The sequence below is a fragment of the Zeus faber genome (assembly GCF_960531495.2).
Source record: "Zeus faber genome assembly, chromosome: 13".
NCBI classification, from domain to species: domain Eukaryota; kingdom Metazoa; phylum Chordata; class Actinopteri; order Zeiformes; family Zeidae; genus Zeus; species Zeus faber.
This window is the reverse complement of record NC_137198.1, coordinates 17,006,321-17,290,954: the sequence shown is the minus strand read 5'-3', so window position 1 is coordinate 17,290,954 and position 284,634 is coordinate 17,006,321. Positions and strand designations below refer to the sequence as shown.

Here is a 284,634-nt window from a genome sequence, read left to right as displayed (position 1 = left end):
TCTATTATGCGATGATTTTGTAGTTCTAAGTTCTGATGCATGCTCTAATGATTAAAGTGAGCATATCCTGACTCGTTATGGCAGCAACAAGGGGCTGCTATGTTGCTGAATTATTTGTACATAATTTAATTGTTGTCTCATTTTGTTGCCAGCTCTCAGAAGAGGCTGCGTTGGATGAGGCCAGCGGCTACAACATACCTTTTGAGCCCAGGGGCCCAAAGAGGACAGAAAAGAAAGCCACCTCAAAAAAAAAGGTACTTAAACATAATCCAAGCCGTTTTCTTTCAAAGGACACAAGAAATATCAAATCCAGTTTGTTTTATTTAGTGTGTTTTGAAATATTGTTCTTCCTGCTCCAAAGGCCAGGGTTCCAGTGGAGGCGGCGGAGAGGCAGCTGTCAGACAGCGATGGTGAGGAACTTCCCTGGTGCTGCATTTGTAACGAGGATGCCGTGCTGCGCTGCCAGACCTGCGACGGAGACCTTTACTGCAGCCGCTGCTTCAGGTAGCGCCAGTCACTCATTCATCATGTTCGGTGTCATTGTGTCCTGATCCAAATTTAAGGCTAAATGGGCCTGGAGTGCGGTAATCACATTTATTTCTGCACCATAAAGGAAAAAAGGCCATGACTTGGCACGCAGATCATGACCCAGATAAATCTTGTTCTACCAGCATGCATATCAAGTATTCAGAGTCATGAATTATCAATCAACAATGCATAATTTTCCCCAGGGAAGGCCACGATAAATATGATCGGAAGGAGCATCGCACCACTAGCTACTCTGCGCCGAAGAAGAAAAAGAAGAAAGGGACATGATGTGCGAGACCGCAGGCTCCGGCTCCCGGCCGTGTGTAAATTACATTTACACTAAATTTAGTCTTAACAGAACTCTTATTTAGCAGAAAATGCCAAACAGAAGCTCGCCAGAATGAAAAACTTTTTTTTTTTTTTTTAAACAAGCTCTGCCAATATCTCACGCATATTTAAAATAAATGCCTTTATTTGGCATTGGCAAGAAGACTAAGAACGGCCGTTATTGCATCGCTGAATGGGGATCTTAAAGAAGCCTCGGGCCGTAGGTAACATTTGCTTCCAGAGTAACAATAACTGTAGTTAGGTACATAAACTGTATATATACACAAGTATTGCACAATAACAGGTAACTGAAAAATCAAACAAAGAAAATCAACACTAAGGAGTATGATGACTCAATTAACTTACCAGGCTGGATTTGCACCGGCTCAACTCAAGAGAAGACTTTTAGGTTTTCTTTGTTATTTGTCCTACTTTCCATAGACAACAAAGGCTCAGTGTTGGTGATTCAGTGATGGCTCTGTTCACTTTTCAAACTTTTTTTTTTTAAGTTGTGACGATACCCCCACATGCTTGTCTGGGACGATGTTAAATTCCAGACTGCTGTCATCTTGGCATTGGAGAATCAAGGTGAGAGCCACTATAAAAGGATTAGTGAGCGCTTTGTTTCATATTGGCACAGCCTGTGCTGTAATCCGTCGCTGAGGCTGTTGCCATTCCTGTCCATGCGCCTAATGTCATTTTAAAGAATGTAGCGGCGGATACCTGATATGAAATTGAGCTTTGTGTGTGTTTTTTTTCTTTTTGTTGTTTTTTTTCACTCCACAACCATTGTATTTCACATGATATCACCACTCCATAAAAATGTTATGGCCTCATCGAGAGGTGGTTTGTGCAACGTGGATGGCCTCTGTGTTGGAGGAGGCAGGAGTGGGAGACAAAGTAAGGAAATGTCTGTAATGCAACTCTCAGCCAAACTGCTCCATGCGTACAACGAAAAGCGGGCCAGAGTGCAGATTCATCAGTGCGCATTACTGTCTGGCTAACTGAGGGGAGAGCATAATTACACTCTCCTCCAGGGGTTTTGCTCCATTAAGGCCCATATGGAGACTGTTACTGTGTTTGCCCACCCTGTCCATGGTGTACGGTAGCCACAGACAGGAAATGGATGGGGATAATGGATGCATAATTATTGGTCAGCATTACCTGTTTTTACTGTATTTACACGAAGCCCCTTCATCCTTGTGCCACCTATTTTCCCAATTCCTATCACTTTTCCCTTTTACCACCAATTGGACTCGACAGTAATACAAGCGCAATGTGTCCAGGAAATGCATGTTAAATAATGCAATCCTGAAATAAAGCTTTACAGTAGCTGCCAGGCATTAATGCATAATTCCAGCACATTTGTGTTGCTCTATTTCCGCTGGCATTCTTTAAGGATTGGTCCATATCTTAGAACAACAGTGAAAGCCGCCCTTAGTCATGGGGTAGTTGCACAGGACAAGGAAACGATTTGGTTCATACATGAAAAGATTTATGCCGTAGTAAACGGTCTGGCAGCATTGTCATCAAGGTGTTCTTTTTGTCTGCCTTTTATGGAGTAATTCACAGACCTGTCTTGAAAATGCTATTTTATTTTGACATACAAGACTATTATAAGAACAAAAAATATTTATGTACATAAATAGGCAACCAAAAAAATTTACAATCTTGCACAGAAAAAAACAAGTCCGTCTGAGTTATCAACATATCTATCAATGGCGCATTATTGGTATTTAGGTGAGCCGAAAGGTTACAGCTGTCCATAAATAAAATTCAAATAAAAACCAACTGTTCTTAAACCGATGGGGACCCATCTGTGCAGGAAGAGGATCCCTTGAAATCACACATACAGACATCCAAAATTGTTAATGTGATGGAGCTGGGGAGGGCAGAGGCTTCTCAGTGTCTCAGTTCTCCACTTGGCCTCACTGCTACTTCTTCAAAGGCCCTGACATTTTGCGTAGACCCTTCATCCGGTATAGCAGCCCGTTGATAAAGTCCTAGGAGAAAGATGTGTGTGTGTGTGTGTGAGTAAAATGGATATTTTTGCGAGTGCAATGATGAGAGATGGGACGTGTCTATTTAAGATAATTCACCAACATTTTTCTCTGATGGCTCCGTGTCAAGTTGAATAAAAATAAATGGTGTGTTGTGCCTCACCTCTTTTGGCTTGCCACATTCCTGCAGCAGCACCTGTAAAAGAGAAGACGTAAGCCTCGGCTCAAGACCAACACTGAACGTGGCTCTTTTATTGCAAACATTGTGCAAATCCTTCAAGGGTCAAGTGCTCGTAAAGCTATTACTCTACTCCTAGATACATAAATAGCTTTCTTGCAGAGGATAGGCCTAGTTCTACATGGGGTGTGGATGTCCTGTGTCCCGTCGGCCATATCAGAAAGAAAGGATATTAGATTGAGGAGGAACGAGGAACACAACTGTTAAATGGGTTGTAGAAACGCTAAAGAAACGTCAGTGTCGTGCGTTCACCTGTAGCCGGGACCTCTGGCCTTCATCCGGCAGCTCCAGCAGCTCGTCTATGTCGATCTCCAACTCCGGTATCTCCTCCTCCTACGGACACAATGAGTCAGTGATCCTCTATAACCGTACACGACCTAGCCCCGAGTCCAGGATGTGACGCGATATATAACGGTCGCACGGAAGTTGCACTGAACTTCGGATCAAGTCAGGTTTTTCCTGCGCCGGCATTCTTCTTTGACAAGCAGCAACGAGAAAAAGGAAAAAAAAAAAGAACCTAATGTTGGGCGTGCCATCTCAATAATGGCTTGTTTGCTGAGAGTCGTCTCTGTTAATGGCGATGGAGCTCTGTTCCGGGGAGCGGGACTTCGGGAGGGGCACCCGGGCATGAAATGCGGGTCAGTTTCTACCATTTGATTTCACGGATGGTTTACCCAGCTGGCATTTAGCTCGACCATTACAGAGACATTATTTACAGTATAAATGCTCATTTCTGAAAAAAATCGATACATCCCTCCCAACTGATAGATATTACGCTGATGGTTCCACTTTGCACTTTTAACTTTTTGTAGAACTTTATAGTAAACTATACTTCATAGTAGTGCATAGCATTAAATCCCTTCTTCTTCCCTTCCCATGTAATGCTATTATTTAATGTCATCAATTAATATAAGAAGCTCATTTCCACGACCGTCAAACACCTTTCGAAGGTTCTCGAGGTTTACTCGCTAATGAACCCAAGAACAGTACGATGCCTGAAGTCAGCCGGTGCACACTCTTGTATTTGGTCAGTGAATATTCTTTTTGAGGTATTTTTTTCAAACGTGCAAGATTTAATATCCGGAGAGGAAAAAGGGAGCATGCCGGTGTGTTCTGGATGAAGAGAGAGATGACCATGTTTTGGGGACTCCGCAGTGGAAACACAGAATGCAGTTCCTTATCTTTCTTATCCTTTGAGTTACCTTCATAGTTTGAAGGAAAAGAGTTCCTTGATGCGGCCTCCGGGCGCTGAACATGTCAGCACTTTCCAAATCCACAAGCTATAGCTCGATGTTAAAACGAATGTTGGCAGCGATACCTAAATGAATGAATATCAAAGTGCCTCTCGGCGGAGCTCCGACTGCAAAATAGAGCGGAATAAAGGAGCAGGGTATTTATTTAAGAGTGCGCGACCTGCACCCAAAATGTCGCTTTTGAATTCGTCCCGGTGAGCTCAGTAGGTTAGTAGGGTTGCACTTGCGTGTAGGCTGGTGCAAGTTCTCACACAAAACAAAATCGCGGCAGATATATTTTTCATTTGAAGACATTCCAAAACGAGTCTTTCAGGGCATGACCCAGATTCGAAAGGAACCAGTGTTCAGGTAACCAAGCTATTTTGGGAGGTGGGGGTGATAAGGAAAATCGTATCTTTCTCTTTCCTTTTTTAAGGCAGAGACAAAAAGTGTCCCAAATGGTCCCAAAATCAGTACACGGAGGTTCAACCCTCCCCTGACAAGCTGCGCTTTCATTTGATAATAATTAATTTAAAATAATAATTAATCAAATCATGACGTGAATGAATGGTTATCCCTCATATAATGTCATAACTTTTGAAAGCATTTTATATTTTGGGGGTCCATCACACAAACAAATTCTAAATGACAAATTCAAACCAACAAATTCACTATTTCCCAATAATTACTTTAAAAGCAGCAGCTAGGTTTTGGTAGAACAGTATTAGGTGACTATAGGATGATAGAATCGGGCCAAACAGCCGAGTCTTGGCTGACTCGCCCCAACCCTAACGCTCCATACATATTAAAAAAAATAACATTCCCGAGTTTTACCATTCCCCAAAAGGTGTGAGGTTTGCGGGGAGAAGCCTGTCGGGCCGGGCCGCGGCAGCACTTGTATGAATTAGAGATGATCGCTAAATAATTCAGGCGGCAATAGAGAGGACTGACTGTAAATGCTTCCATGAGGAAGACTCGGAGAGCTCGACGGAGCGAGGCCTCCCCGGCCGCCATGCAAAATTCATCGCTCCGGCCGGTGCACGTGGAGAAGCCGGGGCTGCTCTCAAACCGGCGGCCGGTGCAAAATATCCAACCTGCCTCAGTCCAAGGAACTCTTTACTTCCGTACAGTGCGACTTGTAGTTAGAGCGACGCAGGGGATCACTGGGAAGATTATATACATGAGAATAATGACCTACTGTATACGTCGACATACGTGTACGTATAATAGGCTCTTATACAAGTTCATCAAATGAATCTCCACTTGCTTCTATCTATTATCCTCTTAGCGATCACCTTGGGATCTCTTCCTGATGCTCTGAGATTCTCCCACTGGGCTGGGGCTCAGACGCTCACACTCAACATCCAGACGTCTAATTACTCACGGCGAATAGAGAATGTATACAATGCTATCACTCAAGCGAGTTTTATTGATACATCCGAGTGCCTCTCAAAGGGCGCTACGTGCCAAATCAGTGCTTACGACATCGTTACATCGTAGTTCGTCCGGTTCTACGTAGGTACTGGGCTGCATACTGTGGGAGGAAATAAATCAATGCAAACTCTAAACAAATGAGCATTAAAATACCACCAAAAACTGTGATGCTACAGGCCACAGTGTGTAAACTGAAGAGTACACACTGTGAGATAAATGTGTTTTTCTGAGACAAAATAAAGTCAGCAATTAAAGTCTGACCTTAGATCTGTGTCTGCAATCCATTTATCGCCGTTGGTGGTACACATTAAAGGGATTTTTGCAAATATTACCAGAGGGGGGAAAGGCACTTGCAGTAGAAGGAACTAAGCCCATAAAACACAACATTTCTCTGCGTAACTTTTTTGCACTTTGGCACATAAAGAGTCCTGTCTGAAACCCTGAAAAAGCCACACTGCCGCCAGTTATTTGAGCAATCTCAATAGGAGTCATATGAATTCAAATGATCTATTAGAATAGATCTATTTGCATAAACTAATCGAAGCTGGCAAAACGGCTTTGAGGGGCCTCTGTTTTCTACCTGGAACGGAATCTTGTTGAGCCTGTTACACCAACCGGTGTTGTGTGCACACCAACCAACTAAGACTTGGCAATTGACAAACTCTTTTTTGATGGACTATTGATGGACACAATACTACCGGTATGTATATTCCTCATACCCTGAGTGCGGTTAGCAGGGATCGTCTGGAGGCGTGGGCAAAGCGCTGTCGGCGCGTGCGGGAAGGAAATTGGTCGTTTCATCATCTCACCCTCTCCTGTTACTCAACAAAGGCACGGTTCTTCTTCCCGTCACCTCGGCCACATCCTCGCCAGGACGTCCACGCCCTGCGACAGACCCACTAATCGAATCCCCCCCGTGCCAACGTTGCCTCACGTGGGTGACGAGACATCTGTTGCCATGGTTTCCCCTCAGACTGCCGAGCGAATCGACGCGGAACATCTGATCCAATTAGTTTGGCAGCGTGGGGACCCAGAGAACACAGTGAAACGGGTGGGTGGGTGGGTGGTGGCGGCGGTGGCGACGGTGGTGGCGGCGGCGGCGGCGGCGGCAGTTTGGGCTCTCTCCCGTCTCTGCACAAAGCGTTCTCCAAGCGGCTCACAGCCTCCGTGTCACGACCGGGGGCGGTAAATCATTCGGGAGCGCTGCGAGGGAGTGATTGATACCCTGTCGGGAGCCATGTCGTGGCTATAGGTGGACACATCAGGCTGCACGTTCTCAATTTACAGAACGCGGTCTTCGTTCGAATGCTTCCATCCTGTTAGAGCTGCGGTGTACGTCACACCGGCGGTGTCGCGGTCAGCTTCATGAAAAACAAACCCTCGGGGGTTTCATCAGTTGCCACCCCACCCGTTCCTCTTTGAAGACTCCTGTAATCTCCTTTTAAACCTTGCCTTGAATTACACGATAGCTGGCTGCCCACAGGCGTCTGCTGGGTGCAGCACCGCTCCCGAAAACCGTGTGGAACAGTGTTTGTTTTTGTGTGGACATACGCCTGCGTGGGTGAGTGTGTGCATAAACATGTGAAATGTGCATTGGCCGCCTCTATGTCTGTGTGTGTGTGTGTGTGTGTGTGCGTGCGCTTGTTCCCCTGGCAGCCTCCTAGCCTTCCTCACCTCGCAGTCGAAGAGCAGGTGCAGCTGCCCGTCGATCCACTCCTCAATGTCCAGCCTCCTCTGCAGGTCCTTGCGGTTGTACTTGACCGTCAGCTTGCCCAGCTTGCGGTTCGGGGGCTCCTCCGTCTTGTCCGCCGCCTGGAACATCACCCTGGACTGGGCGCCGGGCTCCGTCGCCATGCCTGCCACGGCCTCAGGAGAACCGTGGAAATGCTGCGCGTGGACCCAAAACGCCCACACACTCACACACACACACACACACACACACACACACACACACACACACACACACACACACACACACACACACGCGCGCGCGCGCGCAGACAGACGGGCTCACTTAGACAATCACGTAGATGGCTTTTTCCGCCGGCTTTGCTGTGTGGCCCTTATCTCTGGTTCTGCTGTTTCCACACCTATCTATCTGTGGTTATCTTGTCGAGCGCTCGCTCTCTCTATCCCCCTTTTCCCTTGTGTCGTCTCAGGCTCGCTGGCAGCGGGGTTTTTTTTTTCTCTCCTCCCCTCTCTCCCTCTCTCTCGCTCTCTCTCTCTCTCTCTCTCTCTCTCTCTCTAGCGCTCGCTCGCTGCCTCTTGCTCTCTCCTCGCCTCCTCCCTGCACTATCAGGGGGATGGTAATGAGATACGCCTGTGTGTGTGCCTGTGTGTGAGAGCATGCGAGTGTCAATGTGCTTGTGTCCGTGCATGCACATTAATAAGGTGTGTCTTTGCCGTTTACTCTTTCCCTCGGTCGGGGGGAGCGAGAGAGCATAGGTCGATTACAGCGATAAAGGCGGAGGGGAGGGCAAGAGGGCAGCCGCTGTTATCAGGCTGAGAAAATGACGCCGGTTTATATGCCAACATAGGGAAAAAATATTGAAAACGTCAGCACATGTTTGATTTGGGTTCTTTGTGCTGCGGTGATCCCATCTGTACATGTGTCTGTTTTGTTGTATTACCTATCGTAATAAGTTAGTAAAGGGTTAGGGTTAGGGTAGGGGTTCGGACATTAGTAAAGGCTCTTGTGTTCATCTACACATAGAACAATGGCCGGGTCCCCCTGAAAGGTGAGCCAGGGTTCCTCTAGTGTGATAGCTTTCCTGTCCTGTACGAAAGCCATTATCGGGTGTACGTTTAATAAGCCTTGAAGTCAAATTGGCGCCCATCAGTTACACAGGCGCCTCAATAATTGATGCGTGGACTTGTACGACGTTTGGTCATTTAAAAGTCAGACAAAAATAAAAACGCTCAAACTCTCCGACGCGAGGAAAGTCAAACGTCCGCAGTGGCGAAAGGTGAAAACTCGGGGGGGGGTCAAAAAACGCTGTGCCCGTGACATGCCTGTGCCGAATGATCGAATGTGAGACAAAGAAGGCGGCCCAGCAGAGTTTTCCACGGATCCTCTTACGATATGAACAATGACGTGGGCGTTTTTTGTTTTTCTCTGTTGTGGCAGGGACTCTCATGCGGCCATATCTGCGCATGTTCACCCGCTGATGCGCCGTCTGTCACCAACACCATGAATTATTGAGCTCCTTTTCACGGATCGCCTTTCCAGGCGCACAAATTCATTCATCCCATCATCTGCTATTTGGTTCCGCACCATACGCGCTGTCTAAACGGGGACGTGGTGTTGCGACCTACGCCCCGGCCCTCTCACCTCCCGCCTGCCTTTAAGCTATCTATGTTCCGGGAGGACTGGAAGGCAAAATCAGTACCTCAACTGGTTTATTTGGACGCAGTGTGGATTTAAAATAAAAAAATCAATAAATGCATACAGGGACGTTTTGGTGGGTATACCCAGTGGTTTATATTTGTATTTCCAGGTCTGGTGGAAATTCCGGACTCGCTTCAAGTGAGGTGCTGAACTCACATTCTGAGCTCAACAAATAACCTCAGGTCTCAGAAAACAAAAGGTGTCTGAGCTGTATTCATGAGCACAAGCGTGACCCTCCCGGTCATGTGAGCATAGTTTATAAGAACAAAGCATGTGAGTAATGTTTATATGAAGAAAGCACCAATTATTGCATTTTTTAACACAAGTTTGGGATAGGCCCATGCATTTCCCGCTCGCATAAACAAGATCATTACTTGCCTTTTTGCCCAACGGCACAATTGATGACTCAGCGGAGGAGTAAAACTGCATCACTACTATTAAGGAGATGGTGTGGGTGCCCTCTGTGTGAGCTGTTCCCTGGTGCGTTAAGGGTCGGAAATTAAGACCATTAAGACCAAGTCGTTGAGATGGACTAAATTATGAGAAGAATACAGATAGGAATGCACTGAAAAAGGTTGGCGGACACTTTGGTATGTGGTATATTTGGTTGGTAAAACACCGCCATCATCTGGATGAAGTGGACAATATCAGGAAGCGCACTTTGATGGTTATCTTTCTGTCATTACTTTAATGTTGTGTTCATGCGTGGGAATGACTCACCTCCCGCCTTCCATCATTTCAAAATGTATACAAGTTAGTTTTCTTACTCACAGTTCGCGGTTTTTTTTGCTGGTGTTTGTGCATGTTTTTTTTTGTGTCAAGGTTTTTTTGTTCTTTTTTTTTTTTTCAAAGATTTTCTATGTAATAAGATTTTTTTTAAGCTCAGATATGCTCAGAAATGATCAGATATTGGTTTATGGGAACTAGGAAGTATTTGCAGTAATATTTTTCTTCAAAATGGCCATAAGATCTGACCATTGAATCGCCCCGTATTCATGGCATAGGCATGCACATACACAAGGGCGCTCCACAATTTAGCCATTGAAATCGTATGTACGCATCTAAATATTGTTGACTTTGGCGCTTGATGTCGTGATGTGAATAAAATACATATATAACAAATACATAATAAAGTAGTAATAATGATATATGAATCAATTATTATATATTATACATACATATTTGATATAGAAATTCTACATTTATTACAAATTAAGCGATTCTAAATTAAATGGTATAAATATACATATATATTTATCATAAATTAATTAAAAAATAAATAAATAAATAAATAATAATAATAATAATAATAATAATAATAATAATAATAATAATAATAATAATAATGTCATATCATACGATTAGAAAATATGACACAATTAGTATTTATTATATATTTTGTGTTGACATATTTATCCGTTTATTTATTTGACTTCAGGGCGTGGCATCGCAGTGTCATTCCACTTCCGGTGTCTCAGGTAGCGTGACTCACCTGGTTAATGGAAAGTCAGTACTCCCCAGTCACCAAACAGGTAAGTTGTCCTCCGTCCGTGACTTATTTCTCAAGGAAATCAGGACATTTTGGTGAAAGGATCTTAAAGTTAAATAAATTTGACATCTCAACTAATATCTCGCTCTTCCCTTTCTCCCCCGCGTGATTTTAATCATGGATTCAATTCGCGCGGACTTCGATTGGACCTTCTTCTTTATTATTATTGTTATTATTTTCATTATGAATATTAAGCCGTTAAACAATGACCTCCCGTCGAAGTGGACCGGGGGCCCCCGTTCTTCTCCTCCCGCTGGTGTTCCTCGCCGCCGCCGTGGCGGGACAGGACTTCGGGGAGCAGTGCCTGGACCAGTTCAAACAGGGCCGCGTCGACTTCACCCTGGACACGGACGACTCGGTGAAGGACGGGGCCACGTTCCTGTCCGCCCCCAAGGCGAGGCAGTACAAGGACTGCGTCCGCTCCTGCTGCGCGGACCCCCGGTGTAACGTGGCCTTCGTGGAGGCCGGGGCCGAAGAGGGCCTCGTCAAGTCCTGCTTTTTGTTCGACTGCCTGTACAAGAAGAAGTATGTCTGCCGCTTCGTCAAGAAGACCGGCTACATGAGCTACTTCCTCCACTCCGTCTACGAGAGCGACCTGGCCATGGAGACGCACGTCGGTAAGACCTTTGTTGTTGGACGAGGAACGCTGTTTTTAAAGTGGTAATCCGTGACATTATTATTATTATTATTATTATTGTTATTATTATTATTAATAATAATAATAATAAATCCCACGTTTGATTGGAGCTGTCACAACTGTCGCGTGATTGTTCTTTTGGTGCGTTGGCCATCCGAAAACTGTCTATCTATCTATCTATCTATCTATCTGTCTGTCTGTCTGTCTGTCTGTCTGTCTGTCTGTCTGTCTGTCTGTCTGTCTGTCTGTCTGTCTGTCTGTCTGTCTGTCTGTCTGTCTGTCTGTGTGTGTGTGTTCCAGTGTCGATGAACGTCTCGGCTTAGTAAGCTTGTACTCTTTGACGCCAAATGAACAAAACACAATGCAACAGTTAATCAGAATTATTTCTACGACAATTCATTGTCAACTAACATCGCGTGGTGACTCCGTGTGCTGTTTCCATTTGTGGTCGCGGGGCCCGCCTTTCCCGTAGTGATGATTTTATGATTATTATTTCGCTATAGCTGTATTTGTTTGTTTCCGTTCTCGCAGATTCTCTCTGCAAAAAGATTTGTTCGATTTGCACAAGTTCACGATGGAGAATGCGACTTTGGTTTAAAAAAAAATACTCCCCTGACACCTTAAGGGACCCAGGGGGTGTCATTTCAAATGGAATTCTTGGATTTGCGGTGTGATCCACCCCCCACACAAACAATCCAGTGGATTTCCACTGATCCTCGCAAGTAATGTTTTTGGCTATTTACCCATTACCCACTGGTGACAGGACTTGTTACCTACCATGTTTATGGGAGGTGGGGGGGGGTAATGGCAGGATTCTAGTGCAAGCCCACACATGCAACGCCTCATCATGGCCTCCGACACCAGTTTAGATTTCTGTTTCGTAGTCACATTCTAGGCCTCTGTAGTGTGTGTGTGTGTGTGTGTGTGTGTGTGTGTGTGTGTGTGTGTGTGTGTGTGTGTGTGTGTGTGTGTGTGTGTGTGTGTGTGTGTGTGTGTGTGTGTGTGTGTGTGTGTGTGTGTGTGTGTGTGTGATATAACAAGGGTATTTGTTAATGTGCATGCTTGTTGTTGTTTGTGTCCCAGGCACGGAGGACAGTCCTCCGGTGGCCAACGGAGGCCAGGACCGGGTGATTCAGCCCCAGGACAGTGTGACGCTGAACGGCATCGAGAGCAAAGATGACAACGCGATTGAATCCTACCAATGGGTGCTGGTCTCAGGAGATCCTGGGGCCGTCATCGAGGTGGGCAAACTCCTTGACGTGCCAACTGCAAAAAGTCAGATCTGACAACTGTGCAATGTGATTCTGGGTTCAGATACAGATATAGGTACTGTTGCTGTCCGATAAAGAACATATTGTTGGGCATTTACAAGTATAGGTCTAGTTAGGTGCAGGTATTACTTATTGTAGTGCGTGTGTTTATGTTGGTACTTGACATTTTGAACAGTTCAGAGTAGTTCAGAGTAGAGCACGTCCATCAAAATCTCATTGTGTCTTCCATCAAGAAACAATGTTACTATGCGACATAACAACAAAAGAAAACAAATACAAATTGTTGTCCATCACTGACATAATTATTATTAAAATGAACTTTCAGTCATTACTTAGGCAAATTATGTTGAAATGTAATTACGAGAATAGAATTAAAGGTTTCAAGACTATGCAAGTTGCTACCTAAGACGAGCATTATGGAACAACAAAAGTTCCATAACAAGGATCCATCAGCCAAAATCGACATCAGCTCTACACATGAATGAGGCAAATATACTGTGTTTTTAAATAACTGGTGTTTCTCTCTCTGGCAGAAAACCAATTTCGACGACCAGGTCATTGTGTCCAACTTGATGTCTGGGGTGTACAAGTTTCAGCTCACCGTCACAGACAACATCGGCCAGACGGGCTCCACCCTGGTGACCGTGCTGGTCCTGACTCCGGAACAGTCGGAGGGTGAGCAGCTCCACGTTCCCTGATTCTTTAAAAAAAAAAAATACGTTGATGACGCTCTGTTGGCGATGAGATGTGTGAGCTTGAACGTATGAATATAACACATGTTTGGATTCTCCTCTGTCTAACTCTGCACACTCTCTTTTTCCCATATAAACGTCCGGCTGTTTTGCTGTGGGTCTAATTGGTTGGATCCTTTATTTATGTCAAATCTGATGCTATAAGCTACTCTATAGGAATGCATATGGGAAGTTTTCCACGGCAGAGTTTTAGCAGTTTATTGTTTTTACTTTTATATTTTTTGCTATTTTTGACTCGGAGCAAAGTGCAAATATTACTCATTTATGTATCCTCTGTTTGTTGCTAAACCTTTAACTCATGTCATTGACCTACTTTCTGTGTTTATGGATTTGACATAGGTGAGACAGGATGGTGCCATTATTCTCTGGCTGGCATACTTAAATGACATTTTAACAGTTTGTTTTTTTTTGTTTGTTTTTTATCGTTTTCTTTTATTCGTTTTTTTTTTTTCCAAAGTGACTTTTACCTTCATTCTAAGGAACCGATATTGAGAAGTAGTTCGTTTTTTGTATTTTTTTATTGGTCCTATGTCTTGCAATGAACAGAAACTGGTTTTGAGTTGCGATGCTTAGCATGGGTTGTGGTTCCTCATTGTATTTGAGTGCGTCTCGTCAATGGTCACAAGAGTAAACGAGAGGCAAATTGGTTGAGATCGAACCTGTCAAGGCACGCTACCAGGCCTGTGGACCCCAATGGAGTGTGACAAAATACCAGAGATCAGGAGATAGGAGATGATTAATTTCGATGCCGAATCTCTTCAGTGTTAATCTCTTTGGCTCTCAAGTTCACCCAGGGCCAGGCCCAGGTTAAATACCCAGAAATGGACCAGGCCAAGCCATACGTCGTTATCTAACTTTCATTGAAAACCAGAAGTGACTCGAGTTGGTCTGTGTGTTTTTTTTTTTTTTTTTTTTTTTGTTTTTTTTTCTCCCCCCTCTCCCTGTGTAATACCTGCCTTGCCCTTCCACAGAACCTGTCGGTCGGGTTTTCACCTTGTGTTTCACAAACAAGGCAGCTCGAGTCATGTCATGATACTCCGCGGCCCCGCTTAATACAAAAGGAGTCGTCCCTTTTTGAAGTGATTTCTCCCCGGCTTTGAAAGGACGCCACTTTACAAGTTACCCATTAACATGCGTGTGTCTTGATAGTCTGAGGAATGTGACCACGGGGGAACATGGAAGGGCACGGCGGAGGCGCCACACATCGCCTCCAGATATTTGCAACTGAATGGCATAGGCGTCGAGTAATGTAAGAGATTACTCCCCCACTCGTCTAATTTGAATATAACTTCCTGTAACCGTCGGAAAGTTCGGGGAGGGCGCTCGGTCGGACTGTAACAATCAATCCTGCCGTTTCTCACAGGCGGGTATTTTATTTTCTTTGAGAATATGAATCACTGACCGCATAATGATGGATCGCGCGTATCTTACTCTAACCGCTTTACTTCCCTTTCCCGACATTCTTTTACCTGTGAAAGCAATGCGCTCTGGCGTCGCACTTAATTGCCACATCCATTCATGTGAACCTACGGCGGATTCATTCACAGGGGTTTTAAAGAAATAAGCAGAGGCTGTGACGCAAGTCCAGACTGCGAAAGCCTGCTTAGGCCTCGCTGATAGAAGAGCCACTGACGCTAAATCTCGTAATTTACCAGCCTCTTAAGTAAGGGATCATCCGGGGATTTAGTTAGTATCAGGGATGACGAGGCGATGCACAATTTTTGTCAGAAAATTCTGGGAAAGGGCTCGTCATCAGACTTGGATTCCATTGTTATCATGAAAACTGGACTTCTGATGGTTGGATAAGAAAAATCCGGACGACCAAATAAGTCAACAAGACGTCCTGCATCGCTAATTGCACTCGGGATTTGGATTTCTACAGAATGACTTTATTATGGGTTTTTTGTTTGTCTTGATTTTCGCTTGGAATTGGAATCAGTAAGTCAGGACCGACTCCAAAAATAGTCGAGTCCTTCCTTGTTTATCTAGATGTACAGTTAAATACAATGCGATGATGGTGCGGGATCTCAAAGCATATTATTACTCATCGTGTCCCAGGCAACTGTCAGACTCGTAGGTATTTCCAGGGAAAACAGAGGTTGAATCGTGAGCTCAAATGGCCCCAAAGTGTAAAGGACACTGAGAAAATAGAAGTGTTTTCATGTTCGGTGAAACAGCTTCGTGAAACAAACGACAGTGACGAATCCACATTTCTCTCACTTCCTTGAATATGTTTTGCATCAGGGGGTTCTTCTTGTTTGGTAACCGCACACCTCGGAGTGGATTATCTCTTCTTTGTACAACAATATTTTTTTTTTATCACACAATTTCACGAGAGATAACTGACAGTTAATACAAACTGTCAGTTATTTATTAACATGTGAAAAGTAATGAAGGACAAATGGGTTGAGTTCATAAATCTCAAATATCCCCATTCTATTATTAATAATAATAATAATAATAATAATAATTCACAATTTATTTATTTTTACAAAAAAAAATATTTTATTGTACTGAATTTCCTAATTGAACGAAACCCAAAAAGCACTGTGTGTAATGGACACTCTCAGACCCCCGCCCCCCAGCTTCAGGATTATCTGCCATTTGCGAAAGGGTGTTTAGCCAAAAATATAGTACACTCTTTAATAATGGCTGCAGTTACATGTGAGTGGTTTCTATGCATTCCATTTTAATTTCTGAGTCAAGAGTCGGTGTCTAGTGTCATCACTGTGAGCAACCTTTTCATTTATTTTTTTTATTTCTAAGCTTTCAAATGATATAAACGTTGATCTGAACGATGCTGCTGCCGCCTATTACCTTTGTTTTGCACACAATCATACATGTATGTCCCAGTAATAAACACACTTCAACTCCGTCAACGCTTTCCACCCCCTCCAGACCACTGTATGGCTCCTCCGAAGGTGGGCCCGTGTCGTGGCTCTTTCCCGCGCTGGCATTACAACGGCGCCTCGCAGAAGTGTGAGCAGTTCATGTTCGGCGGCTGCAGGGAGAACCTGAACAACTACCTCTCCTTCGACGAGTGCACCAACGCCTGCTACGGCTCGGGTAAAGCAGCGGCTTCCCTGCATCTCCCTCCACCTTTTGCGCTCCAATTCGATATCAATTTTCTTGGGCGGGAAATGGCATCGGCTGTGTGCACGGGTTGCGAAACAATAATATTTAGGTTTCACTTTTTTATTTTTTATTTTTTTTATGAATCAATAAAAATACCGGAATTTTCCTTTTCATGTTGTGTTTGTATCCTTCTGAAAACTCGTAAAAATCAGTTTCCCCTCTGTCACGATCGTGTTTCGATCTCCCTCTCCTCAGCCTCTGTTGTTATCTCACCCTTTTGAATCGTTGGTTTTCGAGGGAACATCAATAATATTCTGTGTCGGAAAACGTGCAAAACTGCAGAAAATCATCCGGGGGGGGGGGGGGGGGGGGGTTTATGTCGAGCTGTCTTCACACGAATACAGTTCCATTGCTGTCTCTGTTCAGCTTTTCACATTTTGTTGCATTAAACTATACATTTACATGATTGAATCTTACCTTAGTTTCAGTCCTTGTCCTAAATCTATAAGAATGTATTACTTTGTTTGTGGTATTTGATATAAGTTGGACTTTCATGGTTCTGGAAAAGAAAGTAAACTGTTTAAATAACTGATTTCCAAATCTTTTAGCCTATACTATCAATAGTAAGCAGGCCTCTCTCTCTCTCTCTCTCTCTGTCTCTCTGTCTCTCTGTCTCTCTGTCTGTCTGTCTGTCTGTCACGATCGATAGGCAGGGGCTTAGTCACTTAGATTTGTGTTTTTAAACATTTGATGTTGCTCTCTTTCAGAAACAAATGACAAAAGCGGCAGGGGTTTGCCTGTTGCTGCACCTAAAGGTGAGCTACTGATTCCAAACAGATTGATCAATTTTTAATTACTTTTGTGAGTGACTATAAAAAATTTAAGTCATTTTTGGAATTGCGATCCATTGTCCTCACTGTTCATGGAAGGACTGGTGACTGGGGATGATGTTGACCAAAGAAAATGAAAATGTTTTATTGTTCGTTTTTTAGCATGGCTATTGGTGTATTGGTCATATTTACTCACAAAATATTTGAGAAGGAGGTGGAGTGGGTCATCTAGCAATCGGAGGATTGGCGGTTCGATCCCCGGCTCCTCCTGGTAGCGTGCTGAAGTGTCCTAGAGCAAGACCAAAACATCCCCTACTGTAACTGCAACCCGGGCATCGCTACTGGGCCACTGCTCCTAGATGTGTCAGGTGGATGGGTAAAGGTGATGGCAGAAGAGCTAATTTTCTCCAAAGGGACTACTAAAGAAGAATAATAATAATAATAATAATAATGTGGATGTTATGACCAAGCTCATAGAGGCGTTGAGAACAGTTTAAAGTTGAGAAAATTGCATTTCTTAACTCTAATACGACAAAATTTAACTATATCATGATGTAACCATAAGCAAAACCCAAGAATTAGATCTAGCTGATATATCGTTATAATATCTATGGTGATACTAGACTTAATATTCTCGTATCACAATGTCCATATTATAGCGGTATATCGCCCAGGTCTAGTTCTTGCCAAAAACAGCAATTACGCACAGTAGCTTTACCCTGTGGCGTGGCAAAGCGACGTAATGGCTTCTATCTTGAGTTTCTATGGACTTTCTCTGGCTCTGTTTCCCACAGTAGAGAAGTGCGGCGCTGCGTGCACCGGGGGCCAGTTCACCTGTGCAAACGGCTGCTGCCTGGACCCCGGCCTGGACTGCGACAAACTCAAACAGTGCAGCGACGGCTCGGACGAGAAAGACTGTCGGACCTGTGAGTGAGCGCCGCGCAAGCTGGGCTTCATCTCCATAACCGCTCGCTTCTGAATAGCTTGCCCATTTCTATAAAAAAAAAAAAAAAGGACTAACTTTTACTCTGTTCCCGTCGGTTTCTATCAGTGGACAACGATTTCCAGATCCTACTGCAGATCCCAGTGGATGAGCAGAAAGGTGATTTGTTTTGTTTCACAGGTTGAATTCACATTTATTATTGAAACACTACACTCGCCGCAAGTCCTACCTGCTATTTTTCCTATTTTGTCAGAATTTTAATTGTTGTTAGAGGTTTATTGTTCATTTTGTATTTTTTCTTTGGTTAGGGTTTTTTTTTTTTTTGTTTTTGTTTTTTTGGGGTTTTTATTTTTTGTGAATTTTTAGGTTTCTTTTTTCTTTTCTTGTTAAATTCTTCCGGTTATTGTAGATAACCAAATTTGCTATTTTTTAGGATTATATTATATTACCATTTCTCCATCTTTTTTGTCAACTTGTATGCAAAAAAAAAAAAAAAAAAAAATTATTATATTATTACTTTGCTATTATTACCTATTGTTTTGATGTGTGCGATCTCCCTCCCTGGATTTATAAACGATCCATCTTTCTTTTTGCGTGCAGCACGCTGCACAGAGGCTCCGGTCACGGGCGACTGCCGGGACAGCTTCACCAAGTGGTACTACAACCCCGTGGCCAAGACCTGCTTCCGCTTTAACTACGGCGGTTGCCACGGGAATGACAACCGGTTTGATACCATGGAAGCCTGTACCAAGATGTGCCGGGGGGTCACAGGTGGGGCTGCGATCTTGGTTTGCACAGTGCCACTACAATTTAAAATTAATAAATAAATAATAATAAAACTAACAATTATTAAAAGGTTATTATGTAATTCTCTGTTGGTCCTTTTTTCTTTTCCTCAAATCATAATGTGTTGTGTTTCACCCAGATGATTCATTTAAATCAAGATGCATCGAGCTTGGTTATGAAATGTGTTTGATATTATAAATCTTCATCCTTTTAACTGAGCTAATGTTTCCTTTCCATGGGTTCTGTTTTTTAAATTTTTTTTTTTTTTAGGAGACGACGTATTTGCTGGAAAGGGGGAGTTTGGACATATGGTGTCTGATAACGAGACAGGTAATTTATCCTGTGGTTTCGCTGTGATGGTTGTTTAATACTCAACCCGATTATTTATGCTCAATTTATATATCTTTCATATGATTCATTGACTTTTCCTTATTGTGGGATCGTTGCTGTTCAGGGGTTGGTAAAGATGAAACGTTTCCTTTTTCTCCAGTCCATTCTAACGGCCTCTCTCCCTCGCTGTGGCACTGAATTCAGAGGTTTTTAACGCCCCTACCGCTTAAAGTGGCAATCCATCAGATCATCCATGTTGGGTGGATTAATGACAATTGCACTTATGGTGTCCACATTGCAATGTGTAATTGTCATTTGAAACAGAATTTAAATAAATAAATAAATAAATAAATAAATAAAATAAAAACTTCTGTACGCAACTTGCTACGCCGGTGTATCAAATTCACCATCGCTCCTTTTTACTTCTTTACATTCTTGACAAGAAAGGCGGACCCTGCCACCGAAAATGGAAACAGAATATAAAGGAGCGCATGCATAACGCGGATACGTTAAATTACTTTATTTTATTTATTTATTTATTTTTTTGTTATGAAGCGGCAGCGAGATAAATATGAGGTGAAGATTCACTGTGGCATTCCTTTTCCACAAAATATTCTCACGGACTTCCGCTTTTGTGACTTATTTTCTCTTCGCTCTCTGTTGCCGCAGTTACCATCGTCATCGCCGCTCTCCTGGGCGTCTGCATCCTCGTCCTGGTCGGCATCCTTGCGTACTGCTTCCTGAAGGGGAAGAAGCGGCAGCGGCAGCCGCAGCACCAGCGCGGGGCCGTCAGCGGCACGCAGGTCCTGACCACGGAGGACACGGAGCGCCTGGTCTACAACACCACCACCAAGCCCATCTGACTCCACCCCCACCCTGAGGCCGGGAAGTCCCCGTCGCGCACCGAATGAACTTGTGGGATGGGGGATGTTCGACCTTTTTTATTTTATTTTTTTTTTTAGATTTGAAAATTAGACCGCTAATGAGGTACGAGTTAAATCCAGCTCCCATAAAGAGTTGTTCAATTTAATTAGGCATCTGACTTCTTGTATATTACAGCTTGCGTATAGGAGTTTGAGCGTTTTGCGATGCAAAAAATAAATAAATCGTCAAAAAGCTTTTAAAATGTGACTTGTTTTCAGGTTTGCTTTTATTTTCTGTTGCTGCAATGCGCCAGAATTAGTTGTTAATCACTAGTTATATTACTCAGGGTAAAAGGGATCTCTGAAAGGGATGTAATTTGAGTGTTTTGGTGTGTTTTTGGCCTCTTTTCTCCAAGAGCTGAGGAAAAATCTACATCCTATTCAAGAGTGCAGCTCAGTCGAGGAAGATTTAATTGAAAGCCAGTGCCATTTTCAAGAGAGGAGAGTTTATTTTAATTTTTTTGTAGTTCAGGACGGAGGCTACTAAAATGACAATGGAAGCACACTGACCTTTATTTTATTTTTTTAAATTTCTTTCTTTATGCCATGTTTCTTTAGTTTCTAGTTTTCAAAGGTTATCTGTGTTTCTGTTTTACTCTGGAACTGAAATCCTCCACTTCATTTTCGGTAATTATTTTTTTTTTTTTCCATGTTTTACCACATATATTGTACATAATATTTACATTTCGAATTTACTGTGAAATGTTATTTTTGCAGTGATATGTGGCTGGCAAACAGTTGTTTTTGTTCTGCATTAATGTAATACCTTGGCAAAAATGTTTTTTTCTTTTTTTTTTTTTTTTAAACATTTAAAGCTATTATTCTTCAAAGAGTTTGTGTGCGTGTATATAGTACATAGTTTTATACCTCTTTTTAGATGTACATGAGGTCTATGTTACATTAAAAAAAAACCAAAAAAACAAATTGAGTTTGTCTCATTAATAAAAGCCATAGAACCTTTTACAACATCAGCTTGTCAGTGTCAGGCTTTATCGGCCAGGTATGCCTACACATACAATGGATTTGACTCTGACTTCTTCTCAGCGACTTGATCTTTGTGCAGAACATACAGTAAATGTTAAAGAATAAAAGGGAAACAGCAAAGATTAAGAAAATAATTATACACAAGAAAGACGAGATCTATGATATGCAGTATCCACGACAAGCGCAACAGTGGAAGCAGCACTGTTTCTGAATCCAACACAAAGAAAAACATGTATGCCCAGTTATTCTACAAAGTAGTAAAAATAAAAAAAATGACCCAATTAGTCCTTATGACGAAACGACGTGAGGTTGTGCGCGTTCGTGGCAATCCATGTCCAGAGCACGGCGTCGTTCCCACCATGTGACCAGCAGGCGGAGACGTTGCTTCATCGCTGTTTACCTGTTGCTTCACAAGACAAGATCAGGGATGAGAGAGAGCTCCTTAATCTGACTGGGAGTCGACAGTTGTGCGATCACTGGGCATCCTGCTGTGAGATACGCGCGCCCAGTGTCTCAGTGTATTCATCGGTAAAGTAAACGATCCCCGCTCTTTTTGAGGGTCCTCTGGATCATCTCTGCTCATCTTGATTCACTCAATCTATCTGGTGATGCAGCCGCTGCCCTGACCCCCAAAAGATAAATGCATTCGTACGTGCGTGACTGGGGATGAAAAAAAAAACACGAATAATGATCATAATGATCGATGAAACCACTGCAATAATATTGTTGAAATATAAACAAATACAGGGGCATGTTTTTACATTTTATTTCCAGTCTACTAGTATCTACAAATGCTAAATGTCGTGACGGGATGTTATCTTATTATTTATAGGATTATATTTGTGATATATTTACATGATTACATCCATTTTTTTAACTAATGAATACATCTTTATTTATTTCAAAAGAATCTTGACCGTGCGAAAAATGTGTTTATTGATGTATATTTATTTATTTTAAATGTTTTGTTGGTTAATTCGAATTATTTATTTATTCATTATTTTAGATTTTTTTTTTTAAGTTTATTTGATTGATTGGTTGATTAATTGATTGATTGCTTGACGTTGTTATTTTTTTATTTATTTTGTTATTTGTGTAATGACGGGGATTAATTATGACTCGGGGATTATATACATACTGTATACAGTATATATATTTTCTTTGTGGTGAAATGTTTATTTATTTTTTTATTCATTGAATTGAATTTATTTATTTGTTTATTTATTTATTTATTTGTTTGCGTAATGACCAGGGGCTTGATTGTGACAAGGCGTTTTGTTCTACATGGGTGGCTGAAATGTTTATTTATCAATCTATTAATTTCTCTCTTTATTTTTATGACGCACTGGTTTCATTACGACCGGGTGGCTTCCCCCCCCTTCATGCGTGAGTCGTGGAAGTGGAAGTGGAAGTGGAAGTGGAAGTGGGCGGTCTCAGTTCACCTCCGTGCGCCGTGCGCTCCGCTGGATGGAGCCTCGACGCGCGGCCGCTTCTTCTCCCGAGCGCGGTCCGTGGTGACGGTGCGCGGTGGATCTACACGAGCAGCAGCAGCTTCTACCATGAGGAATGGAGAGAGCAAGACAAGCACCCTCGACACCCGCTGTTTGATTTAAAAACGACGACAACCGGGGACTTGGGCGTTTGGTGAGTGTTTCCATTTGTACTTTTTTTTTGGGGGGGGGAACGGAGCGATTTTCTTTTTTTTACAGGTAATTGTCTTGGAGCCGCCTCCGTCTATGTGGCCGTGTCATTACTTCGGGAACTTTGTACAACACAGGCGAATGCATATTTTGGAAACCAGATAGCAACTAAACATATTGAAATAAAGCTTTTTAGTGTTCGTTACATTTTTATAAATTATTATTATTATTGTTATCAGTATTGTTTTTATTATTATTATTATTTGTATTATTCCTGCCTCTGTATTTCAGTGTGGTTTGGTTGGAATGTGCCTTTGACGTTGCGGCGCGTATCCAGAACTTGACAGATTTCAGTTGGATTCTATATTGTGAACAAGGCGCTGCCCTATAAAACTATTTACCTCCATTCATCAGCGCCGGGCTAAAGCTCTGGCAGGGGAAAAAAAAAAGAGTTTCAGTCTGATAAGTAGTGTTTGCTCTGTCCCAAGGGAAACACTTTCTGTGGTTGAACCTTGATCCGCTGCGGGGATTTTTTTGCGGACAGATTGTCCACCGTGTTGGTCCACATTGTTTCAGAAGACGCTGGAGTTGTGCGACAGGAACATTGGCTATTTCCTTTGTGCTTGCAAGCTCCTTTACCCCCCCCCCCCCCGAAACTGAGCTGCCGGTGCTTGACCAAAGCAAAGCCCAATACCTCCTCTACCCGAGCATTCCACTGAGGCAAGTGGAGGTAGCGCCGTGACCTTACTCGACCCTTCGAGATGGATGTCCCCTTCCATCCAAGGTGTGAATGGAAGTCTCCTCCTAGCAGGGGGGGGTCTGGAGAGGAGGCGAGAAGTGCCTCTCTGGCCCATCAAGGAGGAAGGCGCTCATTGGGCACGACGCTTTATTTACTTCCCTGGTTGCTCTATAATGACATGTGGCGGACCCCCCCCCCCCCCCGCGGGGCGTGAAAAGGGACCGGGGATTAATTCGTCGTCACGCCGAGACTCGAGCGGCCCCCGTATCCGACGGGAAGCTCCGCGCAGAGGAGCCTGTCGTCGCAGGGATGGGGAGGCGAGCGCTTGTATCGATATGCGACACCCCACGAGGTTAGGGCCTCGGCACGTTGCAGCTAGGGTCACGCCGGCGGAGTTGGAGGTCAACTGAAAAGGTAAACAGAGCCCCCCCGCCCCCCGGAGGGAGCGTCGCCGGGGGCTTCCAGGGCGGAGTGTGTGTTCTTAGCGCGCCCCGGACAAAGTGAGCGTTTTCGCTTTCACGACGCCAAGCCGGACCCCCCCCCCCGGAGGAGCTCCCTTTCCCGCCGCCTGTACAGCGTGGCGCGATGTTCCTTTAAGTGGGCGCACGCCAGTTCTATCCCAAGACTTGGCCCCTCTAATTTTAACCAACGCCCGCCCCCCAACCCCCTTTTGCCTTCCACCCGAGACGCTGCGGGACGTTATGGAGGACAGCTTCCCCTTTGGCGCTTTGTTCGGATTTTTAAAGAACATACAATCTGCACTTGTTAGGTCCCAATTACATTGGCCCCTGCCATCGTTTCCTGCCAGGTATGCATTTGGAAATAACGTTTTCGGAGCATGCAGTTGCGGGCCACTCGCCATGAAGTAAAAATGACCGCACCTTCCCCTTCCACCGCAGCGGGGAATAATTATTTCGCCATTGGCTCTGATTTGGCGGGGGTCTGCTTGCACAAGGCGGGCCAGGGCTCCAGTTATCTTTGCTCCGCGCCGTGGGAGCGAATGGGGATTGATGGATTATCGTCCCATGTAATTGGAATGCTCTGAAATGCAGTTACTAAGTGGACTTAAATAAAAGACCCGCATGCTGTCTGTCTGCGTGAAGGGGGTTGTGGGGGGGCGACGTGTGAGCTACAGCAGAGCTATTCTCGGAGCGAGGGGGTGGGGGGGATTTATTTGAAATTGAAGAGGGACCGACTGGTTTATTGTTTTCCCCTCAGTGAATGAAGAGCCGTTAGTCACTTTAGGGCCCACGTCAGGGACAAAACTGCGGGAGTAATGTGGGAAATGGGGCACCCAGAGAAAAGGCTGTTTGTCACCGTCTGTTTTTCTACTGGGGGAGACAAGGCTAAGAGGGTAAGAGAGAGGTCAAGCAAGATTAAACATGCCGCTGATGCCGAAATAATGCAAACCCTTCTGTCTCGGCCCGAGCCAATGGAGCACCAGGCCCTCGCCGGCCGTCCCCAGGTTGGCTTGGCTTTTTACTCCCCCCCCCCCCCTCATCCGGACCGTAAACATCCCGTCGAGCGGACGGCGTCTGAGAGGAACCGACCCCGCCACGCCTGGCTCAGGACGTCTCAGGGGGCATTTGACCCCCACCCCCGGGATCTTGTCGGCGTAGACGGTGGTGTGGACGAAGGAAATGCCATCGTCACCTCAGACTGTGAGAGCGGGCGGTGATGGGTCCAACTCATTTACCCATTTCAAATAAGGGAATCTGGGCATGTGACGTTGACTGTTGCGCGAAACGGCAAAGCATGCTCCACAAAACATGTTTAGAGATTTTATTTTACCGTTGGGAGAACCAGGATAAGATAATGGTCCAGGTCGGTGGCCTCCTTGAAATTCTGACGGCGGGGGTGGAAACAAGTTTTGACCGGCGTGTGTTGCCGTACTCTCCCTGTTGTGTGTGTGTGTGCCCTCTCACACTTCCTGAACAGACAGACAAAGTGGCCTGTTTCGCCCGAAAGCGGAAGTGTCCTCGAAGTTTCCCTTTTCTCAACACCCTGCCGGGCCGGTCAATGGCAACAGATGGACGTCACTCAGACATGGGTTACTTTCAAGGGGCATTTGATGCTCGGCCCAAGATCTGACTGAGATCAATTTGTTTTTGTCCGTTTGTCCTTGCGCATGGCAATTTTCTCGGCGCGTGACTTAAAAATAAACAGATAAATGAAACATAACTCAATGCATTTTGTGATCATTTGCATGTAGAGCCGTAACGATGAAACGATTAGTTGCCAACTATTGAATTAATCACCAACTATTTTGATAATCGGTTAATCATTTTGAGTCCTTTTTTTTTTTTAAGAAGAAAGACAAGGCATTTGAGGACGTCGCCTTGGTCTTTAGGAAACAGTAATCGACATATTATTACTATTATTATTCTTTTATTTTTTTAGCATTTTCTGACATTTTACGGACAAAACAACAAATTGATTAATGGACACATTAATCGATAATGAAAATAACCGTTGGTTGCAGCTCTATTTGCAGGATTTTAATATCCCTCTCAACATCTGCCCCCCTTGGTCTCTTTTTTTTTTTTTCTTTCCTTCTTCTGTGATATCTGTTGGAATGCCCGAATACTCGCGGAGCTGTGGCGATTAGAGCGACAAGGAAGTTTGTCCGCCAATCTGATAGGGAAACAAAAGAAGTGAGCCGTTGCCGACTTGTAACTTAACAACCATCTCATTGGCCCTCGGAACATCTGTCTCCTATTAGGGAGTGAGCTTCAGATTCCCATATGGGAGGTTCATATTGCGGCTAACACAGTCATCAGCTGTGGGAACCAACCTCTCCGTTTGTGTGGAATGGCCTCTGGCTCGAGCACAGGTGGCCATCTTGGCATGAACGCTACCCTACATGTCGTGTTTTCTTTCGGGTTTGAATACAGCCACCCTTCTCTCCCAGGGAAAACAAGGATTTAAAAAAAATAAAAATGAACCCCATAGCACAGCAAACTGGGGGTGATGGATAATAATTTAGTTGCGGGTTGAATTTGTCCAGATGTGGAGTAGGCGTTGGCTACCGTAGAATTTTCACCTTTCTCTCCTACACCACTCAAGCTTTTTTTTGGGGGGGGGGTTTAACTTTTTGATCCCCCCCCCCCCCTGTCTAGCCCCGTAATAGGTCAGGAGAGTTGCGGCCTTGTTATTGTGCAGGGTCGGTCCTGAGCTCACATTGTTAGGAATTAGCGGAGGATTTCATTAGTTCGCCGCTCACTGGGACACGTTTCAAAGCCCGATCCTTTCACGGGCTTCCCAACACTTGAAAAATCAGCTGGCTCTCAGCTGTTGTAATGGGGATTTGGAGAAAGGCTTCATTCTCTGGGAATGTCATTCCAGCACTGTGTCATTGATTTAAGCATGGAAATATGTTTTTCGGAACATCTGCTCAACATTTAGATGGTGCGACAAAGACCATTGGTGGAAACTTGCTGGAAGACCCCGTTCGCATTGAATTAATATTGCCTCGATCTGCTTTTTGTTGCGCGGCTGCCGGAGCCTCCCGGTGATGTCGCAGGCTTTAGGAGCGGGCCGCGGGCACCGTTGGAGCAGAGATCTTAATGTGCGCATCCGTGCCTGCATCCCCCCCCCCCGCTTTACTGTGCATCTTAATTGACAAGTCTCCCATGGCAGTAGGGTTGGCTCGGCCTCCGCCGGCCTGGCTGTCAGCTCGGGATGGTGGTCAGCCAATGCACCAGCAACAATGACTGACCTAATCCCCGAAGAATTCCTGCTCCCTCTGATCTAGCTGGCTCAAGTATGTGCTGTTTGAAAGGCCGGAGGCACACCAGGAATCACGGGAGACAAGTTCTCAGGCGTGTTCTTCTGTGTTTGGTTTGCTGTAAAGCGCCGGGTACTTTCACACTGTGTGAAACCCGGCATGAGGAGTAAGACGTTATGGCTCCGCCCCCGACTTATTTATAAGTCAGACGGTGGATGCGGGCCAACGTTGGTTTGCATCTGAAATGATTCCCACATGCCAATCGTGCCATTTTCATTCCATGCATTTTTCAGTTTTGTACCTGAAGCCACTTTGAATGTCGTCAGTCACGCACTTTGAAGCACTGTATTGAAAACGGCTTAGCACAATTGTTTTATCGTTATGGGTATTGATCATGACTTTTTCGAATTTGGTTTAGTATTCAAAGATAATTACGACAGAGCATTGAACAGTGTCATATTCCTCCTCCTCTCGCTGATGAATTGCGGTGTCGGGTTACCGGCTGATTTCCTCTGAGCTCGAGGCACAATGTAAAAATCTGTGTCGCCCCCATACCTTGGACGTTTGGCTGGCACAAGCTTACACCAAACAGCAAGCAATGGAATGGGAAGAATTTCCCCTTTTTTTTTTTACAATGTAGATAAGATTCAGGCTTTGCTTGGCTCTCTCTCTCTCTCTCTCCCTCTCTCTCTCTGTCTCTCTCTCTCTCTCTCTCTCTCTCTCTCTCCAGTGTTGCAGGAAAAGCACAGTTTGGTCCGGCCTGATTTAGTCAAGTAAATCAGTGCCAGCACTCCTTTAACAACATTACGAATAACTTGTAATCATTGCACAAAAATTAGTGGATATGTCAGGACATGCGCGCCGCTGATCCTGACGGGATGTTGCATGTGCCGTCTGACACTTTTGTGTGTTTTTTGTTTTGTCAGCTACAGAGGCCAGAGTGCCATGCCCGAGGAGTCCCACCGTGCTCTCAAACAGGACCCGATGGGGGAAGGTAAGAGCAGAGCGTTGTTACAGTACACAGGGACTTTCATCTAGGCGCGATTAAGGCCGCCGCCGAAAGTCCCGTCCCGCTAAACATGCAACATGAAGCGGAAGGGGTCGGAAATGGCAGGATAGAGCAAATCCAGAGGTTTTGAGGAGCGGAGCGAGGGCGGCGCATTCCCCCTCCTACAGTCTGGGCCGTGAGAGAGGTTTCTTTGTGTGGCCGTGGAGCCCGGCCAACCCTCCTCACACAGCTGAAATCTCTTGAATATCCCGACATCAAACCAGTGTGTCGGGTTCCTCGACAACACTTATACCGAGTCTGCCCTGTTGCCGCCGACCCCTGTATGATGTGAGGACCCGAACTCCAATATACTGTATATAATATTTAAAGCTCATTCGTTTCGGAGCGGGCAGTGGCATTGAAAGAGGGCCTCTCCGATTTGTTTGTCTGTACTGCCCTCCACCCCTACCCCCACCCAAACCCCCCAATGCCTTCTCTCCTCTCTGCTGAACACATTTTGGCATGGGCTAAAGACATTGGCTGAAGAATAGCAATGTGTCAATGGTTCCCTTTTTCCCCCCTCCCCTCATCCCTTTGGTTCGGCCACGGCCAAGAGAGGATGCTGGCTGGGAGAGACGTGTGCCGCCTCGGGGAAGATTTGTGTCTCGATTTTCTTGAAGGGCTGCCTCATTCGCTCCTACAAATTCCAGCAGTTCATCGTCCGACTCCGGAGTCTTAGACGAGACCATTGTGACGGAAGAACCCCCCCCTCCCCCGCCCTTTGCGGTACTATTTCTGGGCCGGTCGTCCGTGGCCGAAGTTTCGGGTGACTGACCCGGCCGGCGGTATTATCGGTGGACGGTAGTTAAGGCCCAGAACAGCTGGGATTGCAGTGTGTGAGGTGATGATTAGATGACGGGTTGAAGAGCCAAGAGGAATGCACACGCTTCAAGAAAGCCTCAGCTCTGCCTCTAGATAAACAATGAGGAGCGCAAGCCAGACGGAGTTATCCTTATACATTGCGGGGTTTTAGAAGTGACGAGTCAGCAAATTTTTTTTTTTTTTTTACTCACACACACACACACACACACACACACACACACACACACAAAAGTAATACTGCGGAACATTTTGTCGCCAATAAAACCGCTACATTATGAGTGGTTGCATGCAACACACCCGAGGTGGACATGGGGAACCGCACATGGCAACCTTCTCAAAGATAAGGGTTCCCTCTGGCCCACTCAGCCCCGGGCCAGGAATGTCGCTGTGTCTGCAGAACTTGCAGCTTTAAAGGGGTTCTGGTGGGGGAGGGGGGATCATCTCCATTCACTGCAGCTTTTCCAGACCACTGGGCATAGGGCTGTGAACACAGATGGACCACTGCAGGGATGACTGCCCCTCAGAGTGGGATCGCCAGCAGAGTTTCTAGACTGGAACTCTTTTACCGCTTAATTGTCTCTGTGGCGATAATTACTGGTTCCCTTCAGGTGATCTTGAAACGGCTCCTGTTCAGGAGGGTTAGTTAGCCACATACACACACACACACACACACACACACACACACACACACACACACACACACACACACACACACACACACACACACACAGGAACCTGGGATTAATGAGTTTCTAGGTTTGCACATGCTGATGTAGATCCTTATATAACAAGGCCCCTGTTGTGATGGAATTTCTACAGCTACACATCCACTGTATTTCCCTGCATTGTTCTGCCTAGACTCCAGCACTCCCCGCAAACCCATTTATTCCAATGTAAATGATTTTACGACCTCCGACAATGGCATTCTTCCTATAGAAGTCTTCCAGTGGATTAACCACATTAGTTACAGGCTCTCTGTCTTGGGTGTTTCGCAAGAATCTCATTTGAATCTATAAGGCCCTTTATCTTGTCACTTACATAACAGTTGGCACCCAGTTAACTCTGCGCTCCTGCAAATATCATACAGTAAAGCCACACTGAACCACTTTTTCCAGTAATGCCACGTAAACAAGACCTGGCAGCGTACGCGTTTCGGAAAGGTTAAGTCTGTTTATTGTCTATCTTAACCTTCCGTGTCAAACTTAACCCGGGCGAAAAAGCTCTCATAGACAGCCTGCTGTAACCGGGCCCAAAAAAAAGGGGTCGGAGAATACACACGTCCCACTGGAGTTGATGCGAGACGTAGGCCTGAAATCTGAATACCAAACACACACTGAATGTCCGAATATCGCACCTCTGTATGACCTCCGGGGAGGCCACCCTCTGTAGCCTCCACAGAGAGGTGCTAACAGGATGGCAGGCTGCTTGTAGACTGTCGGCCCGGTGGTAAAGTTTACAGCGAACTCACACCTTTCGACCTCAATCGGCTCCAGATGGCATGTGCGGCCCCTGGGTAAATGGGCGTTTCGCTTGCCGCGGAGGGTCCGCGCCGCCCGGAGACCCCTTAGGTGGCGGCGGGAGATGCCTGTTGTATTGAAGAGTTTCCCTTAAGTGGATCACGACATGCCTATGCACTGAGGTCAACAGGCACGGCGGGACTCCTTTAAGAACCAGGGCAGAGCACCGCAGAGGTTTTACAGGATTAAATCTAAGCCTTTTCAATGGTTCTATCTCCTTGTTACCCGGTGTATTCTGACTCAATTATTGTTATAAAGGGAAACAGGAGAGTTTTTCCTCATTCAGGTTTGATAGTTTAACATCTGACATTGATGTTACAATCAGTTTGTCCGTCGTCATTCGCAGACGGGGGAAAATTTTACTAATTCGACGCGCATCTGTATCCGCACGCGCTACTGTAAACTCTTACGTTTGCGAGTCCTTACAAAATGTCTTGTTAAAGCAAGCATGTTATGACATGTAAAAGTGAAACATTGTCAGCCTGGCAGTATCTACGAATGTGGAGACACCCGGACTCCCTCCCCAAATTTCCCAACACGACCGTTTGACCTTGACTGTCAGTGTGGAATGCAGGTCGCGCTTGTGTTTATGCTCGGCCCTAGTCGTCCAATAGGTTTTATTTACCGACCTTCGGGCTGATTATTAACGTGGCATTTAAGAGGCCCTTGTAAGGTCCGAGGGATTGCGCAAAAGATCGTTTAAGCGCTTCGGGTAGACCCGGTTCTCTGCCGCCTCCTTAGTTGGGGATTGAAGCCAAGGCCTCCGTCCGCAGGTAATTGCTGCTGCTGTCTCCTGCTGTTTGGAAATGGTCTGTGAGGGCCCAGGGCCTAATCCTCCCGAGGTCCCCTCAATGCATGCGAGCCGTGGCCCCGCTGAGGGGCAGCTATTCACCGCTGCCAGTTGGGAGGAGTTTCTGCAAAAAAGGGCTCAATCCCAGTCTTTTTGGGGGGTGGGGGGGTGCCAGAGGATGTGGAGAGGTGTTGGAGAAAGGAAGTTATGTCGATGTATGAAGTGGTTTGGGGTGGCCATGACAATGGTAGTTAGTTTCCTGAATTTCCCCTTCACTATTCCGTCCTTTCTCTCCCGAGGAACATTGGCAGAACCAAGAAAAATACATATCTTTTGAACCAGTTTGACGTCGGAGGCCTCATACGCACATATGAAAGTACTAATCAGCCCCGTCGGTCTAGACTCCCCGATCTCCACGCTGCTTTCAAGTGGCAGGAGGGGGGGAAAAAAAGGGTTCCCTATAGGCTGTGGGAATGTTCCACTGTGTGCTGGAATAGCGAAGAGGAACGTGTGCGGGGACACCAAACGTGTCCCGGTTACTGTGGTTTTGTCTCTCGGGGAAGTGCAGGGTATGTTTATAGAGAAGCTGTAAATTTTACACAAGCGATTACCGTCGGTGGTGATATCAAGCCGAGCAATTTGTTTCTTTAGGGGAAACAAACGTGAAAACGTCGGCATTTGCCGCCTACGCCCGACTGTGTGTTTCGCCATTCTGCAGTACTTTGTAAAATCCCTTTTGTAAAAGGCAAATACATCGAACCTGCCTTGCAACAAAACAATAAGGCTTGGCCTATGATTGTGTAACCCTGATAAGGGTTAGCTTTTCAATATATAAAACTTTCCTGTATATTTACTTGGGTCATCATATGATTAACGTCTGGGATTTCCAAGTTATCCCCGTGATTCAGAGTGAGCTGCGTTTCAAGGTGTCAGCGTGCGTCAGCGTGGATGGAGGAGCATCTCGGCACAGAGTGACTAATAGAGCAGGTGAGGACTTGTCCTCGCCACAGGATGTTTCAGAGAGAGAGAGAGAGAGAGAGAGAGAGAGAGAGAGAGAGAGAGAGAGTACTTGACTAAATCAGGCCGGACCAAACCGTGCTTTTCCTGCAACACTGGATTGCTCGAGAGAGAGAGAGAGATCGCTTGGACATTGAACTCGATCTCTTCCTTGGAAATAATAGGGGACGGATAGGGAGGTTTTTTTTGATTATTTTACAGCCCGGTCCCTCAGCTGCTTTCATACGCTGACCGGACATTGCACAGAATTTGTGAAAACATAGATTCAATGTGTTTGATTAGTCTCTCTCAAGCAGTATCCCTCTTGTCTCATTCAACGTAGTTTTGTCCATTAAGCCCCAAATAATTCCCCCAATTCCCCCCCGTTCCATGGCCTCAGCCCCAGACAATGAAACTGGCGTTAACCCCTGAATTGCCTAAAGTGGATCGAAGGTAATGGTGTGGGCGAGGCAGAATGAGTTCGTGCGCGTGAATAATGGTGAGTAAATTCAATATGCCGAGTGCCTACACACCTTAGAACCGACCAAGTTGCCGTTCTCCTGGGGCGATTTTTCAGTCGCCCCACGAGAACTGGAAGGCTTCCACTTGATCTGCGTTGCGTCATCGTGTCTGCATGAGCATTTCAAATTTATCTGCCGGAAAACATTTCCTTGTGCTCAGAGGCAGGTATTTTTTTGCCAACACTTACAAGTGGCCTTCCAACCTATGCAGAATGTCTTCCGAGCCTACAGGGACGCGTGCTCCTGCCTCCTCGTGCGCACTGATCGTTTTAAGAAAGAGAAAAGAAAAAAAATCCCAGAGAGGAGGTCCAGAAAGCTTCTCGTCTGAGAATCAAGGTCTGAAGGGTTGACTGGAGTTCCCTCAAGAGGAGTCCCTCAAGGTTCTATTACGCTTTCTCGGTGGACAAATCTCACAACTGCCGTCGTAAAGGTATGCGGACTTGGACGTTTTGGGGGGGGGGGGGGGGGGGGGGGGATTTTTTTTTTTGTTGCGGTCTTGCAACACGAGGTTAAAACTTTACCGCGGTGTGTGTGATTATTGCTTTTTAACCGGTCTCTGTGGTGCTATTTTTAAACTAGCCGAGGCATCTATTAACCAACACTATTATTACTGGGTTAGAGTCCAGCTTGTTGTCTAATACTTGAGTTGGGTTGGTTGCATTTCAAGTATGTAATGTGTACTATCATTTTCATGTTTTCATCCTCCGGTTAGTGCACTGCAGGTTTTTACATTTTGTTTACTCTGTCTGGTATCGGATCTGATAATGTAGAATACACACACCACTGTCTGTTTTCTTGAGCACAATAATTGACTTAATACCCGGATGCTGAAGGCCAAAACATCCTAGTGTGTTGCAATTGGTTACTAACGCATCGCTGCATGTTCTGACAGACTTATTTTTCCTCAGAGAGTGAAATTAGATTTACAAAAAAATATATGAAAATAATATCAAAATAATAATAATATATATTTTAAATATGTATTTACTTTGTTTTATTAGATATAAAGGCACTCTGGTATTTTGATAATACTATTGTGTGTGTGTGTGTGTGTGTGTGTGTTGTGAACATTGTGTACATTTGTATGTGTTGTGTGTGTGTGTTGTGAACGTTGTGTACATTTGTGTGTGTTGTGTGTGTGTGTTGTGAACATTGTGTACATTTCCACTTGACACCTATCACCCCCTTTGTGACTACCGCAGGCTACGGGGAAATGATTTATCTCAGGGAATAGCACGGATCAAATAAGTTCATATGATTTATGGTGTTAGAATTAAAGTGTAGGGTCTCTCACTTAGATAATGTATGGTATGTACTAGGCACATGCATATTCACTGGTGTGTGTGTGTGTGTGTGTGTGTGTGTGTGTGTGTGTGTGTGTGTGTGTGTGTGTGTGTGTGTGTGTGTGTGTGTGTGTGTGTGTGTGTGTGTGTGTGTGTGTGTGTGTGTGTGATCTCATTCCAATGAATTACCACTCGGTGGTTGTACCTGTATATACTGTATGTCTGTCAGCAAACAGAATAATTGGAGAATAATAATAATATATTTGTTGCTAGGGTAGAGTATATACAAAGACTTTTGTCTGTCAGAGACACTGGACAAGAGCTCTGACTACACGCCACGGAAACCCTTTGAGGAGGAAAAAGAAGCTTAATAATCAGATGGTGGTGTAATCGCTTCAGCAGTTCTGCTCTCCACCTCCCACGCTGCCTTATTAGGCTCTGCATGTCATCCCTCCATTGCACCATGAGGTCATAGCCGGACAGGTTTACGAAACCGCCGGCGGCGTTGTCTTTCCTCTGATAAGCCTTTAGAGCCTGACGGAGGAGGAGGGCGTAGTGGAGCTGATGGGGGTAGGTCATAAAAACGTCAAAGCCCGTCTCGCAGGTATCGCAGCGCCGCTTAATTCTGTATACCCTCACACCGACGCGTTTCTCATCGGGATAGAAGCCCCCCCCCCTCCGGGAATTTAGGGTCACATCAATTTCGCTGCAGTTACCGTCTTGTCTTCACTACTGCACTGGAACTCGTCTAAAGCCCCCGTGGAAGAAGTAGAAGAACAAGAAGTCACGCTTGGGGCATTAACCTGGGGTTTAACCAGCCGGTTAACTGGAATTCAGGGAATTACAATAAGGGGGTTGACGGGGCATACTTCTGAAAACATTTTTTTTTTTTTTTCCCCCGACAGCATTTTTGTCATAACGGTGGTAATGCTTGCACACAGGCGGCTGATCAAACATAATCCCACAAAGCATTTCTGTTACCTAAGCGCTATAAAGTCATTGGAATAACCACGCTGTGGGAACTCTGCTGGGGGTCCGGGAGTCTGCGCGGTGCATGTCCCAAACGCAGCTCTCATGCTACACCCGCTCGCGAACTGTCACTTGGTTAATGGTTACTCCCATGAGGTTAAAAAGTGTATTCGTGTATCACGGAAACGGAGGATCGAGTGTTTTTTCAAATTTTTTTTTTTTTGTTTAGTTGGGATAAATCCTATTTATCCTAGTTGTGAGACCGTGGATTGTCCAAGGTCAGTATCTCCCGTTTTGCGCTTTATTGTGAATCTTAAACAGACTTCCCCAAAATCGTGCGGTGCGACCAATAAGTCGAAGGAGGAAGCACTCCCATTGAATTTAACTGAGATGGAAGGGTCAGGAGGAAGTGGTAGACCAATGCAAATTCCTTTCCTGCTAATTTGCACTCCCAGCTACATTTGGAAATGTTTGAACAGTGCTCCTACAGTATGTAGCAGTGGTATTCATAACCGCTGGTAAAGTTTATTACTTGCAATATTGTGGTAGATGTCTTTCCTCACATGCTCTTCACGTTGCCTGGACATGTTGGGATGGCAGTCTGCTGTTCATCAGCTGTTGCCTCCGTGTCACGGGCTCCTGTGATGAATTGTGAACATTGTGTACATTTCCACTTGACACCTATCACCCCCTTTGTGACTACCGCAGGCTAGTCGCTTAGATTAAAGAGGCGTAAAATCTTGCTTAAAGATGGAACAAGTACAGCAGGGATCTAACCGTCCTGTAGTGCTGCTCTGGGGGGGTTTGTGGTCCTGGGATCGGTGTTCTTCATGCCGTAGTGTCTTCCCTGAGAACCACCCGACCCATTCAGGTTGGGTTGTTAATGAATAATAATTGATCCTGGGTACATATGTCAAAACTCCCTTACACAGCAGTACAAATTAATATAATAGACGTGTTACAGTTGAAATGGATGTCTTAGAATGTGTAGATTACTCTACTGGATGGGGACACTGTAGCATTTAAAAAGAATAGTGCATAGTTTACGTCTTATTTTTTCTTCAGTTTGACCAGTCGATACATGATGCACCCAGGCGTGCCATAAGTTCCCTCTCGCATATCAGACGTGCAGCATTCCAGCCCATTGTTTCACAATGGTTTATGATCCGGGCGCTAACAACGGGTTTCCAAAAAAGGAACCCCACCGGAATTACACTGGAACTGCGATTTTATTTTGGACACACATTCCTCTCTGCGGCTTTCACGTCGCTGCGTCCATCTGAGCGATCGCCGTTGCTGCAGACCGCGGAGCACTCACTCGGCTTATCTGCAACCCATTTGTTCGCCGGTTTATTTGCATTCCTCCTCCTGTGCTGTTTCAACAAAGCCCTGCGGTGGACCATGGCCGCTGTGGCGTTCTCAAACTAGAGGTGTGCGGTATCGGTCGCAGATCGCACAACGCCTGTATAGTCCACACGTGAGGCAGGAGGCGGGTAGCCAAGCGTGTGCTTAAAGTCTCAAGGCCTTGATAAGGTGTTTTCCTTGTTCATCTACTTATGTCTCTAGATAGGCGGAGGGGTGCCAATCATGTGTCTCAGCAGTGAGCTGTCAACAGGAGCTGCAGTGGACCTGGACAAACATGGCGTTTGTTTGTGACTTTGCAAACCAGCCTTGACCCTGCCCCCTCTCTCCTCCTCCTCCCCCATTTGCCTTGGCTTTGACGGCGGCCCTGCAGCTTTGGAGGGACTGGGACTGTGGGAGGACTTGAGGAGGAGGGGGAGGGGGGAGGAGGAGGAGGAGGAAAGGGAGTGTTGGATGCCTGACTTAGTACAACTCCAAACCAAAAGTAAAGGCTGAGGCAGCATAGCGAGGGAGCGGCTGCACTATCCCGCCACTACGCTCCCCTCAGGCCAAGCAGCTCCAGTGATTTATCGGCATGAAGCCGTCCCCTCGTGGCCAGCGAGGCCCGGCATGAGAACTGTGTCGCTGAGACGCGGCTTGTTGTGGACTGAACGCCAAGCAGGATCTCAGGCATTAGCTCAATACTGACTCATGGAAAGTTTGAGGACGCCTGGAGCTCTCTCTCTCTCTCTCTCTCTCTCTCTCTCTCTCTCTCTCTCTCTCTGTCTGATTCGATCCACCATGTTAATGCCGGTTGCCAACCTGCTCCCACCAACGCTTGGCTCTCCATCGGTCTTTGTTTTACAGTTATTAAGGGATTGTCCTGGGCACTATCCATGTTCAGAAATGATTTGCCACGGAGACGTTGGGTTTCATTGTTGTCTTGGGTCTCGCATTGGAATTGCAAGGTATTTTATATCGCATTTCCATACCTAAGAAGTCTACCTCTTTAGTGTAGTCGGCCAAACTTAAACGTTTTTATAGTAAGAGTAAATATGTCCTGTCATTTTTTTGGTCAGTAATTCTAACAAGAACATTTTCCTTCCAACATCAGGCCCGCTTTTGTAGCTCCTGGCAGCCGTTCTTAGACGTGCACTGGCTTTCCACTTCTCCAGTCAAAGGCTTTTCGGGACCAGGATATATGCTGCACCCCTAGAATATTAACACTCCTTTGTGCCTTCCACTTGGCAAGCTCACCGACTTACCTGCAGCCAATCGCCTGACCTAATCATCACATCCCTCGGAGAGTCCAATTTATTAGTCTGTAGTCAAAATCAAATGACAAGACTCCTATTCTTTCCACTTTGTAAATGGTTTTGACCCCCTTTGCCCTGCAAATATTTAAGGAAATGGAGCTCTCTGCACGGTGGCTACCAAGCGCTCTGCTCTCATACCACAGTGACTTCATATATTTGGGGGGTGGAGGGAAAATTCCCCCATCTGACGAGGAAGGATGTGAAATTGAATATGGATTCCATTTCGCTTGATTTCAGACGTGGCTTAATAAAAAGACATATAAACAAAGCCCCTGGTCCACTGCCCTCACCCCGCCCCTACCCCTCCACCCTCCCTTTTCTTTCCCCTCTCTCTGTTTTTCCAAGGTTAAGCCATCGCCGTTCAGGAGAGCGAGAGGAAATGGCTGAGTTTTCCACCAGAATGTGCAGCGTAGTAATTAGGCCATGTCAGTAATGATTTGAGCGAGGCCCCTTTTACAGTAAATCCCCCTTTTTTTTTGTCTCACTGGCTGAGGGCAGAAGCACAGAACTCAGAACCTGTTGCAGCTCCTCGTGTAGTGACCTCAGGACAGTAGCATGGTTCACCGGAGCTCAAGGCCAAGGTTATCCAGGGACGTGCATCCAAATCAGATTTGGGAACCGTAATTATATCAGAAGTCCAGAAAAACACAAATCAAGGGAGGGTCATTGATTACTTACTGAAAGGAGAAAAAAAAAAAAAAAAAAAAAAAAAAAGTTGCTGTACCCAATAAAGCTGGATTTACACTGATTCCCACAAACAACTCCTCCTCACAGGAAGTGCATTAGTCGTACTCCACACCATCGACACCCATTACTGTTAACGTTGTGTGTCAACATATTCACTGTCAATAAACTTTTTATTCATGAATTGTATGTGATTTTATTTTCTTACTTTGCAAATGTATACTGTATAAAGGAACTCTCATTCATGGAAGATGGTAAATGTCCAGTTGAGCAAACTACTCGCTGTTCTACCTGAGGAGAACAAGCGCTCCCATTTTCACTGATATATTTAAGATGGGAAATCTAGACACATGCACTACCGATGGTGGGGGGCGACAGTCGGCGCGTTTTTGGATTCAGTGTAAAGCCTGCTTAACAATAATTAATTTTAAGTGCATGAGCAAACTGTATGTTGACTTCTATATTCTATGTTTCTAGACTAAATATTCTCCTTTCCTCCTCTCTCCGTCTGTTAGAATCTCCTCACTTGCGCTCACCGCTCTCCAACAGCGAGCTCCACCAGCCCAGCGTGGATGTGGCCCTAGACTGTTATAACTCTCGTTCGGAGCCGTCGGGGAGCGCAGGTGAGCGTCCGGTGAGCCTGTCCTCCACCCTGTCCTCGGGCTCTTCCCGGGATAGTCGCAGCCTTTTCGGGAGTACAGCGGCCCTCCCCTCCTCCTCCTCCACCACCAACGCCGTCCCCGCCACCCCACCCATCCCCGGCGAGGAGGACATAGACCTGGAGCTGAGCCCGGCCGAGGGAAGCGGCGCCCAGGACGGGGTGCGGAGCCCGGCCCTCGGGGTCTCTGTGTCCAGGGGCCTCCAGTGGCTGGAGCAGCAGCAGCAGCAGCAGCAGCAGCAGCAGCAGGAGAAGGACCTGGGAGTCTGCTCCCAGAGGAACAACAACAACGCCTCCGCCTCCAGCCGGAGGAAAGGCGGTGGAGCGGCTCACCCCCAGTCCTCGCCGGTCGCCACCGACGCCATGGCGCCGAACCCCAAGCTGTCTTACGTGGATCGCGTCGTCATGGAGATCATCGAGACGGAACGCATGTACGTCAGGGACCTTCGCAGCATCGTCGAGGTGAGTGCCCGCCGAAGCCCAAATTAAATCAATGCATTCGCTTTCGCTCCTCGCCGGGCGCACGCCAGTCGGCCAACGAACTAATATTTAAGATTCGAGACTGGTCCTGCGTGTGTTTCGAGTTTGTGTTTCACTTGGATTACTGTGGAGCTATGACTTCATGTCTGCAGCACTCTTTTCTTTTTTTTTTTTTTCTTCCTCTTCTTTGCTGGATGTGGCCCAGCAGGGAAACAAAAAAGGATTGGGACTTGAGCCGGGGCGGCTTTCAGGAGCAAATGAGGCGTACCGGGTCTCGAGTGGCCTTTTCTTTACACCTGTGGGTGTAGTGCAATTTGATCAAGAAGACTTAGCCATTCAGGAATACTTGAATAGTTGATGGAACAGCTTTCGTGAACCGCACATCAATTATTCTGTAAACCTACAGTATGATGAGACCCAAAGTATATAACCCCCCCCCCCCCCCCTGAAATCGTTGAGGCTGGCCAAGACTAAACCGGGACACAAAGCGGAACTTTCAAAGCAGAAAGTCTTTGCCTCTGGGATGATGATGATGATGATGATGATGATGATGATGATGATGGGCGTATAGATCTTTGACCACACAGCAGAGCAGAGACAATGGGGGCACTGTCTGTCCTGAGGCGATCTCAGCACTTAGCCAACACTGTCTCCTCGCATCCCAACCTCTTTTTTATTTTTATTTTTTTTTAGTGGAAAGAAACCACTTCCAGATTGTGCGACCTCTGCTCTATCCTTCCCCCTGTGATGGTCATTGATCTTTCTCTATAAAACTTCTAACCCAAACGAACATATCCAAGAACCTCCGCGAAAGAGCGCTCTGTGGCATTTCCGGCGGCGTGTTAAGTTACTCCTCCTTCATCACCTTGTCTCTTTGTGACTGGCGGCGCTGGCGTCCGGGAGCTGCCGTGGCGGGGGTGGTGGTGCTGGTGGTGGTGGGGGGGCGCCCTCGCGGGAGTCTCCAGGACCGACGCGGTCCTGACAGACGCTCCCAGATCTTTCCCCCTGGACTTCTGAAAGCCGGGAGTAGAACCAGACCCGGCCCCTGCCCGGTCTGGCCCCCTGGTTCCACAGAGACCCCCTCGGCCAACGCAAACATCTCCTCCGTCCTGACGGCAACTGGAGAAACGAGGCAGAAGAGAGGGAGAAGCGGGGGGCCAACTGTTCAACTCCTTAGTTCGCCGGCCGGGAGAAGGGTCCCGTTCGGATCTATATGGATTATTATTATTTTTTTTGTCTTCCGTTCCGTACTGACTCTGCAGTTTTTTGAACGCAACAGCTGTCGCCTTCCTATCCATCGTATCGGCGCCGGGGCTTCAGCTCTCGGGTTATATCTGTTGGGTCGACATTGTGAGAACAGCCGCGCAATTCAGCCGCGCTCGCGTGTCCGCCGCCACCTCCAACACCTGGCGCCGCCACACCCACCCCGGCTCATTCTCCGCATTCTCAGAAGCAGAGCAGCGAGGGGTGGGGGGGGGTGTTTGTCTTTGATCCGGGGGATGCGTTCCTTGTGCCATTCCATTCTTTGGATAATTCATAAATTATTACTTTGGACCCGGATTCCTCCACTCCCACGACAGACACACACACACGAGATAAAAACGTTGCCTTGCACTGCCATCCATTCATCCTGGAAGTTATTCTTCCAACCAGGCTAAAAACAGATGAGACCTATAAAAGTCACAGAGATAACCAGGCTAAAGTGCAATTTAAAACTGACCAACAAACACAGCGGGACTCAAACCCACCCCCACTTGGTGAAGTTTGAGCGCGCTCTTGCGACTTCCTATCTACTTTATTGTAGGTTATCGAGTCCAGACTGCCAGGATTGTCAAAAGGCTTTACTAAAAAATTTATTGCATTTTAGGTCAACAATGATTGGCACGGTCTTAATGGACAATGGCTGCAGTAAACCTCTCAATGTAAACGGCAGAAGCTCTATCGGTTATCAGCTATCCATCTACCCTGATGTCCCCTCTAAACTGTATTGACAATACGTCGCTCAGTGGGGGACGTGTGTGTGTGTGTGTGTGTGTGTGTGTGTGTGTGTGTGTGTGTGTGCGTGTGCGTGTGTGTGTACGTACTATGACTATAGGAGACCAGGAGACGCCCAAGTCAGCATTGCTCTCACTGCGCTGGAATGCTGCCACTGGAATCGGCTTTAGTTCATTCTTTAGTGTGAAGTGATGACCCTACTCAATCTGCCTGTGTGTGTGTGTGTGTGTGTGTGTGTGTGTGTGTGTGTGAACGCACCGTGTGCGCAGCACTGTGTGTCCAGCGGCATGGGCGTGTGGACATCATTAAGTTGTTAGCTGGCTTCACTCTGTTTATTCCCCGCTTATCTGTGTGTTTTTTCTCTTGTCTATTTGTTTGGAGTTGTTTATATGGCACTTAAGTGTGTAATTGGGCATATGGCGGTGTAATTGTCCACGGGCCGGCATATTGGACCACTCTGGGGGTATTTTTAGCTTTTCTAATCGACTTTAGAATCCCCCTGAGGTCCAAGGGGAGGTGAGTCCTGGGAGAAACTGTCAGACCATAGTGAGTGGAAAAAATCCTTAAAAGGATTCCTTTAAACACAGCGTTGATATTAGATGGGATCCCTTGTCTGGTCATACAGCGACGATCGCAGTGGAAGTGGAAATCCACAGAATGATATTTTTTATCAATATCCCAACTACAGCCCTTTCAATATGACGTACATATGAAGTATGTCACGTTCAGTTGCATTTCACCTGCACTGATTGTCTCCTGCGCACCCGCTCCCTCTTCTGGAGGAATTTGGAATTGCACCTCTAACATTAATATTGTGTGCCGGATATTAAAAAAAATATATATGTTGATATATATTTGAATGTTCCCATCGCTATTCATAATTGAGTGTATTTAAAAGGGATTTTCTCCTCTTTGTCATTCTTCCAGGACTATCTGGCTCAGATCATCGATACGAGGAACCTTCCCATTCGCCCGGAGCAGGTGTGCGCCCTGTTTGGAAACATAGAGGACATTTACGAGTTCAACAGGTAAGAAACATGCACAGGTACACCGAAAGAGATGCACCTCCTTTTTTTTTTGTTGTTGTTTTCTTTTTGTTTAGAGAGAGACTCTTAGAGTCCTTCTTTGGCAGAAAGTGGAAACTGTTGGCAAAAAAAGAGAAAGGGGGCGGGGAAATGATTTATCTCAGGGAATAGCACGGATCAAATAAGTTCATATGATTTATGGTGTTAGAATTAAAGGGTAGGGTCTTTCACTTAGATCATGTATGGTATGTACTAGGCACATGCATATTCACTGGTGTGTGTGTGTGTGTGTGTGTGTGTGTGTGTGTGTGTGTGTGTGTGTGTGTGTGTGTGTGTGTGTGTGTGTGTGTGTGTGTGTGTGTGTGTGTGTGTGTGCGTGTCCTGTGTCATCGGCTGCTTATTGCCAACCACGCTTGTTGCCAAAACACACATTAGCATTCCTCTCTCCTCTCGTACTGCCCCCTCCCCTGCTCTTTTACTGCCCTGCAGGCCCACGCTGAGACAATGGGAGGGTTTTTTTGTTTTGTTTTTTTGGGGGGGGGGGGTTTCAAGCTTTTAAGTGAGCGGAGAGTAGAGAGAGTAAATTAAGTAGTGGGATGAAGGATTTATGTGGTATTTGTCTCAAACGTCACGCAAAGTGATCACGAAACCCAGATGTGTGTGTTTTCGCTGTGTTGGAATTAGAGTGCAATAAGCTGGAAGTTTCCTGAGGGGGAACCAGGCGGATGATGCACCGAGTACCAGCGGTCTCCGACGGCAGGGCCATTTCAACAATGACATTTTATTGCTGGCAACAAATCAAAATGGCCTCCAACCGCCTTGGAATGCCACTTGAGAGAATGGCGGTTTTACCAAGAGCTCGCAATCAGCTCAAGTAATCGCCATCAGACGATCCATGTCATAAGCGTGGCAGCTCTGATGTTCCCTCCGATTTTTTTTTCTTAAATGCACATCCCTCCTGTATGGTCATGTGGCACTTTAAGCCCTGCAGGGCCGGTCTGCAGTGACACGGGGGCCCCCATTTGGCCCGCGGGCCGCCTGTTGGACCGGCCGGCTGATTTCCTAAGACTGAGAAGGCTGTCGATGGAAACCTTAACAATATTCAGTCGGACTTCAACGTTTCTTTGCCGTCATTCAAAAGTTGAGCGTAAACTCCCTGACACCGGGGGGGGTTGCCCCCGGGGGAAGGCCTGTGACACGGAGTTTGAGGTTTTGACAAATATTTTGTCCTTTTCCCGTCTCCGTTTCTTTTGTGCTCGAACACGGATTTCTTTTCTTCCACTCCACCACATGCTTTCCTTTTATTTTTTTATTTTTTTAACCCAAGCCTTTATTGTGCCGAAACACTCCCACTGAATGAGCAAATGTGGATATGAAAGAAAAAAAGAAAAATACAAAAAATAGTACCGTGTTGACACAAGTTTGTTTTTCGCCTATTACTCAAAAAACAAGGAGTCTTTGGCACCGATCACCGACTGCACCGCCAAGGACAAACACAATACATCTCAAACTTTCATCACCCTTTTCGCGGGGGCGGGTTTCAACATCCAAAAATCCGGCGTTCTAATGCCTCGGCCGTTCGGTTTTTCTAGCACAGATTAAAGGCTTTTTGTCTGATCTCAGTTTTAGAGTGTCTAAGGCTTTGTATTTGGCATGACGTCACAAAAAAAAACTAGTTTGGGATTGTCTGGAAAGACACCAGCTGTTGAAACGAGCAGGTGAACAGCGTCCCCATGTGGCCAAACTCCCAACACGCTTCATATTTGCTATATTTGCGAACAGCAGATGTGTGTTTGGCATTAAAATCAACCAGAGTGTCAACATTGTAGAGGCAGATTGAAAGCAGGTGTTTAAATCAACATTTTCTCATTCGCTGGGTGTGTCAACAGCATTCGGGTTGGGGCGAGGGAAAGAGGGGGGAAAAAAGATCTTCCCCTTTGGAACAAGATCAATTGAGGTAGAAAGTGCAACATCTGAATGTCAACTTTTAAATGACAAAACTGGAGAACAAACCAAAAAAAAAAAAAACCTTGTCTGATCTCCGACTAAGTGCCATATGCCAAGCCTGTGATCTTCCATCGCTGGATTGATTTCTGTCTTTCACGTCTTCATTCTTCTCTCTTCTCTCTCCCTTCCCTCGCTCTCTGGCTCCCATCCTGAAACTCCCCCGCTGTGTTCATTCACACCCCTCTGCCAGTGAGCTGCTGCAGTCCCTGGACCTGTGCGAGAGCGACCCGGTGGCCGTGGCCCGGTGCTTCGTGGACAAGGTGAGCGGCGCCGTCTCGTTTTCTCTCGCGCTCCTGATTGCCAGCGCCGCCAGGTCTGCGAGGAAATGGAATTAACGCTATCGATCCGTTTGTCTGCCCTGTGCTCCCCAGAGTGAAGACTTTGAAATCTACACCCAGTACTGCACCAACTACCCCAAGTAAGAAGCAGGAAAATGGATTTATATGGATGGATAAATGGATGGATAGATGGATGGATAGATAGATAGATAGATGGATGGATGGATATAGATATGAATGGTGGATGGATGGATGGATGGATAGATATACTGTATATATAGATAGATATAGATAGATAGATATGGATGATTAATAGATATATAGATAGATAGATGTAATGAGGTTTGTTCCTACGATGAGTTAATCCCATTTTTTCCGTCTCCAGCTCGGTGGCGGCGCTGACCGACTGCATGCGGAGTAAAACTCTGGGAAAGTTCTTCAGGGATCGCCAGGCCTCTCTGAAGCGCTCGCTCCCGTTGGGCTCCTTTCTGCTCAAACCGGTCCAGAGGATCCTCAAATACCACCTGCTGCTCCAGGTACACATGTCTCCAAACTGCGGTGCCGACTGTAACACGCATATCCAATTTATTATCCGACGGCTGGAGTCTTCATATTCGAACTTTATAACCGAACCGCGTTTGAATTATTTATTTGTAAATTACTAATGTTATGTTTTCCTAATTCATAATGACTCTCAATCATCATAGTGAACTGATTGGCTGTGTGTTGCATCATGAGAATCTTTATTTTATTTTATTTTATTTTATTTTTTGTATTTTTTGATGCAGATTAAATTAATACTAGGCGCTCACCTTTAGGGGGCGCCCTTTCGAAGAAAATATCAATACCATTTTCTACCTTTTCATATATCAGTTATTTTTCCAAAGTCAGGAGACAGAACAAAATGCACAATGAGATGAGTCATAAGCGACGGCAGAAAACACTGGTAACAGAACCCCCGGATCTCCAGAAGTCTTGGCGTACTTTGAACTCAACCAGCGGTCAATGCGTCAATGGATTCGTGTCGGTATTGCAGCTTTGATTCCGCGCGTCTTGACCCCCTCGATCTCGCTCTACCAGGAGATCGCCCGGCACTACGACCCGGAGGAGGAGGGCTACGAGGTGGTGCAGGAGGCCATCGACACCATGACCGGGGTGGCCTGGTACATCAACGACATGAAGAGGAAGCATGAGCACGCCGTGCGGCTGCAGGTTAGTCGCGGCCGCCGCGTCCTTGACCCCGATCGGCGCGGGCGGGGTGGGAGGAACGACGCACACCAACAAAATGGCCTCGTTGCAATGCAAGTCGGGTGAGCGGGAGGAACGGTCAAAGGAAGCCGCCCCCAGAGGCCGTTTCCACCTCCTCCGAGGCCTGGAGGGCGACTTCTGAAGGACTGGAACTCCCGACAAGTACTTCCAGAAGGAAGCGGTGCAGGGCAAAATCCATAAAGCTTCATTGCCTGGTATTGACCTGCGTGACTCCCGTGTGCGAGTTCTTCCCATAACCCTGCGCTGAGTGGACAGAGTTTAAAAATCTGGTTTTAGGAATTGATTGAGCTTTTCGCCTTTCGGTTTGACAGCGATTATAGCCATTATTATTATTATTTTTATTATTTTTATTATTTGTTTATGTGCTGTTTCACTGTGGGCTTTCCCACCCTGCGTCTCCAGGAGATCCAGTCTCTTCTGATCAACTGGAAGGGTCCTGACCTGACCACCTATGGAGAGCTGGTGCTGGAGGGAACCTTCCATGTGCAGCGGGCCAAGAACAGCCGCACGCTCTTCCTGTTCGACAAGATGCTGCTCATCACCAAGCGGCGTGGCGAGCACTACGTGTACAAGACGCACATCTCGGTACGAGCCGCCACCGACATGGACGCCGCTCAGAAATAGGCAGCGTGCCGATGTGTTTATACAGGGATTTTATTTATTATTAATTCATTTTCACAGGATGTTTTTATATTGAAGGATTTTACTGTTTAATAAAATGATGAAAAAGAATTACGAGCTGAATATATTTGATTGGGGGGAAAAAGATGGTTGAATCGAGATGAATGAAGCTGCATTGATTAGAGCCGCCACAATCCTCACACAATTGCCTGATCCCATCCAAATTTGAAACCAATGCCTAAAATAAATACAATGTCGGTTTCGGCAAATTAACTGCCTACCCTAAATCTTCTCTTCCAATGGTCAGTGTCGCTAAATGGTTCACCTTTATTGGGCGGATGTGTGTGAATCACACCAATATGTTTGACAATTTAACCATCCAATTTAAGTTTCCTGATGGTGCCCCTGCTTGCAGTGCTCCACCCTGATGCTGCTGGACAGCGCCAAGGACCCCCTGCTGTTCAGCGTCATCCACTTCAAACACCCCAAGCAGCCCCACACCGTGCAGGTGAGGAGGCGTGGCGCCCGAGCAGCGCTCCGCCTTTATGGCCGCCGCGCGCTTCCACATCAAACGCTTTCTGAACCGTTCCAGAGATTAGCTGGAAAGTCAGGATGGGTGTAGGCCAATCCAGTCACATCTCACTGAAGTGAACGTAATGTTTAATATTCATAAGAAGTTGAATCTGTGTATGTATGTGTTTGAACAGTGGCTTTTCTTTCTTTTTTTCTCCCTCCAAGGCCAAGTCGGTGGAGGAGAAGCGCCTCTGGGCCCATCACATAAAGAGGCTGATCCTTGAGAACCACAACACCCTCCTTCCACAGACGGTAAACAACGCTGGCCTTCATGGAGGAATTTGATTTCCTCGGCCTCGGAAGATCACCCTGCAACAAGATCACAATGTTTATTTTTCATTTTTTCTTCTTTTTTCTTTTTTTCCAGGCAAAAGAAACCATCCTGGAAATGGATTCAGTGTGTGAGTGTTCTTAATAGATATAGTGATTTATGATGTGGAAGGGCTCTATTAGCTGTTGCCACAGCAACCGTAAACACTATCCAAATAGTGGGCTGATTCATTTGGTAGAGGAAATGCGGAATGAACTCCAATCCATGAAGCTTTTTTTTTTTTTTTTTTTTTTTTTTGTCGTCCTATCTTGGTTCGATTGTAATGTTTGAATTTAACGATGCTCAGATGCAGGGAAGTACCGCTACAGCCCGGAAAGGCTGAAAAAAGCTGAATCCTGCCAAGCCGAAGACTTCCCTGTCGGAGGCCGGAACGAACGCAGGAGGTCGGGTGAGTACCACACTCCCCCTACCCCATCCTCACCCCTGCAACCATCTAAAAATTACATTCATGGAGGGATTTTACTTAAGCCAGTATTTACTTTATTTACTTCTTCAGAACATTTGTTTTGTCGTATTTATTGTATTCATTTATTATTAGAAAAAATGTTATTTGTGTTGTTTTTTTATTAATACATTTATCATTCATTTATTTTTTATTTGTTCAGAATATTTGTTTATTTATGTATTTATTTATTAATTAATTCATTCATTTTGTATTTCAGAGCCTGCAAAGCAAATAGTCAGGACCACGAGAGGTTGGTACATCAGATTTCTTTTTTTCAGAGCATTGCATACAGTATCAGAGATACGTCAATGGAAAAAGTCCATTGATAAGCTGATTGATTTCACCGAGTGAAATCTCCAAGCCGGTGGCTGGTCAGCGACCCCGCAGCTCCTATAACCTGCAATAACGAATGTTGTTCCGTGTCGCCGAGATGAAAGCTTCACCATGTCTCTGCTGCATTGTCCCCCTTTCCCCCGGGAACGGAAAAAAATAAAAATAAAAAGATCAAAAGGAAAAACATGCTCCTGCTCCGGCGGCCTCTCCCATAATGAAGTGAATTATATGGCACACAGGCTTTGTCGAACTGCAGCTCAAATCCAGAGTTCCCCCTCAGATCTGCTGCTCTGCCTGCTCTTCTATTCTAATTGGCCATTATGGAGGAAAAAAGAAACCCTCCCAATCTTCCACCCGGCTCCTCGATCAGGATCAATTTTCAAACTGGATGTAATGAAGATGTAATTTTCGTGCTGCCCCCGCCCCTCTCGGTTTGGGCCAGTCGCCCGTCATGTTCCGGCTAATTGCATCACGGCGCTTTGAGCCACTGAGAGAACGATGTTGGGAGTTGGTATTAATTGGATTCCCGAGTCGTTGCGAGACAAACTGTTGCCACAGGGATCGCTGCACGTAGAGATGCACGTGTCATGTCTGCAGGGGCGCCGCCAGGGATTTTGGGCCGCATGAAAAAGATATCAGGTCACAGGACGCGCGGGGAATTTATGTATGTATGTATGTATGTATGTATTTATTTATTTATTTATTTAGATTAATTAGGAAACGGGGGAGACGGAGCATTTGTTTTGTTCGGAGGCGGGGACACGCAGTGGAGAAAATATGTGCTTGGTACTCCCCTTATCCACATGTTGGGGGGGGGAGAGGCTGGAGCTCGCAGCTTGTGCGTTCCAATAATTAAATGCATAAGTGCGCATCCACAAAAATATACCTCATGTTTTAATAATTTTTTAGGGGCCCCTGTCAGTCACTAGGCCCTGAGAATTGTCCTAACTTCACCCCCCCGTGCGGCACCGCTGCACGCCTGTCGGTCATGTTTATGAAATCGTACTTTGGATTATTTGAGTGTTTTTGCTGACTTTCTTGTTTGTCTCTCCCTCCCTCCCTCTCTTATCTTTTCTCACCGTGCAGCATTTTTGAAGGTAAGATTCTAAAACCACCATCACTTTTATCTACTTTGGTTGTTTATGTTGAGGTTTTTTTTTTTTTTCTTTTTTCTTCCTGTAAGCAGCAAAACATCACTCCTGTTAGTTCGGTGCAGTTAACCTGGGTTTGACGGGATGAAATGATTTTCTGAATTTCCAGTGCAAACAGGGCCCACGGTCACAAGCATGCGCTTCACACATCTGAATTCGCTTTCACTGTTCTTTTTTTTTAAATATTTTTTTATTTTAAGAGTCTCCGATCTCAGTCGTCGGTCGTACTAGAGCTCCACGAGAAGCGGAGAACGAGTGTTTATTTCCCTTCGGCTCGGGAGGGGTTACCGTCTAGGCTCTAGCTCTGGCTTTGCTTTAACAAACACACGTCTGACTTCACGCTACAGCACGCCGACAGCGAGGGGGCGCTGTTGGGGGAGCGCTGCTCCCTGCGGCCGGCCTCCAGCGTCAGCACGCTGGCCTCCAGTCTAGACGAGCCCCAAGCCGAGGGGGACCACGGTGAGGATCTGAGCCCCGGAGGGGACTCTGCCGAGCAGCCGGGTCCTCGTGAAGTTGACCCTAAAGTGGGCGGTTCGCCCGGCAAGGGGGGGATGGAGCAGGAAAAGCCGCCGGAGGAGGAAGTGGAGGAAGGGGAAGGTTACAAGGAGGATATACTGATGGGAGACGACCAGGTAGCCGACTTTGCGAGCTCCATGCTGGCAGCCATCTCCTGCTGGCACTATAGGGCCAGGGCTTTGCTTTCCGCTCACTTCACCACGGTGAGGCTTTCTGCCACCCACAGGGTTTCCACATTTCCCATTTCCCGCTCCGTTCCACCGGCGCATCCCTTGCCGTTGAAATCAGAACTAACACCCCGCCTGCCAGCCGCTGTGCACACGGAATGCCACCCGCTCAAACTCACACATCACCACCACCACCACCAGTGCATGCGCCGGGGGCTTGCCCAGAATCCCGCCGAGGGCCGAGAGACCCCCCTTCCCCCGGGAACGAGGTCATCGCCACGGGTGAACCCGGCAGTGCATGTTGACATCACTCTGTTTTAGTTTGGGGCATGAGATCAACCTCACAAAGCATGTACTTGTCCTTTCTCCTCCTGCATGGCTCGTTGTACTCCTTGGATTCTTTGGATGCGATCCGGTCGGGGGTTAGATCTGGACGGTGTTAATAAACATTAAAAGCTCATGTTGTTGAAAAGACGCTTGCATTTGCATTGGCAACGCTGGGTGGACGTGCCCGCGTGAATCCTGTTTGACTTCAAAGGTTAACATCCCCGTCTGATTAAGCAATTATTGTAATAGCCGGCGCTTTAGTGTTTTCATAATCGCATTTTACTAATCGTATCTGCCCTTTTGAATTTTCAGAATGAAAAACAAACCATTTTGTTAAGGTTGATTGTTGGAACGGTATTCTTTCTTCAAATATGAATTGATGCATGTCATTGTAGTGTTAAGACTAATTATCATCACTGCAGCGTGTTTTCCAAACATCAACTCAGTATATACCAAATATCTTTACACTGCCTTGACATACGATCCCTAGCTGCTGGACTAGTATTGTGCTGCCCCGTTCACATAGGGACTTGCTGTTTTCAGGACGATCCAGACATCGATGCTGCTGATCCGAACAAGACTCTTCCAGATGATGATTTAGAAGCCTCCACTCAGGAAGAAGAGGCACCAGAAATGGCCGGGGAAGAGGCTCTCCCCACTCAGGTACAAACTAGGGTCCCCACGTCCAAAGAACCTACCGTTTCCAGGTTGGGGTAACAACGTGTACGGTAACGTGAATAATTACTGTGTCAAAACGCAGCGATCTCTCTGGGAATGTCAGTCAGCCGGTAGCTGCCTGTATATCTGCAAAGGGGGGGAAAAAGACGTCATGCAAAATAAATTCTATACATTTTTTGTTCGTTTGTTTAAAGCCTATCAGTGTTAAAATGCCTGGGGCAGGATAGTTTAATGGCTCTGGAAATTAAAAATGCACCCTGTGGTCAGCACTGAGGGGAATCCAGGGAAAAATGTTTTTGATGCAGGAACAGTTGTGATCACACAATATTTTTGCCAAGAACCACAAGCATATTTCCCCCGTAATGTTCAGCTCTCCTTTGGAATTGCCAAATTTTACTACTTACTTATCTTAAGGGTAGCATAACAACACCCCCCCTAGTCGGAAATGATTACGGCACAAACAAATCTAGATCAGAATTTCCCATATTTGTAGACAATTTGAGTCGTCGTTATAAAGATGTGAAAAGCTGTTACACATGGATCATAAATTCCACATTCTGTAACTTGAACCCGAGATTGACTTTATCTTGCATTTGGTCACTTCAAAGTCCTTAGCGCCACCATAATAAAAATCCCTATTTTCCTGCTGTGTTTCAGGTTATTGCAGAGCAGCGCTTGTCTTTAAACCTCCAAGACGTGGACAACAGGGAGCCAGAGGATCGTCAGTCCCAATATCCTGAGCGGCCCGTCTCACCTTCCCTGCCCCACGGACAGCACGACGCCGAAGCCACAGAACTTGTAGAGACATCGTCTACAGAAAAACGAGAAGAGGAGGAAGGAGAGAGCGACTCCTCTGGCCTTCAGGTGGAGGACACAAGCCTTCTTACCAACAGTGAATTCTCAGAGGAAGAACAGGAGGTGGTGTCTGACAGTCTGAGCACGCTGTCGGCCTCTGTGTTGGAAAACGACGGAACGGTCACCGAGGGCTTCGTCGGCGCCGTTTCTAGTCGGGTTCCCGAGGACCTGAGCTCCCTGGCCTGTCCCATAACCCCGCTGGACAGCCGGGCCTCGGACAGTCCCTCCTTCTGCTTGGAGCTCCGGGAGAATACCCCAGAGCCACAGCCGTCCCAGGAGGCCATCCTCCCAACTCCTGTCCATGAACCGGGGTGGACCCCCATCTGCGAAGGAGAGCGCAGGTCTACGCTTTCCAAACAGGACCGCCTGCTCATTCACAAGATCAGAAGGTACTATGAGCACGCCGAGGACCAGGACGCGGGCTTCAGCATCAAGCGCAGGGAAAGCCTCTCCTACATCCCAGCCGGTCTGGTCAGACATCTGAGCAAACAGCTGAACAGCGTTCCCCAGGGTCAGGCTCTCCCAGTCCAAAGGAAAGGCTCCTCTCAGAACCGGCCCACTTCCTGGTCCGTGTTTGACCTCCCCGGCGTGGAGAAGAACGCGAGAGCCGAGCCCCATCACAGGCCCGAGCTTCAGAAATCATCATCATCGGAGGTTAGGGCGCAGAGCCTCAGCGACGCCTCCGCCGGCGACGAGGAGTTCAGACCCTCTTCAGACATGGTTAAGGTCTGGCGGGACATGGAGATGGGGATGAACTACGACCTTCAGGAGAGCTTAGATGTCCAACTCCCCGGTGAAGACGGACCTCATTCCAGACTGCGGAGGTCGGAGAGTGGTCAGATCAGCTCAGAAACAGCATACGTAAATACCAAAGAAGAGGCGATGATGATTTTGGGAGGATCGGAAGTAAGCTCCCTCTCGGATGAATCCTCCATGTCAACGCCCACCACGCCCCTCTCCACAAAGGAGTGGGACTCTGGCGGGGGGTCTCACCTTGGGAGCGAAATCCCCAAGTACTGTGAAAAGGGTAGAGCGGCCCGCGGCCCTCTTCCTAGGATCATTAGCCTCCGATCGGGAATAGAGGAGGACCAAATCTTGCAGGACATGGGAAAAATGAAGAACAAGGTTTTCCAGTTGGCGCGCCAGTACAGCCAGCGTATCAAAAACAACAGACCTCTAATCAGGCAGAAAATACGCGACTCCAAGTGTATGCCGGCTGTCCAAGAAGAGAAGGTGCAATCAAAGGACAATGGTAAATAAGTATTGACCAAAGAAAACGTGATTTCTTCACACACGTTTGTGTGGTTATAACATGTATACATAAGATGTGCACTACGGAGCGATGTAAAACCTAATGTGCATTTTGTCTCATCTGTGTATAAATGCAGGTAAGCACAACCTGACTGCTGCCTTCAACACATATGACCAGGTAGTCATCCATGAACTGAGTCCCTCGGAGCCAGCCTGGACCCCAGGTTTGGGAGCCACATCCCAGGCTGCACCGCCCTGTTCCCTTGTGACCACTACCCCCACCCCCAACAGCCCGGTTCAGTCAGAGACCTTCCACTGGCCTGACGTGCACAAGCTGAGCTCTAACTACGCCCACCCCCGGTTGGACCCGGGGCCCCCGCGCCATACGAGGGTGGGTCGTAGCTGCTCGGTCCCTGAGAGGATGCTGGAATGCTGCACCGAGAGGCTCGGGAATTTACCGTGGAACCCTACAGCCGACTCATCCAGTGGTTATCCATCCCTAACGACCCACATGGGATCGGCGGACTCTGTGGAGACCCTGTCCGGCACGGCGCAGCAGAGGAGTTCTGCAGGAGAGGACCGGCCCCAACCGCACCCCCAGCTGTGCCGATGGAGCTCCTTGGACACGCTGCCGCTCCATGAGGTGCAGAACCTCCAGGAACCCGTCAGAACTTGCTACATAGCCGGTCAGGCCACGCTACCCAGCGAACAGAAGGTCATCATAGTCGAAAGGGTGGCTGGAACCTTGCTGGTGAACGAGGGGAGGGCCGGAGAACAGGACTGGGGCACCCACCACAACGAAGGCTCGCACTGTGCCAAGACGTCCGCCGCCCTGCGTTCGGGGAAGAAGACGGAGAGCAAGCTAGTGAAGAACCTGCGAGAGAAGTTTCAGAGTTTAAGCTCTGGCTCATGAACGCTTGTGTCCAAGACCGTTGTGGGCGTTAATCATGCTTCCGTTCTCTTGACCACCATGGGTCGATCGTGGGGATGATATCTTTTTTTTTTTTGGGGCCAGTAATCTGCTTCTTCATCACTGTTCAAATGCTTGGGTGTTTTTCTTCCCAAATTTATTTTTGTAGTGCACAATCCTTCTTGTCATGTCAATATAGTGGACACTGGGTGATGATTTATGCTATCACCAAAATACAATATTGAAGGGATGTTATTGGTTATTTGGTAATGTCATTATAGTTTCCTTGAGATTGTATAAATGCAATATTTTTACATTGTTTTGTATACACTGTATAATGCAATGTTTCGATAAAGCAGTCGTGTGTGTGCGTGTGTATAATGGAAGGAATTCAACAATTTGACGGGGATTGATGTGTTACCTTTTTTTGTTTTGTTTGGTGGCCGCTTACTATTGGTGATTCATGCTGAGCACTATAATCATGTAATTGTATACGGTGTCACTAGAGTCTGGAGGGAAATGACAAGCCGTGGGCACGTGCTTAACGGTTGCAGACTGGCCAGGATTTACTGTATAGTCTTAAAGACAACGTGGTTGTACTTTTGGCAAAAGCTCGGCACAATTTGACCTCTCGACAGTGGAGGCTTTTTATCCTTGAGTATTAATTGATGTGGAAACATAATGTTTGGCTCCCACTTCTAGCTGCTTCTCAAGACTGTTTTCATACATCACTGGAGATTTGTGTCCTCAATGGGTTGTATATTATCTCATGTTATTTATGAAATTGTATATTGGAGGGGGAGGGGGCTGTTCTTCTTAAAATACTGTCTGTAATTATTTTTTCTTTATATTACAGCAAATTAATAGAATGTGACTGTTTTCACACTTGAAATCGTATGTTCATTCAGTGTCTCGAGTACTTTTAGTTTGGCTAAAATATGACTTCAAATTATTTTCCTCCAGCAGTCTAGTAGCAAGGAATACTTTGCTTTCAACTTGGGAGGAAGCAGTTTTTATTTTCGCAAAGGATGCAAAAGAAAAAAAAGGCATTATCTTGCGTCCCGGTACTAATAAATGCCTTGAAAATGACGAAAAGAAGAAAAACAAAAAAAAACGTAGAGCTCGCTATGCAGAGTTATGGAATTGCGCAAGTATGCATATACATATGTTGGAGGGAATACTTTTTAGAATGTAATTTAAAAACAAGTTTTAAACCATAAAACATCAATTGCACCTGAAAGATTTGACACATTAACTCAATCTTTAAGTTTTTTAGCATATTTATGACGTAAACATCTGCTACGTTCTTGTTCCATACTGTATCTCTTAATGGTTTAAAAAATATATATACTTAAAATAAGATTGGATTTCAATGGCATAGTGAGTAAGGGACCCAAAGGGATCCAAATCCCAGAATTCCATTGAACAATGTATTTTTCCACCATCAATATCCAGGTTCACCCTCGTCTTCGCCCTGAGACTACCTTGCGCTGCGCCCGATCTTTGCATTCATAGCGGGAAAAGGCGGACCCCGCCGCCAACGATGGAAAAAGGCATATAGGGATTTGAGAAACGCATATACATTGAATTGCTGTTTACTAAAAAGTACCCGCCAAGCGCGATTCGATTTTTTTTTGCTTTTTTTTTTTTCCAACAAAATAAATCTTGTGGATTACCACTTTAACTCAACACGGTCGCGTAAGGGCGCAAGGGAGCTCCTATGAGGCTAAACACATGAGATGTGAGATGTGAGATGAGCGCCTTAACCCTATGTCCCCCGGATTACATTTTTTTTTTTAATTTTATTTTTTTTCCTCCCCAATTCTTTAACTATAGTTTGGATTACTGTGCGTGTAAATAGCGGCGCCCACGGCCACGCCCCCCTCCAGCCGGTTCCCCGCCGAGGGACGCTTGCTTCAGTGCGCGGCACAACCCGGCGCTCCGTGCGCTCCTGCTCCTCCAGCGCCCGCTTCCCACTCAACCCGCCGCCGGGAACAGAAAGGCGAACACAGATCTAATCGACTTGGTTATTTTCCGTTCGACGCAAGGCCATACCCTCGAGGCGTTTTGTTTCATACATTTTTTTTATTAGTAGTACAACACCATGGGCTGCGCAATATCTGGCTTGGCACCGAGACCGGGGGCAGAGCTGGGGACCACTGCGCGGACCCCGCCACACCTGACCGAGGAGCAGATCCAGATCGTCAAGGAGTCCTGGAAAGTTATACGGGATGACATTGCCAAGGTCGGAATTATAATGTTTGTCAGGTGAGATGCTCTTATCGGTTTTCAATCTTTCAAATTTCTCCATTCCTGGAAATTTTGTATATATATTAAATTTTTATTTATTTTTTATATGAGAGTAGGTACAATAAAACTGTATTAATCCCCGGGGGGATTCAGGAAAAAAATAATTGTAAGGCAAAGCTATGCTCACACATTAATAAAAGAAAAGCTTAGTTTCTCCACCCTAATGTAAATGGTGGTTATTATTTATTATCGTCCACACATTACAGTGGAAATAGTTCCACAATATAATCTATAATAATAAACAAGAGGAATGCAGTGTGTTGCTTCCCAGCCATGCATCACTTCCCTTCTTTTAAAGGGAGTTTGATGATCTCATGCGATGATCTGTCGTTGATTACAGTCGTGTTTCAGCTCACCGTACTGTAACAAGCCAGAAATTGCACACTCCATTTTCTCCCCCTGAGCCACCGTCCTCCACTGAAGAGGGATCTCTACTCATCACATCTCTCCACATCCAACCATAACCAGTGCTTCATCATAAGGCATCATGGGAGTAATAACCCCGCTGCCATATTACTGACATCGCATCCAGCCTCCTGGAGCATCTCTTGCCCCATCCCATGAATGCTGTTCTGGTTCACAGATAATCGAGGCAGACATCAACTGGCGGCCGATGCTGGTGGATCTAGGGTGTGTGTGTGTGTGTGTGGGGGGGGGGGGGCATAGCAGATGGCAGGGTGCCCAACGAGAGGGCCTCTTGCCCCAGGGGTGAACCATGGAGTTGAGGAGATTGACCTTAACGTGTTAGCCCGGAACCACATTGGCCTCCTATGGAAAAAAATAAAAATTTCAAAAAAGAAAAAGGGCCAGTGCAGCCCCCGGGGGCTGCAAGACCTGTGTCTCACAGATGAACATCCATGGATGGCTTCCAGTCCGACTTTGTTTCCCACCATATCTGTCCCCTCGGTTTGCACGCAGCAGAGAGGAATGCAGGGGGGCAGGGGTTGAAAAGCGAGGATGAACGTGAAAAACCTACATTTGTGACTGCCAACCCACTTCAGAAAAACCCAATGAGCTCCAATTAAGATAAAAATTGCATTATTATGTCGTCCTACACCTTCATACATAGTGTCTTTGTGTTGAAGAGGAGCATATGGAACTCTGCGTCACGGCATTTCGATGTGTTTACCAGACATCTATCACGTCTCCTGCGCGCTCATCAATGACATGAATAACAGTGAGAAGCCACGCGAAAACAAAAACAGCTCCTCCTGTTGCGGCTTCCCTCTCAAAATAAAATCCGCTTCACCCAAAAACACAGGCACATCACCGCCCATCTCTCTGAGGCGCATGTATTTATAGATTATATACAGAGTTTACTATCGATTTACCCCATCTCGCAAAATATTGGTCCCGATGATGAAAAAAAAAAAAAAAGATGTGTCCCATGTGAGGTCAATGTTCGATCAAAATATCGACAGTGTATTTGTCTGTTGCCGTTAGAATTATCAAAATATGCCAGGTCTCTAATTATCTCAAGCACGAGGATTGTTCGCATAATTACTTTCAAATGTAGTGATGACTGTGATTAATGGGTCAGGACTTCACTCAAAAAGGCAATGCCGGTCATGACTCATCATACTATTATTGAATAACATACTTTTCTGTCAGGATCCTGAAAATACAATTTTGATATCATAAAGCAGCGACAATGACCGCCAAAAAAAAAAAAAAAAGGCAAATTAAAATCTGTAGACTGGATAACAAACCCTTCCCGAGGATGATAAGATATCAACTGAGCAGGGTTAGTAATAGATATCGTTTGAATTAATGTCTCTGTGTCATCTTCCTGGATGTGTGCGTGCGTGCGTGCGCGGTCGCACGACGCGCCTGGCCTGCGTTTCAAATTCCTCTCCCGAGCGCCGAGAGGGGCTCCGGCCTTGGCATCGCATCTCGTCCCCATAGAAACAGGTTCACTCCGCGTTCTGTTTACACAACACTCGTCGGCTTGGGGCTCGGTCTGATGAAGTGTTACGGCCGAAAGTACACAAGCGGCAGCGGATTTTGGACGCCGGACGAACGAAAAAAACAAAAGCCCGCCACATTCTCAAAATCGCCGCGTGGGGGGGGGGGGGGGGTCGTTAAGAGGTTAACGGGTGAACGAGACACAAAGCTTGGCGACGGCATCACCGGCTCTCTAAGCACAAGTGAAAGTAATCACGAGCGGCAACAGTTTGATTATAAGCGTCGTCGGTGAAACCCGAGGACACTTTGCACCAAAGCCCTCTCCGTCGTTTATCGGACGATGTTTACCTCACCGCGACCTCCCCTCTCACCGCTCCCCGCCCGCGCTCCAGCGTACACCGTCGGCGGGGGAACAAAAACGACGCTTGCCGACACGGGGGGGGGGGGGGCGTGCGCGCAGCTGTTCCCGCCGCAGCCCACGCTCTAACGCGCAGCGCCCGATTGAACTCAAAACGGAGAGACCCTCGCGTTGCTCGGAACCTCTCCGGGGTTTGGGAGGAGAATGAGGTGAGCTGGTTTTACCCATTGCAACCTAGAGATTCTACCGATGGAAAGAGCGTGTCCGCCCCCCCCCCCCCCCCCCCCCAAAAAAAACGAGGCACAATCTGACCTCTAAACAGGTGAAGGACGCGTTGGGAGCGCGGGACGGATGCGATCGCCGGAAGGACTTGAGATCTTTGTCGGCCGCACGAGCGCATCGCCCGCCGCTCTTGAGGACGCCTGAACGGAGAGCGGGGACCTGGCTTCGCCCACGCCGCGGGTTTTTTTTTGTTTCGGTGAGGTAATGAATACGTCGGCTGGGGGTTGGGGCCGTCGGGTGTTGTTGATGTTGTTGTTGTCTGCCCCCACCACCCCACCCCCGCGAGCGGCGCTCTCAGCGGCTCACGGACGCCTGCTTCCCGTTGTCTTGGTAACAGGCTGTTTGAGACCCATCCCGAATGCAAGGACGTCTTCTTCCTATTCCGAGATGTGGAGGACCTGGAGAGGCTGCGGACCAGCCGGGAGCTGAGGGCCCACGGCCTACGGTCAGTGACGGCACCGCCAGTGATGGCCCGAACCCCGCGGAGCCCCCGTCGCGTAGCCGAGCACTAGGCCACAGCATATGACGACATATAATCAGAACATAAATGCCGTGCAACAGCACAACATACACTGCAACACAGCTTAACCCAAGAAAGAATAGAGAAAGCAAAGAAACTACTTTGACATTTTTATTTTGGCAACAGGGCTGGAATTATGTTTACAGCTCTTCTATTTCTTACAATGAATGTTAGTGGTAATCCCTAAGACCGTCTGTGTTGGTCACAGAATTCCATTCAAAATTGCAAGGGTTTTTTTTCCCCCAACATCTATGTTTCTCCTGATCAATTGATTGTTTTTTGTGATTTTGTGATTAGTTTTCTTTGTGCGGTCATTTTTTTCCTGTGGAAGTGCATCCATATTGCGGTACACCGGCTGCTTTTCATTGGTGGCGGACCCCGCCACCAACAACGAAAACAGCAAAAAAGTACATGGCGTAAACAAATCCAACGGCTGTTTCATAACAAGCGCCTGCGAAAATAAATGGTACCAAACATGGGATTTCTTAATCAAAATAACCTGAAGGATTTCACCTTTAAATGCTATGTATCTGTCCACTACTCAGGAGAACGAAGGTTTCCAAAGAGTAATCATGGAAGTCTAATTATACGATATTATTTATGACTATTATGACTATTGAATTAAAGTGAGTGTCCATTAGCGCCCGTGGACAGTGCACGTTGCATTTTTGCACGGCCCCTCGCTCACTTGTTTCTCCGCGGCACATTAGGTCTTTGTGTTCCTCTCCACATAAGGCCAACGGAGCCAATTATGTCGGAGCGGCTCGAGGTACGGAGGCTGCCATGACATTACAGCAGCCCCGGAACCGGGATACGTGTTATGCGCGCGCCCCGACGTGAAGCTGCCGCTACTGGAAACTCTCCGATCAGGACAAATGGTCCTCCAACAGCACTCAGGGACATTAGTACAAATGAGAGTCAGGCAACGAGAGACAGAGCGAGTGCATTACCTTTTTTTTTTTTTTATTAAACATATTCAACATCATTGTACTCAAAACCTCCATTCCATTCCACTTCCAGTGCGGTAAAAAGGGATGGGCGCGAGCCGCACTGGCACGAAAAAATAAACTCAACCCCGATGAACTTACTGTTCCTGTTCCGAATTAATATAGTATCAATGGAGTGCATAATGGGGGGGATTCTCAGCGTGGGGTCCGGGAACCTCTGGGGGGGGTCCTTCAAGAGGTCCCAGGGGGCTGCCAACAAATTTATTAATAGTTATGGTTGACCTTGCAGTAATAAGGCTTTAGAGAAAGCAGGCTTACGACTGTTCTAATCGTTTCACTGTTAGGGTATGGAGTGGTGAATAAATAATATCTGACCCGAAATCACCGTGTTTGATATGGAGAAAGGTTGAGAATCACTGTGTGAATAGGTGGATTGCGTAGATAGATCCTAAGTGTCTCTCACTAACAAATAAAAGTAAGAGTTACCACATACGCTTAAACGGTAAATCAGATTTGTGCTGATATCGGCAGCGAGACAGTTGTGTTCTGTAACTTAAAGCCGACCGGTGTGTGTGTGTGTGTTCTCTCTCCGTCAGTGTGATGTCCTTCATTGAGAAGAGTGTGGCGCGGCTGGACCAGCTGGAGCGACTGGAGACTCTGGCTGTGGAACTGGGGAAGAGCCATTATCGCTACAACGCGTCGCCCAAATACTACAGCGTAAGATCCGGGAGGCGCAGTCGCAGCGGGCCACACCTCCGCCTACTCCCCGTTTTTCCATTACGTTCAATGTCATTTTGAATAATCCGCTAGGGATGGGCATCGTAATGAGGCAGCTACTTTGTCGGAAAACTCGACCGCACAACATGCTTCCACGCCCTTGTGAGCCTATTTAAGCGACCAGTCCGTCTTTCTTGCATAAATGGGCATCAAGATGACGTGAGATTGCAAGATTGTCCGTATGCAAACATGACATGACTTGTCTTTTTTTTTTTTTTTTTAATCTGAATATCAATTGCAAACTTTGGGTAAAACTGAATAATATAAGTCCAAATAATATCCCTATTTAAGCAGGCGCCACTGTGTGATTTTAGTGGGGAAAAAGACACGCACTCCTTTCCCGGCATGACAGGAAAATAAAATAGAAACCGTAGTGTTTTAATGAGTCGCATGTAACAGAATTACGACGACACACACGAGACAACATAATTTGTAATTCAAACTTTAAAAGAAAACATACCATTTTGCCACTTTGACCCATTTTTCTCCTGTGGATAGCACAATACACCTCAATTTCAATTAAAATCCAATGTGAAGAGCAGTGTTTTCATCTGGGCTATTTTAATTTCTCTCAGTACGTCGGGGCGGAGTTCATGTGCGCTGTCCAGCCCATCCTGAAGGAGCGATGGACCTCCGAGCTGGAGGAGGCATGGAAGGTGAGGGCGTCGCTCAACCGTTGCCCCCCAGAATCAATTCCGGGGGGAACCGCTAATTTAACGTGACCATACTTGAAGCATATAATTGTTAAGTAGTGCCACATTATGGCGTGTCCTCCGCAGATAACAGACATGATTTGTATCTTATCTAGAGCCTGTTCTTGTTCCTGACCAGTCTGATGAAACAAGGGTACCAGCAGGAGGAGATGACGCATCGCCAAGTGACCGCCTCCCCCAAGGAGCGCGCGGACAAGAGTAACACCGTCTTATGAGAAACTCTGGGACAGGACACACCCCAGAAGACCGTTCCCAAAAGCTTAGTGCAGAAACGTGGCACTGTAGCCATGTAAATAGTGTACGTATATTTTACAATTGTGTATGTAGTCGTTTTCTAAAATTACGTTGATCCAGTCTCGTTTGAAGCCGCGGCAGAGGACGACTGACCCCTTCTTTGACACCACCCCTTCCCCGTTCAAGTGTTTACTATTTTATGACAGTGCAAACTGAGGGATTTTTAACAAAACACTTTATTTCTCTGAAGTAGGCTGTATTCCTGACACCCCGTAGCATGGCACCATAACAAAATGTTTGGGAGTTGACGTGAGCAGTAGTTGCACCTACAAACTGTGATGGTGGTTGTTAGACCTAGCCCGGCCTCTGTATGCACAGACCCAAGACACTTTTCAGTAAAACCTACTTTATAGAGCTCTTCTATGTTAACTTAAATCATGGCCTTCTTCTGAAGGGTTTCCTATGTACATTTTAAATTCATGTCATGAGGGTAAACTCAATTATTTCTTTAAAAAGGGGAAAGAAAAAAAGAAAAAAGAAAAAAGATCTTCACATCAGTATGAAACAAAGTCAAAATGCTTTTCGCATTCAAACGCCCTCAGAAGGTGGTTGTGATTAGTTACTAATGTCAAAGACATATTGTTCCGAATAGAAATTTTAAACCGGGAAAATTAAATAAAATCCTTCCCAAGAGTTGGTCAAATCAAATCTAAACGGCAGGACAAATGTATAAAATGTGAAAGCCGATGTTTTTTTGGGCTGCATCACTTTGGCCACCTTGTTGTCACCGCGAGTCCCAGACAGAGATGTTTGGGGTGAACCAGAGCTTTTGTACTCGCTGCAACATCCTCCGGTATTTTGCTGCGGTTCACCGATGGTGTTGAATGGCCGGGGATAAACAATTTATCGTGCAAACAATGGCATGATATCAAAGCAGTCATTGGTGGACAGATGGCGACACTGAGGCCCGGAGGGAAGTGAGAGAAGCGGGAAGCCCTCCCCACTCCACCCCCCTGAGATGGTACAGGCCAGACCAGGCACCAAAGCTAGAGTCCGTGGCTCATTGAGTGGCTTTTGTTTTCTTGCTTTTGCTTTTCTTATCTTTCTTCTTAAGTCCGTCCATGTGCGCTCTAAGGAGATTGGAGTACGCCTAACGAAGATTCAAGGGAGAAGATTTTAGAGGGAAAAAATATACCTTACATGTTGACAACTCTACTTTTGTGTGGTTAACCCCATGCATAAAAATATATGAACCGTGCCAGAATAGCAAAACTAACCACCTACCATCTGAAACTTGATAACTTCTTTGGTGCTGATCTGAAAATGAAATGACAGGAATTTGGGAATTATCAACTCATGTAAATGGTGTCATTTTGCATTAAAGCAGCACTATGTAACTTTTGGTGTTTGGCACCTTTACAGATACCGAGTGCAATTGCACTTTTACACCACTGTCATAATACTCTGTCCGGTGTCCGAAACAAATTTATATCACCTGACAACCTTATAGGTCCCGTTTCAACAACAGTCTGTGTTACAAACGCAGATATAATATACACCTAGGTTACAGAGCCCCTTGCACGGACCTTGCCGCTTCCTGGAGCTGCTCCCGGTGTAGGTACCAGTTCTGCTCGGCCTGGCAGATCCGCTCACACACATGAGTCAGAGGGTAAAACAAACCCTGTGGCGCAATGAGGTGAGGGCTGGCGCACGGTGGCTGAGGTACGGGTACCGGGCGCGCATTGAGGAGATGGAGCGTGGTACGGTTTGTATGAGCATTATTACTGTACATTTTTATGATTGATCTTTTTAGATTCATTTTACTCGGCAAAAGAAAACGGTAATCACCAGAGCCAAACATCAAGCAAGTGCCATAGTGCCGCAAAGCGTAACACACTTTTCGGGCGGTTTCTGGAGGAGAAATTTCAAAAAACGTAACTATAATTCTCTGATTGCTCTTTTCCACTGCGGACATTGGCATGTAAATAGACACGAGAGTCTCATTAAACCCCGCGGCACAATGAAAGTAAAACGATCACAAGAGGGTCCGGGGGAGCCGTGGACTGAGTGCCTGGGCCGCTGCAACCTAGGCATATACAGGTACTCCTCACTTAACAACCGAGTTCTGTTCCTAAAACCAGGTCGTTAAGCTAATTGGTCGATAAGCGAGGACCCGTGTTATTTCACGGTAAGGGGGCGTGGCCATTGCGAATACTAGAGTAGTGAATAGTGACTGACTGCAGGAACAAGACTGAGAATGGTGATGAGATGAGATGTATAGTGTATATGGTATATCTAGTGTATATAGTATATAAAGGGTGATGTGTGATGAGATGCTTGACGCTGAGATGCTGCAGTATTGTAGACAGCGTACAACACAGACTGGTCAGAGAGCTGGTCGTACGTCCGAACGGTCATTAACCAGGTAAGTCATTAAGTGAAGAGTACCTGTATTATATTTGCGTTTGTAACAGACAGTTATTGAACTGTGACCGATAAGGTTCAAATTTGTCCGGTAAAAATTATTATTTTGGGACACCGGCGCCCAAATACCAAAAGTAACAGCGCCGCTTAATGTCAATTGGCGATCATTTATCTGCCAGTCTCCCCAAGCCTACTAATCTCTATACACAAGACTATGTACCAAAATTACTTTGAAGCTGTTATTTTAAAAGGTTAAAAAGTAACAGTGTTGCTTTAAATATGATCCATTAGGCCTCCCTTTTAAAAGGTTAATCGGGGTCTCTGAGGTCCCCAAAATACATTTGTCAAGTTGTTTGGTGAAAATACCACTCAGATCGTACATTCTAACATGCCGCCTCTATAACCCTCCTGTTCTGAACAGGCTGTTTCATTGGGTGGCGCTTCCCTCCTGAGGCCCCTAACACTGTAAGCCAATGGGGTTGGAGCATAACTTCCGAGTTCCGTTATATGTAGTCCGTAAACTCACTTATTTCACTTTTTCAGCCCACCAAAATCCAGTTGCTAAATCTCCCTCATATTAGATCTACAGGGCTTAACTTAAAAGTTAGTTCCAACTTTTATTGCTTGAGGATGCATCAGATGACCATATTAAGAAATTCATGATCGGCTGATGTCAGCTCGTGCAGAGCAAAAAATAAAAAACGTTGGAAACCGAGTGTTCAGGGAGAGTGTTTTGTTCACGGCAATTCCTTTGTCACTAGTTTACCTCATTATTTAACACTTTGGCCACATCTTAATATGAACGCCACACACTGTAACATTATATATATATATGTGTCAGAAAATAAGGAAAAGCTTAATAGGCCCCCTTTAAAATATTTCCATATCCTACATGACGAGTGAACATCTTACCACTGTGCTGATTTTCTTTTTGCCGTCGGAGGCTCTTAGAAGACACTTATTCTCAGCTGGTTCGAACGACTCCGGATGGCCCTTTTTGGGAACCGGCTTGGTCCTCCCGTCATCTGCAAGGCAAAGACAACTCAGTGTCAATTCGAAAATCGAAAACAAAACTAGGGCAAAATCACAAGTTTTCAATGGTTGTGTTGTTTTTTTTCCTTCTACAAGGACTTTAGCACAAAGGTGGCTTTTTTTCCCCCCTCGAGGTTTTCCAGTACTTAAATTTCTGCGGATCAATTTCAAGGACCTGGTTCTTACCAGGTCATGAGTGGTCAACCAGGATTGTTTTCCTTATCACATTAATCGAGACGCTGGTGATTTTACTTACACTTCTTTAATGTGATGACAACACTCCCAGAGTTTCGACATTTCTGGAACAACCGTGTGAGCTCTGTTAGAAACTAAAGAGGCAAAGAATGGCGTTATTCATTCGGGTGGGGAGGAGTGCAACTACGGCAATGTATCGATTCCAACACGAAGACACGACACACCTCTTAATGTTTAATAAAATGTGAGTGAATAGATCGAAGCCATCACACTAACAATGAATGTCATCGGGGGAAAAAAGGACCTCATTTCAGACATGCCTGTGGAAAGTTTCACGTCACGTAAGCAGACACGGTATGGCTGCTACGAAAAGGTAAATTATCTGACCACTGACGTGCTTGGATGCCTGTATTGCAGGAAGATTAAAATATACACATTCTCAAGTAACTCCAGTTCAATATTCTTCTAATCAAAGCGGTGATCCGGCACAAGCTGTGCAGCAGCTAATCGGCGCGCGTTCATATGTATTGGCTCAGCTAGCCCGAAACACTAGCCACCATTTAGCTTAACATACAGTCCGGCATAAGGTTTAGACGTTGCGGAGGGGAAAGGTTCGATCAAATTCGACGGGTCGTACTGTACCGAGTCGTTTTCCAGTAGAACCATGATCCCCGCTACGGTCGCCGCCGTACCGTTCGCGCACGTTCAGCAAACGAGCTAGCCGTTCTGAGGCACACGTACTACTGCCTTAAGCTCCGCCCCTTGACCTTTGCACTCCCTCTGTAACTACCGGGTTGTTGTCGTCACGCTGCCGCCCGCTGGCAGGGCGAGGAGCTACATGGACGTCATCCCTATGTGGCGCTGCACTGGATGTGTGACGACGCAGCGCACACGTATGTATGTATACGAACGTTAAACGTCATGTACGTGCGTCACGCTTGGCGGCGGATCGGACGTTTGAAATCCTCGACTTCCCTCGGTGTAAGATGACAAACACACATTAAGAAGAAGGGAATGGTGGAGCTCACAACTGCCCGTGGTGCGAAAACACGTTTGCTATGACGCTGAAAAGCAAATAAATAGCCAACAACCTGGTGCAACAGTGGCGTTCACTGGGATGTTTATTGACCTCATTTCTATATATTCAGTCCCTCTAAACAATACATTGTAAAATGCATATATACAGTATGATGAATCATAATTAGTATTAGCTGGAAAAAGCAAGGATTTATGCTGATTGTTAAACATATATATTTTTTAATGAATCAGTCCTGGGTGGATGCGGCGAAGGAGACGACCCGTCCTCGTGGGAAGGTTTGGGTGGGGGTGACGTGGTCTATCCCTTGGACAGGGCGCAGTCAGGGTTCCGTCCCAGCTCAGCGAGACGCACGGAGAACCGGGAACGCCAGTCCCTGGCGAACACGGCCCTGAGTTGGTGCCGCAGAGTCCCGGCCCTCCCCTCTGCCGGAGCACCGGGTCCGGAGACCACCAGTCCCACTCCAGCTGTGCTGGAGAAGTAGTCCTCCGCCCAGTTTGACGTCCCTGGGAAACGCACGACCAGTTGGTCTTGAGCTGGTCAATATGCAACAGAAGGAGCCCCCACCCCCCACTCCCACCATTGCAAACGGGAAGAAATCTTGCTCAAAATATCCCGTCATTCTTAAAATAGTCATACGTACCAATATACGCCACTTCATCAGTCACCATGAATTTATTATGGTTTACTCTGGAAAAAGGGATGTGAGTTCTGTTTCCCACATGCAAGATGAACAGTTTCTGGAAGAAGAAGAAAGAAGAAGAAAGAAGAAACAGTCTTTAATCGTCACACGACACTCCACAACACATGCTTGCACACACACACACACACATGCACATGCTTGATGGTGGCCGGTGAAATGGCTCCTCTGCTTTTGACCCATCCTGGCTTGTCCTTCCTCCGGGGGCACAGCCAGGAGCAGTGGGCAGCGTACGTGGACGCGCCCGGGGACCAGGTGATAAGTGTCCATCGCTGGTCAGACGATGATGGGTGCATGTTTTTGGTGGGGGTCCTTACTGACGTGAGGTGGAGGAAACCCCATGTGAACACGGGGAGAACATGCAAACTCCACACAGAAAGGCTCCTGTTTTGGAAGATAACCCGCCGGAGCACGGTGCCAACAGCGCCCCAGGCGGGAATCGAACCCAGGACCTTCTTGCTGTGAGGCAGCAGTGCAATGCACTGCGCCACCGTGCCACAAGAAAAAGAAAAAAGAAAAAAGAAAAAAAAAAAAAAAAAAAAGACAGAATAGGGGGCCAAAAGGGTTAAAAAGCAGGCGCATGTTGGGTGTCCCCTCCAGAGGCAGGAGGTACTGTATCTATCTATCGACGGTTTAAATATTCCCCCTGTTTGGTCTCACCACTTGGATGCTGATGTTCTGGCTCGGGGAATTCATGGAGGCTAGAGACTGGAGGAAGGGCAGCATGGCCGGGTTCGAGTCCTGTCCGCAGCTGATCAGCATCCGGATCCTCACGCGCCGCTCGAACGCCGCCCGCTTGATGGCGTCGTCGATGACGGGCCAGTACCTACAGCATGGAACGACGGGAACGGAAGCCGAACGAGAGTTCAACTTGATTCATGGGAGGAATGAAAAGAAAAAGTAAACATTGAGGGCTTTGCAGGGTGAGTTCACCTCCTCTCATGCTCAAACTGTGTCGTAGGGAAATACTCCATGACAGCGACGTCAATGAAATGTTGAGCCTCTGAGATGGCGGAGAGGATGGCTTCCAGGTCCTGGGTCCGGGAGGAAGGGCAGAAGGAGGGTGGAGACCCCTGAGATTTGAAGAATGGATAAAAATGTGAAGGGTTTCATTAGTTAATAGTTTCTCAGTAAAGAGGCTAATGCATGGATGCCACTAAACCAGGGGTTCTAGAGCTTTTTTGGCCCATGTTTATAAGCTCATGGGAATTTGAGTTTTGCATCAATTATATAGAAATTATTACATATTCTAAACCTATCTAACTACATTTCTTGAGGTTAGAATGATATCACTCAAATATCAATCTTAAAAATGACGTGTGACACTGTGTACATATCAAATGACCCTCCGTGGGGTCACGGCCCCGAGGTTGAGGAGCCCTGCATGAGACCATTTGCTCATCCAAAACCTGTTTCAGGCTCCACAAAAATGTTTGGTCTGTTGATGGAACAATAGGCTGCTTCTGTCCCCTAACAACCAACCTACGCCCCTTCAGAAGAAACTGAGACTAAGTTGGGGAAGTGAAGCTCAAGGGACTCACGGAGAGGTAGATGCTGCTGGACACATTTCCAGACCCCACCACCAGGGGGTGCTGTTTGTTAATGGCTGTGTCATATACTGAGGGCCAGGGTTCTGGCAGGGTGCTGTTGGAGTGGCCCATCACCCAGTAGGACTGGAAGATCTTATGGAGGTCCTCGGCGAGTTCAGTGCAGTTGTAAATGACCACTCCCAATTCCTTCACCTAGAACACAAATGAAAAAGTTACAACAAAACAAACATTTGAATATCAATGAAATGTTGCCGTCACCTCTGAAAGGGACCTCCAGTCCATGTTGGCGCTTCCAATGAATAGGTGTCTCCTGTCCACGATCCAGAATTTGCTGTGGAGGACGCCCTTGGTCAGTCGGCCAAAGTTCACCCTCCTCACGTGAACCCCTGTAGAGCAGACCACCGACAGGGGGAGTGGGGGGGGACCGTTTTCTCAATGAGATTTTGCACGGTGTACGTCACAAATATCATCAGTACCGCACCTCTCTCTTGCAAGACCTTGAGGTCTGTGGAGTTTGTCCTCACGGAGGGAATACTGGCCACCACCCGGACGGACACGTTCCTGGAAGGTAAATCTTTGAACTGCTCCAGAATAGCCCTTCCCTGTCGATGACAGTAGTCAAAGTGACCATAATATTGGTTTAAAACAGCTACACTATTGTCAGCGACGACACCCCTCTTCGATTTATTTCTTCAAACACTCACTGGTAGGTCTGAGGAGGAATTGACGTTGATGTCCTCACCGGTCAATGTCCAGTAAAAAGAGGCCACATCAATTTGTTCCGTTACCATGGCGAGGAGGTCGTTCCAGGCCTTTTCCAGAGGGATTCCAGTGGTGACGTTGGCTTTGTACGCCACATCCCGTGGAATGCTCTCGACAAGGACCATCCTGAGCCACAAACAACACAATACAATGAAATCTATGAGGGTGAAACTATTGATCCATCACCCGCCAACTGCTGTTCTGCGTCCATGTCTACAAATGATAAGACTTTGGACGTCACCAACGGATAGATCGGTTTGTACGCCAGTAGAGAAGCGACAGAGTACAGAAGCGAGAAAAAACGCAATCTACACATACGGCCATATCTATCTTTACCTGCATTGTTCTGGCGAAACATTGCTTGCAGATCCACCGTCCTCAGGAAGTATCTTACTTTCATTGGGTTTTGGTCTCTCCAGCACAGCGATGGCCAGCACCACCCCCAGAAGGATCAAACATGCCACTGCCACAAGTATGGTCCATTGACTGGTGAACTATGGACAATTTAACGCAGAGTCACGTCGTGAATAATACAAATACACAATGCAAATAATTAAGAACTGGAACTCTCATAGCAGATGACGATGCTGTTCTCACCCTTTTCCTTGAAAGATTACCGTCGTTCAGGGGTTTGTACGACGCTGTCATTTTGATTCCAGATGTTCTGATCAAAGGATATGTAGTTTGAAGAATTGCAAATTGCAAACACTAATACATTGGACAAAACATTTCAAGTGCAATATTGACTTTGAATTAGCCGCTAACAGAGGGGATGGTAAAGGTTTTATTTCACAACACAACTAAATATAATCTTTACCATCCCCTCTGTTAGTGACTGAATCAAAGTTAACATTGCACTTTAAATAACATGGGGTGAATAGAGAATAACAGTAAAACTTACAGAAAGTAGTACTACAGCAGCTGCTCTTCCCCTTGTGCCTTTCCCCGATGAATTGAAGTCATATATTTGGTATTGGACGAACCAAAACATAGTTCCTGTTTACACTTTCGTTTCAGCTTTTGAGAAGCATCAGACCCCTAATAAATAAATAAAGACATGGACTGGCAGCAATGATAGATTTAGAAATGGCATTTATTAGAAAATAAAAATTGAATTATCATTGACTAAATTGAACCAATAATAAAACACACATCAACATTTAAAACAGAAACAACTGGACCAAAAAGACAAAAAAAAAAAAAAAAAAAAAAAAGATTCAAGGCAACCAGCCATTGAAACAAAAACGAAAAGAGGACACCATATTCACATTTACAGATTTTACATGTATGTCCTTTGACTCAAAGGGAGTAAAGCTAAAGGGGAGAGAAAGAAACTATCCCAAAAGGAGAATAGCAGCATCACTGCGAGCCGGAGCGACACCAAACCTCAACATTCAACCTTCTTCTGCCTCGGCTCTCGTTTGTAAACCAGCGCTGTAATTTCCCAAACTGCTTGGGAGGACCCTCCAAATTGGAATCATATGCACAAAACCAGTTCACCAAGAGGAAAGCAATTTGTGACATTCAGACCTTTAGACTCAATAGCCCATTAAACTTTAGAATTTTACTGGAAAAATCAGCATCTTCTTTATGGAGAAAAAAAAAAAAAAAGGAGGGTGGAGGCTTTCATGTTGTGTGTGCGGCGTGGGCCAGAGAGGAAACTAGTTACGACATTAGTGCAAATATATACACAGAGAGGTAATTTTTCCTATGCGGATACGTACACATCGAACAAAATACATCACAACTGACGATTGACATTTACGGTGGCAAAACCTCAATGGAGACCCCTGAATTAAACACAGTGCGTCACCCCACAGGACGACACAGAATGTCTCGCGTAGTGTGTGGAACGTCAGTTGAATATCTGGAGGGCCATCAAGGGACGCGCCATTTCACTTGGATCTTTGGCCAAATCTTTGACTAATTGCACTTTCTAGTCTATTGAAACGAATAAACAAAACAATAAATGCGAAAATGTCACAGCGTCTCCAAAATAACGCAGAAATAATTCAGCTCAGAAAAGCCCGAAAAAGCTTTTGAGGTGGTCTACGACCCGTTTCCAGGCCAGATTGCGGTTGCTGTTGCCATGTGACCGAAGCCTTTGTGTGAGAGGTACCGAGAGGCACTAATCTCGGCTTGAGTCTCCTCCGCAGCACATTCCTGAGGGATTTTCACCCCGGCTGGCAGGGAAAAAAGGCAGCAGAGGGGGACGCGCAGTACGCACATGTTTTAAGCGGTGATACGAGGCGAGCGGTCTGGCACTAGTGACGAAACAATCTCCCAGTGTTTGCTTTTTGTTGTTTTAAATACACAAATACATGGGGTTTTTTTTTTCTGTGCTTGAACCAACAATTATAAATACTTCTTACATTCTTAAATACAACACAGGAGGACGCAATGAGGGCGAGTGGTCAGGATTATCAGGGGATTAAAAAAAAAAAAATACAAAGCACGATCCAATTCCCTCCAAAAAACAAAACAAAAACAAAAAGTAATGAATCTTAGACGACATAAAATCTCAGTATTACAGTAGCCCTTGGAAGTGATCGCTACCTTGTGTGCAAATCTCGATTACATTCACGCTCGTTTTAAATCGCGTCTATCATAAAACTACGTAATATCACTGGCAACTGACACAGAATCTATCTATTGTACAAATGATCAAGTATGATTTTGAAGCTTTTTTTGGGGGGGGTGGGGGAATCACGGGAGGTATTATTATGGCACCGCGGGTTATTCCTGCATTTGTAATATGTGCGTGCGTCTCAGGCAGATCCTGTGTTAAATGCAGAGTTCACGGTGGAACTGCCTGGTGCCCCTGCACGAGACTGGAAGTGACGGAGGCCGTGTTTGTCTGCGTACACCACTCTCGCTTCCCCTCCCGGTGGTTTCTGCACCTGGGGCTTTTGGGAGGAAGGGAGCCCAGCGGTGGCAGCGTCTCAAACAAGATAACCCTCCCTGACATCCTCCGGCGCCACGCCCGCTCTCCTCACAACCTCGCTGGGCCGAGGCCCTCCGCCGTGGCGCGAGGCAGAGTGGATCGTCCTCCAGTCCCTGGCAGGAGTCTTGGAGGGCCGCGGCCCGGCCGAGGAGGAGGAGGAGGAGGAGGAGGAAGAGGGCTTGTCGCGTTTGGGCTTTCGACTGGGCTCGATGACTGTGTTAATGACTGGAAACAAAAAAAAAAAAAAAACAAACAAAAAAAAAAAAAAAAAAAAAAAGAACAGTTGTGAAAGTTTGACTTTTTTTTTTCCTACCGCATTTATATTTATTCTACAAAAGTACATCTACACCGTCATTGAATCTCATATTGCGGTCCCTGCTTATGGCTCACCTTCAAGTTGCCTTTGGACTCCCCTGAGTTCTTTCAGGATGGAGGCGACCTCCTGAAACGCAGATGTTAATGGAGTTTAGATAAATGTTTATTAAAAGGGAAAACACGTGAACGCTTTGCACCAGAGCGCGATGCGGCAGCGATTCCAACCTTGTTGAACGTTTTGAGGATGGGGACGTCGTTGTCAGGGTTCATTTTAGCCTCGATTTCTTCCCAAACATCCATCCTGTCCTGGAACAGTGATCTAAAAAAAAAAAAAAAAAAAAAAAAAACCCCCCCCCCCAAAAAAAACCACACCTTAAGAAGTTGGATCTTCACCTCCTCTCACGCTTATATGCATTTTTATCACAAATATGAACGTAAGAGATCAGAGTCTGGCTACAGGGACGACTGGTTATCAGACACGATTAATATCTTCACGCCTTAATGAAAATTCCCGATGAGATGTGTAGAAGGGTAAGGTCATACTTGATTTTCTCAGCGAGTTGGTCCGTGTTCTCCCTGATGGCCATGGAAATCTGAGTCACTGGGTTGAGCAACAGGTTGTCCACAATAACCTAGAATGGGGAAAAATATATGTATATATTAAGTACGTTTCTCACAATATCACTCCATGTATTTATTTATTTTTTTATAATTTATTAATGTGAGTCATCATCGGGAAAGCGGTCAGGTGTAATGTCAAATATGTTAAAGTAGGGTGATTCCGTTGTTGGAGCTCATTGTACCTCTTCTCTGTTCCAGCCCTGGTGCTTGGGGTTTGGTTCCTGGTCTCCACCGCTCGGCTCGGGTTCCTTTGCAGCGGCAGCAGCAACAGGAGCAGAACCGGGAGGGGTTCTCTGAAAATTCAGTCCGGCCTCCGGGATGCGTTGAACCAGCTGCAAAACCATCAACACATCCGTCGTTAGTCCATCTACTATGTCTATTATTGCCTCTAGGAGATCAGGGACGTGTACATGTGTGTTCTACACCATTTTTACGACAGAAACTAGTTCCATGGTTATGCCCTAAAAACCAAGAAAAGCTCAATTTTGGAAGCTTGACCAAAATTGAACCGTGACAGAAACCAATAAATAAAAAAATAAAAATCTAAAATCTTCTCGTATGGCCACCTCTTCCTGAGCGGTCACGGTGGATGCGGGCATGGGCACCTCCACAGCGGCGCCCTGCTGTTCGGCGTCGCCGGCCACATCGTGGATCTCTTGGGCCAAAATAGCCAGGTCCTTGGCCAGGTCCTGACTCAACCTGACGGGGAGGAAACAGGCGGTGATGGCCCGAAAGGGAACAAGTGAAAATCGCTTTTTTTCCCCCACAAGTTGCTGCTAGAAGTCAGTGGATTTCAACAAACAGAGTAGCTTTCTGGAGCAAACTTAGTGAGAATAGAGCCGTCAAGAATAGAGCTACTATTATACATATGGTATAATCATCTGAACACATTATTTAAGCAGACCTAATAAAGTAAAATCATTGGATTCCACATCAGATTCATCTCTGTCTTTTCAATTAGTTAGAAATGATGCAACAAATACAATGTGGATTGGATGGGCTTTCATCTACGCTCAATGACAATAGATAGTTCTGCTACAAGTACTATTATAAGCTTATACTATGATAGTGTCATTAAATGAAAAAGACAAGTTTTTAATCGCAATTACTTGCATGCCAAGTCATCGTCAACTAAAATGTCATGATGGTGACATCTAGCGGTGGAGGTCTGTGTTTGCCCGCCATACCGTGCGATCTCGGCGCTGTGGCTGGACCAGTTCTGGAAGGCGTCTCCGTCGTGGCTCTCCTCCTCCGAGTCTCTCCCGGGAGCTTTGAGCGCCTGGGGGAGCGCCGGCTTGGGCCCCCTGTGAGAAGCTGAGGAAGGTTGGGAGCGTTTGTGCGTGTGTTTGGGAGGACCGCTCTGGTCCTGGGAGTCACACTCGTCCTCCGAGGTGGAGGTGTAGTCGGAGCCTTTCTGTCGTCTCCTGGAGCCTTGCGGCCGCAATTGGTTTAGGGTTTGAGTTTGGAGTTTGAGGGTGTTAGGGAAACAGAGCAGAGAGGGAAGAAAACCAACATGAAGCGTTGCTAAAAAAGGAAAACACCCCAAGGCCTTTCAGATCCAAATCACCAAACAGTCACCAAATGATCCAACGAGATAAAGGGCCCTCCTATATTGATGTGCTCATTTCCACTGCAGAGACTGTAGTTAAAACAATTGATTTTCACATTTGGTGGTATGTACCAATTTCGAAATAAATGCAAAATTAAATGAGCAATCACCTTGTATATTATGTAGCTAAAGATTCCCAAACTGGCAACCAGGGCACAAAGTTGTGGGAGATCAGAGATCAGAACCACGACATTATTGGAAAGAGTTTTAAATGGATTAAGTGAGAACAATGTAAAAGTTGGAGGAACTCATTTCCAGATAAGAACTTGTTAGTTGTAAAGGGCAACAATTATGAAGTTTAAGTCAGTGAAATCACAGAAAAGGTAGACTAAATTTTGACTTCCACAAAAGAGGCCATGAACAATGAATAACCCATCTTAAAATGTTAAATTACAGATTGGCTGAAGATAATGAAACTCAAACCAATTCATCACTGTTGCCAGTACTCCAGGTGAGGCATAACTCCACCACTTTCTGGACAGTAAAGAAATACTTGCAAAGGAATCAATGTTAAAAAATGTGTATATGAGTATGTGTGTGTGGATTTCACTTACTGGCTGTGCTACTGGTGTATTTAGCACTGTTGGAGCGCACTCGTGTGATGGGTGTCTTTGTGAGGGCTCCTTTCTGGGGCGCTGGTTTGGGTCCTGGAACAGACGCCTTGCGGACAGAGTTGCCGCTGGACTCGGTGCTTCTGTTCGAGAACCCGCTGGTCCTGCCCGTCCCCAGGGGGGCGGCGGAGGCCTCCGTGTCGCTGGGCGTGTTAAAGGAGCTGGTCCTCTTGCGAGGCATGGCCAGAATGTCCAGCCTGGAGAGCTTCTTGGGCTCCTGGGGCTGCTTGGCCGCGGCCCCGCTCGCCTCCTGGAACTGTCGGTCAGTCTCGGTGCCCTCGTTGTCCGAGGCGTCGCCCAGGCGAGCCCTGCGCAGCGTGGATGCCCTGGTGGCCCTCGGGGCGGACATGCTGTTGGATCGGCTCAGCGCCTGAGCTACCCTGGAGGTCTTGGAGTCCTCCTTCCGCAGGGGCACGGTGTATTTCTTGGTATGGTGTGAGTGACGGCTGCTAGACTCCTGGTCAGAATAAGTTAGGCTAGAACTCTGGGGGTCGTCGCTCAGATCAGTGGAGCCGCGTTTGCCGGCGCTACGTCTCAGTCCGACCGGCTCTCTGCGCGTCTCGGCCTTACCGCTGCCCTCCAGTGGTCCCTTGGTGTGATGCCTCTCGGACAGGCGCTCAGAGGCCGAGGACGACTGCCGATTAGAGTCTTGGCTCGTTATACTGGCTGAGGACCTCTCCCTGCGGAGGCCACTACTGGGGGGATTTTTATCAGATAGTGTGTCTGGTCTGGTCTTAGCGCTGTGCTGACTCACAGTGCTGGAGGTGTCCACATCAGAATCCCCAGACAGACTGTCCATGACGGGAGAAGGAGAAGGGGCTGGCTGGCCCGCTTGGAGCTTGGCCTCCAGGGCGGCAAGAACATTTTCCGTCTCTTTGAGGAAAGAGTGAGTGTCCAGGTTGCACGCTCCATGAAGCTCTTCAGGCTCAGGTTCTGTGTGAGCAGGTTGGCTGGAAATGTTGGGCAGTCTGGCGTTGCTGGAACGCTCCTTGGTGAAACTCTCCTGCCTGAGCAGGGAGCTGACAGGACTGTGTTTGGACTCTGGGCTCTCTCTCCCCTGTCCCAGGATGGGAGCGGAGCTGTGGGGTTTGAGCTTCCCAGAATCCTGGGTGCCTCTTTGTCTTGTGAGAGTGGCCGTGGAGAAGGTTTTAGGTGACTGTTTCCTCTCTGTCTTTGGGGTGGCTGGTTTTGAGCTTTCTGGCTTGGAGACTGTCTCTTCTGAGCCTATGTAGAAGGACGTCGACTTGGCTGGGAGTCTTGGCACGTCCTCTTTGTTGCTCCGTTCCGTTTTAACGGACGCGGGACTCCGCCTCCGCTCCACAATGGAACCACTATCCGACTTGCTAGCGTCACTCAGGCTGTCGGGCTCAACGTCGTCCTGAACCATCAACCTAGAGTGGGAACCCTGATGTCCAAGCTGGTCTCCACTCACTGAGCTGGCCTCCGCTACTTCAAAAGTGGATTGCAAGTCGTAGTGAACATGAATGCTGGGAGTTGGAATGTCACTCTTTTCCCCCAGCGGCACCTTGGGCAGCATGCGGCGAGTTCTGGAACCTTCGGGATCGTTGCAGTCATAGCTTCGGCCGAGCTCACCGTCACGGGCGACTGTGGGCGAATTGAAACGATTATATCATTCATATTCATCAGGGTGTCTCACGATCAATTCAAATGGTCTGTAGTGTCTTGTCAGGTGGCTCACCTCCTCCTGGCAGCTCCATCTGGGTGGTGATGTTGAGGAGGCGAGACAAAGAGCTGGAATCTGAGTAGCTGTCGGCCAAGCTGGCCCAGCAAGACATCCATTTCGGCTCTCCCTGCGACACCTGACCCCTCCGATGGCCCTGGGGAAGATCGCAAATCAGCCAACTCATTAGAAGGCGTTTCTTGGAAGAAATTATTTTAAATATTATTTTGGTTAGTGGTGATCAAAGTGATTTGCTTCTTTCGTGGTTAAGGGGTTTTAAATATGGAAAATAAATGCAACATTGGTCAAACAGAACAAATGAATCCGTGGCGTTGATTCAATATTTAGTCTACATTGCTGCTCACAACTGCCGTAAAAAAAACAAGATCCAATTTGTGTTCATTCTACTAAGGGTTAAAGAGACGAATCAAGACAGTGAAGACCCTACAGCCAGTGGGGAATATAGACCAAACCACAGACCAAGAAAGATAACCCCCCCCACCCTCTCAAAAATAAAATACACAACAAAAGAAAAAAAGAAGAGAGGAAACACCACAAAGTCAATCACGACGACAACGCACATTAGAGGAATTATAGTTATCAGGGCTTTCTGACACAGCAGATTACTGTCCGTGTGTATCTGTGTGAGTCTTAACGTTAAGTGATTGTTTATGTTAAGTGATTTATTTTTTTCCAGCAACTCACTTATCCCACACTAATCAGGAGAGTTTACCTTAACCAGACCCTCTCCCTGTTCTGGAGCTGGCCTCAGCTCTCCACAGCTACTCTGTCTATGTTGCTCCTTGCCCTGATTATTAACAGGTCTATATGCTGCTGACGTTTCTGGTTCATTTTGGTCGTTTTGCTCTGGGCTCTCTATAACACCAAAAACCTGTCAGGAACAAATCAACGGTGACGATATGAGATCAGGAATTCACAGCCTTAACCGATCTTAACGTTTTGTAGAGCGTCTGACAACTTAGGTAGGTTCTCGTAGGTTAAGGAACACATACCACAGTCAAAATCTATAAAGGTTCCATATCACTTTAATGCTGTCAATGACCACAATGACCATTTTCAACAAGTATTTTGCACTAGTATTTTTTTTTAATTAAAGCCTAGAAAACATACATGCAAGCCAGAGCTAGATTTTTATATTAAATAATAGCCAGGATAACATGGAGGGGCAGACACTTGCCTGATCGATCTTGTTCCGTGCTTCTTCTACCTCTTTATCTAGGGCATCGGCTTCGATGGTGTACGTTCCAGCATCACTAAGACTGTCCTCCTCTTCATTCCTGGGGCCACCATGTTGGCCTTTTGCGTCTGTAGCTCCCTGAAGGCTCATGGGCATCAGGGGAGCCTTGAGGGGAACAGACTGTTGGATAGGAGAGGAGGTCTTAGCCAGGTAGGTCGAGGTAGGTGAAGGGGTGCTGCCAGGACTCTGGGCAATACGTGAGGCTTCCCCAGTCCCTTGTGGGCTGGCCGCAGGGGAAGTAGACAAGTTCTTCTCCTTGCTACCATGAGTGGCCTCCTTGGCTTGTTTTAGGAATTCGGCTGTGAATTCCTGGGCGAGTTTGGACCTCCGGCCCACGCTGGCGAAGGGCCGCACAGAGGGTGAGGAGCGAGAGGAGAAGCTGGTGCTGATGCGGTCCTCCGTCTTCTCCCTTCGGAGAGAGCCGGCTCTCACGGGTCCTGCAGAACTTGAGGTCTTCAGGGGGATGGTGTATTTCTGGGAGACGGGGGTGCTGGGTGGCTGAAAGGGGATGTGTCTCTCCCCATCTGGGCCTGATGCTTTCCTTATTTTGTTTGGCTGGGACGTACGGGCCGAGCTCTCCGGCGGAGAATTGGTGAAGGACTGGGAGTGCGGTTTTCTTGGGTTGTCTAAGAATTCAACAACAAACGTCTGGTGAGGGTCACTCTTGCCAACACTCGATGGGGACTGTGACTCCGGAGGGGAATGAAGTGGGTGCTTGCTGGAGTCGGGGGGGGTGAAGCATTTAGGGGAGGGGTTCAGTGGAGGGGAGTCCTTCTGTGGCGGCTCAAACACCTTGGATCCCATTGAGGATTGTGACTGAATAAAATCGTTCACAACGTCTGAACGATTCTCTGAGTCGCTGTGGGTGCCGTCTTCATGGTGGTGTCCTAAGAACGGAAGGACAAAAAGTAAACTTTGAGCACACCTCGACTAACATAAAGAAAGGCCAACATGGTGTTAGACGCTCACCTTTGGTGGACTTTTGAACAGATTGGTCACTTTTAGTGCTGTATACATCTTCGGTCTGTGACCTCCTCCTCATCATGCTGATGTTGCTCTGAACCAGCCAATCGGCTACTTTGTTCTCTGCCGACATCACCTCTGAGGGTGTGGCCACCGGCTCTTTGGACGGGAGCTTGTGCTGCTGGCGGAAGGAGAACTTTGTTATGTGGTCCTTAATTTTCATCTTGCCGGGGGTGCAGTCATCAAATTCTATGGTGAAGGAGGCATGACTTTGGACTACGGGGGGCGTGGGGGTGGAAAGAACACACAGGGAGGGGTCAGGAGTATCCTTTGTGGGGACTTCGTGGGCTTCAACCTCGGGTGTCTTGACGGGCCGCTGCTGAAACTCCTTTGTGGGGATCTCAAAGTAGCTGGGCTCTCGGCGGTAGGAGTAGATCAGCTTGCCTGCGCTTTCAGACAGGGAGCCATTGCGCCTGTGTCTGGAGATGTCTTTAGCAGGATCTACTGTATTTACCAGATAGAGGACAAATTAATACACATTCCACAAAGCATGCATTAGTGATTGCCCATGTTTGGGGGTAAGGGGTGGTGGCAAAGAGATAGTCATTTATGTATTTATTACAATTAATAAAAAAAAAAATTAAAAAAAAACGTGCCCAGATGAGGAAGAGCTTTCTATCTCATGGATCCAAGTCTACATACACCCCTAATAAAACCTCTCAAACAGGGCGCTTTTGAATGTTGACGGTGGGAGATGACTTTAGCAGTTACATAAGGAAACAAATCTGCCAGCCAGGCTCTAGCTGTCATTGGATATGGACAAATATCACTTCAGGAGCTCAGAGTCCTGCAGAGGGCGGTGGAGTGATGATAATCTACTCCCGTCTGGGCAACATCACGCCAGCAATCACCCACTATCCCAGGCAGCTTAGAGGGTAATAATCCATCACGAAGCAGGCGGGCACTGGCCATTGGCTTGGTATGGTCTGGCTCGCATTCTACTACTGGCAGCTAGGGCTTCTCACCATCCATCTCACAATGACCCGCACAGGGCATCAAATAGCCCAGCCACAGCAAGGCCCGCCGTGATACATTACAGTCAAATGCAGGAATGCCTGACCATCATCATCATCATCATCTCCATTTACAACTGAAGTTCAGCCAACAGAGGAGCAGAGAGATTTTTTTTTTCTAATTCTTTATATTTACTGTATAATAGATAGTGGGGAAAATGAAAGTAAATAAATGTATTGTCTGACCTGTAGACTCCTGGTCTGGCTGTTTTCCACCACTGGTCTGTTGTTTGTTATCTGGGTCCTCATCCTCCCCCCACCAGGATGGCTGGCCGTACAGCGGGGTGGGCTTTGACACTGGACTATCAGTGACAGCTTACACACACACACACACACACACACACACACACACACACACACACACACACACACACACACACACACACACACACACACACACACACACACACACACACACACACACACACACACACACACACACACACACACAGTAATGGCTCAGGTTCAAGGAGGAATAATACAAAAAAAACAGATCATTTGGGGTTCACTGGTTTCACTGACAGGCTGACATGAGCTACCAAATCATAATCCCCACAGCATGAATCGGGACAAAACTGTCCTAATCTTTAAAAGCACCCACACAGACATGGCTGCGGTTAAACAACCCTGAACAATTGAAGCGACACCTGAAAGCGGTACCATTATCAGTGCAGAATGCTGTACATCAGTGCTGAGTCCAAAACATTTGACTACTACTGTTGGAGTAGGGAACTCCATTAATGGCATCTCTGACCTAAATTCTCGATCTCAGCATTTATCCCCTAGACATAAGCAACACAGGGAATGAGGAACGGTTCCCACTCATACTCTAGCTGAGGCGGTGCTAGGCTAGGGTGGTTCAGAGAGCCCAGAGAGCCATGGCTCTAATCAGATAATCTGCATGCCTGTTGTCTGCCGGATAGCTAGGCTAAACATGCTCTCTGGAGCCTAATGCAGTGGCCAAACAATCCCAGGCAGCCACAGCACTCCAACGCTGTTGCCTGGGACACATACAAGAAGACATCAACAGTGACAGAAGAAGCAGAGTGCCACGTTGCCAATTCCGTTCCCCTTACTCAGGCTTTCCTTTCACTTGGGAAAACACAGGCGTGCCTGAAATGGCCGAGGCTTAAGCTGGTCTAAAGTCAAGGATGCAATATAAGCGATCCTAGCACTCCCTAAATGTTTGAATGGACATGGAAGTCTTTAGAGCAGGGCTCTGGCATTGAGGTATTTCAAGAAGGCTAATGACAAGCTCAGTGGATGCTCATTGAGCTCTCTGTTTCACATCCAGGCAGGAAATATTGACGTTCCCTCGGCTGTGTCGAGGCAAACTCGGACCGCCTGAGTCACAGGCGGAACAAGGACTCGTGGACAGATGGAGGAGAGGAAACACTCCACACCCTGTGCAGCTGCAGAGGAAAACCCACACGTGACATATAAATAGTAAGCCTGCAATGTCACCAAACTGCTTCATGCTACTAGCAAAACCATGTCATACCATAGTCTGATGCATAAACCCATCTTTTCAAAATAAATCAAAATTGCAGTCAAACACAAACAAGACTTGAACGATACAGGGTGCACCAAGGCTCCCTGACAAACAAATGAGGAGTGAAACAACTGATTTTAGTCAGAGGCTGACTTGTTTAATCTGGTTTGGTCACATTTTGTTTCAACAAAACTACCTCTAAACAAGATTTATGTAAACTAGGCTTTGGGTGATCGCGCAAAATTCCAATTGCCAATCACTGGGGGGGCGGCGATCAGTGATACACAATTTTATCGGGGCGCGCGTTTGTGCGTGGTGGGGTTCGCAACGGGGCGATGTGCATCCCGACAGTGTACGCACAGGGTTTTCTGGAACAGTACGGGTGAGGACTTGGACAGTTCCTTAACTCAGTTGTGTTTAAATTTTTTGTTTCATACATGTAGGGGGGGAAAATAAATAAATAAATAAATAGATGTAAAATAAAAACACAGGCACAGGAACCGGCACCCACCGCTGTCTGGAGCAGAAAAAAAACAAAAAACCTCTGCTCTAATTCTCTGAGTTCGATTTACGTTTTTTAATTTTCCGGACAAGTAAGAAGCAAAGGAAACAAAATAAATCAAAATCTTTCTCTATGAGATTATATTATATATTGCTAAATCATAATCACAAGATCTGCATATAGAGTGGCATACACGTGCACGGAGGGTCGGCTGTGATGTGCACACAGTGGAGTGCAGATCACAGGGGTCCCGACTGGGCGTCTCCTCCCAGTGATCTGCGCTCCACTGTGCTCTGCTCTGTTGATCAGAGCGGCAAAATGCCTAGAACCGGAGCTGGGGGTCCATGTGCCTTTTCCCTTTTTTTTTTTTTTTTTTGATCACCTGTCACTTCCCTCAAAGTTTCTGTACGGGACTGGAGAGGGGAAGCTAGATCCGGAGTAGTTTCTCAACAGCACTGAGCGAAGAGAGCGAGACCCTCCTTTAGTAAACTGCACGTACACTGCTTCAATTCCAATATTTTTCTTGGTGGATATATAAAAAAAAAATATATATATATATACATATATATATATATATATATATATTTTTTTTTTTTTTTAATTTTAAACATCTATCATCAATTTCAATTGCCAATAGACGATTTAACTGGAAATCAGCCCAAGCCAAACGCAAACAGAAACTGTGGTTCTGAGGAAAGCGCAGAAGAGGAACGCCTTGATAACAAACAACCCCATAATTAAAAGCCACACCTCAAAGTGTGACATACTATGTGGTGCACAAAGCCTTATTTTATTATTTTTTTTACCGTAGTTGTTGTTTTTTTTTTTTTTACTGTAGATGCAACATGCAGTACAGAATTCAATTCTATTTGTGGTGGTAGCTGACCTGGGGGTGGGGGGGTGCAAGAGAGTGACTGCGAGAGTGTCTCTTCTACTTCATAAAGGAAACAGATAGACCTTGAATTAATTACAGGGATATAAGGGGTCAAGGTTACAGTCCCAAAGCTGCTCCCGCGCTGCACTTAAGCGCACCCCCTCTGAATAAAGGGCTTGGATGATAAGGAAACTCCCAGCACGAGAAGGAAAGGGGTGAGGGGTTTTAGATCGCACCCTAACGAGATCAACAGGTTTAGCTTGCAGCTGCTCGGGGACACAACCAGAATTCACCCGAAGTTCATCTTTGACAGAAGTCTCCTTCAGCAATGCGGCGGCAGATCTATCCAGGCCTTTTAAGGTCTACCGAGAGTAGGAGGAAAAGAGAGATCCTATTTTTAGCCCCGGCTCGCAGTCTTCCCACTGAGTTCGCAGGGATTACGGAGAAGGAAGTATGCACGCCACGCAAAACAGCCCCGGCGTGTTTCGTCAGTCTGAATGAACCACGTTCACGGAGGGGCTTCGCTAATCCTTCTCGTAGTTTCATCGTGGCTCAAGAAAAAAAAAAAAAAAAACGAACAAAAAAAAAAAAAAAAGTCTTCCTCCAGTTCGGAGGGTGGCAATTAGGGTAAGGAGACACGCACGCACACAAGCCCAAGCTACGCTGTCAGAAGCGCCAACTTGGCAGTGAAAACAAGCGCGCCTTTATAATTCGTTTTAAAGCACGTGTTTAAGAATCATCGCCACCAGGTTGACCGGCGGCCACACACCTCCCGTTGTACGCAGCTAGGCACGGCCATCGGAAATAACAACGCGTTTGTCCTCAGATCCTTACCCCGTAAGCTCATCTGGCAACTCATTCTGCCAACACTGGCATGCGCCGTGTCCGTTATCTTCCCCAGTCTATAGGATTGAAGCTACAGCTCCCGGCTCACATGTTAGCTCGAGCTCCCAGGAGGGAAGCTCCTAAATTTAGATGAAAAAGTTCACCTTCACGAGGGATCTACCCCCATGCTCAAGCCCTGTAAGGGGAACCATGGTTATTCAGATATACTCCAGTAAAGAACAGAACCCGTTCAGCTTTATCATTCGGAGCACCGGTGATGTTTACCCGTGGCAGAGTACGCCTTGCGTTCCACTCGGTGCTGCTGCTGTTTGGTGTTGGAGGAGTCAGCGTCCCTGCTCTTCTCTACATTTTGCAGATGCAGTTTGTCCTTCCTCTTGGCCTCCAGGGCCTTCATGCCGAGCTGCAACTGGCTGGTGTACCTCTCATGCTGAAGACACAAAATAATCAGGAACCGGAACGTGAGAAACCAATGACCTGAGGTCTGTAAGGATGGTGGAATATCCACTACAGGACTTATTTTTCATTTCCTTTTTCCTAATTACTGAAAAAAAAGGCACTATTTTGTAGTAGTTCAGCTAGCATGACTTTCAGAAAAAGCAAAAAAGTAATGGATGCAAGTCCACAATTAGCTTCAAATTTGGTTTACAAGGCATCTTGAAGCATATACCATAAACAACTAGCAAGAGTCACTTGTAGCAGCTGAATGAGCCGTCAGTCGTACTTACTTTCAGGGCTTCCTCTGGGACTTTGTGTTGACTCCTCTCCAGGATGTACACATGAGGATGTGGGAGAAGAGTCAAGGCACAAAAACATACGAGAAGCATTTTTTTTTTTGTTTGCCTGTGACATGCTACACGGGGGCTGACAAGCTGTCGCAAATGTGAAGAATACTCTTATGATGGTTGAGTTTCACATTATTAAAAAAATAAATAATATATATAATAATAATAATAATAAATAAATAAATAAATATATATTTATATATATAAATAATTTTGGCCATTTTTTTTGTAGAGAGTAGTGGAGAGAGACAGGAAATGGAGGGGAAGAGAGAGGGAGAGACACGCAGCAAATGACTGCAGGCTGGATTCGAACCCGGGTCACTGCAGGCGTTTTGCCTATATAGTACACTTATCTGGTTGGGCCACCTACTTTCTGGCACACTGCTTTACTCCCAAAACTATCTTGGAGGGGATTTGATGTCCCTTTCCTCCCCCTCAGAGCTTGGGACTGAGAGAGGAAACACGTGAAAGACCCAAGTGCTCCTATGTAAACCGCTTTCTGAGACGTGATATCCTGCTGCACGGTATGTTGTGGGTTCTGCTGCTGAATGCTCCCCAAAGTCGGCATATTCAAGCAGCTTTTCTCCTTGCTATCGAAACTGATTTCCATCATTCAAGGCTTTTCAACTCTGGGGTCAAAGGCGCAGGACTATTTAATACTTTTTTTTCTGTCCTTTGGGTCCCCTTTCTTTTGAGCATAATCCTTAAACCCCAGCCTCAAAAGCAGAGGGACGTAGCATGTTGATGGTGTGTCAAGAAAACATCTCAGGGGAAAACTAAAAAAATATATAACAATAAAATAAAGTAAAGAAAAAAAAAATCAATAAAATCAATAAACAAATAAATAAATAAAATATTTAATTAAAATCACCATAATTATAAATAAATAATAATAAAGAGGGGTCTAGACTCGAATGGCTTCCGGGCAGGACCGGCGCATTTAGAATTAGGGTTAGAGTTTTTGGCACTTCTCCAAATGTCACCAGAACGCTGATCATTGATCAGATTATTGTGGAGGATATCGTAGCCGAAGCGAATTACGTCTGAGAGCTTGAGGGTTATGTACGTCTGGTCCAGGATCCGAAGGTCATTAACGAATGTCTGTGGACAAGAGAGAGAAGGAAATTAAATTGAAACCGTGCTGAGGTGTATTTAGTTCAAGGGTCTACAAGTGCAGGGCCTTTTAGTGGTGTAAAGGTATTTATGGTGTAGCCTGCACCATGTCTGTCTCACACACACACGCACACGCGCACGCACACGCGCACGCACACGCACACACACACGCACACACACACACGCACACACACACGCACACACACACACACACAAGGTGAGGCGCTTTGCATTTGGCCCGCTTCCCACCGAGAGTTAAGCCCACGTGCACGTTAAAGACTTCGATGAGATTATGCTGTTATGCAACCTCGTCTAGGCCGGGTGGGAATGCGACACCCGCAGGTGGATTTGGAATTGTGTATAACCAAAACTACACCTCGTGTACCAATAACAATTTAGTTTGGCCAGAAGACATTTGAAACCAGTGACAGCTCCAATCAGGGCTGAATAGTCCATCTTCAATGCCGGACATCTGAAAGAGCGGCTCCGTGGCCAGGGCGTGTTGTAAAGCACGTAGTTCATTCGGTTTGCAGATTAATGGGGGGAAAGAAACAAGCAGCCATTCTGCGTTTGAGAGACAGATCCTGGTTTTATTCTGCTCTGATTAGTTTGGCTGCTGTGAGCCGGGGCCAAAAGAAACACTCTGGGAGAACAATGACCAGCCCCCCCCCCCGCTCAGTGTCACAATTTACTGGGAGAACAGTGCAATGAAATGAAATAGCAACAGTAGGTGAAAGAAAGGGGTAAGAATTGGAAGGTCAAAAAATAAATTCATTAACTAAAAAAGGGGGAGTTCGGCCTTGCAAGGAAATCCACTCTCCCCGATGCCGCTCGACTGCGTGTCTCTGGCAGGAGAGAGAGAGAGAGAGGGTCTTTTGTGTGTGTGGGCCTTGGGTTTCGGAGCGGAGGCTCCAGGGAGCACTGCGGCTGAATACCTGGCTCCTCTACACGTCCAGTTCGTCTGACAGGGGAGACGAGGTGGACTCACTCACCCCATTCAAGCTGCCCAGGTCCTTCACCATGTGCTCGTCCATGTTTGGGTCATAGTTTATCACAGCATGCTGCTTATCCACGCTGCGTGACTGCAAGGCAAAAACACACAGAGTCATTATCGCCGCGAGACTCTGACCTTGGTTTAACAAAACCTCACGCGCCAAGCGAAAAAGAAGGAGCCGGGCCGAGACAGCGGCGATTATGCTAAACGCGGTAGAACTTGTTTGTCAATGTGAATCACGGTGGTCGTTCATTACAGAACGGGGGACCGAGTCCTCGTTGTGCCCTGCCAGCCCGGCGGCAACGCGCTCACTTGTGAATACGTGAACACGTCAATTATGGTTCATTTCTAACAGAGGGAGCGATTCAGGGTCTCTGCTCATTACCCACTTCTGGCTCCCATCTGACAAGTTCAAAGACATTGCAGTTGAAGGCCAAAACCAAAAATCGATCTTGTCCTCGGATGGCCCGTTTGTAGACCGCCGCATTGTGCGCTTTCTCCCATTAGTGGGTTTTAAAGTGGCGTTCCTAAAACGACTGTTCGCTCGAGTTAATCACTTGATTCGATTGATATCGGCAGCGCAGTGGAAGCAAAACGCCCGCATTCCTCTCTTCGAGACCCTCCGCTGTTTGTCCTGCAACAGTACACTACTCTTCACCCCAACGCTTGCTGCGGTGCCTCTTTTCAGAGACCATGTAAGCGCAGGCGCCAGTTACATGGGAGCTGCATGGTCTGCATGCAAATAACAAACTGCAGAAGCACGTTTTAATCACAAACCCAGATGTAAAAAGGAACAAGAAAAGATTCTCCTCCAAGCCAGGCCTGATGCTATTTCTGTGGATACCACTCTGGTGAACACCCCCTTCTCCGCATATTTAAGTGCAATTTAACTGTCAAGTTTCAGAAAATTGCAGAACTGCTCTAAAAATGTGTTAAATATAAGAAGTTTAAATAAAAAAAATAAAAAATAAAAGCATTGAGTTAGATGGTCCATAGTGTAACAAAGCACCTGAGCCACTAAACACCAGATTTGATTCAGTACAAAGTGGGAAACACTCAGGTTTGCATTATACTTATGTTTGTTTTCCTTTCCCCCGCCGATCATGGATCTGTCAAATTCCCCATTTGGATGGGACTTGCTTTTTAAATTCTGCAAACCTCTGTGGTGGGCAGGGCATTTGGGAGCATACCGCATTGACTAAAGGCAGAATAAATAACCACTTCTGCGGCCTACTCTTATTTTTCCCCCCACCGCTAAATCTAAATCCAGAGAGGAAAACTAGAGAGGATAAACACAGACAACAGACGGCGGGAGGAGTTCCATGCATGTACAGCGGCACCAAAAGAAGGGGAAGAAGAAAAAAAAAAAAAAAAAAAGAACACACAATGGGAATGGATCAGTCACATGTAATGTCATTGGTTGAAAGCCTGCCAGGTACAGTACAACGCTTTGAGAAGGCACTGTCACCGGGCTACACGCTTAAGAGAAACAGACACCCACACACCGGTCTGGAAGACCGGCACGCCTCTCAACACATTTATACGACCGGCTGTGTGCCGGGAGTCGGCCGGCAAACTGTGTCCACACACCCTTTCACAGGACCAGGCGAAGTCACTCGTCAGTAGTCAGGATGTACTGCCGCTGTTTGCCATGTAAACAGAAATGGCTGCACGGTGTCCACACACACACACACACACACACACACACACACACACACACACACACACACACCTGCAGCATGAGCTCGCAGTCCTCCCGGCCCACGAAGATCATCTCCCGTGGCAACCGGTGTCTCGTGCCAGAGCTGCTCACCAGGAACCATGATGTGACACTCATCTTGGAGCCGCGCCTCATCAACTTCTTAGCATCCTGGAAAACACAAGACGGAGGGTTTTTCTATGGCAGTACTAAGAGTATGGTGGATACATGACAGATAGATAGATAGATAGATAGATAGATACTATATTCACCCCAAAATTATTGCAGAGAGTTTTTGTTCATTGAGGATTACAGTAACATAAATACTAATACTTACAATGCTATAACAAAAATGGCTGACTCTGGAGATGACCACAACAGTGCCTCGACCAGTCTAGTCTGCACTGTTGGGTGCGGTGTGTTTAATCAACCTAGACAGGACAGGTTTCCATAATTATCATTATTACAGCGAGATAAGTATTCTCTCACACACCACACCACACCCATGTCCCATTTTCCTGGCTTTGGGGAGCCAAGTTAACTTAACGAACACCTTTACCGACAACATTCAGAGGAGCCGTTGAAGGGGCATCGGGAACTTTGAGCACTCACGCTGTTACTTCCTGTAAGGTTAAACAGGGAGCGAACTCAGGTATACACTCGTTCATTCGCACGGCACAACCCGTCGCCTGTCGGCTTGGGTTCAACTCATAACACATTCGTCGCCCGGCAGTTGACAACATTCACATTCCACCCGGTTTAAAAAAACCCAAAACAAAACAAAAAAACAAACAAACACCTTTTGTTAGTTCAGTGTCCGTCCCGCTGATTTGGAAACGCTGCCGACATTGTTGCCCCAAACATGACACGATTCAGACAAAGCTGCTCCCACCACCACCACCACCAGACTTACCTTTAACGCAAGCTCCGCTTTCCTCTGAAGTGAAGCCAGGGTTTGACGGACTCGGGGGGGAAAAAATAAAATAAAATGAATTCAACGCTCTATAAACCGTGCGGTCGGGACAGGTAAAGCCCCGATCACGCCCTCTCCCCCCCCCCGAAGGAACGATGAGGAACGGGGGCGGGGTGGGGGGGGCAAGCCGACACAATAATCTCCGAGGTCGCCTCAACACCTCCTCCGCCGGGCAAAGTGACGCAGCTTGACGAGCTCCCGTCAAATGAAAGTGGGTGTACGCTCGATTTGATGCACGGCGCGTCCCCTGTTGCGCCTGGCCCCCACCGGTCTGCTTATGGGGTTTCGGAAGCACCGCCCGAGCGGTTTCGATTTTATTTTGCGGCAGATATTTCGCAATAAATCGGCGTGCGCAGCTATGATTGTCCTGATCGCAAAAAAAAAAAACAATCGACATCGATAATATTAGTTCTTACTCCTTAAAAAGTAGTTGTATATCTGCGCGCTGCTATGTTGTGTGACAACTAAAGCGCTCAGCCGGTTTACCTGAAACCGCTATTACGCATGCTACCCGCTAGATGGCGCTCTGCGTCCGGGAGTTATTTCCATCAACTTCCGTACGGCGCCGGTTTCCAGGGTTGCGCACAAGTAATATGTGCGGAAATCAAACAAGATGGTTTTTTTTTTTTCTTTTCCATTGCCTACCTTTTGGCGGATTGTCAATTAGTTAGCTGATACAGAGTTCTGTTGCTTGTGTTGTTTATCTCTAGGTTTATTGTATATTGCCATGCTTAAATATTGTTCTCCGTCTGCCTGTGTGGTGTTTTCAAGGGAGGTGCAAGGGGAGGAGTTTCAATTGGCCTCTGACCCCTGTCGCAGAACCCTCTTTTCTAACCTCAGACCTTCTTTTGTGGAAGTTATCCCGATGCTCCCATCCCATCCCATTCCCATGCCTCCTGGGAAAGCTGGAATTGTTTTATAGTGTCGTTTTCCCGGCCAGGGCTGTGAAAGTCATGGAATGTGATCAAATTGACACAAATGTACTCGAAAACAAGAATTGTCAGAGGGAAGTATTTATTTATTTTTTTAATTATACAGTATTTGTGCAACAATGCAAATTTTAGAATGAATATTTATATCCTGTAATAATACCATATTTATAGACTTATATACATGTATACCCTCTGTCAGGTGGCAGGGTGTTTGTCAGAAAAATGCCACAACTTTCTAAAGTCAGAAATTTGAATTTGTTTCGCTTTAAAAGGTGAAACAAAACCGACGGTCAGGGAGGACAGAGTGTAATCAACAGAAAAACGTTTAAATAAAGTAAAAAAGAAAAGAATAACCTGTGTGAAGGGTCTTCAACATGAATACATTTGAGGGTCATGAAAAATCTCCTGGAAAAGTCCTGGAAAATGAATTCTTTGAAGCGCAAGGGAACCCTTGAGATACAATCAATTCCTATAAAATACTGGCGGCCTATAATTTTCTGCCTATACGACTGAGGAAAGAACTGAAAATTACTGAGTCACAGACTACGAGAGAGAGAGAGAAAGAGAGAGAGAGAGAGTGAGAGGGGAAGGGGACAGAGAGGGAGAGACAGAGAGAAGTTTGACCGAAACTCGTAAAACAGACTTCATTCCCCCCTTGGGGATGGAACAATCCCCATATTGAGATGCAGTACACAAACACAAAAAAAAACAACCAAAAATAAACCAAAATAACAACCAAAAAATAACCAAAATAACAACCAAATAATCAAACATCTTAAAAATAAAAAACCAACCGGCTTCCGGGTATAGCATATTGCACAGCGTATGAGCACAAGAGTATGTAAGAATTTAATAATGAGTCTATGTAGTGAAGCAAATACAGCAAAAATAAAACACAATATTCTTGGTGTTGTATTGTGGGCATCAGAAAAAACCCGGTCGGGAAAAATCTCCGTGAGGAAAAACCCAGATGGCGCAGCCGGGGTAAAAAGACGTCCTCATAACGAGGCGAAGAAGCGACAGGACGGATGGTCGAGGAATGGTCGGCACCGCGGCGGGGGTTCCAGTGGGTACCGCATCTTCGCCGCATCCACATCTTACCCCAAGGCACCGCGCTTATGACGGACACTTCAACCCCAGTTTCTGTCCGACAGGCGCTCCAGCCATTCCTCCATCATCCTGTCCGAGGTCGCAGTATCAGGGTCGTCATTTCCTGGGATAGGAGACAAAAGCGGGGGATCGGCCATTGGCCACACCCCCACCGCCTTGAAAAAATCATAGCACGGATGATCGGAGCGAGCCGGTCATATTATTCTGAAGGGCGAGTACATGGGCATAGCGAGAGGGGCCCCTTATGATAAGACCTTATCTTTATCTTTTGCCGAGTCCAGATGTTCGAAGCTCCTAACGAGCTCTGCGGAGGTTGAACAAAGACCGACGTTCTGAGACTCACCATCACTCCCCCTTGGAGATCGAACACCTCCACATAAGGCAGTGAATAAATGAGGCTTCAAAGACACGCGGAATAAAACGAGTAGCAACAAAATGCAGAAAGGCATAACATCCGATGATTATCAGAATGAAACGAATAACGAGCGTTATAAACACCGGCTTTGGATTGCAGGACTCCCCATTTGCCGAACACTTTGTCCAGTCAGGCAGTGTTCTGCCCAAGGACAATGCCGCCCATGGCCGGCATTGTCCTTTAACTCTTTCCTAAGGTTTTTAAGTTTGGTGAATTTTCCATCCAGAGCCGTCTTGTTAGGGATAAACGTACAACATTACACCCCAAACATAGCACATACGCCTTGCTGTTCGGCTAGGTTCATGTCTAGGTGCCAAACGATTTTGGCCAGGGCCCTCGGGAAGTTGCGTCCAGCCGCTCACCGAGGGCCTCGAACAATTGAAACGTGTAATTGGCAAAGCGTTCACCAGGGACAAAGTATAGACGCAAATCCACCTGAAAGTGGGTTTTGTGCCTTAAGTTCGTGAGGGGACCCCCCCTTGGAACTTCGAAGGCATCTTCAGTATGTAGACACCGGGGTCGTCCTTGAACCGTTGGACCGTTGGACCGTACGTTTACAGCGGGTGTTCTGTGGTTCAGCGCGCATAGTCAACAGAGTGTCCAGATCTGCTGACGGAATTACCGAAGTGCGCTGCACTATAGCAACTTGTAGGCAAGTGCCAGTCCAACGGTATTTTCTTTTCAGATTTGCTCTCGGATTGCTGTCGTCATTCAAATGTATCAGCGCTAACTAGTGTGGGTGTGTTCACTCCAGCTTCGGACGTAGATTCTCTCTGAGTAACGTCCTCCGCTGCCTCTCTCGGGTCGCGTTGGGATGGTGGCGACAGACCGGTTGGGTTCTGGATCAGACGTGCGGCGGGTGACGTGGAACCAGACGTTTTGTTTTTTTCTTCTTTTGTGGGAGTAAGCAGAGTTATCTGAAAGAGTCCCTGTCGGCGGGGGCTCATCCCACGTTCTCCTGGGACACCTGGTCGCCGGCCTGAGGTGATGACGCGGCGCGCACCGGTCCATCGTTCGGGATCACCGTTGGTTTAGGCCGTCGGAAGACGGCTACAGCGTAGGTGGAGGGCAGAGGGATGTCTTGCACAGTTAATCGGTTCATTTTGACATTGCTGAAGCGAGGGTCCCTTGTGGGGCCCTCTTTGGTATGTGGGGCTCAGCGTTGGGGCCGTCTGGGGCTTTGAATGCCCCATGATGGATCCAAATGTCTTGCTCGTAGACATCTGCTTGGTTCTGGAGGGGAGGGGTAAATCTTCGACATTGGGTGGCAGCAGGATTTTTGTTACAGTAACTTTAGTGGTCTTCAAATATTAATGTATAACAACTTATCCACAATGGCATTTCATTCAATTCGTTAAATATCAAATTTGATGTAAAAAAAAAAAAAAAATACTATATACTATATATAAAAATATAATACTATAGTGTCACTATTACACACTCACAAACATTCATGACCCACAACTCAAAGTGGATAAAACGAAATCCAATCTATTTGGTAAACTACAATTTTAAACAATTCACCGGCAACACATTTATTAATTCCATAACATCAATCAAACAAAACAAAAAAATAAAATAAATAAAACTAAAAATCTGAAAAATATAAAATCAAACAAAAATCCAATAAACCAACAACACAGAGAGATTACAGACCTTATCAAAAAATTAAAAAAATACTTTGTCAAACTAATTTTGTTCAATGGCATCTTAACCCAGAAACAACAGCTTGAGCTGTCCTAATACTTATTGTCCAGAATGGTTATCAACACAAGGTCACACTCAGCTTCAACTACTCGTAACTTTTTCTACTTTTTTCCAAACGATTTTTCAAATTCAATCCAAGTGCTTGATATACAGAAAAATAATCAACTGTTAAAATAACAGTGATTCGAGAAAAAAATCAAAATAAGAGTTAAAACTTTTACTTGGCTGCAGATCCATCAGTTGTCGCTGCTCCTCTTGGTATTTAATCTTTTATTTTTATGTTTAAAGGGCTGTCGATTGATTAAAAAAAAAAAGAATTAATCGCACAATTTGCTGTGATTACTCGTGAGTAATTGCTTCTTTTTTTTTTTCTCTTCTAGAGACTGAAGTTTGTAATACAGTAATGGATATTTAAATGTAAAAACACAGAAATAATGTAGAATCAACACAAATAACTAATAACTTCATTTTTATTATTTATTTATTATATTCTTTTATTATTTTATTTTTACAGATTGAGATGGTTTGGGCACGTGTGTAGGGGAGATGAGAGTTACACGGGGAGAAGGATGCTGAGGATGGAGCTGCCAGGCAAGAGGAAAAGAGGAAGGACAAAGAGAAGGTTTATGGATGCGTTGAGGGAGGACACGCAGGCGGTTGGTGTAAGGGGGGAAGATGCGCAGAACAGAAGGTAGTGGAGGCAGATGATCCGCTGTGGCGACCCCCAACGGGAGCGGCCCAAAGGAGAAGGCCATTAAAATTGACTGTCAGCTTGAGAGAAATATTTCTTGTATTCTTAACACAAAAAAAAACCCCAACCCAGGCCTATATGTCGTCAAAATGCCAGTTGAATTTAGAAGGTAATAATATATTATATGCATAAATGATAATATAGGTGTTAAGCTATTACAATTTTTTCATCAATTGTATTCGAATACGTCGTTGTAGGTTTTTCATCATTTAATAATCAAACCACAAAGAACTGATAACAAAAGGGGATACAAAAGTGTCTGATAGACTGAATTGACTGGCCCAGTTATGCACGGTGCTCTTTTTCTTTCATTCAATAACTTAATTGAGTACAATAAAATACATCTTAAGTAGAAACACAAAGTTTTTATGTGTTCAAAATAACATTTTAGACGATAGCCGACTTTTCAGATTTCTGATGAACACAGTATCACCTCGTTTTCCGAGCTCCTTTGAATGCAGCATATCACTCCCTGCTTGGAGCGCAACGAGAGAGAGAGACGGATCGAATCTCTCTGACGGATAAAAAACAAAAAAATGCCGATGCTTAGGCCCGCTGCAGGGGCAACTTAAGCCTGCAATACGCTGGGGGAAACCCTGGCGTTAATTTTTTCAAGGCGTTAAATATTTAAAATTAATTTCAAAATCAATGCGGTTATTTTGACAGCACCGGTTATTTTTTATCAAAATTCTATTCCTATTTGTATTTGAACCTAATCTTTACTTTTATTGAATCTTTCCATTTTTATGCCCAGCACAGTAACTGGAGTTTGCAGAAAAGCTTTTCTCTACATGTTGTCCTTGTGATCATGTGTATATAATAATAAATAAATACACCAATGTAAGATATCTATATATCTATAATCTAATGTAATATATGTATCAATATATCAATATAAATAAATCTTTGAATCTTGAATCATTCCTGGTCTATGTTCCATTCTCGGTGATATAGGAGGGGTTCCTTGTGCTCAGTGCTACTTTCTGCTGGATGGGGACAACGAGAGTCCCTATAGGATATATTTGACTCTGTATGGGCTGGTAGTCATGGTCTATGTCGAGGACGGACGGTGCTGACCCCATCGTACCGTGGTTTGCAATGGCGCCGATTTTGACGCTTGTGACTATGTGGCCGGTGTTACAATAACTCAGGTTCACAGTGTCTTGCTACATTGGCTTATGTGTCAGGTTAAACATCAAATTCAGGACCATTTTGAGTGTTTTCTCTAAGCTGTGGGGAAAAGACATGCAGTTCCCTTTGAGGTGGGGTTAGTCACACACACACGCACAGGGGAATTTACGTCACAACCGCACATAAAATATACGGAAACAGTTTCCGCATTCCTTCTCACTCTGCCTCAGCTCTCCGAGGTGATACTCCCTAATCTCCTTCCCTCGCAGTGCTCGCGGCAGAGCAGACCCACACAGCAATGTTTCAAACTCTTTTATTGCTCTCGTTCACAAACTTCTGTTTACCCTTAGCGCTTTCACCACAACTGTATATTTTACTCGAACTATAATTCTCCAGTTAGCTCAACAATTTTCTGGGGCCCCCACAATTCAATGTCCATTTTATTTCTTATTTCTCTTTAACAACAACATACACAGTCAATCACAGTTTGGTACCATACACATTCCTTACTGACAGCTGTTTCCACATAATTTACCGCTCGGCCTTCTATCACCGACTCCGGAGGGACACAGACTAAGGCCTCCTAGCCATTGACCTACACGGATGGCAACGTGGCCCCGCGGTTCCGGTTGTTCATCCACTATACCAATAGCAGTAACAATTCTATCTTTAACACTATCGCCCTTTATAATTGTTGGCCTCCCCTGACCAGAGTTGGATAACAATCCTTTTCTGCTACATGCCCGTTTTCTTTTAATCAACAGTCATTTTATCGAAAAACCCTTTGTCTTGTCATCAATTATGAATTACAAATTTGGCAATCTGATCCAATTCAGAATTTAGGTTCATACAGGAGGCACGCGATCCCCAAGACACACACGGTCAACAGCTCCTGATAGTCCAACATTTCTAAAACTGATTTTTATGAAAAGGGCTCTGCTCACCGCCTTTTCCTAGTTTTGTCGTTGGCTGAGTGGACGGCAGACCCATGCATGTCCGAGGACGGCGGCACCTCCTGGCCTAGCTCGCCAGATGACGGCCTGTAATTTACTGCCTATACGACTGAGGAAAGAACAAACAAAGTCAGTAAGGGTCGTACAGTAATTATGTCATTTTATTACAACAGGTACAACAATTGTGCACTCTGGTCTGATACCAAGGTATGAGCAATGAGACACGATTTTGTCTCATCTTATAGCCCTCTGACCCCTTAAAATGAATTTTCTCTCTGGTCTCACCTTCTTGATGACTAATTTGCAGTTAAAATAAGTTTTAAATCGGCTTTTTTGGTATGATTTTGTGGATATGGGTCTCTTGTAATTGTGAAATCAATTTGTTTAATCGTCAACATATTTTAAATAATAGTGTGAAGGAAATTCTTCCGCAATGATCGGTGAGGTTAATCTGCCCGCTACAAGAAGACAAAACTGAGACTATCCAAGATGATTTCTTCTGCAGAAAAAAAAGAGAAAGATTCAGTACTGCTCCAAAACAGCGCTGGGATCAATCTGATATCACAGAGAAAGACAGGAGGCTTTATACAGGAGAACAGGGTGTGGTTTGGGTCAGAGGTCTCCAACAGGTCTGCGCCCACCCCCCCTCAGCTGTCTTCCTGGGTGCCCCCCCTTCCTAGACAAGGGAAATAACAGGTACTTGCAAACTTGACCAGGCAGAATGGGGGTTGCATGTCAATGCACTTCTAGGTGTCCCCCATCTCTATAGGAGGTAAACAGGCCACGTGTGATCTGATTCTTTCATATTAGAATTGACATTGCAGGGGCAAAACATTTCTCTTTACATGAACTCTGGGGGGTTCCTGGGGGGGACAGACCCAAATGTTTTCAAACCCCCTTTTAGAGGTAGAGGCCTTTGTCCTCATTCAAAATAGTTGATCGTAATCATTTTTCCCTCACAATAGCAATCGTGCACTGAAGTTGTATCCCGCAGCATGCTCGCCAACCCTGTTACTGTCATTTCAACCTTGTTACATATCATTTTTATTAACATAATCTCTTTTCTCAGGTCACAAGGGTTTTACCTATTGTGAGTATTCAAGGTGAATGTGAATTTCTTCACTTAATGGTAAAGGATTTATCAAACAATATTTAACAACATACTGTCTACAGGTTCCAACAAGTTCGCACCAAGCATAGCGCACCTTGGATGCCCGAGCGCGACCAATCGAATTATTTTTCAGTTTATTTGGCCGGTTGATTATTTTTCTCAAATGAATAACAGAAAATGATAAAAATAAAGGCTGAAGTTTTGGAAAGCCTTGATGCCTAAATTGTCCTCCAGTTCTGGAATGACCGAGCACTAGAGAAACGCAATTAAAGACAGATTGAAAACAGACAGAGTGGGCATAATAATAATAATAATAATAATAATAATAATAATAATAAAACAAAATTATAAATAACATCATAAAATAAAATGGAATAATAAGATAAAATAAGACATAGTAAGATATAAGACACAGAAATGAATACAACACGAACACCATGTAACTCCAGGAAGTGCCGTTGCGCGGTGCATCGTGGGATGTTGCAGCAGCCAGAGGTTGTCGAGTCCCGAGTCACAGCAGCGCGGGGCCGCTGTGAGCCGGACCGGGTGCGCTGCCTGGAAACATCTGCTCCGGTCGCTTTACCATCTGGCCGCGGCCCCGGGGCGGGGGGAGCGTCCCCTCCGTCTCACAGCAGCTGCTTACGGAGCCACGGAGCCCCGGACCCGGACCCGGACCCGGACCCGGACCCGGACCGTCCTGCGGAGACGAGACGGAGAAGACGGCCGGGAGCCAGGACGCCGCCCGCCGGAGCGTCCGCCCGATAGGAAGCACTGAGGGCTGGGCACCAGCCAGACGCTGAGCGGTGACGTGGAAAACCCCCAAATGATCACCTGCTTAATTTCTGGTCATTTACGTTCTGACAGCATGATAATACTGGCAATGTTCATGTCATAAACCCCAAATGAAAAAGAGCTATATTTTTTAAAACTGTATTATTAACATTTTTTATTTTTTTTTTTAAACCAAAAGTATAGGTGTGTGTTTTTCAGCCCTTCTTATTCACATTATGTACTGATTTAAAGTGCGGTTTTACTATACTTTATTAATCTACTTGAATTGTAATGTACTTATAAAAAGCACATTGACACAGTATTTGTCAATATTATTTATATATATATATATATATATATATATATACACACACACACACACACTACTCACAAAAAGTTAGGGATATTCGGCTTTTGGGTGAAATTTCAGGATAAACCTAAAATGCACTATGAGCTTTACAGGTGAACTTAATTTGACCTTCTCGAAACTTTTGAATGCACATGTCCAACTGTTCAATGTTTCAGTACTTTTTGCACAACTTGCTGTTCTCTCACAAGGAGCTGAACGGCAAAATTCACAACAGGTGTTTGATCCATGAATCGACCAATACATTTCCTGGTTCAATTAGAATTGGTATTTAGACAGTCCTCTTCATCGTGCTGTTCACATTTTGACATCATGAGACCAAGACGACACCTAACAATTCCTCAACAGGACCTCGCCGTTGCGAGGCTTCAAACAGGATGTTCTCAGAGGGAAGTGGCCGCTGAGCTTAGAGTGTCACAGAGTGTCATCAGCAGGTTGCAACAGAGACACAGAGAGACTGGAAGAGTCACAGAAAGGCATAGAAGTGGACGTCCTTTGGCCACATCCCACACTGATGACCGCTTCATTGTGAACAGCGCCCTGCGGAACCGGATAATGAATGCCACTCAACTCCAGGCACATTTAAGGGAGGTGAGAGGCACCCAAGTGTCTCGTCAGACCATTCGAAACCGTTTACATCAGCGTGGTCTGCGTGCTAGACGACCTGCAAGGGTACCTGACCACACCACCAGGCACAGGCATCATCGTCTTGCACGGGCCAGGGAGCATTTACGCTGGACGAGGGACCGGTGGCCTCAGTGCTGTTCTCTGATGAAAGTCGATTCACGTTGAGCAGAAATGATGGCCACCAACGATGTTGGAGACGTCAAGGAGGGCGCTATGCATCAGCCACTGTTGTCACCAGACGAGCCTTTGGTGGTGGTGGTGTTACAGTGTGGGCAGGTGTGTCTAGTCAATTCAGAGCTGCCCTACACTTTGTGAATGGTACAGTGACAAGCCCATACTACCTGAATAACATCATTAATCCAGTCATTGTGCCCCTGCGTGAACAACACAGGCCTCATTTCATCTTCATGGACGACAATGCTCCAGCTCATGGAGGTCGCATCATTAGGGAACGGCTGCTGGAGACTGGGGCACCTCAAATTGAGTTGCCTGCACTTTCTCCAGACCTGAATCCCATAGAAAACCTATGGAATCAGCTGAGTCGCCGTGTAGAGGCTCGTCACTCTGTACCCCAGAACCTCAATGACCTGAGGGCCGCCCTTCAAGAAGAGTGGGGGGCCATGCCTCAGCAGACAATGAGTAGACTTGTGAACAGCATGAGACGTCGTTGTCAAGCTGTACTTGATGCTCAAGGGCACATGACAAGTTATTGAGACATTGACATTTTTTGTTGTGGTAAACCCACCACTGTTGTTGGCTTTTGTTTCAATACATTGTTTGAGATGAGGAAATCACCATTGCATGCTTCTACTTAAATGCCCTACTTTCACAATATAATATCACTGTAGTGTAAACTTTTTACATTTTCCATAAATTTCACCCGAAAGCCAAATATCCCTAACTTTTTGTGAATAGTGCATGTAGTGCTGTTTGAAAGTATGTGAGCCCCTTGAGCAGTTTAGATGTTTCTGTTGTTTTACCATGATTTTCTTATTTTATCATCACCAGTTTTCATTTATGAAATGTTGGAAATATGTTTATCAATTGCATGTACTTGTTTAGTGGGACTTGTTTAAGTAGCCCAAAAACTACATGAAACATGGAATTAGTGTAAGTGCAAAAGTAGTTGCATTGGTTAAGTCAAGCAGGTAACAGACTCAGGTCAAACACATTTGTGTGCTTAATTATTTATTTAAGCAGACCAATGAAATGAGACATCCCTGGGAAAGGGTTTGGCCTGCACTAATTAAAAGAGAGAGGAAACCAACCAAACCTCTGTGGTCCCCTACAAATCAACAATGCCGAGAGCAAAGGAGATATCCGAGGACATGAAGAAGAGGGTAGTGACAGCCAATCAGTCTGGGGAGGGCTATGAGACCATCTCCACAAGATTCCAGCTCCATCCATCCACTGTAAGACAAATAATTTACAAATGGAAGGCCTTCAACATGACAGCAACTCTGCCTCGAAGTGGACGCCCATCAAAACTATCACCCAGAAGCACCAGAAACATAATAAATCTGGTAAAGGCCAACCCACACATCACCTCTAGAGAGTTGCAGACCTCTCTGGTAGCATGTGGGACAAATGTGCATGCGTCTACAATCAGACGAAAATTGAATAGCCATGACATTCATGGGAGGGTCGCTAGAAGGAAGCCTCTGCTCTCAAAAAAGAACAAATCTGCCCGTTTCAACTTTGCCAGAGAGCACTTGGACAAACCAGCGGCCTTCTGGAAGTCCATTCTCTGGACAGATGAGTCCAAAAAAGAATTATTTGGTTACAATCAAAACCACCATGTTTGGAGAAGAGCTAACACTTCATATTAAGAAAAGAACCTCCTCCCAACAGTGAAGCATGCGGGTAGAAATGTGAAGGTCTAAGGAACCATGAATTCTCAAGCATATCAACAAATTCTTGTTTAGAATCTCCTGCCATCAGTCAGGGAGTTGAAGCTGGGACGAAAATGGATTATGCAGCAAGACAATGACCCAAAGCATTCCAGCAAAACTACAAAGGAATGGCTTCCGAGAAAAAGGATTCGTACTCTGGATTGGCCCAGTCAAAGTCCGGACCTTAATCCAATTGAAATGTTGTGGCGAGACCTACAGAAGTTGGTACATAGCAGATGTCCCTCCAGCCTCTCTCAACTGGCTGAGTTCTGCAAGGAGGAGTGGGCAAAAATCCCCATAAGCAGATGCGAGAGACTGGTTAGTGGTTACAGAAGACGTTTGGTTGAAGTAATGGCTGCGAATGGAGGAGCCGCAAGCTACTAATAAAAGGGTTCACATACTTTTGCACATGTTAAACTTCAGTGTTTGTGAAATAAACCACCTTTGTTGAATTAAATAATGAAAATATATCTCATTTTGTGTCCATTATTTGGAAGGTGTGCTTTACAAATTGGAATTTGGATGTATGTTTAAAAAGGTCATTTTAATGTTTTTTACAGAAACAGGGACCATGTCTGGAGGGTTCACAAACTTTCAAGCAGCACTATATATGCACTATATATATATATATATATATATATATATATATATATATATATATATACACACACACACACACACTACTCACAAAAGGTTAGGGATATTTGGCTTTTGGGTGAAATTTATGGAAAATGTAAAAAGTTCACGCTACAGTGATATTATTTCGTGAAAGTAGGACATTTAAGTAGAAGCATGCAATGGTGATTTCCTCATCTCAAACAACTGATTGAAACAAAAGCCAACAACAGCGGTGGGTTTACCACAACAAAAAATGTCAATGTCTCAATAACTTGTCATGTGCCCTTGAGCATCAAGTACAGCTTGACAACGACGTCTCATGCTGTTCACAAGTCGACTCATTGTCTGCTGAGGCCTGGCCCCCCACTCCTCTTGAAGGGCGGCCCTCAGGTCATTGAGGTTCTGGGGTACAGAGTGAAGAGCCTCTACACGGCCACTCAGCTGATTCCATAGGTTTTCTATGGGATTCAGGTCTGGAGAAAGTGCAGGCAACTCCATTTGAGGTGCCCCAGTCTCCAGCAGCCGTTCCCTAATGATGCGACCTCCATGAGCTGGAGCATTGTCGTCCATGAAGATGAAATGAGGCCTGTGTTGTTCATGCAGGGGCACAATGACTGGATTAATGATGTTATTCAGGTAGTATGGGCTTGTCACTGTACCATTCACAAAGTGTAGGGCAGCTCTGTATTGACTAGACACACCTGCCCACACTGTAACACCACCACCACCAAAGGCTCGTCTGGTGACAACAGTGGCTGATGCATAGCGCCCTCCTTGACGTCTCCAACATCGTTGGTGGCCATCATTTCTGCTCAACGTGAATCGACTTTCATCAGAGAACAGCACTGAGGCCACCGGTCCCTCGTCCAGCGTAAATGCTCCCTGGCCCGTGCAAGACGATGATGCCTGTGCCTGGTGGTGTGGTCAGGTACCCTTGCAGGTCGTCTAGCACGCAGACCACGCTGATGTAAACGGTTTTGAATGGTCTGACGTGACACTTGGGTGCCTCTCACCTCCCTTAAATGTGCCTGGAGTTGAGTGGCATTCATCATCCGGTTCCGCAGGGCACTGTTCACAATGAAGGGCTCATCAGTGTGGGATGTGGCCAAAGGACGTCCACTTCTATGCCTTTCTGTGACTCTTCCAGTCTCTCTGTGTCTCTGTTGCAACCTGCTGATGACACTCTGTGACACTCTAAGCTCAGCGGCCACTTCCCTCTGAGAACATCCTGTTTGAAGCCTCGCAACGGCGAGGTCCTGTTGATCAGTTGTAAGGTGTCGTCTTGGTCTCATGATGTAAAAATGTGAACAGCATGATGAAGAGGACTGTTTAAATACCAATTCTAATTGAACCAGGAAATGTATTGGTCGATTCATGGATCAAACACCTGTTGTGAATTTTGCCGTTCAGCTCCTTGTGAGAGAACAGCAAGTTGTGCAAAAAGTACTGAAACATTGAACAGTTGGACATGTGCATTCAAAAGTTTCGAGAAGGTCAAATTAAGTTCACCTGTAAAGGTTATAGTGCATTTTAGGTTCATCCTGAAATTTCACCCAAAAGCCGAATATCCCTAACTTTTTGTGAGCAGTGTATATAAAAATTTAGGCCCATCATAACACTTTATTCTTCTTGGAATTACCTTCCAAACGAACCCACAGCCAGTCCAACACAACAAAGCAGACACCAGACAAATATTACTGAAATAATGATCATGTATGAAAAGACAAAATTACTGTAAAGGTAAGCTTTTGGTCAAATATATAGAGTAATGTATTATATAGAGGGGAAAAAGAGAGCTATTCAATGTAACATCAGCCAAATGCATTAGTATTGTGGAAAAAAAAAACAACCATTTCACATTTCTTCCAACTGTTTCAGCCATTGTCATTAATAATTTCTGCAGCAAAAACACAGGAAGACATGGAAGTGGATCAGTGTTCAGTCTTTTGATGACATGGCCAGAAATTTTGATGGAAATTCCCGAGCTCAGAAATCAGTATATATTCTGTAAAAACTGCTAAATTCGACGGAAACTGCAACAGAAGAAACCTCAACATCTGGATGTGAAGACCCACACGAGCCCCAAACTCGTATGAATGCCTCCAATGAAATCCCCCGGGAAGTTGGTGGTCTGAAGAAGTGGGCCCTGAACACCAAAACCCAACTTAAGTTTGGCTTCTGGAAGGTCCGAACTACATTTGAAGCTGGGAAGTTGGCACAGATCACCCAAGAAATGAGACGTTACAACCTCAACATCCTTGGGATAAATGACGCCATAGGGACCGATTTGGGATCATTCAAAACACACGAAACACTGGGGAAACAGCCCTATACTCTGGACGGCATGATGGCCAGCATCATGTAGGGGTTGACATTATTCTCTAAAAGGGGACAGAGAAATCACTCATTGAATGGAAAACCCATCAACAACAGAATAATAAAAGCCAGATTCAAGGTACCAAACGTAAAATTATTCAGTGCTGTACTTTCACCGGTGACACCAAAGAAGAGGCAAAAAAACCTATTCTATAACATCCTCCAATCTGAAGTCCAGAGACCTGCCCATGATCTTCTTGTAGTCTGCGGTGACCTAATGCAAAGGTGGGCGTGGACAACAGCAACTACGAGAGAGCAAAGGGTAAACATGGATGTGGCGTAATGAACAACAATGATGAGAGATGAGCTGCATTTTGCCTATCAAGCAACATGGTTATTGTATTATTAGGTACTCTGTTTCCCCCACAAGAACATCCACAAAGTGACATGGCGCTCACCAAATAGAAAAGACCAGATGTCTACAGTGACCACCGCCTCGTGACAGCAGACATCAAACTGAAGCTGGGAAGAGCAGGCCCACCACCCAAGGGAACTCCCAAGATTTGATGTCTGCATGCTGAAAGACCCATCTACAATGGAAAAATACACAATACCAGCCCGGAATAGATATTACGCCCTCTCCAATACTGCATGGAAAGATGATGAGGATGAGATCGACATCAGCAAATCCTGCGCAGATAAAGTTGAAACCAGCAAGAAAGCCATTGGGCACAAGAGAAACAACGTGGGGAATGGATCAGTAATGAAACATGGAAGACTATTGAAACAAGAAGAGACTTTAAAATCCAAATAAACAGCACCAAAACCTCCAGGTTCAAACAGTAACAACAAGCCCAATACCAAAATACCAACAGACAGGTTAAGAAATTATAGTAAGGAGAGACAAGAGAGCCTACCTGAAGGAGCTGGCAAACGCAGCAGATAAAGCAGCTTCCCATAACCAACAAGGAAAATCACCAATCTGATATGCGGAACAAAACTCCGAACCAATAACCATATCAAAGACAAATAAGGACAACAACTCACCACAGGAAAAATAACAGGAGGAAAGGTGGACAGAACATTTCAGAGCCACAGCCAATAGAAACACAAGAAGCTGCAGAAGACCGGGACATCAATATCAACCAACCAATAAAAAGAGAAATCATCAAAGCCATTAAATCACTCAGGAATGGTCCCCGGGTGCCAGGACTAGCCGCAAACATCTTCCCTCCACTATACACTGACAGCTGGGTGGAAGGGAAGCCACCATCAGAGCGACCCGTTAAAGTAAGCTGGAGGGGCATTGCACTTCTCTCCGTTCCCAGCAAAAATATTCTGCAAGTTCATTAGACACCAGTAGACATTGATCAGAGACGAACAAGCTGGACTCGTGAAAGGCAAGGGGATGCGTTGACCGGATCTTCACTCTCAGGAACATCATCGAGCGGTGCGGCGAATGGCAAAGAGGGCTGTATGCAAACTTCATCGACTTCCAGAAGGCCTTTTGACGGCATCCACCGTGGGCCTCTGGAATATCATAAGAAGCTACTGCATCCCCCCCCGCCCACATAGTCGACATCGTCCAAAAGTTCCACCGTGGCTTTTTCCTGCACTGCGGGGGCGAACATCACCAGCTTTGTGGCAGGATCTGGAGTCCGCCAAGGATGCGGGATGTCAGCACTATTGTTCAACTTTACCATAGACCGGGTCATGGGGAGAACAAAGCGTGCACAACCTTCATAAGGCTTTCCAAATGTGGGCATCCAACCAATACAGCACTGACCAAACTGCGGATCTACCAAAGCTGCGTACAATCAACATTGCTCTACGGTGCAGAGTTCTGGAAAACAACAGAACATGCAGGACAGTCACAAACTATGCACCTTCCACACATCATGCCTACATAAGATATTGCATATATTCTGGCCAAAGACGACACCAACAATAAAAACCCGGGTCTCAGTCCCGGGTCAAATGCCAATAGACCCGGGTTTTAATCAGCTCCACCTTTTGATCGGCTCTGATGTGAACAGGTCCCCGGGGTCGACCCGCTCGTTTTGGTCCCTTTACCCTTCACCTCCGGAGACTGGCGCGTAAATAGACAGGAATATCCGTGTATCATTCCGTCATTTCATATCCCATTTAGAATCCAAAATCAGAAGTTATTGACTTTTTTCCCCACCGGCACGGGCGACCGTGAAATGTTGTGAGTGTGGGGATCCACCGCGGGGAGCACGGCGGGGAACCCCCACGCTCCCCGCCGCCGAAGTATCTGTGCGCCGGTGCTTCCATGCTGCTTCGACTGTAGTGTTGGGTCGTTCATGAACGATCCAATTCTTCTGCACGGCTCATAATACTTTTTTTTTTTCCAAGTTTTACAGTTTAATGTCGTTGTTTAAGTTGCTGTCTCCTCTGTTTTGTTCCCAATCACACTGGAACATGACACGCCCCTTTTCCAACATGTTCATGATGTTGACACAGAAAAAAAACGGCACTTCTCCTAGCAATGGGAAAGGTGTCTATTGCCTATTTTTAGCGGGTTGACCCAGGTTTTTTTGTTTTTTTGTAAACCTGGGTCAATCCGCTAAAAACCTACATCTGAGTATGGAGTGTATTTCCGTTTTCACACTCCATACTAAGATGTAGGTGGACCTGGATTGAGCACGTGCTCAGAATGGACGTCAAAGCAATCCCAAGAGTGTATTACACTGGACCCTGGACTGCAAAAGAAGGAGAGGGAGGACAATATGGAAAGAACACCAACAGAGCTGGGGGAACATAGAGAAGATGACCAAAGACAGAAAGAAGTGGAGGGACCTTGTTGCTGATGATGGGGATTGAGTGAGTGATGATATCGTGGTCCAAAATCTCCCAATGGTGTGTTACCTGCAATCCTCTCTTAGGCTGTTTAGGGGAAATACAATGACACGTGTTTTGTGTAGAGAAGAATGTTATTTTTCCAAGGGGAACATCTAACAATTATATTGTACAACACAATGTGCAGTGAAGTGCTCATAAGGAAATATACAAGAAGAAATAATGGAAAATAAGAATAAACTCTATATATACTGTAGTCTGATAAGAAAAGAACTCACATGCAATAATAAAATAAAAAGAAAATTGGAGTCACATGACAAAAGGGGAATCCAAACGGCGTTTGTTAAGACATTTTTATTTTATCAATTTGAAAAGACTGAAACAGTAAAAACAGTGTACAAAGTTTATATTATTTGTTTACTAAAGCTGGTGTCCTCAGTCTCAGAAATACAGGAGGGCAGGTACAAAAAGTGGAAATAAAAAATAAAAAGTATAAAATGCATTTCCCTATTTTCAGAGGGCAACAGCAAAGGGCGAGTGTGCATAGGAGAAAAGTAACAATCAGATTCAAAAACTTGACAAAAAAAGGGTTTCTTTGCAAACAATTGAAGTGAGAGGAAAAAAAATAAAAATAAAAAAAACATTACATTCAATGATGTATGATGCACCTTTAATGATTATCAGTCATCTTTTAAAAAATAAAAACCCACTGCAGTTCCAGAAAGCGCAAACGATCGATACATATTTTTTTACGGTTTCAGATTCCACTTCCGCCGTCTGTCGGGAAATAACGATTCAATTCAAACAAGTCATCCAGGTCTTAATTCTATTCACAATTTAATTTACATAAAAAAATATGCCAATTTGGTACAAAAAAAAAAAAAAAAAAGACTCCAAATACAATCGTTTTCGGGGCTTGCAAAGTGCATATCATTGGCACGGTCGAATTCATGTGACGTCAGAGCCCCCCGCACTAAATCAATAAAGACCTGGTGTGTTTTCAGTTATTTTTTGCTGAATATTCCTTAAGAAGTGTGTGTGTGTGTGTCGTGTTAAGAGTGACCTCGCTGAGGCTGCGGTAAGTGCACTGAGAGTTAAACAAATAAAATAAAAAATTAAAACAAACGCCCCAATACTGCACTGGGAGGGGAACCGGACAGGAAGATGAGGCAGAGGCGGCCAGAACCGTGGTACCTGACTGGCCGCCTCAGAGGAGGAACCCAGGAAGTAGGTGTGGCGGGGTGGGGGCGGATGTAGGATGTAGTTCCCGGGGGAGCTTTGTTCGGGAGTAACTGGTGTACTTGTCTTGACAGGAAAGCAGGGAAACTGAATCAAAACAAATAATATATATATATATTGTTGAACTCTTCCCAGCTTCTGTCCCTCTGGCTCCGCTTTCGCTTGTATTTCCACGTTTCCTCATGTGAGACCGTATTGCACAATCGTTTTTTTTTGTTTTTTTTTAAATCAAAGTCGTCAGGGTGGATGGAGCGTGGTCATTTCAAGAAGTAAAACCTGTGTGTTAACTGCCTATATAGGGGGTGTATATATACTGTATAAAATAGTGACAAATTATTCTGTTTCAAGATTTAGATTTCAGCCTTGGATCAATCACTGTTTTACAACCGGTACGTATGCAGAAAGGCAAAGCTTTATTTTGACACCTTACATTCATTTTGAACCCCGCCCCCCAGCCACAATATTTCCGATGAACTTTCAGGATTTTTATCGTCATTGAGCTCTGAAGGATTCTTGTTCTTATTATTATTAAAATAACACAGACAAAACACTCGCCGTTCCCGTTGATTTTGGTCAAAAGTACGCTCATTTCCCTGTTTTACAAAGGTGAACTCAATACAAAAAAAAAAAAAAAAAAAAAAGAACAGACCCTTTTCGAAATCCACAGCAAGAGTCTTTGAGTTGTGCATGATACATAAAACTTTGTTTTCCCTATTTCATGAATCATGGACGCCGGGGGGGACAACATAGAAGATAGATAAACAAGAAAATGTAGAGTAGTGTAAACTCTCGCCGTGGAAACATCTTCAAAAAAGGCCACACAAAAACCACAGTTTTCTTTGTATTGTCTAGTACGTCCGCCTTCCTGTAAAGCAGAACTCGCAGATTTTTTTTGTAAAGTTATATCCACCGCCCGGAGGGTGGAGCGGCGGCGGCGGCGGCCCCAGTCTTTTTTTCAGAGAGTGCAGTCGGGTGGGGGTGGAGGGGACCGGAGGAATGTTTACGGACCGGGTCAGGCCGTCCCGCTGGCGGAGTAGGAGAACTGGGGGAAGTGGGGTCTCCGCTCGCTGTCGAAGGACTCCATACTGTCGTCTGGGAGCAGAGGGGGGGAAAAAAGACGTTCATCACGAAGGAACTGATCGTCGCACACGTACATCTGCTATCGAACAGACTCACGAACAGCAATTTAGTTATTAAAGTTGAGAAAATACAATTGATGGACCGTGTGGAAAGCGGCGTGTCGTGGTTGTTACACCTGCTGTCCACTAGAGAGCAGAGTACTCCAAAAGGACGTGGATAAACCGATAAAACTAGAGTTCTTTGGGGGTTTATTTTTTTTTTTACTTAAATGAATAAATTTGTTCAACCTAACTAAAGATGTCAAAGTGTCATGCCAGATGTGAAAAGTGAGAAATTAATTGATTTGATGAATATAATAGAAATAGAAAAGAAAGCTTTATTTTTCCAGTGGGTCAACCTTCAGGGGTCAAGTTCATGTTCTTTGTTCAGGCATACTGAAAAACATCTTAGCCCTGATTCAAGGAGTTAAGATGTGTTGATGTGAAAGACTGAATTTTGCTTTCTTGAGTGTGTGCGCCTCCTAAAACAGATTTTGCCAGATCAGGTCTTTTTAAAAAAAAATGTTTTATACATACAGTAGATACAAATATGAAACAGAGTTTTGGAGCTTTTTCCATGTGAAAACTCATCGAGGCACAACTGGATGATAATAAACCAGCCCCTCATACGTGCTCGGGTTAATTCCAAGTTGAACATGTCATTTATCAGAGGTTCTAACTTCTTTAGACAATGGATCCATTTGTGAGTCCTAGCGTCGTATTCAGACCCCAAATCATTGAGGTCCAATCGATTAAGAACACTTATTTGTGAGTGTTCTGTAAGATACAGTATTCTGCGTGTGTGTGGGACCCAGGGTTCATTCTGGCATTACAAAATGAAAGGACTTCCAAGTACTTTTTATGCACAATTTTTTCCAGTTTCAAGGACTTTCAGATTATGCCAGACATCACGTAAAAAAATGATTATATTTGTCCTATGTCGTTAAAACGATTCTGGAAATGTTTTATTACGTTGAGATTTGAATAACAAAACCAGGGGGAATAGCACAGCTTTTCAATGATTGCAGAGTTTTTTTCCCCCAAGGACTTTTCAAGCACTACCACAAAAAAAGGGACTATTTTCAAGGTATTCCAGCACTTACATTTCTGAGGAAGAAATGCAAGCACTTCAAGCACCTGGTAAGAAGGCTGGTGTTACCTTGTCCGGGTGGCGTTATGGTTATGGTCTGTGCCGTAAACTCCTCGTCAAAGTAGCGGGTGTCCGTCTCCGAGGTGACCTGGGGCTTAAAGGGCGGGACCAGCTGTTGGAGAGGAGGGGACACATGAGCGCCAGTGCACATCAGTGCCATCCATCACACTGCCAAACCGTCGGGGCTCTGGTGACGATCCGCAAGGTCTCGGGGGGAAAATATGGGAATTAAACATAAGGCATCGACACAATATTCAAACGCCGACCTTCTTCTCATAGACGTCCTGCCATTCGATCCCCTCGAAGAACTTGTGCTGCATGATCTCCTTGGCGTCGTCTGGCCCTCCGCCTAACCTGGAAAACAAGGAGACCAGAGGGACAACCTTTAAGGTCGTGTTCGGAGAACGAAAAGTCCCAAACTGAGGGATAGACCAATAGATAGATACTTGATTCATCTCCGGAGGGAAATGACAGTGTCACAGCAGCTCAAATCAGGAAATAGGCAATAATACTAACAAAGCAAGTAAAGCAATGTACAATTAACTTACAAGATCTACAATAAACATGAAAAAATTGGCAATTTACAATATACCTACAACTTAACAATAAACCAAAAGAAATAAACAAAATATCAATAAACAAACATCTGAAAATAAGAAATTATAATATACAATAAATCTAAAAGAAAGATAAACCTGAAAATAAAATAAAAAACGCCCAAAAAATTGGCAATATAATACAAGCTGAATTGCCTTTTAACTTCAATAATTAACCTCAATAATAATGGAGGACGTCCACCAATATATCATTTATGAATTGGCAAATGCCCCAGGTGAGGAAAACGGAGGCCCCCCTCACCTCTGCTTGGGGTCCTTCTTGAGGAGGCCGGAGAGCAGCGAGCGTCCCTCGGGCCCCAGCGTCCTGGGGAAGCGGATGTCCTCCATGAGGATGAGCTCGAACAGCTTCTCGTGGTCCTGGTTGTAGAAGGGCAGGCGGCCGCACATCATCTCGTACATCACCACCCCCAGGCCCCACCAGTCCACCGCCCGGCCATAGTCGTTGTCCTCCAGGACCTGGGGGAGACGGGGTCAAAGGGTAAGAGATCCTACAACGGCACGCAAGCAGCTCAGTGGAGGGGAGTGACGCAGCGAATTGATACGAAATTGAACCCTGACCCTTTGTACCAAAAATCGTATCGAAAAAGCTCTACTTGTTGACTTATACCACAAAAGCCGTGAAAATTAAAGTGTGCGAGGAAACGAAGTATTTCATTAAAGTGGAAAATGGCGTAACACCCTGAACACGTATCCACATTACAGTTTTCAAATGGATGGTTTGGGATTTTCATTCCTAATGATTTTTCTTTAACCCTAATATTTAAACGTCATTTATATTTATTTCATCATCAGTAGAAGAGAAGCCACCCCTGTTGACCCCCCCCCCCCTTCCCGACCCCGCTCCGGGTGGTTGAGGCAGCCAAAGCCAACACTGACTCACATCTCACATTAGGAGCCAGGATCGAGTTTCCCCTGGAGCTCTGCATATTTAATCATCAGAGGGCTACAGTGCACACGCGCGCACGCCGACGCCGACGCGGACGCCGACGAGCGGCGCAGTCGGTTGCGCCACGCGGGCGTCTCAAAACGCACAGTAACCGTACACGTCACGCCATCATCGCGGCCACACACGGAGGACGAACGTAAATTCTACTTTTATAAATTTCCTCCATCGCGCCGGCGCTCGTGCACCGGCGGAGCGACCTGTTGCCCGGAGCCCAGTGGCCCCCCGAGGTCCCGGCGGCCGTGTACTGGATTCTACCTCAGCCGGGGCGGATGTTGAAGGTGAAATCGAGACAAGGAAAGAACAGCTTGAGCTCCCCGCCCCCCCCCCCCCCCACTTTCAGCTTGCGCTTCCTTTTTTTTTTTTTTTTTTAAACCCCTTGGCAGTGTGATGTGAGGCGATTCAGAATAGAATCTCAGAATAGAATCTGAAGGCAGGGAAAGGATGCGATGGATTAATAGCATTAGATACGGAGAGAGAGAGAGAGAGAGAGAGAGAGAGAGCGAGACGGGGAAAAAACAGATGCTTTCGCGTTGTCCGTAAAAGGAACAAAACTTGTGTGTGTGTGCGGGCACGCGGCCTGGCGGGCGCTGTGGCGAGCCAGCGTCAGGGCGGAGGAGGAGGGCAGGGTGGGGTGGGTAACGTGAAGCCGGCGTGGTGCTAGGATTACGCGGCCTTCTCTATTTCCAGCGCTGCTGTCGTGTGATTCACGCCGCACGACAGCTGGGCCCGCAGCTGCCCCATATATGTAGCGGAGCAGCACAGCTGTGGAGCCGCCAGGAGCGCAGGAGCCAGGCTCATCCCTCATGCACGTAACCAGGACCCCCCTCCCCACCCCACCCACCCGCCGCCGACCCTCCAACCCCAAAACTGACTCTGGTACATCGCCCCAAAGGAACACGCCGCTGCCACAGCTCTACGGTTCAGGCTCTGGCGGTGAAAAGAAGAAGGGGGGGAAAAGAAAAAAAAAAAAAAAAAAAAGTTCCGCAAAGTTTCGCCCCCGACGGCCATTAATCATAGACGCTTGTTCACAGACGGGATTGAACCAGTCCACTTTTAGCTTTTTCCTCAGATATTCCCGAAAAAGCCAATTTCCTCAGCCGATACCGATTTCAAACGACTTAAATACAAATGTGGCAAAGTGACATTCTGCCCTCTCTCGCTCTCCCCCTTCTTTTCTTCCCTTTCGCTTGCCTCCCCCTCCCCTCGCCGCGCTGGGTGGAATATTCCCAGACGTTATAGCATTCCTGTGCAGCAGCACAAACAACAAGGTCATTGTTTACCGCAGAACAACCTGTAACACTGCCTGGCTCGCGCTCCCGTAGACGCCGGCCGAGCCAGTGCCCCTGTTGCCACAGCAACAGCCCCCCGAAGGGCTCCGGTGCCCTCTCCCTTTCTCTCCCCGCGATCGGAGGCGGGAGCCGCCGTAGATGGCGGAGGAGGGGGAGAGATGTGGGGCATTGGCAGGTAGAGGCTTTTGTGTGAAAGGGTTTTAAATTTGGCGTTTTAATTAGAAATACTAAGGGAATGCTACCAGACAAAGTGACAATTCTTACAATATATATGACAATATGACAATATATATTTATATATATATTTTTTTTAAGTTTTTGCCATAACTGACTAGATGTGAGCGAGACACCCATGAAGTGCACTGTGTCTGCAAAGTTTAATGAGCGCTCGGGTGGGGCCAGGCGTCCTCGCGCCGCAGAACAGCTGTAGACGCCGTGGCCTTTTCTCCAGCGGCGGAACCTCACGATTCGCGCGACGCTTCCACCGTAAACCCCCCCCCCCCCCCCCCCCAAACCCCCATCCACCCACCCCGTGCCCAAACGCCCGCCCAGCAAATTCCAAATGGGAGGCTAAAAACAACGATCCGGCAACTGTGTCAACACGGGCACCCTTCTCCCGGAAAACATTCTTACGGCAACAGGCAAGGCAGCGAGCGCAAACGCACACACAGTCACACAGTCACACACAGTCACACACAGTCACACACACACACACACACACACACACACACACACACACACACACACACACACACACACGTATCAGGTTACGCAGACCCCTCCAACACTTGTCATACCTGCACGCAACAGGGAGCGGCCACGCCCTCCCCAGCAGCCGATAGGAGACAGACTTATTAACTGGAGACATTTTGCAGCAGCTGCCCAGTCGTCCACACGCCGTGCCTCCTCCGACCCAACGTCCAACTTTTAGCCCCCACATAATGACCGTTGGCAAATGGAAAACTAAAACATTTTTTTATTTTTTATTTTGTTTTGTTTTTTTTGGGACCTTTCAACGTTCAAAAGGCCAAAGACGCCAAACCTTGGACCGAGGCAGCGGTTTCTCAACCCTCGCTCCACAAACTGGCATCGCAGAATATTTGAGTTTGGCATCAGAAGTGGAACCTCAATTTTCTGCCAAAATTGTGTATTAACACTCTGGTGGAACCCAAAGTCAAATTCCGGTTTGCCATATTTCAATATTTCATATTTCATATTTCAAGCCCTCTTTGATTTTTTATTCCCTATTCTATTGAAAAGAGATCCTTGATTCTGGAATCCTCAGATTCTCAGATTTGTTCAGAAACATTTTAGTGGACTGATAAGGTGAAATCAAGTTTACAGACTAAATATAACACGGAATTTTTGCTGAAACCCTGTTGGCTGACGTCACGTCAAGAGTTCCTACTGGTGGTGCGAATGCGACCAGAAATAAAGCCCTTGGAGGTATTTTGTTCCCGGGGGACCTCACCAGTTCCTCGTTCCCCTCAGGGAGTCCCCAGAACTATTTGGTCCGAAAACGCGTTATTGTTCACTCTCATCACTTTGGCAATAGGGTGTAATGTAAAATGTAATCACAGGTCTATTTAATGACAGTAGGCTAAAACAAAAAACTCACCAAGTACGTACAGCTGCAATCGTATTTATAAATATCGTAGGATCTTAAGTCAAATTTTCACCTCAACAATTCGGTAGAAAAAAGAAAACGGAACTCAAAATATGTCGGAACCAAGTCGCCCCCCTGACACGGGGAGGGAGGTGTTGGAAGATCCATTTCGGATTCCCCTTCCCCGATGGCTGAAGCTCCTTGACGCTCCTTCGCTGTTTTCCAGTGATTTCACTACTCGGCGATATCGCCCTCTCCATCTTAATCTTCCAGATGTTGTTCGGAGAGACGTACCGAGTCATTAAACCCAAGGTCAGCGCCGACTTAATGACGCTCAAGTTTAAAAACGCATCTGTGAGATCTGACAGTCACGTTCCGTCTCCTGGAAACAGCCCCGACCGTCATTTGGTGACGGTCGGGTCCAGTTTCTCATTTGTTTTTGGCTTCGATGGTAAGATACTCGTACTCGTCTGAAGTGTGTCGCCATTCCGGCACACCATCGTGAAACTTTTTTTTTTTTTGGTATATTTGTATATAGTTAACAATTTAACTTTTTTTTTTTTACTTAACCTTTAATTCTATTTTATTTAATTTTTATTAATTTTTTTCAATCTAAGGGTCTGTAATGAAGGCGCCAAACCTCATCAGAACAAATTCCTAGTATAATTAAATGACTTGGCGGAATAAACTGATTCTGAAAATCCCTTGAAATGCTTTGTTAATCTCCACGTGTTCCTTTCGAGGAATTGTTATGGAAAAAAACAACAAAAGAAAACGCGACCCAGGAGTTGAGAGTAAATTGGTGTTGTGGTGAAGCGGTAATACCTCAGGTGCCAGGTACTCGGGTGTCCCGCAGAAGGTTTTCATGGTGGCGCCATCTTTGATCCCCTCTTTGCACAGCCCAAAGTCTGTGATCTTGATGTGTCCGTCTTTGTCCAGCATGAGGTTTTCCAGCTGAGGACACAGATAAAAGGAGGCTGCGCATTAGGTCCGAGACGTCGGAAATGCGGTGTCTACAGTGATAAATGGAGACGCTGTGCAAGGAGGGGAGGCCCCCGCTGGCAGAGGTACTCACAGGAACTAATACTTTAATTACACAGCGGCGAGATCAACGGTACCAAAGTGCTTCATGACAGTTGGATCAAAAAAAAAACAAAAACAAAAAAAAAACAAGTGTGTAAATAGAATAAAATGTAAAACATAAAAACATGGAAAAATGTTTTTTTTTGTATAAAAGGCAGATTTTCCATAAGGACTTCAAAAAACATTTTAACAGATTCCGCAGATATAACATATAATTAGAGGTGGTTGAACAAGGTCTGAGCCAGGATGGTTAGAAGGAAGGTCAACTTTTGTTTTTCAACTAAGGGCTCCACCAAGACGTCTCTCTTGGTCTGAACTAGAGCACCAAAAAAGGCAGCGCCGCAGTGTACGGCTCCACATTCTGATGGGAAATCTGGAGCTTCTCTTTATTAAATCTTCAATCGAACCTGGGGACGAGACAACAAGGCCAGAATTGGGACGCGTGCTCGGGCGCTCTACTCAAAGCTGCCGATATTGACGTTTAGCAAAAATATTTAACTATGAATTCCTTAACAACCACCTTCAAAATATTGTTTTGAACGGGAAAAGTGAACTAAAAGGAACTGGCCTGTCATTTTGAAAAATGATCACGAGTCAAAGCAGATGAGTGGAGCTCATCTAAAATGAGGGACATACTGGAAGGGGGATAGAAACCTCTGCGACGCCAGGGGACCAGGAAAGGTGAAGCGGAGTGGGTGAGGTGTTTTGTGAAGGCGAGCCCTCATACGGGCGCCAGGCCGGGTGTACGAGGTGAGAGGGAGGGGCGGCCGTGGCAGCAGAACCCAGGCGATGCGAGGACGGGGACAGCAAGGAGTGAGCGGAGCACTCTGGTGGCTTGGTTATAGGAAGCATCTCAAGAAGCTGGAACCTGTCACTGACATAAAGACCTGCTTGACGTGGAGGCAAAAAGTCTCTTGCGTAGCGCAATGGTGCTGGAACGAGCCAGCGGATTTGGCTTCGCCTCGTGGCTAATCTTGAGGAGCTCTGCGTCAAGATCAAAAACACGTACTTCTCTGCAGTCAAGGTAGGCGTTTCAGGGGGTTCTGGGTAAACGTGGGCAGCAGAGCCTTGCATAAGGGCTGATGACCGTTAAAGAGTATCCGAGGTCCCACGCTGACCAAGCACTGCATCAGGTAGGATATGGGATAAAGGCGCTGCATTCAGAACCACAATAATAGCATGGAACATAAAAAAGCTGAAGAACGCTAAAGAAGTTCAAAGGTCCAAATACTTTCCCAACCATTTTTGAAACATCAAATTCGAGTTTAATAATCACAACACTGACTCCCAGTATAGTTTATCAGATGTGTCAACGGTGATCCATGAAGCGTCATGCATCCTTGGAGAGCTATAATTGGCTCTGTTGGTGATGGAAGTTAAGACCATGGAGCGGCGATCTTAAAGAAACTCTTATTTCATAGAAGCTACAAGTCCAACTCCAGGGCTCGGATCCTCTGGCCAAGGCTGAGACGGGCTAGGTAAGGACGGAAAGGCAGTGCCGCCACTAGACACCGAGCTGGTGCTCGCGAAACGACAAGCACCGGCAGCTGCGGAACAGCAGCTGATCGAGACGGCCATTTTGGACTTCATCGCAGCACATGTGGTGAGCCAGATAGTGCGTTTAACATGACATCGTCATGACTTGGCATTGCACGGCCTTTTAATGTCAGTGTGTCCTCTCTCTTTCTCACCCCCGTCCCCCCACACTTCTCTCTCGCTCCCTCTGTAAAAGTCACCTGGCAGCTGTACCTCACACGTGGCCAGCAGCGCCTGGCCAGAGTCAGCACATCCTCCAATCCTGCTACCCTGGCATTTTCAGAAGAACCCCCAACAGCCTGGGAGGCTGCCTCATAAACCCAAGGGGGCGTTGGGGGGGGGGCGGGGGGGAGAGAGAGAGAGAGAGAGAGAGAGAGAGAGAGAGAGAGAGAGAGAGAGAGAGAGAGAGAGAGAGAGAGTGTGCTGACCGGGCTGCTACGATTTCATCAGCTGAACCCAGTACGGCTACAGATGCCCAGTGAAACAACACCGCCGCTCCCCCGCTAATCCTCCTAAACCCCACCCTCTCCCATCACTCAGCAGATATCTATGAACCCATCCTCCGAGGAAACCTATCTTCAGCGTCTGGTGTCTGATAGAATCCATACCTTTTTTTTTAAATCTTTTCTCATTTTTCACTAAATGTGATTCTCGCAGATACGGTGGAATTGAGCAGGGCCGCAGTGTGTGTGTGTGTGTGTATGTGTGTGTTTGAAAGAGGAGGTAGGAGATGTCGGTTCAAAGGGAGACAGCGGCTATTTCTGTCCAACTGCAGTCAGCGTTTGGACAGCGCCTCCCTCCAGCTGCAGCAAGGTCCGGGGGGGGGGGGGGCATATGATCAATAAGCCTTGGGCTGCTGCTGCTACAGCTTCAGCTTCCAGACAAGCCCTATTTATATCCTTCCGCTGGAGAGATGAAAAACGTCGGAATGTGAGGAGAACGAGAGAGACGGCGAGGAACTGTTCAGAGAGGGGAAAAAAAAAAAAGAGACAAAAAAATAAAAATTAAAAAAAAAAGTTCCACATCCACCTTTAAGTCCCGATAGACCACATTCCTCTCGGCGTGCAGGTAGTCCAGCGCCGACACGATCTCCGCCCCGTAGAACCGCGCCCGCTCCTCCGAGAACACCCGGTCCCTGGACAGGTGGAAGAAAAGCTGGAGGAAAGAGTTTAAAAAAGGTCAAGTCACGAATCAGCCCGTCCGGTTTCGATCGATAGGAGCGGGTATTGATCGCCACATTTCTTTGTTTGTTGATTTTACCTCGCCACCGTTGGCGTACTCCATGACAAAGCACAGGCGGTCGTGTGTCTGGAAGGAGTACTTCAGGCCCTGTGGAGAGGGGAGAAAGGGGCTTAGATAACGTGAGACGGAATGCCGGGGCTTTCTCGTCAAAGCGGCCACACCGCCGCTGAGCACGGTTTAAAAGTCGCTGCTCATGACTCTGGCGCTGCGTTCCCGGTGCGGGACGAGCGGGAAAGGAGATTCGGCGGCGGCGCGGCATATTGATAGGGTGATGTATGTTTTCTCTACCGCTGCGTGTCGTTTGTCGGTGTAACTTGACACAATGCGGTCTGAAATTACCAACCCATGGACTCCACCTACCACTTAGGGGCCGGGTGGTTTAATGGAGCTCAGGCTCAGACTTTTAGAAAACGAGTTAATTGATAAAAAGTGCTCCAGTGTTGTCATTAGAGGCCCTGCTTTTGTAAGCAAAGCTCTCTGAACCCCCCCCCCCCTTTTTTTTTTTTCCCGATAAAAGCTCCCTCCACCCCCCAAACCCAACACTTTTGCCCTGAATGGATCTTCCTGGAACTGGAGTGGAGCGGGGTTAAAGGAAGGTCTGCATCAGGTACATGGAGGGGCGCTACTTACCGTCAAGAACGGATGTTTGGAATTCTGGAGCACTCTGTTCTCTGTTAGTGTGTGAGCCACTTCATCCTGAAACAAGGGGGAAAAAAAAATGTTTTTGCAGTTCTCACCGTGACCAACCGCCAGTCATTGATCAACCCGCCCGCCCGCCCTCATATTGTATTATCCAACACTCACTTTCGCTACGATCACCTCCTTCTTCAGGATCTTCATGGCGTAGTAGCGTCCCGTGGCCTTCTCCTTTACCAGAATGACTTTGCCGAAAGTGCCTTTTCCCAGGAGTTTGAGGTATTCAAAGTCGTGCATAGTCTGCGAAAGCCGGGGGGAGAGAAAGCAGTGTCGGCTTACAAACAGAAGCCTTAACCAACCCGTGTTCTAACTAGCCCAGACACACAACCCCGCTCACAACACAGAGGCATTTAAGGCGCCATTTCCCCTGCCACAGAATCTCCAACCGTACGGTGCGGCCTATATGCGGCCACGTCTCTGTTAACCCCCGACCCCAGTATTTGGGAGAATGCGGAAAAGGGTTGCACGGGGGACATCGAATCCCGTGGCCTTGGACCCTGGTGTCACGACTTTGGAGAACACATGTGGGGGTGGTGAAATCTGACGGACATCCTATCCGGTGCTAAACCACTCACGGCTGATGTTGGGAAAGCGAGTGGGGGCCGCAAGGAGGCGAAGGGAGCCAGGGGTCAAGGCTAAAGGCAAGTGTAGAGGGCCACGAAAAGTCGCGGTCAAGTGGGGCGGCTTAGGGTGCAATTAGGTGTCCGGGGGTAAAAGCGGAAAAGGAAAAAGTGAGGCGTAGGAGAGGAACTTCTACGTCTCCTCAAAAGGACTCCCGGAATCGAGCGTGCGGCGAGGAAGGGCCGTACCACTTTGTGTCTGGGTTTGGTCAGGTAGACCTCCATGTCCATGGGGTCGGGAGAGGAGTCCATCATCTCCTCCTCTTGTTTCTGCAGGCCCAAAGCCACTGCCTGGATGGCTTTGGTCCATTCCTCCCTGAGAGAGAGAGAGAGAGAGAGAGAGAGAGAGAGAGGGGTCCAAACAGAAAGATCAGTCTATTTTACCGTGTCTCCTTATTAACAGGAAGCATCTTAGGTGAGAGTTCAGCCGATAACAACTGCTGCACGGCTACCACGGAAGCGTAACTCTTTTTGGCATCTCAAATGATTTGCCCTCCGAGCACCCGCACGCCACTTCGAGGCCCCTCGTTTGGTCAAGAGAGTGTGTGAGAGGTGTGGGGGCTTGCCGTACCTCTCCTCGGGGGTCTCCACATGGAAGGTGCGCTCAATGACAGTGGTCCACTGCAGACAGCGGATGATGAATGTGTTGGGCTTGGGCCGCTCCGTGTTCATCAGCTGGCACTCTGACCGCAGCCGGGGGGGGGGGGGGGGGGGGGGGGGGGTTATGGAGGGGAGGAGAGAGAGGAGACACAGACCCACCGTTACAGCCATTTATCTTTATCAGCACCCTAACAGACAGAGCTGGAGCCTCGGCCGGCCGCTCCGGAAAATAACAGGTGTACCTTAAAGGAGGAGGAGGAGGAGGAGGAGGAGGAGGAGGAGGAGGAAGGAGGGTTATCCGAGGCTTGCTTTTTTTAAATTATCTTAATGGGATTTTCTAAATCAAATATATGAAGTACATTAGAAACGATTGAAGGATATCTGCCACGAGTCAGAGAGAATGATTTTAGAACACTGTCTGAAAAGCAATTTAGGATAGTAGGATAACACAATTTTGTGATTAAAGACTATTCTGTCCCTTCAAAACCCCGTTTTATAATACACTGCTACTACTACTACTAATAATAATAATGATGTCGACGTGGTAAATTTCTCTGTTAATTTGTCTAAAAATCATAATCTGGGACTGAATTGTCACAATTTTGCCATTAACACAGTACGACCGTACGAACCCTCTCCCGAATCACTCAAAGATGAGACAAACCCGAACGCGTCACAAAGTGTCCTCTGCCCTGACGGATGCAGGATGGAGCGGTGGACCACCACTGAGACCGGCTTGGCTCCGCGTGGGGGGGGGGGGGGGTCGCGGCGAGGTCGCGGCGGTGACAAAGTCGGAGGCGCTGCCGATGGAGACAGCGCCACGGAGCGAAGCCCGGATAAATAATTGAAATCAGGCGGCTAATAGCCACAATAACTCAAGAGTGTCAGGGAGGAAGCGTGCGGTTAAACAAACAGTATGTCGTCTAATTGCTGTGTTCAGTCATCGACGCAGCTTATCCCAGCGATTGTCTGCCTCATGATGGCGGAGCGGGCTCGTCGGAGCCTTTGTTGTTTGTTGTTTTTATTATTATTATTATTGTTCGTATTATTTAAGAATACGCAAGCGAGAGATAAACATATTTGAAGGGGTGGGAGATTAGATTATATGTCAGGAAGCAGGCCCAGAGTGGTATGAGATGTTTGGTTTCTCGTATTAATGGGCGTGGCAAGCACCGATAAGTTGCTTCCAGATTTAATATTTTTATCCAAGATTTACAAGATTTAATTCATTTTTGTTTTGATTTGAGGATTCCAATTCCCACCATTTGATGGTTAAACTTCAATGATTACGAAATAGAAATACACAAGATAACACACGAAAACAAGATGACCTTCTGGTTGTGGCCTTCAATATGAGATCTGTTGTCAAAACGTGTCAATGAAGATCTCATTACTACGACCGATGTTTAACTAGGGCAGCACAGTGGCACAGTGGGTGGCGCCGTTTCCTCGCAACTCCAGAGACTTTGCTTTGAATCTCATTTCGGTCCTCTGTGTGTATGTGTGTGTGTGTGTGACTGTGTGTGTGTGTGTGTGTGTGTGTGTGTGTGTGTGTGTGTATGTGTGTGTGCTTGTGTGCGTGCGTATGTGCGTGCGTGTGTGCGTGCGTGTGTGCATGCGTAGCCATGCAGTGTCCCCCCACTGACCTGGCCAAGAAAAGCAGGTAAAGACAGAAAATGCAATGCATGGATGGATGGATGGATGGATGGATGTTCCAACTATTAAATGGTGGAAAAAAAAAGGGACTTGAAACTTAATTTGATTTGGACGGATGCAGCATATCCTCATACTTTCACACCCTCTCTGAAACTAAAATATATTTTTGGCGAGCAGTTCTGTTATTCTGCGGGTGAACAGACATCTAAAATGTCTGTTCAAACATAAAATGACCCATGTCTATGAATCCAAGTATTGCACATAATCAATAGTGTATTTATAGTATATTTTTACCTCTCCACCAAGAGTCCTTTCCCTATTGGGGATAATAGGCGTTTTCGCACCAAACAGTTCTTGGGACTCCCTGAGGGGAACTAGGAACTGGGGCGATCCCCTGAGAACTAGATACCTTCAAGGGCTTTGTTTCAGGTTGTATTCGCAAATAAATACATCTACAATAAAAAGTACTAATTTTATTGGTTTTTATTTTTATATTTCATTACCGCTGAGTGTAGGTGGGCCGGTCCCCACCCAGAGCGATGCAACTCGAACGGGTGGACTGTCCTCAGTCCGAGGCACCGGCGAGGGACCGTGCACTTACGTCTGGACCAATCACCGAGCACTTACGTCACTGAAGGTTTCCTCTTGTGCAGGTTAGTCCCTGCTCTGGAGTAGGAGCTAAAAAAAAGTTCCTCAAACGAAGCTCTAAGAACTACAATCTCTCCTATTTCCTGAGGTACGAACACAGAAAAAGGGACGGGTCCTCCAAAAATTCTTAGAACTATGAAAAGGTTCCTGCATCAAGATGTCAAAACAATCAATCAAAATATCTCAGTTAAAAATAGTAAATTGTTAATTAAAAAGTAGTATTACACTGTAATTCTAGATTTACTTCCACTCTGCATGGTCGTATTTACTTAGATAGCAAAGAAAGTACCATGTAAGTAGCAAAAAGAGAAAATATAAAAATAATCAAAAGGTAAAAAAAAAAAATAATAATAATAATTAAAACAATTTCCTCCTTTTTTTGTTGCCAAAAAAGAAAGGAAAAATGCAGTGGTTTGTTTGAGAAGACTCACGTGCTACGGAGAAGTTATTTAAGGGGGTTTCCAGCTGGTCTACATCTTGTGGTCGCTCCTTGTAGCCAATGAACGTACCGTCACTCTTCAGGAGAAAATACCTCGGCCTCCAGGTCTTAATGTATTCTCCTGTAACGAGAAATATCAGACAGGAAAGTAATCTTGATTAACGCATGGAGAAAAACATTTATTTACATGGTCATTTCAATACTTCAATACGTCAACTCAGTATGTCGCACATTTGTGTGTCGTTTCTTTTGACCAAGGTTTAATGATTGATGCCTTGCAGCATCCACAGTATTTGAAAAAAGGTCTCCCAATTCCACAAGGTCTAACTCACTTCCTGGTATCTAATTGCTATGCTGTTCACCGGCGCTCCATAAAATGACCATCTTGTCACCTACGTCTTTTAAGTGTAGGGCAGTAGCAGGACAAATGGGGGTTTTACGTGGAGTCAGGACCCTCCAACCCGGCTCCGTCTGTCCCTTTATCCAGAAGTTGCCCTGCCGCAGCGTCTGGGGCCAACATATCAAGGTGCGAAAATCCTCTCTTCCGTCTTACTATTAGGACGAGAGTCCATTTACAGAAAGGCAATTATTAAAAAAAAAAAAACTTTAAAGTGGAAATCTGCATGATTATTATGTGGAAAAAAAAGAAAAAGAAAAAGCTCATATTTGATACTTTTAAGCTGGCACTTTTAAAGAAAGAGCCATTCAATACATTTATGTTCTGCAGCTGTATGCGGTTTCCATTGTTGGTCGCGGGGTCCGCCTTTCCCGACAGGAATGAAAAGATCGGGCGCGCGCGTGGAGTGAAAGACAGCCGCGGTGAATTTGATAAACGGGCGTAGCTCGCGGTGGCGAGTAAGCTGGCGATACGGAGGAACGTTCACAAAACAGAACAGCACCCTCGGATGAAATAATATCCCACCACCTCAAATGACCGGGACAATAACAAATCACTCGATCAGAGGAAGACGTGCTTTCAGGGAAAGGAAAGTGGCCATGTTGGAGGAAAGAAAAATGTCTGCATTGCCTGAGAGAGCTGTAGTAAACACCTGTGCTCCCACCACCCACCGAGGTTCTCCTGATCTCGGTTGGCGGCAGAAGATCCACAGGGAGTGCAAGGGTGTTTAAGTAAAAAAAAGAAAAAAGAAAAACACAACTTCCCCTTTCCTTCCTGTAGTGCACTCTGCCATCCTACTTGGAAACATCCCAAAGGTCATAGTCGATGTCTCTGTGTTTTACATCATTTTGGTAGTCTTACAACAGTACTCGTGAACCATAGAATGTACTGTATCAAAAAAAAACAACAACAAAAAAAACCAAAAAATCGGAGGTAGCATCTGCAACATCACCCGTTTGGTTCCGAAGTGACATTTTGAAGCCTCAAGTTTGGGCTCTCCTCCCTCTCGGCAAGACTTCTTTTTCCACTGACTTCCATTCCGTCATAGGGTTTTCTGACGGTGGCATCTCATGGCCATGAGCCGATCGGTCGTTCAGAGCAACTTCCGCAGTGGCTTCGACACTTGTCCATCATCGATAAGTTGACACTTTATTAATCCCCGGAGGGAAGATCAGGGATGCCACTTGGTGAGAACCAGGGGATAGAGCAGTGGAAAGCCAACACAAGAAGAAGAAAGCCAAGACATTGGGCAAAATGGAATATACTAGGGGTCTTCACTTTGAGTACATGAGACAACAATCGGAAGAAACAACCAAATCCGCCAGACTCCATGGAGAAATTGACGACAGAGCAAGTATTCCTGAGGCGTCAGAATTTTAAAGCAGCGGATCTCAATGTGGAACTTTCTGCATAAATCTGTTTCCACAAAACCCCCCAACCTTTAGCCATGCATGTCCATCCTATTCACTTTGACACAAGGAACACACAAATCTCTCTCAGGCAGACAAAACTCAATTTGTTCTGGTGACGGTTCAGGAAATGTTGTGCCAGATGTTCTGCAGAAGGGGGGGGGGATGAACCAATGCACCATAACAAGGCAGCAGCACATATTGAAGCGAGATTTGAATATTTATACAGGAAAAGTGTAATTTATTTTTAATTATGGAGCCGTGTATTAACCCCATGCAGAGCTGAAGCAAGCTGTCCTTAATTGCCCCATTTCCTCTCATACAGAAGTGTGTGTGTGTGTGTGCGTGCGTGCGCATGTATGAGTCTGCACTCACAGTGAGGAAAGAGAGGTAGGGAGTATTGGATCAGTCAATACAGGCTCCTTTTCTTACAAATGTGCGGGCAAACACGCGTCGGTGGTGAAACTGATCCCAGACCTGGTTGTGTCAGCACCGACCGCGTACTATCAGATCTCTGTTTAGTTTACGTTCTAAGAAAATCGCTTCAGGTGCTTTCTCCCGTGTTTTTTTTTTTTAAAGATCAATAATATCTCGTGAAAACCTCAAAAATATGACACGATACATGAGTGATGTGATATGTGGTGATGATGTGACATACTGTATGATGAACCTGGACAAACTGCTTCGGCAAAGGTCACAATCTAAAGTTCACAGAGAAGGACAAAGGTTCCCATATTCAATGAAGTGTTACCTTATCTAAAATGAATATGTTCTTGACTTTTTAGGCATTGTTATTCTTTATAAACATAGCCGTCAGCATACATACATAGCCGTTTGATGATGTGTTTTTGATCCTGTTTATATATGAATTGTACAGCCGTTGTGAAATGTGTTTTGTGATAGCCAAACAATAACGTTTTTTGATCAATCGATTCCAGCGCGGCAATGCACCCGTACACATCCGCTAAACAAATGCAATAGCGTTTTTCATGAACACCAGGAGGCCACTGGTCAACCGCTCTGAAAATCACCGAAAGCTTTATGGGAAGTTCTGGAGGAAGGACTGCAGAACCGATCTCCACCTCCTTCATCCCTCACAGAACTGGAGGCTTTTCTTCTTCTCTTGTAACATTACAGTATGCACAGTTCAGGGCGTGTGTGGTGGCATCCCACGAAAGACTGCAGATGTTCTCAAGGCAACGAAAAACCAACTTCTTATTAGGCCCTAAATATTAACGTGTCGCTAAGTGCTTCCATTATTTTATTTTCCACGCCGTGCATGTGAAGTTGTGGCTGGAAACAGCTCCGAAACTCAGCTAACACGTTAAAATGAAAGAAGAGACTTGCAGATCTCCAGCGACCAGATACAGCTGCATACAGACGGCTTTCAGTGAGAACTGCCTCTACAGTACATCGCCTTCCAGGATGGCGCCGAGCCATCGGGCCCAAAAACAAACAACGGCGCGTAAAGACCCCTGATTTACGGCAACTGGCAAGGTGGCAGCGCAAATACAGCACCGGAGTAAACATCTGCCCCACAGCACAGCAATACTTGAGACTTCAATCTGCAGCAGATGTCCAATATGTCGTCGCATTTTTCATCATTCTGAGGGTAGATTTCTCATCCCCTGTCCTGCAGAGTGGGTGTTTCTGAGATTGCTATTCGCAATCTCAATGGCTACTTACAAAGCGACACATATGCTTTGTCCCCATTAAAATATGCAGACAGGGGTAGGCTGGGTGGATTGCGTCGTTGGGAAGTGATTCATGTTTGGTAACGAGTTGTTTGTCTATTTTTACGGCAGACTCACCAATCAAAGTCTTCACAAGTCATCCACGTGCATTCAAAGGTCTCAAGAGAACGCCAATGGTCAATGTGATTTATCACCGTCATTCAGAAGGAAAGAAACGTACCATCCAACTTTTGGTGGCAACACAGGGCATAAAAGCAGGGGAACTAACTCGACCTGGTCAAATTTTATACATAAAAACATTTGCAGCCATACAAAACTTTCAGCGGGGATTATACCAACAACCTGCTCCAAATACAGCAGAAACCTCCCCTAGTTCTCCACCAAAATGCAGCCAAAAATCCCTCCTTCAACTCGGTGCCGCAGCCCTCCATAGTGGGAACCTGTTTTTTCCTGAGCTCGGCCCCAGCTGGTGCCTCATTCTGTGGTCAGGTTTTGGCTGACCCATATTCCTAAGCTGTAGTCCATGCCAGCCAGTACTGAGGACAGTATGTGCACAATGCAGAGGCAGAATAATGAGCCTCGCGTCATCCCGACACCATGACATCACAGGAAGCCTCATTAGAATTTCAGGTACTGTCGTATGTCAGAAATAAAGGAAGTTGTTTGTTTTAGCCTTCCCCGAGTTCCAAGGCGATCACGGGGCATTGTTTTGTTTGTGAGTCAATCTTTCGGAAAAAGGTGTTTCACAATGCACCACCGTGAACAAAATATTTGAGTTATTCGAACTGACAACTCCAATATGCAAATGGCCGAAATGTACACAAGTGCGAAACTGAATGACCATGTCGTATAATGTTTAGATAGTCTATGATGGCTTTAAGTGTTTGTCTATGCATGCATGTTTCTGCTTGAGCGTAGATATACTGCCTGGGGAGTTAATTTATATTTAGTTAGGTAGTTATAGTTTATTTATATTGCATTACACATAACATCCAACAGAACCATCACGCACTGAGACACACACACACACACACACACACACACACACACACACACACACACACACACACACACACACACACACACACACACACACACACACACACACACACACACACACACACCTCTGACGACGCGACACTAGGTTGCAGTCAGCCGTGAGACATTCAGAGGTGGTGGTCCGTCACACAGCTGTCAATGAAGAAGACAATAGCCATTGGCTGTTCTCCGTCACCGTGCTATTAAAACCACCGCCGCTCCACTCCAGCCATGTGAGCCACTGTATCAAGGGCATGACGGCTGGTCTTTATTGCCGCTGTCGGGAAGGGGGCAACACAGAGGCAGGGGAGTTGAGAGAGGTAAACAACCTCATCGTGATGGAATGTGACACCTATGGTCCACGTCAAAACCCCCTCCTGAGATGAGTGGATTGTGATACCGCCACCCTGTCATAGCTGGAAACGAAACCAGCGCAAGGTCCTGTCGGTGGTTGGTTCGACAAAGAAACAGACAAATAACTTAATACATCAGCCATCGAGTGGGAGAGTGTTACTCCCATAGTCTTACTCCCACTTGTGAACCATTTTAGGCCACAATTTAAATAACAATAAATCCAAAATAAATACAACAATAAATACAAAACCCCTCCATCAATTCCACATACTGTACATAATCATACGTCCTCCTAACGGGTACGCTACGAAGAACTCATCCTCAACGTTCCTCTGCTCTCTAGACAGAAGACATCCTCACTTCCTCATCGGCAACCACAAACCCTGGTCACATGACAGGATTGGGAAGCGGCCTTGTCCGTGGCCCCGTGTGTGTCTGCGTCGCTCTGGATTTCTTTATGCCCCGCAGTCGCTCAGTACATAAACAGACGATCATCAGTTTCCTATTTACACCAGTTTCCTCTTTTTCTATTTTTAATCCAGTAGTAGACTGAGCCCTGTGTCTTACTCTTTGACACGACTTGAAAGTGAAACGGGACAGCTTCTAAGACAGTGCGTTTACTGTGCTGTGGCATGGCCGGAGATGTGAACCGCATTTCGTGTAAAAAATTTTTTATTACTACAGCAATAAAATTGTGTGCGGCGTCTTTAACATCTGGAATATGGACTACGAATCAATGTCATTGAGAAATCCGCTCCTCGGTAAATATCCATTCACCCGGTAATTCACGACAGGACGACTGGATTCTACTGGCGTCCGCTCGGGAAACCGCACGAGCACAACATGCCGAGGGAGAACAACGAAGTGACGCAGGGGAAGCCAGTTCATCTGAGCTTTCCAGTGAACCGACCTCTCTTGATGTCAGTGTGGTCACCAAAACGGGGAGACTCATAGACAGCCTGACCACAACCTAGATAAGATTTAAAAAAATATATCATAATTATTATTATTTTCCGCTGTGACTGACAGTAAAAGGGGACGCCCCTGACGCGAAAAGCGGTGAACAATTACAGTACCTGCAGATGTCTTTCAAAGAATCTGTTTTTTTTTTGGCGTCGAACGTGTGTGTGTGTGTGTGTGTGTGTGTGTGTGCGCGTGTCGAAACGAAGCTTTTACTTAAGAGTCGTACAGTGAAGGACAGAGGAACTCAACGATGCAATGCGCCATCGAATGAGCAACGGGAGACGATGTGAAGGGCGCGCCGCGAGAGGAGACTTATGTCGAGGCGCCGTGCTATCGAGAGGAATCGCTACATATGTTCACTACACATGTACGGAGAACCATTTAAGTGTGTTTGCGGGCGTGTGCGATCCACGCGTATCTATGAGCCGCGCGTCCGTGTTTAGAATGGGGCGGGGAGCCGTCAGGGCCTGACAGAGTGTCTTTACATGACAAACAGCTGCTGAGGTCTGGGATGCGCAAGTGGGCAAAGTGGAAAATAATGAACGTAAAGCCGCTGCCAAACATACCGGAATTCATCTCTATTTGCCAACTGCTGTTAAAGCCTTACATGTGGACAATTTCGGCGCCCCCCCCCACACACACACACACACACACACACACACACACACACACACACACACACACACACACACACACACACACACACACACACACACACACACACACACACACACACACACACACACACGGGAATAAAAACTGGTTTGACTGCAGCTGTACAGACTGGGCTTGTTTTGTTTACTTATGCATATGTTATTGTGAGTCTGTTTACAGAGCTTTGAATCGGATGGAGCACACACACTGTACACCCCTGCGGGCGGGAGGGGAGGGGAAATTCTGGGTTTAACCTTCGTTACTGATGAACTAATGTGCATTGTGAACATCTGGTGTTGATACGCTTTTGGAGAAAAATGAAAAACACTCTTCGCAACCGATTCTCTCAACCGGAGGGCGTAAAGTTTACATTAGCGCTTCCCTTTCACACTGAGGCCATTTGCAAGTGGACTTGGCTTCGGACTCCAGAACATTGTGGGCCGGACAGGCTTCTTCATTGAGGCGTTCAATGAAGAAAAGGGGGAAGGAAATGCGGAAGGCAGTGGCCAGAGGAGGCAGAGGTTAGCGGCTGTGTCTGAGGAGCGTCCCGCTCCCCTCGTCTCTAGGTGTCGGCCGCAGGAATGTGCTGGTCCCAGCTGCTGAAGCATGTCGGCTCTTTAATAACACGCATCTTGCGACGCTCATCCCGCGGCTTCAAGGGGGAGAAGCCTGGCATCACCTTTACATGCAACACACACACACACACACACACACACACACACACACACACACACTGAGAGAGGGGACAAAATGAGGCCCTCTCAGTGCCCAATGATTGGACTTCCTGGAGGGGTAGGGGGGGCTGCTGTTGGGTTTTGTCCCGTCTGGCCATTCATGGCTTGTGGATGAGAGGAAGAGCCAGTGGTGTGTGCATGAGAGAGAGAGAGAGAGAGAGAGAGAGAGAGAGAGAGAGGGAGGTGAGAATTGTGTGTGTGTGTGTGTGTGAGGATTAGGGAATTAGAACTCCAAAGCGAGGGACAGGGAGGGAGGGGGGGGGCGTGCCTTTTGTTGGTTTTCCCTCGGCCGCCCCCGCCATCCCCTCGGCCCTTTTCTGCCAGGCCCTGCCTGTAGGCTGCAGCTGCGGCCCGCTACCCTGTGCCCTGCATCTCAATGAGCCGCTGGCCGCCTGCTCCAGCGGAGGGGGCTCCCTGATGGAGGGGGTCACCGCCAAGCCCCCCGCAACCAGACGGCGTCTATAGGCTGGATGTTCTTGCGCTGCCCGGGGCACCGATCTACCCATCTTCCCTTCTGCCCTTCTCCCAGCGACCGTATAAGGCCGTCCCGGGCGGGAGCACAATAGGCTGGCTCACATGCCATCCCAAGTCACCCACAGTGTGCACAGGCTCCTTAATTCCCTCCCCCCTCCCCCTCTGCTGTGCAGTCTCCCTCTCCTCTTTTGTTTGTCTGCCCCCGTCCCGGCCTCCCGCCCATGCAGCTGGATGGGGGCTCCACTGCCGGGTCTTTGGCAGCAGCCTCAACAGGTCCCTGAGAAGGGCCGCAGCCCTCTGTCTCTTCCCCCATCTCCCACTCTCGCTCTCTCTCTCTCTCGCTCTCTCTCCCCTTCTGTCTGTGTGGCTTCTCCTACTACCCCTACAGGAAAAAAGGCTGGTGGATGGGGAGGGGGCTATGGAAGCAGACCCTCTTTCTCACGCTCGTAAGAAAGCCCTCACTTCTTCTCTGTGGCGAGTGACACCTGCTGATTACCATAGAGACACTGTGGGAAGCCCCCACCCCCATCCCATCCTCACCCACTCCGACACCCTCCACCCCCTACCCCTCCGCCTCAATAGGGCTGAGATTTGCCCCCTCTCCCTGGGCAAACAAGCACTCCATGGATTAGTAAACTGGGTTACTGCATCGCAAACAAATAAACACACATTATTTAGTTCAAATTAGTGCCAATTAACTCTCAATGACCAGAGAATGGTCAGACGCCCTCGAACGGATGAGGGGACGGAAGAACGAGGGATGTTTTCCACAGACGGGGTGTGTCCAGCTGCTGGACCGAACCGCACGGAGCGGGACCTCCAGCCGGGCTGATGTGGCAGATGCAGACTGATGGGGACGCAGCGCTCAGCATCACAGTCAAACCCCAGTCTTCACCATAGCTGAGCGGCCCTCACTTTCCCTCCACCACTCCCTCCTCCTCCCTCCTTTGCACTCTGACTGCCCCCCCCCCCTCTCTCACGCTTCCAACTAGGGAGAGATGCCAGTGATGTGATTGATGTTGAGGACTGGGAGCTTCTCGCTGGGCAGAAGCAGCTTCCATCGTGGGTCGGTGTGGTCAGCGGGGTTATTCTTCTGCTAAGAGAAAGAGTGTCTGTGTGTGTATAAGTTTACATCATGGTGGTGGAGGAGAGGGGAGGGGGGCTGTACACTTCAAGTGTACACTCCAACAGCGAAAACAGTGGTCAAGGAGGACGGACAGATTATTGGGGGTGGGGGGGGACATAAAATCATGTCTGGCAATTTTAACATCAGTAACAGGGCTCAAGACTAATGGCTTCCAGTCGTCCCGGGGATGATAAAATATACATTTGTAATGAACAGAAAAACTTTTTTTTTTATTCACCCGGCAAAACACAAATTGAACAGATTGCGCATCACGCACACTGTCACAGAAACTAAAGTCCTCAGTACATTGTACATTGAAGCTTAACTCGCTCGCCCACTCTGAGTGACTCCAGAATCATTTAAAAGATAAGTTTTGTACTATATAAACATAAAAAAGTACTATATAATTATAATTGCAGCAAAATTAATGAATATAAATGTTTGCCCGATTATCTATTTAAAGAAAGTATACTTTCAGTCAACATACATGTATGAAAGTAAATATTTCTGTCAAAATACATTTCTTTCCAAATCCTTTGAATTTTCTTTAGTTTATGACAAGGACCACAATGGTTGACAAATGATGATGCACTTATGATGTAATCATAATGTGAAAAAACAACATTTTCAATTTGAGACGGTCCAAGTTCACTTCATCACGTAATATCGACTCAGTCAACAACTCAACGTAATTATGGAATCCATTCTTAAGTGGATATCCAGTGTAATTCATTATAGGACAGTTGTGATAGTCTAGATTCTAAAGGTTGTGAGAGCAGAACAGAAATAAAAAGGAGGCAGATGATAAGGACAAGAGATATGAAGAGAGGGAAGGACAACAGAGCGAGGGAGGGAGATGAAAAGAAGAGAGCTGTCTGAGCGACCAACAAACAGAGAAGTGACTTCGGCACAGCTGAGCGCCACACTGGCGAGCAGGAGGAAGCTGCACAGCAAAGTAAGCACGCAGCGGGGCCGCTGCGCGGGGCGGGAGGGGGCGATGCCAGCACCACCTCCCTTCCCTTCAGCCTCCTGGCCCCCCTCCCCACCCCCTTTCCCATGACAGGCCAGCCAGCCTGCCTGCCTGTCGACAGCTGCATCCCAGCAATTTACTTCTCTCCACCACATTTAGCAGCAAAGCTGCTTCCCATTACCCGGCGCAGGGAGTCTGCGCTGACGGCCAGATACCCAGCCAGAGCCCGGCGGCTCCTGGGGAGACGCCCTCTGCTGCTGGACGCCGCCGCTGGGGCTTCAATCCAAGCGCTGTCTGCCATTTCAACTTCCTCTGCTGCCGTCAAGCTCTGGTGACGTCTCAGACCCGTTGAGCCACTTTCTTCCCCATTGTTGGCCAAGTTATTTCCAAAAAGTAAAGACATATAATGCGTACTATCAGCTTTCCAGAGGGAGCATTCATTTTATTTATTTAAGTGATCTTTACTTTGATTGGAAAAAGTTTACATACTGTCTACCTCCACTGCTACCAGGAGGAGCCACACTGCCCTATATAAAACACCGCCCGAGTACCCATTATGTTTAAATAACTTTTAGAAAGAAATGGCTCAAACTTTATGACAACGACAAACTTTTCAACTTAATATCTTCTTCTTAATAATAACAGCTTATTGAATTTAGAAGCTTCTAGATAGGAAGCACAACAGTTTTAGGGTCCATCTTTGTGACACATCTATTGACCTTTTAGTCAAAATGAGAACCAGCGGGTTTGATCCTTTCACACATATGAATCACGTGTGAATGGCTCAAGACTGCGAGTGAAACTACTTAGTACCACTACTGCACTGCCTTAGTACTGCAGTACAAAGTGTGTGTGTGTGTGTGTGTGTGTGTGTGTGTTCCAGCAGGAATCTAGTGCACACTATAGCCATAATTAGGGTGTATAGGATCCTGGATCGAGCCTAGTAGTAAAGTTGGCAGCCAGACAAAGTCCTCTGGGAGTCAGGATTGCAGCGTCATGGGACAGCCTTGATCAGGTGGGTTCAGAGTGCTCGAAGAGAAGGGGGGGAAAAAAAGAAAAGAAAAAAAAAAGCTCACACCTACACAACATTCCTTCATCAAAATCTAATCGAGAAAGAATCATTCAATTGAATCATTACGACTGCAACTGTAGAATACATTGTTTTGATACTAGTTTCGAAAACCAGTTGAGCGGACCTAGAAAGATAAAATAGAACCTATGTTTCAGCTACACCACACTCTCTCCCTTTCTGTTTCTTTGTCTGCCATGTGCTCCGACAGGCTTCTGCTCAAAGTAATAGCACACGTCTGTATCCTTTAGTCACATGACCGGTCCAGGAGCCAATCAGCCAATGGGTTCCAGATTGACCCGCAGGAGGATCTGAATAGCACGTCGCACAGAACATCCGACTGGGTCACTGAGCAATGTTCTTGGAATATCACAAAGACACTACTCAACTTCTGTCCACCCCCCCCCCCTCCACACCCACCCTCTACACCCCCTCACCCCCCACCCCCACACACACACCACTGTTGTGCGCCTCGCTTCGCCCCCAGCCTCCAGACCACCCCGCCAACTCCATGTCCGCGTCTCCCTTCTCCTCCCCTCAAGGCCTCAGAGCCAGCTGAGCGTGCTACCCAGATCCAACAGTTGTTGTGGCCTTCGTTAGCCTAACGAGGGGGCCGGCTCTTTATACTTGTCAGGGAGCAAATGAGTCAAACAAACAAGGGCTGGGGAAAGGGAAGCACAAGCAAGCTCTGTTCTGCGGAGCTTCGCCGGGTTAGTGGCCACAGCGCTCCCATGGAATTCCAGGGAAGCCACAATCTTCCCCCTTTCATGTCTGACGATGCTCTCGTTGAGAGAAAGAGAGAAAAAAGAAAGAAAGAAATTTTGCAGGGACTCTGTGGCCACTAGAGGCTGTAGACACATTCAGACTGTGTGGGAGAAGGATGGAAGGACCTTAAAGGGATCCATAACAACTGGTTATGATAGGCACAACAAAGTCAGGCTGCTGCAGCAAGCCTCTACTTGCAAGGCTGTATGTGCATTTGGCCACTGGGAAATTTGGTGTTAGCAATGCAACACACGTAAAAATACACTTTCCCCCTTTAACCCAGTTATTCATACAGTACTTTGTGCACACGAATGCACAGACAGACGTGCACGGATCAGCAGCCCTTGCCAAACCGTCACTGTTTTGTCTGGCATTCCCAAATCAGTTCTTGCCAAACAGATTAGTAAGATAAGTGACAACTGCAAGCCCCGAGCAGTGTCTGCAGTCCCTGCACACACGGCCATAACACAAGGCTTAAAAAGAAGGAATGAAGGTGCGTCCTTCACCAAGATCATCTGACCAAGTTCAGCCTGTCTGGAACAAATTTACAGAACACTCCAAGGCTGAGAATTTAGAATTCAAAAGTGAGATTAGCTCTGCTGGCCATGCCGGGTACCAACTCAGACTCACTGTTCGTCCCTTTTCCTTTCTTTCATTTGTCTTATGCAAGGGCAGGGGAAAAAAACACAGTCTACACTTGCATACTAAGCATAACTAAGGGAAAAGAGACAGTTCTTTGCTTCCTTCTCTTAGTTGCTATGCTGTCTCCCGTCATGGCGATCAGACGTAACTTATTTTCATAAAGATTGCTGTTCCTGGAGGACCACACTTCAACAGTTGAAAATGAGGAACGATCAAATCTATCTTCTTGGAAACACACTGGATGTGAAAGGAGATAATATTGTCCGTCTGTTGGAAACTTGTCTTAAACGCACACATGGGAGTAATAATAATCACATTGACTGGACAACACGACTGGAAAGGGTTTAAGCCGTTCATTATTACACCCACGTGGGGATGTGAGTCACTTGGGTGGCGCCTCCACATAAGATGGCTCCGGCCAAGGTGCGACATGGGATAATAGTGGCAGCGCTGGGATGATGGACAGTGGGACAGGGCTACTGCAGGCTCACCTTCTGTGCCGTGACTCTGGGGCAATGATGGCATGACAGTGACGCGACACCGAAAGCCTTCCTGTCAGGGAGGCAGCCGGACGCCCTCCAATCAAAGCACCACGGCTCTAGGTGACATTTCGCAGGGCACAGCTGCTGGGCTGCCACAGCATGCCAGCTCACTATTCCTGAAGGGTTGTTTGTTTAGAATGCACGCGCGTGTGCCCACGAGGGCAAGTGAGAGCATTTGAATATGTCTTAGTATGTGTGTGCATGTGCGATTGTGTGTGGCAATATCGGTGAGCGGCTCTCCACGAGCAGGTGTTTATTTACTGGTCACTGTTTGATGGCCCCTGTCGTTACTTTTTACAACAGATTCCTCCAGCATTGTCAAGACCACACGAGGTGTGGAAGGATGCTACTTTAAAGGAGTTTCCTTAATCGATAGTTGTTAACCTTAACAAACAATCGTCGATTAATTGACAACATAAAAAGCTAATGACGTCACCAGGGGGTGGCGCCAGGGCGCCTCTGAGATTTTGTGGCTTGGCGCAAGGGGCGTTTCTCCACATATCATTTCATTTCATTGCAAAACGCAGAACTTCGAGGCAAGACTCGCTGAGCTGGTTTCGCTCATGCAGGAATAATTACGACCCGTCTTGGCACAAGTTCAATATTTTAACTTTTTGCCATCCTCCGCAACGCAATAAGTCGGATGTTATGTAGTAGATAGAGTGTAGTGCAGATATGGACATCGAGAGGCTAATAAAATCACTAAACTTTACTAAAATTCTTATATATAATACACAAATTAAAAGAGTACGATATATTTTATTGGAGTCATCACCATAGCAACATATTGTTTGTTTTGTTTTGCGTCGTACCTCTCCCACGCTCTGGGTTGTCTTCACCCCCCCCCCCCCCCCCGTGCCGTTCAGAAAGTGCCATTATTCCCATTTCCCGTCTTCCATCTGAACGCAGCATTAGTTGTTGAGGACCAATGAACATAGTTCCCTCCTCGGTATCGCCACTCGCACAGCCATGTTTGTTGTTTGTCGTTCTTCCGGAAGCCTCCTTCTACTTCCTGCTCCACTGGACATTTTTTCCCCTCGACTGCCCCCTGTTGTTCCGGTGAGACCTACTACTTCCTGGCTGGGTTTTTTGGGTTTTTTTCTCGTAACATCCTGCAACCCACAAAGACCCCCGTTGACACACTAACAACAAGACCGCAGAGTGTTCAGTTCTGATTGTAAACACAAAATCTTAAATAGATTAAATTCTGATAAAAAATTAATCGACAGTCGATTAATTGTTAACATGCCAAATGCAAACGGTGCAAAAAGACAAAGCACAAACAAGGGCATGGAATACAAAAATGCAGAATATAATATAGTATCTGGGCAAAAGTCAGACGAAATGACTTGAACATGTCCCTTTCAGATGAGAAAATGTTCTCCTTTTTCCTCGAATCCAACCACACACTTTCCCTCCCTTTACAGCCTCTCGTGTTACAGACAGAACTCTGAGGGACCACACAACTTTTGTCACCGGTCCCCTGGGGGAGATCCAGCGTTAATAAACATCCAAGTATGACAGAAATCCCCACATACAGTGCGCCATTTGGGAACTGGTTCCTTGTTTTGATACTTGGCTCATAGCGCAAGAGGCCCTTTGCGTATAAAATACGAGCACATATGAAGTACCGAGTACAGTTTATAGTTCTGCTTTCCGGGAGAAACCGGGTTAGTTGGATGCCCTGTGGAAGGGGTGCACAGGTTCCCCACCACACACACAAACTGTCCCAAGTTTCCATGGGGGAGTACCCTCTCTTAGAGACCCGGTCCCCTGTCACCGTATCCCCTGATGCTGAGTTCTGGTTTCCTTATTCCACTAAAGGTTGGGCCCCGCTTGTGCCGAGCGCTCGGCTCGCGATACATTCGCGGTTTCGGAAGAGGCTTTCATGCTGCTTCTCCGGTGGAAGGAGGCGAGGGCAGAGCGCCTGTTTGAGGCCGTTTGCGCACACAAAGCTGCTCAAGCCGGCAGGTATGTGAGGAATGCCTCTTCATCCAAACACAATGGGACCGACGGCACAGAACACAACGGAACGGACTAAGCGGGGCCTTCTGGAGACACAATCGGTAAGCTCTTTGCAGCCGATTTGGAGTATTTATCTTTTTGAAGATTATACCAGGAGTCAATCAACCCACAAGTACATCAATTAGTCAAGCAGTTTGACAGTATTCCAAGTATAGGATGCTAAACACTGCACTACAATAGAGTTGTTGTTTTTTAAATTAAATTACAGTTTGGAGTTTGTCGGACAATCTATTATACAAATTAAATGCGAATGTCAACCGGTATGATGATGATGATGATCAAATATGTATTAACTCCATGATGTCACACTTTCAAAAACAAACAGATTCAAACTTAGTGAAATCATCTATTTGAAATCAATCTTAAATCGTGAGTATCGTTTAAATATGATTGTGTAACGCTTTAATGATTTCAACCAGCCACCCACCTCTTTTGAGCAGCCATCCCTCCTTGACGATCACCACGTCGGTCATGATGATGGGCAGGGTGGAGGATCCAGGGTTCTGACACAGAAAGACACAGCTTCGCTCCCAAGTCTCCTTCACTCGGCCCCGCGCAAGAGCCTTGGGTTCAGAGCCGCTTTCTCACTGGTGGTTACCTATTAGTTGAGAGAGAGTAAAAATTAGCCCTGTAGTGAGGTTAGCAATTTTCTTTCCACTCGTCTGATTATTAACTCCCAGGTGAACATAAAAAGAAGGACCAAAGGAAACTGCCGGATCCCGGTTCTCTGTGGTCAGTCAACAAGGATCGCCCTGCGAGTTCAAAGTAAAACAAGGTGGAGATTCCATGCGGTTTCAGAAAAATTAAAAAAAACGTACTTGTTAAAATGACACTAAGATGGTGTGATATGAAATAGGAATGGAAAGATTGGAAGTAATTTGTTTCAGTTACATGATAGGATTCCATTGCCATGTCGTGGACCTATAAATTATCAAGCAATTAAAAACAAAACAAAAAAAAAAAAAAAAAAACAACAACCCTTAAAATCGACCAAGAGCTTCCAAATCAGAAAGGCTTTGAATTTTCTTGCTTTGATGGGGACAAGAACAAGACGGGTCAGACAGACTGGGAGTCAGTCATACCGAGCAAAGTCAAAGGCCCAAATACAGCTACGTGTAAAAAAGCCTGTGCCTTTTCGTGCCCCAGCTACCATTTGTCTCAATTACTGAGAGTGAGTTCATATAGTCAGGTTTATTTTTGCTTGGTCTTTTTGTTTATTGCACTGGGTGTGCTGTGCCCGTGTCGCGCAGTCGTTGTTGGGAGGATCTCCGAGCGGGATGTGGGAAAGGCTCAGCGAGTGCAAACTGAGATCATACAAACCGTTTGAACTGTCTTGGCAGCGTAGCCTGTACTCTCTGACAGACTCACAAACATCTACATGTTGGGATGGATCACAAAAAAAGCCCAAGTGCGCAAATACACACACAGACCCACAGACACACACACAGACACACACAAAAATGAATCAATCAATCAATGCAGGCGCAAGGGTAACTTCGGACACAAAAAAAAAATTCTCCTGTTTGAAAGGGACTGACCTGTTGCCACTGCGGCCTGTGTGGACAATCTGGGCTGCTGCCAACCCTGCAGCAAGCAGCCGCTGAATGAACGCAGTACCCTAACAGCGGGTCACATGGTCCTAGGGCCTCCGGGCCACCTCCCGCCTGCCTGCCGTCACTCCGCCTTTCAATCATTCATCATTTTGGCTCCGGCTCCAAGGGCCAAGCCATTCAGTGCAAATCAGTGTCATACAGCAAGGATGCCACACACCGAGCCAGTTACTGGGCCAAAGAGGACGGTAGTTAGAAGGCAAGGTGGAAAAGCTTTCCCAAACATGGCGTATTTGACATTCGATATTTAGTCAATAATCTTCGGCCTCATTTCTTGAGTTAGGCCATCGTGGGTCAAATTTATTTTTCTTTAGACGAACATCCAGCATCTTCCAACTTCTGATTCAGAAAACAATATTTTGGGGCCACCGGCTTTAAGCCAAAAAGTCAAAAATGAACACGAGAAACGGTTGTTGTGCCCCACACTAGCTCCGTGAATACTAGACACTGGAGCCTTGAAAGTCCACCCTGTGCCTCTACAAGTCGACCTCATGTTGACTGGCCAACGTGTTCCAAACCAATAAAGAAACAATGAGCGCAAACTGTTCCAACTTCAACAAAATTTGTCAAAACAATAAAGAAGGATCCAAACCTCAAGACGCGATCATTGAAATTCCATGTGGATGAGAAAACGGTAAACAAAATCTCTACAACGACTTTAAAACTCGGTAATAAGCTCGGTTTAGCAGCCTAAACAAACGCAAACCCATCAAAACAGAACATTTTCAAACAAACACAGCTGACAAACACAGTTGAAGATCTTAAGACGATGGAAGATTTCTCCTTGAACGTTCCAATGACACCCGTTGCCTAAATCAAATACCTTCACGGCAGCTACAGAGAGACAAATAAACAACTAGTTTGAGGCTGTTGTGTCACGGGCCGCGGTGCCCGCACCGTTGTAAGACAGTTGGATGGTCATGTGATGTTGACAATGAGGCTGGAATAAGTACAAACCCTTCACGGCGATAACACGTCTTAACTAGTGTGGCGCATGAGACCCGGGAAGGGCACAATCAGCCCGACTGTGTGCGGGGGTAAATTTTTCAAACAACATTCCTCAGATTCTGCATGCAACTGGTGGCACATTTGCGTCAACGGGACTACGCGGAAATCCAAATCCTTTCACACATTGATGGGGATGGGGATTGGGAGAGGAGGTGGCGGCGGCGGGGGACGACTGGTGCTTTTTAAAATAGAACAAGGAGGGCCACACACTCACTGGCCGCATCATTTCACCAAGTTGATGCGTCTTTCCTGTGTCACATGCCGAGCACTCACACATATACACAGTGGACAGATGTAGTCTCATGACTGAAAAAAAACCCAGCATGATGACATTTAAAGCTGGAAAAGAACAGCATGCCCAGGGACCAGTGGAGGCAAATAACTACTCTTACTGTACTTAAGTACATTTTTCACGTACCTGCACTTACTTAAGTAAGTTCAGTATTGGAAACTTTTGACTCCAGGTCCATATCCTTGTAAATTACTATGACACAGCCTATACTATTTTGTTTTTGTAAATAGTAATCAGGATAAGGATGGTGATCATCAAAAACTACAGTAGCACTTTATGCCGCATTATACTGTATCAGCACACAGGATATTACAATAACTTTAAGTACATTTTAAAAGCAAGTACTTATCTACTTTTACTTATGCGGAAATGTCAAGGCTGTGTCCAGGCTGTGTCCAGGTATTTCTACTTTTACTTAAGGAAGAGGGCTGAGTACTTCTTCCGCCACCGCAACTTGTTTGCTCTTTGCAGAGATGCCCTAGTGTTGGCAAAAGAGGACGAAAAAAATCTTCACCTGCAAAATAAAAAGGCACTTACGTCACAGACTGTATGTGCATTAAGGATGCCAGTTATCCCCGCAACATCTAATGAAAACGGAGCAAAAACAGTGTGACGGAGTATGTGACACCAAGGAATACCAGAATGCACTGCATGCTGCAGCCTGCTGACGTGCTGTCAATGTGGCTGCAGGTCAGAGGTTCAGCAGCACAACAAAGATGTCAAGTTTGCATCATTTTGCAGCTATTTCTGGGTAGTTACATAACATTTTCCACTATAGAACAACGTGGTCTCACGTGTGAGGAAACCTTTAAACTCAAGTTTGCACTCATGAAATGGCAACATCAACAAGGCCCCAACACACACAAGCGAACATGCGCTGAGGAAGTTCATATCGATGAGCTGTTTGTACACTTAAAGCTCTTGGTTTGTCCCACTGAGCAGTGGAATAGAAGGACTAAACTTGTGGTGGAAGTGAGCTCCACAACACGATATTTTGTTGGATATTTTGGTGTTTCAAAATGGTTATTGTCCCACAAATATGATTTCAGTTGATTCGTCATCTTTCGCAATACTGTATATATTGTTTTAAATCGTTTGTGTTGCACCCTGGTACAGAGTACGTGTACAGATTTGAGTATTTGTATTAATTAATTTGTATGTATGTATGTATGTATGTATGTATACACACACACACACACACACACACACACACACACATATATATATATATATATATATATATATATATATATATATATATATATATGTGTGTGTGTGTGTCTGTGTGTGTGTGTCTGTGTTAATTATTCTACTTTGTCAGTTCATTTTTAGGTTTATTGTATATTGCCATTTTTCTATTTCATAGTTCATTTTTAGGTTTATTGCATGTTGTCAACATTTTATTCTATTTTTTTTCTTGGTACTTTATTATTATTACCCATTGTTTTGATGTTGTGCTGCTGTAAACGCCGCAATTTCCCTCCAGGAATTAACAAAGTATCCATCCACCCACCCATCCATCAATCTATCTATCAAATGTTCAAACCTTAAGGAATTGATCATCACACCTATGTTGTTCGTTTGGTGCAGAAGAAGATACAAATCAGAGTTATAAATACAGTAGTTAGTTCCAGGCTCCGGGGCCTAGCGGGGCAGTGTGCTGAGAGCACCCGCATCCCATGCAGCACAATGGGACCGAACCTGCTAGCTTTAGCCCTCCCACAGTTAAACACGACAAGGAAGCGCAGCCGTTTTACCTGGACGGGAACTCAACACCGTGTCCGGTTCATTATAGTGAGCTGTTTCGGCGATTTATTGAGTTGATCAGTCCTTGAATAATCTGGACAAAAGAGTTCTCATTGACTCCGTTTCTCTCTCCTTTCTCCCACTACGCCTCCTCCCGAACGGGCCGTCGGCAGCGGCGCTGTGAAGGCGACGGGTCCCGGGTCCTAGCGCCGGCCCCGTTAGGTCAGTGGGAGGCAGATGGAACAGGTATGGAAGTTAAAGTGTGGATCCGTGCCGTCGTCTGTGTCGGGTGGATTACACTACAAGTCCCACAATTCCACTTGAAAACTGCAAAAAAAAAAAAAATTCAAATTCAAATTCCTAACGTCCGGCTTTACCCTCTAAAGGCTTGATTATAGTCCGAAAGGAACACGGGCGCAAACAGCGGTATGCGCAGGCGGTTCTGTATATACTACATTTGTGTCCGCATACGCTGACCTGCTCCACGCATGCACACCAGAAAGCTGAACAAGAAAAAGTTAGAAAATGGTGTGTGCAGAGGGAAGAGATCGAAAATCAGATAACGGCGTGTGCCAAGGACACGGCACATTGGCGCCTTCACGAGTCCGTCTCGCAGACACTTCCACCTCCGCCTACACATTTCCAGCACTTCCTCGGGTCCGGGCGAGTTCTCTCCAAGAGTTTAAGGACACTTGGCCGTCTTCGGTCTCTTTTAAACCTTGTACTCAAACGGAGCGTGCATTTGGTTTTTGGAGCGCACGTGCAGTCGGGCGTGCTTCTGGGTGTGTGCAGGTTTGCGCGCTCGCAAAGTCAGGGAGGTGCGCGGACATCCCTCACATGAGCAGCCGACGACATTTACATCAGGTATGCCTTCTTCCGAGTGTTTGTGGCTGTTGTCATTTTACGATCCCCTTTTTGTGAACGTTCAAACAATGCAAAGACAAAAATGTTTTTGAATATTTATTGACAAGTTCCTTGTTTTGCAAATTAGGATTGCTAATTGTGTTTACGTAAATATAATTGCAGATTCATATGTCATTTTGTCCCATGCCCCATCCTCTACATTCGCTGGGCAATATGTTTTTATAATATTAACTATGATATAACACTAGATATCTATCCTAATATTGCGATATTGTTAAATGTTGTCTTTAGGGCTGGATTACAGTAAATTAACGACTTTTTCTGAATGACATAGACTGTTCAGTAACAGTGACATGGCGGCCACTGGCAGTTCTTTCCGCCTGCCACAGAGACATTGGCAGAGATGTTGCAACCACACCGGTTTATTGTGGAGTGGCAAGATGTAACAAGCCGATGCAGATGGACACATGTCATGACAGAGGCGCTCCCCGTGTGTGTGGGGATGGGTGATTTACCTGTTGCTCATTTATTGCTCTGTAGAGCTAGAGGCGCACAGCCACCTCTGATCCCGGGCCCAATTACCTAGACCCGAGATAGGTGTGGCCGCCCAAACCACAGCAGCCCCACACCACAGCAGCCCCACACCACAACGACATACCTTTGGAGGCATGGAGATGGTTAGGAGAGAGGGCAGTGGAGTTTCTAACTACATTGTTTAACACAATGTGAGAAAGTAAGAGGATACCCGAGGAGTGGAGAACAAAGTGTACTGGTACAGATTTTCAAGAATAAGGGTGATGTGCAGAGCTGCAGCAGCTACAGAGGTATAAAGTTAATCGGCCACAGCATGAAGTTACGGGATAGAGTAGTTGAAGCAAGGTTAATAGGAGAGGTCATGTTTAGTGAGCAGCGGTATGGCTTAATGCCAGGAAAGAGCGCGACAGATACTTTGTTTGCTTTGAAAAATGCTGATGGAAAAGGTCAGAAGGGGTTGCATTGTCTTTTGTGCATTTAGAGAAAGCAGGTGACAGGGTGCCGAGAGAGTAGGTGTGGTATTGTGTGAGGAAGTCGGGAGTAGCAGAGAAGTATGTAAGAGTGGTGCAGGATATACTCTATATGAGGGCAGTGTGACAGTGGTGAGGTCTGGGCAGGGGTGGAAATTACTGGGGGGGGACAGGGTGTTCTGGACCCCCCCTTCCTGGGAAAAAAAACAGGGAGTTGTCCCCCATAATATATCATTGTAAACATAACTATGTAATTTAAAATAATATAATAATATGCATTGAAAGCACTTGTGCTAATTATAGACGCAAAACAATGCCACACAATGAATGTGACGTCTCATCTCCGCCTCCGCCAATTTGCGGCGCTTCTCCAAATCAAAGCAAAACGGAGTGCATGTGTGTGAATGAGAGGGAGAACGGCGGAATCGCGAGGAGGCAATGGAGTGGAGGTGGCAAAGGTGGATGAGTTTAAATACTTTGGGGTCAACTGTCCAAAGTAACAGAGAGTGCGGAAGAGAGGTGAAGAAGAGAGTGCAGGCAGGGTGGGGTGGGTGGAGAAGGGTGTCAGGAGTGATTTGCGACAGAAGGGTACCAGCAAAAGTGAAATGGAAGGTTTACAAGATGGTAGTGAGTGTGGCTTGGAGGCAGTGTCACTGACAAAGAGACAGGAGGCGGAGCTGGAGGTGGTAGAGTTGAAGATATTACGATTTTTCATTGGGAATGATGAGGAAGGACAGGATTAAGAATGAGTATATTAGAGGGACAGCTCAGGTTATCCGGTTTCGGAGGTTTATGGATGTGGTGAGGGAGGACATGCAGGTGGTTGGCGCGACAGAAGTAGATGCAGAGGACAGGAAGAGATGGAAACAGATGACCCCCTGTGGCGACCCCCTAACGGAAGCAGCCGAATGAAGAAGAAGAAGAAGGGATTCAGGCCCGTAGGCTGAATATGCAATATGGCCATTATTAACCATTAAACTTGACAATGGGTGTGGTCTCATGTAAAATCAGTCATAATTCATTGACCGTTAGTCCAATCGTCACAAAACTGAATGGGGATATTAGGTAGAGGTATTGGAATCTTTGTCCCAAATTATGTAAGACAAAATAACTTTAGGGAGTGGTACAAATTCCAATAACGTCCATCTCTTTGTTTTATTATTGGAATTTCATAAAACTTGGTGTACATGCTTTTTAGACAATTATTAGTCAAAATATGCAGTTTGGTTGTTATCGTTACATACTAGCCTGGCCTGGGCATATGTGTGGCAAATCATATAAAGGCTCATAACTCAAGGTGGGTTGAGACAATCATCATGACATTTGGGTATCATGTTCAGACCACTAATTGGAACATTCATACCGAGTTTGGTGTGAATCCATCCAAAGGTTACGGGATGGCAGGCCAAATGGTGGCGCTGTAATTAAAGAGCAACTATCAGTTTTCTTTGGGGCTCATGGGGAAGATGGTTTGAAAAAAATGCTTTTTTTTTAAACTTTTTTTACAGGCAGATTGCCGTTAATGGCCATGTATACATATATTACATAGTTAGAACAGGAGGGTGCGATATAAAAGGGGAGGCATCGAAGAGTATTGGGGAAGCTCGACAACAGAGTGTGTTGAGATGTGTTAACCAAAGGAACGCCCCTGATACTGGCTGGTCTGCGTGCTGTCCTCACAGCGGGTTCAGGACAAAGAAACACTGATAATGATATTATTCATCCATTTCTCCCCTTTTTATGCTTACTTCCTTTTGTAATAATAAATATAGCCTCAGGCAGCAATACATAGGGTCCAGTTTATCCGTTTTAGGTACGTGTTACAGTTTTTCTGTGAAATGCTTCACAATTTACTAAACTTACAAACATCAAACATCGTGGAGTTACTTTTTTTTTTTTATTGTGACTGACCTTGAGGACTGTATTTTTGGACAATGGCTTCTTTTTTGTCTTAGATTTACAGCTATTTTTCAGCATCTGGAACAATAACAAAAACAAACTTTTCAATTACTTTGTATAACATTAATAATAAATACATTTTATTTGATAAATATAATAAACACATGTTAGTTGTAATTACTACTTTATTGTATTTTTTTCTGTTAATAATGTACAATTGTAAAATTCAGTTGAATAGAATACTTGTAATGGAGACAACATTTTTGGAACTTTAACATTAATTTGTCATTAGAATTATTATGGAAGAACTTGTCAATAATTAACTCTTTGTCTTTTCATTTAAATCTGCTACGTTAAGCTATAGGAAACTGTTTATTTATGACGTATCTTGAAAAAAAACGTTTTTTTTTTTAAATTCAAACAAAATCTTGTCATTGTTATAAATGACCTCGTTGTATGTAAGTACATCTGGAGTCTCATTGACGGCAGGTGACGTTGGGTCTCGTGTGCGTCAATGATGACATATTTGAAAAGGTTTACGTATTTACAGAGATTTAAAGTAATAGTGGAACTAAGGTTATTTTAGTGGTGACTTTTATCCTTGGATTACATTTTCAATCAGTTACGTTTCCAGGAAATAAAATAAAAAACATTGTGGGTTCCGTGAGTAATTACCATTACACGGTTTCTATTTTTTCAACGAATCGCTGGATCTTGAACGCATCACTCAGTCGCACATTTCAGTAGATTCGACACGACATGGGCATTGGACCCACGACATGGGTTTTTGTGGACCACTTTTTTTTCGTGTTTTTCATTAATCCAGCAAAGAAATGGAGACCACAGAGATGAAATGTAAATCGAACAGATCTTCAGACATCTACCAGGTAAGAAAGAACATAAATATACATGTACACGTATAGTTTGTAATGTCGAACTACTGCAGATTGACGGAGTCTACGCCGCACACTGGACACGGTGTCAATGTAAATTCTGAATCGGAACCTGCACATTTATAGTAAATAGTATGATGACGTCACAAAGCATCAATCTGTAAATCTCATCTCATTCATTTTGTTTACGAATAGTACGGTGTCGGTCAAGCCCGACCAGATGAATATTTGGGGTCAAAGTTATTCGGTTTTACACCAATACCTGCTCTGTATGTGGATCGGTTTGGATGAAACCTAGACCACCAGGTGCTTGTGACATACCGGTTTAAACAACACCTTATCCGTGTCCATAGCTGTCATTGTTGTGTTCTAGATCCTTTTTGCCGGGTTGGACATATTTTGGGGTTAAATGCATTGGACCGTGTCTGTGATGTCGTTCAAATTTGACCAGTTTTTTACTAATTTCTGCTTCGTATGCGGATCGATTTGGAAGAAACTTGAACCACAAGGTGTTTGCGACATACCAGTTCAAACAAGACGTTAACCGTGTTCGTAGCTTTGGCCGTTAGTCTGTTTCAAAGAGTTTTAGATTTCAAAATTCAGAGAATTTTCCCGGAACAATATCAATATTAATATTTATATCTAGTAAATATAGCTGCAGGCAGCAATACATGTGGTCCAGTTTAGTCATGTTTGGGATAACGGTAAAGAGCAACTATCAGTTTTCTTTGGGGCTCATGGGGAAGATGGTTTGAAAAAAATGCTTTTTTTTTAAACTTTTTTTACAGGCAGATTGCCGTTAATGGCCATGTATACATATATTACATAGTTAGAACAGGAGGGTGCGATATAAAAGGGGAGGCATCGAAGAGTATTGGGGAAGCTCGACAACAGAGTGTGTTGAGATGTGTTAACCAAAGGAACGCCCCTGATACTGGCTGGTCTGCGTGCTGTCCTCACAGCGGGTTCAGGACAAAGAAACACTGATAATGATATTATTCATCCATTTCTCCCCTTTTTATGCTTACTTCCTTTTGTAATAATAAATATAGCCTCAGGCAGCAATACATAGGGTCCAGTTTATCCGTTTTAGGTACGTGTTACAGTTTTTCTGTGAAATGCTTCACAATTTACTAAACTTACAAACATCAAACATCGTGGAGTTACTTTTTTTTTTTATTGTGACTGACCTTGAGGACTGTATTTTTGGACAATGGCTTCTTTTTTGTCTTAGATTTACAGCTATTTTTCAGCATCTGGAACAATAACAAAAACAAAGTTTTTAATTACTTTGTATAACATTAATAATAAATACATTTTATTTGATAAATATAATAAACACATGTTAGTTGTAATTACTACTTTATTGTATTTTTTTCCGTTAATAATGTACAATTGTAAAATTCAGTTGAATAGAATACTTGTAATGGAGACAACATTTTTGGAACTTTAACATTAATTTGTCATTAGAATTATTATGGAAGAACTTGTCAATAATTAACTCTTTGTCTTTTCATTTAAATCTGCTACGTTAAGCTATAGGAAAGCTTGTTATCCCATGTTTGGGATAACGGTTTCCCGTGTTCTCTGAAACGCAGCATGATTTTCCAAGTTTACGCTGCATCGGCTCCCCCCGGTCTTTCGTCTCCTGGTTGCTGGTCTTGTGGAGCAACCAGGAGCGGTCTACACGGCGCAACCCTCCTGTCTTTAAAACAACCAAACAACCAGAACTTGGACATTCGGAGGCACAACCTGCACATATATAATGAATTGGATGATGTAAAAAAGCAGCTTACTCAACCTCTCCCCACCACCTGACCGGAAGTTTTCGAACTGTTGGCATATTGGCAATGGATGAATGTTCAGGTACTTCCAGTCAGATTGAATTGGTTTTTCACTAACCAGCTAGGAATGTAGATCGCTTTGGATGAAACTTGAACCACGGGATGTCTGAGGCATGTCGGTTCTAACGAGACCTCCACCGTGCCTGAACCCCTCGTAGAAGAACAATCTTTAATTGTCACACACCACACCACATGCACCGCAGGCCTCTGCGTTTAACCCATCCTGGCTTGTCCTTCCTCCGGGGGCACAGCCAGGAGCAGTGGGCAAGCATTCGTGGATGTGGGCGGGGACCAGGTGATGAGTGTCCATCACTGGTCAGACGATGATGTGCATGTTTTTGGTGGGGGTCCTTACTGACGTGAGGTGGAGGAAACACCAGGTGAGCACGGGGAGAACATGCAAACTCCACACAGAAAGGCTCCTATTTGGGAGATAACCCACCGGAGGACGGTGCCAACAGCGCCACTTAGTAATTAGTAATTAACATAGCTGCAGGCAGCAATCAATGCATGAGGTCGAGCTTAGCCACAAATTTGTTTTCTGAGTTCCCGTGAAACGTAGCATCATTTCCAACCGATACCAAAGACAATTTTCAGAGTTCCCATGGAGCGCAGGATCAGTTCCTGCTGTCTCTCTACTCGACCCAGCAGGTCCTGCAACCAACCAACCAAGATAACAGACCTGGGGACTCCCGACACAAATTACATTTTCCGAGTTCGCATGGAACGCAGCGCCACTTCCTACCAACAGCGAGTTACAGTTTTCTGAGTTCCCATGGAACGCAGCATCACTTCCTACCGACACAAATTCCAGTTTTTCTAGGTCCCGCGGAATGCACTTCCGGCTGTCGCTGATGACGTTTCTTAACTTTTGTTTGTGAAAGCAAGAGCACACACCTTTAGTAAACACACAACTTTTGGCCAGCGCCACGGACCACCGCGCAGCGCTGCACCGATTTGCTCGGCGCAGATCCTGCGTGGAGCAACCAATAGACTCTAATGGAGTTTAGAGTGCAGTGCAGTACACACCGCCTCCTATTTTGTGAAAGCCCCTTCAGAGTCATACCCTGCACATACAAAATTGGATTATGATGTCACAAAACGCTCCTCTACGTCCGGCTCTTCCACTCCGCTACTTCCGCTACTTCCGCTGCCTCCGCTGCAGTTTTTTACCAACCCCTCGTACAAATATGGTCTGTTGTGAATCAAACTTAGACAATTTTGTGTATTTGGACCAAATTTGTAGGAGGAGATAAGAAATATACATTTTGGACTAAATTCAAAATGGCAGAAACATCATGACGCAGATGGCCGCCGAATGAGATATCGCCATTGAAAGTTATACGATCGCCATAGTGCCACCTATTGACCAAAGCACACCAGATTTTTCAGAGTCATATCCTGCACATATCTACCAAATTGGATAACGATAGCAGAATGCGTTGATAAATTATGGCAGATTATGTCAAGACATTTTTTGTAAACTTTGAAAATAAATTGAGGCCAAACTAAGGGGTGTAGCAAATGTCCATTGAATAAATTGTATCCAGGGAAGTCTAGACATGCCGTGGTCCAAGGTTGATGAACATTGGACCGTATATGTAGGAGGAGTAAGAAATAAGACGTTTTGGAAAAGATCAAAAATGGCACAATCTATCATGATGGCATAGACTCTGCATGGCCCCAGGAATTCATGGATGCGGGAATTTTGTTTCTACGACCAGCAGTTCAGAAGTTATTCAACAAAAAGTAAAAGTGGTCATTATAGTGTCACCATGTGGCCAATGATTCCTGTTTTTTGCGTTTCCAAGTTTGGGAACATGTCAAACTTATCATCCAAGTTTGGAGTCCATGGGTTTCACGTTTTCCGCCAGGCACCTTCAGCCTGGAATAAAAACAAACCAAAAAATCTGAACAAAAGCAATAGGGTTCCTGTACTTTGTGCTTGACCAGTCATAACATTGAATATTATAATAATAATAATTATTATTATTATTATCATAAATAATAATAACACATTGATACATAATACAATACATATAATATGTTATATTTGCATATATTATATTTGAAGTCTTTATTTTATCAACAACCCAAACCAAGTCATAAAAAAGGCATGAAAAATCCCTGTGAAATAAACAGCTCAATGTTGCCCATCATTGGTCCAGTGGGAAGAGTGATGTGGTTCGACTGTGGCTGGCTGGCGGTCGGACTGCATTGGAATGCAGGGCCTTTTGTTTGCCAGAGAGAGGAGTGGGTCAGGGGGAGAATGCCATTGATGATTGCAGAGAGGAAGAATGAACCTCCAGGAAGTGTTCTCTCTTTCTCTCCCCCCTCCCTCCCTACTATACCCCCACTCTCATTCTCTCTCCCTCCCTCTCTATCCTTTTTTCTATCTTTTTTTTCCCTGCGTGTGAGAACCTTCACCGTGCTGAGCCTCTTTCTGAGGCCACAGTCCCCGGGCACAACCACTGCTTTGTATTACCCTGTGAACACACACCCCTCCTCTACTGGGCGCCTGCACTTGCCAGGCCAGGGAAACACAGGGCCACTGGTCCTATTCTTATCCGCATAGCTGCTGAATGGTAAATTGTTTTTATATGGTACGCACACATCTGAGGCTCATGGCATTTGGAACATTTCATTTTCTGCTGCGATGAGTACATCACAAATCATTTTGACGTATCTTAAGTTGTTATCCGTTAAACCAATTACTGTATCTTTATAGCATCTGTGTAACTTTAGAAGTCTTCGAGCAAAGTGACAGTGAATAACTAATCCTGTTCGGGCAGGAAAACAATGGAAGACTCTCCCGAGAGGATCTTGTCCGCTTTCTTTTTTTCTTCTGGTCATCTAGGAATCGGGATGGATACAGATGCCTCCCCTGCACGGCGAGTGGCGGACTATAAACAGAATAAGGCTGTAAGTGGATAAGAATCCCAACCAGTGGCTGCCGTCTCCCGTCACATTGCTCATTCCCCTCTGTGTCGGGGGTTGCGAGGAGCTGCAAATGGCCCTTTCAAAACACACGACAGCTGGAACACAGGGCAAAGGTGGCCGAGGCAGTTGGGGGAGTGGTGGGGGGTGGGGGGTGGGGTACAAGATGAGCAGCTGCAACCTCAAGCCTTGGCTTCTCCACTCTGCCCGCCATCGCAAGATTTAACAATTACAGAAAAGCCTTTTTCCCCGAGCTCGATTTGGATCTACGTTCACGCGGACCAAATTCATTTTCGGACACCACTAGGAATGCATTTTCATGGATTTCAAGACTTCAGTAGTATCGACAGATAGATGGAAAACACATTTGCCGCCAGATACCAACATTAAGTGCACGGCCAGGTATCGCACAACAAGACACACACTTCCTCCTAATATGATTGTCAGGAGAGAGACATCCATTTCATGCATCACGTTGAATTAATCAGGTATGAATATACGATGCATACAAGATACCTGATAACCTAATAGTACATAGAATACTTTGTCCCATACATAGTGCTCATGGTTAGTGCTCATTAAATAAATGTAACCGCCGCAATGACATAAGCTTCATAATTGGCCATCAACAACTGAAAGTAGAAAGAACTATAAAGTAGAGAAAGAATAAAAGGCAACAATGCGGTGTGAGTGGCAGTTGTGTACACTGAGGTGTCAATTTGTCTGAAGGGGAGGCGCTCCTGATAATAACTCTCACTCAAAAGACTTCTGAACACGTTATTGAAAAAGGAAAGGCGATCTATGAGCCAGGGAAATAAACGTATGCCGTCACATTTCACGACAGGTGTATATTTAAAAGCAGGTCCACCCCCCCCCCCCCCCCCCCCCACCAAGGTAATCTGCTACTTGCTGCCACTGTGTGAATCCGTGGAGTAGTACAGAAGTTATCGCGGGCGGCGCGCTCGCGAGACTATCAGGACGATCGCCCGGACGCTATCGCGAGACCCCACCCCCCCTCCCTCCACCCACCCCCACCCCCACCCCCACCCCCAACCCACAACCCCCCCACCCCACCGCCCCCCCCCCCCCCCCCCTCCGATGAACCTGACACACAGCGCCGAGCTCGGAGCCTGCCAGAGTCCGACCGAAGCTCCGGCATCGAGACGGGAGAAAGACGCGAACATCTGGCCGCACATCATGAAAGGACGCCCGAGTGTGTAGGAGGAGAAACGACGGACGGGGAAATATATGTAAGTGTCGCGTTTGCGCCATGGGAATGGCTGGGTGGGGGGGGGTGGAGGGCGGGGGAGGGGGAGAAAGCGAAAGTTAGAAATGCCCTCTCGCCGCTTCGTGGGGTTGGCGAGTTCCTCCGCTGCGCCTCGACGCGGACGCGGAGCTCCGCCGCTCCGCTGCCGTTTGTTTGTTTGTTTGGTTGGTTGGTTGGTTTGGTTTGTTTGTTTGCGGGTCTGTCAGTTGGGATTCGTTTCAACCGACGCGTGGAAATTGCCTCGAGGTGCTATCGACGTCTTGAACGCGCGTCTCGGGCTTTGCGCTTCCAATGTGCGCCGAGCGGACCAGAAAAGCGTTGTTTACGGTCTGGTTTGACCTTTTGCTCGCGAGGAAAGTGATAAAAGTTTGATTGAGCGTGTACTGCGGCGTTACGCACGATAAATCCACTCTCGTAGTAACTCTTATAAGTTGTTTTTTTTGGTGGGGGGGTGGGTGGGTGCGAGGGGTGGGGGGGGGGGGGGGGGGGCTGCGTAGCTCGGGGTAGCATATGGCGCAAAGAGCCGCACAGCTGGAGGTGCGTCTCCACTGCGGTGATGTCAGAGCAGCTGACTGCACAGCTCGCAGGGCGATCCGCAAACAGCAGCACTTTACTCACTCTGCTCCTCTTCCTCACTCTTCTCCTCCTCCTCACTCTGCTCTGCTCCCCTTCCTCACTCTTCTCCTCCTCTTCCTCACCCTGCTCGGCTCCTCTTCCCCACTCTGCTCCTCCTCCTCCTCCTCACCCTGCTCCTCTTCCTCACTCTTCTCCTCCTCCTCCTCCTCCTCACCCTGCTCTGCTCCTCTTCCTCAATTCTGATCTTCCCTGTTCTTCACCCTAGTGTAGTCGGCAGGTCTCTCTCTCTCTCTCTTCATTTCCACATGATTGTTCAGTAAACACAAACAACAGCTGAAACTGTGTGTGTGTGTGTGTGTGTGTGTGTGTGTGCGCCTGTGGTCCGTCAGTTGGCCTTTCCTTTCCACGGGAAGCTCAGAAAGTATAGGCCGGCAACTGACAACGGAATACTTTTTTTTTAAGATTGTTAATAATCGAGGGCAGAACAGAGACCCGTTTGCAGAATGATACAAGGTCAGACTGGTGTTTCAAGTGCATGGTGTTGTCGTGTTGGTGTCTTTGTGCTGTTGTGTTGGGATGTCTGGGCCGAATGAGACTGTAGCTCAGTAGAGGCCGGTGATTTATAAATGTAATTTAACTCAAGAGGTGATTGATTTTCTTCAGCTGTTTTTTTGTTCACTTTGCATATGTGTATATACAGTATATACGTCATTCACTATTATAAACAGAGCAGTTGAGACAGTGTTTGTTTTGAATAAAGTTTTTTTTTTTTTTTTTTACTTTTTACATTTTAAGGAAAGCTGAAACCACCTCTGTTTTTCATGGTATAGCACTACCATGTCATTGCCCTTTAACATGTATGCGTTTCACCTTCTAAATGGCTGCATTTCATTTATTCAGTATCCTGTTTTTCCTGTTTTCCATCAGGTTATGAAGGAAGAATGGAGTTCCCAGACCATAGCCGCCAGTTGCTGCAGTGTCTGAGTCAGCAGCGTCACCAAGGTTTCCTCTGTGACTGCACTGTTCTCGTCGGGGAGGCTCGATTCAAAGCGCACAGAGCCGTGCTGGCCTCATGCAGCATGTACTTCCATCTCTTCTACAGGGACCAGCTAGACAAAAGGGACGTTGTGCATCTGAACAGTGACATTGTGACAGCCCCGGCTTTCAGCTTGCTCCTTGAATTTATGTATGAGGGGAAGTTGGAATTCAGCACTCTGCCAGTGGAGGACGTCCTGGCAGCGGCCAGCTACCTCCACATGTATGATATTGTGAAAGTGTGCAAAGGAAAACTGAAAGATAAGGAATTATTCTCCCTGGACGAAAAGGTGGGCGAGGGGCTGGGACTGGGTTGCCTGGATAGAGAAAGTTCGTTGGATGGTGAGCAGCACGGCAAGCAGCTCGACTGGCATCAGCCCCACGCACAGGCTCCGGGGCGCCACAGGGTCCCCCCGGCGGAGGAGTTTGACATCGACAACAGCAAGATCAGGCTGGCTGTCACAAATTGTGATAGGTCCGCGCAGAGCCGGCAGAAGGCGAACGGTCACTCCGGCAGGTCCCCGGACCTTGTAGGTGTCAATTATGTGTCAGCAGAGGCCGAGCCCTGTGTCCAAACAGCTGGAAAAACAAAAGCTGATGTCAGTAGTTCCGCCATATCCCTGTCCCAGAGGTCCCGGGCTTCAGATGACATGGACTGCGCACTGGATTTGTCTTTCAAGCCTCTGTCTAGCAGAGATCCCTTACACCCCTCCTACGTCTCGGGACAGCTGGCCCTCGACAGCCAGCAGCAGGGCACTGAGCCACTTGTTAAAGACGAACACGACTTGCTGTCAGAGCAGGAGGACAGTGAGCCGACGAGCCCGGAGAGCCAGCGCTTTGGGAATAGCGCCAGGGGCTCGGTGGTGACAGGGTTCGCTGCCCTCTTCCCAGGCAACAACGGCTCTACAGCCGCCCTGCTCTCCCAGGAGGAGGACCTGATGGAGGAGGAGGAGGAGGGGCAGGGCTGCGGGGGGAGGAAGGGCGCCCCGGGCAGGGAGGGCGGCGAGAGGAAGGGTGGGCTGCTGGGGGACAGCGAGGAGGAGGACGACGACGACCTGGCCTCCTCGGACATCTCCACCTCCAGCGGGGTGCTCCTGCCGCCGGGGCAACAGGTGTGCGTGTGCCCGCTGTGCAGCAAGGTCTTCTCCAGCCCCCACGTGCTGCAGCTCCACCTCAGCTCGCACTTCCGCGAGAAGGACGGCACGCGCTCCAAGCTGTCCCCCGACGGTTCGGTGCCCACCTGCTCGCAGTGTGGCAAGACCTTCTCATGCATGTACACCCTGAAGCGCCACGAGCGCACGCACTCTGGCGAGAAGCCGTACACGTGCGGCCAGTGCGGCAAGAGCTTCCAGTACTCGCACAACCTGAGTCGGCACGCCGTCGTGCACACGCGGGAGAAGCCGCACGCCTGCAAGTGGTGCGAGCGGCGCTTTACCCAGTCCGGAGACCTCTACCGCCACATCCGGAAGTTCCACTGCGGCCTTGTCAAGACTCTCGCTATCGGATAAAAACGCCCCCTCACCAGTGCCACGACGGGAAGACATCCCAGTGTGTCTTCGCACGTATACTCCATAATACTACTGAACTTTTTGGGAGTTTTTTTTCCCCCCTGTCGGCCTGTCGGGAAAGAGTTTTTTTTTTTTTTTGTTTTTTTGTTTTGTTTTTTTGGAGACGTATCCCGTTGGAATTCTAACCATGTGGCATTTCTCAAGATTAAGATGTAGCAACTTTTGAAAACTGGAATGAATGTGTCCTGTCGCAGGCGAGCGTAGCGGTCAGAGACGCGCAGGCCAGCGACGGAGCGGCTGCTGAGAAAAGTCCATCTGGATTTTTGTGTTGAAGGCGAACAAACAGCATGATGCACTTGTTTATTTTTGTCTTATTAGTGTCAATCTCTTGCGTTTCTAGAGAATATTTTGCTCTTATCTCATGAGCAGATGAATGATCGCCGATGCTAACGTAACGTCGGAGCAATCACCAGGATGAATTATGAGCATTTCTTTGTGCACATGGAAGAACAGAACCGTCCGTCAGTAGCGATTTGTACTTTTTCCTTTAGTCTCACACTTTATTATTTATTTATAGATCGGTTTAATTCTTAACATCTAAACTATCAAAAGGCAGCAAGGATATCATTGTTTGACTACTGAAAGGAGGAAATATATTTCTTGAACTTAGAAAAAAAAAAACCATCTGTTTGTTATGAACTTGGGTTAGGTTTTTATTTTATTTTATTTGTATTTTTATTTTAAAACTGAAGAAAAGAAAACCACCATACTTGAATATTTCTCAGTGTGGATCATTAATATATAGAGGAGATTTCCTTTTTTCTTTTTTTGTCTTGGCCAGGGTTACCTGATCTTGTGAACACATATGGCAGGAATGGCTTTCCATTTACACGTACAAATCCATTTTTAAAGAAGCTCACGAATCAGAGAGAATTGCGCAGGGCGGCTCCGAAAAGCCGGCTGCCGCTTATGCCTATAACATCGGTGCCTACTCAAAATCTTAACACTTCACCTAATATACTTAAAGACCAATAGGGCCTACTACCATGCCTTTTCGTAAACAAAAAAAAAAAAAAAGTCCTTACGCCTTTAAAAAATATTGAATAACCCCTTTCCAAACCGCCTTCATCCCAGGAGTTAACCGAGGTAATTGAGGGGGAATGCCAAGTTGCCAACACATCCACGGGTGTCCTTTTCAATCAAGTAATTTCAAGGAATCTAAGTCAACATATGGAATTCAAGTCCTCACGCGTTTATTAAGAAGAATGCCCATGCAGCCCAACGACCTCGTTATCGCCTGGTATCGAAGCGTCATCACAGGCAGGCGAATGAAACCCCCTCGCTGAGAGAGGAAGAGGTGTGGAAGGTGAAGCTCCCTCCTTCTGCAGCACTTCTGGAGAGGTGTTGGCCATTAGTCATTTAATTACCTTTTATAATATATTCTCCCCGTCCGTCTGTAAGATACTACTGATAAGCCTTGTCGGAGGAATTCACCTGCAGAGGTTCTTTTTGGGCAGATAAAGCAGGTGCACGTCCCGTTTTTTATTTTTTTTTATTTTTATTTTTTTATGGAGTTCCACTCGGCTACGTGAGCTATGGGATTCTCGCCTGGAAAGTAGCACTCAGAAGTTTCACCATATCCATTGAATCTGTCCTGAGAAGACTTGATCAGAGTTATTTATTAGTTTGTCTTGGTTCAGGGTTTTACTATAGGTGTGATCTCATTTCTTATAAGCTTGAAAGACGTCACGTGGTGCCCTGGTTTCTTGGTACTCTTTCACTGGAGTTGTGTTTTGTTTTTTTGTTTTTTTAGGGCTGTCAATCTCATTTCTTTCTGCTGAGCAAATCAGTTTTTTATACACATACACACAGAACTTTCAAAACGTATCACATGGAACATAGCGAGGCACTTGTTTTTAGCATCTATATAGTCTCAACACTATTGTCTAGGCTGCTATTTCTTACTATTTGTATATTTAATGTAAATATAAATAATATTTATCAAACTGGTTTTTTTTTGTTTTTTTTCTCCATGTCAGAGGACTTGCTCGGTGTTGCCGGGTGTCTTATTAAGGCCGCGGTCTCTTCGTTAGATGTCGTGTCTTCCCCGGAGGGCTTGGATTTATTTTTCCATATTCAGAGCTCGCTGCGAATCAGAGCCGTTAATTTCTCCGCCGCCGCCGTCCTGCCGGATGACGCAGCCGCGCAGATAGGAGGCGGGCTGCCTATAGAAACGGGACAATACGGCCATTGTTCCCCCACCCCCCACCGTGTCCCAGGTAGCTCTCAAGGAATCATTGTGTTTTGTGTACCTCTGTCCTTGCTGAGGTGGGGAGAGGGGAGGCGAGTCTCTCTTTGCACTTTTCTGTATTAAATGGAGCCTTTGGAATGCGAGAAATGTATTCAGCAAAGGGAGACCAAGGAGACTGTAAACAGGTGCATTGTGTGGAGGCATCAAAGAACAGCTCACTATCCCAGCATGCAGTAGATAAGTGCTCCATTGTTCTTCTGCGCGGAGACGATGCCATGGCAACTTGATTGCACATCTACGAGGAGAATAACTTAATTATTTGAGCGTCCCGATTGGCGGAGCCCCGACCCATGCAGAAACGCAAACAAACTTTAGATCAGTTCAAGGCGATCGTAGGCGTTTGCCTACCTGTGCAATTTCCCCGTTTAAAGAGATTCTTTAAAGTGTCTTTAAATAAGACTTTAATGTCCCGTGAGAAGTTGTGGTTCCACCAGTTGGAACATAACTTTTAATTCACTCTTTATTGAATCAATATAATAATAAAAATAATGATAATAATAATAATAACGATAATAATTTCAGAATAATGACTTATGTTTGAACTACTCAAACTCGTCACGGACACAATGAAGTTAACCCACCAGTCGCGTTTATGTGTGATCAGTCAAAACACAGGAATGTAGATTTTGTCACTCATACTTGCCTTTTTTTTTTTTTTGTTCTCTGTTAAGGATCATTTCTAATGTGGTGCAGTCGAATAGGTTATTCTCTAATGTACATGTGTACAGATGTAGAAACTAACAATGTGTAAAAGAAACTTCTTGATTGTTTTTTTACTTTTTTTTTTTTTTTGTTTTCTCTCAGTCTTTATTTGTACCTCCAGGATGATCACAGAATGTGCCTTGTAGACACTCTGCTAAGTGTTGCATCTGGAGAAGAGCCCCCCTTTTTTGATACATCTGCCCTCGACTGCAGCCGAAATGTCAGGGTTAAGTGGGGAAAAAAAAATAATAAACACAAGTTTTGTTTGTTTCAACTGAGTCAAAACGATAAAAATTAAAAAAAAAAAGTTTTTATTGCTTATTTATCTTGCTGCTTATGGAGATTAGATTGAGAATTTGAGATTAATTTTTACCACCGTGAATGAATATTTCATTATGCCATCGTTTACCATTTGTAGGAAAACAAACGGCATTTCTCTGATTTGGGGCTGTGTTCGCTTTACTCATGCTGTATGAATTGTACGTCTAAAACGACTGTAGGGTCACACTGATACTGGAATTTGTTTATCCTTTGCAGGTTAAGACTGTGAAATTGTGTATAATCCTGATAAATATTTATTATTTCATTTCTTCTTGTGCAACATTTGACTCAATTTTAATTTGGTGAGGAAAAAAAAACATTTAAGTGTCGAATGAAAATCTTTTTAATAGAATTTGTAGAAGTGCCATTAGAATTTAATATAATTTTTTTAATGAGAAAAGTATATTTTATAGCAATCAAATGCTTCATTATTAGTGGTGTAGAGATTAGAGGACAATCTTATGCAGAACTGACATTGCTTAGATCTTGAGGCAATTCACTTCGATCTGTAATTGTATCTGCAGTTTTTGTTTTTGTTTTGCGCTTTTCAAGTGTGCTTGTGTGTCTGCCGTGAAAATGTGACAATCTTGATTTAGGTCTTTATTACAATTATGCATAGATTAAATGAAAGAACTTTCCTCCGGTTGTGTGGATTTCCTTCCCTTGCCACCATTCACTTTTTTTTTGGACATATTTAGCAAATAATGAGTTTCTCATCATGTCTTTCATCACGCCAACAGACCTCACATCAAACCACGAGCAAACCAGGGACTAGAATTAATTCACGTTGACCACTGCAAACAAGTAGGACGTGAAGACTCATCTGAGCAGCAACAGTCTGGCAGCCTCTGTCTGTGTCTGTCTGTCTGTCTGCGTGTTGGGAGGGGGCAGCCATGCAGTGTGTACAGAGTCAACACAATGTGATAATACTGTGGGTCTTAAAGTCACTATCCCTCTGGAACGATAAACTGAGCAGAAACACGGGGCCATTTCAGAGGTGAGCGGCCATTGTCCTAGAGCCGCTGCCAAACACTCATTGCTAAGGCAATGAATCAGGGATAACAAGAGAGATTAGGAGTAAATTATGTAAATAGTAGAAAAGGGAAAAGGAAAATCTTCTCAGGCGTAGTCAAATTTGATACATTTTAAACACTTGGACTCATACAAGCAAATAAAACAACCATAGAACAAATAGGCGTGTCTAATTGGTCATCTCCACGCCGCTCCTGGGTGTTTCTTTTTTTTTTTCCCCGACTGAGCTTTTAATTATTCCCCCACTGCACAGCCCAAAGAGATCCAGCTGCTCTGCTATGTGATCCCAATGGGGATGGGGACGGGCTCAGGTTCCCAACGACCCCCCCCCCCCCCCCCCACCCCCAAAAGGACTCCAGAACACCCTTTCTGGGACCCCCCATGTATACAAGGGACGCATCCAACCGACCCTGCCCCCCATCCATCCCTACTTCCCTCACGCCCCCCTCCCAAAAAAAAAAAAACAAAAAAAAAAAAACACGGCCTCATCCCACCACTCCATTGTGTGCACGGGTAGTAGCTCAGCCTCTCTATTGTGTGGCTCTGCTCCCCGGCACGTACTTTGTGCACAAACAGACGACACGGCGGCGCTGGGCCCGGCTGCCCGCAGCATAAAGGAAAACAATGTTGCTCCAATATTATTCATAAACAGGCGCTTACAACGACGCCCGAGCCACCTCAGGGTAAATACGGGCCCCTCGTCCGCCGCGGAAAACATCCGCGGCGGACGACTCCGGCTCCCAGAACCTCTAACATCTGCCCCGCGGGACCCAGGGCCGGGGCGAGCGCGTATTTCTCCTGAAACAAAGGCTTCCGACGCGGGGAAGCAAGAGGCCATGTGACGGGGCTTAGCCGCCCGGTGGGAAGCCGAGATATGCGCAATAGTCGCTTGGCGGCGTAATAAAGCATTCCTCGGGGGAGGCTTATGCGCCCCGCTCGGCCCCCGCTCGGCCGCTCATTTTTTTTGTGCGGCCGAGAGACGCTCGCGAGTTGAGTTAAGTGTCCGTCGCCTCACAAGGCCAGCGGTGGGAGCCCTTGACCTCTGAACGGACGGACTGCCAGGGACAGCTGGTGTGGCCGCTGCTTATTTATTTATTTCTCAACAAAAGACAGGTGGTCACACTTGAAAAGGGCACACACACACACACACAAACACACACATTCACGCGGTTGTTGTTTTTTTTTCTCTCTCCGTGTACGTAAACACGCACGTTTGTCAAGACTTGCCCGTGTGGCACGTTAGCCGCACACGGAATTACAATTCCGCCTCAAAGACGAACTTTTAACTGAATCCAATCAACGGGCGCGGAGTAGAAAAAAAGGAAGTGTCGAAGAGGAGAACAATCGCCGCGGTGACAAAGCTGTGAGGTTGACGTCGTTCCTCGCGTTAAAACGCTCGATCCGAATGCCATGCCCTCGACGTGTTTTCTTTATTTATTCGCTCCCAAAGTTCACGATCGCACCCTTGCAGCTCTGCACGGCGCTCCGCACTGGAATAAATGCATATCAACGAGAGCTCACACTGGGGTCGCCTTTTTTTGGAGCGCCTTGTCCTCAGAGTGCCAAGACAGCGTGTCCTTGGTCCACTGCACAGCTGTCACTTACTCACACTCGTTGACGCATATTTATAGCAGCGGCATCATTGGGCTGAACGCTCGCACTCAGGCCACAGCTGGTCCCCAAAAGAATGGGTGAAAGACAAAGCCACATGCTCCCGCTGGCTGGCCGCGCTCGGCTCGGTCTGCAGGGCCGCGCGTGGCTTCCCCCTCGCTCCTCGTGGGCCGGACGGCCAACCGCGCCCGGCGAGAGGGGAGAGAGGACGAGGGCCTTTTTTTTTTTCTGGAAGACTCACCATGACCTTTTTCATTAGGGCGGCAGAGATGGGGATGCGCCGAGAAGACCTCGACAGCTGCGGGTTCGTATTTTTTCGGGGGGGGTATATTAGCACATCTCACCATTATGTTGGTCGAAAAATGAGCAGAGGGAGAGGTTCACCCCAACGATGTTTATTCTGATAAGTTGATAATGGGGCGTTTCCATCCAGAGGCTCAGAAGCACCCAACAGGCTCCCATGTCATCAATGTTGCCGGGGCGGCAAGCGGCAAGAAACGGGACGTGCACTTCCATTATTTCACTATCGTTTGAGGGTTTTTTTTTCCCCTCCTTAAAAAACTACTTTCATTAATAAAATGTGACTAGACGTCTAGCCACCTTGCCAGCAAGCAGCTGCCTGCTCATTGAGCCAGAAATGAAGTGGGGCCCTCGGACACCGACTGCAGAGACCCCCACCCCCGAAGATCAAACTTACAATAGCTCCGCTGAGTGTGGACGGGGCTGAAGCGCGCCTTCCCAAATACGGCATGCACAGAATCTCCCTTAAACCACGTTAATATGTATAATACCCAAAGTCATGTCATTGATTCCTCTTTTTGATATTCCTTCACCGGAGCGAGCTATACACGACCCTTAAACCCAGCCAGCAGGGATGAGCTAGATTTGAATTCTGTATTTGTCTTTCACCCCGGCTTCAGCTCTAGACACTGAATATTATAAGGGGCTTTTGAAATGACAAAAGCACGGAAATGGTTCATCATATGAGGTGGATTGTCAATTTGCATTATGTCTAAGCTTCAAAACAGGTCTGACAATCGGCTCTACGGTATATTTACATTTTAAGAGCGACAAGTCCCAGCGACAAAGATGGTAGATTGGAGGTGCACCAGGCCCCGGGAAACAACAGATTAATTCTCAAATATATATCATGTGCTAAACGTGGCCAAACTGCATCAACAAAGAGGCTCAGTGGCTGCAAGTCACACTACAGTGACAAGGATAACGGGATAATGGATAAATGCCTCAAACATTAATGCAGAATTTAAGTAGCACCTCCGTGACACAGTTAGCCGCTTAGCCGATATACAAAGACACCTAACCTGGTGTAAAGAGCCCAAAACCTGGACCCCTGAGCGATGGAGAAGGGCCATAAGTTCAGATCAGCCATCTTTCACCCCATCTCCTACACCCCGACGGGAGCCTACAACTCGCAATGTCGGACCAACTGTTCAACATGGCGAGGAGTCCATATTGGCATAAACAGCATCTCAAGGGAGAAACTAGGTCCAATAAATACTCTGCACGGTTACATAACGGAACAAAGACTATATGGGGCCGTTTCACCCTACGGCGCAAACTCCGCCCTGATGTCTTCATGTTCCAGGATAATCCCCAAATGCACACGGCTAAACAAAGGGAGTAGGTGTTCCATGGACACCAGGATGCAGTGAGCAGCCCACCTTGTTCTCCCCACCACCTCATCTGATCCTTGAAACCTTAAGGTTAGATCTGGAGCGAACAGTGTGCGGTGGATCTCCACCCCAATAATCTCCCCAAAATTGTTTTTTTTTTCCTTGTTGAAAAACGCTGCAATAATCCCACTCAACAACAAGGTCCTTGATGTTGAATATTTTGCTCTGCGTCTCTTGATGTTTTGTCCACACCCCGTGTAGAACCCAAATTCTAACTTTTACTCCTTCACATCCAGTCAAGAGATGCCCGGACATCCGATGGGAAATTAGTTTGTTACACTAACCCGCTGGATGTCACCCAGGTGGTTAGGAGTTTATTCGGACATGACTGCTTGATGAGTGCTGCCATCTACGGGTGAATATTGGCACATCACATAAAATAGGCAATCAGCTGTGCGTTCTGAATAATAAAAAAGGAAAAACACAAAAGATGAATATACAAAAGCGTTCAAGTTTATTTCAGAGGTTTAGTACATATATACAAATAAACATTTTAATGACAATATATATATATAATATAAAATCCATCACTAGTATAGCATGCAGTTTCAGCAAACTTTTATGTGAAGTCAAAAATAAACTATCAAGCATAACTCTCTGTTCCGTTCCTCTTTGGTTCTCCGTCACGACGAACAGCCACAACACAATACTAGATCATAATGTGAGCTATAACTGAGGGACAGAGAGAGAAAAGAAGAAGATCAGACAGGTCAAAATCACAAAAATGCTACGACTGAAACTTTCAATGTATTACAAAGGAAATGAAGTGTCAAGGGCAGCCAGGCTACTGTCTAACAGCTCATCGTGACAAATAATTCTCCAGTCTAGTACCATCCATTTAAAAAAAAAAACAACCCAAAAATAAAACAAACCCTGACATTTATGGATATACCAACACCAATATAACATTATTTGCACTTTGACTTTCGAAAAAATGTTGGAAAAAGGTTCACCCCTACTTGTACTGGATGAATAATGAGAATATTTGTGCGTCCAGCTCAGCCTTGGTAGCCTCTCGGCCACGTTACACTATTCGGCAAACAATGCCGAACCTCAGGTGTTTCTTTCTTATTATATACACTTCGTTTTACGAGAAAAAGGGATGAAATACTTTTGCACCTAGTTTACCCAGTGCTTCTTCAGGCTATCAGGCACTGCTGATAAGTTAGTCTCTGCCACCACATGTTACAAGTCATTTATGTGTCCCCATCCGTAATTGAGCCTCCATTATCACTGACGACTTGTTAAAGAGTGTATGATTTTTAATTTTTTGGGTATTGGATTTGTTTTAAAGATAAACTGTGGCTATCAAGTTTGGAACCGGATTTCACGTTGCGTGTGTGAAAGGTTTTGAGACTGAGAACTGCATGAGAAGGAACTCACTCTACGATGGAGCACACAGAGCAGCAGAAGCTGGAGCAGGTGGAGCACTGGCGGCTGCAGGTCCCGCAGGACTGGCGGCCACATTGGGAGCACAGCGTTCCGTCCCCCGTCCTCTGGCCCTTATGACAGACACCGCAGCGCGAGGGAGCGGCTGGTGCACCCTGACCTGAGGGACGCAAAAGCAATTAACATATGCACAGTTGGGTTGTATTAATGACAAGGATTTTAATGTTTTCCATTCTTGATCTATGGAGAAAGATCAACTTGTGGGCCAGTGCTTCAGCCAATGTGCTCTGGGAACTCTCCGGGTGTGCCGTGAAAAGTCTCACTTCCAACGCAGGAACTTTCTCCATGAACTCTGAACCTTTGGAGGAACTCAGTGGATTTCCACCGCAGGGACCAGGGTCTAAATTAAGTGCTGAGGACCAAGTCCCCGGAAACAAAAAGTCCCTGCTCAGAGGGTAGTATTTTTCAAAAGTCCAGGAACTTTGGGGATGGGACTTGCAGCGCTGAACATTTCTGATTGGTTGAGTACTCACAGCATTTTATTTCAGGCGCCGCTTGTCAAAATCTGCAGCCACAAACAGCTTGTATGTACAGTTTGTTTGTTCCTAAAATGTTTTGTATGCACAAAAAAAAAAACGGAAAATGATCCGGTTTCTGTTTTGATGATAAAAACAACAAAAAAAACAAACCCCCATAAAACAAAAACACAAAAACTGACATGTGGTGCATATAGCGTAGCGAGTAAGATTGTGGCCTCCCACACACAGACCGAGGTTCGATTCCCTGTGTGTCAACTTGTTTTTGAATTTCAATGTTTCAAACTTGATAAAATCATTTGTGTTTTTTTTTTTAACAATAAATACAAGGACAGAGAATTATAATGAATAAAGAAAGACAACAAAAATCATATTCCACTTCATCGAACCTATGTATATCCCATATACATTAGTCTATCCCATATACGTAAGCCTATTCCCTTTATCTATTTTGTACCCCCACCCTGCATTACCCTTGAGTTCTTATTTTATTCTATATATTTTTATTTTATTCTATAGTATACGACTTACTGCATTACGTTTTAGGAATCAGTTAAGTTGAAATTCTTGGGTAGCTACTGTGGTCAATCTAGGACATTGTGTGTAATCACTGGGTGCGTTGCATTGACATTTCACTGCATATATGTATGAAAGTATGTATATGACGAATAAACCTCTTGAATCTTGAACGACTGTCTTTAGTTATCCATTTTATTCTTGTTGTTGTAAAATCTTCTGCATTGCCGCCAGCTACTGGACTGAGGCAGTTTATTGTAAAGTCGCACAAAAAAAGACGCGTAAACACAGATGTTGCTTTTTCATAAGCCAGCGTACAAATTTGCATAATCGTTACGGGCCTTTACACTGCAGTGGAAACACAGACAAAAACGGGCTGAGAGAACCTCTCAGTTCCCGAGGGAAAAACAAAACAAACAAACAAAAAAAAAATGGTTCTTGGGACTAAAAGTTCCAGGTACTTTGGGGGGACGGACGGACGGACGGACGCGGCTAAAATGTTTCAAATTTTACTTTAATGGAAATTGGCGCTTGTGTTGCAAGATTGCCTGGATAGTCGTTTGTCATTTGTCAACATGTTGCTTTTTCTAATGAGCTAAAGGTGCCGTGTCTATAAAAAGCCAGTCACTGTACCCTCGTGCTCACCTTGCGCTATGGGTGCTTTCCTCAGCCTGCCATCTTGCCCAATGGTAGTTTGCCCCTTGAGCAGAGCCTGGCTGCATGCAGGTGTCCCTTCCTGTTTGCTGGGCTGCGGGTCCGAGCGTTTCTCCTCTCCGTCCACATTGAGAATCTTACCCATCACAGCCCGGGCCCCGTTGAACAGCAGGTTCTTGGTCTTTTCTGTAGAGATAAGATGCCATGAAACACAGTGCAAGAATGGAGGATCGATACCAGTCAGAGGGGAACCACGTGGTTCTCGGCTGACCAGAGCTTTGTTTACACTATTTTTTTTTTTTTTTTTTTAAGAGCTACAAAGTGCTTCAAAGTGGCATGAACAGAACAGAAAGACAACACAATGAAAGGCATTGGTCTAAACATTGTGGGCACGACATTAACGAGAATTAACAAAACGCATGTCAAGTCTATACAATTGGAATTACACGCCAAAATCAAACGGGTCACTATGATCTAATCGATTTGAAACGCGAGCTTTTTGTTCTTCTGAATAAAAAGGAGTACGAAAGTTAAAGAAAGAAATCGGACATTAGGAAGGAACGACATCTTTCATCAAAAATGACCAAGGAATAGCTGAGGTGGGGGGGGGGGTTGCTTTTTTTTTTTTTTTTCATTCCCCCCCGATATCGCTGAAAATTTGCGCTTTAAAATCCTTTCGGTTTTAATTCTTGGGCAGCCCCCCGCAATGTTTAAAAGTAATTACAACATTGATCTTTAAGCAGACCACGCGCCTGGGCGCTAACGCAGCCCCTCCGTCTGTGCGTTAGCGTTAGCATTAGCATTAGCGGTACCAGAGCTCAGAGCAGCAGTAGCACGCCGATTACCATAGATTTCCTGTCGATATTTGTGGCCAAGGACACCGTGCTCACTCAACTCCCGCTGGCCGACGTGCACTTTATACTGCGACGAAAACGACTCGGAAAAGGGACACGACCTTTTGGGCATTTTTGCGTTATTTACTCCAGTGTTGGCTACGCGACTTGCCCTTCGTGTTGCGGGGGAAAAAAACAAAACAACCCCCACTCGGCGCTGAACCAATCAGGTGCCTGGGATGGTGTCACGTGGCTTTAAGGACGCCAGAAAACCGTCAAGGACAGGAAGCGCGTAAAGGGGGCGTTTTATTATGATTAATTGTCATTAATTATAAGAACAGTGGTCCTAGATATATAAACACTCAATTATATCGATATATAATAAAGCAATTTTATTCCCATTCATTATATAGAAATTAATATAAATCATTAATATGTATGCATCATTTATATATTAGACTATCAATTTTCTAGATAGGTTTTTGGAGCATATTTAGATTTGCATGACACTTTTCCAGCTTCTATTTTCCAATCACACATCTGACAAAAAAGAAGTAATGCAGAGGTCAAAATGGATCAATCCACCACGCCTTTTATTCAAAAGCAATTGTAATACCATTTTTTCCCCCCCGCTGTTACCACGCCGCGGTTGTTTCACGGCCGCGTGTGCCCGCCTCAGGGGGCGGCTGTGTTCCTGGACGGTTCCGACCGGCAATGCCACCGAACCCAAACCGCCCAACTCCACAGCCCGGAGCTCCAACCCCAAAGCGTAAAAGAATGCGCGCTCCTCCGACGTGTAGTTATTTCATCTGCGATCGGGGTGATATCCTTCTCCCGGCGTCCATCGCTGAGGAGTGCGGGGTTGAATTGTATTGCCTCAGAACATCTGGATCATGCACTCCCTGGACTTTCCAACGCCAACCCACTTTACTGTAAAAGCAGAGGAGGACATCGGTCAGGGTATTTTTTTTATTTTTTTATTTTTAAACACAATTGTGCCGCCTAATGGCATTTTCTGGCAATGCCACTGACAGGGTTAGATCCTGCAGACAATTTTAAAAAGTGAGCCTTTTATCTGTTTTTAAATCACACACAAACAAAAAGGTAGGTAAGGACAATAAGTGATCACTTTACTATACATTTTCACTATCATGCACTCTCTGGACCATGCACTCTCTGGACTTTCCAACACCAATCCACTTTACTGTAAAAAAAAAAGAGAGGACACAGGGGATAAAAAAAATAAATTGAATTAAAAAACACACACCAGTATGGTCTATTAAAACACAACATTGCCACCTGATGGCACCCAATGGCAATGACACTTACTTAAAATTGGGCTTTCTATCCATTTTTAAAACACCAAAAAAACAAAAAAACAAGGCCATTAAGTGATCACTTTACAATACATTTTCACTAATACCGACGTACTGGGAACTCCGATGTGGTTCTCGATGAAGCGGATGTAGTTCTGGGCCTTGGGTGGGAGGTCGTTCCACTTCCTCGCAGCAGACGTGTCCGCCTTCCACCCCGGGAAGGTCTCGTATTCAACCTCCACCTTATGCAAAATCTCCAGGTTGGCTATAGATGGACATAAAGGATTACTAGGGATCACTAACTTGCGATTTGTACTGAATACCAATATGAATATCTGTACAAATGCGACTCTTAAAACCGGACAAAGCAAGTCGGTGCTAACGATCGCTTCTTTCTTTCTGTCACACCTGGAAAATGGGGAATTCTTTTGCCGTTGACTTTGTAGGCTACTCCAACCCTGATTTCATCCAACACGTCCAGAATGTCAAGTTTCGTCAAGGCAATGCTGTGATAAAAGAAAATGAAAAAAAAATCACGTGTGTCGTTGACGTTAAAAGGTTAACGCCGTTCAACGGTAGGATAGGAATTGAATACATTCAGATTTACTCATGGATCAGACGCTTTTGTGCAAAGCGACTTACATGAGAGGCTAGAAACAATCAAAGCATGCATCGACCATTGCAGCAACCTCTAACTTAAGTGAATGAGCTGCTGTTTCTAAATTCAACCAGATACAAGTGCAAGATGCTGTAAGGAATCAGAATAAAATAGTGTCGTTAGTCATTAAATTTTGCATGTTAGTGCAATATAATTACTCACGTTCGTGCATTATGTCAAAACAACAACTCAAAAGATAGTCAACATGCCTTGTTAGCGCATTAGGTCAATACAACTTAAAACTAGTCAGCATCTTGGTCTCAAAATATTAGTGCACAATACAACACAGCGAATAAAAAACAAATAAACATGAAACAATACAACACAGTGAATAAAGCTGAGCATGGTTTTATTTGACCACAACAGAGGGATCCTTAATCCTGCGTCCACTCACGCGGTGAAGCCATTGATCATGTGGGCATATTTGAGGATGACCAGGTCCAACCAGCCGCAGCGCCGCTTCCTCCCCGTGGTGACACCGACCTCATGACCCCTCGTTTGTAGCAGGTCGCCCACGTCCTTTGAAACGCACAAACGCACTTTTCACCGAGATAAAAATTGCGCGCGGGAACCTCGACGTGCCAGCGCGGCAGCTGCCGAGAACGTCGTTACGATGTCATCGAGTACGTTATGCGTTCACAATGAGCGCGGGGAGCTTGAGGTTTACTGTCTTGGGTCTTAAATCCACATGACCTGCGCTCATGTTAGGTAACGTAACCCCCAGCAGACTGGCCCTAAATTTATCTCGGCGAACATGTGGCCTTCTTTAGAGGTTAAAAGTTGCTAACATCTTGACAGCTGCACTCGGCCAGATCGCCGGGCCGATCGCTTGTCTTACTCTATGCGGGGGTCACATGATCATAAACACCCTATACATATCTTCAATACGGTGAGCTGAACCGACACTGAAGTGAGTCTAAATACAGTTGTGAGGTCAAAAAGGAAGGACTAAAGATATCTGATTAAGGCCGAAGCCTATAGTTTCACTGCTGAAAAAATATATATACATATGTGAGTGCAATTTATAGCACATCCTCACATTGAGTTGTTCTGTCGGGAAGGCTCCGATCCCGACCCTGGTGGTATAGGCCTTGGAAACACCAAACACCTCGCCGATGTTCATCGGAGGGATGCCGAGGCCGGTGCACGCTCCGCCCACGGTGCAGTTTGATGACGTCACATAGGGATATGTGCCTAACGGGGGAAGAAGAATTGCAATAAAAAAAATAAAAATAAAAAAAGTGTAACTTTACAAAACACTCTGAATTAGGATTAGCGGTCAACCCACCAAAGTCAATGTCAAGCAGAGCAGCGTTGGCCCCTTCCACCAGAATTTTCTTCGGGGGTCCGTGAAGCGCTTCGTGCATGTAGTAGACGCCATCTCTCACCATTGGCCGCAGTCTCTCCGCATGTTCCTTTGTGGAAAAAGAAGAAAAGTGGAGTATCACGAAAAGATGATCAATGAAATTGATACTAAATCGATAAAAAAAAAAAAAACAACCCTGTAAGCGGACACATACGTACCTTGAGTTTTTTCAGCTGGTCCTCCACATCGACGGTCAAGGAGGGATATATGGACTGGTACTGCAGGACGAGGTTCTTGAATCTGTAAAAATTCCAACAGTTAGTTCAAGACGTCCCCAACGAGTGGCCGAGAAGCCCCGCGCGTGTGTCCCCGCCACCGCCGCCGCCGCCGCCGCCTCTACCTCACGGTGAAGTCCGCGAAGTCGCCCAAAAGCTCACACACGCGCAGCCCGGTGCGAGAGGCCTTGCTGGAGTAGGTGGGGCCGATGCCCTTCTTGGTTGTTCCAATGCTGCCATTGTAGAAGCAGCAGAGAAGATTTCAATAAAAAGACTGAAGCCAAAACCATCACGACACACTGTTTGTACACTGATAGAAATGACACCAGACATACTTCTTTCCCTCTTGTGCTTGTCTCTGGGTTTCCTGGAGACCGTCGACCACCTGATGGAAGTCAAACACTGCAGACGAACCAAGGTAAGTCAAAAGAACGTCCCCTCTGATTAAGTCATAACAAAACAAAACCAAAAAAAGTCCCGGTTTACGCAGCCCCGCACATCTCAAAATGACGACACACACACACACACACACACACACACACACACACACACACACACACACACATACCGAGGTGAGCTCTGTCGGAGACGATCAGCCGCTTTTCCCAGCCTTTGAGACCTGGAAACAAGGGGCGAGGGTTTAGACGACGCTCAGAGAAACCTAGTCACCGCTTTTGGGGTCCGTTTTTTTCCCGGGGGACGTACCTTTCTGCTCATTCTTATCCCCCTCCTCAAACAAGCCAGGTAAGTGTATGACCACGCCGTTCCCTGCGGGAAGCGGACGGAGGGGCACATTTACAAAAAAAAAAAGATTCAGCGTCATGCAAATATACTGAGCACGGGTCGGTCTCATTCGTGTCCCGGCCGAGTCACGGCGAGTCGGAAGTCCTCACCGATGAGCGAAATACTTTTGGAGTTGATGATTCCGCTGGGGAGGAGGTGGAAGTCGTATTCCTTTCCATCCACGACGACGGTGTGACCCGCATTGTTGCCCCCCTGGAAAACAAAAGTTCACGCACCTTTCTTTAAGACCACGATTCTGGAAGATCGTGCGGAAAAGGACGTATCGATTTCGTCCTAGCGAGCGGGGTGCTCCACCCCAGTCGCAGCACTTCACTGACACAGTTTTAACAGACTTGGCTGGCGCGCCCCCCCAGCCCCTGTAGCTCAGACCTGGCCTTCTCACATGTCAAGCACCCTGGGAATGTGACCTGCTATAGCCTGGTGGGCGGGGCCGGCAGCCCCCCTGGAACACAGGGCACTGGGCCCAAGTGAGAGCAAGGAGTGTACAACACGGCAACTGCGGAGGGCCCGTACGCCGGCCCATGTCTGAGCCTGCCTTGCCGTTTGGTTTCTGGGCAGAATAACACAGAGGAACCGATCTATTCGACAAGACGACAGTATTACATTGCATTACGACCCACAATAAGTAGTAGTAGTAGGAGTCAAACTAGCTGTATATCACAGTGATTTGTTTTAAAGTGGATCATTAAGATCCTTATTATTGCACTCTTTTTTTTCCATTTAAATGTCTGTTCGTTAAAAGAAAACCAATAAGACTAATCCGTATGGTTATTATTATAATTATTATTATTATTATTATTATTATAGTATTGAGCTGGAAGTCATAAGGTTACAGGTCTCATAAGCAGACTTTTTCAGGGGCCTAAGCATTGTCCTTTGACAAGCAGATTCGAATGTATCGTGGGAAATAAGTGCACCTCCAAACTAATTTGAAAAACATTGCTGCATTTCCAAACACAGCTACGGCATGCGGGTTTGACTCCACAGCACCTGCTCCGTGTCCTACACCGAGCTGGGAATGAATCATTGATACGGCTGTCATGTGCTCTTCATTCAGACAAAGGGGACGTGTTGACATCTGCGGCGTCGCACGCGAAGCTACCGCGGCAGCCACGGGCGAGGGATCGATCCGCGGTTTTACCTGACATCTGCACACCAGGTCGGCTTCGGTCGCCAGCAGATCCACCACCTTCCCCTTGCCCTCGTCTCCCCACTGCGCGCCGAGCACCACCGTCACCTTGTTCCCCGAGTCGTTCCGCGGTCTCTTCAGCCCCGCCGTGGGGGGGTTGCTGCAGCCCTTGTGGTCTTTGGTCGACCAGGCGAACGACATGACGGTGTCAGCGGACTGGACTGAGACCGGCTCCGAGTGTCATTTCACCATATTTATAACTTCAGGGCCAATGGTGGCGGAGCCGGGCACGCGCGCCGAGCGCGTCCGCGCGACCGCACGCTTTACAAGTTGTTATATAATAATAGTAATAGTAATAATAATCAAATAATAATAATAACAAGAATAATAATAATAATAACAAGAATGATAATAATAACAACAGTAACAATAATAATAATAATAATAATAATAATAATAACAATAATAATAATAACAATAGTAACAATAATAATAATAATAATAATAACAACAATAATAATAATAACAACAGTAACAATAATAATAATAATAATAACAATAATAATAATAACAATAGTAACAATGATAATAATAATAATAATAACAATAATAATAATAATAATAATAATAATAACAATAGTAACAATAATAATAATAATAATAACAACAGTAACAATAATAATAATAATAATAACAATAATAACAATAATAACAATAATAATAATAATATAAAAATAATAGCAATAGCAATAGTAATAATAATAATAATAATAATAATAACAACAATAATAATAATCACAAAAGTAACAATAATAATAATAATAATAACAGAAACAATAATAATAATAACAATAGTAATAGTAATAATAATAATAATAATAAAAAAGTAGTAATAATAATTATAACCATAACAATAATTATAATAATAATAACACAAATAATAATAATAATAATAATAGCAATCGTAATAGTTATGATAATAATAAAAGTAGTAATAATAATAGTAATAGTAATAGTAATTACAATAATAATAATAGCAATAGTAATAGTAATAATACTACTAATAATAAGTATAGTAATAATAATAATAATAATAAAAATAACAACAATAATAATAAAAAATAATATTAACAACAATAATAATAACAATAGTAATAGTAAAGGTAAAATAATAATAATAATAATAATAATAATAATAATAATAATAATAATAATAATAATAATAATAAAAATAATAATAATAATAATAATATTAATAATAATAATAATGACAACAACAATAATAATGTATAATGTATGTAATGTATAATAATAATGCTGTGGGGAGACATATGATGTTAACATGGATTCTGTCCACATCCACCCTAATATGAAGTCTGTGAAAAATGCTGTAGTGACCTTCACCAAGCCAGCTACAGGAAAGGAGAGTTAGCAAGTGATAGTGCTCTGAGCACTATCCCTTGCAAGGTGAGATGTGGAGACCTTCTGCGGGAGAGGTGCCCCTTTTCAAAGCCCGTAAAAAAGTCCAAGAGGACAAGGTAGCGCACCCCTCCAGCAGGCGGCGCTCCGATGGGCCGAGCTGCTGTTGATGTCCAGAGCCCTCTCCCCTGCACACCTCATGGCAATCGCTATGTGGTTGTGCCAGTGGACTACTTCGCTAAGGCCAGAAGCCTACAGTATGCTGCGCCTCACCAGGAGGCAGCCACCATTTGTGAGGTTTGGTGTCCTGACCGAACTGCACTTCATCAAGGGAGGAACCTTTAAGCTCAACTGTTCTCGGAGCTTCTCTAGCAGCTTTCCATATACAAGACCTGCACCACATCACTGTGCCACCGTCTGAGTGACAGTCTTGTGGAGAGATTTAATCGCACCCTGGGCACCCACGTCCCCCAAGTTGCCTTTGTGGTCGTGAAGGATGAAAGAAACTGGGACCTGCAACTGCTACTGGTTCTAATCGCATGTCGTTCTGCAACACTGGAGACCACTCAGTGTACACCCGCCTACTAGCTACGAACTTTGCTATGGTGTACGAGCTACCCTCAGATACTGCTACAGTGCCTGCTGACCAGGAGTATGCAGACCAGTTGCAGGAGAGACTGTATACCAACAGCTTTTCTTGTGAGAACGCAATCAATGATGGCAGGTACAAAGAGGGCCTATGATCAGAGCACTGATGGGACACGCTTCCAGGCTGAAGATCTAGCATCGGCCTATAGACTGAAGACCAATGGGAGATCACTTAAGCTGCAGAGAAATTGGGCTGGACCTTGTCTGATCATGAGGGGATGTGGTCAACCTGATCAGACTGGCGCCAAGAGTACAGGTCAAGGTAATTCACAGGGATTGCGTGGCACAGTCGGAGATTGAGGTCGGCCCCATGTGAGCTGTAGTTCCAGACTATATCCTGTGTGCGTGCGTGTGTGACTGACCTTTTTCCTCTACTTCATTTTGGGTATATATGTCGGCATACATTGTGTAAGTTTGTTTTACGACGGTCCTATTGCTGTTTATCCCATGTTTCTACACATGTGTGTATGCACGTCAGCATTTCCTCATTTTTATAGAGTGAGAGTTGTGATGTCATAAAGATATGACATGACGGGGCTATGTGGGGAATTCCACTAAATATGTTTATCAGGGTTCCAGCCCTGAAAGAGGCGGGAGCTCTATTGCTTTTGTAATGAAAAACTTGCGTCAGTGGTGTGTGGATCTCATGGATCAGCCACACTCAGATACCGAATGAAGTGTATCCGGGGCAGTTCCGACATACCTTCATCCAAGTTTGATCCAGATCGGTCCAATATTGTGCATAAATGAAGACATGCTTACATCAAATGAAGTACCAAATTTTTCTTGCGTTCGACCAATCACTGCGGACTTACGGCTCCGCCACTGAATATTCCTCTTGTGCCCTTTAGTTTAAATGTCCCTCAAGAACTGTGTTTTTAACAATTATGGTCATTCCTGGATCAAGCAGTGCGGACACAAAAGAAAGGGTCGGCTCCTTCAAAGAACTTCCTGCGGTACAAGGACGCCTTCTGTGACTGATTATAGTTTTCTCTGTCTACGTGTTGCAAGTGGCTGGATGCGAATGACTTCCGAGAAACAAAGCTTGGTCTTAATTGTCTCAACGTTGTTCTACTTTCGGTAAAATTACGACAGTTTTTCGACTTTTACATTTCTGCTCAGAATGTACATCGATATTGATCAAACTCAAACGACAAGATGTCTAAAACGTCCCGGTTCTAACGAGACCTCAACCATGTCTGTGGTGCATACTATGGTTGTACCGTTCCAGATACTTTTAGCCTTTTACTTTTTTTAACTTTACTTTTAGTTACACACATATATATATATATATATAAATATATATAAATATATATATAAATCTATATATATATAAATATATATAAATATAAATATGTATAATATATATATATATATATATATATATATATATATATATATAAATATATATATATACAAGTTGGAAAGTTTGAGTGAGAATAGTTCACAAGAGCGCGGGTATAAATACAACTAGAGGCTGCAAAGGCGGACAAGTGAGTAGATGACTTTCCGTGTTTAGCGTGATGTTTAATGTCCCCGACAGTTTAACAAAGTGTCAACGATTCAGTCCTGTGCACCACAATGGAAGATGAAACTGCCGGATGAAGACGAGCACCAGGGAAAGACAGTCTTTGTGACTCAGTTGCAGAGCCATGAAGCCCCGCCCCCTGCTGGCTCACAGTTCGCTGTATCTTGAAAGTTTATTAATATTACACTTGTCGCCTGGAGAAGTGGAGGCATGCATTAGAGAGAAGAGGAATGAAAGTCAGCAGGAGTAAGACAGAATACATGTGCCTGAGTGGGAGGGAGGGCCGCGAAAAACTGAGAATGGAAGGAGTGGAGGTGAAGAAGGCGGCTGAGTTCAAGTACTTGGGGTCAACTATCCAAAGCAGCAGAGAGTGCGGGAGAGAGGTGAAGAAGAGAGTACGGGCAGGGTGGAGTGGGTGGAGAAGAGTGTCTGGAGTGATCTGTGACAGAAGGGTTCCAGCAAGAGTGAAGGGGAAGGTCTACAGGACGGTAGTGAGAGCAGCTATGTCGTAAGGTTTAGAGGCGGTGGCACTGACAAAAAGGCAGGTGGCTGAAGTGGAGGTGGCAGAGTTGAGGATGTTGAGATTTTCATCGGGAGTGACAAGGATGGAACGGATTAGAATGAGTACATTAGAGGGACAGCTCAGGTTGGACAGTTTGGTGGAAAAATGAGAGGGGCCAGATTGAGATGTTTTGGACACGTGTGCAGGAGAGATGAGCGTTACACGGGGAGAAGGATGCTGAGGATGGAGCTGTCAGGCAAGAGGAAAATAGGAAGGCCAAAGAGAAGGTTTATGGATGCGGTGAGGGAGGACATGCAGGCGGTTGGTGTAAGGGAGGAAGATGCACAGAACAGAAGGTAGTGGAGGCAGATGATCCGCTGTGGTGACCTCTTACGGGAGCAGCCAAAAGAAGAAGATTAATATTACACGTGTCGCGTATCCAAATTGCACCAAATTCAACATTGTACGTCCTTGGGTCCCCAGCGGCACATGGGCTGAAATGACCTTTAATAAGACAAAGCAAAGGAAAACAAACACAAAACAGAATAAATGTAATCTTTAATAAAATATTCTTTTTTTCTTTTACAGCAACTAAGATTAAAGGGCATATCTTGCATTGCACATGATACAAGGTCAAACATTTATTTTTAAAATGGTAATTTAGGTTAAATATAAACAAAGAAAACACATTTGCAGAATTAAATAAACAAAGCATATATTCTTTTTATATAAGTACACAATACCAACAATGTTAGTTATATAAAAAGCTCACAATTCATTAATATTTGTTTTCTGTATACAATTTGATGCATTTCATTTTGTCGTGTCTTCCAAAACACCGGAAACGAAAGACTGCATTTCTCTTCTCAACTTTTCAGTTCAACTTTTCTTTTTTCCTTTCGTTTTTCTCTTCCTCGAATCACCTGGGAAAGCAAAAAACTAAAGTTAAGGCAATGAATGGATCAAATTATATATATAAAAGTCCAAAAAGCTTTTCGGAAGTACATCAGAAAGGCACTTGGTTGTTAAAAAACACGTAAACCCCCCCGAAATTGTGGATAATGATAATGACTGGAACTAATTTATGATCTGCCTCTAATTGGTAAGTCGGCTGCCAGAAATTTTTTTTTTTTAAACGCATAGACCTTTGAGCAAAGCCACACTGACCAAAGTTCACTGGAAAGCACATGGGGTTGTGCGGTGTTAGTGGGTTACACAGCTACATTGAGAGCGGCAGGATTTTGAGAACAAAAACAGGTCCCGAAAACTGACACAGCGCTCGAATGATCACTCAGTCCTCTCCTCAGCTTCACATGTTAAAAATCTGCTTGGGGTCATGAGGCCTCGGTGTTAGATTGTTCTAATGCCGCATTATACTGCAGAGACGATCACTGGGGAGCACTGAGTAGCTTCCGTTTTGTTTAGACAAAATAAAAAAGGATATTTCAGAGACTTATAGGAGGAATGGCGTTCAGAGTAAAATGCAAAAAAAAAGATCGGAGTCTGACAGGGATAAGATGTGTTATTTGGATTAATGGATTAGGACGTACTTTGTGTTTGCCGTCTCGTGGCTTGACCTACCTCACTGCAACACACAGCCATTTTTATGTTTAGTTTGTCCTGTTCCATTGTCACCTTGTGTTTCATAGAGAATCAAAAGGTGAAATGACAATACCGATACAAAATGACAAGGAGTCGATGATATGGGGTAAAAAGCATATACTTAAATCAAACCAATGGTAACACTTATTACACACTCTTCGTCATTCAAAAGAATAAATCAAAATACGCAGACCAAGCACATATATAAAATATAGAATATAAAATACAATAAAATCAATAGAAAAGGGGATTTCCCTTTCACACACGGGAAGAGACGAGCGTTCAAAAGTTGATCTTTATTTGAGTTAGTGGGTGGATTACCTTCGTGGTTCTTTTTGTTTCGCCTAAAGAGCTTCTGCTTTTTCTTTGGTCCAGGCGGGAGGGGAGCCAGGGCCGGCGCTGCTTCCGACACCGACGACACGATCGCTTCCGAATCCAGCCCGTCCGGAACGTCGTAGCCCCGTGGAGTCTCACTGACCGATGGCTCGCCGCTTTTGGGGCCCGAACGCTCGTTACGCACGTCGCCTTGCCGAACAGAGCTTTTTCTTTTCTGTTCTTGTGTACCTTCCTCTCGTCCTTCAGTTTCCATCGCCAACATTTTTTCACTACCCATTTTGTTTCCCCCAGCTCCCGTTATATTACTTTCACCGCTTTGCTTTATACTTGTGTCTCTATCAGGAACCGCATCTACGTGCAGACCATTGAACTGAACCTCGTTATTTTTCTTTGGCTCCAAAATGACCAGGTTCTCAGCAGTTAGGCCTTCGTGGTTGTCCAAGACGGCCTCTGCCAGGGGGCCATCTGAGAACATCGGTGTGCTTTGGTTTTTGCGAGAGACGTTGGCCTCAGATTCATTTGGTGTCGACCCATCCCTAGAGAGGCAAGGCTGCGGAGGGCTGCTCAGAGATGGTTTGGGTGTCACTCGGGGCGTCCCATTCGGTGACGGGCGCGCTCCTTCTAGGGGTGTCTCCGTTGCCATGGAAGGTCCTGCAAGGGGTGTCTCCGTTGCCATGGAAGGTCCTGCAAGGGGTGTCTCCGTTGCCATGGAAGGTCCTGCTAGGGGTATGTCGGCGGGAGGCAAAGCTGCCTCGCCTTGGTGTGGTTTCTGTGGATGTTTTTGGGGTGGACTGATTAAGCCGTTCACGCCGCCTGTGTCGGCTTTGCGTTGCTCTGCCGGAAGTTGACTGGGAACGATAATGGGCGGAATTTCTGGAGCTAAAGCATCGACTTCTTCTTTGACAGGCTTGACATGGGTTCCTAAAGTGTAGAGGCGAGTGCGTTATTAGCAGCCATATGAAAAACCGTATGCAGTGAAAATCTTACAACCACTGGCAGTGATCATTGACATGCGAGAGCCACATTGGAACAAATAGTATGGAAAGCCAACGGCTTGACCAGGCAACCAAAGCAAGCAAAGCCAGACGAACTGAAAAGCAGCTGCGTAAAAGCACTAATGAGAGCAGATGTACAGCTGCATTGTAGCTTGGGCGCAGAGCTAAGCGCTGCAGATGGAGGCCACGGTCTCTTGTCCTTACCAGGTTGGCTGGCATCCCTATGCATTTCACTAGAGGGGAGGTTTTCCAAATCGCACCTGGGCCGCGTCTTCCTGAGCCAAACCCCCTTCCTGATATCCGCTAGGAGGTGGTCAATGATGCAGCCATCATTCTGTGGCAGGAGACCACGCTTGACTGTTAACAGACATTAGAGGGAAGGGTGAAAACCGACTCATCCACCCAAATTCACTGGGTTTGAACGGGTTACACAGTAGGTCATTTTCTCTTCAAGCACAAAGAGGGGGGAAAGAAAATGTGACAACTCACTTATTTTTCCATTCTCCCCTTTCTGTCTCTTGGATTCTTCCTCTGCCAGTTGCTTTTTTCGTTTCTCAGCCTTGGCTGCCTGTTCCTTTCTGGTTTTGTTTTCCTGGATTTGAGAAAGAAAATGGAATTGCACTGTATTTGCCAAGTACAGGAATTGGTCTTGTAATAGTGGGGCAAAGACATTACAGACGGATGCGGTACAGTGAAGACAGTGGTGTAAGTAAGGGAAGCCTGGCCAAACAGTGGGGGAGGGGGGGGGGGGGTGTATTTATGTAGAGTGACTGAGAACGTGTCCCCATCACGCACTGTGCTTATTTTGTTCCATAAGGAAACTGAGGAAAATACAATAACCTACATTTAGAATGAAAACACTGTTTTGGTGCAACGATCACAGGCGCCCTATCGCTGGCGCCGCGTGCGCACAGTAAGTACCGTCGGCGCGTCAGCGCACCATGGTCACAGTCAGTATCGTCAGAGGGAGCGATCGGGGCGCAGAGCCGGTACTGCGGGGCTATTTTAGATCGGGGGCTCCTCATAAAAACATTTAAGGCTGCGGCCCCAGATGCCCACTCCTAACGACGCCACTGTTGCCATTTGCGTAATACCTGAAAGTGAGGGGGACAGAAGAATCCCAATGCCCCCCCCTATTTGGCGCCCCTGGTCCAAACAAAATTGACAGCCAACTACAGATTTTTTTTTTTTTTTGGTTTTCCTGACCTTCAAGGCCTTGATGAAAAGGCCTCGGAACGTCTTGATGGTTCCAAACAGATCCTCCAGAGAGAGCTGACTGGCGTCCTCACACAAGTAGAGGGCCAACTCACTCCTTTTAAGATCAATCTCTGAGAATTTTTCTTCTAAGGCTTGACATGCCTCCAGACTTTCCTAGTATTAAGAAAAAAAAGGCATAAGAAATTTGGATTCCGAAAGAAACCATTTCAGACGCGTTATATTTGACTCCATTGTGAGATCAAGCAGAGAAGTTTGAGTGACCTCAAGGATTTTGGTGAATTGCTGCTTCACATCTTCCATAGAGTTGGAGACTTTCTTGGCCGCTTCTCCCAGTCGCTTCACTAAGGCACTGGTTTCTGACTGAATAGACTCCAGGTTTACACTGTGGATGGAGAGCATAACTTTTAGCCATCTTTGCTTTTTGCACACAGAAATGACTCATTAAAGAAGGCAAAGCACATAGTGCATTTTTTTTTTTATACCCAGCTGCTTTTTCACATATCTCTATATCATCTGGCAACCCCAACAGTTCCGGGTGGTTAAGCTCCGCTTCCTGATCAAAATAGCATACTTAATTTGTTAATCCCTAAGAGGGTGAGATGCGAAACTCAAGTTACAACGTAACATTTTTCTGAAAAGGAGTGAGCAATTGGACCGTACCTCTAGGATGTGATGAAGGAGCGTGATGCGACTCTTGTTGGCCTTCGTCTCCGTGAGCTTAAGGAGAGAGCTGATCTTGAAGCCCTCCGCGTTCCCCGTGTGACTTCCCTGACGGTAGAAAAATGCGGGATTCATAAAGAGGCCAAAAAACAGAACTGGAATTGTGAGGAACTGCGATTCTCACGTAGTTGAGGAAGTTCCCAACATCCAGGATGAGCCTGCAGAAGCCGGGCATGCGGGTGCTTATTCTGAGAGCTGGGGAAATATTTCATGGGTTTTTCCATTTTGTTTTGTCAGAGAACTACAGGTGCCATGAGCTCAATAGTGAGTGTATTTTCAGCGAGCAGCTCACGCTCTTTGCCTGTTTATACAAAAGACGCAGAGGGTGACCACTGGAATTTTTTTTTAAACTTATACAGTAGAAAGGCTTGTGTACACTCACATTGGCAGGCATCCTCCACCACCTTGGCTTTAGGCCTAAGCATGTCCAGCACTGAGGCAGTCTCTTCACACAGCAACATACAATCAATCCTCAAATGATAGCTGGACACAAGCAAGAACATTATTACAGAACACGAAGAATACATAGCTGTTACTATAGATGGAGCATTTGTTTCGACATAACGCCGTGTCAACCGAAAGCGGACCGTTTACCATGGAACAGCAACAAGCGAGATGTAGAAGCGGTCCACATTTGCCAACTTGTCCTTCTCTCCTTGGAAAGACTTCAAGTTCTCGATCTAAATTGAGCCAGGTGGGAGGGACTCGTTTTGGTACATCCACACATAATATTCCAATGGGAGCTATCAGTCAATAATCATGCGAGGATCCTGATGATGACGCGCCAGCAGTACCCACCTCATGTTTCTCCGGTAGGAGCTTTACAAGCTGTTTGAGCATCTCAACATCAAACTTAGTCCGATCCCCGTTCTGGACCATCGCAACAAAGTCCTCATTTGAGCTGAGTGGAGAAGAAACAAAAAAATAAATAAATAAATAAATAAATAAAAAACTGAACAAGGGGAATGAACTGCTGCATCAGCATCCCGCCCAAAACTCAAGCGGCACAACTCACCATTTGAACTGCTTTATGAATATGTTCAGATTCAGGTTTTTCTTTGGATCAATAAAGGTAATCTATCGCAAAACAGGAGAGATTAGGAAGGCATTGTGATTATTTCGGCATTGATAACAACAACGGTTTGTGCCGTGACAGCGAGGGTCCGTGTCAAGGGCTGGCTGAGCACACCTCTTTAGGCTCCTTCTTGACAGGAGCAGCTGCCCCCTTGTCTTTGTGCTCGGTCACTGGGAGACAGAACAGCTGCTCGATACTGCTGTAGTCTGGCTCCCGAGGAGGAGCGTCTTTCTGAGCCGACGCCCACATGGAGTGACCATCTGTGTGTGAGAGAAGAGCATCTCAGGAAATCGGCTCACAACCACCTACTGTTCAGAAACGTCACCATGAACATAGAAGGTTACCTTAAAGATTGTGTTAAAAAACAAACAAACAAAATAACAAAAAAAACAAAAAACAAAAAAAAACAACAAAAAAAACTCACCAGTCACTCCGCGGAGTTTTTGCCAATTGAATTTCTTCATCCTTAGGGTGGGGTAGGGACCCGCCTTGGAAGGTGCAGCGCAGCCCAGTGTGGCGACATTCTGAGCTGCTATGATGCCAGGCGGAGGAGGTGGTGGGGGGGGAACCATGCCTGGCAAGGGAGGGGGTGGTGGCGGTGGTGGCCCACCGGCAGCCCCTGGTAGGGGAGGAGGCGGTGGTGGGGGAGGTGGCATCCCAGGTAACGGAGGTGGCGGTGGTGGGGGTCCACCAACCATGCCAGGCAGCGGTGGAGGGGGTGGAGGAGGAGGCGGGGATGGAGGAGGCGGGCACTGGTTGGTGCCCGAGGGCAGATTTTCCGCGGGATGTGGGGGCAACGCCGGCGGAGAGGCGGTCGATGGAGACTGAGGGGCGGTGGGACTTTTGACCAGTCTCTCTTTGTCGCCGACAGTCAGGTCGGTCTGAACAGCCTTGCCCACCTTCCTGACCAGCCCGCTGTCCACTTCGTGATGGTCCACGCCACTCTGAGCTTTGGTGAACATCATGCGCTGGAGGATCTTCTCGCAGGACTTCATCTGAGCTGGAGAGCAGACAGACACAAACAGAACGATGACTGCCGGGACAGACGTCCACTTCGACTGGTGTATGTTGTGGCTATTGGCCGAAAGAGAACGTATACAGCCGACACCGTCGTGTTAACTCACAGTCTTGCGCTAGCAGTACGGCTCTGTTGGTGAGGATCTCCAAGGCCTGCCAGATATCGCAGCGCTCCGGGGCCAGCAGCAACAGAGTCTGGAGGATGGACAGCAGCTGCAGAGAAGCAGGGGAGCTGCTGACCTGGACACGCGCAGCAGGAACAGACAGGGGAGAGGAGCGAGAGAAGACACAACGATGGATGTCATTGAGAGATACATTTCACAGAGTTGAACGCACATCGCAACATCCCAGAGTCAGAACTACAAGCTCAATAACATAAGCTTTACTTCTTCGCATTAAAACACCCCCCATTGTTTCCAATGTCGTATATTGAGACATTTTAGATTATAATTTCCCACCATCAGCATTAAAAAATGCAAAATTGTACCTCAACATGAAAATATCTTCATTTTACAATAAACAAAGACAGCAAACAACAGTAGGGAAATGACTGCAAAAAAAAAACAACAAAACAACTCTTTAAGAAAATGAAATTGAACTTTGCCAATGGTCAAGCCTTCCTGCGGAGTGCGTCCCCTTGAAGTGGCAGCGCTCAGAGTCACTGACATCATGTCAGAGGTGACATCATAGGGATCCCTACTCACTTTAGCGAAGAGCGTAGTGAAGACCTCGAGGTGATTGCTCATGTCGATGCCCCCGTAGACTCGCAGGAGCTCCTCTTCGTCCTCGGCCATCGCCTCTTCAAAGGCTTCGCACTGAATAATCAGGTCTTCATCCTCCTCCTCCCTGTGCACCACGGAGGGAGTAGATCAGAAATTAGGGGAGGCCACAGCTTTTTGGAAAGGAAGAGCAGTCTCAATCCCTCAATGATTTAACACTACTCACAACACCTACTGCCCAAAAGAATGCCTATTTTTATTCATGAGTTAAGACATTCTCTGCTAAGAGAGATGAGGAAAGGAAGGCTCACCTCAATTTGGGCAGGATGTCAAGCAACTGAAGTCCTGGAATTGACAGCAATAAAACACAGTCCTCAATTTCAAAAACACCACATTTCTGGGAGCTTCATCTGTCAAAAGGCTAAGCAGGTTGTATGTACTGTATGTTTGCATCAGTATGATATCAGGTGTGCCATTACAAAGTAGGCGTGGCCTAAATAATCACTCAGGTGTTGGAGGACATTTTGATCATGATGAAAGGCTTATACTATCGTTTCTAACACGAGATCTATGCTTGTATTTGAAAAATATGCCCTTTAAATCACCTGTTCTTATATGTACAATCACATTTGAATCGCATTTAAATAAGGTTAAATACAATTTCAAATAGTTTTATCGGGCAAAATGGATTTTCGGGGTTTCCCTGTCACTCTGTTTTAGACAGGATATTTATTATATTGTATTGGATTTCAAAGAGAGCTTCAAACATGGAGAACAGCAAATCAAGCAGGAACAAAATATCCCGTCGGTAACAGTGTCACACGTAGTCACTCAAGATTCAATCACAGAGCATGAGAATACAAAGTGTGATGTTTTTGCAAACGATTATTTTCAATCAAGTAAGATCAAGTATGTCTGTTTAAAAAAAACAAAAGTGTGGATGCATGTTTACAGGTTTACACATTTGAGATTTAGTGCACGCTCAGGTGCGTATGCAGATTTAGAATGAGGCCATTCGAGTTATTCTTAGAGGGACCCACTGACAGAGATATTTGTAATGCACCTCTCAACGATGTCCCATTTTCCTCGCTGCGTATTCCCATGACGTTTCGCCCAAAGGGAAGGACGTTTAGCATCAACAATTGAACACAGCGTGAGGTTGATTACGATGTGAATTTCTGATCAAATCGCTGAGCGGGAGCCTTAACGGGGAGCCGTACCGATGAACTCCTTCCTCATCTTATCTCTCCGCCGGAGGTCGTCCGCCCCGAAGATGACGGCGTTGATGACGCTGAGCAGAGTGACCATGTATGGGACGTTGTCTGCCGCCTGAAGCTCGTTCATTATGACACTGAAGCGGTACTGCTGGGTCTTCACACCCTGAGGGGACAAATGACACACTTTAGGTTATCGGGGGGCAAATGTCATCCGGGCAGGAATGTGATTGTGTTGATATGACATCACTTGGTGCATACCAGCACCAGGGGGCAGGCTTGAGCCACACACGCAATCCGATAAACACATACTGTATGATGTGTGAAGTAAAACAAATAAAGGGTCAACATGTTTTTCAATAAATGAAGCTAAATGTGAGCGATGTAAGTCAAGATGACTACTTGCCTTGTAGTGGTCCAGTGCGTCCAGTGCCAGATGATACCCCTCTGTGGAGAACATGCTGAGGGCAGCGAGCAGCTCAAACACCTGCTTTTTCACCATGATGTTCGTGGTGTCCAGAGCTGTAGAAAGATGTAAACATTAAGCCACCTTGGATGTATAGAATGGTCATGGAAACACTTTCCCAGTATCACTGAAGACGTCACCGCTTGAACTTTGCCCCCTTAAGATGAGCTGTTGTGTATTTGGCCAGTACGTGTAAAGGGCGTAAAAAATCCAATGTCCACTCGGACACTCTGTCACAATACATTTTTTAGGGTTAGGGTTGGGGTTAGGGTTGGATTGAGATTCAGAGATCGCTACTGGATCATATATCATAAAATCGCCCATCACGTTTTCTTTTCTCCATTATATATATATATTTGAATGGCCTCTTGTTTGAATTCGTGTTTATCAGTGGTTATCAGTAAACCAGTACCAATGTGAGACATAATGAGTTAGAGGTACAGTATCCGCTGCAAAGGGAAACTTCACTTTTGACAGAGCACCGTGTTTGTTGGAGTGACAAGGCTCTTGGGCAGAGAGCTCTCGGAGCGGTGACAAGTTGTCCAACCTTGGGAAAGCTTGCGGACGTAACCCTCGTTCTCCACGATGAAGTGGATCCCCGTCGACGAGTTCATCACGGCGCGCACGCAGCTGACACAGGTGAGCTGTAGGAGGGCGTCGGCGATGCGGGAGCAGCCCCGCCCCGAGAGGCGGTCCAGGGCCTCCAGCAGGAGGTCCAGGCCGCTCAGCTCCAGGAACTGGACCATCCATGTCTGGTCGCTGCCCTCCAGGCGCCGTTTGAGCCCGGAGTAGTTGACCACGCTGGGGACCTGCAGCAGGCGGATGCACAGCTCGGGGTCGGCGCTCTCCAGGTTGGCCTCCTGCTGGTTGTCCGAGTCCTGGGAAGAGCCCAGCCGCCCCCTGACCGCAGCCCACTTCTTCTTCCCTTCCGACTTCACCGACATGATGGCTAGAGGAGCTGTAGCCAAAAAAAACAAAAAAAGAATGATGATTCCAAGTTTATTGTCATGATCAACATTTTCAGAAGAATATCATGCTCTTCTTCTTGTGTTTGGAGGTGTTTGTCATTGGGCGATGCAGGAGTTGCCTGTTTTAGCTGATAACCAGCAACTTACTATAGTCCGCAAACCCATTACAGGAGTGGTATCCGGACCGGATGAACTAGACCAAAATAAGCGTATATCAGAGGAATGCAGAATAGGAAATGATAGCAGTGCATTTTGTGGGTGTGAAAGATATGTCAGCACTCTGTTCACTGCAAGCCTTGGCAAAATATCCAAACTTAATCCCGTCCTCAGAGAAAAGAAATCCACTGTCAGCTAATCAACACTCGTCACAAAGCCGAGCTCAACGTTGTCTGGTCAGGTTGGAGCTTCCAACGTCAATACATTCTAATTACCTATTTAGTTTCATATTGATATTTGAACTCTTAATACCAAGACCCAGAGTGCGGCACCGTTGCAATATTGTGCACCTACTGTGAAGGAGCTGCAGATAACTGACACAATGATGTTACCGAGCGATGGAAACATTTCCCCGACGTGGAAATCCCTGATCACGCCTTACGCCACTTTGGATGTGAATGCACACACCAATCACAGTATTAACTGCTCTCTTGCGGTCTCAGTCCTCTGATCCACCCACACAACCTTTAAAGTCCACAGCAACGTCTACTTTGACGGTTGCTACCCATTCATACTGGAAAAACTGGAATTAAAATATGAGGTGGGCCAGCCACGGTACTATGTGAGTGTTTCCGTGGGTTTCCTCGCCCTTGTCCGTTCCACACTTGGCAGGACTAAGTTATACAAATGAAACGCTGGATGATGAACATAAACAAGCGAGGCGTAGCTCTAAGGCTTTCAGGCCCTTTTAGGCTGGAAGAAGGTTGTAGATTCCCAGTCAGTCTGCATGTAAATAACGCACGGCCCTGCTCAGGTATCCCTGGTTTATCAAGGTTCTTTGACACAATGAATTTTGATTAAAAAAAAACAAAAAAAAAAAAAAAAAACCTCTTTTACAGAAAGGAAACAAAAGCAGATGAGTTGCATTTGGTGGAGTGATCTGTTAAGTCAATGCGACGCGGATCCTTGTTGTCTTTGCTCTCACATTCTGGTGAGCTATTTGTCAGCTTCGTCTGCAGTGATTTGGTCAGACTCCTGCTGGCAGAGCAACCAGCGTTACCGTGGCAGCGCGCAGACAGACAATGCCCTTTTTTTTTTGACAACAGTCACTCCCGACCCAATTCAAAGAACTCTGTTCATTCGCCACAAAAGAGAATGCACCGTGCCTCACTGCCTCCATCCTACAGCCTAACAGAAAGCATTTCAGTCAGAAGAAATACACTTGTTAGCCCGTCAATGTGCAATAAACCTAAAAAGTAACAAAGAATATAAAGAAATAGCAACATACAATAAACACACAAAAATAAATAAATAAAATAAACAAATAAAAAAATAAACAAATAAATAAATAAAATAAACCTAAAAATTTACGATAAACAATAAATAAGATACATTTTGCAATGCACACTAAACCTAAAAAAAAATCCCCAAAGTCCTCTGAATCAACAAATCTTATCCTGTCAAATACGGGAAATAGTAAATTGTGCAAGTTTGGACACATAAACATAAAATGAGTGCTTGTGTGTGTGCGTGTGCGTGTGTGTGTGTGTGTGTGTGTGTGTGTGTATGTGTGTGTGGGGGAAACAGATAAACACCCCTTCTGAAGGAAGGGAAGGACTTTCCTGGGACAGGAAGCTCAACTTGAGGCAAAAAAACCCCCAAAAAAACAGCTTTACGTAATGTTACTTTCGTTTCTCGTCATGTGAATGCTTCGCTTGGTGAGCAAAATATATTTATTTCGACTTTCTCAGAGGAGACATTTGGTGTGATCCTCTGACAAGACACAAGCAGAGAGGACGAACCTTCTCTGTGCACAGGGCGGGCCCGCGCTCCTCCCTCCTCTGGGGAGGCAGCCCACATTCACAGCCCCCTCGTAGAACCTTCATTAAAAATGTTCCCTGCCGCTGTGAGATGTAATGGGATTAGAATACATTGCGGATAATTCAGAACTATTGGAAGCCACTTGCATTGATGTGGCTTTAAGCAGTAATGCCCAAAGAAACAAGCAATGGTTGATTGGTGGAGACAAACGCCATAGTCTGTTGGAACAGTTAATGGAATCTCCATAAGTGCATTTATTTTCATTTTCCCTGGGATGTCAGATTCCACACGAAGAAGGAAGTGGACAATATACACTGTATACTGTATACAATTCGATTTTCCTCGCAGCCAGTGTAGTTGTGCCTTACTGACCCTCCCATCCGGTGGAGCTTCTAATATAATAGGCCGAGGCTAAATTGCGATAAACAAACAACCGCCCGACATAATTTATCAGTACATCCATCCTGTTGTAAACATAACCCTGATATTCTGACGGCTTGAAAAAAACATCAGTGGCGTAAATAATAAAGAACCCATGTGGAAGTCGTTTCATTCATGTGTCGCCTATTTAAAAGGAGCGGGGAACATCTTCACGCTCCAACAAGAATATTCTCCTGAAATGAGCGGCGCTTCACTGCGGGCTTGGCTTTCTATTCCGGGTCTATCCGCAGAAAGCTCCCAACAATTCCCGATCAAGTGAAGATATAACTCGCGTATTTCAAAGCTCGCGTCTTTAGTTGAACAAATGTAGGCTTTTTTTTTTTTTGTTGAGGATATACTATTATACTATTATAAATAACGTTTAACCATTAAATGTTGTATATCACCGCCTATTCACAGGGATTTATCCCGGACATCAATACGATCGGACTAAAAAAAGACAAGGTGCCACGTTCCGGATGGACCGGCAGCCTCCGCCGATGACATGTCCCCGCCACACACCGAGGGGGAACAAACCAACAGATGTCCCGTTTCACCGCGAGCCTAACGGTTTTATTAACACGCGACGTCGGGATCGATTCGCCGCTGAGCGCGCCTGTCCGGAGGGCGCGTCTCACCTGATCTCTTCTCATGAATAATTCAGAAAATTCCCGTGCCCTGATTCCCGGCGAGTCGTTTTCCCGCCCGGCGCCGGCGCCCCCAGCAGTCACCATCCGACACCTTCCGACGGCTGTGATGTCCAGCACTCCGGACGGACGCACTGGTAAGGCTGGTGGACCCAGCTCGATGACGCGCGCAACACAACTGGAACGCCCCCCTCCACACACACACACACACACACACACACACACACACACACACACACACACACACACACACACGCACACACACCAGAGCACAAAAACACACGCACGCACCATAGTTTTGTGGGTGATTTTAGGCAAGCCACGTTTATTTGTACACTTCCTACAGAAGGGAAATTCAAAGTGATTTGCATAAGCAGAAAATACATTATATTAAAGCAAAGTAGAATAAACATACATACAATACATTTTTTTAATATATATATATATAAAAAATACATACTAAAATCACAAGAGATAACAAGTCGAAGTGCAATTTAAAACAGGCCCACCTGGCTGCAGCAGGCTATGGACATCGTGGGAATGCCTTCAAAGAGTTAAAAGCTGTGGACCATATTGACTACCTGTGTTATAAAATAAGAAAATAAAAAAAAAACCCTCCAAACTAGCTAGCTAATAGTACACGTTCAATTTAGAAATTTTTTGATTTTTAAATAAACATTTTTATTTCACAATGTTGGCAATTTGTTCAACAATAGCCAAAACATTTTTAATGTTACTCTGGACCGAGATTTCCTCCTCACTGTGTACCAGCACAGCATTAGGACATAGGATGACACACAATCCACGAGGTGTCACAGAAAGATCCCTCAGGATCACTTGTGCCTATCCCTACTTAGAACCTACAACAAGAAATCATGAATACTCTGGTAATTGATGGAAAACAAATATTTGGCCTTTGACAGAACCATGGGCGTGTGGCCCTAAACGAGGACAAACTATGTAATGCCCGTGGCCGGCCCAGGGGCTGTTGTTTATCTCTTAGCAGAGGTCGACTCTTGTTACAGTATGCTTTCTTTCTTGCGGGAATCCACCCCAAAGTTTAGTCTTCTCTCTAGTTGGAAGATTGGTATTGATGTTTTACAAAGCTAGCGCCATTTGTTGAAAAACTCCAAGAGAGGACCAGGACATCCTTGTTTACATAGATTTCTAGGGATTCCAATGTTTGCTGGAACTTCACCACACCCTGAGCTCCTCGACCACTATTTGTTTTAATGTGTCCAGCCATTTAGGGTTAAAGCAACACTATGTCAAATTTTTTTTTTTAACCTTAAAATTACAGCGTCATTTTAATGGTACACTGACTGGTAATATGGAGAATGGCACCTCTTTCATTCCCACCCACCCACCAGAACGCCTGTTCTTGTCCATATAAAATCACGGGAAAATAATTTGGCACTTCCTTGATGTTTGGATACAGTAATTTATTAATAATTACAGAGTTTTTTTTCTCCAGGTAAAATTTAATTTAAAAAACCCTGATAAATTATAAACTTGCCGGTTAGAATGTCCGGTGATCATGCTCATACATACGTTATGCTCCACCTGCCCGACAGCGCGGCCGAGCCAGGCCAGTGGTGCGCCCGGCGCAGGCCCTCACTTTTTTTGCTCCACGGGGTTTGTTTCAGCCTCTGACTCGCGCGTGTGAGCCGATCTGCCGGGCCGAGCACATCTGGTACCTACACCGGTAGCAGGGGGCGGAACCCCGCGCCGTTGACTGAGTGTTCGCTGAAGCGGCGAGGTCCATGCAAGGGGCGTTTTAACCTTGGTGTACATTATATTTGTGTTTACATAACATAGACAGTTATTGAAATGTGACCGATAAGGTTAAAATTTGTCCGGTAAGATTAATTTTTTTCGGACGCCGCACAGAATTTTACGATAGTGGTGTGAAAGTGTAATTTCACTCAGAAACTGTAGGTGCACCAAATTCCAAATACCAAAAGTTACATAGTGCTACTTTAACAATATGTCCAAAAAAGCATTAGGTCAATCACGTGCATTTGTGAATGAGTCACAATGGATCTCCCCGTGTGAGCGAGGCACTAAGCACACTTGGCTACGTGGGTGGGCGCTCGGAGTTTGTGGCCGGGTGTGGTATCTGACCGGTGGCAGGATGGCACGCCTCGCCTTTGCGCAAGGCTGTTGGTGGACATGCGGACCCTTGCCTGCCGTCCACGGCCCGGGTTCTGCTCCTGTGGCTGCATCTTATGCCTGCCCGTGGGGGTGGTTGTATGTGTGCGCTTCAGGGGTGCAGGGTGTCCTCGCGCTCTCTGGGACTGGTTTATGCTCCTCGGGGCCTGGCATGGGTGTTCCACCAAGGGCTCCCAGCTTCGATGGGGGCTGGGGGGGGGGTCTTCTGTGGCTGCAGGAGGGGCTTTCCTGCGATCGTGGAGTGTCTCTATGGCCGCAGGGGTGGCCGCGGGGCCTTTTCCGCTGCTTGGAGGCGCTCAGATTTAATTCTGACCTCATACACCAGAACTAATAGGTACAAGTCCCGTGCACTCACCAGTGGACACACACACACACACACGCACACGCACAGACACGCACACGCACCAGCCTGTCCGTTATCAGGTAATCACTGGTATTTGACCAGGAAAATCTGTTGAAGTCTGACATATTTAAATCTCTGTGGTCATAATGTCCGGTGAAAATAATTCCTTCCTAGTCCAATTTCAGTTAGTCATGTTGGATCATTGTGATAAAAAAGAAATCTGCAGATCCGTTCATTTCCACGCCCGGCAAGTTGCAACGGGAAGCCAATCAGTTTGGACGATTGACAGTTTGATCTGAAAGCTTCCCCTCTGACCAATCACGTTTGTTGATATAGAACTAAGCCCCGCCCCCTCCCTCATGGACAGGTTGCGCTGGTAAACGCAGTGAACGTGGAGCGGAGACAGAGCCACAGCGTCTAGAACCCTGAGGAGAAACAGAAACATGACGTGTCGTTGACAACAGGGACACATACAGTACATCCATCGTTTGGCGTTTTTTGGGGTATTTAAGTTCAGACCAAAAGCAGGCGCTAAATCTTCATTGTGTAAAATATGTTGATGGGACGTCAACATCAAACATTACTATTTATTTAGACCCACTTGGCATATTTATTTTGTTTTTGATTGCATCAAAATGTTATTTTAGTTAAATGCTAATAAAATTGGCTGCACTTGTTACCTGTTGGTGGACATGCGGACCCTTGCTTGCCGTCCACGGCCCAGGTTCTGCTCCTGTGGCTGCATTATATGCCTGCACGTGGGGGTGGTTGTATGTGTGCGCTTCAGGGGTGCAGGGTGTCCTCGCGCTCTCTGGGACCTGTTTATGCTCCTCTGGGCCTGGCATGGGTGTTGCACCAAGGGCTCCTAGCTTTGATGGGGGCTGGGGGGGTCTTCTGTGGCTGCAAGAGGGGGTGCTCAGGGCTTTCCTGCGATTGTGGAGTGTCTCTACGGCCGCAGGCCTCAGGGGTGGCCGCGGGGCCTTTTCCGCTGCTTGGAGACGCTCAGATTTAATTCTGACCTCATACACCAGAACTAATAGGTACAAGTCCCGTGCACTCACCGGTGGACACGGACACACACGCAGGTGATCTCATCACAGGCACGCACCAGCCTGTCCGTTATCAGGTAATCACTGGTATTTGACCGGGAAAATCTGTTGAAGTCTGACATATTTAAATCTCTCTGGTCATAATGTCCAGTGAAAATAATTCCTTCCTAGTCCAATTTCAATTAGTCGGGTTGGATCATTGCGATAAAAAAGAAATCTGCAGATCCGTTAGAACTAAGCCCCGCCCCCTCCCTCGTGGACAGGTTGCGCTTGTAAACGCAGTGAACGCGGAGCGGAGACGGAGCCACAGCGTCTAGAACCCTGAGGAGAAACACAAACATGATGGGTCGTTGACAACAGGGACACATACAGTACATCCATAGTTTGGCGTTTTTTGGGGTATTTGAGTTCAGACCAAAAGCAGGCGCTAAATCTTCATTGTGTAAAACATGTTGATGGGACGTCAACATCACAAACTTTACTATTTATTAAGACCCACTTGGCATATTCATTTTGTTTTTGATTGGATCAAAATGTTATTTTAGTTAAATGCTAATAAAAGTGGCTGCACTTGTTACTTACTGATCACGAACGGAAATGATTTGATTTCAAGTAGTAATATTCATAACTTTTATTTATTTATTTTTTAAATGGCGTTAACTGACGGGACTTATTTTATTTTGAATATTCAATAAAAACATATTATACATCTACATGCCCTGATGATGTCATTCTCTATTTTTCCTACTCATCAGTTGTTTTTAAGCTCAATAAACACAGATAATATTTGACCGGAATCCATCCCATTTGTCCGGGAAATTGAAATCTTCCAGGACACGTTGACCGGCACCATTTTTTTCGAACGGGAACCCTGGCACACACACACACATACACACGCACACCACCAGCACCTGCTTTGAGCACACCCTAGCACCCTCCTGGTTACATCCCTCTCCTTTCCTCCCTATTTACTCCCATAACCATGACAGGAAGAGGCCACGTGCCCAATTGCCGTTCCACTTTCCCCGGATTTAACTAATTATGTTTTGTCGGATTATTCGATGTTTATGTTTTACCAAGTCCATGTTGTTGTTTGGTTCTATGTTTACTCGTCGCATCAGTGGTGATCCTCCCCCTCCCGGTGAAGTTATGACGATTAGTTGTTTACAAACCAAAACATGGTAAGAGGGGGATCGGTGGCGGTCTTGTATAACAAAAAACTGTTGTTGTCCCACAGGACGTTCACAGGACACACAGCAAACACAACAAAACAAAAACAAGAAACAACAACAGCAAACAAACAAGCAAACAAATGTTTTATGATTTTTTATATATATATATATATATATATATGTGTATATATATATATATATATACGTACAGTATATATTTGCCTCACAGCAAGAAGGTCCTGGGTTCGATTCCCGCCTGGGGCGCTGTTGGCACCGTGCTCCGGCGGGTTATCTCCCAAATAGGAGCCTTTCTGTGTGGAGTTTGCATGTTCTCCCCGCGCTCACATGGGGTTTCCTCCACCTCACGTCAGTAAGGACCCCCCACCAAAAAACATGCACCCATCATCGTCTGACCAGCGATGGACACTCATCACCAGGTCCCCGGGCGCGTCCACGTACGCTGCCCACAGCTCCTGGCTGTGGCCCCGGAGGAAGGACGAGCCAAGGATGGGTCAAATGCAGAGGATCCATTTCACCGGCCACCATCAAAGCATGTGCGCGTGTGTGCGTGTGTGTGTGTGTGTGTGTGCAAGCATGTGTTGCGGTGTGGGGTGTTGCGTGACGAATAAAGACGGTTTCTTCTTTCTTTCTTCGTCTGCACCCATCATCGTCTGACCAGCGATGGACACTTATCACCTGGTCCCCGGGCGCGTCCACGTATGCTGCCCACTGCTCCTGGCTGTGCCCCCGGAGGAAGGACAAGCCAGGATGGGTCAAAAGCAGAGGAGCCATTTCACCGGCCACCATCAAGCATGTGCATGTGTGTGCAAGCATGTGTTGTGGAGTGTCGTGTGACGATTAAAGACTGTTTCTCCTGTTTCTTCTATTCTTCTTTCTATTTATATACACACGCACACACACACACACACACACACACACACAGACACATATATGTGTCTGTGTGTGTGTGTGCATGTATATACTGTAACATTTATATATATATGGATATTTCCCCATTGAATGATGTCTACCCTTTAGTATTGTGTATACAACAAAAAAAAACTACATAAAACTACACTTCCCACGTTCCACAGCAAAGTTCTTCCGGGTTGAAAGCCAATCAAACGTCAGGCCCACGCCGCTCCGCTCCCCGCGTAAGAGTAGCTGTGGCCGGACGCTGCGGTTGTCTTTGACGCTATTCTCGCCGTTACATGACGCGGGAGTTGTTTTTCTCCGAGAAATAAAATGTCGGAAAAGGCCAAGGAGATCCTCCGGATGGATCTGTACGCCCTGCTGGGCGTTGAGAGCACTGCTACACCCAAGCAGGTACTTTCAGATAAATGCCCGCTTTTCGGACCGGGACGGGAGACGGACGTGCCTTCGTCGCGGCTTTAACGCGGCCGCCGGCGTGGTCCCGTTCTAAGCGCGTCACGGTGTTCCGGGAGCCGGTGCCGCGAGTGCGTTGATTGACGCGAGTTGGCGAGCGTTAGCGTTAGCGTTAGCGTTAGCGTTAGCATTTGCATTAGCATTCAGTGCCTTGTCGCGGCGAGTGCGAGGGAGGGAGTGGGCTTAATGGCGTGCGGTGTTGACCGAACAGACGAGTGAAGTGCCACTACAAGAAGTCAACCAAAGGACGGGGCATCAGCAGAGTCGTGTGTCTCGACGTCTTGAAAGCAAATCACAACGAGGCGACGCGTTGAATTGCCCACGAGGTGGCGACGTTGCACCAAGCCGGACACAGTAGGGGAATTTTTTTTTTTTTTTTTTTTAACTCCAGCCGACCGCTCGACGAAGATTGAAACCGTCGAAATTCAGAACAAAAAATATGATCATAAAAAAAAATAAAAACTTAACGAATTATCCAAGCACAAAAAACACCGCCAAATCAGGATATGTATGTATGCATATGGTACATGTACATACAGTGTTCAACAGAGTATGTATATTTAAATTCATGTATTTCAGAGAGATTGTAGAAAGGTACAGTGTATACGCTCTATTAGTCCCGGGGTGAAATCCTGGCCTTAACGCAGCAAAACAGTGCAAAACTATTTGAAATAAACTAAATGTACACATCTATAAACAAAAGGCAGCATCAATAGCGTTACGGCTGACTATGTTAACTAGGGAGGATGGTGTATACACTAAAGTGTAAGTCGTATACAGCAGCAGTATGGAGCAAGAATATGCAACGATAGATCCAGTAATAAGCTGGTACAGTATCGTAAATATGTATATAGCTGTATTGTATAAGTATATCTATCTGTAGTCTTTGTAAGATAGCTAGCTATATAGTAGTACAGTGAAAAAATGTGGCTGGTTGTGGGTGGTTCTAGTAGGGTTGAACATTGATTCGAATTCAAACCGACGTCGCAATTTAATAGAATGCAATTTTCAAATCGCAAAGGCTGCAATTGGGGGGGGAATATACTTTTATTATTATTTTTTTGGGGTTGTCCAGGGCCGGCTCTTCCAATATCCAAGATAGGCGGCCGCCTTGTGCGCCATCCCGGGGAGGGGGTAGTGTGTAGGGAGGGGGTAGTGATTGGTGCAGAATTTGCTTACCCGTCTCCCTCTCCGACGGTACCAAAGATGTGCGTGCCAGCCATGGGGTGCCCGCGATCGGCGCACCAAAACAGTGTGTTTTTATTCTTACATCACGCCATGGAACGAAACAAGTGGATATGGATACCCTATGGAAAACTGTGTGTAATAGGGATACTTTCTCTGTGACTCTCTTACTATCTTTATTGCTTGTGTTTAGTGAACAATACAGAAGATAAGGAACCTTGAAAAAAAATCACACACTAAATCGTGATATTTGTCTAAAAAAAAATCGCAACTCGATTATTTTCCCAAATCATTCAGCCCTACATTACAGTAATACCAGCAGTCCTAATTCTAACACTAATCAGGATAATAGTTCTAATAGTAATAGTAGTAGGAATAATGGTACAACCACCAAGCTACAGGCAGCTATACACAGGGTCCAGTATCAACACCAATTACAATTTTCAAATTCCCATGGAACGTAGCATCAGTTTGTGCTGTTGTCCTCTTTACATCAGCATTACGTCTAAAATGAGTTACAATTTTCAGAGTTTCCATTGAACGTAGCACCGGCTGACGTAACGATGTAGTGACGCAAGTTTTCGAGTCCTGGTGACCTGAATTACTACTACAAGCTGATACACTTGTTGCGTGTTATTACTTTATCCTATCCTAGTGCACAGAGTCCTGCCTCACGGTGTCTCTGTGAAAGGAAATCACTCCGTGTGGAAGTTCCCAACAACGCGGTTCCATTCAAACGGATTAAACGCTGCATGTCCCTCAGAGACATTTCATCAACCTTTAAAACTTTTGGGACTTAAATAAAACGGACACGATTCGGACCCATTGCTCTGGAGCTGCAAGCGATGCCATGTGTGAGGACACAAACACGGAATATATTTTGGACTGTTTTTGACTCTTACAGTTTGTGTGTTATGACAGGCTCAAATACCACAAAATAAGGAGGGACACGGCACCGGCTTAGATGCAAAGAGAATGCGTTTATATTTACAAAAAGGGCAAAACAGATAAAATATCGAACAAAAAGCCCCGTCGACGTCAAGCAGGTAAGGCGATACACATACGCGCGTAGTTTGCAACCACAACAGAGCGATGGAGTCTACACTACATAGCTCTTACGGTGCGAATGTGCATTCGTAGCCACAACCTGCACATATATAACAAATTGAATGATGATGGTGGGTCCTGCGGGTTGGCCCTGTAATTATAACTGAAGGGGGGGGTGGAGGTTAAAGCGAATGTTCAAGGTTCAGGAGAGGAGTGGAGGAATGTTGATGGCAATGATTTCCCTGATCCGGGCCATAGATTGCCCGAGTTGGACCAGCCCTTTCATTCCCCGTCCCTCTTACGCCCTCCCTTTCTATTCCAGTGGATTTGCATCCAAATGTCCACGTGAAAGATAGATTCCCGAACTACATAGTGAGGGACACTTGCACGGTAGAGGGATGAGCGTGTTGCTGAAGGTATTCTCACCAGCCTCAGATGCTCATACAGAGGAGGAGCGGGGTCCTTTCAGATGGCGCCGATCTCGTTCTCATCCTCCTCTCTGCCACTGCCTCCAGACTGTCCTGTTCACGGCCAACAACAGAGCTGTTGAATGACCTGAGCCCCCTCAGCAAGAACAGACTGCTCTGTCCTTTCCTGTAGAGAGCCTCAGTGTTGTGGGTCCAGTCCAGTTGATTGTTGATCTGCACCCCCAGGAACTTGTAGGAGTGCACCATCTCCTCCACGTCGTTGTCCTCCTCCTTCCTTTGAATGGTAACGGGTCGGGTCCACCACCAGCTCCTTTGTCAACCTGATGTTGAGCTGCAGGTAGTTTTTGTCGCAGCAGGTAGATGTTTGCATCCTCCGCGCCAATGTCCGCCTGGTACGCTAACTGCAGGGCGTCACTCACCAGAGGCCTGAGGTGCTGCACACCCAGTCCGCCAAGGTCTTCATGACATGTAAGCTCAGCGCCACTGGCCTGAATTCATCGAGAGTGCTGGGACGTCCTTTCTTTGGTACTGAAACGATGCACGTTCCAGGATCCCTTCCGCTGCTGGACTTAACTGACTGTTGCCAGTCTTTTTATCACGTCCCATACCTCCTTTGCATTGTCCTGCGGCAGCTTGTCTTCTGTTCTCTCCCTGTTGCGGTTTCTCGCATCCCTCAGTTCTCTCTTCAGTTCTCTCTGAACTGATTTGGCTTCCTCCCTGTCACCTGCCATGAAAGCCATCTTTTTCTTGTTGAAGAGGGCGTCTACTGTCAGTATATTGAAGCTCAGTTCATTGACGCTCCTTTCTGAGGCAGCTCAATGACTTATACATTGATTGATTGCAAAAAGCACTTGTAATGCTCCAGGGAATTTATTTAAATGAGAAACTGTGGCGTCTTTATTGTAGTGGAGTTTTTTATTGATTCCTTATGTCTTGCCTAATTGAAACAGAATTTTCACTAATAATTTGTGTCGGCACAGTTCCTTGATTCATTCAAGGAATTCCCCTATTTAATTCTCATTTTCCCAGCCCAGAGCCGTTCACCAAGCTTCCCTTAATATGGTAATTTCTCTCTGACCACCTTCAGCTTCTAAAATCTGCAGGCAAGAAGCAAATATAAAATTGCTGCATAAATGAGGGGAGAAGCTAATTTGTTAATTGTGTTTCAAAGTCCTATCCGTCTCAGAGGAATATGCTTAAGGAAGTTAGCGGTTGTGGCTTTGGCGGACATGCACTTCCAAAATGCAGAATGCTGGTCCTGTGAGGTCCCCCGATAGATGGGAGTGATAACTGATTTTTTTTTTTCTGTGTGTAGTATATAGTGGTTGGGAGGGCCCTAAAGCAATAAAGTATATGAAGACAAATGTCATCAGATGGGCCGCTTAGCCCCAGTTGTCTGGCCCCCTGCTCCACCACTATCAGGCAAGTTGTTTATCACAGAGAGAGGGGAAGGATCTTGTCTCGGAGCCTGTTTATGTGGGCTTAGCCACAGCTTGTAAAACATTGCCTTGACGTAGGAGATTTGCCTTCTGCTACTCCTCCTGGTTCCATTTAGTATCTTTTGGTGTTATCGCTGCTATTTACCGTCTTTGGTTGGTGATTTATCTCGAAGGGAAGCTGCTGGTGATCGAAGGAGCAGCTGGCATTGACAGAGACATAATCATGCTTATCATATGAACCTGAAAAATTAGGCTAATTGCTGAAGTTGGTGTTTTGCTTACCACAGATTGCATGTCTCAGTAACTAAGACCATGTTTTTTTTGTGGTTAATTGCATTTCTCAAAATGGTGAGGCACAGTAAAACTTCACTAATAACTGGGAAGTAGAGATCAAACCAAACTCCCGAAGGAAATGTTTTGTCATGGCAATGCATTAGTGAATTATTAACGTTACTTTTGTGTATTGACACTCATGGCGTGTCTGCCTAGGACAGATGCGTAACCTTTGCAGAGTGATGATTTGGCAAGATGGCAAGTTTTGCTTCTTGCACTAACTATATCACAGTTCCAAACAAAAGTGACTGACTGACATGGAATGCTCAGTGTGTCTTTTATTTTTTATTTATTTTTCTATTTATTTTTAAATAGGGCTGGGATTCGGTTCTGGTGGCCCAGACTTGCTCTCACAGCTCTGGGTGCACAGGCACAAAACACAAACAGATATACAGTGTTGCACACTGTTTATTGGCCTCACCAAACTCTGGATTCATATTGATCTCACTGTCTCTCTCTCTCCCTGTCTTAAGCCCCTGCTCCACTCATTTCCCTGTTGTGTGTGTGTGTGTTATTGTTTTTCTCACGCTGAGAAAACGCAGAAAGTTGTAATTAGGGAGGATGGGCCCAAGGGTGAGCCAGCGGCTGATCAGCCACACAGACCAAGGCTCCTGCCGAGGCCGTGTTGCTGCTGCACCAGGGCCAGTTTGTCGGCTGAGACAGGCACCAAGGATTAGCGTAATGAGGACAACATGTGGGGAGACTGTGGCAGGCATGAGACACAACGGGGAGTGGCACAGAGAGGCCTGTTTACACCAGGAACAAATCATTAGGCTACTGTTTGCCTGTTCACGGGTCGTAGCTTGGAACCTCCTATTCCTCAAACTTAAATTGAGGAAGAAGTCACTCAGTTTTCCTTGCTCACTCTTGAGGTAAGAAGTTGATACTCTAGCTTTGGTCACCCCTCTCTTAAAGGGCCAATCTGATAAGGTCATGGTTAGCTAAACAAAGATAAGCGCTCGGTTGGTTGTCCATAATCATGTGACACCACGAAGATCTCCTATATCCTCTTATGACCTCTATCCAAAGCTCCTCCTCTGACAGTTTGGAGGATCAGCAGGTTTTCATTATCAATCAGTACTCGTGTTGGTGCATCGATGGGCACATATTGTCTATTATTTAAGTAAACTGCACCTGAGCGGCTTCAGCAATCCACTCTTGTTGAGAAAAGCTAGCAAAGGAGGCTCCTTTGGACTCTTGAATGTTTTTATATAAATTTGGATTTTCTGTTCTGGCTATGTCGATTATACATCAATAGAAAGATTTCATGGCTCAAATTTCTTTCCTCTCACCAGTAAACATCTCATTCAAACAAACCCCTTAAACAGAACATTTTGGATTCTGTGCTCATAGAGATTGCCGCTGATTGCACTCAGTTTTCTATTATAAATCGCAGCAGAAATTCACATTTTACAGCTTAGGCCGGAAATACCAGCTAGGAAATACCAGCTATATTGTAGTTGAATGTTGACATATTTGTTAAAATTTTAATCAATTTTACTATTTATTTACGATACTCACAAAATCCCAACAATAAAATTATTGGATCGCACAAGCCCTATGGTTAGCGTGATTATACATTCTCAAACCTCTCCCAGGCCTCAATGCGTAGGGGTGGTAGTTTACGGAGGTGGTTGGGATGGTGGATAATTTGTGGACTAGGGTTCGTGAAAGCACGCAGAACACTGGCATGGCTGATTAGGAGTGTGGTGAGTGTGCGTGAGAGTATAGGCCTCGTGCGTGTGTGTTGTGTGTTTGCAAAAGCCCATTGGTGCAATACATATTTGTGTTTGTCTTGCTGTGCGCATGTGTCCGTGTGCCATGGCCGGGCTGTGTAAACCCCCCCAAACCCTGCTTCTCCTTTTACCCTTGGGCTCTGCTTCCCCTCTCCCTCCTCAGGAGGAGTATAATGAAAACCACCTTGTCATTAACTGGTCTCGTGAGGAACCGAAGAATGGTTAACATTTCACGCCATGACCTAGAGTTAAAAAATAGAATAATAATCAGCTCTGACTGAAACCTTGCATGACATTACAGTGCTCCAAAATATTTCTCCTTTTTCGATTTGGCTCCCCTATACTCCCACCCCCTCAAAGGTTTTGGCTCCAAGCCTAAGATATTAATGGCTGTCTTCCAAATTTGTGATAGACAATGGTACACTGTTTGTCTATGTTATTATAACCTTAAGGGTTTGGTTTTTGTTTTTTTCTAACCAAGTTTGAGTTAGAGTATAAGCCTTATACTTATACTGCATTCACAAGTCACAACAATCTTGCAATCTGGAGTTGCCTTTTGTGCATTTTGTGGGATTCTTGTGGGCGTTCAATGTGCAACATGGTGTGCCGCAGTGGTTAGATCCCATTCCCCATGTGTCAAGAAGTCACAAAGCAGAGGATGGGTTCAGGTGTTGATTCGGCCCAAATGGCACCTTCCCTGGCTCTCCGCTAAATGCAGACCACATTTCCGCCTTCAGTTTTTGCATGTCAAAAATGTACAGATAATCTTTTTTTCACACAGTTTATTTTATGGGACCATCAGTTGTGTACTTTTTAAAAAAATTTGTATTGGGCTAAGGACAGAGTGATAAAGAATAACCGTACCGGAAGGAATAATTTCTTTACTCTCACCGGGCAAAATTTTGTGCTCAGGAGGCTGATTCCTGCATTTTGCGTGCAAGCCGGTATTTTCCGCTGTTCATAAATTTACGTGCTCTACTCTTTGTCTGGCAGATTAAGAAAGCGTATCGGCAGAAAGCCTTGGCATGCCATCCGGACAAAAACCCAGACAACCCGAAAGCAGGTGAGTCAGCAAGTTAATTCATTTCTGTCTGTTCATTGTCTCTCTAGACCTGACATAATAACCGCTGTCAGACGCATAACAGAATCAGAGCGAGGATATTTATAGTTTGCTTCCATTTCCAAATGTTGCACCCTTCCTGGAAGCAATGCCGCAGTCATTTAGCCAGACTATCGTTTGGCTTTCCACCGGCATCCCCCAACCAAAACCATTTAAAAAACAGTCTTCGCTACCGGTGAGCTTAACCAGCGCCTGATCTGCCGCCAGACTCCACCGCTTGCACCGCCACAAACACCACTGGGCCTTCCCAACTCCATCCTTCCCTGGCTTTGACACTCCTTCCGAGGACACTCGCCAACCAACATGTCAACAATTACACCAGGAAATTTGAATGAAGTATTTTGTCAGGCTGAAGCGGGGGTGGGGGGGGGGGCACCTTGGACAAAAGGCTGGTCGCGAGGCATGTTTTCAACTGAGGTTTACGCGGTCGCTGGATGGCTCAGACAATTCCTGATTATGTCAAAAGAAGGAAAAAAACAACAACCTAGGAAATTATGGAGGGGGATGTGGGGGGTAATGGTTGAGAGGCATAATAGAAAAGTAGGGGGTTCATTTCCCAGAAATGGAAAAGAAGTGGTTTTGGAGGGCCTGGCTTTAAGTCTCACACGCTCAGACTCTTGCAGAAGAGAGTTGGGGGGGGGGGGGGGGGGGGGGCTCTTGGGCTCTCTCAGCCTGTTGGGGGTTGGGGTGGGGGGGTTGCAGAGAAGAGGTTGGGTAGGGGTCATGATATTTTTTGTCCTTCAAACCCGCTAGCACCCTGCCCTAGACAGAACCAACCAATGAAGGACATGTTGTGACACTGTGAGCTGCCTGGTGGGTATGGTGGATCACCCCAGTTGGATTGCATTCCAGCCCATTATGTGCGTGTAAGTAATGTGACTCCCCTCTGCTGGCAGCGCGGTCTCCAGAGCCTCCCCGTCCCCACAGGGAGAAACTGTATCTGCTAGTTAGGCCTCCCATAAGTGAGTGATTAAGTCCTGCCAGCATAGTGCAGTAACGTGGTGGTTATACGACAGGGAGGGGGATTGCGGTGTATAGTGTGTGTGTGTGTCTGAGTGTGTTTTTAGATGACAACTGGGAATGCGGAGTGATTGCAGCAGTTCCCCTTAGGGGGGCTCTTATGGGAGATGGATGGAGAGGCCCTGGCTCTGTGCAGGGAAGGCATTTCATTGGCGGAAACTCTCCTCTTCCTGAGACTACAGGCACCTAGTTTTTAATACAGGAAGCGTCTGGTGTTTATGCCACACCTGACTGGCAGCGCTGGCACCCAGACATCACCCCGAGCACACTCTCACCGGGCTCAGATACACAGTCCCCCCACTTCTCATAATGTCTCTCTGCGTGTGACCATCCCTTTAGCTCCTGGGTCTTTTACGTGTCATATGAAGCATTAACACATACACATTTAGATTAGATTCCATACTTTATTTGTCCCCTGAGGGAAAATGTAGCATGTAGCTATGTAGTTATAGCAGCTCACATCAGAAAAAATTGGCAATCACAATAAAGTAATACAAATTAAAAATAAAAACAATTTGGCTATATACAAAAACATTTTAATAGAAAAAATGGCAATAAACCTAGAATAAACAGTAAACCTCTATAGCAACAATTTGAAATGTAAAAGCAGGAAATTGTTCATGTACGTACAATTCCTCACTCCACAAAAAATGATTTGACTCCAAACGCCTACCTCGATGCATCTGAAATCCGAAAGTTTCCGTTATTGTAGCGGTCATGAAATAAGTGATTGATTTTCCTTATGCGCTCTCTCCTCCAGCCGACCTCTTCCACCAGTTGTCTCAGGCTCTAGAACTGCTCATCGACGCCGCTGCTAGGGTGAGTCCAAGCTCTGTCTTTCTGACTGATATATTTGTTTATTGACACAATGTTTACGGGCAAAACGTATTCATCCTCGCGTCCCGTAATCTTCTCAGGCTGCCTACGACAAGGCATGTGCCGCCAAAAGACAAGCAGAGGAGAGGAACAGGAAACTAGACGATAAAAGGAAGAAGTTTAAATTTGGTGAGTTGGTGCACTAATGCTTTTGAGTAACTCAGCTTTCTCATTGGCCGATGATTTATCGTGTGTACGTGAGCGAGAAACAGTACTGTAGTGATGCAAGATAATTATATTGTTGTCTCTACAAAGGCAACATGGGAAATTGGATTAATACAGGGTCCTTATCAGATCCTTGAGGTGCTTGAAGTGCTTGAATTTCATCCTCAGAAGTTTAAGTATTGGGATAACTTGAAAATAATCCCCTGTGTGCTGAAGAGCTTGAAAAGTAATTGAAAAAGATAATTGAAAACCTGTGATATTCCCTCTGGTTTTGTTATTGAAATCGTAATGTAATGGAAAAAGATTCCAGGATTGTTTTTACGACACAGATGATGCCATGGAAATGTAAATTTAAACCAGCATGGTTGGAAATACACTTATATTAGCAGATGACAATGAGATTAATAATAGATATATAGATATACTAATATAAATGATAGGAAGTCAGACTAAGATCATATTATATTATATTAAAATTAATAAAGGTCACAGATGAAAATTGATTATATTTGTTTTAGGATATATTAGGCAGCAAGCGAACAGTCAGTTCTTAAAGTTGATGTGTTGGAAGCAGGAAAATTTGGCAAGTGTACGTTCACAAAGGGCCAAATTGTGATGGCGAGACGACTTGGTCAGAGCATCTCCAAAATGGCAGCTCTTGTGGGGTTCCTGGTATGTAGTGGTTAGTACCTACCAAAAGTGGTCCTGGCGACAGGGTCATGGGTGGTCAAGGCTCACTGATTCGCGTGGGAAGTGAAGTCTAGCCCGTCTGGTCCGATCCCACAACAGAGCTACTGTAGCACAAATTGCTGAAAAAGTTAATTCTGCTATGATAGAAAGGCGTCAGAACACACAGTGCATCACAGCTTGCTGCTTTTGGGGCTGAGTAGCCACAGACCAGTCAGAGTGCCCATGCTGACCCCTGTCAACCGCCGAAAGCGGGCATGTGAGCGTCAGAACTGGACCATGGAGCACTGGAAGAAGGTGGCCTGGTCTAATGAATTGCGTTTTCTTTAACGGGTGCCTGTGCGTCGTTTACCTAGGGAAGACATGGCACCAGGATGCAATATGGGAAGAAGGAAAGCCGGCAGAGGCAGTGTGAGGCTCTGGGCAATGTTCTGCTGGGAAGCCTGGGGTCCTGGCGTTCATGTGGATGTTACCTTGATATGTACCACCTACCTAAACATTGTTGCAGACCAAGTACACCTCTTTTTGGCAACGGTATTCCCTGATGGCAGTGGCCTCTTGCAGCAGGATAATGCGCCCTGCCACACTGCAAACAATGTTCATGAATGGTTTGAGGAACATGACCGAGTTTAGGGTATTGACTCGGCGAGGGCATGTTCTCCGCCATTAAATATAAATATTATAATATTTTTGATATATAAAATTATATATATTAAATATCATTATGCATTGTGAAGAATGCGTTTTGACACCTGTGCTTGTGTGTTGTGTACGTGTGTGTGTGTTTTATTCTGACAGATTTGGAGGCCAGGGAGCATGAATATAAGAGACAAGAGGAGGAGAAAATCACTAGGGACCAAGAGGAGAGGGAGGTAAGAAATGGAATCGCCAGAGCCAACGTTACCTCACCGCACAGTGTTCTGGGGAAGATGAAGAAACCGAAAAGACAAAAAAAAAGAAAAAAAACACAATCACAACAACCGCACAGCCCCGACATGTGGTGAGAGCAAGGTAGAGGCACATTCCAGGAAATAACAAAGCACAACCCCAGGTGCATCTATCCTGTTATCCGTCAAACACTCCCTTCTGATTGGCTTCAAGTCCACCAGCAGACTTGGGCTGCGAACAAAGGCCCGTCCGGAACAAGTCTTTTTTTTTTTCCACTGCCATATCATTATTTTTCACTAAACCCATTAGGCACTTTGTTCAGAAAGCCAAAGATACACACACAAAAAAAACCCTTTGCGTGCATCTGAGTCTGGGCTTGCGCTCAACATGCCTCAACGCATGCGATGCTGGGGCCATGTGCATGAGGACTCTGTGAAATGAGAAGGGACCACTAGGTGGCACTGTTTAATTTCCTGTCTACAGCCAAGGCATTGTTGCCACAGTTAATAAGATGAACCGTCAACCAGAGCCATCCCAATGCAAAGCAGCTATGGAACCAGGGTATATGCCACCTTATTGATTCTAAAATATAGGTTTATTATATGGATAAAGATTATAAATAAAAGTTTTGCTATTAATTGTTGACAGGTCATTTAAAACACTTAGGTGTTAAATGAAGGACTCAATTCATATTCAAAAGTCAGACATTTGTAAGGGCATTAGATTTAGCTTCCAATAAAAAAAGAAAAGCACGGTAACATACACATATGTATTCATTCAGACATTGACGGCTGTTGCCAGTCCCCTTTTATAAGAAAAAAAGCACAGAAATATTATATTAAGTCTTTATCTCAAATCTGACTGAAATTTGTATAACTTTCTTTACAAACATAAGCTAGACTCCATAGTATCAACTTAAAATGGTGAATTTTCACTATATGGAGGATTATTGGGTACCTGTTTAAATTTCAGCTCAAGCTGACATTAAAAAGGTCTTAATAGAACTTGCTGAAAGCTGGAAATGCATTCTGATGCACTTGAAGAATTAAATTAAAATGTACGTGTGTGTGTGTGTGTGTGTGTGTGTGTGTGTGTGTGTGTGTGTGTGTGTGTGTGTGTGTGTGTGTGTGTGTGTGTGTGTGTGTGTGTGTGTGTGTGTGTGTGTGTGTGTGTGTGGTCCCATCAGATTACTCGTTTGAGAGAGGAGGGGTGCCGGCTGCTTGAGGAGGAACAGCAGCGCTACAGAGACAGGGAAAAGGAGGCACAGCGGCTGGCCACGGCGGGCTCCACACAGACAGGTACCGAGGTCGCATTTCCTTCCAATCCTCTTATTTAAGACGGGGGTTCTCAAACTGTGGGTCCCGCTGCCGGGGGTCGCCAGATGATTTTCTGAACATGCAGAAAAATAAGAAAAATGTTTTTGTTTTTTTTATAAGATAGTTTTTTCGCAAAATAGAAATAAATGTTCAGAAAAAATTCTCTGTTAAATCATTGGGTAGATGCACAATGATGAGCTTGTAGGCTACATTTTCTGTGAGAGAGACTGAGGGAGACAGCGTGTGTGCGCGCACAGCTCCATGGAGCGTCCCTGCAATCATAGCAACTCACTCTCCCGCTCCTGTCGCTGACAGCGCAGGAAAAGAGGAGACACTTTGCTATCAGAAAAGCTGCTGCTGCTGCGCTGACTCTCAGCGCAGCATGCATGGAAATTAATGTCAATCTGAAAGGAATTTATTGATCAAATTGCAGGACATTCCGTTTGATTGACGGACATTTGGTCAAATGCGGAACTATCCCACACAAATCTGGACCTTTGGTCACCCATCGAGCGACATGGACGTTGATGGGGTGGAAAGTTACATAACAGCTCATTAAATATAATGTTAAATATATCAAAAACCATAGCACCACAAATCGGCACAAAAGCAGCGCGAATGGCAATGATTTTATTCCAATTCTACTTGGGCTGCCAACTCCACGATGGTTTGTACGTAACTATGTTGCTGTCAGATCGAACATTGGCGAGTCGGAATGACGAGGTTGCGAGGCCTTTTGACTTTTTTATTTATTTATTTATTTATTTTTTTTAGGGGTGGCCTGCCAAACAGTTTGAGAACCCCTGATTTTAGATACTGTCTGCTTTTATCCATTTCTGTTGCTGTTGTACATCACCCCGTACAGCTCCAAGCCATCTCGCAAACCGCTTGAGTCGACAAGCAGCCTGTGGTTCGCCAAATATCATTGACACAAAGACAAGAACAGCAACAGCTAAATTGATGTTTCTTGGGGAAAATTGTGGACTGTAAGAAAACATTAGTTGGATCTGTAAATGGGGGGGGAAACCCTATTTATGGATTTTATTGTGGTAATAAGAAGGCAAAAGTACAATCAGTCAACACTGTGTCACACGCAGTTGTCCATCAAACCTCTTTTCCCCTGATAACTGTCTAGTTAGACCAGTGGTGGAAAGTAACAAAGTACTTCAGTACATGTTTCTAATGTCTGTACTTGCTTAAGAATACCTATACATTTAGTTTTTCTTGTAAATTAGAATATGATTAAGCACTTATTTGTAGAAATAAAAGGTACATCATGCTTTATGCCGTGTTATAGGCTCTGGATATGACATGTTTTACTTTTAATACTTTAATTTAAGTTTAATAGCAAGTATTTATATATATATATATAAATTTTTTTTTCCTTGAAATGTCAATGTGGTGCTGTGAAATGACGAATGAATCGCCGCTTCAGCACTGCTGTCTGGCCGCATTAGTGTGAGACAATGGCTGAGACGGCGATGACAAAGCCGTCCGTCCCCGATGACACTTCTCCGGTGTTGAGGTTCCTGCCTGACAAAATCTCTCATTACCGGCTCTTTTTTTTCTCTCTTTGTGTGCTCTCTATCATGCTCAACAGCGGGAAGATGTTCCAAGAGCAACGTAACCCCCAAATTAAAAGTAAGTCTTTCGATTGTGGTGTTTGAGGTCTAAGGATTGAACCCAGAGGGAAGATTGAGGTTGAGGGTCGAGCTTCTCAGAGAGGGATGGGGAGAAGGTAAGATGGATTTACAGATAGATAGATAGATATTTTATTCATCCTCTGAGGGAATTGTGGTGTCACAGCGGCTCAAATACAAAACAGGCATTAATAATAAAGTTATAAGAAAAAAATTCTCGATATACAATAGACCTAAAAAAGTAAACTAGAAACAAGAATAAATTGCCAATATACAATGACCCTTCAAATAAACATGAATGATAAACAGTTAAAAATGTTGGCAATAATTGATAAAACACTATCTTCAATTCAGAAAGTGTAAAAGTGTGTTTGCATTTTTATGTGTGTGTTTTGGGGGTTTTCAACAAAGGCCAATTCTGTATTTCCATGCAACAGGGGAATTTTTGGCTGAAAAATCAAGACAATTTGCGGTGATTAAAAATTTTGTGACGACATACGCTGTCTCACCGTGGAGCGAGTCCGCTGCCCGAACGCCCATTCCTCCAGTGTAGGCTCGACGCCGTCGAGAGACTTGTAAACTAACTGTGCAAAGAGAGAGAAGGCTTATTATATTTCCTCCTGGAAACGCCCGGTCCCAGTATTAACCGGCACGAGGGATGTTAGCTAATGCGTTTAGGTATTTAATCTTGTTCAAAAATTTGATAGCCATCTAGTGCAGTGGTGGATTCCCCCAGTGTTCACCTAGGAAAACAAACAGCAGCTTGGAGACCGATGTCGATAAAAGCCATGTGCATACGTGAGGACAATGGAGAGCTCACAACTGGTTCCACAGTATTAATCTGTCAGACAGAGGTTTGAGTTTTCAAAATCAAGATGTGGAGCGATTTAGTCTTTTTTTTAAACTTCACACTTCCATCTGCTGATATCTACTTTTTTTCGTATTAGTGTTGGCACTAAAAATGTACAAAAGCCAAAAGCTGGTCTTGCAAACTACGTCAAACCTCCTGAGAGCTGCTTAGACCAGTAGTGAAAGAATGTCTCAACCAATAAGTGGGTGCAAGCTAGAATCATGGACATAAGTCACTTCCATGCATCATTTGAAGATGAATGAATTAGATTATTGGACAACAAGGTTATCGTTGGGGAAAAGGAGATGGCTCTTGGAAACAAACCATGAATATTTGGTTAATGGTGGGTCAAATGGTCTGTGTAGACAGGGTACTTCCCAGAAATCCTGTTTCTTTGACATTGAGCAGAATGCTGGCGCTGAATCAGCACTGGGTGACTGCCATCATACTGTATAATACTGCTATGAACATTTAGTTTGATAAGGTCTTGACCCTGTTTCTTATGTCAAGTTTAGGTTAATAAACTGGACTTGACCATTACTTGTGAAAAAAAATAACCGGCTAAAATGTCCAAATTTAGCTGTGTGAGAACCCAATACTCATTGAAGTGGAGGTATTCCAAACACACACTAAAACGAAAGAGGCTCAAGCCTTTGTTAGAGCCTGTTCATCAAGCTCGCTTTTTTCCTTTCTCTACAGAAGTGTGTGTGTGTGTGTGTGTGTGTGTGTGTGTGTGTGTGTGTGTGTGTGTGTGTGTGTGTGTGTGTGTGTGTGTGTGTGTGTGTGTGTGTGTGTGTGTGTGTGTGTGTGTGTGAGAATATATACAGTATGTGTGTCGGTGTTTATGGTTTATGTACGTGTGTGTATATATACTGTACATACATTGTATGTACATACACAAGTTGTAGGCACTTGTGAAAAAATGCAGTTAAGTGATGATGCTTTCAAAAATAGTGTCATGAATATTTTTATTTATCAATTATGGACATACAAAGTGCAATAAACAAAATAAAACTTCATCAAATCAATATTCAGTGTGACCACCCTTTGTCTTCAAAACAACACCAACACTTAGGCACAGTTTTTGAATGTACTTTTTAGGCAGGTTGTTCCAAACAAACACCTTGGAGAACTTTCCACCGTTGTTGTGGGCATTGAGGCTCAGGTCTCAGCTGCTTGTGTCTCTTCATGGAATCCCAGCCTGACTGGATGATGTTGACATCAGGGCTCTGAGGGGAGCATAGCATCTGTTGCAGGACCCCTTGTTCTTCTTTTCACTGAAGATACTTCTTTATGACTCTGGCTGTGTGTTTGGGGTTGTTGTCATGCTACAACCATATTGACACACAAATGCAGACGATATAAAATAATCGACAAATGTTGTTGTGAAACATCTTAAGTGCCTAAAACCTTTACACAGTACATACACTGATCAGCCACAACATTAAAACCAGTGACAGGTGAAGTAAATAACATTGATCATCTCGTTCCAATGGCACCTGTCAAGGGGTGGGATATATTCGGCAGCAAGTGAACAGTCAGTTCTTGATGTTGATGTGTTGGAAGCAGGAAAAATGGGCAAGCGTAAGGATCTGAGCCACTTTGACAAGGACCAAATTCTGATGCTAGACTGGGTCAGAGCATCTCCAAAACAGCAAGTCTTATGGGGTGTTCCTGGTATGCAGTGATTAGTACTTACCTAAAGTGGTCCAAGGAAGGACAACCGGTCATCCGGCGACAGGATCAGGGCCGTGTTTGATGCGCTTGGGGAGGGAAGTCCAGCCCGTCTGGTCCGATCCCACAGAAGAGCTACTGTGGCACAAATTGGTGAAAAAGTTAATGCTGCTTTGATAGAAAGTTGTCAGAACACACAGTGCATAACAGCTTGCTGCGTATGGGGAAGAAGGTGGCCTGGTCTGATGAATCACGTTTTCTTCTACATCATGTGGATGGTCGGGGTTAGGGTCCGACCCGATCTAGCATCTGTGGGATGTGCTGGAACAAAAAGCTGTGATCCACGGGGCCCCACCTCACAACTTCCAGGACTTAAAGGATCTGCTGCTAACATTTCGGTGCCAGATACTACAGGACACCTTCAGAGGTCTTGTGCAGTCGATACCTCAACGGGTCAGAGCTGTTTTGGCGGCACAGGGGGGGGGCTACACAATGTTAGTGGTTATTAGTGGTGGTTTTAATGTTGTGGCTGATCGGTGTATACATACTGTATATAGCGCCTTTTCTAGTCCATGGACAGAAAGGTGATTCACAGTCACACATTCGTGTCACACCTTATGTCATCTATAATCCCTAAATCTGTGTTTCAAAAATCTCTTCTTAATACCATACCTAATGACCTCAACTTAAGTACGCCACTGACAGGCTTTTTTTTTTCTTCCCCTCTCAGTCCTTGGCCACAACACAGCACAATTCCTTGCCATCAATCTTTCTTTGCTCTTCTATATCATTAAAATAATTAATGATCGGCTCTTATCCTGTGAGATTTCAGTTATGCAGGTGAGTCACTGCAGTATTTGGCCCTGCTGATTCGAGCGGTCTGCCACATCTGGCCAAATGGAGCATTAGTGCTGGGCTGTTGCTCCAAAAGGTCTCTTTTAAGCCATACAAATGTGTTACTAGTGTATTATATTGTATGATTTTTATTATTTTTTATCCATTTATCTTGTTTGACTTTGGTCCTGTATTATGCAAAAAAAATGTTTTTATTATTATTCTGTTTGTCTTACTGGCTGATGTTATTTGACTGTTTATGTTTCTATCTTCCCAGTTAAAGTGGAAGTGCCGTAAGGATGATGACACAAATGGGGGATACTCTCAAGACGTTCTTTTCAGACTGCTATACAAGGTATTCATTCATTTATTTATTCATTCATTCATTCATTCACGGTGTATGTGTGTTTGTGAAGCCCTTTGAGACTATTGTGATTAAGGGCTTTATAAATAGACTTAACCTGTCTTGAGACTTGACTGCCACACTATTAGATAAATATGCAGGCACATGTTACTTGGTGCAAATAACCGACAGCAGCAGATCACTCTCACACTTGAAGGATCACCATAACTAACTCTACCTGCATAGTTTGTCCATGTCTGAGCTCTTTATGACATCAGCTCTAGATGTTTTTATTTTTCCCCCTTAAACAAGGTCCATTAACTTTTGTTGCAGTGAAAGTGCTGAGGGCAATGCTGGAGTGCCCTTTTAAAGCCATGCACACCATTGTTAGTGCCCGTCTTACCCGGGAAGTTTAGCGGGGCCAGGGGAGTCGCTAGGAAATGGGCTCTTCTCATGCAACCCAAATCCACCTTGTTGTGTGAACAAGGTGTGGGCGTAGGTCAGCCCGCAATAAGGATAGGGCAAGTGTCACTGACGTCAAGCCGCCCGGAAAAAGGCGCTTCAATTTCTCCTCCGCACGCATTCAATCGATATGGCCGGTCCCTCCTTGCCAGGTCAAGAAGGGCAGGGTCAGAGCAAAGAATGTGATGGAAAACAGTGTTGTTACTTTTTGTTTGAATAGAAAAAAATCTTAGCTAAATAGAGTGGAATTGGAAAAACAACGGCGTCTCAGAGGGCGTGCTCCAATTCGTGTCAGGTAATGGAGTGAGGGAGTAGAAATACTCGCTGCTGTGTGGGAACATGGTTGTATTTTTGTGTGCATTTATGTACTTTGGCCTCTTAAAGTATTAGCTCTCCTCCTACAGGGAAAAGAGACATTTTAGGATATTTATATTATATGAAATAAGGGACCTTGGAGACTCCCCTTTGTCAATGTTGGCCGACTTTAGAGTGTCCTCGACCTCCATTAGCATTCCTGGCCTGTCCTGTTTCCAGACTACTAGATTTCCCAGAAAAGTGATTCTCCGCGGCCTTCCCCTTGTTTCTCTTTGCTCGCATACTTCTTTTGTGGGCCAGGGGACAGCTAAACTACAGAGGGCCTCCTTTTTCAGGTGACACCGGGCCCTCCGCTGCTGAGGAACTGTAGTTGTGCTCAAAATCCTTTTCCTTTACTCAACATAGTTTAGCATACCGAGCCAAGAATCGCCCCCGTCCGTCCATCTTGGGCAGAGGTCAGTCCGTGACCTTGGCCGAGCCCTGATCCCTCGATGCATCCAAACCTTCATCCCCGTGCTCTTTCTCAGTGGAAGGAAACTGGATCTGTGCCACGGCTAATTCCAGCCTCCATAACAGGGGTTGCTGATGTTTCTCACCACAAAAATGGCAGATAAAAATGTTGGCGTGATTTTTATTTGCTCTTGAGGTTATGTTCTCAAAGATCAGTCAGCTTTTGAAAATGAGGTCTTATTTTTGGAAAATATGTTAAATGTTATCTAATATTCTTAGGAATCTCATTGTACCCATATACATTAAGACCTTTTTTTATTTTTATTTTATTTTATTTTTTTAATTTAATCAACATTCAGTCATTCAGTGAAAAAGCGAACATTGTATACTCTCATTTCAGCATTGTTTGAGTTTGTCGGTCTATATTTGCTTTGCATTTCCTCGGTTATGGTTTGTGCCGAGACATGAAATACAAATTTTAATGTTCCTTCATCTCTCCCGCCCTTTCTTTTTCCTTTTCTCTCCTTCCCATAATTGTACCTCCAGTACGGGGACATTTTGAATGTGCTTGTGTCAAGTAAGAAGAAGGGAAGTGCTGTGGTGGAGTTCGCAACGGTACAAGGAGCTGTAAGTACTCAACTCTTTCTCCCGGGCGGTGTCCTTAGTCTGTTTACTCCGAAATGAAAACCTCCTCTGAAGAATCAATTTGTGTAGTCCCACATTTGTTTACAACTCGTCAGAGTTGACATTGAAGGTAACCCTCAGAGTTTGACTATTACTGCAAGAGCCTCGGGACAGTCTACCAAACCCAAAACAAGCTGTTGCAGTGGTCTCGCCGAGCTCTCCATGTGCTTCTAGGAACTGGACGGAAGGACTCCAGCCGTCGTATTGTTCTACAGCGTCTGGTTCCTCAGGCCTCTTTGTTGCCTGCTAAGCTGTGGTTCCACCGCCACGTAGTTTGGTTCCCTTGCGGATAGCCTGTCTGTCCACTGTGATCCCAAGCCCCGGGCTGTGGTCTGCGACTGCACATCTCTGGCTAGCAGAGCTGTTCTGGGGGCAGGGGCAGTAGAAGTTCAACGTCCTGTGTTTCATTTGTATCTTCTTTCTATTAACGTGCTTCATAGCACCCATCCCGCAGAAGTGCACGTGTCATCAATACACATTGAAACCTTGAAAAAGTCATATTGACAAAGTGTTAAAGGAAAATGCCAGTATTTTTCGAAGCATTGGGAGTCAACCCGAGTGATTGGCATCAGAAGCTTTTAAACTGAGATCTTCAGACGAAGATCTGCCGCAAGATTCTAATGCCAATCACTGAGGTTGACTCCCAGTGATCAGAGGGGGGAGAGGTTTAGCTCAAAAAATATTTTTGCTTTAAATCTGCCTGGAGTTATTCTGCCCTGAATCACTCATACATTGCTTTCTCTAGGAACGGGCAGTCAAGTATGAAACAGGCCTAAATGGGAATCCATTGAAGATTTCGTGGATTGAAGGAGAACCAGAAGTTGCATCAACACAGGTATGATGACAATGACGATACAAAAAAAACAAAACAGCAATGAATGCAGAAGTCTACGTCTACGTCAGCGTCTACGTGCTTCGTTATGATTCCTACCAAAAAAGGTATATCGTTATTCCTCTGTTACAAAATCCTGTCATGTGTACCACTTCCAACACAAACACTATTTTCCAAACAGTGTCCCGCAAAGAGAAGTATGTAAACCTTCAGAGGTTTTATTTTCGAATCAGCAGCACAAATATTGCCCCAGTGCTTTCAATGCTCTTGTTTGGACCAGGACAATGTGTTTAGTTAAATAGGCCCTAGTTTATTTGCCTTGGAGCGACCCAAACCTGGCGTGGCGCTTGGCCTGGCCCCTGGCCTGCCACTCATTAACAGGCCTGACCTGGGGGACCCCGACAATCTTTGCTTCCCTCCGCAGCATAGGGCCAGGGGTTTGCTATAATGGTATCCTGGCACGAGAAGCTGCCCAAAATGCCCACGCTCAGCTCATATTCAAACATATGCCTAGGCCACCGAGAGCTGTGAAACGCCAAGAGAAACAGTTGGATATTTTTTATGGCCATTGCACTTTTCATGTGTGTTCTTGATTGTATGTGTTGCTGATTTATGTGCCTGAACGTGTGCGTGTTGTGTGTATTGTGTTATGGTCAGGTTATGTTGTAAATATCAAGCATAATATCTGATTTGTTGGCCAGAAACTTTTTTTTCCTGAAAACCATATTTAGAAATACTGTCTAAAAAGTCCCCCCCCTCTTGTGCTTTGGGGATTGCAGTAGTCCATGTTGGAATCTGGATTCATTGTTTTTTTTTTTTTTTTTTTTGTTTTTTGTTTTTTTAATTTTGTTTTCTATTTCATTATACATGCTTTATATTCCTCCTCTTTGGCTGCCAGCACATATATATGCAGGAACCACACGCACATTAGGTCCTTTCCTGTCCGAAGATAAACTAAATTCAGATGTATCCTACTGAGAATTGCCATTGTCATTATAATATTACTTTCGTTAACATGACCTCAGGCCTATAGCGCCTCTCTTGAACCTATATGTCTCGGAGTCTGTGGGGGATCCATGGACAAGTACTCTCCTTCCCTTATCCGTGTCCCCCAGAGCTCCAGGTGAACTGGGTTTCAACCCCCCCCACACACGCACACAGGCACACGCACACAGGCACACACACACACCCACACACACACACCCACACCCAGCACGGTGTCCCAGGCCGCCTGCTCTGGACTAGTACGCAGGGCTCCCAGCCTCCACACTGGGACTTGTCACACTAATCTGTTTCAATGTTATTGCGGTAACCCAGTTTGCCTCACAGATATCTGATGCTGATTGCTTCATTTCTTTAGCTCTGCTTTCTGCTGCACGGGGCGCGGGAATGAAAACACGACTGTGGCAGGGTGATTTTCACATTAGCCCTCAGTGAGAACACACCTCGCTAAAGAGGCCCCACATGACATAATGACAGATCCAGTGTGGATATTAGTAATAATAATAACCTACATCTGGCCCTGGGTCAATTGAGAGCGAGGAGGATGGAGAGCGAGATAGCTCGAGTAAAGAGTAAAAAGAATAATGACGAAGACAAGTCTTGGAGGTCCCATCCCAGAAATTCTGTAATCCAAAAAGCAGTTCCGCCTCCTCCATCTTCCATCCAACCGTCTATCCTTCCTTTCCCCCGGCCCGCCAGCTGCAATCACAAAGGAGCAGCTTAGGTGAAGACCTGCCTCCGTAACCTCATCAATCCAGCGCTCGCTTTGGGGGGGGTCGGGGGTCTCGCTACAGGGAGCTTAGAGACACACACGCATGACCTCAGCCCAAACTCCACAGGGCTTAATAATTGAGTCTGGGGCCAGTGGTGAGGAAACCTGCTGCAGCTGGGCCCCTAAACTGGTCCGGAAGACCCCCTCGGAGTACAGAGACCTTGAACATCACTCACTATATCACGGTTTGGGAGATTTACACAGCGCTTAGGACAAGACATTGAGAAGACCTGTTTAACGTTTGGACGCAGAGTACGTGTTCCCGGCTGAGTTTCACCTATAGGGAGAGGACATTGTGTTGGGATGTGATTTGTCTATAGTCCTTTGAGTTTGGTCGGTTTTTGCTCTGTGCGATTATATTTAGAGTGGGCATCACCTGGTGCTCCAAGATGCGTGCAGTTTCTTCCCATGCCGCTGACGTCATTTGGATCCCTCATATTTGGATAGGAGTTGGCTAGGCCTTCTGAGCACACTTTGTTGTGGGTCTTTGCACAGTGCCGTTATCAATTACTTTAATTAGAGGCCGGATAATGAGTTGTTAATGAAATATGCGCAATACATCATATGCAAGAATTTCTCACACAGGCATAGTCATGCAAACACTTGCTGGAATTCTGAATGAATCATGGCAACCCACAAACAATGCATGAATGAACCTCACTGAAAAGCATAAACAGCAGTTTAATGTTAATTGTGGCTGTTGTGACAATAGAAAGTATGTATGGCTCATACATTTAAGACTAAGAGCTGTCTCCAATGAGCTAAAACAAAAAACAACAACTGCATCACAATGTGATTTCACATCTGCTGCCAACTATAGGGATTCCACAGAATATGACCAATAGTTCATACCTAACCTCCAAAACCGACTTGGCAACGGATTCCATGTCAAACTGTCTGCGTTATCCCTGCTTGTACTGATTCTCATGTCTCAGGAAGTGTGATAGCATCATGAATCAGTGTCGCAAGTTTTGGTTTATAGAGCTGCAGAGACAATCGGACACTACTGTTTGAGTCGGTTTGCTTCCATCCAAAGGCCGAGTCATCACATCCGTGTCACGACACAAACCAGATGCTGCAGATTCTCTACTCTGGGATAATTTTTCCAGTCTCTCGATTTGCCGGTGCTTGAAGAGTCCCCGCTCGCGGGAAAGACTGGAAATTTTACATGCAGAAAACACGCAGGCACATCCCCGGCCGGACCAGGTGAAGATAAAGGACCACTTTGAATGAGTTTTGCATAACGCTAATGAACCACTTTGCTATAAATAAGGTGGATCAGTTAATTTTCAAAAGTGGTGGTGATTGCCACCACTGCTTGTTTTAGACAGAAAATAACAAAGGGCCATGCACTGAGGACAGTAACCCAACAATAATTTACTTTAATTCCTCATAAATTTCCTTTAACATCCATGCGTTTCTTTTTTAGACAGGTTTTTGAAATATGAGTTATTATTACGGTGCAGACAATTTAAGTGAGCTTGGACTTCTTTCCAGGGTATCCATACACCCCTAGTTCATGAAGCTATTGCTTTTCTGCTTGCCACTGAAATATATTTTAAATGGGAAAAGGGCCTGTTCAATAACGTTCCCTGACATCATACGGAGAGTATAAACGATATTAGTTTTGCAAAATCCCCACCCCACGTGTGAAAGCCCCTGTGACACCATACTGCATATTTCAGTAGCATGAAGTTGTACTGCCAAAGGCAATTACATCAGCAGAAGGCAGAATTCAGTTATCAAAACAATGTTTTGGGAACATAGCTGATTTTGTTTTCCTGTACTAAAAGCCACTTTAGAATTTTTTTATGAGTTTTAAATGTATTTATTTATCTGTTTTTGAATTAGTTTTGATTCTTTTTGTTGCTGGCAGGTTGCTTGCCGTGTTTATGTCGAATCAATATTATTTGTCCTCTATTGCAGTCCATTTCTTCTCTATTTACTCAATCATGCTAGCCGAACATTCCTTGAGCTTAAGTCGATGTGACTCCGTTTCATTTCATAAAAGCTGGCTTGAAGCTAAGTTAAATCTATCACAGTAGGAGTCAATAAATATTTATAATAATATATATTTTTTTATTATTAGTGATTCATATCAAAAACATTAAACCTGTCAGAGTATTGTTGTACAAAACACTCCTATAAGTATTCATTTTTCAACTTCAGCTGTGTGTGTGTGTGTGTGTGTGTGTGTGTGTGTGTGTGTCTAGTCATTCATCTTGATTTACTCATCCAAAAAAATAACCTTTGATTTCAAAATCCATTGTGACTGTCTGGGGAAACCTCAATCAGAGGAATGCTCTCACTGAATAAGTGGATTATTCTTCTGCTTATCATGCAGAACTACCTTTTGATAATAAAAGCAGACCAACTGCTGACACACCCTAGTTAGCCATTCAATGCCACCTCCTCCCACCACCTCCTCCACCTCCTAGTAGGGATACACGAAGGAGTGACTAAGTGTACAACTCACTTCCCAGCAGCCACTTAAAGCTGTAGTTCATTGTAATACTTGGTATTTGAAAATAATCCCAGCTAAACCTGCCTTTCCAGTAAAGGCGTCTGTGTTTCTCTGGCCTGGGATGTTGTACCTCCTGGTCTAGCTGGTTCATTTTTAGAAACTCCCTTATCCTCAATATTCATAATGTGATAGTATTTCAGGGATGACTATTGGTGTTTCCATGCAATATCTCATATTCTTGAAATGACCCCCAAAAATGTATTAAGTCTAATCAAAATAATCCCTGCAGGCTAGCAGTGCCGAATTTCTTTTACTTTACTGTAAAGCATAAAATCAGGAAGGGACAATATTTTTGTTATTTTGCAGCAAACAAAATCTCATCTCACAATATCAATGTTATATCCGTTGCACAATGCTACTGTGTGGCTTTGTCTTTCAGACAGTTGAAGGCTAAAAAACTTCGACCGTCTGAGAAATTAAATGTACGTCACAGTAAAGGCTCAATGCCATCACAGCGGCTCTTGCCTGTTAGAAATCCAAATAAATGTCAGGCCATCACCATATGAACAGTAAACAACTGAAGGCGAGCTTTGTGAAATGTTGCTTGGAGTAGCTCTTTGCCCAAAACCGCAAATCTTGAAATTACAAAGATCGTTTTTTTTGTTTTTTTTTTTTTTACTACCCAAAAATAAAAAAGCGGTGTACATTTGAATACAAGAATGTTTCACAATGTGTTATGGTGATATAAAAATACAATTAGCAGATGCAAAAAATGCAATTCAGAGAAGCATATTGTGTAAAAACAAAATGAATACAGGACAGAAATATCCACAAACACAACTGTCTTTTTGGTCGTACGAGGACAACTATATTTATCACCTGACATCTGTGAGCAGCAAGCTGCAATGGTCGTGGATTTTGCAGTATGATCCCACGGGAGAACCAGAAATACAATTGGTTGTGGCTTTGCCCCGTAGTTTCTGTCCCTCATCTTTGTCCCAGGCTCTGTGTGGACTCCTCGGCCCTCAGGACCTCGCATCTAGGGGCCTGGCATGGCTGAAGTAAGATACACAAACGTGCATGTGAGCGTGCAAACGCTCTTTGCGACGCGCTTGCACCTCGGCGTGCGTGCGTCCGCGCCCCTTTTCTAGTTGTGTGTGAAGGGTACCTGTTTGTTCAGCAGGTAGTGTTTAAACCCTCATCAAGAGTCTTGCTGTAGTAATGGATGTCTCTGGTCCTCCTCCCGCCACGATCCCCCTACACATGTGGAAGTATCGCATTACTCCTTACCACGTTCCCTCTCGCGCGCCACTCGCAGAAGCATAGGACTCCCATTTACAGCTAAGAAAACAGCCTTCCCTGGCATGTTTTTTTCCAGGGGTCTTGGACCTGCGGCCTGGCTTGGGTTGCAGCCCGACCTGCCACCACCGGCTGCCTTTTATTGGAAGCAGAGCGAAGTGTTTGTTTTCACTTTGTTGTTGGGTATGGTTGATGGGGGGGTTGGGGGGGTACCTTGGTTTACCTTTGAGTGGGGCCTCCGCGATGCGTGCGGAGGAGAAATTGCCTTGGGCACACAATGTAATGGTAAGGATGCCAAAAAGTCAAGATACCACAGCTCGAGGGCCTTGGATTCCAGCTGCAGCTTTCTTTTCTTAAACATTACGGTCCTAAGTCCTAACAATCATCTTCGCACTCCGCTGAGGAATTAATGATGGTGGGATCAAGGGTGGGATCAATGCAGAATAAAACAAATCACTTCAAGTCACTCTAAATAATGATTAACAATCAAAATAAAAAATGGCTAACAGCGTTAACTGGCCCACACAATGCTAGAAGAACATTAACTTTTGGTGTCAGCCTCCAATGGTCATTGTCTTTACACATTAACAATGTAAAGGAGGAAATACTTGGCGTTCTTTGAAGGTCTGAAGTTTGCTGGGATAAACTTTTAACACAAGAACTTGATTTTCTTGAACTTGAAGTCTAGAAAAGTGTTAAACCTGTATTGATATTATGTTTTGGATTTGCCCTTGATAAAACCGAAGAATCTTGGGTTTTAGTTTTGGTCAATTTCTTTACAAGTATGCATACTTAACCTCAAAGACATTAGTTCAAATATATATTAGATTTATTCAGTATGTACAACAGCATCAAATTTAGCTGGAGGACTTTGGTAACATTATCAACTAAATAGTCTTGATTTCCTTCTCCGTTAATGATGGAGTCTCTCCATAACCTGGAGAACGTCATCTAAGATGGAAGGCCCCAGGTCCAGGCTGAAGGAAAAACCACTGTCCTCCTCCTTCTGCTGACCTACTATGTCCTCAGAACAGGTCATGGTGGAGTCCCTGTCTCTCCCTGAGCTCAGGCTGCCCCGGCCAGGGCTGTGACTCAGGTTGGAGCCAACGGTGGCTTGATGTTGGTACCCGATCTCCCCTTCCAGGTCTCCTCCGTCCTCGCTGTCCAGCAGGGGCATGGAGCTGCATTTCATTGTATGCTTGGAGGCGCTGAACTGGTCACCCACGCCCCAGCTGGCATTGTCAAGGACCTCTGCCTCATCCAAATTAAGGCGAGGGGGTTTGGGCGGTGGAGTGCAGGCCAGGAAGAGGTTCTGCTCACTTTGGGAGCTTTGCAAGAGCAGCCCATGGCCCATTTTGAGAAAGGACAGGTCTCCAAAGCTGTCTGTGTGGGCGTCGTTGCCAATATGTGAGACATGACGGAAATCAGCTAATGGCAAACTAATCATGTTAACGGATAGCACCTCCCTGCGTCTGGAACTCCTTCTGGGCCTTGAAGCTGATTTTCGATACAAAGAGGTCCTTAGTGGCATCTTGCAGGTCTGGTTGAAATGAAATGTAGAGGTTCCAATATATATCCGTAATAGGTTTCCTGGTTCACTTGCTTTGGTCAGTGAGTTACAATGAGGTCAGTCTTAACAGCTGATTCACATCTGGGATTACAACAGGAAAAAATATTGTGTGTTAGAACACTCAGATGATGATTCATGTAAAAGAAGGCACCACTCCATAATATATATATATATATATATATATATATATTTTTTTTTTTTTTTTTTTTTTAAGAGTATTCAACTATAGCTTATCAGGCCATCACCATGTTTAATGGTTACATTATATAACTCATCTTATTTTAAAAAGACAGAAATTGTTTGGGGATTGCACCTGCTTCATTTGATTTTGGACGAATGCAATTCAGAAATATTTAGCTTCTGGGAAATGTTCCAACACATACTTTGAAGCGTTCAGTCTCAAATCTTTACTTTTCAAATCCCTGCTTGTTCCCATAATTGCAGGTGTGGTCTGCTGCATGTCCTCCAAAGGCAGTTTATTTTCCTACCTGCTGCTTCAGTAACTCCACATCAAAACATTCCATTTAGTGGCAATTGATATTTAATGTATTATTAGATTCATAAGAAAAAAATGTCCACATGGAAAATTAGAAAACTGTTTTTCATGGGTAGTATTCAATGTTGTAAATTGAGAAAATATAATTGGCATTAATAGCTTGCTCCAAATTTACTATATTTTTATTTTTTCTGTTCTTAACTTTTTTGATTTTTCTGTTACGTTGACCCAGGCCAATTCATATTTAAAATTTAATGGGGCTTTTTAGGTTTCATAAGCTATGTCTCACCCAGTCACCATTGTATTACAGAGTAAGTAAATACCAGTCTGTATATTTTAGGAATGTGATATTGATATTTGATAAAAACCAATAAACCAACCAATAAAATCTGAAGGAAAACGTATGGACAGGAATGTAGAATTGCTCAGCGCGTGATGAGTTTAAATACATGTTGAATGCGAGTGTTCCAATTTGAAAGCAAAGTCCAATATTTTATAATTAACCTTTTGTGTTATTTTTGCATTTTGTGAGCTGTAATCAATTTATTGAATAACGCAGAACTCACTTCATCAACATGTCAATTGGACAATCTGCTTGCGCTCTGTGATTTTTACAGTCTCCCTAATAGCTTTGCCCACATTAGATCTGTGTTCGTGACTTGAAACACTCACTCTGTAAATTTGTAAGGCACTACGGCAAACATGTTTTGTTGCCCTGTAAAGGTTTTATCGGCACTTTAGTAACAGCGGGAGGTTGGAGAGTGCGGACACAACAGCATTCCTTTCCAAACATGTCAGTTTGGCCAAGGAGGAGCTTTTGAAAATCAGCCATGAGGATCATATTCAGGAAACACTCATAGTCAAAGTTAAAATGAAGATCACCACGAAAGCCTTTTTTGCTAAGAAACTTTGAGCGTTTAAAATGTTTCCTTTCACTGCTGTATTAGCCTGAGCCTCCGGATAGATTTCCCTCTACTTCAAAATTTAAAGTTGAATCTGACTTATGAAACACGGACTGGCAAGAATAAATTCATGTCTGTTTGTTTCCTAGAACAGATTTACTATTATGTTTAGAATAGGTTACTGTCCAATAGAAAAGATTTCAATTTGTGCTTACCTGTCCTGTGGCGCGTATCGAGGTTGTTTCGCTCCGAGCCACGCACACGCCTTTGAGTCAGAAGACGATGCTGTGGCGGGTGAATGCACACCCCGATGAGCTCTTTCTTGACATGATGAGGCTTGTTCAACTGTCGGGAACTGAGGGCACAGTGCGCAATCGTCACGCTAAAGTGGTGTCCACGGGAATAATGTCTTCTTTAGAAAACAGAAACCAAATCGACCAGCAAAACTAAACTGTAGAATGTCAAGGCACATTTTTTTCAGAGCTATCAAGCAAGGCTACTGTCCCTTACCTGTGTCTACCCTGATGATTAGTCAAATGTACTCATTCCTTGAGGAAAAGAGCCCTCGGTTTTTGATCTTAAAAGGCGCGGTTAAATCCTCAACCTGTTAACCGTTTCCCCTTTGTGCTCCCACCAGTAGTGCTGAAGTCTCTCCAGGTGTGTTGTCAGCAAAAGTCCTTTGTAAACTGATTAGCCAGGTAGGATCATGATGCAAGAGGCCCAAGGCATTCAGGTGTTTTTTTTCCTCTCTCCCTTTTAACCCCTCAGTAGAGTGTTAGTTGCTAGTTGTCCAATGATGTCATCCTCTTTGCTGTGTGAGTCGCCCTTTGAGTCATAGGTGTAAAAGCCATCCCCGCTGGTTGGCTGGCTGCATCCGTTACCTGGGAAAGAGACGGCAGAGCAGGCGCCAATATCCCCTGTTGGTTTACTTCCTATGATACAGATATTAAAATGTACAGCATTTAAGAGTGTGGAAGAGAGGGAGAGAGCTATAGGTTGACTCAGTATGTGAGTAAGTGTGAAAATGACTGTTTGGGTTAGTGTGTGTGTGTGTGTGTGTGTGTGTGTGTGTGTGTGTGTGCGCGCACGCTTTTCAGGGCTTGTGTGTAAAAGGAAGTTATGGGGAAAGCGATCACGCGCCGGAGCTAACCAGCGGTGGGGGTTAACTGATCACTAAATCTCCATGTTATTGTCCCCCTGCTCCACTCATTTCCTGATATCCTGCCCTCTGTTGACTTGTCTAAAGCCCCTCACACTGGCCCTTCTGCCTGACTGGAGGCCTCTGGCTTCACTATCCAATCAAGGCAGCCATTCGCACACAGACATGCATGTGCGGGCAAGCTGAGTTTCACAAGACAGATAACTTGTTTCCATTCCTATTCTCACGCCCCCCAACATGTTGTCTTTGCCATCGGAATGTTGTACTTTTACTGTGATAAAAAAACTTGAGTCAGGAGAGCTCTTTTGTATTGGAATGAATGGCAGATGACACACGAAACTCTTGGAAATCACGTGCGGCATCACTTGCATCCTTTTCTTTTAAGTGCTGATGGTTGGTTGCCTAGTGTTGCCACACAACCAAAGTTGGTTAGTATTAAGTAAAATAATGGAATTATTACCATGTTGTGCACACCAGTCTAATTTAAACTTTTTCTTTTTCTTTGCCTCAACAGTACAGTTTCGTCCTCTAGAGTACTATCTAATTAATCTTCTTTATCCTTTGCCTCATTTATCGTACAAAGATGGAGTTTTCTTTGAAGTGGCGTGTTGAGCCGTTCCCGCAAAGCCTCATTAGGAACACTCCGTTCCAGCGGCAAAGAGGACACGCCGTTGATTCCCCCTGTCTTCTCGGTCTGGACAGTTTCACTCACTCTGAGGTTAAATACCCGGGGTGTCGGGGAGTGGCCGAAATCGTCTTTGATCAACCCTCCAACCCTTTCAAACACGTCCAATAAACAAAGGGCCTGCTGCCTGGGCCCGTCCTGCTCTCCCTCTCCGCCGCCCAGTGTCGGAACAAGCCTGGGACACCAGACGCAATTACTCACGCAAATGAAATTATCTTAACATTTAACCAAGACTGGGATGAAGCATTCTTGAACATCTTCCTTCCTAAACCCCCTAAACATTTAACCATGACTGGGATGAAGCATTCTTGAACATCTTCCTTCCTAAACACCCCCCCCCACTCTGCCAAAAAAGATGTTTTGTTGTTTAAGACGGCCATGATTTCCTGCTTCTGGGCGAGGAGCGCGTGCCTCCGCGGCACCCACCGCTGGAGCACGTTGGGGAGGTGGCCTTGTTCTCGTCTTTGTGTGTACACGCTATGGAACCTGTGGGCTGATTTCCTTGGCCCTAGCCATATTTTTTTGGAAGAGCTTCCCCTCTTTCTGCCCCGACCAGAGTGCGGGTACTGTGGTTGAGACAGCTATGTTGGCCCAGAAAATCTAGGATGCTTGTTTTTGTTGTTCCGGGCTAAAAAAGTGTTTCCAGATATTGCTTTGACTGGCGCTAGAAAAGCCCCAACCGAGGCTTTTGGCGGATATTCCTGTTGCCCTTTGTTGTGTGTTTTTCCAGCAAGCACTGTCTGTCTGGGCATATGGAAGATGTTATTCGATCAGGATCAAACACGCTTATACTGTACTTTTGTCAGGTTCCATCAGAAATTCTAATTTGATCTTGAATATAAAAAAAATAAAATACATTTAGGGCAAATAGTTTTCCATAGACCTGCAACTGGCCCTGGGATGATTTTCTTCTTGCAGTTCTCTTCAGTCTCAATGTGCTCTTGTCCAAATCCAAGTCCATGTCACTCAAACTATTATATCCAAACTAGTGCCCAAACCAATGTCATCATTGTTCCTCTCCACTGCCATTCGGTCCAGTAGTTACCCATCATAGAATGCTATAACATCCCGAGGGAGGGAGGGAGGGAGAGAGAGAGGGGGAGAGAGAGAGAGAGAGAGAGAGATTTTAAATAGAAAATCAATATGTGGCGGTCAATGTCGATATTGTGCCACATCTTTAATCAATGTATGGGAAACGCTGCGAGCATCTCATGTTGTCGTGTTTCATATGCTATACGATGATGATTTAATAGAATATTGCATATTTGCAAGTCGCGCTGGTGCTCCTAGTTTTAAAATGTAGGAGCACTGTCTCCAAAATGGTCGCAAAAAGTGAATAAATGGTCGCAGTCTGGAACCCTGTGTCAGGTTAGAGTCCAAGAAGATGAAGTGCAATGACTGCAAAACGACTTAACGCTTCAAACCAAATCCAGGTACCATACTATCATAAATCTTCAGAGTAGCTACACTGAAGAGCTATAGAAGGTATATATCCTGTATAGCAATACTTATTTATCTCTAACATCATGTATTTTAGATGGTTGTGAATGGGCGCTCTATTTGCTGCAGGGTGAAGTGTTCTGAAATGATAATGTACAGTATGTATGGTTAGCCCATAGCCCCCTCGCCCCTGAATGTGTTTCGAGCAGTGAAATCTGAGAGAGAGAGTGTGTGTGTGTGTGCGCGTGGATGTGTGTGTCCTGGCACTCATTAGTAATTTCTAAATTGTGTTTATGATATTTCAATTTTTTTCAGAAGGCCGGCGTTTTGAAGTACGTATTGCAGTGCTGCAATTTCATGGCTATTTGTTCAGCACATTAAATAGTTAACATTCTGTGGCAGGTGAACAAAAACACACACAGATACTAACATACACAGTGAGCAGACCTTTATTTTTTTTTGTAGGATTAATCTATTTAAAACCCCTTTTTTATTTTTTTTATTTTGGCAACACCAAGGTTTCAGCTGTGCGTTCTCAGAAGCCCTTGTGGCCCCACTGTTTTAATAAGAAGACTGTTGCAATCAGAGGCTTTTCTCCCTTAAGGCTGCGATGTGAGAGACATAATTCTGCTTTTACAACGATGTATTGTTAGATATTAAAAGCAGCCAAACTCCCACATCCCTCTATTCTAGGAACCCCAAGCTCATCCATCATAAAGAGAAATGCCAGGGCACTGGGAGTTCAGTTCTCCACTGCCATTTCTCTTTCACTGTTTATTTCTCTTTTCTTTAAAGGCTTCCAAAGGGTCTCTCTCTCTCTCTCCCCCCCTCTCTCCTCCCCTCTCCATCATGCTGCTGACCATCCACACTCAGCAATACCTATACACACATTAAAAAAAAAACAATTTTTATTGCAAAACTAAAACCGTGTACAATGTATCACAACCAGGAATGGAATTTACAGGGACTTATTGTCCCTTTTAAAGAGGAGAAGAAACAATAATAATGAAAAATGGATAATTTAAAAAAAGGAATACACACACTTAAGCCATCTCCTGTTCATGGCAACTCGCACTCACTACTGACTGGTTCGTCTTTTCCCAAATGACTGGAGCCGTTGCCCACACATGACATCCCAAATTCTTAACACGACATTTCTGCCGCGTCATGACAACCGACCCGCAGAACCTTCCGGTAGGCTCGCGGACGCAGGAACTTCCTGTCAAGATACACGGCTCTTATGGCCAGAAAGTCAAAGGTAGTCTGTGCTGGAAACCAGACGTAAAAGGCTGGAGACAAAGGACACAGATTAGGGCCTAAATCTGTACAGCACGAATACGTTCGAGTTTACTTTGCTTTAACACAAACAGAATCGGAGGCCAGAGCGTTTTTGGGGGTTTCTATGTCTGCCTGGCCTCAGAATGAACGATGATTAATTCTGCGCCACATACAAAGCCAGTTCTCTGTGCCACGGAATTTCACCTTGGCTCCAGCGTGGCATGTGCATTACCTCTGCCCACTGGATATTTGTTTAAGTTAGCAGGACGGACACACACACACACACACACACACACACATACACACACACACACACACACACACACACACACACACACACACACACACACTCACTCACTCTCATACTCGGCCACTAATGATCTCTAAATAAGTGTTTGCCCTCCATTAATCACGTTCAGTGGTACACACAGAAAAATGCACACGCACTTTCAGGCCACACCGTACCCCCCACACACACACGCACACAAACGCCAGATAAATAACTCCCTGATTAACTTCAGTTAATGCAGAAGAGTGCATTAGAAGCAGAAATCTCTCGCCGGACCACATAGCGGCGTCTCGAAAGAAAGGCTCGGGCGGCCCCGGGTCTTGGCAGCGCGGTCAATGCAGTCATCTCGAAGTGCCGTGATCATCTGGTTAGCGGTAACGCCAGGGGGGGATGGCAGGGCCGATAGGACGTGCAAATGAGTTATCCAGTTATCAAATTAAAAGTCGCTAGCTCCGCCAGGTTAAAAAGGTTTTGGCGTTTGGCGTCTGGCAGCCGAAACCGAAGCGATTGCGCAAAGCGGCATTACAAGCTGGCGTTGCAACACCGAGGCAGCTTTTGGCTCAGATTAGGTTTCAAAATCAGTTGAGGACCGAGATCAACAGGCCACCCGGCAAACTCACATTTTTTTGTCCCCCTTTTTTTTGTTCTTCTTCCTCATTAACATTTGCAATTGTGGCATCGAGCTGGTGTCTCCACTCTCTGCTCGCTCACGTACTGCGAGTGCGACCAGTGAGTAAACTTGACAACACGGAGGTTAAAAAGAGAAGGAAGCAGCGATCGGTCGTCTTTCAGTCTTGCCGAAACGAGCAGTGACCGACTGCTTGTTTCGCCAAGACTGGCGAGGATGTAGGCAACGATGTCTTGTATTTTAGGGAATGCACCCTGATGTTGAGGCTAGACTTAGTTGGAAGGATATTAGGGGACTGTGTGGAATTATTTTATCTTCCTGTTTATGTATTGGTTGTATTTGTGCTATATTAGGTTGTTTTTTTTTTTATATTTGCGACGTCGCACCCTATTTGTTCCAACTGTGTTGCTACTTTCCTTTCTTGCTGCTCGACTTTCTGGAACAAATGTGACTGTTAGGATAAGTTTGTGTTGGCTTAGATCTGTTGTCACTGGTTTCGCCTTTTGGTTTCAGGACCCTGGTGACTAATCCGGGGAAGTATGACGGCTCAAAGCGGTCTGGAGGTTAAGTAACACAAACAATGTCGCGTGGGTTTCGAGGTTCAGGACAGAGAGGTGCGAGTCTGCACAGGCTCGCCGGCGAAGACGTAAGCGCAGATTCAGCCGCTGAATAAGGCGCGTAGTTATTTAAGTGATTGTGCGGTTCACACTTACCTACTCAGCGATTACACACACCAAATGTATAAACACACACACACACACACACCGAATATGCGCGCACACACACACTCATCCAGTCTGAATGGTGCGGTAATGTGCAGCACCAGGGGAAGCACAGTGGCCACCTGTGGGATGAGACGCCGCCTGTAGCGAATGCGAGTGTTTTTATTCACCGTCTGAATCACTGTGCTGGTACTTCTTATGATGTCATTACTGGCCCTGGGTCGTGTGTGTGTGTGTGTGTGTGTGTGTGTGTGTGTGTGTGTGTGTGTGTGTGTGTGTGTGTGTGTGTGTGTGTGTGTGTGTGTGTGTGTGTGTGTGTGTGTGTGTGTGTGTGTGTGTGTGTGTGTGTGGTTAATACCTTTCCTGGTTTGGTACCGGGGCTTGTTGTTTGTGGTCTCCTGGCCCCCACACACAAACACATACAACGCACACACAGGCGGGCTCACACATGCCAACCGCTCCCAGTGTTTATTTACGGCGTGATGCACAGGACAAACATGTATCTTTTAAAGGTTGTGCCGCAGGCAAGGAAACGTCCCCTAATAAGAGCAGAAATGCGTCACACTGTCCATAAAGCACCTGCTAATGCTTTAGAAATCACCCGGCCGCATCAGCCCCCTACGACCATACGGGTAGGAAAAAAAAAAAAAAAAAAGAATAGGTCCCGTCAAATCCTATAGTTTTCCCTCCTCCACGGGGCGCACTTCACAAAGTGTCCAAGTGAGGGCAGTGATGATTGGAGGCAGACCGGCAGCAGAGGCAGGCACGTCCTCTCCCCCTCCACCTCCACCAGCCTGAAGATGCACACGCTCCTGCTTTGTTTAATTGAAGATGCACGAGGTTGTTTATTTACCTAATGGGGCTCGCGTGATATTTCATAGTTGCGTGTCAGACGAGGGTTTGAGCTCACATTACTGGAATGATAATAGCAGCTTTCCTCCATCCAGGGGCAAGGAGAGGGCTAGCGTGATGGAGGAAGGGGAGGGGCGGGCGGGTCGGGTGCTTCCCCTCTTGGACTTTCTCCTCTCTTCCCTTCTCTCTCTCTCTCCTCTTTCTTTCTTCAGCTACTCTTTCCTTCAGTCTATCTTCCTTTGTTTGTTTCTCAGGTTCTTTCCTTCCCCCTTTATCTATCCTTATTTACTCTTCTCTCTCTCACCTCCTCTTCTTTCTTTCTCTCTTTCATTCTCTACTCTTCCCTTCTCAGTCTTTTCTCTCTCTCTCTCTCTCTCTCTCTCTCGCTCCCTGTCAGCACATGGATGCCGGAATCCCGGTAACGTTTTCCAGATGCCTCAGCTCACCGATCACATTCACAAAATCTCTGCGACTCTTCTCCTCAGATCCCGCTCTCTCGCTCTCCCCCGCAAACCCCCCGCCCCCCTCCCCGGTCCTTCATGCACACACTCCTTCTCCTTCTCGCAGCTCACTGTCTTGTTAGAGAGACACTTCCTTGGCACGGCAGACTTCCTGAATCTAATCCTATAAAACAATGGTTTATTCTGTGGATACTTAGCATCCCTCCCCCTCCACTGTGGGATTAAGGACTCTGTGCATGTGCACGTATGCTTGCGCAACAGAGCACGATTTAGCGAATCGGAATGACGGTCATAGGTGCAGGCTTCCCGGATTTTTTTTTTTTTAAGGCCCTCCTCTTCTTGGAATATTTATTTTTTATCGCTATCAAAATTTAGTGCATACCTGCTCGAGACCATGTGCATGTCATGAGTTTACTTGTTGATATCTGAAATGAATTACATGTTTTGCCTTTGTGTCTTACACTGCCTACGCCGCTAAAATGATCACATTTAATGCGCATTTTATTCAACAGAACTTAAGAGACTATACATGAAATATTTGTTTTACTCACCCGCGTCCCTTTAATTTCAGAATTAAATTCTGCATGCCTTGTGTACGTGTCTTTCTGAAGCCTTCCTGGATTCAGAGGGTTTTTGAAATGTCTTCCATTTGTCCAGATTCAAGAGATTTATTCGTAACATACATATACATATATGCAGTGAAATGTCAATGCAACGCACCCGGTGATTACACACAATATGTCCTAGACTGAAGTATCAATATTCTCCTAATATGTCTCGTATCAATATTATGATGTGAGACAAGATAATTTCTGGGATTGTAAGATCGTGTCAGATTCAAATGTTGTCTTTAAGGCTGCATCACAGGAAATGAATACATTTTCCGAACTTCAGAGACTGTTCTAGATGTTCTGAGCAACGCCGCTACCTGCTTGCTCATAATATCCACATTTATATCACCCAACCTTAGTCTGGATGTGAGTGCAGGCTTTTCACCGGGGGGGGGGCAGTGTCTGTGTGGCGCCCCGTGTGCCCACTGGCCCACGTTCCACCCGGGCTGATTAGCCATTAGCCGACGGCAGCCTCCCTAATTCCCCCCGCGCAGAAAGAAAGAAAGCGAGTCCTTCGCTGCCACAGCTCTTCAAAGCAATCACGCACGCACACGGGGTGAACCCGGGCCGCTGCCAAACCCTGTCCCCGCCGCTCGTTTTGGGTTTAATGACCTCAGGCAGCGGAATTATTCTGTCACTGCAGCTTTCGGGGGGCTGTGCCCCCTCCCCCAACCCGCCGCCTCACCCTGCCCCGCCTCCTCCTCCTCCTCTGGTAATGGAGATGAGAGCGTCTGAGTCTGAGACGCCGTCGTGAAAGCAAACAGACAAGTGGGCGACTGTGACAGTGGAGGTCACTCTGCGTGCGCTCGCTCTCACTCTCTTACCCCGTCGACGTGATACAAAATACAGACATGTTACATGAGAACCCGCCTGCTGCGGCGCTGCGCCATCGCCCCTACCGGAGTAATTGTTTATCGGGCGTTCTCCGCCGCAGCTCAATCGCCATGGCGCCACGCTTATCGCCAGGCCAAATAGAATTTTGGCTGCCGAGAGAGAGACGCGAGGAAAATCATCAACTTAAAATCTTTTGTTCCTCAAGCAGCGTCTCCTATTCCTGGACGGTCCTCAGATTTGGCAAGGCAGCCCACATCAGCTCGGGTGATGCTGTCACGCGGTCTATCTGCGCCGTAGGATTCAGGCCAGTAAAGAGCAGAGATTCTGTTTTTGGGGTTTATTCAAACACCAGCCCCAGGCTCCAGAGTACAACAACAGACAGGTCACAGTTCGTACGCGTCCACAATATCCGACCGGGCCTGTGATCAGGAGATGCATCAGTGAGAGAAAATGTTTGTGGGGTTTGGTGGAAAGGAAAAAGGGAATCGTGCCAAAATATCAACCGGATTTCTGCATATGCTGGATTGTGACCATTGGAGTTTTTTGCGTGCGCCAACTGACTCGCTGCCTAAACAGAATCCAACTGAACAGACATGAAAAGAGCCTTCAAGCAACACATTCCCAATTGTGACTATTTTTACCCACTTTTGTCTGTGCTGTGACTTTGTAACTGTACCAGGGATGAATAAATGCCATGTCATTTAAATAAAAATGAAAACCAGCTTCATCGCTTGAGTTGATTTCCTTTTCACACTTACTATGAACGTTCTTTCAACACCCATTCTCTGCTGTTCTACGACTTTGGTACGAAATATGAACCTTTGTGTAAACGGCACTTGTTTTTCCTTGTGTTCAGACATTGACGGTCACAACATAATTTGCTAGTTTCGCACCTATAGCTGATTCTCCCTTTGTTGGTGCTCCCCTGCAGGGCCCCCTGGGCAGCGAGCGGGACTTTGAGAGCCTGGTGCTGATGAGGATGAGGCAGGCCGCCGAGCGCCAGAAGCTCATAGAGGAGATGCAGAAGGAGGACGAGGAGGAGGGAGGTGCCAAGTCCTAGCACCACAAACTGAATACCTGTGTTCTTTTTATGTGTGTTCCATTCTGATAAACGTTTTTATTGTGTTATATGGAACCATGGGGGGTGGGAGGTGGGGGAGAATAAATATCTATCATGAGTGTAGAGACTTGATTTACAGTGACTTGCATCCTCATTTTGCCTTAATTGAGAAAGTAGGTGGGCTTGGGACTGAGCCCTGTGGCCCCTCAACTTGTCTAATCAAATTAACAACTTTTAGCACTCTATTGTTTAATTTGTAAACTTAATCGTTTCAAGACCGTCAGAGCTATAAGTAGGTATTTAATCTTTGTGTTACTAAAGAAAAAGTGTAGATTGGCTGTGTAACACTTCCAAGTCATCCAAATACAATAATTGGGCAATTTGCATCTGTCAGTAACGTTCTGTCTTTAAACCGGGACAACTCATTACGGCGGCGAGCCGAGCGCAACGCAGAATCGTCGGTCTCCACCGGTCCCTGTATTAGTGAGTAGAGCTGTGAAATGAGTCGAGTCCTCTGACCGTCCAGACCGCAGACCGTGCAAAGTGACGATGTGGAAATCGTGTCTGCTCGCTGGTAAACCCAGTAATCAGGCCTTCATTGGAACACTAGGTACGTAGTTTCCTTTTTTTATGGGAATTCTTGTGGGCTCATGTGATGAAAAGTTAATATACTCTGGAGGGCTTCCATTACAGAGAGTCGGTGGTTATGATGATTGTTCCTTGGGCTTTGTATACAATATATCTAAAGCCTATGCTCCAAATTGCAGAGGCCCCATGGACTGTACAATTTGAAGACTGCACGATGCCATGCTCAGTTTGGCTCAAGAGATTTTGACCCAATGGGACATTTTCAGCATGAATTTACTTTCTTATATAGCCTTAGCTTTCCAAGTAAAAATCGCTGATTACAGGACAACCTCTACGCAAAAGCCTTGTTTTGACAATCACTATTTGATAGTCAAGAGATAGACATGCAGTTACTGCAAAGGAAATACGCTTGAAAGACTGATCGAAAAAGGATGAGGGCTGCATTTTGGTCAACCTGAAATTTCTGACTTGGCTTTAGGGTTGCTTTAATAGCAAGCAATATTTAGTTTTTCTCTCCAGTATGATTGAACAGGAATGGGCAAGGTAAACATTCTGAGGTAATGACCGTCACCAATCTCTTAATTTCACAGTTCATCCCCTCTTGCCGGGGGAGTTCATCCGTTCGCCTTGAAAACGTAGCTGTCCCTCCCTATGATATCCCCATTGAAATGAATTTCCACTGAGTTATGTTATCCAGTTATTGTACTAAGCTGTTTCACATTAAGATTACGCAACCGCTTGCTAGCAGATACCCCTCTCGTAATCCCTTTGTGTGCCCGTCGAAATGCCTGCCGCTTTCGGTGACCCCTCCAGCGCCAGACACTGCACCGCCGCCACCGCTGCGGTGAGTCAGCCGGGCTTTTGCAACCATATGCCCCTGGTCTGTGGAGCATTTATTTATCCATATCGAATAAATATAGCCTCCTGTGGGTAGTTTTGAAGGGACTACGGTGTAACCATGGCCATGAACTTCCGGGTTTTGTTGCAACATCCAAACCGGTCAGTCACGAGTCAGGCCTTCCTCTTCCTCTTCCTCCCTGCCAGTCCCGTGCTCCCTCGCCGTGGCCCTCTTACACAACGTCCAGCTGTGGAACAGTGGTAGTGCAGTGTGGTGAGATACATCTGCTCCTCTCCTCCCACAAAATCCCCTCATCAGATGGTTTTGTTTATGCATAGCCCTTTTCAGATCCCGGCAATGAGGGGAAAAGAAAGAAAGAAAAAAAAAAAAAAAAAAAACAACCCCTGAAACACACAAACTGAAGCCAAATAACAACAGAGGAAATACAATTACAGGAAACGTATTCGCTGCCAACCCTGCCCTGAGCCCACAGTGCCTCACACCGCATGCAAACCAAAAACGGGACAACGTGCTCGTTGTCGGGGAGCGTGCGATCACGACTGCAATCTATCTGCGAGGGAGATCTCCGCATTATCTCCTTCTTGCCTCTGTACCTTCCCCCATTTCCGTGTGAAGGCTGGCAGTTTGGCAGATGCCAGCAGAACCTAAAAAAAAAAAAGTATCCCAACGCAAAGCCCCGGGAGAGCTCCGGGATCTTTTTGGAGTTGGAGACGGAGGCCAAGTCATGTTTGCCGCGGCAGGCCTGCCAAAAAGGTATAGCTGCTGGGAGCGCTGGCCGGTCACTGAGCTGATTTGCCGGGTTGGTGATCAAGCTCTGGCCTGGGACGCACGCTGGCAGATGGAGGGTGCTAAATGAGGCCGTAATGAAACCACCTGGCGTGGCTCGCACTGCTCTCCGCAGGGTTCCAGCACCATGATCACCGGCTCGGTGTGGGAACGTCCAACGTCCACCCCTTTCAGCGGATCCTCTGAGGCGTCGCACAAACACAAGGCTGAATTCAATGCCGTAGACAAACACATTTTATCAGGGAAATTATGCAACAGCGATGGCTCGATTCCTTTATTTACTCAGATTGTTTATTTAGTATTCCATAGCTGTGAAGTTTTTTTTAATTGATCCCTTTCAAATCTGCATCTCTCCCACAACGTCTCTGCAGTCAATCATGTGATAACATCTTTTTTTTTTTTTTTTTATTAAATCATAAGACAATTGGATCACTTCGTCACAAACGCTGATGCTTTGAAAATGCAAACAAACATTGAATTGTACTACAGATGAAAAACTGATCCGGTAAAAGATATTTACAGTGACACGACAAAGGTTGGAATCGAGTGAGGCCTCATGCTGTTTTGGATATATCTCGACAAAGAACGTATGTGGGCAAACGGTACACATTCGCATTTTAATACTCTGGAATGTACGTAAATTGTGTCCTGATCTAATCCCGTGTAGAACAATATATCACCTCACAACTCATGACTAGAAGGTCCTGGTTTTCAGACGAGAGACCTTTTTGTAGTTTGAGACATGGCCGTTCTAAGATCGTCGCCAGAAGAAGAGGGAAGGATAAACCATAACGTGACCACGGTCGGCTGAAGTTCAACATCTGATCAGCCGGAGTTTGGCTGGAGGTGTTTTGAGTCCGGCTGCTGTTGCGTTACTTGCGGAGGTCTCTCCCTTTCTCGCACTTTCTCTTGGTGGAGGCACCACACCAGCGTCTGTCCCACCCCCGTCATCGTCACCACACGGAAGCCGATCTTCTCCAGCTTGTCCAGCACCAGGCGGGGAGGCTCGTCCACGTGGTACTCCGAGCTGAGCGCGCATAAACACACACACACACACACACACAAGTTGATTGTACTTCCCCACTCCCCCCGCAGATGTGGGAACTCTCTTTTAGATAAACTTTCCTCTGGAAAGTGGAGCGCTCTTAATTGATCCTGTACTTGTTCACTTCCTTCCACACCTTGGTTCATTTCCCAGCAGCATTTGAGTCAGATTGCCAATGACAACACTTCCCTGATCTGTATTCCATCAGTTCCAACGCTTTGCTCCAAATCTGCAAAGCAGAAGCCCCCCCCCCTTTAACCCTGCGCCAAAATGCAACTCCATCTGTCCTGAGCTCGGCTCTGTTGTTGGTATTATCAAATGATTGCCGGAATTTGGGGGGGGTAACTGACTAAATACAGAGACTTTGGCAACGGTATTGGTTTCTAGAGCTTTTGAGTGACGCCATCAGATATTCACCTTTGTGTTTCGATGCTCAATGAACACTTGGTCCGGTGTTTAATAGCCAGTACAACACATGCGTACAATATTAATATGGCTAAAACGATTTAAAATTGCGGTTCTTTGACATAAAGTGAGTGAGCAAATTGTGATTGGTTGAGACGACAACCACTGGAGATGGAGATCTAGTCGTACTTCTTTTTACACGGGCCGCCAATTGAAGAGGCCTAATCTATCTCACGTAATCTGTACGTTAGCTGTCATAACGCTGAGGCAATAATAAATTGAGGCCAATTTGGAGATGAAAATTCCACCAGATTTGAATGTACTTAGATGACTTATTTACTCAGGTATTGCCCTTTTTTTTTTTTTTTTTTTTTTTTTTTGGAAGTGAGCCTCCAGCGCCATGTGTGTTTTATGAGCGCCCTATTGATTTCCAATACTCACAAATTGTTTCCCAACATGGTGGTTTTCCTGGCTCCCAGGTAATTCATCACAGCTGGATCCGAGTACTCATCTCCCACATTGGTGGGACCGGTCTCCTGAAAGACAGTTAGCGGCAGAGAGACACCGAAACTCAAGTCCAGTGCAGGACAGCGCTCCAAGGATTCAGAGCCCGGGGTCTAGGATCAACATGCGCACATCGACGGGGCTGCGCGCCTCTGCGTGCGCTTTTAATTCCGGGAACCGCGGCACAGACAACCCGCACGCATGAAGTTGTACGCATGCATCTCGCACGTTTGTACATAAGTCAAGGTTGGGACCGGCCTAAATCTGCGCGGAGCATTTGCATTAACCCATAATCCGTGCACATCATAATCACTTCCATCTATAAACGATCTCCCGAGTCGAAGCGCGCACGGGACGACGCACATGCGCGGCACTGACCAGTCTGATCTGCGTGCTGATGAGCATGTGGGGCATGCTGCTTCCCGGGGGTCCGCCGCTGCTTCCCCGGGGGTCCGCCGCTGCTTCCCGGGGGTCCGCCGCTGCTTCCCGGGGGTCCGCCGCTGCTTCCCGGGGGTCCGCCGCTGCTCCCTGGGGTGCCAAATGACAGCCGAGCGCGTCTCGAGACCAGACGGCGCGCGACACCTCTGTCCTCGCGGAATGCGGAAACGCCCACCGCGACGGACCAATCAGGGCGCCGCTTTCACTCTGTCAAACAGCAGCGGACTGTTTGCTCAACTCATGTGATCGAGTTGGTTTAAATGGGGGGACAGGAACTGTCAAACGTAATGTGTTGTTGTTTGAATTTGTTTATATTTCTTTATTTTATATATATTGTTTTTAAGTTGATTATATATTAGCATTCTTTTATATTTTTCGGTCATTTTTAGGTCAAGTTTCTTTTATTATTACTTATTCCTTCAATATCTATCTATCTTATCAATTCCCCCATGTTTGTCTGGTCTAAACATCTTCATCGAGATGTCCCATAACATTATTTTGTCTTAAAATTCCATATTTTACACTTTATTTAGCTGGCACTTTACAACAAACCACTGCTATGTGTAATGCACGGGCTCCTCTATGGGCTGTTTCCAGGGGTGGTGGCGGGGTCCGCCTTTCCCGGCAAGAATACACTGATCCGACATGCGCAAGACACGAAAGGCAGTCGTGGTGGATTTGATGAACCTGCATAGTGGTCAGTAAATTGTCAATCTGGATGAACATTCATGAAAAAGAACAGCATCTTTGGGCGAAAAGAAGAAACTTCGGAAGAAAATTGAGACTTTCTTCTTAAAAATACACGCATATATGTGTATAACCCACTAAACGCGGACAGTTTTAAGGATAGCCACTTTAAAACAAACCTGTCTGTGGTGTGAAAAGGGCTGAATGCCAATTTAGTGAACAGAATGCCATGATCAGACGCAAACTAAAATTCTGTTGATAAGACTTCATGAGGAAGACGTTTTTGACACGACACCTTTGCTCAACGGTTATTTTTAATTGTTATACTGGGAAAGTATATTTGTCAGAGCAGTGTTTGGAAATGACTCTCTGCACTTACTTGCCTTAAAACACAATTCCTCTAAAAATAATATAAAAAAATAATATAATGCCGTAATAATACCAGAATTACGAACCCACAACAAACATGTTGTGTTCACCATGTGTAACTCTAATTTCCTCTCAGAGATTTGTTAATTTCCTACTCAGTGTGGCAAAAAAATAAATAAATAATACATTTGAATGCGTGTTGTGATGGAAAGGAAATGAAAGATGTAAAACCAGAGACAAAAACAATGGCGGTGGGGGGGCTGAGATAAAATCAGCAATATCAATGTCATGCCGAGGAGGAGGAGAAGGGGGTTTCAGTTGAGCTCTGCGTGTCGTGCTCTGTGGGAAGTCATTTGACGGCTCATCTCAGTTTAATATTAGGAAGGAAACTCGCGGCCTTCGATGCACTCACTCCAGACCGAAACCACAATTTTATTTGTGAACGCAAAACACCGGCCAGAGAATTTGATGCGGTTATAAAAATAAAAAATAAAAAATAATATATATGTAAATATTTGGATTTTACGGGTTTATGTTCGGTGCAACACGCATTTGATGCACTCCTGACTTCCCCCGTGGGCTCCGAAGTGATCCGTCAATATCGTTGGATTAGTGACGGGAGCCTCGTCGTTTAGGGCATCCTGGAATAAAACACAGCCCAATAATCCTAACGGATAGTTTCCAGACAGAGACACTAGGTGTTTGCACTGCTGAGAACATTGCCACCTACTGGCTTTTAAAATCACTGTCACTCACACTTCTGCACTGGACTTCTACTGCATAGAAGGAATGGTTTATTTGGGCTTATTTTTCGTATAAAGGTCAAGCGCCACGTAAATGGCGAAATCAACCGCGTTTCCTTCGCTTAAATGCATCTATTCATTAAGTGACGACTCAGTGTTTCAGCATGTGATCAGCCCGCGAGGAGAACGAGGACGGACCCCCTGGGTCGTCCTCGGTGTGAAGTAGGAAAGGGCGTTTCCGTCGGACTGTGTCTCTTCTTCAGTTTTATCTCTTCCTAATGACTGGAGGAAAGAAAACAGGAAAGCGTCGGGACTCTATCTGAGTGCCCCGGTGCCAGGGAACGCTCTATCCAAACATGCTCCCGACCAGGACACTTCCTGCCGCCCCTGCAGCCACTTCCTGCAGGGCTCATCCATTGGGAGTCCGGGGTCGCCTTTTTGGTACCTGAGGTGAGGAGCGAACGCACCTCGGTGGAGGGTGGACGAAGCAGTCGTGCGTTTTGATGAGGTCGTGTTTTTCTTCAGGTTCATCCACTTCATATGACATTTAAGCGATGAAGAATACAGAGCTTAGCGTGTAATTGGTCTTTTTTTTTTCCCCCAAAAGGTTCGTTTTGCTGCACCTGATTGCATCTCTCTAACCAACAATACTTTTTTCTTGAATCATAGGATGTGCATGAGCACTCATCTGCAGAAAATAGGTACTTTATGCCGTATTATAGGCTCCGGGTGTGAAAAGTACTTTCACGTTTGATACTTTAAGTACATTTAAGAGCAAACATTGATATCCTTTTACCTAAGTATAAATGTCAATGTGGTACTTTGTAGTCGTTTGTACTTTTACCTTACGTAAAATGTTCCGAGCACTTCTTCCGCAACTGCTTGAAATAGAATTTTCAGTTTTCTTAATATAACTATTTCCTCATCCCGCCAGACATGGCGAGACGGGGGGCTTCTGCGAAAGCTCATCTGTGCGACTCCGCTGCGAAATATCTGGAGAAGAAAAAATATCGGAGCAGGTGAAACGTGGGAGAGCCACGAAGTTACATGTTTGAATCCCAACACCCATGCGACTGACGCAGGGAGGTGCGTGTGACGGGCTGAGTGGGACTGTGGGAGCACTGGGAGCGGGGCAGGTTCTCCGGGCCCTGCGGTGATGGATTGGGTGCCGGGTCTACCTTCCGTATCAGCTTACATCGCCTTCATTGAGACGAATTACCACGCCGCTGAACTACTGTATGTAGGCAAAATCCATTTCTTCCCAGGACTCGCAGGTTCTCACAGAGCCCTGGGGGGGTGGGGAGTAGGGCTAGAGTACGATGTTTTAGTGTGTGTGTGTGTGTGTTTGTGTGTGTGTGCGTGTGCATGTGTCGTTTTATGAATCACACCAACGAGCATATTTAAATGTCCTCAGGCTGCACATAGTGACCGGAAACCTGAGCAAAGTAACTTTTGTCCCTTATAATTGTGCTTTACTTCAGTGCCCCTACACGTCTCATTTCAACTCTCAAAACTTATTGCGAAAGCTCAGAAAATGATTTGAAACAGCGCTATCACGATTTCGAAATTGCCAATAAACTGCACATTTTCTTTTGTCCCATCATCTCGTAAATTAATCTTTATCAAGGAGTGTATCGCAACATCTCATTTATGTAACACCACGTCTTTCATAACAAGCCTGGATTCAATGGGAAATCTGAAAAGATGTTGTCCTAGACAGAGTTGTGTCCAGTATTTAAAGATTAAGCTCGAGCAAAAATATTGTTACTTCAGAAGTGTATTTACTCAAGCATGAGTAAAAGCCGTTCTCTCCCCAAAAAAAACAAGTTACTTTGAGCCAAATCAGTTTTAATATCTGAATACATTTTTAATATTTGAATATGAGGGTAGCACAGCACACCCGCCCACACTGAGAGATGTTTGTGCTGGTTTGAAGCTCCCCAGTGTGTTTTTAGTACAACTCATAAAAGACAATGTTCTTACCGCTAAAGCCAATAATAATAATAATAATAATGATGATAATAATGATGATACTGATAATAATTATTATTGTTATAAATATATAACATATTATAGTTGTTGTTTTATTATTATTGTTTGTTTTCATTGTCTAATAATAATAATCCATTTGCTTATTCATGTTGATTATGAATGTAATTTCATTACGGTCACCAAAGAATCATACACCATTATATCCACCATTATTATGGTAAATCTTTGTGGCAGAATGAGTAGATAAAGAAATTGGCAGAGGAGGGTAAGCAGACACCAGTAAAGAAAACCAGATCCCAGGAAGTGTTGAGTAACTTTACCATCGGACGCTGTCTTATCGTCATGTTCTTAATTATCTGTTCCGTCTTGGTTGTTTGCTTGCAGAGAAGCCTGGCTCTCGTTCACGTGTCAAGTGCATGATCAGCAATGTGGAACTGAAATCTTTTCATGAATCAACGCCGGCGACGAAACCCTGCGCAATAAACACGCGATAAATAACAACAGGACGTCAGAACGAACGTCCCCGATCCGGAAGCACCGAGGGGGGGGGGTTTGGTTTGGTTTACAGTACAAAAATAAGACGAACCGCAGAGCCCATAATAACAGTACGATGAATCATATCCCAGTGACGGTTTTGAAGAACGGGCGCTCGTGCTCACGCTCATGCTCGACGAGAACAAACAGACGAAATATTCGGCTAAACCCTCTCTTCAGGCCAATCGTTTCGGGGCAATTGCACATTCCCATGGTCCCCCGAGATAAACTGTATCACATGCGAGGGCTGTAAGTGTTTTATTAAGAAGTGTGCATCCTGAGCGAGCGTGCTGCCAGCGTGCCGAGGACCCTGACGTGAAACATAAGACATAAAACGTGGGCTAACTTGATTTTTCCGTGAATGGATTTGGAAAACCCTCTGGGAAGTATGTATACGTCTTGTCCTGTCTGCTTGAAAACAGGAGACGTATCGGGATACGCAATTGAGCAAACTTGCGGTCCACGGTACGGCGACGTGAATAACAATAAAAAGAAGGAGTTAAATGGCTGCCAGATTTGTTTGTTCTCTCAAGACGGGAGGCGAGTCGGGCCGACGGCGCGCGATGAGATGGAGTGTCAATTATGTGACAATGATGTCATGCGACTACCGGCTCTGATCAGGTCCATATGGCTCCTCGGGGGTTCCCTTCCATCCAGGGATGACAGTTTCCGAAAAGGCCTACTCTGTGTGAGTGATCTCACATAAAAACCCAGCAGTTCAGCGTTATGAGCCTTAAGTGTGACTTTTTTAAAAAGGAGCTCTCTCAGCTGAGCGTGTCCGATGCAGCGGATGTGTGTCTCATTGTGGCAGGTACACACACACACACACACACACACACACACACACACACACACACACACGCACACACAGAGCTCTTATGGTTTTCCAAGATGATACAGTCCGCTGAGGATCTGCAAGTCGCATTTTCAGATGGAGAGCGGTCTCGGCAGGCTGCAGGGTTCCAGACCGACAGCTCACTGACACTTATCGAATTCCTAATTTGCCGCCTTTTTTTTTTTTTTTTTTCAAGATTTTTAACTGGGGCACACGGTCACGGAGACACACACACACACACACACACACACACACACACACACACACACACACACACACACACACACACACACACACACACACACACACACACACACACACACACACACACACACACACACACACACACACACACCAGGAAGCCAAACCACACAAACAGTTCTGGTTCCTGGGTCATTCTTTCTCTCAGACACACCTCACATCCCAGCACATCCCAGGATTAGTAACGAGGGTAAGATCCTTTCTTATCTTCGCCTCTCCTCAGGCGTTCCTCCTCCTTACCTATTTTCTGTGAAGCAACATTTATTCATCTCGAAAAACAAAATACTCCCTTTAGCGCAGACAGCGTTGCGTTCCAAAAGCCGGTAGGTCAGACGGTCCTCACCTGCCATGAGCACCGTGTGAGGTCAAAGCAGTCGGGCGTGTTCGTGTTGGTGGGGGAGTTCCACATTGAGCACTGAGGCAGATTGTCGGCGATTTTTGTTGGGTCATTCACTGTATCGATGGCATTGGATGATCGCAAATGTAAGGTCTACAACAGGTAGTGTTACTACTGCATCCTGCTACCGATTTTTCGGGAGCCTTTGACCCTCCCTGGTACCGTGAAGCACAAGCACTTCAAGACGTTGTCATGGAAACGAGCCAACTGTAACCATCAATGTTGTCTGAAGACGTAAAAATTGCTCTGGGCAGTATAACTCTATGTGTGTGTGTGTGTGTGTGTGTGTGTGTGAACACGACGTTCCTAATAGAACGTGAGCACATCATGTGGCTCTTCTCGATGCTGCGTAGTCCTGGGACGTTCCAGGAAAGGGGAGCTGTTGTACTGTTTGGTCAGGGCCACAGAGGCCCAGCGCTCTCCTCCCTGCCCCCATCACCACCACCACCGCCACCTTCATTCATCCAGCCTTTCACTGATCTGGCCCTGCCCTCCACCCCCCCCTCGCGCACACACGCACACACACACACACACACACACACACACACACCCAACAAATTCCTCCTTGCCGTCCTTTCTGCCATCGTGATTTCACACACGAGATGCGGAGCCGCGGCCCCTAATGAGTGACTTCCTACGAGATACGGTGAGGGGGGCATCGCTTTCTTCTGGAGTTGGAGTGGGCCACTTCAAGTGTGTCCGCTCTCTGGAGGAGCCGAGGAGTTTGGGCGGTCGCGTGCGGTCGAACAGAAAGGGAGAAACACGTTAGCATTGTGTGCCTCTCGCTGTATTTGCTGTTTTATAGTAAGCTACTTAGGCCCCAATAAACCGCCAACTTGATTAAAATGGTTTTGGCCAAATGAGCATATGGATATCAGATGTTCCTCCGCCGCTCTCATTGTGTTCACCGCTCTGCCAGCGTGCACAAACTTAGGTATATATTATTAAAGCCAGGGGTTAAATTAGGATTTGGGAGGTGGGTGGACCCTAATTTTGTTTTTTAACAAAACTATCCAAGTTATTTTTTCATGAAAGGTCGAACATCTGGAAAAGCCTTGATGCCTGCATATAGGGATTGGAGGGATCCAGTTTAATAATCAGCGCACCTATTGAGAAAAGTTATCTATCTTCTTGTCTATCTATCTCTCTGTCTGTCCATCTCTCTGTCTGTCTGTCTGTCTGTAGAATGAGTGATAGCGATAGTACCACCATTACACTATGATGTAAAATGTTAATCAGAAGTGTTGCTTGTACTCAAAGCAGAACTGAAGAAAGGCGCTCAAATTTTTAATACTACTGTAAATCCTATATCATGTTAAATCATGTCTAGATTATACATTTATTTCCCGGTACAGAAGGAATTAGGGGCGGAATGTGGAACCCTCAAGGAAGACAGTTCAGTTCCTGTGTGCCGCATAGTATATTTTCACCTTGGTTTGTATCAAAACTCTCAGTTAACGCAACGTTCAATGTACACAGGCATACATTCATGAAAACGCAAACACATACTGTATCTTTGAAAGAAGGTTTAAAAAAATAAATAAATAAATCTCCACCTGGCCTCCGACGTGACACACACACACACACACACACACACACACACACACACACACACACACAAATGCACGTCTGCTCTTTGTCACGTAACATCTCCCTCTAGGTTTCTGGACCTCCCTGTTGCTCAAGCTGTGTGACTTGGCAGTACATACTGCTGTACAGAACACAGTACCCGGGAGGTCACCGTGTGCGTGTGTGTGTGTGTGTGTGTGTGTGCGCGCTGGAGAGGGAAGTCAGAGAACGAGGAACCACCCAACAGTAATGGCGCATAGAAGTGCACAAACCTATGTGTGTGTGTGTGTGTGTGTGTGTGTGTGTGTGTGTGTGTGTGTGTGTGCATGTGTGCGTGTGAGCACTGCAAGTTAAGCTCCATTACACAGGTGGCTCCATGTACACTGTGCAACCAGACCCTGAATCCCTCCTCAGAGGAAATAGTCCTACAAGCCCCAGGTTCCCTCCTGGCTTCTCAGATTCTCGTTATTGCACAGTAATGGCCCCTGTCTAGCATCACCCCCCCCCCCCAACCCCCCAACCGTCCTTCCATGTTCTTGTCCCTTAACCCCCCGGCCTCGGGCTGTTTGGCTTGGCCATCTTCCCAGTTCAGTGCACACTCTGTCCCCAAGTCAACATGGTCATTTGGGACGATTATTTTCCTTCATGCATGTTCCGTGTTCCCCCCGTGAAGTCGCTCGGTTCTGCTTCCCCGACTTCTCCTCGTACCAGTCCATTACACTGCGGTCTCTGGCAGCCCGGGCCGGGACCGAGACAGTGAGAAAACACGCCACATGTGAAGGTTTATCTCTCTCTCCCCCCCCCGAGCACTTATCTGGAGAAAAAAGAAAAAAAAGAAATGCCATGAGTTACCCCCGGAAAATTGGGTTGCTGCTCGCTCCCTCCTCCCGCGACGGCGAGGCTTGGCTCATGTTATTTTGTATAAAAAAATAAAAAATACAAATAAAGCCCCAAAAAATACAGATATGGCTCTGTTTTGATATGGCCTTAAAATGTCCTGCAAAACATAAACAAATATCAGATAATCACATACAACATTTTCATCAACAACTCTTTGACCACATCAGATGGCGCTGGCAGGCGGAGCGGCATCCCAGAGCTGTTCGGTCTCGTCCAAGCTGAGAGGCGTGCCAGCGAAAACCTCCAGGAATTTGCAAGGCAATCGTTGGCCGCGCTGCCAGCTTCTTCAAAACTCTGCATATTTCTCCCGCTGGTCCGCCATTCCTGCATTACCGAGACGGGGAGCTGCCAATGCGGAATATGCCCCAAGATTTTTTCCTCCCCTTCGCCCTCGCGAGCTCAACATTTCTTCCTTGGCCCGTTCCACGAACCCCCTGCAAACCCCTGCCTGCTCAATTTGTGGCTTTGGCTGCACACATCCTTGCGCTGGCACCAAACCCATCTTGTGTTCAGCTATTTTAGCCGCTGTGATGAATGTCCTTGGCCTTCACGGAGCCGCATCAATCTCAGTTGGGTCATTTTCAGTGCAATCGCATCGTCACACAAGTGAGTTGAAGACGGTGTAGCGGGCGACAAGGTTTGCCAACCTCTGACAAATTAACACGTTTTGAACGAAATAAAATGCTTTCTGCTTTACGTCCAGTCTCAGCATAAGAGAATATGTGTTTTTTCGCCAAGGGCGTTGCTGAGAGTTGTGCTGGCCACTGCTACTTTTCCGTTCTTCCCTTGATTTAGCACTTGGGATAAAATCAGTTTTCTCCATCACCACTAACATGAACGGCCAAGAACTAACCACCAATTTAACTTTTTGATAGTGACACCGCTATACGGTGACATGAATTTGGTTACTTTTTCAGTTTAATCATTTTTTAAACATCTGCCTTAAACCTCAGATGGACATAAACGCGCAGCATCACTCAGTGTTCCGCCTGGTATTTCCTCTCGGCGCGACCGCACTTCCTTCGTCTTCCATCTCTCGCCTTCGACCTTTACACCTCCAGTTGTTTGCAGCCGTGCCTGCAGATCGCCCCGCGAGTTGATGTCTCATTGTAAATCAGCGGAGGAACTACCGCGCCACCGAACCCCCCTCGCTGTCAGCGCAGGGTCCACCCAGACCCCAATAGCGGCCTGAGAATATGTGCCCTGGGACTCCATCTCGGAAAACGCCGCTCCCCAGGGTGCTGTGTGTTGCGAGTAGTGTTTTCTCAGCTGGTCCGCTCACGGTTGAAGGTGGGGGGGGCGGTGGGAGGGAAGGAGCGGCACCGGTCCCTGCGCACGCTCGCAGATCCACATGTTCCCTCTCGACCTGAAGTACAGATGTGTCCATTACGTCAGCGCACATCCGAGCTCGGCTACAATCGAGTGGGTCAGCGCCGGCGCTTGGTGAGCAGACCCGCGGCGAGCCGGAGGGGGGGGGTTACATGTGCCGAACGTATCGCGTTTTACAGTAAGCTATAGTTAGGCACCGAGCTGATTTGTAAGTGCTTCTACTTGCCTTTAAAGGGAAACCTACTCACTGGATATAAAAGCCTGTCAAATTTGTAGCCCTTAAAAGTCATGATGCTGAACTAATGATGGGTTGGGAGTGGTGGTTAAACTCATGTAAAGATTAAAGGCTGTAGCGATAAACTCTTGGGAGGTTGGAGGATGCCGAGATTTTCCCCCCCACCATAAACCGTTTCCCTGGGCCCGTGATGGTGTTTATGTGTTGTTGTTGTTGTTCTATCCGGGTGAGGAGTACATTTATTCGGAGGTATAAAGTAAGATAATGAGCTTCAGGATTTGGCGTGGGTGACAAGGATAGCCTTACACTGGCCCGGGTTTAGCAAAGGCTGTGGGGGCAGTGAGCGGTGGGCAGGGCCCTTCTAAGTCAATGCCAGTCAATGTAATGGATATCTTTATAAGTATAGTAAGACGGTGTAGATGTGTAAGGCATGTTTTGCTTCCAAGTGTGTACTCACAGCGAGATGTGTTTAGGTTCTAACCATATTTCAAGTGAAACCGCCTGGGACGTATCAAGCCGTCCGGTGGAGCGGCCCTTTCTGCTTTCAAACATGTGGTGAACTTCAGCTATTCTGCAGTCTGTGTTATTTCCAGTTTCCCAACGTAACAACAATAAATATAACAAGTGTTCTGCTCAGCTACGTACACGGCAACGTATCTCAAGGAATACATATTTCCTTCTCAAACCAGCGGGCCCCCCTATTCATGTTAATTTATCTTGGGTAAAGTAAATCACTTTTTGAACAAGGAGCGTACAATGGAGGAAAAAAAGGAGTGTAGCTGTTGGCAATGGCTTCTGGCAGTTTTCTGACCACTGTGATGCAGGGCGACGTGCGTTGCCAAGAGGGGAAGAGGGGGGCATTGAAAAAAAGAGAGAGATAGAGAGAGAGAGAGAGAGTGAGGTAGCAGAAGGTCTTGTTTTTGCTGGCGGGGAAGACCAGTACTACCTTGGTGGTTGCGGTGGTGCCGGTGGCGGTGGGGCCGTACATCTTGCCTCCTGGCTGCCCGGCTAGCAGGGGGTTGGAAGCCTGTTGGGGTGGGAGGTTTGCGGGGGTAGAATTGTTGGAGATGGAGATGGAGATGGAGGTGGTGGTGGTGGTGGTAGCGGCAGCGGTGGTGGTGGTGATGTTGGTGTTGGGGGGGGGGGGGGGGGTTTGATGAGGGGAGTGAAAGGGGCCTACACTGCCGGGGGAGTCAGCCAAAGTCCAGGCCTCTCTTAATGGCTTCTCCACCGCTATGTGATCCAGGCTCGGAGAATTGGAGCAGACACCCTGACTCCTGTCTCCCTCGCTCTGCCGGCTGCAACAGGGGGCCGCTCGGCAGACTGCGGGGGGTTGGGGGTGGAGGGCGGAGGGTGTTCTGGACGCTTCTCCGGCTTCTGCGTTCCTGATCACGGGAAAGGTGACGGTGTGTAGGGGAAGCTGAGCCACCTTGTGTCTCTACACTTCGCCCCCCGACCCTATACCCCCGACCCGACGCTTCAAATTATAGCCTTTGAGTTGCTCCCCCGACGTGACAAAACAATCCCATCATGTAGACATGTTGAAGACATTGTCCTTTTTTCCAACCGTGTCCCAGAATTCAGCAGCCGTCCCCTGTCGCTGTGCTGAGGACTTTTTTTTTTTTTTTCTCATGCGCTGCTTTTCCCCTTTTCAGACAAAACGACGCAAAAAAAAGCGGCAACATAATGAAATTGTTGTAATCATATAATTCCACAATGGCCAATGGTTTCCATTCTTGGCCGAGGAGCTTTTTACACCCCCAGTGTGCCTGCGTGCTGGGTTTCCCACTGTCACCAGATACCTTACTTTATTTTCATAAACTATTGCTTTTCCATTTTCGAGCTCACATTGTGGGACCACCGGCGCAACGAGAGGAAAATAATGATTAATCCTCCATCACACTTTTGCAACTCTGAATCAGGTAATTTATCATAATCTTAACCCTTGTATTATGTTTCAATGTTTAACCAATTAATTGTGATTCGGCCAGAAATGGCCGGTGCTATAAAGGTCACCTCAAAATTGTGATATATGGATATTCAACCTCCTAAAAAAAGTAATTCTTTTAAATGATCATCATGCCACTAACTATCATTACAAACTTGACCAGATATTTCAGTTTTTTGTCCACTTAGGACAGGTTTCCCCAGACATTGCACTACTCTTTTTTTCATTACAAAGCACACAATATGCACCAATTATTCATCAAACTGACCATGATGGTCATAATGTGCATGTATTTTTTGATTTGTTGGCATGTTTTTAGTAACTTACACATATAATGTTTGTCTTGCATTTGATGAGGGGCAAATTTGGCACAATAATACCATTTTATACCAAATTTAGCTTAAAATAGGCGATTGACACCTTTCGCATTGCCAGGAGAGAGTGCTGCTCTGCCGGAGTGGCTCGGAGCCCGGCAGGGTGCATGGGGTTCTCCGCTGTGGTCCCCATGGAGCGGTCCCCATGGAGCGGTCCCCACGGAGCGGTCCCCACGGAGCGGTCCCCACGGAGCGGTCCCCACGGAGCGGTCCCCACGGAGCGGTCCCCACGGAGCGGTCCCCACGGAGCGGTCCCCACGGAGCCCACGATTCTAAATTGGATATGTAATGGTCGAATGATACACAGATATTCCTGTCTTTTTATATGCCAGTCTCCGGAACTTCAATGCGCTTCGTGTCTTGTTCACGTCCGAGCCGATTTGAGCTGGAGCCGATAAAAACCTGTGTCTATTTTTCAACATTGTCCTCAGTTTCGGACGCCTCCTCCTCTATTTCACTGTCATTATCACTGTCTAAGATTAGAGCGAGCGCTTCATTGACTGAAAACCTTCGGCTCATGTTCCTCTTCTGACAATTGCTTGTGACTGACTGAGTAGATGATGGGGGGATGTTGGGGATGGTAGCTCAGGAGGTAGAGCTGGTGGTCTAGTGATCCAAAGGTTGCTGGTTTGATCCCAGGCTCCTCCTGCTAGCATGCTGTAGTGTCCTTGAGCAAGACACTTAACCACTAATTGCTCCTGATGGCTGCGTCCGTCGGTCCTTGAACAATTGTAAGTCGCTTTGGATAAAAGCGTCTGCTAAATGACTAAATGTAATGTAATGTAGATGGTGAGTAGGACCTTTTTATGTCAGTGTGCAGCCTACCTGTAGTTCAAATGAAAGCGGATGGTCTTTATGTTTGTGGTGAGAGCAATGTGTGTATGAGAGAGAGATAGAGAGACTTTATACTAGGTAGATCATAAAGACCCATTTTCCTTTGTGGTCAAAACTGGCCAAAGCATCAAAACGGGATGCAAAGTGCTTATAGACAAAAACAAAAACATCAAGATGTCAATATTCTGTATAGAAGTTGATTCCCCCAAATTAGGCAAAGTTACCTGGCCTCAGGCTGGAGCAAGTATGTTAACCAGCCTTTTAGTGACATTAAATACCTAAATTTGGATCAAATCTATCAATACAAGGATTTAATGCTGGGGATCACATACTGTATTTTCGGAGGTATTACAGTGGCTGAGAGTTGGGTTAAGCTGGAACTGGTACATTTGCACAAACTAGTGTTTGTTAGAAATGCCATGGTGAGAAGACCTCTCCGTGGTTCAGTGAGAGATGCAGTCTCTCCGTAGTCCCAGGCCGTGATGATAGACAGCTGAATTGATTCTGTTGGATTTTTTTTGGTGTTTCGTATACTGCGCATTGATAGACTAAGCCCGCCATCCCGCCCAGTATGTGCTTTTTGTTGGGGTAATCAAGTCGAACAAACTCGGCCAACTGCCTCCGAGACGGAGAGCTGCGTGCTCAGCGGCATGCACCTGAAGCGCTCCCCTGCTCTCCATCCCAGGCTCTGGCACGAGGCGCGGCCCTCTTACGTAATATGATGAGATCACCCTGCAAAGATCTAATTCTGTTATAGGTGTTTGTTTTCACTGGTTGCCTTGCGTGGCTTTACACCCAAGTCAACATGCCGCTCTCTCAAAGCGTGGCGCTGGCATGGAGGAGAGCCCCCTGAATTCCACAGCAATGACACCGCCAAACCAACTCTCCCCGGAAGACCTGGTCGACACCATTCCTCTCACACGTTTCGACCATTCCTCAAACATGTTCAGCTTCCGGTTCTGTCGCCCTCCTTGACGGTTCGTCCAACCCCCCTCCATTCCATCGGTGGGCTGGCACGTGAGAGATGGGAACTTCAGATCAAATCCTCCTAATGCCGGGCAGGCCGTGTAAACGTTGTTGGCGGAACCCCGGGTCAGTCACAGCCCTTCATCCCCACGCTGGTCCTCTTTACGATCTGCACGAGCGCGGCCTCGGCAAGCTTCTCTCCATCCTAAATGGCACCTATGGTAAAAACCTTGGCAGCGACTGTCTGTCCCAAAGACACGGAGACAAACCGACAGACAAAAGACAAACAACCAGCTGCGCATTGACCTCGGGTGCATGTCAACTGTTTGTGGATGAGCAGGACTCCCCATGGCACGAGTGTGCGGTGCTGTCATGAAGCTAATGAGCCATAAATAAACCATGGGCCACAGCGCGTCTGCAGTCTGAGAGTGTGTGTGCAGGCGTGCGTGCGTGCGTATCCGCGTATAGTCGGAATTTAAATCCAGATACGGACTTCTTCTGCCGACGCAGTGTAAACATTCATCAGCAACCTGCTGGTGCAGTCATCCTTGATGTGTCGGTGATGAAATTTTAAACAGACCTGTGGCTTAGTTTCCCAGACTGGGAGTCTGTGGGTTTTTTTTGTTTTTTTTTTTGTTTGTTTTTGCGAGACAAATTTAAATGGAAGGCATACTGAAGACGGGGAGCTCTGTCTTCTTGTGAAAAAATATGTTGTTGTTTTTATTGGGGATATGAGGCCTAACCCTGTGTTTCTGTTGCCTTTTAATTTTTATGATGGGTTCATTCAAACCGACATTTTACGCCAATTTTTGTGATGGGAAATGAATCAATTTATGGGATGGATTGTGCTTTTAATGAATTGTATTGTTGTTTGTCATTTTCCTTCCTCTATTTCTTATTTTCTTGCAAGTGAAAACAATTTGTCTGAAGCCACTTTTGTTCAAACCGGCGCCTCATTGCACTTCATAATAACATCATGGCCGACTGCGCCACCTCCTCCAGCCCACAACGTCCCGTGTCAAACACGTCTAAATCGGCCAATATGTACCGTGCCTTAAACAAAAGCAAAGTATTTTTAGAGCGGTCAGACTCGGGCAAAAGTTATACTCGGATCGACCGGGAAATTCAGACACGAGCAGTCACAAGCCACTACAAAAGAGGAATGTAAAAACAACTGAAAATGAATCCTTACGAACGCAAATAGCTTATTGCTAAATTGTTTTGGTCTGGCTTCCAGCATGGCCAGGAGGAGACAAAACAACATTGTCTGATTCGGGAGCCTGTGGCATCTCTGTAAAGGAAGTGAGACAGGGTTACGATGGATTTCCTGCCCGTATCCATTGGCAAATCCTTGAAATAGAAAGACAAGTTAATAGAGGTGATCTCCATGGGGGACACGCTTCCTCCCGTTTCACTCATTATTGTGTAGCAATGCTGGCAATTACTGACAGTGTGTCTGAAATACTGGTGACATGATGCTTTTTAATTAATAGGACTATTACAATTTTGCATCTACCCCACAGGGACTGCTTGATCCAGATCCTGTAACAATCCAATAAGATCCCTGCCAAAAAATATATATATTTTCACGTCTCCATGTCTGGATAGCTTTATATTAACGATCACTCTTACTAAGGTTATTATTAGAGAATTCCTTTTCTTTAACCTCTGAGTTCATACCTTTTTCACCAGTGCTTTTACTCGAAAACCTTTCCTTGCCCTGTGCGTCTCGGCGGCTGGGAACCGTCCCTCACGGCCCGTGCCACACTCTGAGCTCGGGTCAGAGGGTTAACTATCCGCGGCGTTCGCTCTCCTCCTTTATCTCCTGCATAACGTGGGAGAGGACACCGTCCGGCTTTTCCATCCGTCTCCTGTTACTTGAGCAAATACACGCCGCAATATCGCCATTTATTTTTTCTCCCGTTCTAAATCATAACAGATCGAGCTTCCTCCAGACGCCCGGGCCCGTCTTCCCTCTGGAAGGCGGCGCTGGGGAGTGGCAGCCGGCGTCTGAGCGACCGGAGGGGTCCGCCGGGACTGTTTGACACGCTATCACCAGACGCCGCACATGGTTTACGGTCGATTCCAGAGCGTGTGACCCGGCGTGAAGCGCCGGGGAAAAAGGCAGGTCCCCCACGACTACTTCGAAGTAGAGTATCGAATCACTTCTGAGGGAAAATTAGACACGCAATTTGCTCGACATAGGTGGCAATAAAAGAAGGTGTCCTGTTTGTTTTGTTTGGGATAAACTTACGCGGCTTGTGACCCGGTCAGGGTCCAAAGCGACGTGAATTTTGACACGGCCGAGCCTCTACCTCTTCTGTCTTTATGCGCAAGGTTCTCAGTTTAGGCATTCCACGAGGAAGTCGCCCCCCCCCCCCCCCCCCCCCAAAAAAAAACGAAAGGATCGGAGTCGGGGTTAACGTGTTTTGACAACGCATTAAAAGAGCGCAAGTGGAAGTCCAGAGTGCCCGGAGATGCCGGAAAACAGTCTGAAAAACAGAGTCAGGACTAATTTTCACAGCGTGTCCATCAAACCCAACAGGACCACCTCACGGCGGAGAAATGTTACGGCCATGACAGAACGACATGTGAGGGGATATCCAGGGCTCACACGCATGCACAAAGACCACATGCTCGTGGTTTTCTCACAGCCAGCCACGTCCATCTCCTCTTTTGAGATCCTGAAAAAAATAATTGTCTGCTACACGGAAAGAAAATGCGGTCGATGGAATAGCGCAACGTGTCGCGCATTGTATTATAAAGGTCTTTTCCATCACGCCAAAGCGCAAAAGCCCGGAACGGACGACGAGAGTTCTAAACATGCCCGCCCTGTAATAATGATTCCGATAATTGTTGAAATTGAAAAAGCCCCCATGTGAAGTCATGTTCCAAAACTAAACCTGTGTGCCGGAATGCATCGAAGCGCTTTGTTTGAGTACATACCGTCTGCGTCGGGGCAACCCGAAAAACATGAAAGTGGCACAGAACCGGATTGTTATGTCAACTGGAACAACACTGTACAGCGAGTGAGCCCCGCTCAGGGTTTATGGTCATGACATAATTCTAAGAGGGGTTTTTACAGAAAGCGGAAACATATTTTGGGGCTAACCAACAGGGACCCAGTGGAACATCACACAGACACAACTCTGGAATACATTATATTAAATTAGAATACAAAATTACAACTCTTTCCATTTGGGGTTGGACACAATTAAAGTCTTTGTAGGTGGCGGCGCATTGGGACGAGTGATGGACTGACCTTCCCTTCAAAGACGTGGAAGAGCTTTAAGCCTCGCGCCAACGGTTTTTTGGCGGGACCGTCGGACGTATTAGTGAGAGCTCCGTCTTTCGAGACAGAGTGGCTAAATGCTCTACGATTAGATTCGATTTATCTCTGTTATTTCACTTTGTTATTTCACTTTGGTAACGTCACCCCATTTAGGTACTCATTTAATAATCGTTTTTCTTATCTGTGGTTCTTCTCCTCTCCCCGCGAATGCCAATACCGCTGTCGCGTCCTACTCAAAACTGAATTTTCTAGGGGTACTTAGTCAAAATAGCTTGCAAAATAATGGCCGATGATTCATGGCTATGTAGTTTGGGGGGAGTTAAGAGTACACGCACAGATATTTGTCAGCTACATGTTGTATTTTGTAGAGTAGTTGTGGTCAGTCTGGTGGTGTTATAGGAAAGACTAGCTGAATGAAACCAGCCGGGCCGGTCCAGCCAACACTTAGACACAATGTTCCACTGTATTTTAACAGACACCGCCGGACAGTGGAACGGAGCTTTCAGGTTTTTTTTTTTTTTTTTTTTTTTTTTTCTCTACGAATTGCATTTGTCTTCCCCCGCGCCTCTTGCGCCTAACTTCTATTTTACTATGGTTACGGCCTCATCTAACAAACAGTGATTACTGCTCGCCTGTCAAAGCGCTGAGTCGTGCCGGATGGTGGCTGAGACCGAGGCGCGCAGAAGGAACATATGGGGAGGTTGCTCCTCGACTCTGTACGTGCAAAATGTGCAGAAGTCGCAGCTTAAAAAAAAAAAAAAAAAAAAAGGGAGGGGAGGAAGGAAAAAAAAAAAAAAAAAAAGGAAAGTTAAATGCTTGCTTACTTCTCAGCGGTAGGGCCTTGGGGGCGTGCTGGGGGGTGAGCGAGGGCGGGCGGCTGAAGGTGAACGGGAGTCTTTGAGCGGGGAGGATTTGTACGTTCTGGAAATGATGCAGTGCTAAAACTAACGCTGGGGAGGTCAGGTGGCCCCACCTTCCATCCCTCCCCCCCTTTGTTCCTTGGGGTGTCAGGGCGAGAGACAGAGACAGAGAAAGAGAGAGAGGGAGACGGTACAGAATGCCTCCAGCCGGCTCGGGGTTAACCCATGTGAAAACAACCCAACACACAAAGGTGCGATTTGGACCGCCGCCCAACAGCGCAGGGCATCGGGTGCAGCTCGCTGAGGCTCCACACAAAACAGGGTATTGGGGAGATAAGAGACATGAACGTTAAACTAAAGCTATCTGAAAAAAAAATCGACATTCCGTCCAAGTCCACGAATACCGAGAGCGATGATAAATATCGAATCTTGTTTGGTTTGTGATGTTTGCGAGTATTTTGGTATGAGGAAGTGCTTGGTTGACCGGTTTTCTAGGAGATAAGAGAAGCCCTTCGTGACTTTCATTTGTATGCCTACAAGGTACTGGAGGGAGAATTGTAATTTTTTTTTTTTAATATTTCATATTTCGCCTGAAGTCCTCGGATGCCAGCGGCTTACGCGAGCCGTCGTTTGGGGAGGTTGATGAGGTGGGCTCTCGCTGAGGAAGGCGCCAATACTGCTGAATCTCAGTCTGAGTTTTCCCCCAAAAGGACAGACAAAAGTACAGCGCGGCCCCTTCTGAAATATTAAGTGCCCTCTGCGGCCCTTGTATTTCGTCAGAGTCTGGTTTTCTCGAGTTGGGGGAACAGGAGCGTACAGTGCCGGGTTACCCATATTAATCTTTCACAACAACACACACACACACACACACACACACACACACACACAGACCAGACACCATGATCTATTATTACCCCTTTGACCTCCACCTGCACTCCTCAGCTCTCGGTCTGAAGCAATACGTGTTTATTATACTGGGCACCAGTCAAACAGTACACGTCAATAGTCATTTTAATCATTGAAAAGAAAATAAATGTTGCTTAATTTATTGAGATCGTTGCATTATACTGCATATAGTACAACACAATAAAGACTAACAAATAATAGTCATATCTTTTTAAAACAAGATCAAAACTTAATGAGCTGACATTAGTTGATTTGAGAACATACTGTACCCATACGTGTGTGGAGGAATAAGAGTAGATTGGCATAGATGGGTGGATTCCATTTATACCATTGTTTGTTACTTGTTTATTACTATTAAGGAAGCGGCCCGTGTTCAGTGGCTTTATGTGTGATTGAATTTATGAACACTATGAGTGAGAATAAAAATTCAATTGACACATTCATGTGTGGGAGGACTAATAAGGACAGCTCATCCCACAGGGACCAACCAGACACAGCGTGATAGCGTGATATATGTAATAGTAATAATAAAACAGCAGTCAGTCAACAAAGCCCTTACAGTGAAAGGAGGAATTCTTGGACTCCAGTTTATATGCCGCTCGGGTGTGTCTAAATGTGACCCTTTACATACTATAACTACGATACATAACTGAGTGTAAACTGTGGTTTTGAGCCACATCACAGCTTCAAATACATTTTTTTTCCCCATACGTCAACACTGACATGTTGGGCTTGTTCAAATTACTAGCATCCCTTGTTGGAAGGTAAAATTAAGATTTACGATTTAGATTTTTCAACGACAAAAATCATTGGTCTATCTTATTTTTAACACGTGAAAGTCTTAAAGCCAACATTTGATGTTTGAACAACACAGTAAATCCAAATGTTTATCACATTTACAGGCACATCGAGACAAGAAGCAATTATGTGATCATAAAAGCTCAGATTAACATTCATTGTCTAATTTGATAAAAAGCTTATTACATAAGATATAATATGGTCATAAAAAAGCATAAATATTTATCTAGTACTACATACCATGTAGTGTACTGAATAAGTGTGGTAATGGCATAATTAATTGTGAAAATCCAACACAAGTTTAAGGGCTTTTCATGTGCCAATACATAACTCTCCTCTGGCTTTGGCTGAGATCTTGTAGTCTAAGGGCTTCAGCGTTAAACCATACGTGTGGTTCAAGGAGAGATCCTGACTGGGATTCCTCTCAAAGTTACATTGGTGAATGAGTATGGCGAAGAACAAAAAGATTTCCACTTTGGCAATCTGCTCGCCAATACATCGCCTCTTTCCCGCAGAGAAAATCATGATGTTGTTGGTTAGGTCCTTGTTTATTGAGCCATTCTCGTCAAGGAAGCGCGCGGGGTCAAAGATCTGTGGGTCTTTCCACACCAGAGGGTCATGATTGACGGACCACTGATTGATGAAGACCACTGTGTCTTTACGGATAAGGAGACCATTGATGGTTACGTCAGATGTTGTCGAATGGGGTATGGTGACCGGGACAAAGCTGGTGTAGCGCATGGTCTCATAGATGAAGGCCTCTAGGTAGGCAAGGCTGGCCCTGTCGTCAACGGATGGCAGCCTGTCGCGTCCAACCACTTTGTCGATCAGGTCTTGCAGTTTGGTTTGGATTGTGGGGTATTTAGTCAGCAGAAGGAGAATCCAATGAACTGCCGTCGAGACGGTGTCCAAGCCCGCCCCAATCAGATCTGTCACAGTCCCCTCGGTGTGGGCTTCTGTCAGCCCGGTGTCGCCCTCAGCCTTGTCAATCACCCCGATGATGGCGTCACTCATGTCCCGGGTCACGTCGGGGTCAAATGTCTCCCGGTGCTCCTCCACCTTGGTCCTGACAAAGCTGAAGAACTCACGATTGAGGTCTAGAAAAGCCCTGTAGAGAGTGCGGACTGGATTGGGGAAGGAACAGAGCCAGGGCATGACATCTATTAAACTGCCAGCCCCCACAGTCTCTCCAAACTTATCCATCCTCCCCAACAATGCTTTGAACTCAACATCGTCGTGTCCGTAACGTTTTCCAAAACATAAAGCACACATAACATTAGCAGCCGCTACTGTTAACTCGTGGCCAGGGTTGAAATACTGTCCGTCAGCACTAAGTTTAAGGAGGATTTCAACTAGTTCGGTGGCCTCAGCCACAATGTGCTTCTCAAAGGCTTTCTTGGTCTCACTGTTGGCCGATGAAAAGGCTCTGATCGTTGACTGAGCGATTTTCCTGTGACTCCTCCACTGCTTGCTGTAACTTTTGAAAGCCATGCTGTTTCCACCTGCAACAGCCTGGAAAGACCCAAAGTTGGGTCTGCCCGCAAACTCTGTGCTGTGCTGTATCAGAGCCTGCCGTATCGCCTTGTCCCCGTTGAGAACCACAATGTCATTGGAGCCGAGTCGGATCTGATACACGTCGCCGTATTTCTTGGCCAGCCTGGAGAAGGTGATGTGCGGCATCTGGCCCAGCTGCATGGCGTTGCCCACCACCGGCCAGGCGAAGGGTCCAGGTAGTCTCCTCTTGAGCGTGAGGTTCCTGACCCACAGGCAGGCTTCCAGACAGAAGAGGAAAACCAGCGAGGCGATCAGAGCAGGTTGGACCTGTCCGCTCCATTCCTTGACGATGCTGCTGCCCTTCATACCCACTTCAGTTTCCAGCTGACTCATGTTGTTTCCCTCTTATAATCCAGCTCATCCAATGGAAAGAAAAAGTAAATTTCACTCCACGCAAGCTATTAAGAACAGCCCATTTTAAGTCGCGACTCAATGTTATTTCAAATCTATCGAAAAATGAACGCTATATGGTCGCTTGTCCTGTATACCGGTTGAGCGTGGAGAAAAAAAAAATAAAAATCCACGCGAGGAATGGGATTCTCAGCGCGCGCTCCCCACGCTTCTCCGGGCCAGCTCGCGGGGAGGGCTCAGTCAGGTTGAGCGGTTTAGCGATGGTGCAGTGCGTCTTCAGAAGACCACTTTAGAAGAATGCAGATTCAAACCTTAACACCCTCGCTTATAAGTATCTCCATGGTGGGAGTGGTCAGCGACCAAGGTTTTTTATTATCTCTCCCCTCCCATTGTGACCACAGCCTGAAGACCTTATAGTCCCATATTCTACTCAGGCCTCCTTTCCAGCCAAGTGTCAGTTTCAGCATTAGCAGAGAGAGGGGCAGCTACCTAAGTGACCCTGCTGCCAGAAATGAAAAGTTTGACGTCTATGAGGAATGTCAACACAAGAGATGACCACGGGTGTATGAGAATATATGGCATGCCCTCCACAAATCTGATATTCATTTTAATTTGAGGGAGCTGGGGTTACTGATTATTCCAAATCACCTTGATATTAAACCTAAATATGAAGGTTTGCGTGGTTGTCTGTGTGATGAAACAGACTCAATTTGAGCCTCGGTGACATTCGGACGCTTTTCCGGAATTGAGGGACTTTGTACACGATGAGGGATTTTAAAAATAAACATAGTCCGCAACTCACACACGTTTAATCCGACCGTGCAAAAACAAATCAGTGGGCACGCGGCGTTTCTCACACATTGTCCAGTGGATGCGCTTAAACTTGAATTTGAGTTCAAAATTTGAAGTAAGTATTATTACATATCAGGTATTCCTGTTGAATGAGTCAACGCTTGGGGTGCTTACCAACTTTGTCACAATTATGTTTCATTCTGCTTTTATTATGAGTGTGTGTGTGTGTATGTGTGTGTGTGTGTGTGTGTGTGTGTGTGTGTTTGTGGTTGTAATATAAGTCAAACTGATCAAGATAAAAACAGTGTAACGCTAGTCATATGGAGATAAAAGAAACGAGTGGCAGTTCTTTAAAAACAACGCTTTATTTCAGATATAGCTTATTTTCTCAACCACAAAGGCCAGACATGGATGACAATAACAACATGATCGTTACAATGATTCTTTTTTTTTTTTTTTTTTTCCTTTTCCACACAATCGAACATTCAATACGGGCTGAGTTGGTCGGCATGAGGGAGACGACTCTTGAGCACGAAAAAAAAAAAAGGATTCCTGAATACAAACTCTTTTGAGAGAAGTTAGAACATTTTGATATAGCTTGAACTTTCTCTGTAATGTCCACAAACATCCTTGTTTAGAATGCGCCGTGAGGGGAAACCGAAAATAATCAAAAAAAAAAAAAAAGCTTCTGCTGTTGCATCGCTTTAGATGATTTCCACGCTCCTACACCCATAATAAAACCCTGAATTTGACAAATGACGGGATGTGACGCATTGATAAATGTGCACTTTCGGACACCTGCTCTATCTCTCCTTTTCCCGAGTTCTGCTCTGTTAAAGATTTCCATTGTTCAGCATCTCAGCTCCTCCGGGACTTTTAAAATTTTATTTTCCAACATAATACAGTAGATAGTGATTATTATCAATTTATTTGATATGAATTCTGCAATACCTGAAAGATTCAGCAACACAAAAATCTGTTTGTAATTCCTTTGTTTTCGAGACTATTGAAGAGAGGAAGAGAGAAAAAAAAAGGCTTCAAGTAACTTTATAACTTTTACACTTGTTCAAAAACATTTCATACACGGCTTACAAATCATGTTAGTTGATATTGAAATACCAGGAGTGTTACGATTTCCTGCGCCTCTCATACATGTTCATGCTGAATAGTTTATATAAAATAATTCGACAACTCAAAATTCAACTTTAAAACAGTCACAATTCTGAATAAATATCATCAAGTAAATGATAATTTTTTTGAGGACAAAAAGAGGATTTTCCTCTTCATGTAGTACATCAGTGCCCAATCCTTGTATTTGATCTCTTTATATTCCATCAAAATATATATATAGCTTATCATAATTATGTTACCCAACCTACACCAACAGCAATATAATACATAATTCACTGTGTATAAATTCATTAAATAATAAATATAGAAATGTTTTAGTAACAACATTTTGGTGCAGGGTGACTAATACTCACTGTTTAATGTCATTGGTGGGAAAGCATTGAGTCTTTGCTGGCCAGGAGTCACAACATTGGGACATGGGGCTCAGGCTGGTGAGACCAAGCCCAGCAGCTTCCCTCTGAGCTTGGCGTTGACGCTGGACTGGAGTGGCCTCAGCGTGAGCCCATAAGAACAGTCAAAAGTCAGGGGCTCAGAGGGATTACTCTCAAAGCTGCACTGGTGCAGCAAGACGGCTGTGAATAAAAAGATTTCTACCTTGGCAATCTGGTCGCCGATACAGCGCCTTTTGCCCGTGGAAAAGATCATGATGCCGTTGGTCATGTCCTTGTCGAGGGCTCCGTTGTCATCGAGGAAGCGCGAGGGGTCAAATATGTGCGGGTCCTTCCACTTCAGGGGGTCGTGGTTGACCGACCACTGGTTTATGAAGACCACCGTGTCTTTGGGGATGTACAGGTCTTCGATGGTGACGTCCGCCGTGGTGGAGTGAGGGATGGTGATGGGGACGAAGCTGGTGAAGCGCATGGTCTCGTAAAGGAAAGCGTCCAAGTACGCCAGGCTGCTTCTGTCCTCGATGGACGGGAGCCTGTCCTGTCCCACCACCTTGTCCAAGAGGTCATGCAGCTTGGTCTGAATGTCCGGGTATTTCATCAGGAGGAGCAGAATCCACTGCAGGTTGGTGGACACGGTGTCTTGACCGGCTCCGATCAGATCCGTGACCGTTCCCTCCACAAATTCCTTGCTCAGGCCGCTGTCCTTCTGGTGCTCGATCACGTTGATGATGGCGTCGCTTATGTCCCGGGTCACGTCGGGGTCGTATGTCTCTCTGTGCTGCACCACTTTATCTTTCACGTACGCGTAGAACTCTGCGTTGATGTGTTTGAAGTTAGTGTACACACTGCGGACCGGATTAGGGAAGGACTGGAGCCAGGGCATGACGTCCACCAGGCTGCCAGCCCCCACTGTCTCTCCAAACTTGTTCAACTGTGTCAGCAGCGTCCTGAACTCGATGTCATCGTGTCCGTATCGCTTTCCGAAGCACAAGGCACAAATGACGTTGGCAGCGGCTACTGTGAACTCGTAAGAGGGATCAAAATACCGTCCATCGGTGCTCTGGCGAAGTAATTTCTGCACCAGTTCCATTGCCTCCGCTGTGACATGCTTCTCAAAGGCTTTCTTGGTCTGACTGTTTGCAGAGGAGAAGGCTCTGATGCTAGACTGAGCAATTTTCCTGTGCATTTTCCACTGCTTGCTGTAATTAGTGAAAGTCATGCTCCGGCCTCCCGAAATCATCTGAAAAGACACAAAGTTGGGTCTGCCGGCAAACTCTGTGCTGTGCTGTATCAGAGCCTGCCGTATCGCCTTGTCCCCGTTGAGAACCACAATGTCATTGGAGCCGAGTCGGATCTGATACACGTTGCCGTATTTCTTGGCCAGCCTGGAGAAGGTGATGTGCGGCATCTGGCCCAGCTGCATGGCGTTGCCCACCACAGGCCAGGCGAAGGGTCCAGGTAGTCTCCTCTTGAGCGTGAGGTTCCTGACCCACAGGCAGGCTTCCAGACAGAAGAGGAAAACCAGCGAGGTGATGAGAGCAGGTTGGACCTGTCCGCTCCATTCCTTGATGATGCTGCTGCCCTTCATACCACAATCACTGTCCAGTGACATTTTTTTTTCTTTCTGTTTGGCTTTCCACAAAAAAAAAAGAAGAGTATATCAAAATAAAAAATAAAGAAATAAAAAAATAAAAAAATCAGTACACTTTGTTATTGACTACTTTGGGAAAGAACCATTAGGTGAGAAAAAAAAACCAAATCACTGCACTAATTGCTAGTGAGGCCATTCTTTCTGATAATTTCAAGACTCCATGAAAATAATGTAATTGATGCAATAAATCAGGATCAATTTGTTGTCTTTAGTTAGTGTTTTCTGGGAGATTTAGGGCTTTAGTGCCTGCTTTTGCGTCTCTCCAGCTCCTTATATGTTTGCAGTGGGTGGGCAGGGCTCAGTGCAACTTTCATACTCCTCCCATTGTGTTGGTGCTGGAGTCCCAGGCGGACTGGGGGAAGGTGCGTTCAGGGGACCTCGGATTTCTCAGAACACAGCAGGACGGAGGGTAATTCAGAAAATATGAAAGGAATTCTGTGTCACAATTGACTAATATATATAACGAAATAAATAAAAATACAAATTGCAAAAGATAAATTAAATACTACAATTCACAAACACGCATTACGATTTTTTTAATAAAGCACAAACATGCAACATATATGTCAGCAATTACAAATAAATACTACAATCCACAAATCAGTATTAAGATTTTTTTTAATTGCAAAACAAAAAACACAAATAATATTGCTCCAACCACAAATGAATGCTGCATGTCACAAATCTGTATAAAGATTTTGAAATGCAAAATTAAAGAAACTCAAATTTATTTCCCCATCCACAAAATGGTGAGAAATTTTAAAGGTAAATGTGTGAACCAATTTGTCCACGAATTAGACTGGAAACAGTGACACTTTCTAAAACAGTGCATTGCAGCTACTTTACAAGGGACTTTCGGAAATGGCACTTCTTGTTTAATTATAGAATATTTTTCCAATCTGCTGTGGGAAATGTTAAACCGTCAATTTAATATTATTTTTACTCATTCGCATATTTTCGTTGTGACTCAGTAGCTTTGATAGGCTATGTGTTAAACCTATAATTAGTGTTGCCACGCTATGGTCCAGTCACGGCAGGACAAGAAGTTGGAATGGTGTCGTAAATCACTATGATAAACAAACGGATAAACAAACTAATGAACGAGTGAATGAAAAATACATGAATGTAAGGGAACAGTGACGTCATGCTCAAAGCACGCACGACTCTTTCATTTCCCCATAATTTCCACGTTTTAACCACACTGTCCTGTAAAATAAATATTTTACTGTGTTTTTCATCTGTCTCATGCATCCCACTGTGTCTGGAATGGACTGTGCGTGTCGAGATTTAAATGGTTCATTTCAGTCTTGAATGGTCAAAAATAATTCACATTTTAAGACAAACTTTTTGCATTTTGCATTTAATTTAAAAATACAGTTTCATTTCCATTGAGTTCAATGTGACAGACAGACAGACAGATAATTAGACAATTAGACGGATAGACAGACAGACAGACAGACAGATAGATAGACAGACAAACGGATGATAGATAGAAAGATTGATCGATAGATGGATAGATAGATAATTACATAATTCGATAATTTGATAAAGAGACAGATAGACAGATTGATAGATAATTAGATAGATAGATAGATAGATAGATAGATAGATAGATAATTAGACAGAGAGACAGATAGATAGATAGATAATTACATAGAGACAGATAGACAGAGAGACAGATAGATAGATAGATAAATAATTAGATAGAGAGACAGATAGACAGATAGATAGATAGATAGATAGATAGATAGATAGATAGATAGATAGATAGATAGATAGATAGATAGATAGATAGATAGATAGATAGATAGATATTAGATAGAGACAAATAGATAGATAGATAGATAGATAGATAGATAGATAGATAGATAGATAGATAGATAGATAGATAGATAGATAGATGGATAATTCGACAGATAGACAGATAGACGGATAATTAGATAATTAGATAGAGAGACAGATAGAGAGACAGATAGACAGACAGATAGACAGATAGATAGATAGATAGACAGATAGACGGATAATTAGATAATTAGATAATTAGATAGAGATGAGCGATTTCACTTCGCAGGGATAAGCGTTCTCCCTCCGTGTGCCAAAGTGGAGATTTGTGCGCCTTTTTTTTTCTAACTGAGGTTTATTTTTCCAGGAAGGTAATGACTGTAATAGGCACTAAACATTTCCGAATTGAGGCACTAAACCAGAGGGACAGAGACTCCAGCCGCACAGCCAAACATGAAGGCGGAGGAGGCTGCGGAGCTAATGCGGCTTTTAGGCACATGAATATAATTATTACAAATGTTTGTCAGTTGTAACTTTTTAATTGTTCCTAAATCAACGATTCACAATCAAAAAGATACACACACAGTTGAATATACATAATATAAAATACACATAATATGTATTATTATATGTATTTACATGTATGTATGTAAACACTGTTTATAACAGTTTACTGTTTATCATGTTCTACTTAGTGTGTACAATTTTATAAAATACTATTACTATACAATTTTTCTGAAAAGCATCTTTCCTTTTTACCTTTTACTGTATGATCTGCACGAAACGAGAGTCTGAGTCCTTGTGTGCGAAAAGCATGTTTGGCAAATAAAGCCTGATTCTGAGAAACACTATCCTTCATGGAACTGCTCTTAAAGAATGTTGCATATTAGGGCCATCAAAATGTCTGAAAACGTGTTTCGAATACATTTTGTGATATTCATTAAATCAACATCCCGGGCCACGCGGCGGACGTGCAGCGTCTCGGCGTGCCCACGAGCTGTTTGTGTTGAGCGGCCGAGCTCCAAAGCCTCTAGAATGATTCCTCGGTTAACCCGAGACACAGCAACGTCTTCACCGGGGGAACGACGACTCTTCCTCCTCCTCCTCTTCTCTTCCTATGGGGGGGGGAATCCTTTTTAAGGGGTGTAACACGACACTCCCCGAACACCACACACGCCACACACACACGCACACACACACACACACACACCCTCACAGGCACACACACACACACACACACACACACGTGCGGGCGCACACACACGCACACACACACACACGATTCTGCTCCTCATACACATGTGGCCACTTGCATCCCCATCACGTTAATTAGAGCCAGGTTTGTGGCTGGGGGGGGGGGGCTTTTGGGTGAGGAGGAGGTAGGGGGAGGTTGAGGGGAGTCGTGTGTGTGTGTGTGTGTGTGCGTGCGTGTGTGCGTGTGTGTATGTGCGCGCGCGCGGGTGCGTGCGTGTGTGTGAGTGCCGTTTTTGCATGTGGCTGCTGTGTTTGCCTGTGATTATCCCCTGTAACCTGGCTGTGAAAGGTTGGCCTTGACCCCGAGCTGACTCTGGCTGTGAGGCGTAGTTTTAGGGGGGGGGGGGGGGGGGGTTGGTGGGGCGAGCGGGTGGGAGTGTGTGTGTGCGCGTGTGTGCCTGCGCGTGTGTGTGTGTGTGTGTGTGTGTGTGTGTGTGTGCGCGCGCACTGTGCCGCTGCATGTAATGTGCTGGCGGGTGGGCGAGCCGTGTGGAGACGGGACCAATGGAAGGACCGGGCTGCCCCGGCTCTGGAGCTAATCATTGTTTACTAGTCTCATTTCCACTTCTCAGTGAGCTACTGTCACGCACAGCACCGACACGGAGGAAGCGGAGGGGGTGGGGGGTGAGATGAGGGAGAGGGGAGGGGGAAGCCAGGGGTCCGACAGGCATTGGGGGGACTTGTGGGACTTGGGGGGGTGGGGGTGGGGGTGTGGAAGGGGGAGAAGGCAGGGCTTTCAGGGTAGATTTACGTTGGAGACGACCAGAGGTGAGCAAAGTACAAAATACTTTTTTTTTTTTTTTTTTAACAAAAATATTTGTGGCCAAAAACAACCCAGACGAGCCTGTAAACAAACCGAGCAAAATATCCCCTGGCCCATTGCCATTTCAGCCAGCCGGCCGGCCAGCCAGCCGGAGAAGAACCCACCGGACATTGCTTGTTGGAGATGGTGATATCTTGAAATGATTGCATTTTTTTTTTTTTTTTGTACACCACACTACAACATACAACATTTTTTCCAGGAATGAGAGTTTGACGAAGAAAGGTAAACGAGGGGGAACCGAAACCTTTCGATTCAAGGAAATGATCATTTTGACTGGCAAAAGTGTGGGAGCGGCGAGGGTCGATTTCAACTTTGCATATTATTGCAACAACTCCACATCATTACACAAGTGGGTTTTAGATGATCTCAAGAAATCAAAGAAAAGTTACGGGTATTGTATTGCATTGCTTTAGTGTTGATGGCACAGTCCGGAATTCCATTTCCATTATGCACATCCCACCATCCCCAGAACAAGGAACCCACCGGATGGAGGTGTGAGCGTCTTGACTTATCAAGACTTTAATTCCTTGTGGGTTTACTTCATTTAAAACTATCCGCCGTGGCTAATCTTGCACCCTAATGATACCTGATGTGCCAAGGTGTTATCAGGGGTAAAAAGGAAAAAAAAGTTCTCTCTCTCTCTCTCTCTCTCTCTCTCTCGCTCTGTATATATGTATATGTACAGTATATATATAAATATTTATATCCATATACCTGTATACACACATCTATATATATATCTCAGTCTAGGTGTTGGCGGGAGGCGTTGGACCCTCCTCCACTACAGCCACTGATGGCATGTATTATGTAAAGTATAAGGATATTTGTTTCTGATCCCGTATTGAGGTATTTGCGTGCTTGGGAAGGAGGCAGGGATGAGCTTGCGTGCCATGTCTGCATAGCGTGCGTGGAGCTTGGTCACTGAACCCCGGCTTCCCCAGGGAGCGGGGGGTGGGAGGTGGGGGTGGGATTCTGCTGAGAGATTAAAATGAGAGGAGGGATAAAGGGGAGGAAGGTAGAAATGGCTTCCAGATGACCCCGGCTCATCACAGCCGGACCGTGTGATCGCCAGGACGCAGTTAATTACGCTTTTAGCACGTCCTGTGCGCGCCAATAATGATGGCTGCGGAGGGGATTGCCGGAGAATCCTCCTTGGATCATTTTTATTTATTATTATTATTTTTTTTTTTTTCAAACCGCCCGCCGGCTCTCGAGCCAAACAGCTCACCAGCCTTTGTTAAAATAATCGCTTTGTCTTCCGATGGCGGCCGAGAATCTTCCGCGTTTGTTTCCACGAAAAGTAAAGCGAGGGGTTTACGCTGCAATCACTCCGGGGCCCCGGACAGTCCAAGCAACATCCACAAAGGGACGCTTGTGAACGCGGGGGAGTGTTGTCAAGGGTTTGAACTCAAGGAGAGATGACATTCTAAATGGTAATAAAGAAAAAACAAAAGCAAATATTCCACACTGCCTACCGTCCTTCCTTCCCACATACCTTCCTGCCGGTGCTTAATTTGTAAATCAGGCGGTGGCGGAACAGAGAGAGGTTGCCGGTCCAGCGGGTCGGGGGAGAAAAGCGGTCACGGAATGTATGCACGGAGCGCACAAAGGCGGGGGTGGGGGGGGGGGGGCTTCAGTCGCCATGCGTGACGCGGCCCGGGACGCGCGGGGCCTTTTTTTGTTTCGTTCAGTTCGGAAACGTAAATAAAAAACCACAGGGCTGCTCTGAGCAGTCGTTCTTTTTTGTTGTTTTTTTTTTTTAAGTCGGTCGGTGCGCAATTACAATAACAGGACAAAACAGATGGAAGCTTACAAAATGCACAGGGATAACATTTCAATGAGGAATTACAATATATTATTAAATTAATAATAATAATAACATATGATTTATTCATAATATATGAATAAATAAATGAACACAATTTTATGTGTGAATCGAACACGGCTCTCCGTGTGCCGTGCCCCGCTCCTCCAAACAAAACAACTAAAAACAGTGTGGGGACGGGGCACGGAGGAAGGGGCCACGACTCGTAGACTTACGATGACTCTCTGCGCATAACGCATGGAGGTGATCGGGGAGAGAGTCACGGCGGTGGTGTCCCCATTACGTACCGTCCCATACACACTGGTTTGGTTCCATTGGGAGAACCTTCCTACCTACCTCCCACCTACCTTCCTACCTACTTTCTTACCTACTGTACCCACCTGCCTACCACCTACATTCCTTCCTACATACCTTCCTACCTACTTCCTACCTACCTACCTACCTCCCTACCCACCTACCACCTACCTTCCTTCCTACATACCTTCCTACCTACTTTCTTACCTATCTACCTGCCTACCACCTACGTTCCTACCTACCTTCCTACCCTCTACCTTTATCTATCTATCAACAAATCTCGTCGACTAATATACGTAGGAAATGAACTCTTTTCCCTTGGTACATCAGCGTCACACTATCTGCAGTGAATCTTCTCACCCTGCTATAAAAGAACAGAGAGTAGTTTCAACCCTCTGTTGGACGCAGGTCTCGGTCCCTGCAGCCGGGCAGGCTGAGTTGGAGTGATGAGGGCCTGGGCAGGGGGGGGGTGGACAGTGTCTCAACCACAGGCAACACCCATCATTCCGTGCACTATGGATACTACCAGCGGGTCGCTCTTCTCATTGTGTAATTGGGCGGATAATGTTCCGTGATTCCTTCTCTTTTGCTTCTCCATATGTTCCGCTTCAGCAGCTTTCTGCATTTTAGTATTCTGAAAACTAAGCCGGGTCAGCTGGCGGTCAGGTTACTCCCCCTCCGCTGCTCCAATTCTAGCGGAGCGCTCGCCTCCGAGAGGCAGGGGTTGATTCACAGAGTCCGGAGCCAGGGCCCTAGTTAAGCCCGTCTCATTGTTATCGGTGCTATCTGCTTTGCGATATCAAACAAATCGCCTCATTCGCTTAATTACGCATAATTGAGAAGCGCAGTGTGAAGAAAGGAAGTGCTGCAGCATGAAAACTGTTTGATGAAACACAGAAACACCTCACATAAACAACCATCCCGGTAGGCAAGCGGCCGAAAATCTGTGAAAGGCCTTGTATTCCATATTCATAATTTGGTGTATGTGTGTGTGTGTGTGTGTGTGTGTGTGTGTGTATGATCTAATGCTCGGCATGTGCACATTATGTGCAGTATGTCATGTTTGAACTCTCGCGCCTTTGTAAATCTGAATCCGTGAAATGTGACGTAATCACAGCGGAACACACAAACTCTTTACCCGCACCAGGGAGATCAATGGAATCCCGTTGAGCCGCAATTCAACCTTCAAGACCTCGCTCGTTGTATTCATGGGCTGCCTCTGGTTGGAATCATCGTGTCAACCATTTGCTCCGCCCACTGGAGCCGTTGGCACGGCAATACGGGATTCATGCGCGGTCCAAAATGCATCTCTGCATCCGATCATCTGCAACCTTTTTACAATTTCGCAAAGTGTTTCACTAACCGACGTGGTCTCCGCAATTCCCACAATCCGCCGCACGTCCTGTCTCCCCTCCCCTCTTAGAGCTTGTTGAGTGCGTGCACTTTCCTCCTCCCAGAGTTCAGCGTTGGAGTGGAGTCGCTGTCGGGGCGATGAAGCCGTGTTTGCTTTAAACGTGTTGTTTGCGCCTCGAGTGCTTCCTCGCCCCCGGGCCGGAGAGTGTGGATGGCTGCAACAAGCTGCCGAAGTAACTGTTTATACAACTCTCCGCAAGTACAGCGCGAGTGATTACAGCTCTCAGGGCAAAGCGATGACACAACCCTGGAACCCTCTCTCGTGCTCAAAGAAAACATTTTGTCGCTAATGAAGTGGATATCCAGTAAGTGCTGGCGGTCCCTGTCGTCTTTTTTCCTTCATTCTTCTGCTCGAAGAGTCGGAGTCGGTCCCCCGGCGCCCCCATATATCGCTCTGTGCATTGCGCAAGGGTACAAATGCACATTAAGTGTACACCGTTTGAGTCATGGCTATATAGTAAAACCAACTGCGCTATTACCACTTCTGTGCGGTTGGGAAGAAGCTGAAGCATCAATGAGCATCCTCTCATTAGTTCTGCCAATGAGAAGCCACATCGCTGCGGCAGCCGGATTTAGAGCTCCGAAATTTGAAATGCAACCAGTAAGTACAACATATTTCCTTTCATCAATGGACTAATATCCGACTGCACAAATAAACACAAGATGGCGGGTTTCCAACCATGCGAGATGTCACGCACAGCACAGAGTGCTTAGTGCATGAACTGCACGTATGCAATGCTTACGTAAGGGGGGCCGGGTGTGTCCCCCTGCGATGGGAAAAAACAAGGCGGATCACTTTGTGCTTCACCTGCAGAACATTTTATCGGCACTGAAATCATGATTCGGTATCTAGACCTCTATTCTGGGCTCCACCCGGTTCCCCCCCCTGACAGCCACTGTGTCTCGTGTGGCCCGTGTGGAAATGGCTCCGACACATAACGGGCTTCTTAAAACTGCCGCGGATTCGTCCGTGCTCACAGACAGCCAAACATGTACAGCACACTTGGTTAAAGAACTGCTGGGCTGTATTAGAAAAGTCACCAATGGTTTTACCAATGGTCCAATCTAGCCTCTGTGGTTGCCTGCGAGCCAAGTTTAAAATCCGCACGGCAGGGATTTTGTCTATATAAGGTATGTTCTTTTGGGCACCGTAGTCCTCGGTAGGGGAATGTAAACACGTAGCTGTCGGCCAACAAATAGCCGCTTAGAAGCCCTGTCGCGTGGGGAGAGAGAGAGAGAGAGTCTCGCACCTTTTCCATCCGTCCGTCGGCCTCTCGTGTAGGTGGATGCGTACCGTTCTTCTCCCCCCTTTCCAGCTCGTGCCAGTAAAGCTCCATCTGCAGCAAATGGTGTGCCGGGAGGAACGTACAGAGAGATAAACTACGAGAAGAATGTGTGCCGAATCAGAAGGGCGATGGCCTCATTTACATAACACGTGTAAAGAAAACACTTCAGCCGAACAATGGCGTCCCTTCGGGGCCGAGCGGAGAGCGCTGGAGAGAGCGGAGAGCAGCGCTTTGCTGTTGCTCGGCAACACCTGAACAGGCATACGCAATGAATTCTAGTGTTCGCGCTCTTTGTCGTAGGAAATGATGTGCCGTGTTCCCCCCGGTTGATATGCTCGGGTCAGTTATTCGAGTCGGATCGATTCTCGGGAGCGACTGGGACTGCAGTTGCAAACTTAAAAATGAAAAGATGCAGTACTTGAAGTGGAAATAAATCCCATATTGACCCGAATCTAGGAGGGTTTTTGTTTTTCCTGGAAATACATCTGAAAAAGTGATGTTGTTTTACATTCGTGGGTCTAGTTAGTATAAGGTAGAATAATAAAAAATAAAAAAAACGTGTGCATTAGGAGGAGTGTTTCATTCTGTTCCCGCGCACATACAGTACCCTAAAACGGTGGAACAACGCCGACACAACGTCCTCGTCCCGTCCTCCACTCGCTCTCCATTGCTGTCTTTGTTCACTGGGAACCCGGAAATTTCCCACTTGGTTGATTCACAAGAGGCAGGCGGGGTCTTCTAGCCCCTGGGTGTGGGACTCATTTGCACTCGCCCTAGTGTGACTGACTCAGTTAGTCTAAGCTCAGCACGTTGCTCACGGCTTCCAGGTGGAACCCGCACTCGTGAAATTCGGTTCCGCCTTAAGTTCATCTCCGCACGCGCGGTACAGCCGCGTTCTGCGCTATCTTTGTTTTCATTGCATTAGAACAAGATTTGGTCTTCAAAAATGTTTTCTCCAAAAATGAGTCCGGAAAAGGGGTGGGCCGTCAATGCGGTATGTGCCCGTTCTCCCATTGCTCACATGTCGACGGGGGCGTGGGGTTTAGTTGCTATGGTGATGCGACAGGGGGCGCACATCATCTTCTTTAATAAAGAAACAGAGGAAAATAAATACATTTTAAATGAAAACACACTGTTTTTATTTGTTTTTGCTTGGGGAAACGGGGAACGTGGTCCTGCGCTCCGACTCAATAAGTGCCCGTGCTGCGTACTGGTGAGTACAAGGCCACTTCAAGCGCTGCAAAGCTGTGAAAGCTCGGCAAACAGGCAAGGTAGCCGGACCGCACGGTCCTCGCTTGAAGAGCAATAAACTCAACACCCGAGACGGAGCAAAAACAACGGATCAATCAAGATTACGGGGCAGAACAACATAGATGTCAAATTAGGGCCGAGCCGCCCTCCACGTGCTTCCCATGGAGGAACTCGCCAGTTTAAAAACAACCTCAAATCTTTGCCCCCTAAACCTGTCATACCTCCGCTCCCCTTCTTCTTCTTCTTCTTCTTCTTCTTCTTCTTCTTCTTCTTCTTCTTCTTCTTTGCCTTTTTTGTCCTCTACCCACCCACCACTCAAGGTGATACACTTCTCAATCCCATGGTTTTCCAATGATGCAACAGGACTAACTCCCAAATAGCTTCAAAAGAGCCCTCTCTTGGGAATCCTTCACACACACACACACACACACACACACACACACACACGCACACGCACGCACACACACACACACACACACACACACACACACACACACACACACACGCACACGCACACGCACACGCACACGCACGCACGCACGTACGCACACACACACACACACACACACACACAGAAACACAATGTTTTCCATATGCTCTCCCAGCGGTACCCTGCTCTTCACATCTGGTGCGGACCACCTATCTGACATCTCCCTCCTCTGGACCAGCTGACCTCCTGACAGTGAATCCCGCTCCCTATTCACTGTTTGTTTGCCGATTCAAAGCTGTTTCGGAGGGTTCAGGGTTTAGTACCGAGAAACTCCCCATAGCGCTTCAGCCACGTTAACGTTTTGTCCATTGGTGATTAGTCATACCAATGGACAATTTTCTTGCAGCCACTCGAGATATAAAAACACAGCGATGGGCTTCCTTACTTTTAAGGGACTGAGGGACTACTTCTATGACCAGGTCAGGGCTCACACACTTGGATTCAGGCTTTTGCTGAGTGAACGACTGGACGAATAAGAAATAAACACAAGAAAGACTGAATGTTGTTTTCCCCAACCTTTGGCTTATGGACTTTTTTCATGATGTCTTTCGATGTTGCCTTTCACCGAAGGTTACCTGAGGACATCAGGAATTCATATCTGGGGCATCCGAGCGAGCCAAACCCGGGCTGCTCAGCCCCGGCCATGCCAAAACACCCGGGCAGAGCTACTCAATGGCCGCTTTGCTTTGCGAGACTCTTCCTTGGCGAAGGGGACTGACCGGCACACGTCCATCGGTTTTGTTCATAAACGCTCACCTCCCTCTCTAAACCCTCTCCCTCGTCCCTCGCCCTCTCACTCTCCCGCTCCTCCTCTGCCTCTCAATTTTATTTGCTCCGTCGGCTCTAATTTGGGCTGATGGGATAGCTGTTGCATGACAAGACACACGTCTGGGCCCCTGCGTGAGAAGGCTGGCACGCTCTTGCAAGGCTTGTTTTCTTTGCGTGACCATGTCCCTCCCTCTGTCATTGCCGGCACCGGGGAGCCCCCCCGGCCCCCGATACCCCCCCGCCCCCATGACCCTCCCCGCCGACCCCTTTCACGCCCTCGTTAGCTGCCGTGTCGCTGGTTTATTTGCTTTGGCCGCCCGCCCATGTGAAGGGCACATTCTCACCGGGCTCAGGGAGAGGGGGTCAGTTTGGGGCAGAGTAATGGTAGTGGAGGAGGGGCGCGAGGAAAGCGTGACTGTCAGTGTGTGTGTGTGTGTGTGTGTGTGTGTGTGTGTGAGTGTGTGTGAGTGTGTGTGTGTGTCTGTGTGTGTGTGTGTGGGTTACCGACACTGAGCAGGTATCTTATGTGTACTTGTGATCAGAGGTGGACATTTTTGTTTGTTGCACATTGTTAATTGTTAGGTTTATTGTATATTTTTTTCTATTTTCTAGTAATTTCCTTGTTTTAATGTTTGATTGCAATTTTTTTGTTTATGGTATATTATTATTTTGAGGTGTACTGTTTGTAGAGGGTTTTTTTCATTATATATTTTATATTTTCATTCTTTCTAACTTCTGATTACTTTGTAGGTTGATCGCATATTGACATTTTTTCAGCTATCTATCCATCCATCTATCATCTATCCATTTTTTATATTTTTATTATTATTACTTTATTATTATTATTGCCTTTTTTAAATGGACTGAATAAGTACATATCAATCAATCAACCAATCTCTCTATTTGTCTATCTATCTATCTATCTATCTATCTATCTATCTATCTATCTATCTATCTATCTATCTATCTATCTATCTATCTATCTATCTATCTATCATGTACGCGATACTATGCATAGGCGTGTGTATATTTGAATGTATGACCTCTCCAGCCAACTTGGCGGTAACTATTCTCTGCCACTGTAGCTGCTTTTGAGGAACGGCATGAACTGGCAGGTTCACTCAGAGTTCACCGTTGCCCGTGCCATCTGTTGGGGGGCGATGGAGGAAAGGGGCATGAGGAGGATGGTGGAGCTGCCTGGAGTCTTCACCCGTCCCCAATGATGTAATCTAACACAAGCTCACGCTAGAATTCCTGTCTCGGTGCACGCCATCCTGGCAGATTGACTCCGTTGTATTGCGAGAGGGTACGTGGCACCAGCGACGACCAGCGACAGCCATCGTTCCCTTGTTGTCAACCAGTGCGGTACACCCTGCCATCTGTTTAAGAAATATTCTAAATATTCTATTGATCTCACTCAATTATAAAATCATCAAAATTCAACAACAATTTTGTCGGTCTTGGCAACCACAAAAACCGATGCATGGTCGCCAACTTGGCAACCACTTCTAATAGTGGGTGTCGGGGCCTTGAGGACTCTCGCTTGGCAAGTTCAAAAGCAGCTTAGCAGGGACTCCAGCACTGGGAAATAAAACATTGTACTGAGCCATATATGAAGATATGAGGGTTGTTTTTTTTTCTGCAAAGTCAACTTTCGACATTTGATCTCATTGAGGATGACGTAACTGCAGGAAAAAGGTTCCTCATCTTACGCTCACTGCGCTGGATGACGTGACATAATGCAAGCGCGAGGTTTTTTCTCAACGGCCCAGGTTTAAGTAAACCTTTGCTTGGCTCACCTTCAATGAGCGGAGATACCCTGCAAAAAAAAGGCAGGAAGCTCGACAAACGGCGCGGGCCACGACCGAGTACGTGACTACCCTAAGTTTCGGTTAAACAAAGCAGATAAAAAAAAAAAAAAAAAAAAAAAAGACATTCAGAGGTTATGGGATAGCGGTGACTGTGCACATGTGGAGCCAATTCCCCCGGATTCAAGCAGAAGAGGATCCAAGTCACCGGCTGCGTTGACTTTACTCTCCGCGGTGTTTGGCAGACTATCATCTGCAAAGCACGACGTCAAGATGAGATTTTAAAAAATATTTAGCATAAGGAGGAACGGTAGTCGTTTTCTGGTGTAGTTTCAATAAATATAGACCCGAAATACACTTGTTTCTGTGTATATATATATTTTTTTTTTTTTTCACTCATCCTCCAAGTCAGGAAAGAGACACGGTGGACGGCGGAGGGAGATGAAAGCCATAAATCAAGCAGGAGGTCGGGGGAAGCAGCATAACACACGCAGCCGACATAGTCACAGGCCTGGTCCCGATTAACCTCTGCCACCACTTCAGTGGATACGTCTGCCGGGGTGGAAGCGCTGGGAGTCGTGCTCTGGCTGCGAACGTGTGACGCCACATCCTCGCCGTGCGCCGCCGGGGTCGCGCCCACACCGAGCTTCTGAGTCGAGAGCGTGGACGTTTTTTGGTTTATTTTTTCTTCCAGGGTTTTGTGAAATGCTTTCACGCCGCGTCCCCAAACATGTTATCATGGCGTCCGGCCCCGCCTTTCATCGCAAGCGCTTCACTCGCACATTCAAAGAGAGGGGGGCTGGGGGGGAGATTTATGAACTCTAAGTGGACATTCGACAGCCGGGGATTGTGCGGTTTGTCCAATAACCGAACCACAATTTGAGCAGAGTCCCGTCTGACGTTAAAACTGCGACTACGCACGACGCGGAGCGGACCCAAGCAAATGGGAATGGATTGGGATCGGTTTGGGAATGGAGGTTTCCCCTCTTTCCCTCCGCGTGCCATTTGAGCTGTTTATTTGGGCAGCGGAATGTATTCACACAAACGCGCTACGGAGTGAAGAAACACGTGCGCTCAGGAGAATGAACTTGAGGAACGAATCGAACTTCAGAAACGAAATAAAAGAATACATTGAGACGGGAGTATTGATTTGAAATGATTTTATAGTCAGCATGCCTAGTTTTATAGCTAATATACCCAAAAGAAAACACTGTGTTAACGTGTTTACCTTGTAATTAAAACAATTTAAAACACTATTTAGTGTTATTAATGGGAAATTGGACGTACCCCTTCAAATCTTCCATTGTCGATCTGTGTAGTGTCACAAAATGGCCGCTGATTGTCGCTATTGACCAATCAGAATCCAGTTTTCCGCTGAGCCGCATGATAAAAATCCCGATAAATGTGTTTGACATAATAAACATTGCAAGTGTCCGGAAATACACGAATCCGAGCGCTCCCTCAATCCAACAATGGGAAAATCAGTCACTCAATCCATCTTTTTTTTGTTGTGTGTGGTAAAAAAAAAAAGCCTGCACGAAACGCCACCACCAGACCAAACTTTAATTTGAAGATTTCGGCACCAGAGCGGTACTTACGAGGTCTGATTTACGCCCTGCTCCGATGACGAAAACGCCCCGAGATGGGAGACAACGACAGGGACGGCGGAGGGGAGCATGGGTACCGCCGACGGACATCCTCGACGCTCGGGGGAGTTTTAACGCCCGAATCGGCGGCGGCGCGGCCCGTCGAAAACCCACTGACGACTAAGAGTCGCTTCCGATTCCGATAAAAGAAAACGTGACCGATGCATTAACCAAAAACCTCAAAACCATCGCGTTGCGAGCCCGCTCCCCGGTTTCCCAGGCGTCTAGCGCTTTACTGCGTTTTCCCCCCGTGTCACTTCCTCAGTCTCTAATTACTTGGATGCGGTCGGGACTATGTGAGGATGGAATTGGCAATGAGAACATATAAACACATGTGTCGTGCTAATGGGATATGACTGAACCGCTTGGTGCTTTCTAGTTCCCATCACTTGCTGTTGGAGATGAATCAGTCGTAGGTAAACAAACAGGCTCGGCTCCCCGGACGCCGTTCAGCGAGACGCGCCGCCGTCCGCATCGAGAATGCACGAGGAAAAAACATTCCCGAAAAAGAGGTCGCCCGGCTGAAGGTTTCTTAAGTAAAGAAAAACCAGGATGGCAAGTCGCTGCGACAGAAATAGAACAGAAGAGAGACATTGTTTGTTTACAACCTCGTGAGCGCCATGGGAGATGGATATTTTGGATAGCAAAAATAAAAAACATGGCACTTATTGTCTATTGCTAAATTGTCTAATATCGGTAGTTTTTGTGAATTATTTGTTATTTTAAAGGTTTGTTGTATGTTTCATTTCTTTCTGTTTGGGGGGTTTATTTTGTTGCATTTTATTTATTTTTAGGCTTATATTTATTGTTTATCATTAGGTTATTGTATATTTCCAAATTTGTATTGTCCATTGTTTATTTTTTGGTTTATTCTCACGTGTGTCTTTTATTGTTTATTGTTCATTTTTAGATTATTTGTATAATGCCAATTTTTGATTTTTGATTTATTGCAGATTGCCATTTAATTTTATTTTTTATATTTCTATTAATAATAATAATAATCATTATATATTTTAGATTTTCATTCTTTCTAACTTCTAATTACTTTGTAGGTTGATCGTATATTGACAATTCTTCAGCTATCTATCCATCCATCTATCATCTATCTATCCATCTATCCATCTATCCATCTATCTATCTATCTATCTATCTATCTATCTATGAAATGTGGGAAGACACGTAGCTTCGAACCAGAGGTCGACTTTTCAATCCCGGTACTTTTTCAGGTGAGATAACCTCTGCCTCCACCCGTGCCTTTTTTGTGATCCCCCTCTTCTCCCTTCGTCCTCACCCCATCACCCAAGTCTTCACCCCATCACCTCTCTCTCTGTCTCTCTCTCTCTCTCTCTCTCTCCTTCTCCCTCTCCCGTGACAAGGTATCCTTGCGTGAACCGATGACAGTCTGTCTCCATCGGGTATGCACGCTTTACGCGGACATCTGTTCCCGTGACGCGGTCGGGATTGGGAAACCCTACCCCCGGTCGTGGCCTCTGGTCTGAAAGCACCTTGTGTGCCCTTTTTTAAAATTTATTTTTACTTTTTTCCCCAGTGTGGGAGGAAGAGGCCTTGTTCCGTGCATCGTTGTGAGAGTGGCTCTGTTTTCCCGACATGCCGCCGCTGCCCATCGTAAATCTCCACACTTCAAACACGGGGCCCTCCGATCTATTAGCCCCGAAATCCTGCGTGTTTGGATTGTGACGATGACATAACCCCACCCCCCCAACCCCCAACTCTGCGGTATAGTCACGCAAGCGCTGCCCCCTCACCCGGACCTCGGCCGGGTTTTACTGCGGCCCGTGGGGGGAAACCAGACGCTACAAAGCCCCCCAGTCCACATCAATTTCACATGAAAAGTTAATAGGAAATAAATCACCTCAAGGTTTCGAAAAAATACAAATAAAAATGGGGGGGGTGGCCGTCGCCTTGCGGATCGTAAAAAACGCCGAAAAACGACACACGAAACCCAGTCGAGTCGAGTCTTTTGAGGTGCCCGTCAATGGGAAGGTTTCAGGTCAAACGGCCCTCCGATAACCGTCACCCTCCCCCCTCCTCCTTTTTGGTTATTTCAGCTCGTACCAAGGGACGGACGAATCGACTTTTAACGGCGCGGCGAGTCGAACGAGGGTAAATCATATTTCTCCAGATGCGGCTCCCAGGAGCAGGACTTTGAGGCTTTTTTTTTTTTTTTACGGCTCCTTTGAGGTCGACAATTTG

General features: G+C 45.7%; 17 protein-coding genes across 20 annotated transcripts in view; 6 read left to right on the top strand and 11 right to left on the bottom strand.

Moving 5' to 3' along the window:
- Positions 1-845, top strand: part of zfyve19 (zinc finger, FYVE domain containing 19) — a 3,613-nt gene extending 2,768 nt beyond the window's left edge. For both annotated transcript variants that reach the window (XM_080012412.1, XM_080012411.1), the window contains exons 9-11: positions 153-254; positions 362-504; positions 732-845. In XM_080012412.1, coding sequence (XP_079868538.1) covers positions 153-254; positions 362-504; positions 732-816 — 330 coding nt within the window. In that variant the 3' untranslated portion in view covers positions 817-845. The remainder of the gene's footprint in view (positions 1-152; positions 255-361; positions 505-731) is intronic.
- A 1,923-nt stretch (positions 846-2,768) lies between these two features.
- On the bottom strand, positions 2,769-7,617 carry ppp1r14d (protein phosphatase 1 regulatory inhibitor subunit 14D). Its single transcript, XM_080012414.1, has 4 exons — positions 7,434-7,617; positions 3,346-3,426; positions 3,019-3,051; positions 2,769-2,858 (listed from the first exon to the last, which is right to left on the bottom strand). The coding sequence occupies exons 1-4, from the start codon at positions 7,611-7,613 to the stop codon at positions 2,790-2,792; spliced, it is 363 nt and encodes a 120-aa protein (XP_079868540.1). The 5' UTR covers positions 7,614-7,617; the 3' UTR covers positions 2,769-2,789.
- Positions 7,618-10,895: 3,278 nt separating this feature from the next.
- On the top strand, positions 10,896-21,163 carry spint1a (serine peptidase inhibitor, Kunitz type 1 a). 2 transcript variants are annotated; one of them, XM_080011898.1, is made up of 10 exons: positions 10,896-11,313; positions 12,417-12,574; positions 13,138-13,279; positions 16,255-16,422; positions 17,199-17,246; positions 18,059-18,187; positions 18,313-18,363; positions 18,805-18,975; positions 19,261-19,320; positions 19,990-21,163. In XM_080011898.1, the coding sequence occupies exons 1-10, from the start codon at positions 10,902-10,904 to the stop codon at positions 20,181-20,183; spliced, it is 1,533 nt and encodes a 510-aa protein (XP_079868024.1). In that variant the 5' UTR covers positions 10,896-10,901; the 3' UTR covers positions 20,184-21,163. The 2 variants fall into 2 exon arrangements, with proteins under 2 accessions (XP_079868024.1, XP_079868023.1); XM_080011897.1 differs by having other exon boundaries at positions 18,056-18,187.
- Positions 21,164-24,289: 3,126 nt separating this feature from the next.
- On the top strand, positions 24,290-55,352 carry LOC307239039 (pleckstrin homology domain-containing family G member 3-like). Its single transcript, XM_080012253.1, has 18 exons — positions 24,290-24,414; positions 28,260-28,327; positions 39,136-39,740; positions 42,681-42,781; positions 44,976-45,045; positions 45,157-45,203; positions 45,449-45,599; positions 46,144-46,275; positions 46,735-46,917; positions 47,369-47,461; positions 47,692-47,778; positions 47,894-47,927; positions 48,144-48,245; positions 48,520-48,556; positions 50,127-50,505; positions 51,340-51,459; positions 52,132-53,581; positions 53,718-55,352. The coding sequence occupies exons 1-18, from the start codon at positions 24,308-24,310 to the stop codon at positions 54,491-54,493; spliced, it is 4,542 nt and encodes a 1,513-aa protein (XP_079868379.1). The 5' UTR covers positions 24,290-24,307; the 3' UTR covers positions 54,494-55,352.
- A 1,242-nt stretch (positions 55,353-56,594) lies between these two features.
- On the top strand, positions 56,595-62,532 carry xgb (x globin; the record flags this gene model as incomplete). The annotated part of the gene is made up of 5 exons (XM_080013003.1): positions 56,595-56,758; positions 59,683-59,790; positions 61,409-61,529; positions 62,165-62,245; positions 62,398-62,532. 5 exons carry the CDS (start codon positions 56,595-56,597, stop codon positions 62,515-62,517), a joined length of 594 nt encoding a protein of 197 aa, XP_079869129.1. The 3' UTR covers positions 62,518-62,532.
- A 79-nt stretch (positions 62,533-62,611) lies between these two features.
- Positions 62,612-66,949, bottom strand: srp14 (signal recognition particle 14). The gene is made up of 5 exons (XM_080013004.1): positions 66,830-66,949; positions 66,249-66,321; positions 65,873-65,985; positions 63,821-63,853; positions 62,612-63,686 (listed from the first exon to the last, which is right to left on the bottom strand). Exons 1-5 carry the CDS (start codon positions 66,851-66,853, stop codon positions 63,597-63,599), a joined length of 333 nt encoding a protein of 110 aa, XP_079869130.1. The 5' UTR covers positions 66,854-66,949; the 3' UTR covers positions 62,612-63,596.
- Positions 66,950-67,406: 457 nt separating this feature from the next.
- pld4 (phospholipase D family member 4) lies at positions 67,407-71,183 on the bottom strand. The gene is made up of 11 exons (XM_080012919.1): positions 71,137-71,183; positions 70,833-70,899; positions 70,572-70,729; positions 70,178-70,361; positions 69,955-70,075; positions 69,732-69,859; positions 69,465-69,665; positions 68,857-68,996; positions 68,584-68,749; positions 67,867-67,963; positions 67,407-67,729 (listed from the first exon to the last, which is right to left on the bottom strand). Exons 2-11 carry the CDS (start codon positions 70,881-70,883, stop codon positions 67,524-67,526), a joined length of 1,452 nt encoding a protein of 483 aa, XP_079869045.1. The 5' UTR covers positions 70,884-70,899; positions 71,137-71,183; the 3' UTR covers positions 67,407-67,523.
- Positions 71,184-72,924: 1,741 nt separating this feature from the next.
- Positions 72,925-90,595, bottom strand: cep170ba (centrosomal protein 170Ba). The gene is made up of 18 exons (XM_080012039.1): positions 90,526-90,595; positions 89,646-89,783; positions 87,912-88,001; positions 86,829-86,907; positions 85,750-85,808; positions 85,289-85,451; positions 81,497-81,625; positions 80,244-80,738; positions 79,215-80,161; positions 78,035-78,173; positions 76,279-77,940; positions 75,303-75,546; positions 74,682-74,814; positions 74,298-74,447; positions 74,038-74,126; positions 73,720-73,813; positions 73,570-73,621; positions 72,925-73,404 (listed from the first exon to the last, which is right to left on the bottom strand). The coding sequence occupies exons 2-18, from the start codon at positions 89,766-89,768 to the stop codon at positions 73,178-73,180; spliced, it is 4,875 nt and encodes a 1,624-aa protein (XP_079868165.1). The 5' UTR covers positions 89,769-89,783; positions 90,526-90,595; the 3' UTR covers positions 72,925-73,177.
- Positions 90,596-108,445: 17,850 nt separating this feature from the next.
- On the bottom strand, positions 108,446-144,237 carry akt1 (v-akt murine thymoma viral oncogene homolog 1). Its single transcript, XM_080012568.1, has 14 exons — positions 144,115-144,237; positions 139,875-140,045; positions 124,584-124,712; positions 121,820-121,931; positions 121,438-121,564; positions 120,737-120,868; positions 120,563-120,628; positions 119,951-120,019; positions 119,720-119,845; positions 116,897-117,025; positions 112,472-112,686; positions 111,880-111,967; positions 111,623-111,725; positions 108,446-110,437 (listed from the first exon to the last, which is right to left on the bottom strand). Exons 2-14 carry the CDS (start codon positions 139,918-139,920, stop codon positions 110,358-110,360), a joined length of 1,422 nt encoding a protein of 473 aa, XP_079868694.1. The 5' UTR covers positions 139,921-140,045; positions 144,115-144,237; the 3' UTR covers positions 108,446-110,357.
- A 12,082-nt stretch (positions 144,238-156,319) lies between these two features.
- zbtb42 (zinc finger and BTB domain containing 42) lies at positions 156,320-157,930 on the top strand (the record flags this gene model as incomplete). Its single annotated transcript, XM_080011872.1, has 1 exon — positions 156,320-157,930. The coding sequence occupies exon 1, from the start codon at positions 156,329-156,331 to the stop codon at positions 157,928-157,930; it is 1,602 nt and encodes a 533-aa protein (XP_079867998.1). The 5' UTR covers positions 156,320-156,328.
- Positions 157,931-166,032: 8,102 nt separating this feature from the next.
- On the bottom strand, positions 166,033-169,719 carry siva1 (SIVA1, apoptosis-inducing factor). The gene is made up of 4 exons (XM_080011837.1): positions 169,542-169,719; positions 168,688-168,882; positions 166,985-167,150; positions 166,033-166,273 (listed from the first exon to the last, which is right to left on the bottom strand). Exons 1-4 carry the CDS (start codon positions 169,660-169,662, stop codon positions 166,225-166,227), a joined length of 531 nt encoding a protein of 176 aa, XP_079867963.1. The 5' UTR covers positions 169,663-169,719; the 3' UTR covers positions 166,033-166,224.
- A 376-nt stretch (positions 169,720-170,095) lies between these two features.
- Positions 170,096-175,280, bottom strand: adss1 (adenylosuccinate synthase 1). Its single transcript, XM_080011940.1, has 13 exons — positions 175,030-175,280; positions 173,978-174,080; positions 173,790-173,852; positions 173,653-173,703; positions 173,420-173,486; positions 173,210-173,317; positions 173,028-173,109; positions 172,792-172,918; positions 172,543-172,697; positions 171,898-172,022; positions 171,254-171,351; positions 170,961-171,110; positions 170,096-170,459 (listed from the first exon to the last, which is right to left on the bottom strand). The coding sequence occupies exons 1-13, from the start codon at positions 175,216-175,218 to the stop codon at positions 170,407-170,409; spliced, it is 1,371 nt and encodes a 456-aa protein (XP_079868066.1). The 5' UTR covers positions 175,219-175,280; the 3' UTR covers positions 170,096-170,406.
- A 4,426-nt stretch (positions 175,281-179,706) lies between these two features.
- LOC307238661 (inverted formin-2) lies at positions 179,707-192,611 on the bottom strand. Its single transcript, XM_080011748.1, is given in 22 exon segments — positions 179,707-180,037; positions 181,038-181,973; positions 182,252-182,404; positions 182,537-182,639; positions 183,254-183,418; positions 183,527-183,647; positions 183,748-183,818; positions 183,926-184,073; positions 184,075-184,180; positions 184,368-184,468; positions 184,580-184,665; positions 184,784-184,886; positions 185,001-185,062; positions 185,175-185,320; positions 185,485-186,060; positions 186,185-186,317; positions 186,782-186,923; positions 187,108-187,141; positions 188,017-188,176; positions 188,417-188,532; positions 189,024-189,434; positions 192,480-192,611. Coding segments are annotated over 21 exon segments (3,903 nt in total). The 5' UTR covers positions 189,421-189,434; positions 192,480-192,611; the 3' UTR covers positions 179,707-179,993.
- A 5,734-nt stretch (positions 192,612-198,345) lies between these two features.
- Positions 198,346-237,520, top strand: dnajc17 (DnaJ (Hsp40) homolog, subfamily C, member 17). Its single transcript, XM_080011792.1, has 11 exons — positions 198,346-198,550; positions 205,772-205,841; positions 207,679-207,737; positions 207,836-207,923; positions 209,445-209,518; positions 210,721-210,832; positions 212,451-212,491; positions 216,126-216,203; positions 217,965-218,045; positions 218,848-218,937; positions 237,330-237,520. The coding sequence occupies exons 1-11, from the start codon at positions 198,470-198,472 to the stop codon at positions 237,456-237,458; spliced, it is 903 nt and encodes a 300-aa protein (XP_079867918.1). The 5' UTR covers positions 198,346-198,469; the 3' UTR covers positions 237,459-237,520.
- LOC307238694 (cdc42 effector protein 3) lies at positions 225,385-228,008 on the bottom strand (the record flags this gene model as incomplete). The annotated part of the gene is made up of 2 exons (XM_080011793.1): positions 227,655-228,008; positions 225,385-226,122 (listed from the first exon to the last, which is right to left on the bottom strand). Exon 2 carries the CDS (start codon positions 226,000-226,002, stop codon positions 225,385-225,387), a length of 618 nt encoding a protein of 205 aa, XP_079867919.1. The 5' UTR covers positions 226,003-226,122; positions 227,655-228,008.
- Positions 237,521-239,985: 2,465 nt separating the features above from the next.
- gchfr (GTP cyclohydrolase I feedback regulator) lies at positions 239,986-242,173 on the bottom strand. Of its 2 annotated transcripts, none has more exons than XM_080012920.1 (3): positions 242,024-242,173; positions 241,583-241,677; positions 239,986-240,718 (listed from the first exon to the last, which is right to left on the bottom strand). In XM_080012920.1, exons 1-3 carry the CDS (start codon positions 242,057-242,059, stop codon positions 240,517-240,519), a joined length of 333 nt encoding a protein of 110 aa, XP_079869046.1. In that variant the 5' UTR covers positions 242,060-242,173; the 3' UTR covers positions 239,986-240,516. The 2 variants fall into 2 exon arrangements, with proteins under 2 accessions (XP_079869046.1, XP_079869047.1); XM_080012921.1 differs by having other exon boundaries at positions 241,583-241,674.
- A 19,121-nt stretch (positions 242,174-261,294) lies between these two features.
- Positions 261,295-267,754, bottom strand: cyp1c1 (cytochrome P450, family 1, subfamily C, polypeptide 1). The gene is made up of 3 exons (XM_080012038.1): positions 266,179-267,754; positions 264,025-264,091; positions 261,295-263,810 (listed from the first exon to the last, which is right to left on the bottom strand). The coding sequence occupies exons 1-3, from the start codon at positions 267,739-267,741 to the stop codon at positions 262,225-262,227; spliced, it is 3,216 nt and encodes a 1,071-aa protein (XP_079868164.1). The 5' UTR covers positions 267,742-267,754; the 3' UTR covers positions 261,295-262,224.
- Positions 267,755-284,634: the final 16,880 nt, after the last annotated feature.

Excerpts from the sequence above, each read along its gene's own strand:
- ppp1r14d (XM_080012414.1), bottom strand. The coding sequence starts at position 7,613 with ATGGCGACGGAGCCCGGCGCCCAGTCCAGGGTGATGTTCCAGGCGGCG. Across the intron at positions 3,052-3,345 it reads GCCAGAGGTCCCGGCTACAG|GTGCTGCTGCAGGAATGTGG; the intron begins GTGAACGCACGA and ends TCTCTTTTACAG. Across the intron at positions 2,859-3,018 it reads AATGTGGCAAGCCAAAAGAG|GACTTTATCAACGGGCTGCT; the intron begins GTGAGGCACAAC and ends TCTTTCTCCTAG.
- spint1a (XM_080011897.1), top strand. The coding sequence starts at position 10,902 with ATGACCTCCCGTCGAAGTGGACCGGGGGCCCCCGTTCTTCTCCTCCCG. Across the intron at positions 18,188-18,312 it reads CGAGAAAGACTGTCGGACCT|TGGACAACGATTTCCAGATC; the intron begins GTGAGTGAGCGC and ends GGTTTCTATCAG. Across the intron at positions 18,364-18,804 it reads CCCAGTGGATGAGCAGAAAG|CACGCTGCACAGAGGCTCCG; the intron begins GTGATTTGTTTT and ends TTTTGCGTGCAG.
- LOC307239039 (XM_080012253.1), top strand. The coding sequence starts at position 24,308 with ATGGAGGACAGCTTCCCCTTTGGCGCTTTGTTCGGATTTTTAAAGAAC. Across the intron at positions 24,415-28,259 it reads CTGCCATCGTTTCCTGCCAG|CTACAGAGGCCAGAGTGCCA; the intron begins GTATGCATTTGG and ends TTGTTTTGTCAG. Across the intron at positions 28,328-39,135 it reads ACAGGACCCGATGGGGGAAG|AATCTCCTCACTTGCGCTCA; the intron begins GTAAGAGCAGAG and ends TCCGTCTGTTAG.
- srp14 (XM_080013004.1), bottom strand. The coding sequence starts at position 66,853 with ATGGTTCTACTGGAAAACGACTCG. Across the intron at positions 66,322-66,829 it reads TTCTACTGGAAAACGACTCG|TTTCTAACAGAGCTCACACG; the intron begins GTACAGTACGAC and ends TTGCCTCTTTAG. Across the intron at positions 63,854-65,872 it reads AAAAGAAAATCAGCACAGTG|ATCAGCACCAAAGAAGTTAT; the intron begins GTAAGATGTTCA and ends TTTCATTTTCAG.
- pld4 (XM_080012919.1), bottom strand. The coding sequence starts at position 70,883 with ATGACAGCGTCGTACAAACCCCTGAACGACGGTAATCTTTCAAGGAAA. Across the intron at positions 70,076-70,177 it reads ATTCCTCCTCAGACCTACCA|GGAAGGGCTATTCTGGAGCA; the intron begins GTGAGTGTTTGA and ends TGTCATCGACAG. Across the intron at positions 69,666-69,731 it reads ACTGGAGGTCCCTTTCAGAG|GTGAAGGAATTGGGAGTGGT; the intron begins GTGACGGCAACA and ends TTTGTGTTCTAG.
- cep170ba (XM_080012039.1), bottom strand. The coding sequence starts at position 89,768 with ATGAGGCGCGGCTCCAAGATGAGTGTCACATCATGGTTCCTGGTGAGC. Across the intron at positions 85,452-85,749 it reads TCCCAGAGGAAGCCCTGAAA|CATGAGAGGTACACCAGCCA; the intron begins GTAAGTACGACT and ends TTGTGTCTTCAG. Across the intron at positions 75,547-76,278 it reads ATACACCAGTAGCACAGCCA|GCTCCAGGAGACGACAGAAA; the intron begins GTAAGTGAAATC and ends TGCGGCCGCAAG.
- akt1 (XM_080012568.1), bottom strand. The coding sequence starts at position 139,920 with ATGACCGACGTGGTGATCGTCAAGGAGGGATGGCTGCTCAAAAGAG. Across the intron at positions 124,713-139,874 it reads GGGATGGCTGCTCAAAAGAG|GAGAATACATTAAGACCTGG; the intron begins GTGGGTGGCTGG and ends TTCTCGTTACAG. Across the intron at positions 110,438-111,622 it reads CATAACGCCACCCGGACAAG|ACGACAGTATGGAGTCCTTC; the intron begins GTAACACCAGCC and ends CTCTGCTCCCAG.
- siva1 (XM_080011837.1), bottom strand. The coding sequence starts at position 169,662 with ATGCCCAAAAGGTCGTGTCCCTTTTCCGAGTCGTTTTCGTCGCAGTAT. Across the intron at positions 167,151-168,687 it reads GAAAGCACCCATAGCGCAAG|GTCAGGGTGCACCAGCCGCT; the intron begins GTGAGCACGAGG and ends TGCGTCCCTCAG. Across the intron at positions 166,274-166,984 it reads TCTGTGTGCTCCATCGTAGA|TTATAGCTCACATTATGATC; the intron begins GTGAGTTCCTTC and ends TCTGTCCCTCAG.
- adss1 (XM_080011940.1), bottom strand. The coding sequence starts at position 175,218 with ATGTCGTTCGCCTGGTCGACCAAAGACCACAAGGGCTGCAGCAACCCC. Across the intron at positions 172,919-173,027 it reads ACCAGCTGAAAAAACTCAAG|GAACATGCGGAGAGACTGCG; the intron begins GTACGTATGTGT and ends TTTTCCACAAAG. Across the intron at positions 171,352-171,897 it reads ATGATCAATGGCTTCACCGC|CATTGCCTTGACGAAACTTG; the intron begins GTGAGTGGACGC and ends CTTTTATCACAG.
- dnajc17 (XM_080011792.1), top strand. The coding sequence starts at position 198,470 with ATGTCGGAAAAGGCCAAGGAGATCCTCCGGATGGATCTGTACGCCCTG. Across the intron at positions 198,551-205,771 it reads GCACTGCTACACCCAAGCAG|ATTAAGAAAGCGTATCGGCA; the intron begins GTACTTTCAGAT and ends TTTGTCTGGCAG. Across the intron at positions 209,519-210,720 it reads GGGACCAAGAGGAGAGGGAG|ATTACTCGTTTGAGAGAGGA; the intron begins GTAAGAAATGGA and ends TGGTCCCATCAG.
- gchfr (XM_080012920.1), bottom strand. The coding sequence starts at position 242,059 with ATGCCCCACATGCTCATCAGCACGCAGATCAGACTG. Across the intron at positions 241,678-242,023 it reads TCAGCACGCAGATCAGACTG|GAGACCGGTCCCACCAATGT; the intron begins GTCAGTGCCGCG and ends ACTGTCTTTCAG. Across the intron at positions 240,719-241,582 it reads ACCATGTTGGGAAACAATTT|CTCGGAGTACCACGTGGACG; the intron begins GTGAGTATTGGA and ends ATGCGCGCTCAG.
- cyp1c1 (XM_080012038.1), bottom strand. The coding sequence starts at position 267,741 with ATGTCACTGGACAGTGATTGTGGTATGAAGGGCAGCAGCATCATCAAG. Across the intron at positions 264,092-266,178 it reads GAGGGAAGCTGCTGGGCTTG|ACGCACTGCACCATCGCTAA; the intron begins GTCTCACCAGCC and ends GGTCTTCTGAAG. Across the intron at positions 263,811-264,024 it reads GCGAGCTGGCCCGGAGAAGC|AGGGAAACAACATGAGTCAG; the intron begins GTGGGGAGCGCG and ends CTGGATTATAAG.